Genomic DNA, 265,702 nt, shown 5'->3' on the forward strand with positions numbered 1-265,702 from the left:
TTTTATAATTCAATCACACCCTCCATTCTCAGTCCACAGGGTTGTGTCAAGTCAGAGTAAGCACATCTACTACAGAAACTGGGAATGGTGGTACACACCTTCAATTCCAGCACTGGAGGCAGAGGGTCAGAAGTTCAAAGGGAAAGAAAGAAAGATGATTATGATATAAAGAACATTGAGAGAACCTGTTGTGATGATGTGGGAGGCCCTGAAGGACTTAGACCTGCCTCTAGTTGCTGCCTGGGAATATGAATTTGGGGTCCCTTCTGACTGTAGGCATCTAGAACAGAGGGTTACACCATGTCCAGAGACTCAGGTACACAACAAGACTCCTAGTTTGAATACATTTTTATCTCCTCCTTGTTAATTAGCCCCTGTTCTTCCTCAATTTTCAATGTCAATAGGAAGTTCCCTATAAAGCAATTTGTTTATGTGGTTATGCTGGGTATTAAGCTTAAGTTCTGGCAGATGTGAAAAACAGGTTGTTGTTGTTGTTGTTGCGTTTTCTCCCTGAGGTGGCTCACCTGCCGAGGGCTGGCATTCCATACAGCTCCCCATCTTATGAAACCCATGAGCACGTGCCTGCTTGCTCAACCCCTAGATGCTCCTGAGCTTTGATTCTGCCATACTCTTTGCTACATGCAGATTATGAATTAGCCAAGACTGTGAGGTTGGGACGTCCAGCTCTCACCAATAGACTGAGACACAGTCACTACCTTCATTGTAAACAAAGTGGACTCCTACCCTGGGGTGCTGGCTCACCCATTTTGGGTTGTGGCATACCCTTTTTGCAATAGAAAATTTCCTTGCCAAGTTGCTTTGAATTTGTTCGTGTTTCTTTGTGCGATGCCAAGAATATTCTTTTCAACACATGGTAAACAAATACTCTACCACTGAACTACACTCCCAAAATCCCTTCAGTATATTTTCTTTCTTTCTTTCTTTCTTTTTTTAAAGCAAAACAAAACAAGCACAACCAGGGTCTCATCATGTGGTCCAGACTAACCAGGAATACAAGCCCCTGAGTGTGTGGATTACAGGCGAGTGCCATTACACTTGACCTCACAAAGGGATTTTTGGACCTGACAAAACGTTCACTTATTTATTAAATAGTTGTATCCAACAGGATTTCAAATGTAAATATCAACTTTTAATAAAGGTGAACTGACCATAGAGCTTTGTTATGGTTTGAATCATAAATGTACACCAAAGGTCATGTTTTCAGGTTTGATCCCCAGCTGCTGGTGATGATACAGGGGAGTATTAATAAAAAGAATTTTAAAAATGGACTCAAATGGGGGCTTAAGGATAATTTTATTAGAGTTTAAAAGAAAAACACCCCAAGGCAGACAAGGTATAAATCTCAGCAGTTGCCCAGAGAAGAATGGAGAAGAGAAAGAAAAAACGTCATGCTGTTTAAACCACCATGAAGGTCAGACACACAGTGGGAATGATGAAGGATATTTAAAGAATAAGTAAGAAAACCTATGGTGTCACAAAATATGCGTACTTGATTCTGGCCAGTATCTGAAAGAAGACAGGAAAAAGAAAAAGGAAAGGTTGGGTTTCAGAAAGGTGGGTAGACTCAGCTGAACCTCAAGATGACTGGCTGAAATCACAAATTCTAGCAGGGAAGGGTATCTCGTTATAGGAAAAAGAATTTTGTCTGTTTTTTAGCATCGCTTAAGGTGAGCCTGCCTTCCTAGGGGTGATTGATCTGACCCAACTGGAATATCAGGTCTCCACCTAAGCCTCTGATTCTATTCTCTTGAACAAAAGGAATTCTTTTATTAATGGCCTTTTATTGTTACTCTAACATTCCCTCTGAAGAAGTAACCCTAAAAGTGATTTATAAACCAGATCGGGGTTCAGAGCCCCCAGACATGTTTGGCATCTGTGACCTGTAGCAAGGATGAGGATGCCAAGAGGCTCAGGGATGTTTCTGGCTTTTAACCAAGGTAGAATCTGGCTACTTTTCTTTGGGGACGTTTTACTCCAAACTGCCTCGTCATTTTCTAATCTGTGTTCTCAACATGTCCTCTTCTGAAGCGATAACCCTAACTGCATTTATGGAATTTGGGTGATGGTGGATCTGGCTTCTTCCAGTTGAATGGGGGCATCAGATGTGGCAGTGGAGATACCCCTCCAGTAGGACTATTTGAAAGACCCCAAGTGTGTATCAGTAGTTCCATTTGTTGGGTTTTTTTTTTTTTTAGATTTATTTATTATGTATACAGCGTTTGAAGGTCTCATTATGAATGGCTGTGAGCCACCATGTGGTTGCTGGGAATGGAACTCAGGTCTTTCTGAGACAGGCCCTCACTTAGCCCAGGCTGGCCTCAAACTTGATACATAGCTGAGGATGATCTTGAACTTCCGATCCTCCCGACTCCTCCTCCTCCTGAGGGATCGCACTGGTTTTATGTAATGCTGGTAATCAAACTCCAGGGATTCGTGCACGTGAGGCAAGGACTCTACGGAGCTGCATCCTCAGCCCATTGCCAGCCTTCCTTAACGCATTTCTCTCAGAGCTATCTGAACCCGTGTTTCCTGCACTGCAATTCTGAAGAACTCAGATACAGTGCTTTTCATTCCCCGACTCTGGGATTGTGGACTGTGAGAATGGCTGACCAGCGCATCTGAGAAGATGCCATGTCCACCCCGAAGAGATCCAGGCTGAGCCAGAGCCAGAACTCTGATGCTATCTTTTAATTTCCTAGATGTTGTGTGTTCCTGGGGAAATCGGGGTTCCTTTTGGGGGGTTCCTAGTCTCAGTGACAAAAAATTTCAAAATGGACTCAAGGAAATTCAAGGACAATTTTATTAATGTTTAAGAAAAGAAAACCCACATAGTATAGGTGAAAACCCCAGAAGCCTTGAGGAAGAGAGATGGAGAAAAAGTCGGGCCATTTTAGTTAGGCATTGTCAGGTACAAAGGCCCCCTTCATGCACACACACCAAATAAATAAATAAATAAATAAATAAATAAATAAATAAATTGCCCGTGATGGTGACATTGTCCTAAAAAGAACTGAGTTATATATAAGCATGCTGTAGCAAATGAAGAATTCCTATGCACAGATTTCCTAAAAACTATCAACACTTTCTATTACTAGTTTGAAGATAACTTTTTGTTACACATTTTATAGATTTTTTTCTTACTAAGCCCAGTGAACTTATGACTCCTGAAATGCAGAAAGTTTACACAATGCTCTTACACGTCTTGAGATTAATTATACTTTGGCAAAAGTTATGGAGCTATAAGAGAGGAGAGTCCTTGGAGAGTTCAATCAAACCCACAGAAGGAGCTTGAGATAAGCTGCAGTCATTGCTTTTGGGAATGGTTCACTTTTTCCTGGGCTGCTCTGTTTTGTTCTCCTTCTCCCTGTCACAGAGTCAGGCAGCCAGCCTGTCCCAGGACAGACTTTGGAGGAAACTTTCAAACAAGCATGCTTGGGTCTGGAGACGTGGGGCCATAACCAAGCTCCAGAGACAGCTTTTGAGTAAACTAGAACAGCATTCTTCAGTTCAGAGCCTGGAACAAACTGCTGAGGTGCCTGTCTAACACACCAAAGCGACCTGGCCACCAGCTTCTCCCAGCATCCCTCAGTCCCTACCTATTACAGGGTATGGCTGGCATACCCTGCCCCCTACCCCAGCTCTCCAGCCCTGGGACTGGGCTGCCCTTCCCTCAGAGGGTCTTTCCTATATAATCCAGACATGTGGTAACCTCCCCTTATGTACTTTGGCCTTTTGACCGATGTTTCTGTTTCCCCTCTCTTCCCTCTTCCTACCCCTCCACAACTCCTCTCGTGGCTCAGGGTCATGTCCACTCTGTCTCCCCCAGATGTCTCTGACTCTGGCTCTACTCTCCCACATACCCACAATAAACTTTCTCCTCCACCAGACCTAGGAGCAGCCATGTCCTTTCCTTCCCTTCCCTTTCTCATCCAAACACGGAACAAGTGTTCAATGCTATCCACACCCGAAAGACGCTTGAATCTCTGTAAGACTGAATTTAGTGGTCGGGGGACAGATGAGAGCAAGCAGAGAGCCAAGAAAACTTAGGGATTCGAGCTTTTTCAAGAGTGGCAAAGAGAGAAAGCCTAGAGGGGAGGGGACTTGGGGAACATTAGCATGAGCAGTGGCACTTGTCACGATCTGTGAGAATTTGGAAATCGGGTGTGCCATTTTCTGGCCATTGCAACTGATCGTCTAGTTTGTACTGAGGGAGACAGCAGGCAGCTCTGAGGAAGCACTTACCAAGTAGGAAGGGGAGGCTAGCGATTACAACAGGTGAGCCAGAAGTGGCTGGAGAGGCGGACTCTAAAATTTTGGTGTCGAATATAGTGGGTGGCAGGAGCCAGCAAGAGCAAATGATTGACCCATACCCAGGAGGGTCAAAAATCAGCAATGTGGTTCAGTAATGAGAGGCCAGGCCTTTTGAGAGGTCCAGCGTACCTCCTGGATTCTGGCACCAAACATAAGTAATAGTGCAGAGAAAGCACTGAACTAGGTCACTTTGTCAGCAGAAAGAGAGACTGACTGGGGATCAGCTGCCAAGGCCACCTTTCGGGGTGGGGAAGAGAAGAAAAAAGAGACAGAAAAGCAAGAACATTTTATATGACAGTCCGCAGGGTGAGGATCTGAGCTGAGACAGGCTGTCCAGACTGACTGAACTAGAAGCCCTCGCCTGATGTGGTTGACCTTTGGGTGAAGGTGAAGGCGGGGTGGTGGGTAAAGGGGTGAAGGGAGCAGGGGGGTTTCCTAGCAAACAGGAATCACCGTAAAAGATCTGTTTTCCTAGTAAACAGAAACCCACCTTTAGCTTGTTTGCCCAATGACAATCCTGTTTACCCAGCCAGAGTCCTTCAAGTTTAGGCCATAGTCACCATCCACTGCCATTAGGGGTGAGGTTGGGGAGCTTCAGACCTGACAGGCAAGGAGTACAAACGAACAGCTTGTAAAGAAAGGAGAAAAGCCGCTGGTGTTGGCGCAGGCCTTTAATCCCGCACTCAGGAGGCAGAGTTCGGGGCCAGCCTGGTCTACAGGGTGAGTTTCAGGATAGCCAGGGCCACACAAAGAAACTATGTCTGAAAAAATTAAAAAAGGAAGGAAGGAAGGAAAAAGCACTGTCAAGAGTGGAAGGATGCTAATGAGCTGAAGAAAGACTCCAAAGTCTCAGGAGGCGTGGTCTTTTATAGCCCTTCCCTGTCATTTTGTATTTCCTACGCTGTTTTATGAGCATGCTCTGTTCGTTAGATGATGCCAGGGTAAGGAAGGGCTTCCAGGCTTCCTCTGTGAACTGGCTGTTTTACCTGTCCACCTCCAGTTCCTATTCTCCTGTCATAGTTGTGCCTGAGGTAAGAATAAGCCCCAGACTTTGCATAAGGTCCCAACAAATTCTCCTGACTGAGCTGGAATTTCAACAACTGAAATGAGACCAAATGACGACATGCCACTGTGATCTGCAGGGTATAGGCCTGCTCGGAGGCTCTCTCAGGTGCCCTCCATCATAGCCAAAGACCTCAGGTCTTCCTTAGCTAAGTCAAGCATAGCTCATTGCTCTAGGCTAGGCTTAATCTGGGTGTCTTAACAGCAAGGGAAGTCTCCAGATGACAGAAACCAGATTCTAGGCTTAGAGTATCTCTCTTCTTTTAATTTATTCCCTTTTAATCCATTTACATCAGTCAGAACTGCATTTCGATGCAATTAGCAGGAAATCTTTCACAGAGTGATTTAGATCAAGAAGTGCAGAAGAGGAAGGAAGGCGGGGCCAGCATCTGTGCTAAGAGGACACTTCTCTGCCCATGCGCCTTCTCCCTTGCTTCCTCACCTGCCTGAGCACACAGCTTTCATGTTAGCCAGACTTTCATCACTCTGCCAGAACACCCAAGAAGCAACTTCAAGAAGGGAAGATTTGCCGGGGCGATGGTAGTGCATGCTTTTAAACCCAGTACTCGGGAATTCAAGGCCAGCCTGGTCTACAAAATGAGTTCCAGGACAGTCAGAGCTGTTACACAGAGAGACCCTGTCTCAAAAAACCTAAAGAAAAAAAAAAGAGGGGGCGGGTATTTTGGCTTGTGGGTTTCAGAGGTGTCAGTCCATGGAGGTGGGAAGGGTGAGGTAGAGCAGACAAGAAATGGAGTGGGGAACAGAAAAGAGGGCAGGAGAGGGATGGCTCTCTGCCCTGCAGCCCTTCTCCCGCCCCCTTACCTCTCCCAGGCCTGTAGCATGTGGGTTGACACTACCCAAATTCAGAGCAAGGTTTCCCTTAGCCAAGTCTCTGTGGAGACACCTCGGCAGATGCCCAGAGGGGAAGTGTAGCTACCCTCCTGGCTGCTCCTCAAGTCAACAAGTTGCTCATCATGTTGCTTGCTTGGGATCCAAGTGGTCTGGAAGAAGGAGGAAATGAGGCAGTGGCAGAATTCCCCACCCAACTGTGCATGAGGTACAACTTCATAGGGACCAAAATGTACCACAAGGGTGGGGATCTTGGTTGCTGATACTCTAAGTACCCAGAGCTAATGCTTCATAAAAATGCTTTAGGTGAATGGGTAGATAGATGGTCATTTAAGAAAAAAGAATGGACCGGGCGGTGGTGGCGCACGCCTTTAATCCCAGCACTCGGGAGGCAGAGGCAGGTGGATCTCTGTGAGTTCGAGACCAGCCTGGTCTACAAGACCTAGTTCCAGGACAGGCTCCAAAGCCACAGAGAAACCCTGTCTCGAAAAACCAAAAAAAAAAAAAAAAAGAAAAGAAAAAAGAATGGAAGTTTTACATCCTAGAGCCTATAAAGTAGGATCCACTTGGGAGAAAGGACTATGGCGAGCACCAGGTGACCCTCTAACAGTATCTGACATCTTAGTTCCCAGGAAGTCAGACAAGAAATCTCTCAACATCCCTCATTGGCCTTTATCTTCCACAAAAAGTTTCTCGATGGATATTCCCCCTGTATCTAAGCAGATCTGGACACCTCGTCCCACCTCCGTTATTAGGAGATTCTCACCCTACAAAGCATGTGTGTTCACTGGAAAGATGTGTCTCCAAACCTTCTCCCGGACCAAAACAATTGGTGGCATTAATATCCACTCACAACTCCAGCAAATGCCATGGTCCATCGCCTTCAGCCTTTAGTAGAGACATTAGGTCCCAAACTGATGCAGTTTTTCGTGAGGAACACTGCCAGCATTCATACCCCATGCACAGAAATGATGGTATATTTTCCCTTAACGGAAGTATAGACAGTCAATCCAAATTTATGGTTCATTTTTCCCTCTAAGAGATGTAACTAGAACCAACCAATATATGGAGAACATCAGAGAGGCCTCAGGCTGTGGACTGTAGGGTCCCCACCCTAAGAGCACTGACTGACCCCCTAACCCCGAATGCCAGGAAATTTGAAAATGGTGCCCCTGGGAAGCCATTAGGATTAGGCGAGGTCATGGAGTTGACGCTCTTAAAATAGAATCGGGGTTCATGAGAAGATGGTTCAGTTGGTAAAATGCTTGTTATGCATGTCTGATAACACAGGTTCAATCCCTGGAACCCACAGAAAGGTGGGAGGGGAGAATCAATCTCATCAAGTTGTCTTCTGACCTTCTGTGCATGCCAGGGCACTCCTGCACACACACATCACACACACACACACTAATAATAATAATTATTATTATAACATTTTAATTAATAAAGAAGACAATTGTACTCTTTTTTTGTCAAGTAAAGAAACAGTAAGAAGGTGGCCATCTACAATCCAGAAAGAAAGCCCTCAGCAGGACCCAACTTAGCCAGCAACTTGATCTTGGGCTCAGTGGATGAAGTCCTTACTAGGCATGCTTGAAGACCTGAGTTCAAATCCCCAGGAGCTACGTAAAGCTGAGCGCTGCAGAACAAGCATGTAAAGCTGAGCATTGCAGTACATATGCAATTTACCTGCTGTGAGATGGGAGACAGGAGAATCATGGATGCTCACAGGCCGGCCAGTCTGGCTTACACGGCAGAGAATAAGAGACTCTACCTGTCTGCATCAGGGTTTCTATTTCTGCAACAAAACACCATGACAAAAAAGCAGCTTGTGCAGGAATGGGTTTATCTGGCTTACACTTCCATATTGCTATTCATCATTGAAAGAAGTCAGTACAGGAATTCAAGGAATCTGAAGGCAAGAGCTGATACAAAGGCCATGGAAAAGTGTTGCTGACTGACTTGCTCTGCCTGCTTTCTTACAGAACCCAGGACCATAAGCCCAGGGCTGGAACCACTCCCCCACTCATCACTAATCGAGAAAACACCTTACAGCTGGATCTTATAGAGGCATTTTCTCAGTTGAGGTTCTCTGCTTTCAGAAAACTCTACTTTGTATGTCAAGTTGACATAAGACTAACCATGACACTACTCCAGTGAGTTGGAAGATGTAATGGCTGACGTCTGTTGTCAACTTGACTACATCTGAAATCAACCACTATTCATGCTGCTGGACACTCCCATGAAGGATTTTCCTTACCAGATTATTTGAAGCAGAAGACACACCCTAAATCTGGGTGACTCCTTCTGGTGGCAACCCACATAAAAGGACACGGAAGAAGGAAACTGTATTTTGCTTGCTTGTGCTCATTCTCGTCACAAATCCATCTATCCTGTTGCTGAGGCATTCCTCCACTAATATTAGGATCTGCTTCAGGATTCCAACATAGAATAAAGACCAGCAGCTCCCCAGGAATCATCCAAGCCTCCAGTATCAGGTTTTCACTGCTGAGACATCAGCCTCACAGACTGAACAATTACTAGATTTTTAGCTTCTGCACTGTGAGACAGCCATTGCTGGTTACACACACTACAGCCTGTGAGCCAATCTTAATAAATCCTCTTTTAATATATGTATTCATTCTATCATTTCTGCTCCTTTAGAGAACCATATTGGAACTGGAGAAAAGGGACAGTGATTAAAAGTCCGATTTGCTCTTCTAGCAGACCCAGGTTCAATCCCAAGCACCTATACAGTGGTTCACAGCCATCTGTAACTCCAGTCCCAGGGCACCCAACACTCTTTTCTGGTCTCCTTAGGTACTAGGCATGCACATGCACAGAAAAACATGCAGCCAAGCACTAATACGTATAAAAGATATATTTAGAGAACTCTGACTCAGAGGGATTACAAGGACGAAGACCGGAGGTTGTCTCTGACCCTCATGTCTGCGGCATGCACATGCTCAGACTCAGGCACACACACAGAGATAAAACACTTGTCATTTAGGCCATCTGGTTTAGAGGAACTCATTAGATTGGCCTAACAGACTATAAATACTATGGAGGAGACTATAATACTCCTGTGGAGGAGGATGTCACTCTGGCAGCCTCAGACTTCAACAACAGCCATCTAGTTCCCCTACCTTTGGTTCTTCCTCCCTCAATCTGACTGCTCTCATAGGTTCTCTTGCTACCTTTTGATCAGTCATCGGAAGATCTCCTTTTACCATTGCAAGACAGACTATATTTTGCAAAGACTAAAAACAAGGCAACTGAAAAGTCACCCATAATCCTCCCAAATAAGCTCAACTATTTTTGTTCGCTGGTTCCCTTCCAGTGCTCGTTCGCACGTGTGGACTTATCCGACGCAGTGGCAACCAGATAGTTTGCATTCCACTTTTGCAATCAACAGAATATCAGGAGCGCTCTCCATGTTGCTCCAGCTTTGTGATGCATTAATAGCCTCTAATCATCCTCAAATTTGTTGCACCATAATTTTCCTAACAGACAAATGAACTTTTTTGTCCCTATAGCAAATGCTGTAATCAACATGCTTGTGCACCAAGTTTGTTTGTTTGTTCTCGTGGTGGAATGTTGGTTCGGTGGCAGCTTGGACCGTGGCATCAGCTGGGGCTGGAAGCTCACAGTGTCCTGTCCCTCCCAAATCTCCAGACTGTTGATTATAAAAGAGCTTCATGGTCCCAAGTATCAGACTCTCCATAAGCAACCTGGAAATGATGAGGTCCCCTTCCTGGATGATGTCTTGGCATGGTTTCTGATGCTGTAACTGAATACTATGCACTGGGAAATTTATAAAGAATAATTTGTGGCCATGTATGATGGCACAAGTCTGTAATTCTAGCACGTGGGAGATGGATGCGGGAGGAGTGGGTTCAGGGTCAGCTTTGACTACATTGCAAATTCAAGGCCAGCCTGAGCTACAAGAGACCCCATTCCAAAAAACAATCAGAGAACGAGGAGATGACTCGCTAAGTGAAATGCTTGTCATGTAAGCAGGAAGACCTGAGTTTGAGCACAAGAACCCAGATTTTGGGGTGGGGGTTCTGAGACAGGTTTCTCTGTGTAGCTCTGGCTGTCTTGGAACTCGCTCTGTAGACCAGGCTGGCCTCAAACTCATAGAGATCCACCAGCCTCTGCCTCCCGAGTGCTAAGATTAATGGCATGTGCAACCACTGCCCACTCAAGAACCCAGATTTTAAAAACCTAGTTATGGAAACTGGGAAGTCCCAGGCACCAGCTGTTTCCAGCGAGGGTCTTGTTGGCAAACAGCATAGGATATCACATGGAAAGCCAGAAGCCTGCTAGCTTGGGTCTCTTTCTCATTAAGTTGTGTTAGGAACTTAATACAATCATAAGAACCTCTCCCAAATTGCCTCCCAAATGTGCCAAGTATCATCGACATATGACTTCGGAGGTTAAGTTTCAACATGAGTTTTTTGGGGTGACACCTAAACCATGACAGAGGACATGTCTAAAGAGAGAGGCTCACAGCACCACGTCTACTTCTGGAAGAAAGTAGCCAGATTTTACCTGGCAGAAAGTGAGGTCAGGGAGACTGTGCCAGCATCTGCCTGCATCCGATAAAGGCTTCCATTGTTTGTCACATGCCTGTTAAGCCATGTTGGCCCTGGCAGGACTACTTTTCTGCCATCAAGTGCCCCCTGGCCAAGGATGGGGTCAAGGTGTCTTGTGTGTCTATACTCTGGGTGTGAGCACCTGGCTCAGGTAGAGAAATCTGATGCAAACCCTGGAGGAACATATTGATGACTTGCTTAGCTGAGCAGCAGCATCCTGATGAAGCTGCTCCCAGAATCCAACTGCTCAGGTGTCCAGGTCCAGGTGGGGAATCCTATCCTTTCTGATGCCAGTCCCACCATTCCCTTTAAGCAGAAGAGCAGCTGGGTAGCCTCCCCAAACAATCCTTTTCTGTATTGTTGACCAAATCTGTTTTTCTTGTTTACATGCTGAAGGCCCCTTGGGTACAATAAGTCCCCTGGTGAAGGAGCCATTAGAACCCTAAGGATGTCCACTTCAAGTCAGTCTGTCAATGGTCAGACAAGAGGGACAACTGGTCCAGGCCGGCTCCAGCCAGCCGTCACCTACTTGCTCTCTCAGCTTTTTGGGCTCAGTCATTCATCATTCCAACCAAAGGGATCTTGACAAAGGGCAAAGTGATACCTTCGATTCTGCTACAAGGGCAGCCACCCTGGCAGCTCATCCCAGCTCAGCATCCCAGGGGAAGGATCAGGCCCAGGACCCACTCAAATTCCTGGATAGAGCTCAGTTTCAAGTCTCTGGCTTCCTGGACTGAGTCAAATTCAAGGAAGCATAGAGTTCATCTGAATCTTGAGCCTGGCGCCAACCTAGTAGTGAGATGTAGGAGGGCCCTGGGACCAGCCAGGATTAGCCTTGTTGTCCCTGACCTCTACTTTAGCCTTGTCTACTGAGAAAAGATGTTACTTCTCTGAGGTTTGATTTCCTCATGCAAGTATTCTCTGGAGAATTAAATTCTGCTCTGCAGCACGCAACAGGCTCTAAATCCGACCTCGAACTTCCTATACAGACCTGACCTCTTGGTCCTTTGCCTCCACCTGTCAAGTGATGGATAGGTGTGTACCACCAGGCCTAGTTTTTGAGGTGATGATGATCAAGCCTAGGGCTTCCTGCTAGATGAGCGCTCTACCAATTGAGCTACAACTCAGTCCCTCTGTTTATAGAAGTTTTTACAGTGTCATCTCATCTGACCCCAAGGCCACTGTGTCCAGTATGGCCTGTGAATCCTGGGCTTGTGGGGTGTGGTCAGTGAGGCAGTCTTCCCTCTATGCACTCTGCCATATGGCTTCCCTAGAAAGGTTCTAGCAGCAAAGGGAGGGAGGCCGGCTTCCTTCCTCTGGGCTGTCCACTTAGAGTTAAGGGGAGTCTGACCACTTCCATTTGTTTTTGAGGTTCCTGATATATGAAAATTAGGAAGGTTACAGTAATCATTATATAACTTCAGTGTATACAGAAAAGAATACAAGGCACTTTTGTTAACGAAGTCACTGAAGAACTCAGTGTGCTTCTTGGTAAATTTTTGAGTGATGTAGTCCTGGGCAGGAGACAAGCTTCAAGTCTTAGGAAGGCTGTCTACTTCTTCGAGTGTGGGAGAGGGTAGGTGCATGTGTGTGAGTGCACACTCGTGTGTGCTAGGGATGCATGTGCACATGTGTATGTGGCAGCCAGAGGTCAACCCCAGGTGTTATTCTTCAAGAGCCACCCATATTTTTAGGAGACAGGATCTCCTACTGGTCTGCAACTGAGCTAAATAAACCCCTTCTCTTTATAAAGGATCCTTTCTCAAGTATTTCTATGGTGATGGAAAATGAACTAAGACTGTCATCAAATAATCCTGGCAAAATATGAAAGCAATGTAAAGATACAGCATTTAGGACCAAAGGGCAATAACCATGGCCAAATTCAAGTAGCGAGTATGCAGGTGCCATTTAAAAATCATTTTCACTTATTGGTCATTCTTTATTAAGTAACATTAAATTTTGGAAGAAATCACTGTTGTATAAACTTTTCTTGAGAAGGCATAAACAATTTCCTCACTACACTGAGCACCAACAACAAACCAAAGAAACAACTCCACTCAAGTCTAGCTTGATGAAGCAATGAGTTTATTGAGCTTGCTTATGGGCGTATGAGTGAGGGGTCTCTCACAGAAGGAGCGAGAGTGAGGGGTCTCTCACAGACGGAGCGAGAGTGATGGGTCTCTCACAGAAGGAGCGAGAGTGATGGGTCTCTCACAGATGGAGCGAAGTGAGGGGTCTCTCACAGAAGGAGCGAAGTGAGGGGTCTCTCACAGAAGGAGCGAGAGTGAAGGGTCTCTCACAAGAAGGAGCGCAAGTGAGGGGTCTCTCTCAGAAAGAGCGCAAGTGAGGGGTCCCTCACAGAAGAAGTAAGAGTGAGGGGTCTCTCACAGAAGGAGCGAGAGTGAGGGGTCTCTCACAGAAAAAGGATGTGAGAAGTCACTACAGAAGGCACACAGGTGAGGTGTCACTTAGACGGGTGTGGGTGTCCCCAAAACAACAGTGTCACTAAAGTCTCCAGAGCATAGGTCATGAAGTTATTTCCATGAAACTGAAGTCCCCCTTAAGTTAGCTTTCCACACTGTATAAACTCCAGCATCTCCCGGTACCACATACAGCTGTGGCCGAATTGCATACAACAGCGAGAAAGGTGCAGGTAGAAGCATTTCACTTATATTTTAATAAATAAAAGGTTTCCCTAAGAGCAGAGAGAAAAACAGCCCCACTGGTCAGCCTTACCCCAGGCAGTGATAGCACATACCTTTAATCCCAGTGGCCACTATGGTTGCCATAGAAACCCGGCGGTACATGCCCTTAGCCTTAGTGGTGCACGCCTTTAATCCCAGCCCAAGAAAGGATTATAAACAGGAGGAGGCAGCTCTCAGACACAGTCTCATTCTGAAATTCTGGGGGCAGGATCACCATTTTGGACTGAGGTCAGGATAAGAGCCAGTGAGTGGTTGTTCTGCTTTTCAGATCTTCAGGCTGAACCCCAATTTCTCTCTCTGAGTTTTAATTAATCGTGGTGCAGGTGCAAGACTTAGAATGGCTGAATGGAAAGTAAGGGTCTCATGACCCTCGTTTCCCCTTCCTTTGTGGGAGGTTCTTGTGCTCACAGATAAGCAATAGGGGATGGGATCCAGGCACTTTAAACACCCAGGTTTTCTTTTTCTTTCTTTTTTTTTATTCTTTTTAAATGAGGGGATGCATAACCTGTTATCTGCCCAGAAGACTGGGAGCAAATGTAGTTAAATAGCCTGGTGATCTTTGCACTGTTTGTATAGCCAAGACCACACGGGATCCTCCTCAAGACCCTTATTGGAGTTTGTCAATCTATAGAACCTATCTTGTTTATTTGGTACGTTTTGGGGGAGAGGAGGAGGAACAGGGTTTCTCTGTGTCCTGGAACTCACTCTGTAGAAGCAGAGAGCCCTAAATTTCTTCTATGAGGGAAGTCAACAAGTGCAACCTTAGCCTCTGATTAAGATAGTAATGGCTGGCCGGGCGGTGGTGGAGCACGCCTTTAATCCCAGCACTCGGGAGGCAGAGGCAGGCGGATCTCTGGGAGTTCAAGGCCAGCCTGGTCTAAAAGAGCTAGTTCCGGGACTGGCACCAAAGCTACAGAGAAACCCTGTCTCGAAAAACCAAAAAAAAAAAAAAAAAAAAAAAATAGTAATGGCTGTTGATACTTGAAAGATAGCATTCCACCACAATTGTAAGTCCTGGGTGTCTCTTTCAAACTCCTCCTCTTTTCTATCGGTAGGTCCTATAGTTTGATTTTTTTTTTTTTTTTTTTTTTTGGTTCAGGCTCCACTGAACTGTTACTCAAATAATTTTCTTCAAGATTCCTTCCTTTTCTCTTTCCTCCCCAACATGCTTTCTTTTTCTTTGTGGCTAGGGATAGGACCCAGGGCCTTGTCAATGTTAGCCAAGTGTTCTACCACTGAACTATACCTAAAGACGGGTGATATGACTGTCACTGAAAGCCAATCACTCACCGCAAAGGAGAAGATAATACTGAAATGAGCCTTTTAAAGCCAGACATGCTGGCACACTTGTAATCTCAGCATTTGGGAAGTAGAAGCCAGAGGATCAGAACATCAAGGTCATTTTCAGCTATATAATGAGTTCCAGACCAGCCTGGCCTACAGGATATTTTTTAAAAAGAAAGAAAAGGCGTACTTTATTTGAAACAAAGTCTCACTTTATAGTCCTCACTGGCCTGGAACTCAAGGTACAGACTTTGAACCTTGAGCCTCTCTTCTGCCTCCATCTCCTGTAGCTGTAACCACCACACTTGACTAAGATGAATGAGAATGGCCCCCAGGGGCTTTGATATTTCAATGCTTGGTCACTGGTTAGTAGAACTGTTTGGGAAGGATCAAGAAGTATGGTCGTATTGGGGGAAGTGTTCCAATAGAGGGTGGGCTTTTCAGGATTCAAAAGCTCACTCACTCCTAGTTAGTTCTCTCTGCCTCTGGCTTTCTGATAAAGATGTAGGCTATCAACACTGCTCTAGTGACATAACCTGCCTGTCTGGTGCCATGCTCCCTGCTGTGATGATCACAGGCTCTAACCCTCCGGTGGCCCCCAGTAAATGTTTCCTTCTATAAGTTAGCTTGGACATGGTGTTTTGTCACAGCAATAGAAAAGCAAGTAAGACACTGTGTGTTGGATCTGATGACCCAGAGACTGAACTCTGGGACCCTAGAGCCTTTCCCTGTGAAGACATTACAGGAAAAGAACAGAGCTGTTCACATCATTCCCAAGGAGGAGAGAGGGAGTCTGAGTGGTTATGCTAGCATTAGAAGCAGTTCCTACGTAGATCTGGGTTAGGATTATAGGCCACCTGTAGCATCCTGAGGATTGGAGGACCCACAGGACACACCTCCAGCACAGCCTGTTCCATAGCATTGGATCAGTTTCTGTAATAATTTACCCATGGTCACAGCTTGGGGATAGTATGTGATCAGTAACAACAGTGAAAACATTCAACATGGAGACAAAAAAAAGAGAGCTTCATGATGGACTCCAGGGAAGGCAGCTAAGGAAAGACAGGGTACTTCTTCCAGAGCTAAGTACACTCCTGCCTCGGCTCTAAAGCTCACAATCTCAGGGATGCAAGTAGGCAACACCCACACCTGCGGACACTGTCCATTGCTACAACACAGAAATCTCAGGTAATGACCTGCCGATGCGTATTTGGCTTATGGCCTGGAAGCTGAGAGTCCAAGATCATGGCCCTAACATTTGTTGAGGGCCGTCTTGCTGTATTCTATCATTGTAGAAGAGATCTCATGGCAAACCAGAGAGCACGTGATTTTATAACTAAGTCACCCCTCAATAACTCACGGGTCCATTATGCCACAAATCCATAAATGGATCAGCACCCTCCTGACCCAGTCACCTCCAAATACCATCAGCATATGACTTCAGAGATTAAGTTGCCAACACATAAATACTTGAGATATATTTTGAGATGTATTTATATACAGCAAATGAGCTGTATATAAACCTTTGTCCCGAATGTAAGGTCACAGGTTCACAGTCCAGTCGCATGAGGAGAGGAGGGCAACGAGGAGGAACAGGCAGCGTAGTAAACACACAGGCCTCTTAATGCCTCTGTCTGTCATAGTCCCAATAGAAAAATTGATCACAGTGCTTGTCAGTAGGAAAATGGATAAATCAATAGTGGAATACTACACAGGAAATAAAAAATAACTATAACTGACTAAATTAAAATGAAGAAAAGTAATTTTATTATGAAACTAGTGACTGGGGAGATGGCTCATCAGTTAGTAGTGACTGCTCTTCCAGAGGACCTGGGTTCAATTCCCAGCATCCACATGGAGCTCACAACTGTAACTCCAGTTCCAGGGGATATGATGCCCTCACACAGACATACATACGTGTTTATCAATGCATAGAAAATAAAAATAAGTCATTTTAAAAATAAAGAAACCAGACACTGAAGAGTATGTATTGTATGCTTCCATTTGTGTAAATCAAACTAATGCATGGCCACCGGAATCAGAAGAACAGGGTGTTCATCACTGAGAAGGCCAGGGAGAGTCTCAGGGTTTTTAGTGTTCTCTGTCTTGTTCTAGATAGTTATTACAAAGGAGTTTTCACCTTGGAAACATTTGTTGGGTGTACACACAAGATTTCTGCACTTTCCTACAGATGTTACATTCCTTTTAAAAAGGTCTTTGTATGGTGTGTGTGTGTGTGTGTGTGTGTGCGTGTGCATGTTCACTGTCTGTGTGGTAGATGTGTTCATGCCTTGGTACATGTATGAAGGTCAGAAGACAACCTTGGATGTCCTTGCCTTCTACCTTGTTTGAGGCAAGGTCTCTTCTGGGTATTTTCCTATCTCCACCTCCCCTTTTCCCACAGGAACTCTGGGATTACAGACATGTGATAACATATCTGGCTTTATGTGAGTTCTGGGGATCAAAACTTAACTTCTCATACTTTCACAGTAACCACTTTGTCCCAGAACCACCTTCCCAGCCCCTGATGTTACATTTCAACATAAACATTAATATGTGTAAAGCTAAAAACCCAATGTAGTACTGAATGAAGAGACTGAAAGACAGAATATGTTCATAACCCTGTAGTATTTAACAATTAAAATGTACATGATACTAGAAAGCGTACATCTTGGGGAAAAAATCCACAAAGAGACACAATAAGTACATTAGAATGGCTGTCTGTGTGACAGGAAATGAGAGTGGGAATCGTGATAAAAGTAAACATTTCAGGAAATCGATTGGAGGCTGTCGTAGCACACACCTTGAATCCTAGCACTCAGTGAGCAGAGGCCAAGTAGATCTCTATGAATTCGAGGCCAGCCAGGTCTACAAAGTGAGTTCCAGGACAGTCAGGGCTGTTCCACAGAGAAACCCTGTCTCCAAAATCAAACAAACAGAAAAGAAAAAAAGAAAACTTAATAAACAAGGAAGCACAAGAGAAAGGAGATGTGAGAGAGGAAATGGCAGAAGAGAAGAGGCGAGAGGAGGAGAGGTAGAAGACGAGGACAGGGAAAAGGCAGGCTTTGGGAAATGTGGACAACGCTTTGAGAGCTTCATGAAGCACTACCTATAGGGCCATGCTTAGGCTTTAACCGCTGGAGTCCCCTAAGCACTGTTCAATGAGCCTTACACACAGGACCTACATCTGTGATCCCGTGGAAGGTAGACACCGCTCTGAGGTATAGACCAGATCCTGACAGACTGAAGGCCTTGAGAGTCTGGAACCTCAGGAGGTGGTAGCTGAGATCTTGGTGGCACTCTGGGAAGAGGGGACCCTGACATGAGACATACAGGCGATCTAGGAGTTCTTATGAACTGGAAAACAGGATGAGAGGCTGGTGGACAGGCTTGCAGAAACAGGAGAGCAGTGCTTGGTGACGGTAGAGAGATGATCCTGTCAAGGTGGGCGTGAGGAGGGCCACTCCCTCACAGGCAACTGAGGCTCTTTTCAGATCTCTTGTATCCCGGGATCGCCTTACTGGCTTTAAACTCACTGTGTAACTAAGGATGACTCGATCCTTTTCCCGCCATCTCCTTTGACTGCTGGGATTGCAGACATATACCACCACACCTGATATATGTGGTGCTGAAAATCGAACCCAGGGCCTTGTGCCTGCTAGGCGAGCACTCTACCAGTTGAGCCACATTCTCAGTCCCTACCTTAGACTTTGAATTCATTCACCTTTAACTTAATTTTTAGGGGTAAGTACATAGAGAGATGCTTGACACATCACTAATCAATAGGAAGATGCAAATCAAAACCCCCAAGGAGATCCCACATCACATCCAATACAATGGCTGCTGGTAACAGAAAATCAAAGGGAAGGCAGGTGTCGGTGAGGATGCAGGGCGAGTGAAAAACCCTGCACACTGTTTGTGGCTGTGTAAAATGGCACAGCTGCTGTGGAACACAGTACACGTGGCCTAGCCAAGAAAAAAAATTCAGCAGAAAATGACCGTTTGGCCCTGTACATTTCACTTTCGAGAACAAACACAGTGCAACTGAAAGCAGGGTCTTGAGGAGAGACTCACACAGCTGTGTTCCCAGCCCCCTCTCTTAGCAATAGGGTGTTGGCAATAGCTAAACTGTGGAAGCCACTTAGGGGGCCATCAGTGGACAAATGAGAGGAAATCAAGACACTGTTCAGCCTTACGGGAGAAGAAGCACATCGTGACAACATGGATGAATCTTGAGGATGTTATAAGAAAATAAAATATGGCATAGTCTCATTTAAATGAGAGATTAGAGCAGTCAAGTCCAGAGAGATGATGGAAGGGCGGTTGCCGGAGGGAGAAAGCGTGAGGAATTTAGAGTTGTTTGATGAATACAACTTCATTTTGTGAGAAGACAAGTGTTCTATAGATAATAATGGTGATGGTTACACAAGAATGAGCATTTAGTGCCACTAACTGTACATTGTTAAGGTGTTAAAATGCTGCTGTGTGTGTTTTACTATTTTAAAATAAGGCAACTTTGTATCACTATTATAGTGAAGTCAAAGACAGGTGGCCTTGACATCACCCTAGATGCTGGTGTCTACTAAGGCACCGAGACCTCCTCTTAAAGTGGAAGTCATAACCAGATGTGGAAACACTCACCTCAGTCCTCTGGAGGGAGAGGCAGGAGGACCGCTGTGAGTTTGAGGTCAGCCTGTTCTATATAGTGAGTTCCAGGCCAGTGGGGCTATATACAAACAACAATGGGGGTCCCTCAGTGACTGTCAAGGGAAAGTTAAAAAGCACTCTGGACTGGAGAGCTGGCTCAGGACAGTGGTTAAAAGCTCATACTGTTCTCGCAGAAGACACAGGTTTGATTCCCAGCGCTCACAGGGCAGCTGATAACCGTCTGTAACTCCAGTTCCAGAACAGCTATCATTTCCCTCTTCTGGCCTCCCTGGGCACCCTCATGTATGTGGTGCACATAAACTCAAGCAAGCACACAAACTTTTTTTTGTTTGTTTATTTTTGTTTTTCAGGACAGGGATTCTCCATGTAGCCCTGGCTCTTCTGGAGCTCGCTCTGTAGACCAGTCTGGCCTCGGACTCATAGAAATCCGCTTGCCTCTGCCTCTCGTGTGCTGGGATTAAAGGCGGGTGCCACTACCGCCCAGCAACACATGAATTCTTTTTTTAAAAAAAATATATTTTTAAAAAGTACTCTCAAATACATTTTCTCCTTGATAAGCTCACAACAGTTGAAAGAGATCAAGAGAGCAAAAGGAGCGTCCCCTTCTTGTGGCCTGGTTTACTGGAGTTACAGACGGTTATAGGGATGGTGTCTGTGGCCTTCTGCAGTGGTACTTCTCGCTGGGGGCATGAGCACCCCCCCCCATACTAAAGACCCTCGTAAGGGCAAGAACTAGGGGCCAGGAGCTATCAGCAAAGAGAGGACAGAGGACAAATGGCAGGGGAAGAGTAGATTCTTCTTAGAGAAAACCCCACGTAGGCTCTACACATAGCCTGCGACTTTCTGACAGGCAGCTCCGGGGTCTTGGGGCTAAAAAATGGGCGCTGTAGTTCACCCTGTGAAGAGAGGCCCAACTACAGGAGAACCATAGCAGAGCTCTTGACAAATGCTGCAAGTACTATGCCATTTTACAGAAAGGAAGTGAGCAGCTGTGGATTTGGGTATTCTGCGGGGAGGAGGGGTTCCTACCAACCTTATGAGGTTTACATCTGTCTCTAACGGATCTTGCTAACCACTCAGACGCCTCCCCTGAGTCCAGGTTTCCTGGGCCCCAAACACAAAGTCACCTCCCGACAGATGTCAATTGTTATACACTATGCAACCGACCCAGTGAGAAGGTTATTTCTCAGAGACATTTAATTTAAAACTTAACGTTTAGTTTGGTTTTCTTTTATAGTCGTATCTCTAACATCTCTATAGGTTCTTGGAAAGCTTCATGGATCCAGGTCGTAGCGGACTATGAAGCCCCAGGCAGTTTCACGGAGCCGGCGCCAGCAAGCAGGTGACTGGACCGCCCCGGCCCTCGTGCGGGAGGGCGGGAGTAGGCAGGGCCTAGCGCGCATGCGTGGTGGTCGGACTTGCGCGTCGCCGCTCGACTGACGGGGACGGGGCGGCAGCGAGCACGCGCCCGAGGCGGCATCGCTGACCTGGGGCAGTCGGGACCATTCTTTCCCATCCTCCCCGATTTCTCTCAGGTGCCCTGCCCACAGGCCTGGTCCCTCGGCGTCCGAGCTGCCCTGAAGAGATAGCACGCGGCCTGACACGCCGTTTTCTCCTGAGGCACCCACAGGCGCGTACTCGCGCGCGGGCTGCGGACGTGAGGGCGGCGAGCGGCGGGGCCGCGGAGCCGAAGAGGGCCGTGCTCGCGCCCGAGCCGTCGCGAGGCGCGCGCGCGCTCCCGCCGCAGCCCGGGCCGCGCCCGCCCCGCCTCTCAGCGCCGGCCCCGGAGCCCGGTCCGCGAGCGGCGGCGGCGGCCGGAGGGACGATGAGCGGCGCGGCGCGGGCGGGCCCGGCCCGGCTCGCGGCGCTGGCCCTGCTGACCTGCAGCCTGTGGCCGACGCGGGCGGACAACGCGAGCCAGGAGTACTACACGGCGCTCATCAACGTGACGGTGCAGGAGCCCGGCCGCGGCACCCCGCTCACGTTCCGCATCGACCGCGGGCGCTACGGGCTCGACTCACCCAAGGCCGAGGTCCGCGGCCAGGTGCTGGCACCGCTGCCCATCCACGGAGGTGAGGCTGGGGCCGGAGCCGGAGGCCGGGCGGGGGGCGGAGGGCGCGGGGGCGGCGTGGCCGAGTGTCTGCGCGCGGTTCGGCCGCCAGTTTAGGGAATCGAGGTCCCCGCGCTGTGGAGCCTGGCCTGCTCCCCGCTGGAGAGAGAGGCTCCAGAAAGCTTGCTGCATCTCCCCCCCTAAAATTAAAAAAATAATACCAATAAAATAAAGACTTAGAACGAACCCCTCTTTTTCATTTAGGTAGCTTGTTTACTAAAGGGCATTGGAATGCGAGTTTGCAGGGACAGTTGAGACAAAGGAGGTGGTGCAGGGACGCAGAACTACTTCATGGTGGACGAGATGCTTAACCTGTATTTTGGAATCGGCAGGTTTGTTCTGAAATCCCACAAATTTATCACTGCGGTGAATCTCGAGGGATGAGAGAGCCCCCCCTCCCCCGCGCCCCGAACGTCAAAACGTGCGGGTTTTTTCTTCAGTGGCTAAGGGGAGGGGGTCCCTGTTGCTTTTGGCTTTCTGTGACTCCGCTAGTTTTGCTGTCATGAGACGAGATTTTTACATGATAAAGAACGCGAGAGTAGCTGAACTAGTAGCCAGGTGTTCGGTCACGGGTGCCCACCCAGAGGGAAAGTGGTAAAATGGTCAGGAATCGTCTTTGAAGCCATTTGATGTAGACTCAGGTCCCCCGCTCCCCTCCTGTGTATTCGGTCTGTGCATAGCTAATGATTTAATGTAAAACTTGTGTCTGTTAATTACTGGTAGTGTTTTAAAGGGCATATTTCACCGTGAAGTGTTGTATATGCGGTCTTTAGCAGGCAAAACCTGGGAGAGATGTCCCCTATCTTCTCTACACCCTCACCTCTAGAATGTTGAGAGGATTAAAAAAAAAAACAAACTGATATTTTGTGTTCAGATGACCTAATCTAGGCAATCTTTAGGGTAATGGTGTTTGCTTTTATAGTCTAAAATATTAAAAATATGCACGTCTGAGCTCTGTATTTGTATGTTAACACATACTAAGCTGTTTTCTTTGGGGCATACTGGCTGGTGTTGGGGGGGTGTCACATAAGGCTTCACCATTACCTGTCTTTTACTTAGACTGGGCTCTTAATTGTTCATTTTTACACCAGTGACCAAATGCTTATGGTGTATTTCTTATTTCACTAGGTTAGAAGCAGCACTTCAGGTCCCTGCTTGATCATAGAAGCAGTTTTTGTCTTTGCTCCATTCAATAAATATTTGCTGCCAGCTCTGTGCCAGTCACTGTGGTTGGGACATGTAATGTTGCCAAACTGTGGCGGTAACAATGCTATACTATTTTCTGGTGGGGAAGAGAACCGTGAGGGTCATGTGGAAGGGGAGGAAGAGGAAGAACGAGGCTAGCTCCTCTGCAGCAAGAGCTGTGCTGTGTTGTGAAATCTGTGGTTCGTACTTGGGGCTTGCTTCCCCCAGGCACCCCAAGACCATTGCCCTCAGTCAAAATGCTGGACTCCAGAGTGTTTCATGTGCTTGTTTGTCACTTGTCTGTCACCCCCAAATTAAGCCCCATCTTGGAGAATGCTTTTAGGGGTTCCAAGTGAAAGGCGCTGGGAACTAAAAGTCGGTCGTCACATCCTGTCCCTGGGGAAATAGCACCTTGAAGTTGAAGGCTCCGTATCAGACCTGTGCTGCACACACACTGTGATACTGGCAAAATAATTCCGCCTGGGAGCTTCATTTCTTATCTGAAAAATAGACTGATAATGTATTCGCCTCTCCTGTGGAGAAGAGGGATCATTATTGTTTTCTTTAAAAACAATTTACTTATTTTATGTGTGGGTATTTTGTCTGTATGTATGTGTATAATTGTGTGTAGTGCCCATAGAGATCAGAAGAGAGTGTTGAATCCCCTGGAACTGGAGTAAAGAACCATCCTCTGGGTGCTAGTAGCTAAGCCCTTGTCTTCTGCAAAAACCAACAACCGCTCTTAACTGCTGAGCCATCTCTCTCCAGCCCTTACCACATGAGAATTGTTCCAGGATTTCTCAGAATGATGATGGCAGGACCCTGTAGGTGGCTTTAGTCAAGCTTTGGACAAATGGTTTTCACCCATGTGGTCTTTCAGTCCAGCAAGTGCTGATTGAAACGCACGTTGCCAAGCACCATTAAAAGCCCTGGCGAAAAAGGAGGGCAACAGCCTGGAGTGAAGCTGTTAAGAAGCTTTACTTACGAAGCTCCCATTCAGAGGGACTCTTTTCCCAGGTAGTCTACCTGTAAGCTGTTTCTACACCTGTGGGTGTATATGGAATCCAAGATGACATGACATCTGCTTGTGCACCAGAAACTCAATAGTGTGTTTTATAAAGAAGACTATGATAGAAGACAGGTAAAATTATTCATGTGTAAGAAAACCATTTAAAGCTAGGTATGGTGGTGGATGGACACTTGTTATCCGAGCAGTGGAAATGCCGGATGATTGATGCTCCATAGTGTCCCAGGACAGCCTAGGCCATGGTGTGAGACCCTGTTCCCCAAAACAAAAACAGTAATACCCTTTCTAAAAGACAAAAGAACTTTACAGCTTTTCTAATGTTTACCGTAATGGCTAGTTGTATATCTATAGCTTGCTTTGTGAAGTTAGAAACCCTTGTTATTTTGCAGTACTCCTTTCAGGCCAGTTATGAGTTGTATGGTTAGGCATGTATAAATTACTGAGCTTTACTGTCCTCTCTTTATAAATGACAAATTGGCTTTATTTTTCTTTAGAAGATTTGCTATTTTAAAAGTACATTTTGGAAAGTGTTATCATTCTACTTTGTAAAATACTTTCTAAACGAGTATACTTTGAAACAAATATTTTTTATTAAACAAAATGTATCAGTGAGTGGAGATGCTCTTTGTTCTGGGCTAACATTTGCATGTTACCTGATAAAGTATTCATTTTTAGAAATGGAGTTTTGAAGGGGTGTGTTGTAACATTTATGAACAGATCTTAGTTGCTTTTTGGCTGCTTGCAGCGATGGTCAGCTTTGAATTAGGCACACACTAATCCCTTTGCAGAGCAGACCTAGCTAGTGTGTGGCACAGACATTGTAAATGTGCTTTATGTGCATGCACACTAGCTTTTTGTTTGAGCCCAGAGTGGGGGTTGGGAATGGAGAAAGCCCTGTGGTGGTGATGTAATTAGTATGTATGCAGATTGCTGGCAGCAAGAGTTTGGCATTGACCACTTTATGCTTTGTACAGAAAATTTCAGGATGGGGTGTTAAAAGCTTTGAGAACAGCTTTGCCGAGTAATAACCCTTACTGATAATCTGGCTGACGGGAGAGTTGCAGCACAGTCTTTAAAGGGTTTATCTTAGGTTTTTATGTTTAAAATTGTGATCCTGGTGCTTCCTTTAGCAAATCTGAAGTTAGATTTAAGAATTTTCATGAGCAGTGAAGGAGACTGATTAAAAACAGAAGGTGAAAGAGATCTTGTAACATTACAGTTGATAATAGCAGAGGAAGGCTACCAGACATAGAGATGTCAAAATAGTTACAGAAAAAAGTACATATGATCCTGGGAGCAGATACTCTGAACAGTCAGAAAGAAAACTCAGAGCTGAAGGCTTTGAAAACTGTGCTGAGATAATTAAATAGCTGGACAAGAAGAACATGTGGGGTGTTTGTGTGTGTGTGTGTGCGTGCGTGCGTGCGGTGCTGTATTTGTATTCAGCTTTACAGTGTAGACAATGTTTTTACATGGTATGTTTTCCCCTTCACTTTCGTTTCTATTGTCATATAAATGTTAGAAAAAAAATCAAGGCTCCCAACCTGCTACTTTATTTCTGTTTCTTTTAGAGCAAAGTGTCTGATAAATGTTTCTTTACTTTCTGTCTCCACTTTTTCCTCCCGCTCTTTCTTACAGGTTGAAAGTCTTTGCTATGCTAGTAATAAAAAAACAACTTATCGCAGTGGTGGCGCACGCCTTTGATCCCAGCACTGGGAGGCAGAGACACAAGAGTCTCTATGAGTTCAAGGCCAGCCTGGTCTACAAGAGCTAGTTTCAGGACAGGCTCCAAAGCTACAGAGAAACCCTGTCTCAAAAAACAAACAAACAAAAATACCTAACTGGTATGTTGGGTGATATAATCAGGATTCCTAAAATCTCAGTGTATGGAATGATGGGCTGAAGTTAAAGCAAAAGTTTTAACTTTTTGTTAAATATAATTTACTTACATATTAATTAGGAAATAAAAAGCATTACCTTCTTTGAGAGTTATTCATGGAGATAAGGGTCAATACTAGGTTGCATCTGGATGTAGGGCAGCTCCATCACACTTAGTAGAGGCCACACACACCTTTAGTTTATGGTTAATTCTGATTACAAGTTATAAGAGACAAACAAACTGAAGAACTTCATTTTGAATGTTATAACAGAAATCCTTCACTGGTAAGAATAGACTAATGTCATCTAAGATCCTTTCACCTGGAGCATGATGTGACTGAAAGAATGAGACAGATGTTTAAGAAACCTGCCAGAACATACTCATTAAAGAGAATATTGTTCAAGTTTCTTTTTGTAGTACTAGTGGCCAAACTCATGGCCGCACCTGTGCTAGCCACGCACTTTATTACTGAACTATATCCTGGCCCAAGAATATTGTGGATTTTTTTTCCCCTGACAGGGTTTCTCTGTGTAGCCTTGACTGTGCTGGAATTCACTTTGTAGATCAGGCTGACCTCAAACCCACTGAGATCCGCCTGCCTCTACCTCCCGAGTGCTGAGGTTAAAGGTGTGCGCCATCACCACCCAGCCAAATATTGTTCTTTATAAGCCAGTCGCATCGGAAGACTGTTTATACATATACATCTACATTTATAGCAACAAATCATTGTTAGTATTTGCTTTGTGTTTTAATTAAACAATTTAAAAAGATTTAATATACCAAATCTTTAATTTCTAGATAAATTTGATTTTTGACAGTCAGAAATTACTTGTAGGCAGTTTTATTTAAAATAGAGGAGATGGAGCTAGAGAGATGTCTCAGCGGTTAAGAGAGAGAGTGTACTTCTTGCAAAAGACCTAAGTTTGGTTCCCAGAACACATATTGGGCTACTCACAACTGCCTGTGATGCAGTTCCTGGGGATTCCTCTGGCTTTCATGGGCAACTGCAGTCATGTGCACATATCCTACATATTTAAATTTATTTTAAAAAGTTTTTTTTTAAGTATAGCATTCTTGACCCATTCATAAAATGCAGCCATTAAGTTTGTCTAGCCCATCACCCTTTGAAAAGTTTTATTATCTTTAAGTTTTTTGTGTACTAGGCATTTATTTATTATTTTCCATATGTTTAATGGTGCAGCTTTCCTATTGTTGGGGGTAATTTTGAGAGCCCTCCAAATACCATCAAAAAGAGCTTCAAAGCCTACTCTGTGCTTGTGCTGTGTGAGCTCTGTGTGAGCACAAAAATTCTGACCTGAAAGAACTTTGGGTCATCTTGTTGACAAGTTCAGCCTTGGCTGGATACACAACTCAGGCACAGCGTTCCGAAAGACTGGAGGCTTTCTGCAGTTTGCAGGTGGCGTTTGTTCTGAAGCAAGGGTTTCCAGAGCATTCTGTTGGAATACAGCTGTGCCCACGTGTTGGCTGGCATCAGGAGCTGCTTTCATACTGTACCTTCAGAGTTTATGGTTATGGAGCGCCTACAGAACCTGTGGTAAAATGTTTCTCTCCAGCTCTTTAAGAAAATTACCATATTTCTGCCATTAAGGACTGTATTATAATTGATGCTTTGATTGTTAAGTTGTCCCAGACTGAATTCTTGGAATAGGTCCTGTCTTCTTCATTTGAGCCAAGCTAGTAAGGTTGTGTTTGAGAATAGCAAGTGATTCAAGTGTGTAATTGTGTTTAATCCTGCGGGTCTTGGTGTGCTGGTGACGCGGATGGCAGGATCCTAGGAGAGGGTAGAGCAGGAGTGGACAGAGTAGAGCTCCATTATTGTACTGTATTGGACTTTAAATAGTGTGGAGACCAGAAAAATGAAAATCATTATTTTAACTTGTGATCTAGAAAGGTTTCATTTTTTAAAATGAGATTTGTTTAGTTGGGTGTGTTGGCACACGATTTTAGTCTTAGCACTCTGGTGACAGTTCTGAGTTCAAGGCCAGCCAGAGATACAGAGAGAGGCCTTGTCTTATCCCTGCACAAAGGTACTTGATGTCAAACCTGGGAACTTCTACTTCCGACTGTAATAGATCAACTGGCATTGGTTCCCTCTCCAACCTTAACCAATCAGAAAGACGGACAGCCTGTTAGCAGCAGTTTTAGATAAGGTCAGTAGACAGCACAGGATGGGGGTCCCTGAGAGAACAGAAAGGTGAGGGAGCCCCACCATTGCCTCCTGCTGTCTGGGAATTTTTAGACTGCAGTGCCGAGAATTAGAGCCTAGATGCAGGCAAGTAATCTCACAGCTCATGAGCCAGAGCTCCAAGAGGGTGAGGCAGTGCTGGAGAGGAGGGGGCTACAGAGAGCCAGAGCATTTCTTCCGGGGCCTTTCCTGGAGCCTGGGTACTGACCTGCATGAAAAAGTTACTAGAGGCTGGGAGAACTGCCAGAAAGGAGCAGTTAAAACAGTTCCAGAAGTTCTTAGGAGGCTGGGAATCTGTGAGGTTCTCATTCATAGGAGTAGAAAAACCTGGTGAGCAGGAGAATGTAGTGAAGCCAGATTACTCCTAGAGCAAAGCTGTCCTGGGACCCTCTCCCCCATTGAAGCTTAAAAGCAGATCTTTAAAGAATTTGATTTATTGAGACCATATAGTTTGTTCCAAAATGACAGGGTGATATTTAAAGGAATACTTTAACACATATCTCCAAAAGCCACAAAATCTGAAACTGACATCTAGTCCAGGATTACCAGACCTGTAAAAAGAAGCAGAAAAAAGGCCTGTCACCAGATGACAAGATTGCAGGTGGGAATGTTAACCGATCTTTAGAAGTGTACTCAGTGTGTTCAAGAATGGAAAAAGAAACAGAAAACAAGAAAAGAATGGGCGTTAGAAACATCCTAGATCAAAGTTCTTTGTAGAGCACTAGCCTTGAAAATGCGTAAGATTTGTACTGACTTGTGGGTGGGGGTAAGTTGTTGCTTTCAGTTTATCCCAGGCAATAAATGTAGGTAACACATATTGGGTATGTGCTACCTTCCACAAGTGGTGCTGGTGTTGCACATTGATTGTGTTTAATCTTCCTAAGAGCGTAGGTGGTACTCTTTTCCTCTTGTGGCCCTTGGGGAATTTAAGGAACTCCAGTCTTTTATTTGGTGCCTGTTTTCTTTATAGCACTTAACTGAAATTATGTATCTATTTCTTGTTTCTGGGGGCAGGGAGCCTGTCTCTTTATGTCCACTCTTGTATATTCAGTGATGCATATGGTATTTGGAACATAGTAGAGAGGTACTGAGCATTCAGTGTTAGGTGAATTAAAGAGAATGAGGTAGCGCGTTGTGGCCCTGGAAGTTGGGCAGGGCTGGGCTTGAGGTAGGCCTGCCTGATGGCAGTGCCCATACTCTAACCACCTCTTTGTGTTGCTTCCCAAGTGAGTTTAATAAATTATGATATATCCACTCAGTGGAATGTTACAGTGCCATAAAGGAGTGCATCATTAAAGCTCTGTGTGTGCACTACAAAAATAAATACAAAGTGTGTCAACTAAGACTGAGTTAAGTCCATTTACAGTGGACAAGAACTCAAAGTAATATGAAAAATAAAAAGGGTTTGTATCGATTCAATCGTCAGTGGCATTTCTCTGTAGCCAACAAATCGCTGCAGGTCTATGAGTTGAGTTTAGTGACGTGTGTGCTCCCCTGAGAATGAGCACTAGGGACAAACACAGATTATTAGTTTTCATTGCAAAAGGGGAGAACATAGGCTGGTGAGATGGGTGAAAGCATGTGCTGCGCAAACCTGACAACCCGAGTTCCATCCCTAGAAACAGCTCCACACAGTTGTCCTCTCACCTGGGCGTGAATGTGTGACATGGTGCCCCCACACACCACAATTAGTGCTTTAGAAAAGTTGAGGGCAAGTGTTCATGAGGACAAAAGGGGGGTACTCACTGCCCGGAGGGGATGACTGAGGAGGAAATATCTGGAAATTTGAATGTTGTGCAGTGTTTGGCCTTGAGCCCAGGGCCATGCTCATAGTAGACAAGTATGACTGAATTATACCCCATCCCTTTAAGTCTATTCTGTACCTTCATTAAGAGCAGGATGACTTCGGGGTTGGATAACATGAGCAGGTTCCAAGAAAATGCTGAAAGAGTCTGCTTTTCTTTAGTGAAACAACTACTCTAAGACCAGTTAAGACTGGTCCAGATGTAAAGCAAGCTAATTTAAGATACGATTTTAAGTAATGAGTCCAGGAAATGAGATGCAAGCACAAGGACTCAACTTTTCTATGTATTTATAGGGTAGTGGTAACATTTATTTTAGTTATGGTCGTTTTCACTGTGTAAAAATAACCTGGTGATTAAGCATGGGAGATTAATTACAATTTCAGAGCAGAAAGTCAGTGTTTGTGACCTTAGGTCATCTACCATGAGTAGGTGGCAAAACTGAAGACATGAAAGAGAGAAGAGCATGTTAGATAGCTCTGAACGGGCCGGGGTAATCCTCTCATAGGGTTGCAGACACTAGAAAGGTCTGACCACACAGGAATACAAAGAAATAATAAAATCAAAACAGATTAGAAGAGTCAGTGAATTGAACCCTGTTTTGTGACAATCACAAAATCCACAGGTGCTGTTTAAAGTTGACAAACTAAGAAAGAATGGCTGCTGTCTTTTTGGAACTGTGAAGGCTGGCCAGCAGAAGAGCTAAAAACAGAAGTTGGCTGTCTCTGGGAATCAGAGGGGTGAGGAGTAGCTGTACTTGTTAGTGAGCTGTTGGGTGAATTTGCCTTTTCTTAATGTAAAATTCCACCCTTTCCCCTCTGATCACAGCAAATGAATCTGCTTCCTATTTCTCTTTTCCGCCTTTGAAGAAGTTCCCTATTTTCCCAGTGTCTGAGATCCTTTCCGCCTCTAGTGGCATCCAGTGTTTAGGACTGCGTAGAGACTAAGCTGTTTCTCAAGGTCTCCTTGATCTATAAGACCAGAAGAGACAGTTGCTTTGTTTTCCTAAACAGATCTAGGTTCATGGACATAAAATAATTTACTGCTGCAGTCACCAAATTGCCTGGCTAGTCTTTTCTTATTCTTTCAAGTAACTTCTTTACTGCTTTATTATGGTTCAAACTTGGTTCATGAACTGTTCCCTGGCCCCACTGGATAGAATGAGTTTCCTCTTCTTGATTTTATTTTTTTATTTATTTATTTATTTTATTTTTTTTTTTTGGAGACAGGGTTTCTCTGTAGCTTTGGAGCTTGTCCTGGAACTCACTCTGTAGACCAGACTGGCCTCTAATTCAGAGCTCTGCTCTGCCTATCTCTGCCTCCCAGGGCTGGCATTAAAGATGTGCAGTTTATTTATTTAATGAGTGCTTGCCATTTTCAGAGCCTCTGATAAGTAGCTGTCATCCCTCCTCTCTTTTTGTTTTTTGGTCTCTGATTTCCCCCCCCCCCCCAACTTCTATCAGTCTTTTGCAGTTTCCAGAATTCCAGAACTTTCTTTAAATTTTATACAGTCATGTCACTCCTTGTTTAAACTCCTTCAGTGGCTTCTCATCCCTAGAATGGGAGTCTGAACTCTGATTTAGCTCTAACCTCACTCTCCCTCATGCCATTCATTTACCTTACCATTAGCAATTTACTTGCTAAAACCATTCAGTACCCCTTTGGTTCTTAGGACTTGTAAATTTTATTTACCACGTGTGCCTCATGTTTGGGTCCCAGGACCCTCACAGAAGCTGAGCATATCAACACATGGGCAGATATCTGGAGCTCATTGGCCAGTCACACACACACTAAATGACACATATTTCCTGATATTAAACTTGTTACAAGGCCGTGATGCGTGATCAGATGCATAGACCCATGGGATGGGACTTAAACCCCAGTATCCGCTCTTAGGTTTGACCAGTTGACTTTGGACAAGGTTTTCAAGGAGTTCTGTGGGAAAGAATAGTCTTTCAACCAAGGGTGTGGGCATAAGAAGCCAAGAGTTTTCCTTGTCTGACAGGAGGGTGGTATGCTAGGGATGGAAAAATTCTTTGCATTTTGTGATCTAAAACACTGTGGGAATTTGGAAGAAATCACACAAGAAAACTTGAAACTACCTGTTCTTGTGTGACTTCTTCTAGCCGTCCACACAATTTTCCTCTGTGGGGACTTGGTTAATAATGGCTGTTCCCCTTCCCTGTCCTGTTCTCTATCCCTGTCTCAACAAAATGTCTTAAATGCCTCTTGACAGTATCTTCTGCCCTCTTAGTGTCAACTACACAATTCTTGCCTGTCTCCTGCACTTCACATCATTGGACCAGACTATGCTATCCTCTGGTCAGTCCCATCATATACTGGGACTAATGGTACGTTCTAGAATAAAGAAGTGACTTTAAAACAAACGTGCACCCATGCCCTTTACATTTCTACCCAAGAGTTAATGTCTCAGACACTGTCCTGGATTTTTTAGTTTGGGTCTTGTTATGTAGTCTAAGCCAGCTTGGACCTCTTGAGTTCAAGTGATTTTCCTGTCTCAGCATCCAGCTGAATTCTTTGTAATTGTTGAGACACGGTGTCCCCATGTAGCCCAAGACTGACTGTAACTTGACAGACATCTCTCAGCCTCCCTTGTGCTGTGATTACTGACATGTGTCACTGCCCAGCTTTACTCTGGATTCTTGGTCGTATTCTAGATCCCTGTGTACATTAGCCATATTGAGTCAGTCATTAACTTTGGTTGGTCTTTTGGCAGGCAAAATTAGAAGACTTTGTTGACTGAGCTGAGTCTCTTTGTAGTCACTTTGTAGTTTTTAACAGGGAGTGCAGTCTCATGTGTTTTAGTAGATAATGCTGTTGGCTAGGAACTTAGCACCACAAGATCTTAGGAGTAGCAACAGTTGAATGTTAAATGCTAAATTTCAAGAGAGATTTAGACTTAGACAGTATTGTCATGTGGGTGATAGTACAAAGCCATGGGAGTGGATGTGTACAGCTTGTTGAGAAAAGTGGGCAGAGGACAGAACCTTGGAAAATAAGGACAAATAGTCAGAGGTGAGAGGAATGCATGATAGATAGGAGCCAAGAGAAGAAAGGGCCTGAAGGAGTTGTACTCAATACTGAAATCCTTTCGTGAATAGACAGTGAGGTGGTTTAAATACTTAACACTCCTATTGTACTCTGGTACCACTTTTGTGTGAGGACTGAGCTACGTATTTTAACTTACTTTGATTTATAGTGTCTCTCTTTTGAATGAGATATTTGTTACATCAGTTGTAATAGAAATTATTTTTGAATATGGCTTTTCATGTAAAGTGATTTGTATTAGCCATCATTTAAAATTGCTTTTAAGATGCTTTTTATTATGTCATGGAGAACATCCAACAAATATATTTGAGTTCTGAGGATGTGAAAAATAATCAAAATCCATTTGAGATGTACAGTAACTAAGTACAGAAGACAAACGATAATGGATAGCTATTGACAGTTGGTAACTTGCTGACAGTTGAGCTATGGATGACCCTTCTCACAGTGTTGTCCCACATCCAGCACCAAAGGTGTACAGAAGATGTTTTATTGCCTCTTTAAAAATTCTATACAAAAAGGGAATAACTTTTGATAAGTTCTTTAGAACATGGCCAAAGAAATAAAAATTGCCAATTAGGAATATAGAAGTACATACTTTAAAAAATACTATATCTAAAAGTAAAACATGATTAGAATAATATTTAAGAGAATACACATTTCAAATATTTTGTCATTGTTAAAAATCGAACTAGAGGATAATTGAAAGGAGCTTTTTTTTTTACTTAATTTTATTTAACTTAAACTAATCTTATTCAAGAATGAGAGCAGCAGAAAAACATTTTCATACGTAAAAAATGCAAGTTTACTGTAGTATCTCCTTAGAAGAATTTCTGAGGGATGGAGACTCCCAATGAATGGAGAGGTGAGATGTGAGGACTTAATGTAGATGCTATGTGTGTGTCCACTAACTGGGTGCAAGGGTGCTGAAATACTAGTCTTACATTGTTACGAGCATTTCAGTGGGAGTGTTTTTGGATGATGTTAACATCTGAACTCATAGATTAGTAAAACAGTCCTTTCTAATGTGAGTGAGCTGTGCATTCAGTAGCAGGATTGTAAAGAACAGAAAGGTCTACTTTCCCCTGGTAAGAGCATTCTTCTATGCCTCCTGCTTCCCGACTCCCACCTCCCACTTGCTTGCCTGCCTTTGGCTTGTACCCTCAATCTGAATCCTCTTTTCCTTGGTTCTGTGAGATACAGGAAGGAAAAAAAAAAAAAACCCTTCCCTCAAATATGTTACTAGGTTCCTCACTTCTGTGTGTGGCTTACCTTGTGGTCATCATTCCTCTGTTCCCGTCCCCTCTTATCCCTAGGGCTAATGTACAAATAGATGACACATTACAGCTCATGGCTGCGTAGAAGCAGATGGCTGGATTAAGTAGGATTTCTAGGGATTCATGGTTTAGCTAAGAGCACTTTCCTAACGTATCTAGGGGTCTGTGTTCAGTATGATTTCTGGTGTTGTGTTTTGTTTAAGTGGGCAGATGTTGGAAGACAACTCGAAGAGTTAGATTCAAGCTCACTAGTGTACTAGTGAGGAGATGACCATGAGATTTAGTTTCCTGAGGAGATCACAGGCTGAGAGAAAGCATCAGAAAATTAGAATCGGAGAAGCTTGAGCTGCTCTAAAAAGAGCTTACCTCCCAGTAAGGGATTCTGGTGACCTGTCTCACAAGAAAGGTTGCCTCTGCACACTCCCCAGCTTCTGTTTTATCTTTTCTGTAAAATTATAACACTACTGCAGGAAGACAGAGCGAAACTAAGAACTCTCTTCCTAGTTGTGACTAGAAGTATAAATAAACCTTTCTCCCATGTCCGGTTCCTGTTCCCAGTATTTTTTTGGAAGTGACCTCCTGGTAGCAGAACAGCTATGTGGTCCTGTGGTCTTGCCTAGGAACTGAGGCAGAGCAGCAGCCTGTAAATGAATAAATAAGAAACACAATGATTTGACATAGATAGACCTGCAAATATTTCTTCCAGGCCTCCTTTTCCTGGAACTGGAAACATTCAAGAATTGCTGTTAGCTCATCAAAATCAAGACTAGAGATTTTTCTTGGAATAAGAAGAAATGGATGCCCTTCCCTGTGTAAATATTTCCCATTGTCCTCTCCTGAGTGTTGGCTTGCTGTGGACTTAATTTAGCTATGTCTGCTGTGATACTCAGACTCATCAAGAAAGATAAAAAGTACATTTTAAAAATATGACTGCTTTGTATATGATGTAAGTATTTTATTCTGGTAAGAAAAGACATACACCATGGAAAGCCCTAGACCATCAGTTCTCAACTGTGAGTCGTGTCCCCTTTGTGTGTTTCACAGGAGTTGCCTAAGATCTTTGGAAAATAAATATTTACATTATGGTTCTTAACAGTAGCAGAATTTACAGTTATGAAGTAACAATTAAAATAATTTTATGGTTAGGGTCACCACAGCATGAGAAACTGTATTAAAGGGTCACAGCATTAGGAAGGTTTAGAACCACTGCTCTAGACCTATATTTTAAGGGCTAGAGTCTCAGAAATCACCACCTAGGGGGATCAGGTAGAGGAAGAAGAAATAAAGACTGATAGCCCAGGAAACTGTGAAGGAGGAAATCACAGCTGGGATGCCATTGTTAGAATAGTGGTTCTCAACCTTCCTAGTGCTACGACCCTATAGTGGTATATTATTTTGTTTTAATAAATAAAGCTTGCCTGAAGGTCAGTGCAAAACAGCCACACTAGTCAGCCATATAGGTCAGGCAGTGGTGGAACACACCTTTAATTCCAGCAGTCATACTAGTTAGGCGGTGGTAGTGGTGCACGCCTTTAACCCCAGCTCTAGGGAAGATTATAAAATGGGAGGAGACAGGTCTCATGCTCAGTCTCATTCTGAGGCTTCGTGGAGGCAGGATCTCCATTTCCAGTTGAGTTAGAGGTAAGAGCCAGTGACTGGCTGCTTTGCTTTTCTAATCTTCAGGTTGAACCCCAATATCTATCTCTGGTTTTTTATTATTCATGCTACAATTGGAGCCCAACATTTGGGTTCTGAATTCATGAAAAAGCCACTGGCACAGGCCTGAGCTGCATGTGGGGATCTCACTGGAGCTCTACATGGGGCTCCAGCCCCACCCAGCTAGACTTTCTTTTTTTTCCCCTAGGCGTCTGAGTGAGTTTGGGATTTTCCTATTGTAACCTCTCTGAAACAGTCTCCAGCTGCCACCCAAACTCCAGAAGCACCTGGGCTCCAAACACCACAGGATCCACTGGTGTACTCGCCCTCCTTCCCTCCCCTCCCTCCCTTCTTCTCCCCCCTCCTCATGGGTTGCAGGCTCTCCCTGAACCCCCTTCTCAGACTGCTGCCAAACTAGGTAGCTACCTTGAAATCCAATCAGGCTTTTACTGTTCTACATAGCAGCAAACAACCTCACATCTTCATCAACATCATTGATAGATTTGGTAAGGTAATTGGGAATTCTTAAAGGGAGGAATTAGTTAAAAGAGAAAGTTTTTTCCCACATTAAAACAAATGAGAAAAACCATTACAGTGAAGGGATTTAGGTTTTTGTTTACTACACAGTTTGAAAATGGAATGATTAAATGAGAGGATATCTAATTTAGATGGGATTTATGTAATATCAATTGTAAACATTATCAACTTTATCATTTTTGTCTTATCACTAAAAAAGTTGGTTAATCTGAGAGCTAAGATACAAGCCTTAGCAAAACCTAATAAAAACAAATCACAAAGATATTCAAATCCAGGCAGAGGAATTTAATGGAAAACCAATTTTAGCATTGCATTATAAGAATAGAGAGGAACAGCCTAAGGTTTTCAGACAACCAACCTTAATATATCCAGTAACCTTACAGGAATTGCCAAATGACAGAGACTCTGTTAAAGCTAACTGAAATCCTGTGCCAGTATTAGATTTAAGGAGATTCAAGGAAGCAATAGTCTCATATGGCATGCATTCACCTTTTGTGAAGCAAATGTTAAACTCATGGTCAGTTTGTAGTAAAATTATCCCTAAGGACTGAATAAAATTGGTTAAAGGTTTTCTAGAGTCAGATCCACAATTACAATGGAACATGTGGTTCAGAGAAGAGTTTAAGATTATTGAACAACGGAATAATGCTAGAGGTATGGAAATCTCCCAAGATCAAATTCTTAGAGAAGGCAACTATGCTACTATAGAAAGGCAAGCTCTATATTATGACCACACCCAGAATTTATGTCACACCACAACTTTGACTGCTTAGTGCAGAATTGGAGAAATAGGAAAGAAAATTGAGTCATTTACTAAAGTTTTACAGGGCCCAAAGGAATCCTTTATGAATTTCTTACAAAGATTGATTTCAGCAGTAAATAGAATTCAGAAACTAGACAAATAATTATTGAATCTCTGGCTTTTGAAAATGCCAATTTTCTATGCAAAAGAATAATTAGGCCATTAAAAGAAAGGCCAGCACCTTTGGAGGAATGGATTCAAGATACAATTAATACTGAATCTCATGACCATGAAGACAGGAGAGGTGCTTTCCAGAGGTTTGAGGAAAAATCAAAAAGTCAAATAAAGTCACCTGAAAAGGGACTGTAGACAGGGTGTTTCTAGAAGCAATGTTCTTCTAAGAATAATCTATCCAGAACACCCCTCACTACTGGATTATGCGGAAGGTGTAGCAAAAGCAGGCATTGTACTAATGAATGTAGGTCAACGGGGAATATTCAAGGTTATCCTTTGCCATTGGGAAACTCCGTGAGGGGCCTCTCATAGGCCCCTATGCCAAATCTGGTTCACTTATTTCCTGCCATCATAGAGGAAACTCCTTCCTAGAGCAATTAAAGAACCTAATGCCTATAGTAAGAAGCCATACTTCTCTGGATGATAGAATAGCTATAGAAGAGAGAACAAAAAAAATTCAGGAGAAACCATAAAGCAAGTGTTTTGACAAATTTCTGTAAATGAACAAAGACCAAAATTAAAAATACAAATAAATTATGTTGTCATTGAAGATCTGGAAGACATGGGTGCAAATGTAGCAATAAGTTTATCAGATCTTGGCATTCAAACTAACTCTTTGGGATGTAAATGCTCAGTTTTTAGGGATTGGAACTTTATTTCAGGTAAAGTAGAGGACAGGATTGGTCAAATGTATAGGGTCAGAAGGACAGAAAGGAATATTAAAACCATATGTGACCAATGTAGCAATGAATTTGTGGGGATGTGATTTGTTATAGCAATGGAATACTCAGATTAACATTCCCCCAATCTTAGAAACAAACCATAAATAATATATGTTTCTGGGGAAAATATTACAAGCTGTTATAAAGGACAGTTACCAACCATTCATGTTGTATAAGAACAGGTCACAACAGCTGCTGATATTTCAGAGGCACCAGCAGCCCTATCTTTAAAATGGTTGGCAGACAAACCTGTATGGGTTAAGCAATGGCCTTTAACAATAGAGAAACTTGAGGCATTAGAACAGCTGGCACAGGAGAAACTAAATGCTCAGCATATTGAAGAATCAACCAGCCCTTGGAATTCTCATGTATTTGTTGGTATAAAGAAATCTGGAAAGTGCAGAATGGAAACTAAGAGCTGCTAATAAGGTGATTCTACAGTGGGCTCTCTACAGTCTGCCATTCCTTTGCCGTCTATTGTCTAAAGGATGGCCTCTTATAGTTACTGATTTAAAAGATTGTTTCTTCACTCTACCTTTACAAGAAAAAGACAGGAAGATTTGCCTTCACAGTGCCTACTTATAATAATTCTCAGCCTGCTAAAAGATATCAATGGAAAGATCTCCCACAGGGAATGTTTAATAGTCCCACCCTGTGCCAATATTTTGTAAGTCAGCCATTAGAAATGATATATAAGCAATTTCCTGAATCTATACTATTACATGGATGGCATTTTGCTATCTGATTCAAATGTAGTATTTTAGAAAGAATGTTTGAAAAAGTAAAGAAAATTTTGCTTTATTGGGATTATAAATTGCTTCTGAAAAAATACAAAGAGGAGATTCTATTAATTATTTAGGCTATAAAACAGGTTTACAAAAAATTAGACCCACAAAATACAAATTAGGAAAGATTAATTGCAGACTCTTAATGACTACCAAAGATTGCTAGGAGACGTTTCCCATCTACGGCACACTTTTGGGATAGTTCATGATGACCTGGTTAACTTAAACAAAACCTTATTTGGTGACTAAGACCTTAATAGTCCTAGGGAATTATCAGAAGAAGCTGAGAGAGAATTGGCTTTGAGGAGAAATTATATAAGGCACTCACAGACGGCACGGATCCAAAACTTAACTGCATTCTGGTCATGTTGCTCTCCAGACATTCCTGTAGGAATTTTAATGCATAGGGGAGATCTTATCTTAGGATGGATCTTTTTACCATATAAACTGAGTAAAAATACAAAAACTTACGTGGAAAAGGTTTCTGAGTTAATTCTAAAAGGAAAATTGAGACTTCATCAATTAGCAGGAATAGACCTAGCAGAAATTATCGTACCTTTTAATAATGATGAAATTGACAAATTATAGGAAGAAAGTGAACCCTGGAAAAGAGTTTGTAGTAATTTTTTGGGAGAGATTAACAACTATCCCAAAAGCAAGATAATTCGACTTATAAAGAAAACTAACTGGAGCCTTCCTCACATTGTATGTGACACACCAATAACTAGAGCCCCTACATTCTATACTGATGCAAATAAATCAATAAAGGCAGGTTACAAGCCAAAAAATTTAAGTAAAGTGGATCAAACCCTTATGATTATGTACAAAAGTCAGAATTATATGCTATTCTTATTTTAAAGAACCTCTCAAGATAGTTACTGATTTGCAATATGCAGAAAGAGTTGTTTTGTGTATTGAAACCACTGAATTTATACCAAAAGATACAGAATTGACTTCACTATTTATTTAAGTTCTATCGGGAATAAGCATCATCCCATATAAATAACACACATCCGATCCCATATGGGCCTGCCAGGTCCTCTAGCACAAGGTGATGCAGGAATTGATCAATTATAGATTGGAAATGTATTGAAGGCCTCAGAATTCCATTTAAAAAAAACCATGTCAATAGCAAAAGTTTAAAAAATAAGACTTCCATGACATGGCAACAGTCCAAGGAAATTAAAAGGCAATGTCCTACTTGCTCTTTATACAGCCAACACCATTACCTGCAGGAAGTCACCCAAAGGGTACTCAAAGGAATGAAATCTAGCAGGTGGATGTGTTTCGTTTTGTAGAATTTGGGAAACTAAAATATGTACACCACACCATTGATACCTAGTCAGGTTTTCAGTGGGCAACTGCTTTGAGTTCGGAAAAGGCTGATTCCGTAATCACACATGTAATAGAAGTTATGGCCATCATAGGTACACCTGTATGAATAAAGACAGACAATGGTCCAACATACGTATCTAAGAAAATGAAACGGTTTTTTGCTTACTTTGTACATTACAGGTATACCACACAATCCTACAGGCCAGGCAGTTATAGAAAGATCCAAATGAACTCTAAAGTATATATTAAATAATCAGAAAGGGATGATAAATAACCCCAGAAATAGATTGCATAATGCTTTATTAACTTTGAATTTTCTAAATGCTCATGAGAAAGGAGCAACAGCTGTGGAGAGACATTGGACAGTAGAAAAACCTACAGAATTAAGTCAGTCAATATAATTTTTTATTTTCTTTTTTTATTATTTTTATTGAGCTATATATTTTTCTCTACTCCCCTCACTTCCTTTCCCTTCCCCTTTTTCTTTCTCCCATGGTCCCCATGCATCCAGTTTACTCAGGAGATCTTGTCTTTTTCTACTTCCTATGTAGTTTAGGTCCATGTATGTCTCTCTTCGGATTCTCATTGTTGTCTAGGTACCCTGGGATTGTGAATTGTAGGCTGGTTTTTCTTCACTTTATGTCTAAAAGCCACTTATGAGTGAGTACAGATGATAATTGTCTTTCTGGACCTGGGTTACCTCACTCAGTATGATGTTTTCTAGATCTATCCATTTGCCTGCACATTTCAAGATGTTATTTTTTTTTCCTGTTGTGTCGTACTCCATGTGTTCTTAGATTCGGTTTTCCAGTATTTTATTGATTATTTTTGCTTCAATGTTCATGAGTGAGATTGGTCTGTAATTCTCTTTCTTAGTAATGTCTTTCTGTGGTTTGGGTATCAGGGTAATTGTATCCTTGTAAAAAGAGTTCGGCAATATTCCTTCTGTTTCTATTGTGTGAAACAATTTGAATATTGATACTAGTTCTTCTTTGAAAATCTTGTAGAATTCTGTATTGAAACCATCTAGTCCTTGGCTTTTTTTGGTTGGAAGACTTTTGATGACTGTTTCTATTTTTTTTAACAGTTATAGATCTATATAACTTGCTTATCTGGTCCTGATTTAATTTGGTAAGTAATTTTTATCCAGAAAGTTGTCCATTTCCTTTAAGTTTTCCAATTTCGTGGAGCATAGGTTTTTGAAATAGACTTAATGATTTCCTTGGTGTGTGTTGTTATGTCCCCCTTTTCATTTCTGATTTTGTTAATTTAGATATTCTCTCTCTTTGCCTTTTGGTTAGTTTGGATAAAGGTTTGTCTATTTTGTTGATTTTCTTGAAGAACCAACTCTTTGTCTCATTGATTCTTTGTGTTGTGTTCTTTGTTACTATTTTATTGATTTCAGCTCTCAATTTTATTATTTCCTGTGGTCTAGTCCTCCTGGGTGAGTTTGCTTCTTTTTGTTCTAGAGTTTTCAAATGTTTTGTTAACTTACTAGTGTGGGATTTTTCCAGCTTCTTAGTGTAAGCAGTTAGTGCTATGAACTTTTCTCTTAACACTTCTCTCATTGTGTCCCATAAATTTGGGTATGTTGTACAGTCATTTTCATTGAATTTTAGGACGTCTTTAATTTCTTTCTTGACCCATTGATGATTCAGGTGGGCATTGTTTAATTTCCATGTGCTGTGGGCTTTCTAGAATTAGTATTGCTGTTGAATTGTAATTTTAAGCCTTGGTGATCTGATAAGATACATGGCGTTCCACCCATCCCAGCAAGGACACAGCAAGAGAGAGGCCCTCGGCTGCTGAGCAGTCCCTGTCCTAACTAACCCTTGACACTGAGCATCTCCCTCACAGTTTCCATCCCAGATCCCCAGAATAGCAGGAGGGGGCTTAGGGAGCCCTACTCTTTTTTTTTTTTTTTTTACAAGACTTTCTTTTTTTTTTTTTTAAATATATGTATTTATTTATTATTTATACAGTATTCTGTCTGATTGTATGCCTGAAGGCCAGAAGAGGGCACCAGACCTCATTACAGATGGTTGTGAGCCACCATGTGGTTGCTGGGAATTGAACTCAGGACCTTTGGAAGAGCAGGCAGTGCTCTTAACCGCTGAGCCATCTCTCCAGCCCAAGCCCTACTCTCTTGAATACCATCAATAAAGTTCATTGCACCCCTCAAAAAAAAAGATACCTGGGGTTATTCCAAATTTTTTGTATCTTTTGAGGTTTGCTTTTTTACCCAGTATGTGGTCAGTTTTTGAGAAGGTTCCATGAGGTGCTGAGAAGAAGGTATATTCTTTTATGTTTGGATGGAATGTTCTATAGATGTCTGTTAAGTCCATTTGAGTTATAACATCTGTTAGGTCCCTTATTTCTCTGTTAATTTTCTGTCTCACAGACCTGTTCAGTGATGAGAGTGGGGTGTTGAAGTCTCCCACTATTAGTATGTGGGGTTTAATGTGTGATTTAAGCTTTAGAAGTGTTTCTTTTACATATGAGGGTGCTCTTGTATTTGGGACATAGATGTTCATTATTGAGATTTCCTCTTGATGATTTTTCCTGTGACTAATATCAAATGTCTCTTTTGATTGATTTTAGTTTGAAGTCTGTTTTGTTAGATTATTAGGATAGCTACACCCGCTTGTTTCTTAGGTCCATTTAATTGGGAAAAAAAATTTCCCAACCCTTTCCTCTGATGTGATTGATGTCTGTCTTTGAGGTTGAGGTGTGTTTCTTGTATGCTGCAGGATGTATTCTGTTTTTGTATCCAATCCGTTAGCCTGTGTCTTTTTATAGGTGAGTTGAGTCTGTTTGTATTAAGGGATATTAATGACCAGTGATTCCTAGCCTCTGTTATTTTAGTTATTGTAGTTGGTGATGTTATTGTGTGTGTTTTTTCCTTCTTTGGGATGTACTGCTGTGAGATCATCTATTGTCTGTGTTTTTGTTGATGTAGCCAACTTCCTGGGTTGGAATTTTCTTTCTAGTACTTTGTGTAGGGCTGGGTTTGTGGCTAGGTATTGGTTAAATCTGGTTCTGTCATGGAATATCTTGTTTTGTCCATCTATGGTGACTGAAAATTTTACTGGTTATAGTAGTCTGGGCTGACATCCATGGTCTCTTAACGTCTGCATAATGCTTGACCAGGACCTTCTGGCTTTCATTGTTTCCATTAAAAAGTCAGGTTTAATTCTGATAGGTCTGCCTTTATATGTTACTTGGCCATTTTCCTTTGCAGTTCTTAATATTCTTTCTTTATTCTGTATGTTTAGTGTTTTGATTATTATGTGGCGAGGGGAATTTTTTTTGATCCAGTCTCTTTGGTGTTCTGTAAGTTTCTTGTATCTTCATATGCATATCTTTCTTTAGATTCGGAAAGTTTTCTTCTATGATTTTGTTGAATATATTTTCTGTGCTTTTGAGTTGGACTTCTCTTTTTTCTATCCCTATTATTCTCAGGTTTGGTCTTTTCATGGTGTCCCATATTTCCTGGATATTTTGTTAGCTTTAATGTTTTCTTTGACTGATGAGTCTATTTCCTCTGTTGTATCTTCAGCACTTGAGATTCTCTCTTCCATCTCTTGTATTCTGCTGTTTATGCTTGCATTTGTGGTTCCTGATTGTTTTCTCATAATTTCTGTTTCTGTAATTCCCCTCAGTTTGTGTTTTATTGTCTCTGTTTTGGTTTTCAAGTCTTTGTTTCTTTCATCTGTTTGATTGCTTTTTTCTTGGTTTTATTTAAGGGATTTGTTGTTTTCTTCCAATTTTTTGTTTGTATTTTTCTGTATTTCTTTGAGGGAAATTTTCCTCTTTAAGGTCTCAAACATTTTCTTAAAGTTATTTTTTAGGTCATTTCTTCTGCTTTATCTATGTTTGGATGTTCAAGTTTTGCTGTTGTAGGGCCACTAGTTTTTATTGGTGTTGTTTTGTTGCTCTTTATGGGGTTGATTGTGTTCTTACCTTGTCTACCCATCTTTTCCTCTGATTGGTGTAGTTGGGATGTCTGTGTCTCTGGTGATCAATCTTCCAGGTACCAGTGAATCCAAAGCTTAGCTGGTTGCTCCTCATGATGCAGTCAGTGCCATGGTTCCAGTCACCCCGTAGGTCACTTGGTGACTGAGAAGCTTTTGTAAGGCAAAGTACATAGTAAACAAGACAAAACAACAGCCTACAGAATGGGAAAAGATCTTCACCAACCCCACATCTGACAGAGGGCTGATTTCCAAAATATATAAAGAACTTAAGAAACTAGACAACAAAATACCAGATAATCCAATTTAAAAATGAGGTGGAGAGGGAGGAAGGAAGGGGTATGGGGAAAATATATAGCTCAATAAAAACGATTTTTTTTAAAAAAGTCATAGGAACAAGGCCTCATTTAAAAAAGAAAGAAAGAAAGAAAGAAAGAAAGAAAGAAAGAAAGAAAGAAAGAAAGAAAGAAAGAAAGTATACTGACCTCAGAATGGAAACCAAGGCATGTGTTAATGTTGGGTAAGGGGTTTTGCTTTTGTTTCTACAGGCGAAGAAAAGCTATGGATACCATAATTAATAATAAGTCTTTCTGTGTGTGACTTATTTGGGTGCTGCGTGGCAGTCTCCCAGAAAAGCAAAGAGCAAAAGTACTCAGAATAAAACAACAAGTTCCAGTGGAGTGGTAGGAGGCAGAAAGACCAAAAGAGGCATGTTGATAGGACAAATGAACACCAGCAAAGTGGGTGTGGACCACTCCTGAAAAGCAGCAGTAAAGGGTAGTTTTAAGATCCCATTTTTACTTCTTTGAAATAGACGAGACCATCATTTAAGCCTACGGAAGGTAAAAGCAAAAACGATCATTGACAGAAAGTTTCTGCAAAATGGATAGAGAGTGGGCTCCTTGTTACTCTATTATGATACCAAACCCTACCAGGAAAAAAAGGAAATAGAGAGGAATGAAACAAACTTATATACCACAAAAATACAAAAAAGAAAACTAAAATAACTTTAAAAAAAAAAAACTAGGTGATTGTGGCACAGTCCTTTAATCCCTGTACTTGGGAGGCAGAGACAAGTGGATCTTTGTGAGTTCAAGGCCAGTGGTCTACAGATCGAGTTCCAGGACAGGCTCCAAAGCTACAGAGAAACCCTGTCTCAGAAGAAAGGAAGGAAGGAGGGAGGGAGGGAGGAAAGGAGGGAGGGAGGGAGGGAGGGAGGGAGGGAGGGAGGGAGGGAGGGAGGGAGGGAGGGAAGGAAGGAAGGAAGGAAGGAAGGAAGGAAGGAAGGAAGGAAGGAAGGAAGGCAGGCAGGCAGGCAGGCAGGCAGGCAGGCAGGCAGGCAGGGAGGTGGTGGTGGTGCACACCTTTAATTTCAGCACTTAGGAGGTAGAGGTAGGCGGATCTCTGTGAGTTTGAGGCCAGACTGGTCTACAGAGTGAGTTCCAGGACTGGCTTCATAGCTACTGAGAAACCCTGTCTTGAAAAACCAAAACAAAAGCAAAACTTATATACCACAAAGGGGCATTTCATCAATAATGGGTGTATGTAACTAGGCAGTCCCATAAGATTATATCACTTAGTGAAGTCATCACCACCTTAGCTTGTTTGAGCATACCCTATAGTATCCATGCTGTAAGGATTATCTCCTAACCACACAGTTCTCAGAATGGTTCCTGTCATTAAGCAATGCATGATCTTACATATAAGGTTAAGAGAGAATTGAAATGAACAGAAAAAAGGAAAAATAAAACATTTTCAACAACAGTTAACACCCAGTAAACATAAGTAATAGATGGTGGCTCAGTAAAGGAATAGAAACATGAGAAAAGGTCCCATCTGTGGGAGTGGATGAGAGAATGAAAACCACACACCAGCCCGTAGCTGGACACTAAAAGTAAAACTTGAAAAATTAGGAACAAAAATAGAGAAATTTGGTTTTTTTCTTTTCATCATAGGGCTAGAACTTTGCAAAGACCCCCCCCCCACACACACACACACACAAAGAAAGACAAGGTAGAACTAGGAAGTCTGTAGACTAAAAAGATTATAATCTTTCAGGATAGGAAAGGAAAATAATCAGAACCCATCTGACAACGGAAGCCTTCATTCAGGCAAGCTTAATTTTACTTGTTTGTAGAAATCAACTGATAAAACATGAGTCATCAAACAATCAGTGACATAAGAGACTAGGAAGGTGGCTCCACAGGTGAAAGCTGGGTGGGTATGGCGGAGGTGGGATCCCTGAAGCAAGCTGGCTAGTTAGACTAGCCCAAACAGTGAGTACCAGGTCCAATAAGAGGTCATGCCTCAAAAGATAAGGTGGAGAGCTGGATATCAGCCTCAGGCCTTCACATGCACACATTTGTGTGCAACTATACACATGTGAACACATATGTACATCATAATACATATTCCAAAAAAGACACTTGAAACAAAGTTTTTAGTCTCTCTTTTTTCTTAATTTCACTTGTTCACTCTTCTTACATCAATTTTTTTTGTTGTTTTTGTGGACAAAGAAGTGAAACTAGGGCTTCACACTTTACTAGACAGATGCTCTACCACTAAGCTATATCCCTAACCTCTCCCTACTTCAGATATGTTAAGTGTTTCCTATGTGCCAGACATATTGGAGGAGATATTGGATTGCACCTTCTAAAAGGAAAGAGTCAGAAATAAACAGCAGTTACTGATACAGTACAATGAATGCCAAGAGGGATGCAATTCTGGAGTGCCATGGCAACTTGACAAATCTACCCAAATTGTCTCTGGAGGAAGGAGATCATGCTGCAGAAGACTCCAAAGCTCAGAAAGTGGTTGACCAAGAGTGTGGTAGGATGGCATTCCAGGAAGAGGAAATAAGATACATAGGTTCTGAGAGCAAGAGGCCCTGTGAGCCTAGAGCAGACTATAATCTGTCTCAGCTACACATGTAGAAAAGTGCTTGCTGGGTTCTTGATTCTGTATCACTCTCACCCCAAGAGTTTTGCAGCAAATTGATGGTTCTTGGGGCTTGGGAAGAAACTGTTAACACACGCAGAACAGGGTGATTGTTTCATATGTGAGGAATTTGATTTTTAAGAGGTGAAATCCTGTTAAATTAATCATGTGCCACGTTTTGGACTATTATAATGGGAGAATAGATTTTATCTGTTAGTTCATATAAATAACTTTAATTTTTTGCATTTGTTTATTTAATAATTTATTGAGCTTGTGTTTGTAGCTAGGTATTGAACTGGTGTGTGGCATGGTATGCTTGTGGGAATCAGGACAGCTTGTGGAAGTTGATTCTCTTCTTTTACCATATAGGTTCTAGGGATCGAACTCAGGGCATCAGGCTTGACAACAAGTGCCGGTACCAGCTGAACTACCTCACTGGCCCACAGCCTTTTAAATATTTGCATTTCAAGGGCTAGAAGGACTGGCATTCCTGGTGTGGATCTCCAGCTCCACAAATAATAAAAATAAAGTAAAATCCCTAAATATTTACATTTTCTGTATAGTGGAACATTTTCATTCTCCCATTCCAAATAGAGTCTTTCTAGAACTCTGTAATCTTAAATTTGTATTATAACAGCTTCTGCTATGTATCCATCTTTCCTGAGTCTCACACAAGTTCAAGATGCTTACACACACACACACACACACACACCGTGCGTGTGTGCATGCATGTGCTCGCACACATGTGCTTCTGTGTGTCTGGTGGATTTAAGGTTCACTGTGTTTGTCATTGTTTCACTACTAGGGATCAACCCCAAGACCTCATGCATACTAGGCAAGCATACTTCAGCGAAACTCCATTCCCAGCCCTGACCTGTATTTTAGTCATTTCCGTGCCCCATCCTTTCTGCTTGGGCAACTTTTCAATGGTTCTGTTTAGCTTCCCTGACCCTTCACCATATGTTCTTTTCCTTTCCTGCCATTCTAAACACTCTTTCTGGTGTTTACTCATATTGTGTTGATATTAGGTCAGTCATACCACCTCAGTGTTTAGCCCATTTTATTTTTCCTTGATACTTGGTTTGCTTCTGAACACATAAGCTAAAAAAGTACTTATTAGGCTTGGAAGGTGGTTGGTAAAGTGCTTGCAAGGCAATAGGGCCTGAATTGGGTCCCCAGAACCCACCTAAGAAATACCAGTCATGGTCGGGTATGTTTGTAATCCCAGAACTGGAGAGATAGACTCAGGAAAATCCTTGGAACTTTACCAAACTCATCTAGCCTAATTGATGAGCCCAGACCAGAGATCCTGTGTCAAAGATGAAAGATATTCCTTAGGATAACACCTGAGGTTGTCCTCTGGCCTGCAAGTGCACATGCATACACATATGCATAAAAATTCATTGAGGCTGACCGGGCGATGGTGGCGCGCGCCTTTAATCCCAGCACTCGGAAGGCAGAGGCAGGCGGATCTCTGTGAGTTCGAGGCCAGCCTGGTCTACAAGAGCTAGTTCCAGGACAGGCACCAAAAACTACAGAGAAACCCTATCTCGAAAATTTAAAAAAAAAAAAAAAATCATTGATGTTAGAAACCTGTGCTTGTTTGGGTCCTATCAAGAAGTAAATAAAAGCCTCATTGTTTCTGTGTTCAGCAGGAAAGTCTATTTAGGAAACAAAATTTAAGGGTTTTGGGGTTTTTTTTTAACTATCTTTTGGTGGTGCTGGAGCTTTACCAGGGGCTCATATAAACTAGGCAAGCACTTTACTGCTGCACTATTCTCAGGCCTCAAGTTCTTCTTAGTGTAATAATTTTACATGATCTATAATTTCAGATTTTCATTATGGTTTGTTTTTTTCAGCTCTGTAACTAATGAATGCAAAGAAATTTGAAGACTATGAACTAAAGTGGTTCTGAATTTGAACAGGATTGCTAATGATGCAATTTAATAGTCCAGAATTGCATAGATCTTCCATGTTTTAGTGTTTTCACAAAATAAATTGTTCAAATACAAATGGCATTAAATTTGCAGTAGTACCACTTAATCACAATGGGCAGCTGTTTCAGAACTATTAATACTATTTCATTGTTCATTTATTTTGTAATTAGAAGGAATATTGAGATAGAATACATGTACTGCAGTATTAAGTGGTTGTAAAAACCTCATTTTCTTCTCTTGAATAATAAATCCTGCTTCCTGAAACAGGAACCCACATGTCTCCTTTTTGTACACATTGCATTCTTACTGGTGTTTTGCTTTTGGAGCCTTTTTGGGTGAATTTTATGGAGTAGGAATATTGTTTTGGATATACAGTTTGTTGTTGGAATTCGTTTGGATCTAGCAGTTGTTCTAGAATCTATTCTTAGTGGGTAGGGATTCCTGTAGAATGTCAAAGTTTTCTTCAGTAAATTAATGGATTTTTCATGGTACACTTTTGCTGTCCCTTTGCAGCCTGAGAACATTAGGGATGTTCTCAGTAGACTGAACTGTCAGAAGGAGAGAGCCAGCACTTAGGAGCCAAGAAACATGGAACATGGCCTGTTGCAGACAATGGGATTTCCCGTACAATGACTTCAGACATCCCCGGGGAACCAAACTGGATTGCTAGGACAAGACGGGGGGCGGGGAGGGGGAGGATACTGAGGATAAGAAAGACAAGTCATTTTTAGGCAGTCTATAATAAAAAGATTATTGCTAACTTCTTCACATATGTAACTCTGAGATGACAGTATCAGGCTCAGGGTGTAACTCAGTGGTAGAACGCATGCATAGTCTAAGTGAGGTCCTGGGTGCAATCCCCTGTCATCTCCAGTAAGCCCAATTTTGTAGTAAGTAGAAGTTTAAAATCAGAGAGGTTAAGAAACCCATCACAGTTGCTCAGCTAGTAAGTAGTTGGTTTAGACTTGTAGCCCTTGTGTTGCTGATTCCATATTACAGTTTCCTCTTGACTGCATTGTAAAAGTACGTGAGCCACAGGGAGAAAATGGAAGTTTCATATAAGACAAACATGCAGATACCTTGGGGTATTCCATAATCTACATTTTCTACCAGGGATTCTATATAGCAGTCCACTTTGAAAAATAAAACACTACAAACCGTTTTTTGGTTGCTCCATTTGGATATGGTTGGACAGTTTCCTGAGACTTAAGAGGTTATCATAAAACATCTTTTCAATGCTTGTATTTTAAAACAGCATAATTATCTGTGCAATAGATACTGCTGGAGGTAAACAATCTGCTTCAGAATTTTAAAGTTTCATAATGTGATGATTGTGCCTCTCAGTATTTGAGGAAAATCGTGTGACAAGCTTTTTTTTCAGTTTAAGTTTTCTCTGATGCTGGGAGTCAAAGCCAGGGCTTTATACGTGTTACTCATCTCCAGCAATTTACATTTACTCTGCTATCCTTTCCACACGCTCACACGCCACCCTTTCCTCATTAATGAAGGATTACTGTATTAAGGATGTAGGCGAGTAGCAGGTGCCTATCATGATACATTGTAGAATTGATACACCTCCTACTTCCTGTGTTTCTAAAGTCCTTTCATAGAAAATGTTCTTATTGTGTCACCTCCCTGCCTCCCTCCTCCTTCATAAGAAAACTTAGTGAACAAAATTTACGTGGGAATGGTTAGGTGTGACTTTTCATATCAGTAACATCTTTACTTTTTTGGGGGGGGGGTTGAGACAGAATTTCTCTGTGTAGCCTTGGCTATCCTGGAACTCACTCTGTAGACCAGGCTGGCCTCAAACTCACAAAGATCCGCCTGTCTCTGCCTCCTGAGTGTTGGGATTAAAGGCATGTGCCACAACTGTGCGACAACATCTTTATTTTAATTGACAAATACTATAAGCATCTGGTTTCTTTTGCTTTGCAGCATGCTTAGCGAAAACAAACATTTTCCTACTAATATTCTTTCTTTATAAATTATAATTATCCTTTATTACTAGCACCTATTACTTAGGTATGATTTGTTTGCCTGTGAGGTTACCCTTTGGGGTCAGTGTGCTGTGATCTCCTTCTTTTCTCCATAGTGCACACGGGACTGATAGTGACCGACTACAGGAGGCAGAAGGTCCTCTTCCTCCCCCTGTCCCTGCCCCTGCCTGCTGACTGATGGTCTCTAGCCCTGCCTTTCGTGGCTTCTTTCTCCCTGTAGACCACCTTTTTCTCTTATTTTGACTCGTTCTAAATGGGCAGGGGAAGCAGGGGCTTCTTTGTGGATTTGCAGAAAGTGTCATGTGTGGGATGAAAGATGGAAGAACTTAGTTTGACCAATGTAAATGCGTTTGTAAGTATTTCGAACAAAGTCTCTCTAAAAGTCTAGAACTGTGGCCATGTAACTTGTTGGACTAAGAGGTTGTCTGGTGTCTCCCTGAATCCTAGATAATATATCTCAGTGCAGATTTTTAGAGTTACTTTTCCAGTAAATGTAAAGTAGAGGAATGATGTTTTTTTTTCTTCATATCATTTTTCACTATTAAATATAGGCCCAAATTTAAATTTTATGATTTCCTTTGACATCTATTAAAAAGTTTATTTGTCATGCTTGCATTTCAACATGATCACTTGGTAGCTGAATTAAAGATTACTTTGGCTGCCTCACTTACCCCCAGGCAAAATTCCTGTTTCTTCCTGGTGGTGATAGGAGCAGCAGTCTGTCTAGAAGGTAGTAAGTGCAAATGGATGGATTGGAAGACTGCTAGGCTGGGTTTCTAGGTTTGCCTTTTCTCCTATCAACCTACCTACCCTGGCTTTTACTGGCTTTTTTTATTTTATCTGTAAAGTTTAAAAAAAGAAAGAAAAAAGTTCCCTTTGTTTTACTTTGTAGTACAAGTAGCATTCTTTCTCCTACAGACATTGATCAGATTCATTGTGCTGCACTTTATGGAAATACATACAGCCTTGCTGCGGTGAGCTGTGGATCTGCACAGTGTTTGAAAGACAGAAAGACACCAATAAAGACTGACTTCATCTTTCATGTCCTTTTCTTTTTGTTGTTTAGTGGCTGATCATCTGGGCTGTGATCCTCAAACGCGATTCTTTGTCCCTCCTAATATCAAACAGTGGATTGCCCTGCTACAAAGAGGAAATTGCACCTTTAAAGAGAAAATATCACGGGCTGCTTTCCACAATGCGGTTGCTGTAGTCATCTATAATAATAAATCCAAAGAGGAGCCGGTTACCATGACTCATCCAGGTAAACAGGAAAAGGGGCTTTAGATTTTGTCTTTCTTTTTTTAAATTATGGCTTTGGGCATTCTTCTACCTTTGATGAAATCATAATCTTAAATGTAATTCTATGATTATATTAACTTTTGGTAGTGTCACTTGTGGAGGTGCATGTCTTTTTTTCCCCTTTGGTTGTTTTTTCCTTTAATAATGTCCAAAACCATCTGTAATTCTTCCTAATGGGTGGCTCAGACTGGTCTCATAGTAGTTTTGCTCTTCTACCCTTTGTGTGATGACTTCAGTTACCCTGTGCTTGATACGGGGTCCTTCTCCCAGACTACTGTGGGCTTTTCAGGGTTACCTGTCCAGGAGGGATTCTTTCTGTGTCATTAAGTCTTGAATTAAGTGTTGAAGCTGCCTTAGCAATGAGTACATACAGCCAGTAAGATACCATTTCATTTCTTGTGTGAAGTACTTAGGGTAATTGTTTGTATAGCAATAGTTACAATTTACTCTACATATGTATATACCCACCACTTTGCTGTGGATTCTTAAGAGCATTTGCTTCTCTTACAGAGGACCTAAGTTTGGTTACAGGCATCTGTGTCAAGTGGCTCACAAATGCCTGTAACTCCAGCTCCAAGGGATCTGACGCCCTCTTTTGTCTTCTGTAGATGTGTGTGTGTGTACACACAGTATATACACATACATACACATAAATAAAAATAAATTTTAAAAACAAATAGATGCTTGCGGCAGTCCTTGTAGTCACATATGATATAGATTCTTGCCCAGTCTTACAGATCAGAAGACTAAAGTCAGTAAGAGCCGGCAGAAGACGGTTACACCCAAGTTTACTAATATGCATTCAGTTTCCTGAGCTTGGCTCTGAGCATCTAGGGTTTAATTTAGCTTTAAATTCATAAAGATTTATAATATGTCTTACTTAAGAAATTGCTTTTTTTTTTTAAGGAAAACACCCTGAGTTTTGTTTGTTTTTACATTTGTTTGTTTGTTTGTGTAGGGGGTTCAGAGAACAACTAGAGGGAGTAGATTCTTACCTTGCACAGGGTAGGTCCTGGACAGATGGAGTCTGAGGATCTAAATGATCAGCCATCCTAGCTGAAACAGCAAACTTCTGGTTCAGTGAGAGACTCTGACTCAGAGCAGTAAGGGGGAGCAATAGAGGAAGATTCCTGATACCCTGCACCCACGTACCTCCATAGTCATATGCATGCACTGCACCACATACCACACACACTCACACACGCTGAAGAGCGGAATGTTTGTCAGATAGTGTAGATTTCTCACCCACATTCCTCACAATATCCATTCATTCTGATATGCTCTAGAGGAACCAGGAAAGAAAGAAGTGTAAAGGACAAGCTTTGGGAAATGCTTGGATTGGAGCACTTGCAGAGGCTCTTCGTGCTCATTGACACATGAGGTCTTGGAGATGTCTTAGAGGGAATAATTCTTTGATAAAAATTACTTTCTGGGCTTGTTTGACCACACAATTCTTAATCATCGATTATAGTAACAACAAAAATAAAGAGGTTGAGAAGTAGAGTACGGGGTGAATTCCAGAGGAACTGCAACTTCTGTAGGGCAAACAGGATAGAGGTGAACATAAGGGCAGTAGCAAATGGCATTTCATTGTGTCTAGAAATGTCTTATGTCAGTCCCATTTAGAGATACCTTAAAAATCAGTAATAAGTAAACTTAATGTAACAATAGACAAAGGATTTAGTGATTAGACATTTCAATAAGCATTAGAAAAAAATGCAGTCTAAACAATGAGGTACTATTTCACACCCATTGGGTAAATGTAGCTGCTGTTGGGAATGTGGAGCCAGCTTCTAAAACAGTTCAACTGTTTCCTTAAATTTAAGCACAAATTTACCATATGAGCCAGCAGTCTTATCCCTAGCAGCCAATGCAAGAGAAACAGAAAAAAGAAAGCAGACGAGAGGGGAAAGTGTATGTTTAAATGTCCCAGTAGAGTATTTCAAATACCCATCAGCTCGTGAGTAAGTAAACAAAACAATATATGTCCATAGACTGAAATGCAGCTTATCAGCTAAATGGAATTAACTGGGCTGAGAGAAGGTTGTGTGGACTAGGGGCCAGACTAAGCTATCTATTGACTTCTCGGCCAGCCTGGCCTACAAAGGGAGACCTTGTCTCAAAAACCGTATTGATACATAGATAAACTTCAGAAATATTATGTTAAGTAAAGGGAGCCAGACACAAATGCCAGCTACTGCCTAGTTCCAGTTTATATAAAACATCTTGGAAAATCAGCTTTAGAGAAACAGAAAGCAGGATTAATTGGTGTGAATGACAGCTATTAATTGAATGTGGGGAAACTTTTTGGGCATGATCAAAATTTCCTAAACTTGGATTGTAATCATGGTATTTTCTATAAACTTACTGAGTTATGCACTTACAAAAGGTCACTTTGGCCTGGAAAGATGGCTCAATGGCTAACTGTACTCACCACCTGTAACTCCAGATCCAGGGGACATGATATCCTCGCCTCTGTGTATACCTGTACTCATGTGAACATACCCATATGTAGACACGTTTTTTAATCTTAAAAAAAAGAAGTATAAACCTATGGTATACAAATTTTATTTATTAAAGCTATTTTTAATGCATACTAAAGATCAGAAACAACATAAAATAAATTTCTGCTGAGAACTTGTCATTTTATTCTATCACTGAGGGAGCATGAGACAAAGCAGAGAAAACCCATTGAAGGAGAATGAAGTCACAGGAATACTTAGTCTGCTTCCTTTTGCTATAAAGGACACAACTGGGACAGTTGACGAAATAAGAATCTTTTTTGTTGTTTGGTTTTGTTTTGTTTGAGGCAGGGTTTCTCTCTGTAACCACCCTGACTGTCCTGGAACTTGCTCTGTAGTCCAGGCTGGCCTCGAACTCACAGAGATACACCTGAAAATAAGATTCTTTAACTAAACAGTTCTGGGTTATATGTCCTCAAATATTCTTACCTTAACACATCATCAAGTGTTCATGAGATAGTCTGTTGTTACTTTTATTCCCATTTTAAGTGTTCAGAGGAGAAATTAAAAACATAAAGATAAAACCTATTTTTTTAAAAGTGGACAGGTGTAAGCTGAGCAGTGGTGGCACACACCTTGTGCTTGCCTTTAATCCCAGCACTCAGGAGTTCAAGGCCAGCCTTGTCTACAAGAGCTAGTTCTAGGGCAAGCACCAAAGCTACAGAGAAACCCTGTCTTGGAAAACACACACACACCAAAAAAAAAAAAAAACCCACACACACACACATACACAAAAACTAGTTTCCAGGATAGGCTCCAAAGCTACAGGGAAACCCTGTCTCAAAAAAAACAAAAAAAGTGGACAGGTGTAAAATAGAGAAGTGCTTTCCCTCCTAATAGTGAGGACGTGTCAGGTGTCTTTGAGGGTTAAACTGAAAGATTAGTGACAGATCCAAAATCTGCTTTTTGGTCAGATAATAGGCTGAAGTACACTATTAAGATGTTTTATTTAAACAAAAGTTACATAATTATTTAGATAAAAAGCATGATATAGTCTTAATAAAAAAGCAATAGGAATAAATCTATTCATTGAAAAGATTTCTGCAATTTAATTTTATTTAAAAGACGACAGTGGTATGCCATTTTATTTGGGAATTTGGCAATCTCTAAGAAGGCTCATCTTTGCATGTAAGAGGCCTCTAGGTTGTTTCTTTGATAGAAGAGTTTTTTCACTGTTTTGTTTGAACTCCTAGGCTGTTACTCATTGTTTCCTGCCTTTCAAACCGAATAAATTCTGTCTCAGCCTGTTACATACTCACTGTCTTAGTTACGGTTTCTATTGCTGTGAAGAGACCACAGCAGCTCATATTTTAAAAAAAGAAGAAAAAAACGTTTAATTGAGGTAGCTCACTTACAGTTTCATAGATTCAGTCCATTATCTCATGACGAGGAGCATGGCAGCATGCAGGCCTACATGGTGCTGGCTACATCTTGACCAGAAGGCAATAGGAAGTCAACCGACAGTCATACTGTGTGGTACCCTGAGTATAGGAAGCCTCAAAGCCCGCCCCCCACAGTGACACATTTCCAACAAAGAAAACCACACCTCCTGGAGGAGGCCATTTTCTTTCAAAGTACCACACTCATCATCAGAAAAATATGACCAGTGATTTATGTCTGGCTTACAGATCTCCATTTATAGTTGTTCCTGCTTCTTTTATTTTGTTCTAGTCTCTAACTTATGTCTAAGAGTTTATCACAGCACTGGGGGAGTTTGCTTGCCTAGTAAGCCTTATAACTGGAGTTATAGAACCCATGTAAAAGCTGAACACAGTAACACAACCATTTGTAATACTTCTACCAGGAGATGGCAGGCAGAAATAGAATCACCAGAAACTGATGGACCAGATAGCCTGGTGTAGGCAGCAGTGAACAGGAGAAGCCTTGTCTTGAACAGGGTAGAAGAGTGAGGAGCAGCATCCAAGCTAGTGCTCAGACCTCCACGTTTTGTGCCATGTCCTGCATGTTTGCACCCCTGTACACTGATATGCACACACACAGTTTTAAAAGTTTATCGCAGACTTCAAACTTGCCACTTCAGTTGTAAAATCAAAATAGGTTTCTGGCAGATGATGTAGCATCTCTAAATTTGTGAAAAGAATTTGACATGTACAGTTACAGTGTTGGAGTTTGAATCCTATATCCAGTTGTATTTGCAGGGTTGTGAGTTTGGACAAGTAAGTCTTTAAAATATATCCTCACTTGTTAAACACCTGAAAAGTGTCTGTCTGCTTTATCTACCCATCAGAGTGAGTGTGAAATTTATTGACATATAATTTTTTTAAGTTATACAAATTTTGAGCCTGTATTGACAAGAACCTCTTAAAAAATTATGAAGCAAATGTATTTATTCTTTTAAGTTGAAGGCTGGTATTTGTTTTGTTTCCAAGCATATTTTCTTCATCCCGAAAGCAGCATTAGGTAGGACTTCTGTGGCTAAATAGGTCCTACACAACACAGCTGGCCAGGGTGAATGCAATGCTGTGAGGAAGCGTATAGGAGTAGGAGAGCCCAGGGAGAGGACCTGGTTGATACCACTTGAAATTTGGTTATAGAGAGGTAAGTAAGTATTTCAGCCTTGTGATCTAGAGCAGAAGAAAGCCTGTTAACCTCTGAGAAACACTGTTTAAATGCATTTTTGTATGGATCATCTGAAGCCCTCTGGCTCCCATCCTTTCAAGGAGGCATTCCTTGACAGAGTGTTTAAAACTGTGGTCCTCTTCTAACTCCTGTTCCCCAATTCTCTTTTTTATATACATACTAGCAACTCCTTGCTCTCCATCTCTCTGACATGGTGGTGGGCTCCAACCCTCCCCAGATACCACTCTCGTCCTGTATGGCAGCCCTTCTCGTTCAGGGACCTTGTGTCGGAATTACTTCTGGTACAACTGTCATAAAGATACTAATGCCAGGATGCCCTTCTTCCCCAAACCTGTAACTGGAATTCTTAAGGGGAGGTGCAGAGGTGCATGATGAGCCTGCTTTTGCTCTTACATCATCTCTGTCAGCCCTTCACTTCAGTAATGTCGGACCAGTGCTTCTCATTGCTACATATTTGAAGATAAGCTAACAGACTGACAGAGAAGAACAAAGAAACAAGTGCCTGCCCTTGTGAATTTACAATCCAAGGCCTATCATCTTCAGGAACCTTCTTTGTTATGAGTCCCTTTTCTTACTTGGTTGACAATAAGGAAAAGATCTAAGTCTCTTTAAGTTGAGATTTTGTCTTTCCTTCCTGTTCCCTGTAGCGGTCAGTATGCTGTGAACATAGTAACATGTTGTTTTGATTTCATTTGAGCTGTTTGGTTTTTATATTAAGCTTTCTTTTCATATTGCTTAAAATAGACCTTAAAATTTCACATTTTAAGTGAAGAACTGTGTTTTCTTGCCTTGGCTGTGCTTCCAGAGCTGATGTGTTCACCTCATGAATGCCCTTAATCTGGTGACTGAAGGACGTCTTCCCGATGCAGAGTCTCCAGTATCAGTGACAGGAAAGACATTCAATATGTGGTTTTACTTCAGCTCCAGTTAGCAAAATGAGTTCTTTGTTGTGTAGCCAACGGATGTGTGTGGTAGTGTAAGGGAATTACGGGCTCTTGGATAGTAGAAATAGAACAAATTTGTCTAAAAACTAAGAGTGATTTTACTGGTTTTAGATTTTTATATAGATTTTACTGCTGTTCCTTAGTAGTCTGAATGAAATCCTATCAGATTATTGTTTAGTTGAAATCTCCGTCTAGACCTGTATGTCTTTAGCAATAGGTAGACATTCTTAACCAAGTAATAGTGTTACAGCCTTTTAATCTCCATGTCACTCAGCAATAGCAATCCTACATTCTCTGACTCCTAAACAGAAGCAGTTGGCTGGCTCTTGTCATTTTTCCATGAGTTCTTAAAGAACTCACTTAGTTCTCTACTTAGCAATGAGTAGAGAATACACTTCATAAATTGCAAAACTGACTTTGAATATAAAAACATACCTTACAAAATTAGTTTAGAACAGCCACAAACACACTTCAAAAAAATGCCTTTACATATCAATAATTTGAATGAATAAAAATATAGTCATGTTGCTGTTTTATCATTTAAAGAGTTTTTTGGGTTTTGGTTGTGTGTGTTCATTTAGCCTCTTACTGAATATGGGTTTAATTACCTCATAAAAGATTAAGCCTGCAGTTTTAATTGTACTGCATGGCAGACAGAATTTAAATTGTGTGTTCAGTTTTGTATGTGGTTCCAGTATTGTTTCTGTATTTTCTATGTAGTACATATTTTTTTAAAACATTAAAAAAAAAAAGCTGTGCCATGTGTGATGGCACATACTTTTCATCTCATCACTGAAGAGAAGAGGCAGAGGCAGGTGGATCTCTGAGTTCAAAGCCAGCCTGGTCTACCTAGTGAGTTCCAGAAAAGCAGGGCTATATAAGGACCCTGTCTCAACCTCCCACCCCCACAAAAAATTAAAATTGAGTCTAAAATTGACACAGTGAAACAATAGGGTTTTTTTCAAGGTCTATTTGTGTGTGTGTGTGTGTGTGTGTGTGCGTGTGTATGAGTAAGTATGGGTCACACCTGAGCTGATGCTCGTGGAGGCCAAAAGAGGACCAGATGTCCTGAAGCTGAAGTTCCAGATAGAAGTGAATACTGAGAGTTGAACTTGGGTTCTCGGGAAGAACAGCTTTTAACTGAAGAGCCATCTTTCCCCTGAAGCAGTAGTTTAAAACAAAAATAGTAGCTTCAAAAAATAAATGTAATGAACCATTTTAAAACTTTCCCGTGGGTTTTTAACTTTTCCTTAATTTTACATATCTTGAGTGGATGGAGAAGCCCTTCTACCTCATGGGTATTTGAGTATGCCCTGTTATACTTGCTTTCTTGTTTGAGCCCATCATTGACTTACTTTTTTGTCTGTCTTGTGCCTATCTTTTCCCACTGGCCACAAAAGAGGAAGAAGATAATATTAAGATTCTGCATAGGTTTGGAATTCTAGTTTATAAGTAGATTTCATGGAGGTGAGGATATGGCTTAGTAGGTAAAGTGCCTATTATGCAAGCAATGGAAACTGAGTTCAGATCCCCAACACCCATGTAAAACAGCCAGGTGCTATGATGATAGCACTAGGGATATGGAGAAAGGCAGATCCCTGGAGCTTATTGGCCAGTCAGCCTAACCAGATCTGTGCACCCCAGATACAAAAGTAAAAGTAGCAGTGAGAAAGCTCAGCAGATGAAGCACTTGCCCCACAAGACGAGCTGTCATAACCTGAATTCAACCTTCATGTGGAAAAGGAGAGAACCAACTCCATGAAGTTGTCCTCTAACCTCCACATGTGCAGGATGCCTCCAAATTATAATAAAGTAAAATGTAAAGAATTTTTTAAAAAGTAAAGAGCAATAGCAAAAGACAACCAGTATCAACTTTTGGCCTCCACACATACATATATGCACACATGCACATATCCTCATGAACACATGCATGTACACCCCTACATCTACAAATGAAATAGAAATCCATTTCACAGGTTACAGATTAGAAGACACTAAGAGATATATAGAGTTCTGGTGGTTGGTGTGAAAGTTAACATGTAGGCCACTCTCCTCCAGCTTAAATCATCCCTACTTGGAATGCCTGTGTGCTTAACCAATTATTTAAAAGTATTTTATAAGAAAGTTGTAACAAAACATAACTGTAAGAGTTTCACTTGAAAAGGACACAACACTAAGGAGATAGACTCTTGAAACACAGATAACAAATAATAAGGTATTTATTAAGTTGGCATGCAGATTGACTCATTAAAATCAATAACAAAGGTTTGTGGAGAATCTGGCTTAAGAAAGAGTTCAAGTGAAGAAATCCTGGTACCTTTAATTTAATTATTGGCTAATGTGTGCCAAGTTACTAAGGAAACCCCTGGCTGTGTCCTTGTGAACATTTTCCAAATGAGGAGGCAGTAGCCTTATCCTGCTCTTGATATTAGAAGCATTATATTCATTTTTTAGCGAGAAACTGCTGTCTGGAAAAGACTCGGAAAAACTGTAAACAGTCTTTCCTAATGAGCGTGCTTGGAATGTGAATGTCAAAATAAACAATGTTAGTAACTTATTTTAATCTATGACTACATACTCATATAAAAGATAAAAGAAAATGGAAATTTCATGACGAATGGAGTATTTACCTGGTCTCAAAGTGCTTCCTCACAGAGTATTTACTGATGACACAAGGGGAAAGAGTAGCTTCATGGTGCAAATGTCTGGAGAACATCGCTTTCATAGATGATCAGAGTAAACATTGGTAATGGATGGATCAAAACTACACCATCTGGTAGTGAAAAGCACACACCATGCGTGACCTGGACCTAGCTGTGAGGAAACACCTTCTGCAGAGTAGCTGAGCTGTAAACCCTCAAGGTCATCAACTTCAAAGAAAGACTGAGTGACTGTTTGAAAACTAACAGTATCTTTAAAAACCCTGATGGGTAAGTGCTTTGAACAACTCTGATCTATACTGCTATAAAGGGATATTATTGGGAATATTGATGAGACATGAAAATAATTCTGAAATGAGATGATATGGTATCCATTTGTATCCATTCAGAATCATTTTTAATTCGAAGGGGTTGTTTCCTTCTCCCTTTCTTCCTCACTTGTTTCCCCCTTCCCCTGATGTGTGTGCGTGCGTGTGTGTGCATGGTAGTAGAGGGAATGTATACTGTATATCTGGGATAATGAAGTAAGATATCAGGCCAGCAGCTCACCTTCAAAGGTTCTAGGGTTTAAATAAATAGTTACTTTCGTTTGGGGGGGGGAGCTTTGTTTTTTTGTTTGTTTTGTTTTCAAGACAGGGTTTCTCTGTGTAACAGCCCAGGCTGTCCTGGAACTTGCTCTGTAGACCAGACTGGCCTCACTCCTGCCCCTGCCTCCAGAGTACTGGAATTAAAGGCGTGTGCCACCACTACCTGGCTGATACTTCCAACTTTTCTGAAAGTTAAGAATTTTTTTAAATTAGCAAGTTAGAAAATACATATATGAAAATTACATTGCGATTCCATTATCACCCCCATCAGAAACTTAACAAATAACAAGGCTGGTGAGGCTTCTGGGGGAGGTAGAATGGCAGGGAACCTTAATGTAACCATTGGGAAGCAAATTGGTTTAGCCACTGTGGAATCAGTATGGAGGGTCCTTAAAACCAAAACTAGGACTCCTGTCTGATCCAGCTGTACCACTCCTGTGGATGGATCTGAGGACATACAAGTCAGCATGTTGCTGCAGCAGCAGTCGCAGTAGTCGGGGACAGGACCAGTCCATGTGTCCACCAGCAGATGAAGGGGTGGACGATGTGGTGAATATACAGAACGGAGGGTTTGGGGCTTTTATTGTTTTCCTTTTTTTAAGACAGAGTCTGTAACTTACGTAGCCCTTGATGGCCTGGAACTCAGGCGACAATTTGGGGGGCTCTAGGAATGGTTCCTATAGGGAGAGAAAGCCATAAGTGGGGCTCCAGGGAAGGAGTTTTTGAATAGTTGAAAAACTGCTGTGTGGAAAGTGGATTTTCTTTGATTCTGGAACACAGTTTGAAATTGGATCTATTGACATGGTCTTCCCTTCACTGTATGCAGTGTTGTACCGTAGCGGGTGGATGAGATGTCATTTACTCCATGCTGCTTTGTCTAAGGACAGAGCCAAGAGCTATGGAGACATTTAGTTATGGGTGGACATTTGGAAGTCTTTATTTGGGCAAAGATTTTCTTTCTACTTTAACTACCTGTGGTTAAAACTGGTTGCCTTGAAAAGGCTAGTATTTGTAGGCTTCCTATAATCTATTGAATGTAACCACTCCAAAATCTTTCAGCCAGAAACTAAGATGTATATAAATCTTTGTTCCTACCATCTCTTGGTTTTTATGACACAAAAAGACCCAGACCAAGATTACCAAGCGAGCTCACATAGTCAAGAGGTAGCGTGAGACAAAAAGTTGGCATTTAAGTACTTGTCTTAGACAGGGTCACTACTGCTGTGATGAAACACCATGGCCAAAAACAACTTGGCGAGGAAAAGGCTTATTTCGCTCCCAATTCCACAATACTGTTCATCATTGAAGGAAGGCAGGACAGGAACTCTAACAGGCAGGAACCTGGAGGCAGGAGCTGATGCAGAGGCCATGGAGGGGAGCTGCTTACTGGCTGGCTCCTCTTGATTTGTTCAGCCTCCTTATAGAACCCCAGGACCATCAACCCAAAATGGGATGGACACTTGTTGATATAAAACTAGCCAGCACTGTATATTGTCTCTTAGCTTTACTTGTGTGAGATTGAAGAATTTCTTTTCAGAAGGGTAAAGGAGCATGGGCTTTTTGAAGATAACCTAGTCCAATATCATAGTGAATCATCAATGACCGTGGCCTTACTTGGTAGCAGCCACATTTGATTCCCCTCCAGTTTTCAGTTGGTGCTGTGAGATTTTGTGGGTTTGAGTGGATGGTGCTGATGTTGTCATAACTCCACTGCAGCTGCTTTCATGCCAGTGTACTTCAATGACAAAACTGTATTTTCCAGTGTCATGATACCCACAGTCCCTCTTTGCCATAGTTTACTGCCTTGTCCCTTCCATCACACATCTTGACTGTCAGCTACTTATCCACTCATAGTTCTGATGTAATCCTGAGCAACATCAGGTGAACATCCTAACCTAAATTTCTTCTAGTCCTTCAACCATTCATTTCTTCAGGGATCTGATCCCATCACTGTTCTCCTGGTTCTTCCCACCTCACTGAACTGTCAATCTCAAGTCTCAAACTCAGTATCCTGCTTTCCGATCACTGCCTCTGTGTATTCTTCCCTCTCCTTTCTAGTTTTTTAAGCACATTTTCCGTCTTTTCCTAGTTTTTCTCCTGACTCCTCTATGCTATTCTTCTTAAACTAACCACTACTAGTCACTTTTAAGTTTTCTTTAAAATTGTATGTATACATTTATGTATGTATGTGTACTACATGTGTTCTTGGTGTCCTCGGAGGCCATTAAAGGGTGTTAGGTTCCCTGGAACTGGAGTTAGACATCTGTGAGCCACTGTGTGGGTACTGGAACCAAACCTGGGTCCTGTTAAGAGCTGATACATCTCTCCAGCCCCACAATCAGTTGCTTTGACCAACAATTTCATCAGGGCAAAGACTATCCAAATATGGCTCACCAGATACACTGAACCATTTGGTTCCCCAGATTCCTTGAGTGTTAGGGTGAGGAATTTGGACTTCAGTTTTATAGGGAGGGAACAGCAAAGACACTTGAACTGAAGAATGACAGGACAAATCTGTGTTTTAAGAAACTAATAACAAGGCCGGGTGGTGGTGGCGCACGCCTTTGAGTTCAAGGTCAGCCTGGTCTATAAGAGCTAGTTCTAGGACAGGCTCCAAAAGCTTCAGAGAAACCCTATCTCGAAAAAAAAAAAACAAAATAAGACAAAGAGAAAGAAAGAAAGAAAGAAAGAAAGAAAGAAAGAAAGAAAGAAAGAAAGAAAGAAAGAAAGAAAGAGTAACAAATCTCAACAAGAAATATATAATTGAAACAACCATCCCTTGAATTTATCAAAATTACCGCTATGCTCTCCTCTAATGCTGGAGAAAATGTACTGTCTCAAGCTTACTGAGCAAGTGCTCTGCCAAAGAACTACACCCTTACTGTGATGGTTTGAATGAGAATGCCCACTCATGGGTTCATACTATTTGGGAAGAATTAGGATGTATGGTCTTCTTGGAGGAGGTGTCTCATTGGAAGAGGGCCTTGAGGTTTTAAAACACTTGCACGTCCCCAGTGTGTTCTCTGCCTCCTATGCAAGGATCAGGATGGGAACTCTTGGCTGTTCCTGCCGTCATATCTTTGCTCTGCCATCATGGGCTCTGACCCTCTGAAGCCATAAGCCCAATTTTAAAAGCTCCCTTTTCTAAGTCAGTTTGGTCATGATATTTTGATAGAGCAATAGAAGAGTATCTAAGATGACTGCCAAACATGAAAAAAGAAAAAACTACATACACTGTTAAAGACTTAAGCCAGTAGAACCGTCTGTGAACAGACTAGACTAATATAGGGGAAGCAAGATGGGGTTTGACTGTCCCTTGACAGATGAACAGTGTGCTGTAGGTATAGAGTTATACCTGTCATTTCAGTAGCTATCCTAGAACTTTGAAGTGATTTTTAAGACTCTTTCATTTAGCTTGTGGTGTTCTGATTAACATGTGAAAGGTCATTGGGTTCTGTAAGACTAATTCTAGTGCCATTACCAGTAACTACCCAGTTAGAATGGTGCTACTGAAGGAACTTACTATGAGAGTGAGCTTCTATAAGGGGAAGTTTCCTGAAATTGTCTGAGTTTGAAACTCCTTAGAGCTTTGCATGGTGACTTGGACTTAACAGACATATTCAACTGTTGGCCTGTTTTAAATGGGATCTTACACAGAGATGGTATTTTCTAGAAAGCACGTGAGCCTGTAGCAGGAGAGTAGTGTTAGTCTGCAGGTAGCTGAGTGCCTCCTGAGCGAGTAGAGAACAGTTGAAAAGGGAATGGAGTCCTACATTCTGTAGTAGGATTTTGAGTTCCTCCTTTTACTTTCTATGAATAGCAAGCAACAGATAACCCATTAGCTATAGCATTTGTTACCATCTGTCATGAAATTTGCAGTCGGTAACTATTGAAAAGAGAAACTTAGGTTCTAAAGGGTTATACAACATGCTCAGATTTGAATCTTAGAACTTCTTATTCCAGAGTCCAAAGGAGCGTAGTTCTGAGGTTTCTAATTTGGCACCTCAAAGTTGATTTTTATTGTAGGCATAATTATGGAAGTGTTATATTTTTCCATTCATCCTTTTTACTCATTGGAATATAGAATATCTGGAAGTCAGATGCTCTATTTTTCAGAAAGACAGATGACTCAGTAACTCTATGGCCATTGGTGGTAGTAGTGTTTGTGGTCCTGAGAATTGACTAGCGTATTACACATGCTGCACTTTCCTCTGCAGCTGAGCTGTATCCCCAGCGCCTTTAAATTTACTTACCAGTTATTTATTGTTTTTGTGAAAGGACTTTACTCTGTAATTCAGGCTATCCTGGAACTCAGTGTAATCCTCCTACCTCAGCTTCTCCATGCAGAGATTATAAACATGTGCCACCAGCTGATTATGCTGTGAGTGTTTTATTACCATTGATTAATAAAGAAGCTGCTTTAGCCTATGGCAGGACAGAATAGAGCTGGGCAGAAAAACTAAACTGAATGTAGAGAGAAAGAAGACAGGATAAGGGAGATGCCATGTAGCTAATGAAAGAGAAAGACACTGGAACCTTACCAGTAGGCCACAGCCTCATGGTGATACATAGGGTAATAGAAAAGGGTTACTTTAAGATGTAAGAGCTAGCTAGAAATATGCCTGAGCTATATGCCAAACAGTGTTGAAATTAATATAGTTTTGTGTGATTATTTGGGTCTGGGCAGCTGGGAACAAAAGAGCAGTCTCCCTTTACACCCAGCTTCTTTTTAACTACTTTATTATTGCTTTTGGAGACAGTCTTGTATATCCAGGCTGGCCTCATAACGGGTGTAGCTGAGGATGACCCTCCTATCTCCTGAGTACTGGGGTTACAAACATGAACCATCACATGCGATTTTTGTGTGGTACTGGGAATCAAACCTTGGGCTTTGTGCATGCTAGGCAAGCGCTCTACCAGCTGAGCCACACCTTAACCCTCCTTTTTTATTTTATTTTGAGACAATGTCTTATTAAGTCAACCAAGTTTCCCTTGAACTTGCTAGCCTCTTGCTCAGCCTCCTGAGGAGCTATGACTACAAGTGTACAACACCGGTCCCAACTTCTTTTTGTGTTTACATGGGAGTGGGGAAGATGAATAGAAAATATTGTAAATGCCTCTGAGGACAGAATCACTTCTGGAGATTAGAAAATAACAGTTTGGTAGATGTCATTATAGTAATTATTTCACCAGTGGATGCTGTGAGCATTGAGTAAAAGCTTTTTGAGGCTCTGGCTATTCACAGATTAGAAAGTATCACTCTACAGATTGCTTATTAATTAATAGAAATACATTTATTTATAATAAAATCTGGCAGGTACTAGTTATTCAAGTCATAAAGTTTGCCATCAGTAATAAAAGTAAACCCACTATTTGCTTCCTGAGGTGACTCCCTAGAGAGGGAGGGAGGAAAGGAAGGAGGAATTACCTCATAGTTCTCATACCAACAATAAAAGGACATCCATCAGGAACTGATCAAATGAGCACAAATAGAAAGGCATTTTCAAAATATCTGCCTTAGACTCTTCAGAAAGGGCAGTACTCTTCAGAAAGACAGCTTGGTGATTCACACCTGTAGTCCCATTGCTAGAGGTGGAAACAGGAGTTTCACCACTACGGCGGGAGTATCATGGCCATGAGGTGGTCTTCAGCTGTAGCACGTTTTGAGGCCACCTTGGACTACATAAGGAAGGCCTTGTCTTGAAAAAGAAAAGCAGGAATGGCAAGACCCAAAAGCACTTCCCACCAAGCCTAGCAACCTAAGTTTTGTCCCTTGGGGTCCACTTAGTAGGAGAGAACTAACTCCTGCAAGTTTTCCTCTCACCCCAGATGCATCATGGCACATTCACACACACAAATACAATGAATGAATAAATAAAATCTGTATATTTTTAAGTCAGTTTCATGAACAGTAAACTAAAATAATTAAGAAACTATTTAAGATCAAAGGAAACTATAATGAGACAAGATACCCAGGTATGGTATTCACAGCTCTTGTTTGAATTATTAGGCTGAATCAGAATATTTGAATATGAAGTATATTAGACACTATATTATTTTATCAGAAGTAATTTTAGTAGGATTAATTGTGTTAATTGTGAGCATCTGAAATAACCTTAGTAGCTATTGCTGAATTATTAAAGATTAAAATGTCCTGTTGGTTGTAATCTACTCTCAATTTGTCCAGCCAAAAGAAATAGATGTAGAAAAGCTAAAGTGTTTCCTGTCTGCAAACCTAAACAAAGGGTAATAAATGTTCCCATAGTGCTGAAACTGTTTCTAATAGTACGGGGGCTGGGGAGATGGCTCAGCAGTTAAGAACACTGGCTGATCTTCCAGAAGACCAGCACCCACATGGCAGCTCACAACTGTCTGTAACTCTAGTTCTAGACACCCTCACACAGACATACATACAAGCAAAATACAATACATATAGAATAAAAATAATAAAATGTGAAGAAAAAAGAAGAATTCCCAGAATAAAAAGGGGAAGAAAAGAAATGCTAATTCAAATAGCCACACTAACATACTAAAAGAATAAATTGGAGGGCTGGAGAGATGGCCTAGTAGTTAAGAATGCTTGCTGCTCTTCCAGAGGACCTGAGTTCAATTCCCAGGTCCTATATCAGGTAGCACACAAACACCTGTAACTCTAGCTCCAGGGAATCCAATACACTCGTACCAGCATACACATGGCACAGATATACAAACATATACATAAATATAAAATTAAGTAATTTAAAAATAAAATGAAGAAAGTTTCTCTAAGTAACTAAAAGCAAGGATCATAATAGTCTCATTTCATTGTCATCTATAAGAAATTAATACTGGGGCTGGAGAGATGGCTCAGTGGTTAAGAGCATCGCCTGCTCTTCCAAAGGTCCTGAGTTCAATTCCCAGCAACCACATGGTGGCTCACAGCCATCTGTAATGAGGTCTGGTGTCCTCTTCTGGCCTTCAGGCATACACACAGACAGAATATTGTATACATAATAAATGAATAAATATTTTTTTTTAAAAAAAAGAGAAATTAATACTATCTGTGGAGGTTTGACTTAGAAAGTCCTCCATAGGCACATGTATTTAAGCACTTGGTCCCTGGCCGGTGGTGCCAGTTAGGGATATTTTGGAGGTGTGGCTTTGTTGAAGGAGGTATTTGTGGAGGCCAGCTTTGAGAGTTTAAAGACTCCCAGCATTTACTGTTGCTCTCCCAGCTTACTGCTTACAGGTCAGGATATGAGGCTGGAGAGAATGACTCAGAAGTTCAGAGCACATTCTACTCTTGGTTCCCAGCACCCACATCAGATCTCTCACAACTGCTTGTGACCCCAGCTCCAGGGGATCTGATGACCTTTCCTGGCCTCTGCAGGCAACTGTAACTTACAAACAAACCCACACACATAAGCACATACTTGAAATTAAATTAACAATTTTTTTATTAAATGTGTTTTTTTATAATTATTATTATTATTAAAAATTTCCACCTCCCTTCCTCCCATTTCCCTTCCACATCCCCCCACTTCCCCTACCCCTCCCTCTCCAGTCTAAATTAACAGTTTTTTAAAAAGAAGGTGTGAGCTCTTAGCATCCAGTTCCTGCTGTCATACTTATTGTTACCATGTTTCCCTACTATGACGGACTCCTTCCCTCTGATCTATAAACCAAGTAAACCCTTCCTTCTGTAAGTTGCCTTGGTCATGGTGTTTTATCACAGTAAGAAAAGTAATACATAGGTACCTGATTGTTAAAATGCACGGAATTCCAAAGCTTTGTCTTGGTGTTTCAGAACATAGGCACAGTGATGAAAGTAACAAATATTTTATGTCTGCTTAAATGCCTTCGTCTTTCTAGTTAATGAATCCTTCTTTCCTACCAGTCACTGCTGTTCTAATTCTGATTCAATCCTGAGTGTTAAAATTTCTCTGTCATCATCCCTTCTGAATCTGGATCAATACTCCCAAGATCTTTTTTTGTTTTGTGTTTAAGGTTTACTTACCCTTTTTTGTATATGTGTGTGTACCCGCATGAGTCTATGTGCACCTTGTGTGCAAGAGCTCTCGAAGGCCAGAAGAGTGTCAGTTCCCCCTTAGAATTGGAATTACAATGGTTACGAGCTGCCATGTGAGTGCTGGGCACCAAACCCTCTCCTCTGCGAGAACAGCCAGTGCTCTTAACCATTGAGTCATCTCTTTAGCCTACATCCCCAAATGTTTAAGTGTCTTAGATTCTTTGAGCCCAACTCAGCTGCAAGTGTTGGAGAGAAGGGGTCTGCAGTGTACTGTATTAGCATCTGTAGCAGATCACTGCCTTCGTTAGTATCTGAGTGTGCAGCTGGGACTTTTTATTTGATCTTTTTCAGTCTCCTTTGCCAGCCCTCCCCAGTCTCTTCCTTGTGCTAGGATAATAAGGCTATACCAAGATTCGGTCACTCTTGCCCTCCTGAGAGTCGGTGTACTTTTCATGTTAGTTAAGATCAGGTAATTTCTTTATCGCCTAAGAAGTGAAAGAAAAATAAAAATTAAAAGAAGTGAAAGAAAACCTTGATTGTGGTATGTGCTCAGTGAATATTGACTGGTGTTGAACTAATTAAATGTTTCTTTCCCAAACAGCTCTTCTGTTGAGAATAGTTGACTCGTCCATTTAGTGTTTGTTTAAATGAAATTACTGGACTGGTTCCTTTGGCTAACTGTGCAGCTCTCCCCACTACTTTTCCAGCTTGAATCTTCAAGAGGGAGCCTCAGAACTGATTTCTAAAACCAATTGTACTTGGTGTGATTATAAAGCAATGAGACTGATTGTCATATGTCGTTTGTGGGATCCGTCTCAGTTACTTTATAGCCATACCTGGTATTCTACACCACAGATTATGCCTGTTGATCAACATTGTAAAAGCACAAACTTAAGGTTTTTAGATGGAAATTTAAACTGGTTTAGCATTATTTTATGATTTTTTTCTTTAGCTTATTGACCAGAGGCAGGTATTAATAATGCTAACTTTAATTTTGCAGTTTTGTTTTTGTTTATAGTTTTTAAGTAAAAAAACTGATAAACTGTTCTGATAAAATGGCTAAAACAGTTTTAAATACAATGCTACACGAATATATATTCCATTGTACCATATTTTTCTTAAAACTTTTGTTATTGAGTTTCTGTTACATATCATCTTGACTGCTAAACATAACAAAGCATATAAAACCAAATAAATGTCTTTAATATTTATCAAAGGAGCCTTCAGAAGGTCAAATTTTGGTGTACTCTGTTTTTAGGGGGTATTTTCTATTTAGATATATAACCTTTCTTCGTATTCATGTAAGTGGTTATAATTTTCTTTTTCCCAAAATAAATGGGAAGCCTTTTTCTGGGTTCTTTGGAAAAGATATATTATAAAATTGCATGTTGTGGCCAGGCAGTGGTGGTGCACACCTTTAATCCCAGCACTCTGGAGGCAGAGGCAGGAGGATCTCTGAGTTTTGAGGCCAACCTGGTCTACAGAGTTCCAGGACAGCCAAGACTGTTGTACAAAGAAACCCTGTCTTGGGGTGATGGGAGGGAGTTGCACATTGTGACACTTAGCTTTCCCTTAGGAAATGACAGCTGCTGACAGTTGCATGTGGTAGAGAAGCTTCCCCTGCCTCCTTAAATAAAGTAGAAAACTATTCCCTACCAGAGGACAAAAGGGATAGTGACCCGTGCTATCCTCAGGAGAGTAGTTGCTTGCTTTGACTTATTTCTGCCCCCTGGAACCATATAAGAATAGGGCTTAGAAAAACAACTGAACCATCCTTGTAGTTAATTTACATAATTTGTGCCTGTGGGCAGACCTCTGAACAGCTATTAGAAGCTGAAGCTTTGGGTTCCATTCTGATACTAGTTCAGAAATTTGAAACTTGCCTAGAGGACTTGAGTGCACTGCACATGGTTAGACGTGATGGGACTGAGACAGAATATTCAAGTTTGTGGCCAGCCTGGGCAACATGAGATGCTGTCTCCAAACTGTGTAAGGAAAATCTTGAGTTTGAGATCCAGACGGGCTGTGGAAAGAGCTTGATTCCAGTTAGCTCTAGACAGAAAACCAAGGTTATTTTCAAATGTTACCAGTAAAAGATGTTGCCATTTGGTACTGTAAGTCACTGTAGCCAAGCATGTGTCCTAAGACATGTGCTTCTATATATTCCCTGTTCTACACACAGTTGTTGCTCAGCAATGCATGTGAGAAGCACCTATCTATGCCATAAGTGACAGCACTTTTCTCAAGATCTTTTATACTGTAACCCATCCTGATTAAGTCACAGGTGGCTGGCTTCATATTTCTCAGTGCAGCTGTAAGGCAGGTCATGCATTAGTAAGACTACAGTGTTTTATGCCTTACCTACTTATCTGGAGTACTGTGTATGTTCCCACTCCTGTGAGTGTGCACATCTGCAGCCTCATGTCAGCTGAACAGTGGAGTCTGCAAACCTTTCTCTTTAGCAGAAGTTGTGTTAATTTCTCCAGGGAACATATATGTATATTAATTTGATGTCTATGAATTTCAGCTGTCACTTGAGTCTGTGTGTTTGTTTTACATTACAGGCACGGGAGATATTATTGCTGTCATGATAACAGAATTGAGGGGTAAAGATATTTTGAGTTATCTGGAGAAAAACATCTCCGTACAAATGACAATAGCTGTTGGAACTCGAATGCCGCCAAAGAACTTCAGCCGTGGCTCTCTAGTCTTCGTGTCAATATCCTTTATTGTTTTGATGATTATTTCTTCAGCGTGGCTCATATTCTACTTCATTCAGAAGATCAGGTACACAAATGCTCGCGACAGGAACCAGGTGAGCTAACCAGTACTCTAAACAGCCATAATCCATGAGGATCCTGTGATCATACATCTTAAATGCTTCTTTATATAATGTATTTAAAACAAAACCAATAACAAAAACATGTCAGGGCGGTGGTACACACCTGTAATCCCTGCCCTTGGGAGTTGGAGGCCAGCTGGGCCATACAGTGAGTTTCAGGCCAGTCTGAGCTAAACTCCATTTCAGTTTTTTAAAAAGAAGAAGAAGAAGAAAATGTTGTTTCACGTAAACACAGTATAGTTATCAAAGTCAGAAAATGAACTTTTTTAGATACATTTCTTAACCAATAGGCTCTCTCAGGTTCTCCAGCACTGCTCAGATATGTCCTTGACAGCAAAGAAAATCCCGGGTTGCTTAGGTAAGAATATAGGTTATGTTTGATTGACATCTCAGAATAGCACAGATCAGGTGTTTTGTACTTGTCAGTGTGGCGTGTTTCATGGTTCCATCCAGGTTGTCTGCATTTTGTCAGCATCACCAGCTCTTTTTAAGCTTTAGGGTAATGGTAGCCTTGCTCTGATCTGTCAGAAGCAGTAGAGACCCACTTCCCCAGTCATGGCATCTTGCCTAACTGTAGGAATATCAAAGCACAGGTACACTGCTGTTACTGAGTCCACTAATGTCTGCAGAGCTGTCCTGTTTGGTTTGTGTTCATGCATGTGCATGTGTGTGCTTCTGTTCAACTCCATCACATGCAGATTCATGAACTCACCACAGTCAAGCCATAAGGAAAAGGTCATCTGCTGTCTCATAGCCAGAGACTCCTTCTTCCCCTAACCCTTCACCACCACTAACCTGTTCCCCATCTCTGGTGTTGTCATTTCAAGAATGTTGTATAGGGCTGGAGAGATGGCTCAGTGGTTAAGAGCATTGCCTGCTCTTCCAAAGGTCCTGAGTTCAATTCCCGGCAACCACATGGTGGCTCACAACCATCTGTAATGAGGTCTGGTGCCCTCTTCTGGCCCGCAGACATACACACAGACAGAATATTGTATGCATAATAAATAAATATTTAAAAAAAAAAAAAAAAAAGAATGTTGTTTAGCCAGGTGGTAGTGGTGTGTGCACTTGGGAGATGCAGTTGGGAGACAGAGGCAGGTGGATTTTGGTAAGTTCAAGGCCTGCCTGGTCTACAGAGAACTAGTTCCGGGACAACCAGAGCTATGCAAACAAACCCTGTCTTGAAAAAAAAATGATGTATAGACTTTACCTGGAGAGCTGGGTTTCTTCATCTTCACTCAGCATAGTTCCAGGAAGTCCTTACAAACTGTATACATCAGTAGCTCTTTTTATTGGTGAGTAATATTCTATGGTGTGGATGTGCTATAATTTACTTAGCCATTCACTTATTGAAGAATACCTGAATTATTTTCAGTTTGGGGCTATAATAAAATAGCTATGAATATTCATGTACAGGTTTTTATCTGACCATGAGTTTTCATTTCCTTGTAATAAAAAGAACTTCTGAACACAATGTAAGTAAATGTTTAGTTTATGTTTTTTTCTTGTTGTTTTTTTCAAGACAAGGTTTCTCTGTGTAGCCCTGGCTCTCCTGAAACTCACTCTGTAGACCAGGCTGGCCTCCAACTCACAGAGATCCATCTGCCTCTGCCTTCTGAGTTCTGAGATTAATGATGTGTACCAGTATTAAAAAAAAAAAATGTCCTTTTCCAAAGTGGCTTCATTATTTTACATTCCTGCCGGTAGTGTGTGACTAGTTCAGTTCCTCCATGTCTAGACAACATTTGGTGTACATTTCTTTTGCTATTATAATGTGCATTTTTCCAGTGGTCATAATTGAACATCTTGCATGCATGCATGTGCATTCTGTGTAAGCATATTGTGCATATTGTTGAAGCCAGAGGTCAGAATGGAGTGTGCTGGGGTTACAGATGTGTCCCTCTGCACCCAGGCTTTGGATGCTGAAATGCAGATGCAGGTCCTCATGCTTATATAGCCAACACTGTGCTGGCAGCCATCACCCCGCCCTGATCATTTTTTCAAGTGCTTCAATGCTTAAATCTCCTGCCCATTTTTTCCCTGAATTGTCTTTTACTGTTGAGGATTTTTTTGTATATGTTATTTATTTATGTTTTATATGTTTGCCCAGATGCATGTCTGTGCACCACATGGATACAATGCCCAAGGAAACCAGAGAGGGTGTCAGATTCTCTGGGACTGGTGTTACAGGCAGTTGTGAACCACATGGGTGCTAGGAATCAAACTGAAGTTTTCTGCAAGAGCAACCAGTGTTCTTAACCACTGAGCCATCTCCAGCTCCTTGCTGTTGAGTTTTTAAACTCTGTGTAGTGTAGATATGGTATTGCTTTGACCGGCATGTGCCTTGCAGGTGCTTTTTTCCTCATCTGCAGTTTGTCTGTTCAGCTGCTTTAACAGTCTTGGAAAACAAATGGTTGGGGTCTTTTTTTTTTTTTATAAGGTTTAATTTGGAATTTTCCCCTTGAAATTGTATGTAAAAAGCTTTTTGTCTCACAAAGATTTCCTCCTTTCCTCTAAATGTTTAAAGTATTTATTACATTTTAGAGTTAAGTCTACAGTTCATTTGTCTGAAACAGTTTCTTTTCTAATGCAAGTATCTTGTGCTATAAATTTCTGTCAGCACTTCTAAGGAAGTACTAAAGCTATAGTTCTGCCTCATAGGTTCTGACACGTGCTTACATTCAGCTCTGTATTCTCCTGCCTCCGGCCCCAAGTGTTGGGATGGCAGCCATGCACCAGCACACCCAGCCTTCTTCTTCAACCTGTGTATTAAGAAGTGCTTCATTTCTGATTGTTTAGGGAATCTGCTGTGAAGTAGTGCTAATGATACCTATTTGCTTGCGTTATGATCAAAAGAAATACTGTTTTCAGTTCTTTTCTAATTCTTAGGCTTGGTTATGACCCTAAGTGTGGTTAATCATGGTGCTTAATGTATGCAGAAGAACATGTGTGTTCTGCCATTGGTGGCATGTACTAGAGGTGTGTGATGTGAGGTCAGTGCACTCGACTTGCTCCTTTGAGCAGCTAGGTCTGGGAGATCACCACCTCTCACTGAGTTCAAGAAGGGCCATGTTGGGGGTAAGAGTAATGTTTCCTCTTTGGCATTTGACTAAAATAGAGCAGACAATGCTCTGGAGGTTTTCTGACATAAGTCCCCTCTTTTCCAGATATTTTGGTTAGGACAAACAGGTTTTCTCTTGACTTAGGCCATTCTGGGCTGAAGACTTCTGCATCACATTGTGGGGCTGGGTAGTAAGGGAGCCCAGAGAGCCCAGAGACCCAGGGAGCCCAGAGACCCAGAGAGCCCAGAGAGCCCAGAGAGCTCAGAGAGCCCAGAGACCCAGAGACCCAGAGAGCTCAGAGAGCTCAGAGACCCAGAGAGCTCAGAGAGCCAGAGAGCCTGCACCCAGTGTCCATTTAAGGCCAAGGCTCTTGGCAGCCCTTCCTCTTTCCTTGGAATGATAGTATATGCTAGCTTTAAAAAAATTTGAAGATTTGAGTTTATTATTATTAAATACCTTATGAATTATAAATATCATTAAATGCCACATGGAACACCAAAAGGTAAGATAATCAGGAGTTTTTCTGAAAACATTTTAATCAGGAAGCCAATGATAATGTGAGAGCTGAATAGGGCATATCCAGAGGGCTTTGAGATGCTTGTGGTTGTCCTAGGAGCCTGGTGTCTGATGATCGTGCATTAATTAGCACCCTCGGTGGGGCCTATATGTAATGAAGGAGTAAAAAATTCACCATCTGGCACCGGCCACAAAGGGCAGTTGTTTCTTAGCATTTGTTGCGGTTCCCTTCATAGCGTCCCTCTCCAGACGATACTTCAGTGGAAAGTGATGTTCTGACCTTTTTTCCTCCTTCCATTTTCCCTGAGGTTGAGAAATGCTTGATGAAATTTTTATGTGGCTTAAAAAGCTTAGCTTATTAAAGTTTAATATGAAGGTGGCAGCAGCTCAATTGGTTGGAACCTTAGGCTATTAAAAAAAAGAAGAAAAAAAAAGACTGGGGAGAAAAAGAAGCCTGAACTATTAGCGAGAAAAAAAAAAGCTAAGTTGAAAGGAAAACTGAGATGTTCCTCACAAAATTCTATCTTGATGCAGTGCTTACTACATAACATGTTACTCAGGAGACCACACTTCCAACATGGGCTAGTAAGTTTTACTGTAGGTCATTTTACATGTAGTATGAAAACCAACTAGTTCGCCTTTGAGTTTACTGCTAAGTCTGTAGTGTGTCTTCCCGAAAAACTGTCAAAATACTTAAAATATTGTGTGTCTAATAATAACAACAAGGTGGATTATTTACTGTGTGTATGTACACACACACGCACACACCCTACTACATGCTTGTGGAGGTCAGAGGACAACTGTCAGGAGTTGGTTCTCTCCTCTACCATGGGTTCTAGGGATTAAACTCATATTGTCAGGCTTGTACAACAAGCACCTTTATCCACTAACTCACCTTAGAAACATTGAATGGGACGGAATAAGCATGGGATGAAACTGGATTCTCTGAACATGGCGGACAATGAAGGCTGATGAGAAGCCAAGGACAATGGCACTAGGTTTCGATCCTAATACATGAACTGGCTTTGTGGGAGCTTAGCCTGTTTGGATGCTCACCTTCCTGGGCCTGGATGGAAGTGGGAGGACCTTGGTCTTCCTGTAGGGCAGGGAATTTGGACTGCTCTTCAGTATCGAGAGGGAGGGGGAATGGACTGGGGGGAGGAGAAGAGGAGTGGGGATGGGGGAGGGGAGTGGGGGAGGGGGCAATATGTGGGAGGAGGGGGAGGGAAATGGGAAACGGGGAGCAGTTGGAAATTTTAATTAAAAAAGAATGAAAAAAATGAAAAATAAATAAATAAAATATGTCACTGCAAAAAAAAAAAAAAGAAACATTGAGTGGGAGTTATTTTACACCAAACAGTAATGTCTGGTACTTTTATATTGAAAAAGTTCATGACGATTTTGAGAGTTGTAAAATTTTCCTTTTTGTTTTGTTTTTTGTTTTTCAAGACCAGTCTGGCCTCAAACACTCAGAGAGATCCACCTGCCTCTGCCTCCTGAGTGCTGGGATTAAAGGCATGTGCACCACCATTGTCCAGTGAGAGTTGTAAATTTTTAAAACAATTCCATGATTAATATTGTACCCTTGTATTAAACCTTATTCACTGTAATAGAATAGCTGATACAAACAAAGGAAGAGGAAGATTTTTGGCTCACTGCTTCAGAGGTTTAAGTCCATGGTCACCAGGTTCCATGGCTTTAGGCCTGTGACAGAGAAGAAACATGGAGGAAGGACCTGGCAGGGAAAAGCTATTCACATCATGACAACCAGGAAGCAAAGAGGAGAGACAGGGCATGGACAGGATACACTTCAAGTTTGTGTAGTGCTATACATGCTTAGAGATTGAAAAAGCAGATACTCGAGGTTATCCTTGTCTATATAGTGAGTTTGAGACCAGCTGGGCTATGCGAGACTTTATCCAAAAGAAGGGAAAAAATAGATACCCTTCAACTCCTAGGGGCCTGTTTCCTCCAATTAGGCCCTGCCTCCTACAATCTCACCATCCCCAAATAGTCTGCTCAGATTCCATTCCATCAGTGAACTGTGTGAACAACTGTTAAGACCAGCGCCTTAATCACCTCATCCTCTGTGGAGATGCATCATAGGCACCCAGCAGTCTGCTGTACTCATTTCCTAGGCATCTTAGTCTACTCAAGTTGTCAGAATTAAACAGCAGTCTTTAATCCTAAAGCAGTCAAATTTAATTTCTAAAGCAGTAAAATAAAATTATTGTTTTAATGTTGAAGAATAAGCCAGATATAATTTTTCACAAGCTAACAGCCTCCTAAATTTAAAATAACTTCTTGGGAAATTTTCTTTGAAGATGCATATAAATTATAAAGTATTTAAACTTGTAAATACTTTAATATTTCTTGCTTTAATATGTATATGCATGAGGTGTAGTGAGGAGTTGCGACCCTCCTCCATCAATGAGGTAGTGATGTTTGAGCTGAATATCATTTCAAAAAATAAGAAAGACTTTATCAGACATACTGAAGGGAAATTTCAGGCAAGTGTGCAACTGTAGGTTTCTCTCCCGCGCTCTAGTTTCCAAATAATCACTCAGAGGCTTATATTAATTATAAATGTTTGGCCGATGACCCAGACTTATTACTAGCTAGCTCTTATATTTAAATTAACCCATATTTCTCATCTGTGTTTTGCCACGTGGTTCATGGCTTGTTAACCTTAGTTTTTACATATCTTGCTTCCTCTGTGACTGGCTGGCGTCTCCCAGACTCCTCCTTTCTCCTGTATCTCTGTTTGGATATCCCACCTGGATCTATTCTGCCTTGTCATAGACCAAAGTAGCTTCATTTATCAACCAGTATAAGAGAGAAACACATATAGCATACAGAAAGACATTTCCCTCTTTCTGTCTAATCAAAAAGGAAACTTTTTACTTTAACATAGTAAAATTACATAAAACAAAACAGCAAGCAAGGAATCAGTTACAATATCCAGTCTATTGTATTTGACAAAATTAAAGAAAATATCATCTATTCTATGTTTGTGAGTCTAAAGTTTCATATATATCTTTTATTGTGACTAAAGAAAACTATAACTATCTAGTCTTCAACTCCTTCAAAGACCTCAGAGGATATATTACCTGAATAAACAGGAAGTGTGCATTTTAAGCAACTTCCAAAACTCTAGAAATGACAAAGACATCTGCCTGCCTGGACAGTCACCCAAAGTTTTTCTATAACATTGGGGCACCCATCTTCAGCCTACAGACCCAGAATATCTGGCAGACTTTTCAGTGAAGCAGAAAATGTGAAAGACTGTCTTACCTTTATTAACAAAGTTCATCCATCGCTTTCCTCTGTGTACTGCAGAATGTCTGGCAGTTTCTTCTGAGAAGCTGGAACCTGAAGGACCATACCACCTTGTTTTTGCAAAGTTTAGCAGTCACTTTTCTGTGGGTCCTGAATGTCCAGTTTATACAGCATACTGTCAAGCAGTCCAGGAAAGAATAGTTTCTTGCCCAAATAACTAACCTTGTAACACTGAAAGTAAACTCCATAATGAATTTCTTTGATGCCCATCATCCTCTTTGAAGTAATTAGTGCTGCCTAGAGCAAACGTGTCTTACTGTCAAGAAAAGTTTAAGTTCTTTTTCTGTTTGTTTGTTTTGTTTTGTTTTTTGTTTGTTTGTTTTTATTTTTTATTTTTTGTGGGTTTTTTTTGTCTAAGTTCTTAAAACATTTTAAATGCCATATTCTGTAAGTCTTTGAAGTGTTTGAAGATTACTTAACTGAAATATATTTTTGTATACCTAACATATGCCTATAAATTTAACTATTATAGATGACTATTAATCTGTATTTTAATTATATATTATATTTTTAAATTAGCTGCATAAACATAATACCTAAACAAAAGGACTATACATACAGTATAGCAAAATTGACCTTAAATTTATATCAATAAATTAAAATCCATATCAGTTAAAATATTTTGAGATTAACAGTTGTTTTTTGAATAAAAGTAGATTCAATAATCTACCCTTTCACCCATCCATAACCACATCATACATTTCTACATCATGTCTTCCTTTCTTCTTTCAAAAAGAGATTGACTATGACCAATAACAATTTATAACCAACCCCATTGAATGAAAACAAACATTTATAAACAATATTTTGGGAATTTGGGCATAGTTCTCTAGACTACTTCCTGCGTTACTGATAATCCTATGGGGATCCTGAGAAAATTTGACATAATGGCCAAGTCCTGGGAAGACCAGTTATAACCTTTGTTGATAGATAATCACCTGTAAAGGTTCAGCAAGTCTCCCATGATCAAATCTGGTCCATCTTAACCTGGGACAAGTCCTGTTTTGTTTCCTGTGAAAACAAAAGCAAAACCAGTCTCCAAAGCAATGCATCTTTTAAGGTCCATTTTACAAATACATTTTTCTGTTCTAAAGTTAAGACATTTTTAAAATACTTAGATTGGTATATTTTATCAATCTCTCTTTCAATCCCATGTCTCCCAGCAGCTGTTTCTTGCCCGTCAGCCATCAAAAAATGTAAAATCAACACAGGATTCAGACTCCCTGTGTATTTTCCATCTCTATGTGACTTATCTTTTGTTATTTTATTTCTCTATTTAAAGACTTTATTATATCATTTTTGAACTATTCCTTTCTGTAACTGTCAATACCCTTTTATTTCTTTCTTAAGCCTATGCACATTATAAAATATATTGGAACCTTTTTAGAGGTTTTACAGTCTGGACCTCTTTTACTGTGTATCTTTTAACCTTTTTTGACCACGTTAACAAACCTTTAAACTGCTAAGCAGTGTGGACCTCTGCCTCCAGCCTTGGCAACTTGCTCCGCCCACTTCTTAGGTCCTGAAAGTCTAGCCTAAAGCTCATGGCCCAGTCAGAGGTTAATGTCCAAGAACTGTATTAAACCTTTCCTAGAGCTCTAGAATCCCAATGCTTTCGCTGTGGCAGGCATTTTTACTTTGTTTTTTGTTCCTACTTAATGTACTAGCTACTCAAGGACTCACTGTCCCGCAGAAACTCTTGTAGGGATCCACCTCCGCTTTTTTTTTTTAAAAAAAAAAAAGCTTTCTAATGCCCTATGGAAATTCAAGAGACTCACATTGGTACACCATTTGTAATTGGAGGTTTTTATTCTGCTTGCTAGTTCCCGAATAAACACTCAGAGGCTTAATATAAATGTCCAGCTCAGACTTATTACTAGCTAGCTCTTATTTAAATTAACCCATATTTCTATCTGTGCTTTGCCATGTGGCTGTGGCATTACCTCATTTTCTACATGTCTTGCTTCCTTAGCAGATGGTAGGCATCTCCCAGACTCTACCCTTCTTCTCCTGCATCTCTGCTTGCATTTCCCACCTGGCTCTATCCTGCCTTGTCATAGACCAAAACAGCTTTATTAATCACTCAGTGAGAGCAACACATACTCACAGCGTACAGAAAGACCATTCCACAGCACAAGTGGGTCATTTTCCACAGAGAAAAGGAGAGTTGAATAACAGAACATTAGGAGTGAAGGAAAGGAATACAGGGCTTGTGAACCAATGTTATGTAAAATGACTACAATGGAGTTGAATCACAGGTTGAGGAGTTTGGGTTTTATTCTCTAAGAAGTGAGGGATCAACCAAGATTTTCTAAAGGTACAATAATGCTAAGTTTTTCCCAGCCAAGGATGGTAGAAAATGACTGTATTCTGGAGACGGGGGAAGAGCACGAATTCAAAGCCAGCCTGATCTACATGAGACTCTCTGTAAAAATGAAGATGAAAAAGAAAAAACCTTTCTCCTGATAGGAGAGGCTTAAAGGAGAAAATGAAAAGCAAAGGCAGAATATTAGTAAAGCAGGTGAATAGAGGTCAGGGGGCAGGGCCTGGGGAGACAGCTTCTGGAAAATCAGACACCTTAGACAAAAGGAAAACATGGTAGTGATGAAAGTGAATGAAAGCTAGAGAAAGGATAGTCTGAATCAAGAGGAAATTAGATTCACAGCTCTTAGATTTCACCAATTTTTCAAAGAGAAGATCCTACTATGTACTGATACAGACCTAACTCCGTATCTGTGGGGGAGCTCTGATGACTGGAAACCCTGATACTTCATCAGAGTGACCTGTCCTCAAAACACAGTGATCCTGGATGAATTCCTGTCAGATTACTTAGTTACATAGTGTGAGTTGTTTTAAGCTGGTCACGGGGTAGCCACTTGCCACCAAACCTGATAGCCCGAGTTCAGTTCCCTGAACTCCCATGGTAGAGAAGAGAACTGGTTTTTACAAGTTCTCTGACTCCCACATGTGTACCATGATGCATGAGTGCATGCACATGTATACACACACATTCTCACACAATAAATAAATAAATGTCTTAATAAGTTAAATAGTATTAACTGTGTTAAATTGTATCCTACCAATTTAATTCATTTTCGATACTTTGCATTCAACTACAGAAGTGGCTCGGCAGTTAAAAGAGTTTTGCTGTACGAGCAAGAGGACTGGAGCTTGTATCCCAGCACCTACAGGAAGGCCAGCTGTGAGCTCCTATACGCTCACATGTAACCAGAACATGGGTCAGAGACAGACAGATCCCAAATGCACCGTAGCCAGTGAGCCTAGCCAAAACGGTGAGGCCCAGGTTCAGTGAGAGACCTTGTCTCAAGGTGGAGAGCAAGAGGAAAGATGCCTAATGTCATCCCTCTGGCCTCCACACATACATACATAGACAAGCTCACCTGCACACATGTTTGTACCACACACAAATCACATAAATGATAAATAAGTAAAATGAATAGAGAGCATCTTAAAATGAAATGTATATCATCTTTAAAATGTTAAATACTCATTCTCATTTATAGGTTAGATACATGATAAGACCATATTGGAATAACATTTCTTATTGCTTAATTTGCCAAAGATACCTAAAATTTAATACATGCTTTCTTGGCAAGGTTGTAGAGAAAGCAGGTTTTCTTGTAGGTTAATAATAGTTCTTGTGAGGGGGCAATTTATAGCACCTAGCACAATTACATAAGTGATTATCCTTTGTCGTAACCTCACAGCAGACTAGTAGTCTAGCCTGATGATAAATTTACAGATGATAAAAACAGTAGCAGTGTCAGGCGTTGGTCGCTCACTCCTGTAATCCCAGTACTTGGGAGACAAAGGCAGGCGGATCTCTGAGTTTGAGGCCAGCCTGGTCGTCTGTGGAGTGAATTCTAGGACAGCCAGGACTACACAGAGAAACCCTGTCTTGAAAATCAAATAACAACAAATGCCAACTGTAGTAGTCTGTTCATTTTAGTGTTGTTGAAGATAGCAAAATTTGAAATAATGAAACATCCACCAATAGCTATCTGGTTGCTAAGGCAGTGTTCCACATAGCCAGTACTGAGTGCTTGGAGTCATCTGTAGCTGTGAATGTGAACGGAGTGCTGGCAGTTTCTGTGAGCATCTGTGAAGTGTGTAGGGTGTGTTATTAAGGAAAAGCAAGATATGCACTTATAAGTAGAGAGGGCTATGAAACTGCATTCATAGGGCTGGAGAGATGGCTCAGTGGTTAAGAGCATTGCCTGCTCTTCCAAAAGTCCTGAGTTCAATTCCCGGCAACCACATGGTGGCTCACAACCATCTGTAATGAGGTCTGGTGCCCTCTTCTGGCCTTCAGGCATACACAGACAGAATATTGTATACATAATAAATAAATAAATATTAAAAAAAGAAATCGCATTCATATATATGGCTATATAAAGCATATGTATCTATATGTATGCATACTTAACATATATATGTTTATTTTCAAAATGAAACAGTGCAAAGGTAAAACAGCAATTATTATTTGAGAAGGAATGAATGGGATGAAAGAAGCTGAAAGTTAAACTTCCTGTACTTGATTTCATTGTTTTGAGTTTAGAATCATGTGTTTTACATATTTGCTGGAAAAAATGGAAGGTGGTGTGATGGCATAGCTACTCAGGAGGCTGAGGCAGGAGGATTGCTTTGTGTTCAGAGGTTTGAGGCCAGGTCAGCCTGGGAAACATAAATGAATAAGTAAAAATTAAAAATAAATGTATATAAACTGAGGGGTAGTGGCACATGCCTTTAATCCCAGTACTTGGGAAACACAGGCAGGCAGATGACGGAGTTCGAGGCCAGCCTGGTCTACAGAATGAATTCCAGGACATCCAGGACTGTTACACAGAGAAACCCTGTCTCGAAAAATCAGTCAATCAATCAATAAATAAATGTGAACAAATAACTATTTGAGATGGTGACACAAGTACAGCAAAAGTTATTTTCAGGTAATCTGTATTAATGTAGTATTCATTCTTTGGGAATGTCATACAACTTATTCTGATAATATTCACCTCTAATTCTCCCAGATCCACCCACCAACTTCCAACTTTCTGTCCTCTTTAAATAACCCTGTATTCACTTTGTGCTAGCTATGGAGCCATCCACCAGAGCATGGCTGACCTACCAGGAACCACATCGTCATGAAAACTGACCCTCCCTCCCCCAGAAGCCATCGAGTTATCAGCACATTCTCAGCTAGAGTGGGCTTTATGAGCCCTTTCCCTACCCATGCTTGTAGGTGGAGTTTTCATTGGGACTGTCGGCTCCCCTATAATGACATAGAGACTTATTAGTTATGAAAGCTCAGCTGATAGCTTAGGCTTGTTTCCAACTAACTCTTATAACTTAAATTAACCCACTTCAAATAATTTACTTTCTGTCTTGTGACTTTATTACCTCTTTCCTGTATTGCCCATCCTGCTTGCTCAGCATCTCCCAGTGTCTCCACTGTTCTTCTTCCCAGTGTCCTCTGTGCCTGGAAATCCTGCCTAGCTATTGGCTGTTCAGATTTTTAGTAAACCAGTCAGAGTGACACATCCTCACAGTATACAAAAAGATTATTCCGCAGCACATGTTAAATATTGACTGGCTTGATCTTGTACCAACAGCCAGAGCTCCTGTGAATTCATGAGTGCTAGTCCATATGTATATACAGATTCATGAGTGCTAGTCCATATGTATATACAGATTTTCTTGACAAAGGTTTTTGCTTCATACCCTGTGCTGCTGTCACATTTGACAATCTCTGCCTAAGCTTTGCAAGTGCTGGATTTGTAGGCATGTGCCATCATGCCCAGTTCATATGACATTTTATTCAACTATTCATGCATATAAACTCTGAAGCTACCTCTACTTTTTGACCAATGTGAATTATGCTGCTACAAATTAAGTTCCTGCGAATGTCCATTTTTAGAAATTGTCATATACATTTCCATAGTGGACACATCAATTTATTTATCCACTGGCAATCACCAGTTATATTTCTTGCATCCATGCCAGTAGTTATTATTTTCTGTTTTTATCACACACACACACACACACACACACACACACACACTTTAAGCATCCTGATAGGTATGAAAAACAACATGGCTTTCATTTGTATCTCCCTAGTTAACTGGATGGTTGAGCATTTTTTTAAAATCTGCCTATTGACCATTGCATATTCTCTTTGGAGAAGCTTGTATTCATGTCTTTTGCCTGTTTTTTTAAATCAATTTTTTGTTAATGAAATGTAGGAGTTCTTTATATATAGACTGTTTTAATCCTTTATAAAATCTACAAGTTACAATTTCATTACATTTCATGGATGCCTTTCTAATCTCTTGATTGTATCCTTGCTTTTTATATAATCTAGAATTATCAATTTTACTTTTGTTACCTATGTTGCTTTTGGTTATGTCTAAGAAATCAATACTAAATCCTGCTCTCTTGGTATTAAAAACTTAAGTTAATTTTCATGCATAGTTAAGGGTACAGCGTCATTCTTTTGTTTGTGGACCTCAAATTTCTCCAGTACTAATGTTGGGGACCAAACAATCTTCATGCTCATGCTGAAACTCATTTGGCCAAATTTTTACGGGTTCATATACTATATGTATTAAGCCAGCATCACATTAATATAATTTTTATATTTTATGTCAGCATCACACTGACTTCGGCAGTAAGTTTCAAATCAGAAAGCTGGCCTGCTGGTGGTGGCATACACCTTTAATACCAACATGGGGAGGGGAGAGGCAGGTGGATCTTTGAATTCGAGGCCACCCTGGTCTAGAGAGCAAATTCCAGGATAACCAGAGCTGTTACACAGAGAAGCCCTGTCTCAAAAAACAACAACAACAACAACAAAACCCCCCAAAAACAACAAACAAACAAGCCAGAAAGTGGGAGAACTTTAATCCTTTTCTTTTTTTGAGGCAGGGTTTCTCTTTGTGCTCCTGGCTGTCCTGGACCTCTCCCTCTGTAGACCAGACTGGCCTGGAATCACAGAGATCCACCTGGTTTATAAAATTTGTATAAGCAGAAGGGGAGGTAATAATAGCACAAAAGATAAGAGGAAGAAATAGTGGTGTGCTGACAGCATGGTGGATGACATCAGGATCTCAGGAACCAGAGGCTGAGACTGAATGATTGCATGAAATTGAGGCCAGGTTGATTTTAGACTAGCCAACCTAGAATATAGAGTGAGATCTTGGGAGGCTGGGAGATAGAGTCGTTGTGGGGGAGACAGAGAACTATATATACTTTTATACAGTGATGTAACTGTGGTTAAAGATATATTCATTAGCCCTAAAGCATCAACTAAAATAATAAAAAAAAAGGTTTACATAACTGAGTTTCTCAAAAAGGAACTTGCTATACAAGCCTGATGACCTGAGTTCAGCCCCAGAACCTACATAATCAAAAGATAGATCTGACTCTTTCCTTACACAAGCACATATATACATACACAAATTAATTAATAAAAAAAGTTTTTAAGAGTTATAATTGTACCAGACAGAGGAGATGAATGGGACACATGGAGTAAGAAGCAAGATCCAGGTGAAAAGTTTTACAGATAAAAGGATCCAGTAATCCTGAGATCTGAAATATTTGGTGTAAACATATCAGTCGAAAGCAGAGATTAAGATAATGAGTTTTGAAAAAACTCTTTGTGCAAGACCCATCTATGTGCTACCTCTAAAACAACCACTTTAAATATAAAAATGCTCAACTGGGGCCGGGCGGTGGTGGCGCACGCCTTTAATCCCAGCACTTGGGAGGCAGAGGCAGGCGGATCTCTGTGAGTTCGAGACCAGCCTGGTCTACAAGAGCTAGTTCCAGGACAGGCTCCAAAGCCACAGAGAAACCCTGTCTCGAAAAACCAAAAAAAAAAAAAAAAAAAAAAAAAAATGCTCAACTGGGTAGTGGTGGCATATGCCTTTAATTCCAGCACTTGGAAGGCTGAGGCAGGCAGATCTCTATGAGTTCGAGGCCAGCCTGGTCTACAGACTGAGTTCCAGGACAGGGTTAAGGCAGTTACACACACAGAGAAACCCTGTCCCAAAATAGATAGATAGATAGATAGATAGATAGATAGATAGATAGATAGATAGATAGATAGATAGATAGATAGATAGATAGATAGAGAGGTGTGTGGCGGCGCAAATGAATGTAGACAGATTATATAGATATATACAGCTTTAATAAGGAAATAAACTTACAGGACCACAGGTTCCCGCGGTGTACCGGAAAAGCGGAGCAAAAGAAAAAGGGCTGCTGGGCTCACGCCCGGCAGATTTATCCGTAAACATTAGCCCGAGGCGAACACGCCCCCAATGGGTGGGGCTATGTCCCTACAGAGGTGTGTATGTGTGTATGGTTGTATGTAATATATAATAGAAGATTATATATATATATAAATACATGGAACTAAGGAGGTATTTTAGGAGCATGGAGCTTGTATAAGTAAGTTTTAAATTGTAGATAGGTAAAAAGACTAGAACAAGCCATACCTTAGTAACACAAGTTAAAATAAACTTTTAAATGGTTACATTAATGCCGGAGTAAATTTCAGAGCACAGCTATCACTGGGGGTGAAGTTATTTCTTAATAAAGTAGTCACTTAAACAAGAAGACATCACAGTCTTAAGTGCTTAGTAACAAAGCACTTTCCAAACGGGAGGTGAGACCTGCTGTCCTGCCTTCTCAGTCACTGAAGGATAGACAGCCATAGAGCAGCTAGTGTAGGATAGGACTTACAGCCAGCTGATTAGTCTGGTTAGCATTTGTAGAGAACTCCATCCAACAAAAGCAGAATATATATTCTGTTGAAGTACATTCTAGGCCATAGAACAACAAAGTCAAGTTTACACAAAATATAATGTGGCCACTGACCACATGAAGTTAAGTAAGTCAATAGCAGAAAAATCTAAAGAGCAGCCAGATATTTGAAATTTAACCCATGATCTTAGGAAATTAAAATAGAAAATGTAAACCCTTTGAACTGAATGAAACATAAAACAGTCCATCAAAATTAAGTGATGTCTCTAAAGCAGTGCATGAAGACAAACTGAGCGCTCGCCACAGGATTTCAATGTGTTTTTAGACGAGTATCACGTGTCCCTCAAATGGATGCAGTTTAAGTCCATTATATCTCTATAAGGATGGTGTTTTTTGTTTGTTTGCTTGTTTTTAGGTATGATAGGGCTCAGGCTAAAAGAGACTTGAGAAACATAGCAACTAAATAGCATTTAGACTTTATGTCCTGATTCATACAAGTCAGCTACCAAAGGCTTTCTGGGGCATCAGCAATGATGGTTCAGCAATTAAGAGCATTTATTAAGTAGACTAGTACCATCTAACAAAAGCCCCGTCAGAGATGGAAAATGAAGACTGAATAAAGTGACAAGTTGATGTCCTTACAATACAGAGAGATTGTTAGGTGAAATTACAAGCGAAATATTGATAGTAGATACAAAGATGTTCAGTAAGTTATTTTGATTTTTAATTTTCCTCTCACGCGCTCCTGTTCTTGTTTTCTTTTTAATCCTTACAACACAGTGTGAGGTCTCCCTTGGTTTTTTTCCCCCTCTCCATTCCTTCAGCTTTTTTTCTGCCCCTGCTCGGTTTAAAATCTAATTGTGCTTAGAGTTTAGACAATCTCAGTTTGCCTCTGTTATCCCAGTGTGAACTCAGACTCACAAAGCATTCTGATTCTTTTGTCCAGAATCCCATCCTGTCCCTTACTAGGTCATCCTTGCTTAGTTTCCAAAGTGTTAATTCTTATATAACTTCCTCGAAGCCTTCCCTGGCATTCTTCCCTATTCCTAACCCATCCCCATCATCATATGAAATGTATTCTTCAGTTATTTCCTAGGTTTCATTTCATGTCATCTTTGGGTTGTTGGTATCTAGCACTGCTCTTTGTGACTGGCAGTGTTGGATAAGTACAATTTTAGAAATTATCTGAGTTAAACCTAAACGAGGAAACACCCTTTCCTAAGATGACAGAGAATAGTGTGAGCTGAACCAGGAGTAAGTAGACTTGTTGCTATGTCCTCAGTGCTGTATGAGAACATAGTGGGGCCTTTAGTTTCTTTGCTAAGACAGTTCATATCCCTAACAGTGCTTATGGGTAGAGTACACTGGGAAAGCTCTTGGGGCAAGAGTGGAAGGGCTGGAAGGTGTAGCAGCACCGAGAGCCTGACATCATCACACAGTGCACAGAAACAGAAGTGGCTGTAAAACGTTATTTCTCACCAAATACACTTCCATTCAACTAAAATGAAGAATCTATGGTATAGTGTGGAGCAGCAGGCCGCTTCCCTGCCGCCCCAGCTCCCGGCCACCCGGCTAGCTTTACACCCAAAATAATTACACGGAAACTGTATGCTTTTAAACACTGCTTGGCCCATTAGTTCCAGCCTTTTATTGGCTAGCTCTTACATATTGATCTAACCCATTTCTAATAATCTGTGTAACACCACAAGGTAGCTTACCAGGAAAGATCTTAACCTGCATCTGTCTGGAGTGGGAGAATCATGGCGACTGCCTGACTCGGCTTTCTTTCTCCCAGAATTCTGTTCTGTCTACTCCGCCTACCTAATTTTCTGTCCTATCAGAGGCCAAGCCGTTTCTTTATTAATTAACCAATGAAAGCAACAGATAGATACAAACACTCCCACATCACTATGATATTGCTGTCAGTTTTTTTTTTTTTAATTTGTGTTGTTTTTCCAGAGTCCACTTACATAATATGACAGAAGTGGTCTAAGATAATAGAGACATTATATCTTTAATTATTCAGAATAAAGATCATGTGTTCACTTCAGCATCACATACTAAAATGAGGACCGTTATTCAGAGATCTTCCATTTAATGTCTTTTTTGTTTTCTTAGCGTCGTCTTGGAGACGCAGCCAAGAAAGCCATCAGTAAATTGACAACTAGAACGGTGAAAAAGGGTGATAAGGTACAGTAATGAAATTAATTTCCTCTTTGAAATCTCGCTTGTGCTTTGCCTGTCTGGATAACCTTCAGCTAATCCTTCGACTTTTCTGAACTCCAGGTGCTCTTGCCCTTAGCAGCATCAGTGACTACTCACTGTTCGCACTGTTCCTCTGCAGTTTTCAGCGGTTACGGCCGAATACACATCTGCCAGGGGTTCTAATGAGACAATTTGCACATAAAATAGCCAAGAGAAGTACATTTTCTTCTGTTTCTTAGGACTACTGCGTCTGCTTTGAGTGTTGTTCCTTCTCAGTTAAGACCTGCCTGAAGACCTTCATTTCTAGGGAATTTCAGTTAACAAGGGCCTTATAACAGGCTGATAGCAGTTTATCGGTGTTGGACCTAAAGCGGACTAAGTCAAAGAGTTGGCAACAAATAGCAGAGCTGAAACCTTTCATCGAAGCTCCCTAGTCAGAGCTCAGGTGCACATAGCATCTTAGTGTTAGTTTCTACATTCAGTATATCCAAACTTACCAAGAATTTGACAGAGACAGAGAGAGAAATCTCAAAAGGCAAAAAAAAAAAACAAAAAACTATATGGCACCTTATGCCCAGTGCTAGTATTTTTTAGCAGAGAGCTCTGGAAAGAGGATTTTGTGTGATTCTCTGTTTTCTGTGTTTTCCCGCATTCTTTCTTTCACTGATTTTATTTGTGTGCCTGTGAATACTGGAACCAGTTGTCCTCAGCACAGCTGCAGAGGGACATTCTCACTGGGGTTGCTCCACACTAAGGAAGGAAAGGGCACTTGCAGAAATGCTTCCTTGGCTTGACCAGCTGCTATTAATTAGAAAACCCCTGGATTTGATACAGCTTAGCTGTCATCCTCTACCCCTCCCCAGTACTAAATAATCTTTCATATAATTATGAAAGCTAGCACACTTTTTATACACCCTGCACCTGCCAACCATGTGGCAATGACTTAGGCTATTTGTATGCCTTGCTTTAAGACAGCTCCTCAGCCCAGAGGATGAAGGGAGTCAATTAACCTGGTGATCAAACAACTGGTTTGTCTTTTCTGATTCTTGATAAATACTCAATATTGAGTTAAACCAGTAACTGCCCCAAGTCTGTGACCAGAGTGCAATTCCCATTCTTGAGTTAGGATTGTAACAAAGAAGTCTACTGAGCACTGTCCATCATTTGTAGCTGTGTTCTAGGAATTGATTGACCGCATGAACCTCTTAATGAGGATCTCAGTGTTTTAGGTTGTAACAGTGAAACCCATCGAGACTAGGTAGCAGTAGAGGAATTGGGGCAGACACATGATAATCCAAGGTGATCTGCTGTGAATTGTGGGGAAACAGGGCTCTGACTTATCCTAAGATATCATAAATAGAAATTAGTATGGATTGTGATTGGCTCATATGTAATTTGGGTCAGCCTACTTAAATGGAAAGTTACTATTTTTAATTCCTTTCCCTTTGTAGCCATCTGCTTACTATAGGATTGTTCTTAGCTGAGTTGTAGCACTTGTGTGCACACACTCAGCTCCTGTGCTTTTTGTTTCAGGAAACAGACCCAGACTTCGATCACTGTGCAGTCTGCATAGAGAGCTATAAGCAGAATGATGTTGTTCGGGTTCTCCCCTGCAAGTATGTCAGATTTCTGTATTTGAAAGGAATGATATTAATGTCTTGTTTGTCTCCCTTCCAGAGTGGGTATCTACTTGGTCCTGACAGGCTAAGGCCCAAATGCTGATAATGAGAGAGCATGGTCAACTCTGACCAGTGTCCCTTCCAAGATTTTTTTGCATATATATATCAGAAACACGTGACAAGCCAGGTATGGTGGCACATGCCTTGATCCCAGCACTTGGAAGATATAGGCAGGTAGATCTCTGCTCAAGGCCAGCCTAGTCTACAAAATGAGTTTCAGGACAGCCAGGGATATATAGAGAAACCCTGTAGGTTAAAAGCACAATCTTGTTTGTTCTCCCAGAGGTCCTGAGTTCAATTCCCAGCAACCACATGGTGGCTCATAATCATTTGTAATGTGATCTGGTACCCTCTTCTGGCGTGTAGGCACACACACAGGTAGAGCACTATATACATATACATAATAAATAATAAAATCTTTTAAAAAGCACATGACAACATCTAGGTACATCATAACCTAAGAAATTGTATTCAGTGACCCTCTGGGCTAGACTGTAACTCAGTGGTAAACACTTGACTAGCATTTACCAGGTTATAGGTTTGATCCCTAGTACAGACAAAAAAGAAAAAACACAACAAAACACTTTCCATCTCAAATTAGAGTTCATCATAAAGCTGTTCCACAAGCCCTCCACCTCGTCCCCCTGGCTCTAGGTTCTACTGTGCTAAAGCCCTGAGTTACGCAGAATGGGAGGACTGCTGTTTGCTTTGTAACTGCTCTGTGACAGTACACTACTTTGTGCAAGTTACATGTACTGTCTTCTCTCATCCTGCCAGCAATCCAAAGAGGGCGTTGCTCTCCTATTGTGCTGGCTAGTTTGTCATTCCATGGCAAAGTATCTGCAGAGTCTTAGAAGTTCTCTGTGCAGCATCCAGTGGACCCTGTCGGGTTAGCCTCTGGTGAGCATGATGGTAGCATACATAGAGGGAGTCCATGTAAAAGCAAGAGGACAGGCTAGCCATGCCTGATGCTTCTGTGATAACCTCATGAGAACCACCAGAAGAGTCCCATAGGAAATACCTCATGCCACCTTAGGGCCTCCACTAGGTCCCATTCTCCAGAAGTTCTGCCACCTACCAACTGATAACCAAAGTTTTCACCACCATGGACTATGGGAGGGACACTCGGACTATACCCAAACCATAGCACCGTTGTCCAGTGAAGGATAGATAGTAAGGCCAGTGGCAGATTCCAGGTTTAACGCAGTGCATTATGGCAGAGCCTGATGTAAAGAGTCTGACTTCAGTAATCATCATTCCTTATTTAAGATTTCTAGCTAGTGCTTCCCTCCTTTCCTCCCTCTCTATCCTTTCCTCTCTTCTGAGGAATATCCCCAGCATTCTTTTTACTTTGAGACAGGATCTCATTAAGTTGCCCAGACTGACTATGAAATCATTCTGTAGCCCAGACTGTTCTTGAACTTGCCAAACTCATGTCAATTTCCCATGTAACTGAGCTTACAGACCTGCACCACCAGACTGGGCCATACAAGTTTCCTTTATAAGCATGTTGATTTCTCCCATGTTCTATGCCAAACTAGGGAACATGAAGCACCAAGATATCCTGTTTTGTGTATAAAATGCAAAATCACCTACTAAGAACCTAAAACCAAAGATTCTACTTTCTTCTCTCATCTCATGAAAAGGTACTCACATGACCCTGACTTGTAAACTTGTAACTGAAAAAAATATTTGTAGGCTGCTGTGCCTCCATGAAGCTACCAGTCCTATTTTACTTATTCAGAAAGTAACATTTTGTGCCTAGAAAATGCACACAAAATAGATTGCTTTTTGTTTTTGTTTTTTGATTTTTAATCTTGGATTTCCAGAAGAATGCTGTAATCAGAAATAGAAGTTCAAGATTCTGGGGTAAGCATTCCAATTCTAGGTTACATAAAGAAAGATCTTAACCAAACTCAGTGTAAGCAGCCCTGCAGAAAATTATGTACTGGCCATTTTTCTTCATTCAGTTATTTAAAATCGAAGTGTGTGAGGCTGAAAGAAGCACGTTTATGAAGCAAATAGGGAGAAGAAAGCAGAGCCAGCAAGTGCATGCTTTGACCAGGAAGAAGCTGAACATTAAATTTCTTTTCTTCCTATCCCCTGCCCAAGAACCGCTGGACCCATCTGGTACCTAAAGCAGAAAGGGAAAAAAAATGATTCACTGTTATTATTAAAATGAAAGTGTCTTCCTCAAGGGAGTCTGATCCTAAAATAGAGGACTCTGGGCTACTTGCTCTCATTCTTGCCATCCCTAAAGCCTTGCCTTGACTTTTCCAGGTTCATTCTCAGTTTTCTTTCTTTCTGTCTGTCTCTGTCTCTGTCTCTGTCTCTCTCTGTCTCTCTCTCTCTGTCTCTCTCTCTGTCTCTCTCTCTGTCTTCCCGCTCTACCCCTCGCCAGTTTAACTCAGAGCTTTCTCAACCCAACTCCTTGTCAGAACAACGAGCAATTTTATAAAGACCTTAAGTGAAACACCACCATTCACCTTTAGTAAGTTCCTGAGTGATTTCTGCTAACAGAGGGTCACACTCTCCGCTGAGGTCCACAGCCTTGTGGAACCTTAACTTTCTACAACTAAAAAAGACAGTTGCTGCTTAGCCTTTGTGTTTGTGAGCTGCTTTTAAAGAGCTCAAACATTGTCAGACTTGAGGGATTTCTTTGCTCTCTCCCTCCAGGTCTTGCCCACACTTTATGCAGATGTGCTGCACTGACTGTCCGCTCTCCATGTTGTTTTGAAACCAGCTGCTTTCTTAAGTCTCTGTAAATTGAAGCTTTCTCTAAATTACAGTGTTCAGCCTACTCAGAACATGTTGTCCCCTCACCTTAACAACACTACCATCCTCAGGTGCAGTAAAAATTAACTTTTACCATTGAGCAATCTTTTGTGACAACCTTCGACCTATACAGGGTTTCTCGGCTTTGGCACTGCTGACATTTCAATCAGATGAGTCTTTGTTTGAAGGAGAAGGTGAGGGAAGCTGCCCTGTACAACACAGGACATTCAGCATTGTCCTTAGCCTCTGCCACTACTCCCCAGAAGTGCCGTACCACACAGTTTTGACAACCCAGAATGTCTCCAGATGAGAACCACTGACCTAAAAGAGGTTGACCCAGGAAGTTTTGATCCCAAATCTTCTCCAAGCTTACTTCCAGCCAATGACTCTCTAGTACCTGTGGTAATTTTCCCTGTTTGGTGTCTTTCCACCTGGAATACCCCTTCTTTCTTTTATCTGTATGTTCTTTGACCTGAGCCTTCCCTGGATTTCTCCATCTCATATGGCTCAGCACTTTTGTTCCTCACTGTCTCCCACCTGGTCTTTGGACAGACAGCACAGACAGAGTTCCACCCCTGGCTGGATGCCAAGTGTTAACCAGAGTTTTTCTGCTGTCCTGGCTGGCCCTTCCTGTTTATCACAGCAGTGTCTCCTTAAACACTTCCCTTACCCATTGTTCACTCTCAGCCAAGTGAACTTTACTATCAGCTTCATAGAGAGAATAGTTGTTGGATTGCCCTGAGCTTTATATCACCAGGCCTCCAGCATGTCTACCTCTACACCCTCCTTGGCACCTCCAAGCATGGAAGAGGCAGCTCAGTTCTGGTCTGGTGCTGCTATTTCTACTTGGGTCTTTGCCTGCCAGCAAAAGGGGACCTTGATCTATTGACTGTCTGTCCCCTTGGCTTTTTGTTCTGTCTATCTTTGCTCATCAGCATTCAGTCATAATTAAGTCTTTGAGATTCCTATTTGTTTTAAATCTGACCCTTATATTACCCTGCAGCTAGCTTTAGGTAGAATCTTTATTTGCTGTCTCTCCTCAGTCAGAAGACAGCCAAATGTCTATGTCTGTCTGTCCTTCATTTTTGACAAGACTGTTCTGAACCAAACCTTTCTCTATAAATATCAGACCTCATGTGAACTGCTTTGTCACATGACCTTTTCTTTTTGGTCTCTATCGCACAGATTTATTGTGGACAGATGGCAGTTGGCATTGCTTTGGGGACCTCCTGCTTGTGTCACTTGATTACAGTTGATCGCCTTTTGGATATTAGCCATCATGGCTCCAAAACTGAGAAACAGCTACCTTATTTAAAGGTTAGCCACAGGATGTTAGTAGGTAGAAATACTAAGGAGAGTGCCACAGCATGAAGATGCCAGCCGGTGCTAAAACAGGTCAGGAAGCTGGCGACTGGCTGGCTAGGGAGTTGCTGCGATCACCCCCACCTCAGAGGGAGATCGGCTTAAACAGCATCTGCCAGGCCTGGCTGGGGAAGGAGTTCTTGTGTCTGAACTTTAATAATCCTGGATGATCCTTTCATGTTTGCCAGGTCCTTAGCAGGACACCCAGAGGCTTCAGCGTTGTGAAAACAGCTCACCTCCAGTGTAGATGCCTCCCCTCCCCCAGCCCCAGCTTTCTGAGCTCTCTGTTTCTGGCCCCTGGGGAGTAGGAGCGAGGAGGCACTGCATTTCAGTGCTGCAGGCTTTGTTTCTTCCATAGTCTGTGTGTTCCCCATTGTGTATCTCACAGCATTTCTTACAGAAGTAATGGTCGTGGTGGAAGCTCTGATATGTTGGTCTACAGCTCTCTGCATATCCTAGTCCACCATTTAGCCCCTTTCTGCTGCTGTGTGTATTTTTATTACAAGAGTCTCTCAAGATAGTGAGAAAGAACTGCTTTTCAAGGTCTGGCCCCTGTGGTGCACCCTCTGACTAGTGATGGATGCCCTAGTGCCAAAGCTTGTTTCAAAAGTATTCTTGCTATTTACTGGGATGTTGTGTGGAACATTAAGGTCACTTTGCCTATTTAGCAAAACCTTAGTGCTTCTCAAAGTATTCCAGGTACAGTTTTCATGTGCTTCAGTCAGCCTCACGAGGTGATCAAGCCTGTCTTCCCCAGTCTCCCACCCATGGTCTTTCAGGGCAGACAGCTAAGAGGCAAGAAGAGTAGTGGACCAAGGACCCAGACGCTTAGTAGCAAAGCTTTGCTCAGAAACAAGATGAAGGACATGATGGGTATGGTGAGCAGCAGGCTGAGGAAGTGGTCAAGTGAGGAAGAAAATAGTGAAGAAGGGGCAGCTACAAGTCTAAGCATTTGTTCCCAAAGGTGACCAGTAGGAGAGTGCAGGATTGCATAAGACTGATGAATGCAGAGAACAAGGCTTGGTTTTATCCAGAAGAGCTATGGGAGTTAAGAGACAGAAGGTCTGGAGTTAGTTGCACAGAAGCTGGGCTGGTGGGAACTGGAAAGGGTTGGCTCTAGGTCATGGGAGGGAAGTTGGAATAGTTGTCTGGGGTGCAAGTGATAGCTAGAAACTTTTGTTTTTAGAGAGAAGAAATACTTCTTTTAGGTTTTGAGTTAACTAAGGAAGAGAGATTCTTATTTGTCTACAGATAGACAGTCTTTATTATCTTCTATAACCACACAGAGGGGAGCACAGTAATTGACTAATGGGATAGAACAGTTTTTCTTTTAGGTCAACAAAACTATAAGGAAATAAGTACTTAAGAATCCCAACATTAAAAAAAAAATCCACTTATGGCTCATTTAAGGTCAACAGAACAGACAAGTTGTAAACCCTTAAACTGTGTGTGTGAAAACCTCACAGCATGTGAAAATGGTTACAGCTGTGTGGCCCTATCATCCCATTACTTGGGAGAAATTAAGTAAGGGAGGTATGCCATTTTGTTTTTTCCTGAGTAACCACTAATAGGAAAAGCAAAAACACTGCCCTGGACAGGCCAGAGCCAAATCTTTTTTTTAAAAAAAAATATTTATTTATTTATTTATTTATTTATTTATTTATTTATTTATTTATTTATTTATTTATTATACAGTATTTTGTGTGCATGTATGCCTGCAGGGCAGAAGAGGGCACTAGACCCCATTACAGATGGTTGTGAACCATCACGTGGTTGCTGGGAATTGAACTCAGGACCTTTGGAAGAGCAGGCAATGTTCTTAACCATTGAGCCAGCTCTCCAGCCCCAGAGCTAAATCTTTATCTGCAGACAGCTGCTGCTTGCTTATACCAGGGTTCTACCATCTTCTGGTTAAAATTGAGCTACCACACCCACCTTCATACATCTCACTCCTGAACCAAAGCAACTCTTCCAGAGATCCCATGATCTTGACAGCCAAATCCCATTGTCCATCCTAAGACTAGAACACCTTCTCGACTCTCCCACTCTGCCCTGGCACTAGCTAAGCCCCCAGACGTCTGTCAGTTGCTCCCAGGTGTATACAGATTACGTAATTGTAGTTTAGATTCTACAGTTTAGATGAGATCTAAAGGGACCTTTGCATGCTCCGCAGAGATGGAGAGATAACCTCATGTATAGAGGTACTTACCCCCAAGTCTGATGACCTGAGTTTGATCCTGGAATTCATATAGTTGTAGGAGAGAACTGACTCTTAGGTTTTCTTCTTGACTCCCACATTCTGAGCATGTCTTGCATACCCACAAATAATAATGTTTTTAAAAAGAAACAGCAGCAGCAGCCTTGTTCTGTTCTGTGTTCCACTGCACAGTAACCTTGGTACCATTGAGTGCTGCTGAGCAGTAGCTGCACATGACCCTCAGTAAGGGCTGAGTCCTCAGAAGCACCTTGTCTTTTCTCTGGAGCACTCTTAGTCCATATAAGTAGGAGGAGGAAGTCATAACACCTTGTATTCTATAACTGTAAGTCTCCGTATGGACTGACAGCTTTCCAGCCTATAAAACTCCTAAAGGAGGTTCTCAGGAGTGAGAATGCCTTGTCTGAAAGTCTCAGACTAGACTCATAAAGCAAGACTTCAAGATCTTGATTCTGGTCTCCAAAGAAGTAGGCTATAAGGCCATCAAATGGAAACTGTGGGGTAGCATATTATTGTTTGAAATTATCATCCCAGTAAAAAGTTTTCTAGACCATCTTTTTAAAATGTTTATTTTTAAATAGTAGCCAGAATATTAAGTTATTAAGTTAAAACAATCAAGGTATATGATGACCCAATTTGGTATCTCTCAAATTATCTTTTATCCCAAACTCAGATTGTATCATTTCTTCAAAACCTGCCAGAGAATCTGTTGATGCCTTTATGTCAGCCTAGCACTGCAGGCTCCCCATGCTGGGTTGCAGCTTCTTCAGGTTCCTGTACAAGAATACCAAAACTTGGGCATGACCTTTGCCTGTCCTTCAAAGTCTTTTCCGGACTTCCTATGGGAACAAGTTCCTTTTCCAAGAATACAGACCCTCTGAGTGGCTGACCCCATCAGGAGGATGTGACTTTATGTTCTCACGAGTAGGAAGAGGATGTCATTGTCCGCTATCATTTAACATTTAACATTTCAGCCAAGAATCACCAACTGCTGATCTCATTCTTAGATAACATTAACCACCTTAAAAGAGTTCTAACTGCCCTATGACTTTTACCAATATTCAGCCCAGGTTGAATTCCATAAAACTAACATTTATCCAGAGAACTCTTAATTTAACTACAACTTAACATCTGTGTGAAATTCCATTTTGGTTTGGTTTTTTTGTTTTGTTTTGGTTTGTTTTTTTTTTGGCAGGGATAGGGGGGTTTGAGGCAGGCTTTACTCTGTAGCTTTGAAGTTTTTCCAGAACTAGCTCTTGTAGACCAGGCTGGCCTCGAACTCACAGAGATCCTCCTGCCTCTGTCTCCTAAGTCCTGAGATTAAAGGTGTCCACCACCACCGCCCACCAGAATTCCATTTTTCTACATGAGCTGTCCTTCTAAAATATAGCTTGTTTATAAAGTCTGGTTATCTTTATTCTTAATACATTTTTCTAGATTTTTTTCAAGTCTTTTAGAATTCAGTGGCATGAAAAGACAAGTTGGGCACAGTAGTTTATACCTATAGTCCCAGCTAGTCTTTATTACTGTGAGCTTGGGACCATCCTGAACAACTCAGCAAGCCCCGTCACCTGCAGCATGCATGAGGTCCTATGGTGGATCCACAGCACAGAAATAAGTTCAGGCATCTGTACCCCTCTCACGCTCATTACACAGTACTGTTAGGTGCAGGAGTAGGCTGTGTTTTTATGTGCTCCACTATTTATCTCTTGGGTGTTGAAATCTCCTAAAGCAGAAAAAATTCTAATTCTTTCCATTTTGACCTTGGAGTTCTTCAATGTGTAATTTGTGACATAATTCTCTGTTGTTTTCTAGGCATGTTTTCCACAAGTCATGTGTGGATCCCTGGCTTAGTGAACACTGTACCTGTCCTATGTGCAAACTTAATATTTTGAAAGCCCTAGGAATTGTGGTATGTTCCCTGCTTGGTGTAATATCATATCCACATGCAGTGTAATGTAACTAGCATACTAGAAGCCGTGGCCAAATCTCTTTAGAATACTCTTGCTTTCTTTGCCACGTGGCCTTTTTTTGTGCCCTTCTTCCAGGTGACTTCAAAGTTCTAAACTCCTTGGGGCCACGAGAAGCAAATGTAAATAACTATACTAGTCTGTTTTGAAAAGTGTGCTTCTGATGGAGAGCACATGAAAGAAATAGGATGCAGAAAACTGTGGTCTAATAGTAATTTTGCCAAAATATGAAATGATGACATTTCTGCCCTCTTAAGCTTGCCTTTCACGTCTTTGAGTGTCAGTAACTTGCAAGCAGTGAACATAGATGTTAACCAAAAAGCACCAGAGAACGTTGAACAGCTTGACAGCTGTGTTAGCCAAGTATGCTGCACCAGGTCAGCTGTGACTGGTGCCAGAGCATACACTGAGAATGGTGGAGACTTCTTACTCCTTGCTTAAGAAAGGTATATAGAGTTGGAGGAATAGCTCATCGTTAAAGGCTAAGGCTCAGAACTAAAATACTAAACAACTAAAATAATAAACAAGTATATATTCAGGATATACTTTTAATAGAAAGAAAAAGGTCACCATTGCTAACTGTTCTCTGGGGGCCAAGTCATCCTCTATGTACAACTAGTTCAGCAGATACTGTCTCATATGGCCAGCATGTGGAAATAGTAACTTGTTTTCTGTCCATTTTTAATGACAGAATGCCTTCTGGAATAAATGATAGTTGTCATTCGTGGGATGTGACATTATTATAAGCATCAGCTCTTATATTGTGCTTTTAATTTTTTTTTTTTTTTTTAGAACTTTGGGAGACTCAAAAACAGAATTCTTTTGCCCTAGAAGCAGTAGCTCTGGGTCTTGGCTGTCCTTTTTGTTTGCCATTTTTCTGAGCTCTGTTTTCATATGCTGTCTTACACAGACAGGAGGAGCTGCCTCCTACTCTGCTGTGAGTGTTCACACCCACCTCTCCATGGGTGGACTTCAGCTGTAGCTGGAGGCTCAGGCGTTGACGCGGATCATTTTCTCACAGTTTACAGACCTGAGCTTTGATCTGCTATTGCTGTGTGCTTTGTCTCTGAAGGTAGATGCTAACAGTGACATTTAACATTAAGATAATGAAGAAAACTTTGAATCTGAATGTGCCAGTTTTGTAAATGCCATTAGCCTTCCTTTGCCTGTGACTGAGACCACAAATGGTTATCACTTTTTTGCCAAGCTACAGTGGACAGTTTTGAGCTATTGATTTTGGTTTTCCTTTGTACGTTTTGGAGAAAATCAACTGATTCTTTGAAGAAAGCTTCTTAAATGATAGTAGGAAAGAAAGATGGGCAGGTAAATGAGAAGTGATTATGTGGAAAAGCATGGTGAAGTTCTGGGAGTGGGTGTTAAACATTCATGGTTTTTTTTTTTTATAAACTTGTTCTTATAATGATTTGATTTTTTTTTAATCTGGAAATATTTTGCAGCCAAATCTGCCGTGTACTGATAATGTAGCATTTGATATGGAAAGGCTCACCAGAACCCAAGCAGTTAACCGAAGATCAGCCCTCGGTGACCTTGCCAGTGATAGTTCCCTTGGCCTTGAGCCACTGCGAACTTCAGGCATATCACCTCTTCCTCAAGATGGGGAGCTCACTCCCCGGACGGGTGAAATCAACATTGCAGTAACAAGTAAGTGGGGACCCTTTGCCCAGGCACCAGACTACATTGCTGCCTGTGTTGGCATGTGGTGACTGTCAAGGAGAAAGTTGAAGTCATGTGATCCAGCAGTTTTCATAAAGGAAACGAGAATATATACATTTAAATAGCTGTTTAGAATTACAAACTTTGTTCATAGTAAGGAATGTGCATGCTGGTGATTATATGGTTAGTTGTTTAAAGGTTTGTCTTAATGGCTGTTCAGTAAGCCGTGTTCTGAAATCGTTGCGTTGTAAATAGACATTTTAAAGGGAGACACTGGAGTGCAGTGTGGGCCGGCAGGCAGCTGTGCTCATGTACTGTTTGCTGAGCACTGCTGCCCGTGATCTTCCAGGCTGTAAGCAACTTGGTGAAAATCTAATGTAGAATTTGAACCTAAAAAATATTCTGGGCTCGTTATGAAATGTCTTGATTGTTGAACTGTTAATAAGCAAAATTGTACTGTTGTGAGGGCAGTGCCCGTCTGTATACAGTGTGAGTGGGTTGGTTGGTGGCGTGTGTATGGTGTTGTAGGCAAGGCATTCATCCTGTAACAAGCAAATCCTTTTCTCCGTTTTCATTCTTTACATGCAGTTTCCATCTAACAACCTCTCACCCATCTCTCGTCGCCACTCTGGTGCTGCCTTTTCTAATTATGCTGCTGCTTACCAGGACTTCAAGCCTAGAGCTGATGAGGCTCCACTTACCTCTGGGAGTCAGTAACAAAATGGGGGAAGCGGTTTATGGGATAGCTTGTTAAGGCTTCTGTGATCTGTTTTGTTGAAATGCATGGTTTTGAGCCATCCAGAGGTTGCCATTTGTGTGAAGGCCAAGAGCTTTCATTCTGTTATAAGTAAAACTCTTCTTTGATGTAGTGTGACTCCTTTCTTACCATTTCCCAATGCTTGTTTTAGCAACATTTCATGGTTTTCCTACTTTGGCATTTAGGTTTTATGGTCCAGAGTTTCAAAACTTGGTCTAGCAGTATGAAAGGAGATAAAGGTGACTTAAAATTGCGCTTTTATAAGTCCTTCATTGACCAGGCATTTATTGAGCACCTACTACATTAAGCACACATCTTGTCATTTTTATGTGGAACTGTCTTCAAAATCTTGATAACAAAATATTTTGATGATAAAAATATACCCAAAAAAACACCTTTATCAGAATTTACACATAATGTCAGTAAAGAAAATTCATGTGATTATCTAGACCCAAAGTACCACTTACTTTTGCTTCCAAATCCCTGTAGTACCATAAGCAGGTGCAGGAGCTTCAGCCAGCATCTGCTGTGTGCAGGGCACTGTGCTAATGCCCGGCAGTGGGAGACTGCTGCTCAAGTACTCTTGGCTCTGCCAGGTGGTGCAGTGATGGTATTTCTCACATGCAAAGACACAAATAGGTATATGTGTTCAGGATTCAGAAAAATAGATGTGACTGAAGTTTCTAAATGTTAGTCTGTGAACAACAGTTTATGAGAAGGTGGGCTTGATGGCAGCTCAGTGGACACAGTGGCACATGCCTATAATCACAGCATTCCCAGCACTTAGGAGGTAGAAGCAAAAGAATTTTAAATTCAAGACCAGCCTCAGCTATAGCCAAAAAGAAAAGAAAAGAATATTATGTTACTTTCCTTGCTGTTGATAATTCATCAACAATAATTCATCTCTTGGATTTTAAAAATACCAGTATACATTATTTCCAACTAAAACCACGCACAGGTTAACACAGTGGCTTTCACATGGACTCTTGAGTGCTCATTCTGACTTCAATAAAAAACTTAAGTCTAGTGACAAGGAAGTCTGTATCCAAGAAGCAGTGGCTGCAGTGTTATATGAAGAGTTCACAAAGCATTTATAAACCAACCAGGACAGCGAAGATATAGCTCATAGAACAAGCTTAGCATCCTGGGAGCCTAGAGAGCAAGTTCTCTTAGCCTTGCCTTTTCGGGGGTGGGGGGCTGCTCACACACAGTTTATGCAGTTTTGGAATTCATGAAACCCAGACTAAGAAATACCAAAAGTGGGGTTGTTAGGAGCCCTTGATACTCTTTTCGAGAACCCAAGTTCAGTTCTTAGCACCCACATGAGGTAACTCCAGCTCCAGGGGGGTCCCACACCTTCTGACCTCCGTGGGCACATATGCTCACATATACATATGCACACACATACACATTTGAAAATTAAAAGTTTTGAAAGAAATAACTATATTAGGTATATGAAGTCATATGAAAGCATTATTTTGTATACTAACTAAAAATGTTAAAATGAAGCAGCAGTCCTGTGGGCACAGCTTTGCCTGTGAACATTCGTCATGCCTTGTTACAGACATAGAGGAATTTTATAGGATTACTTTGTTAAACCCTCCCAATTTAGTTTATCCTTGGCAACATATTATAGTTATGACTTTGGAGCAAGTCAGAATGGTTCTTAGGCCCCAAGGTTAGTCTCCCTCTATCCCCATGTATGCATGACTTTGATTTTGACTTCTACACACCTTGTCGGTCACGGCCCCTCCTACTTTTCTTTAGACAGAAGGACAAGTTTTACTTCCCAGCAGGAGCCCTGGACCTGTTTTCTTGGCACAATTGTGTGTCTTTTTAGTATGAATACTCTAAACTGATAGATAAGAGAAAATGCAAACGTGAGTGTCCTAAAGGAGCAGCTTTCTGATTAGCATACACGAAGACTTTTGAGAGCCCCACTCCATGCTCCTAACCCTTTTCTAAGATTGAGTGTTAGAATCATGCAGAAATGACAAAAAGGAAATTTGAGAAACTATTTTAAGTATGATTGTTCTACTGTCATTTAAATTCACAGTGATACCTATGTCCATGTACAGTTCTCCTACATAATTTTCCTGTGCCTTTTGGTGGTCACACGCCTCATGTACTTCTGGATCGAAACTGAAAGAAACGGTTGAGCCATGCTTTCCTTTCTCCTTGCAGCTTTCCCAGTACTCCACTAACCTTCTCTAGTTAGTAGCTTTCTGGCAAACTTCCTCCTGCTTGACTTCCTTGAGCCAGCCTTGGCTCACATCTCCGTTGACGTCTGCTTCGTTGCATTTGAGGGAAGTGTTGACATCGATTTGACTTAAATCTTCTCCCCAGAGTGATTTCCTCCCTTTCCTTTGTCAACAGAAGAATGGTTTATTATTGCCAGTTTTGGCCTCCTCAGTGCTCTCACGCTCTGCTACATGATCATCAGAGCCACAGCTAGCTTGAATGCTAATGAGTAAGTAACAAATTGTTTTTTGGATTGCATGTGCCAGATGACCCCAAGAAAACATGTAATTTTCATGAAGGTGGTGAGACTTGGCTTCCCACCTGCTTCATGCTGATCCCAGTGGGATCATAGTTAACAAAAAATTTATTTCATGAGCCATCTATTTTTAGTCACACAGAATGGGAATTCATTTTGTTCAGTAAGACCAGCATATATGAGCAAAACTCTGGAGGCTCTCTTCAGTACAGGCTGGATCCACAGCATCATGCACGTGCCAGGACACCAGAACAGTCGTAGTATGTCACAGGAATAGCCCCACTCTGTGTGTGCTCATAGATTTTACCAGGAGCTTTAGTCAACTTTCGGGAGCATGCTAAGACCTTTGCCTATGGTCAAGGACAGGAAAGAAGCGGGAAGCAAATCTACTGCTCTCAGAACAGTTGGGAGGTAGAGATGTCAAAATAGACTGTCTGTCTAAGGACAGAAAAGATAGGTTACAGAAAGGCAAAGTTGGCCTCCACAAGGAAGAACACCAGTCAGGCTTCTTAATGGTGAGATGACCTTCCCACAAGGAATGCACAGAGCTAGGAATGCTGGCAGCCGCTGCATGTCAAGGACTACTGTAGGATATCTTAGTCCTTTTGATGCAATGATTTCCCAGAAGTAGCATCCCACAGTGATAGGATAATGGAAGGGTTTGGTTTTCCTTTGTTTTACAGTTCAGTCCTCTCTTTTACCTGTGAGTATTCATACTACTTAGAGATGGGCACAGCCCTGGGCTAGTGCCCAGATTTGAGCCTACATTGCTGCTGGTACACATTGTGTGCTTTCCATATCAGAGTATGGCATAGCATTTTAAGTAGTCAACAATAAACGATCTCCTGGAATAATTAATAATGTTTAACCTTAGAAACACAAAACTTTCACTTCTCTGACATACTATCTCCAACCTGATCTGTTGACAAAAATCTTGCAGGAAGTATCTTCTGTCATCCGTGACCCCGCACATGCTGAGAGGCTATTGTGACACATTGGTGTTCTTCACCCTTTATATGAGTAGACTTCTGTCCATTAGGTCAGGAGCTCGCTACTTCTGTGGCACTGCTAGATACAGTTTTCAGTCAGAACGCGGCACCAGTTGCTCAGATTCTAGAGTCAGTCACACCTAGATTTGATTCTCACTCAGCAACCCCATTTTCCATTGGGCATTTTAATTTATCTGAGGATGATTTTAATCATCAAAATAAGCAAATAATGACTAGTCTACATCATAGGGCTATGGACTTAGCACAGTGCCTAATACGTAATAAGTGCTCAATAAATGTTAGCCAAACTAGCTCCGCTGAGATTCTGCTACAGTTCTGTGGATAAGATGGCCGTCTGGGACCAGGAGTGTGGCGCAGCAGGGAAGACACTTGCTGCCAAGCCTGAGGACCTGAGATCAATCCAACGTCCACAAGTTGTCCTCTGACCTACACATACACACACACCATGGCACATGTACATACGCACACAGACATAAAAATATAGATAAACATAATTTAAAATTTAAAAGATGGCCATCTACTTTTAATAAAGCAAATTAGTTTAACTTTGTCCTTGAAATTAGTTACAGTGCCTAAGAACGCTGTGGTTGCCCATGGTTTCAAAAACACTTCCATTCACAGTGAAGTCATTGTCTGGTCTGCAGCCACTGTCTTGCTTATTCCCAATTAAGCTGGATAATAAGCCCAGTTCTTTTTTTGTCTTCTTTTCAAGACAGGGTCTCACTACATAACTCTGGCTATCCTGGACTCACTCTGTAGACCAGTCTGGCCTTGAACTCACAGAGATCCACCTGCCTCTGCCTCCCGACTGCTTGGATTAAAGGCATGCACTACCACAGCCCAACAAAGCCCAGTTCTTAAGATTTTACCAGTGAGGGGGCTGGTGATATGATTCAGTGAGTAAAGGTGCTCGCTGCTAAGCCTGACTTGAGTTCAGTCACAGAATCTACCTTGTAGAAGAAAAAAATAATTACTGCAAGTTGCCCTCTGACCTCCACACACATGCCATTGCAAATACCAAACACACACACACACACACACACACCAGCACATAAAGTAAGTAAATGTAATTAAGTATTTTTAAAAATTCAACCATGAGTAACAACCAGTACAAATAAATAGTGATGCTCTGGGCACTTCTATAGAACTATTAGACAATTTAATGGTCCTCTCACTCAGAATCTTCCCAGATGCTCAGTCTATACATCAGATGTTTTTGAGAATGCCTAAATAGAAACCCAAGTGCCTGGGTCATACTGCTTCAGTTCCATGCATAAATGCATTACTCAGAACCTAAGCCATGGGTCTTGACAGCCATGTCTTGGTCAACCCTTCTCCCATTAGCCTTTGTAGATGGATGATTTGCCATTGTTCATTCGACTGTTACTTCTTTGCCTTCAAAGCCATCCTAAAGGACAGCATCCATAATCTCATTTAGAGAGAACATTGAGTGAGTGTGTGCGTGCCTGTGCACCTGTGTGTGTACACACCTGAGGGTACATGAAAAGATAGTCACCAAAATATTAGTGGTGAGTATCTTAGGTTATATTTTTAGAATGTTTTTCTTTCCATTGTGAGCTTCTGTGTGACTTGGGGGTCTTGTTGCTTTTGCAAGCATGAATCACGTGATTTTTTTTTTTAAAAGACCATTTTATTGTGGGAGACAAAGATCAGTTTTACTCTGTGCCAGTGTGTCTCTAAAAGGTTGGTGGAAATTCCTAAATTATTTTATTCCAGATAAAAGCTTTTTAGCTGGGCATGGTGGTTTATGTCTTTAATCCCAGCACTTGGGAGGCAGAGGCAGGTGGATCTCTGTGAGTTTGAGGCCAGCCTGGTTTACAAAGAAAGTTCCAGGACAACCAGGGCTGTTACACAGACAAACCCTGTCTCAAAAAAATAGCAATTTTTAAATTTCTTGTTCATGGATTTTTTTAATCTATGTACTCATTTTCCCTTACATGCCAATAAATTTATAGCCAAAATGGGGTCCTTTTTAATTTTAATCATCCCATCATTCTGATTTAACCTATCCAATTGGTGGGAAAATGTGTTGACATTTTAGTGACTGTCTAGAAACTGACAGTAACCCCAGCACGAAAGTATCCATGAGGACAGTCTTCTTTCCTGACAGCTTCAGTAGTGCAGTATGCTCATTCACAAACCCTGTAGGCAAGAATAGGCAGCCTGGCAGATGTTAGGGCAGCCATGCAGAACCCAGGCAGGTCCAGACCCCCTTGCTTTTTGCTGTAAGTACATTGATTACCACCAGGGGGCAGCCAAGACAGGCACAACACTGGTCTTGACCAAGGATTCAATGCTATTGGCTGCTTCAGAAATTGTGTATTTTGGAGTCCTTTGTTCAGTGAAAGAGTACTTATTAAGTATGCTTCTGTAACTAATTGTGCCTCAAAAACTTTTAACACTGCACACAAATCTGGTGAAATCTGAGACTGCAGGCATAAATAGGGTGATGGTCAAAGAAGTGAAATGCAGAGCAAACGGACTTCGTCCTTAGCATCTTCCTCACCCTTGTGATTCTCGGTGCCTACAGCAGCAAGACTGTTGAACAGCATTCCCACAGGAGTCTGTTGTTGTACTTATTCAGATAGGCCTTGGGAAATCCAGCACCTGCCACCTTCCTTCTCTGTGAGAAAGTTAGTTCCATCCTTGTTTTTATTTGAGGAACACATAAGTAGATGATGTAGGAGAGATTTTTAAGTTGAGTGGGAAGTTAGACTATATGTCTAGGGCCCATCTCTTAGTCTATAGACTCTGATTCTAAAAAAAAAAATCACATCTTAAGATTTGCAGAGATATGTAGCTCAGATACTCGGGATTTTTTTCATTGGTCTGGGCAGCAGAAAATGCATGTGCTGAGATTAATGTGATCGTATAGATCTGTGCTGGGATCTAATACAGAGAAGTCCTGGCTTCTGGACTCTTCAATGGGTAGATGGATCCCACACCTCACTGATAGTTCTGGTGAGCTTTCCAGGTGTTATTGTAGACATTTATCAACCAGTTAAAAGCAGTGGTGATCCTGTTTTTCTCTGTACTGAATATTTCTTAATTCTGCTCATTACTCCTGCTTTCTGGAGTACACCACACAGCCAGCTAGCTAGGCTTCTGTCTTAGGACACTGGCAGATCAGCACAGTGTTGATATAAAAGGTCTGAAAATAGAGTCATTAGACATCTTGGAGATGCTTTGCTTAGAAAGGAGGAAGAAGACAGTAGAGGTGTCTCAAGGTGTCTGTCCCAAGAACTGCTGGAGCAAGGAGGATCTGCTGTGGACTGCACACTCCTTTGTGCTCACAGTAGCCTCATACTGCACAACCAGTGCGGAAAGAGTGCAAGGTCTGCTGTAGTTCTAGAACCCTGAGGCCTCGCGGAGGACTGGACTCAATGAAGAAAACAACTTCTCTCGGGCAGAGTTGTCCATATGAGCTCTCCAGAAGCTACAGTTTAGGGCTGTGAGAGGCAGGTCTCCCTTTGAGTCACATAACTGTTAGGTGGAACCAGAGCCCCTGTGACAAGGATTAGGATTGCTTTCTAGTTGCCTCTTGCTGGACTTTGAATTTCAAAAGCAGAGTTTCCTGAAGAATATACCACTATAGTTTCCAGACTTCTTTTTCACCATCTCCCAGAGTGAGATCTGTCTGACTTTGTGACCTAGCACTCCCTCATACATGACTAAAACAAAAGTGGCTCTTACTGCCTGCCACACCTGTCATGTGAGCCATCTTTGTACTTTACTTCCCTACTGACTTCAGGAGCAGTATGTGAAACACTAGTTGAGAATTTGAGATGTTTACTTTTTCAGTCAAATACTCTTGGTCAGACTAGCATCCATCTTTGTTTTTTATGTTACCAAGAATACTTACCATCACTTTCTGAGGTGTATTCTTGGAGTGGGTCTTCTTCCCTCTTGTCATGTGTATTCTCCTTTAGCCAATCTCTAGTGTGTTTAGACACAGAGTAATACTGAGGCTCAGAGGGGTCGAGTGGTCCCTAATCGATTCTTGGAGGGGACAGTGGGATGCAGGCCAGTGCCTTTGCTCCCAGCTCCTCTCTACACTGCTTAGCCCTGATTGCTCCACAGAACACTGAGGGCAACAATTGTGGCCAGAGAAATTTAGTTTCATGGATCCTCAGCACAGAGGAAAGTATCAGAACTGATGGTATGATTTAGGCAGTGGAAATGAACCAGACATGAAGGTAGAGAGCCCCTGCTTAGGGAATAAGCCAAGTGCAAAGGACCAGAAAGTGGTTTTATAGGGCCAGGAGATGCAAAGAAGACAACAGGATCCTGAGGGTACCAAGAAACTTCAGAAGACTGCAGGCACTCTTTAACACGTGTTACCAGGACATTAAGATAACACTCAGTGCATCCAAAACCCGAGAGATTCCTGGAACAGAAAGTTTGTTTTTCAGCTCCTTTTATAGCCTTGGTCGTCTAGATTGGTAGAGAGCAGTAAAACCAGCTTGGATAACAGCTACTCCTGTGTGTTAGACTGTTAGCCTGTCTTTTCCCTGTTTTCATTCTGGGAATATTAAAACATCTCTAAGAAGACGAGCTGCTCAAACAACCACTCAGAAACTGCTAGTCTCAGGGAGACACTAGGGCTGGGGACAGTCCCAGGCCACCCTGTAGTTAGGACCACATCTCTTTTGTTTTAGAATGTTGACAACCACCCTTGAACTAATTAATGATCTCTGTTTTCCCTTTTATTCCATAGGGTAGAATGGTTTTGAAGAAGGAAAAACACTGCTTTCTGACTGATTGCCTTGAAGGAAAAAAGAACCTATTTTTGTGCATCATTTACCAATCATGCCACTCAAGCATTTATTTTTAGTACATTTTATTTTTTCATAAAATTGCTAATGCCAAAGCTTTGTATTAAAATAAATAAATAATAAAATAAAAGTGCCGTGTGCAAGTGTCCTTTACCAACATATGTTTCAGAGGCTAATTTTGATACCACACATAGGATGTGCTCGTGACTTTATAAGAGGGCAGGGAAAACATGGCTGCTGGTATTTAATCTGAGCAGAGCAGAGACATCCTGTGTAACACTGCTCCCTTAGTGCTCAGCTAATGGTTTACTCCATTTTATCTTAAAGGATGCCATCCACTCTGGTAACTTCTTCCTTTGTGTGTGATCCATGCGCCTTCACTAGGACTTTAGCTCCACATTGAAAACTTTGAACTGTTACTCCCCTATTGTATCCCCATACCTGGGAGTGTGCTTTGCATGTAGTAAGTGCTCAATAAATTAATTTATGGAATGAAGGACAGGGTTCCAAACCAAGATGCTCCTTCTACTTAGTGTGTACATTACACATTTCAGGAGCGTAGTCAGGAGCCATTTCAACATGTGGTAATGAAACATTGTTGCCTTACTGAAGAAAATGTGTTATTTTGTAATGTTGCACGCTTAAAGGATGGTGGGCATTTGTAAAACATTTGTAAACTCTTGAGCAGTAAATTCTTGGCCTTCCACTTTAGCATCCCTGAAATACCATGTTTCTGTGGGTATGCACAGGCCGTGCAACCATCACAGGTCTCTTGATTCCAGAATATTTCCTCACCCACAAGGAAACCTCACACCTGCTAACAGAACTTCCCACTTCTGCCAGTCCTAAGAGCTATAAAGTCTACCGCATGTTTCTCTGTGTACCTATCCTGAGCACTTCATATGAATACAGTATTATAATATATATAGACACACACATATATATATATAGTCTTTTATATCTCATTCTCGGTGTATTCAGGGGTCATCTATGTTGTATCATGCAGCAATATTTCACTCCTATAGGAATGTGATTCATTTTTGTATGCTGTTTTTGCAAACCTGATGAACATAACTAATCTTTTCTTTAGGATTTTCTATGTACAAGATTATGTCATTTGAACATAGGGGTCTTTTATGTACCTTTTTTTTTTTTTTTTTTTTTTTTTTTTTTTTTTTTTTTTTGGTTTTTGGTTTTGGATCCTGTCCTGGAACTAGCTCTTGTAGTTTTATGTATCTTTTACAGTTTATTTTCTTGCTTGTTCATCCTTAGGCAGAACCTCACATTGCCAGGTGGTTGAATATAAAGGATGTGAACTGATTTTCATGTTTTGTTACTCTCTTGGTGACCGAAGGTAGATTTCAGTTTGTCAGCATTGAGTGTGAAGTTCTATAGGAGTCTCTTAGTTTATTTACCCTCCATCAAGTTGAGAAAGTAATATATTCCTAGAGTATGGGGTGTTTTTATCACAGGACTTATAAATGCCAATTTTTTAGGGTGTCAGTTGTCTCCATGTCTCTTGCAATGATCTTGAGGAATTTTGTCCCATATTAAAATACTACATGATACTGACCTTTTTTGAGACAGGATTTGCCATGCAGTCCGGGATGACCTCAGACCTGCAGTCCTCCCAGGTGCTTTCAGCAGTTGCTGTCGATCGTAGGCTGCACCAACAGCGCAGCCGTGATAATCTCACCATAAGGATCGGTTTACGGTGCGGGTCCAGTTTGCTAGGATTTTGCTGATGGCTTCTTTGGTTCTATAAGAGATACCGGTCTAAAGTTCCCTTCGTTTGTCTTTGTTCTGCTTTGGTATCATTGTAATGCTGGCCTCACAAGTGTGTTCTGTAGTTTGGAAGCATGCAAGAGCTGATGGTGATTCTTTAGATGCTGTGAACCCGTATGTTCCAGGCTGTTCTTCCTAGAAAGTGTCAGGTTTACTGGTGTTTTCACAGGGGTGGGCTCCTGTAGTCCCTAGTGCTCTCTCACTCGGTCACTCGTCCTCTCTGCCTCTCATCGTGGCCTTGATTGGCCTGGAACTCTGAATGTAGACCAGGCTGGACTCACAAAGATCCACCTGCCTCTGCCTCCCAAGTGCCAAAATTAAAGGGGTGCGCCAGGACACTGGCTTGTTTTTCTTCCTTTAAAATGAAAGATTAGGTTATTGATATTCAGTCTTTGGAAGAGTTTTTTGTTTTGTCTGGAAACAAAGTCTGCCTAAGGACTCATGAACTCAGAGACTCTTCTGTCTCAGAGTCCTGAGGAGGTGGGATTATCAGTGCATGCTTGGGTTCTTCTTAAAATATAAATACTCGTAGCCAAAAATCTTCCTCAAGTATTATTTCACCTAACCATATTTAATTCTATTTGCTAATCTCCCCTTTCCCCTGTGATTTCTTTGACACACCAATTACTTAGCAGTTCTGTTGTTTAAACCCTTCCAAATCTGTCACAAATTTTCAGTTTCATCTTCAGTTCTTACAGACCCATTAGTTGGTTGGAGAAAGTGAGAGTTTTTGTGATTTTTAACCTGTTTAATGTTCCGGGACTTCCTTAATAGCACACTGTGTCTGTCGCAGAGGGTGCTCAGTGCCCCCCCCCCCAGAAGACCGGGATTCTGCCGTGACCCGGCGCAGTGCTCTGTGGTGTCAGCTGTGTCTGTTGGTTGATGCGTCCAGTTCCTCTCTTTCCATGCTTCTCTTCTGTCTGTTCTACCCGCTGAGAAAGGTTAGTGTTGAGGCTTCAGCTGCTTTCGTTCAGTTCTCTACTTCTCCCTTCCATCCGCTTAGATTTTGCTCTGTACTTTGGGATTCTTTTGTCGTGCGTATGGAATTGGAGAAATGCTTACTCACGCCGTGTGCTCATTACATTCCTACCCCTGAACTTCCTGGTGCACGGCTGTCAGCTAGCCTATTCTCTTAACAGAAGGTTCTGTTGAGCTGACGTCTTCCCCAGTGCAGTTGGTTTCCTCCTAGCAGGGTCTTGTGTGTGAGAGTTAATAGTGTAGGCCCTGCCACCTCATGTGTCCCAGTGGAAATCAAAGGAATTCTCCTTCCCCTTTCTTCTCATTTGTGATTAGCTGTTCCCTCCATCAGGAGATGGAGGGCCTCAGGTGGCAGTGTTGCTGTCTCTGCTAGTTTAATATGCTCCTCTCCACATGTTCTAAGACCTTTACCATCACGTACTGCTTCCTTCAAGATAAGTACTGTTCACGCCAGGTGCATAATTTTGCCAAGAACTAAAAACTAAAAAGGATATGTTTTTTTGTTTTGTTTTGTTTTGGTTTGGTTTTGGTTTTTCGAGACAGGGTTTCTCTGTGGCTTTGGAGCCTGTCCCAGAACTAGCTCTTGTAGACCAGGCTGGCCTCGAACTCACAGAGATCCACCTGCCTCTGCCTCCCAAGTGCTGGGATTAAAGGCGTGCGCCACCACCACCACCACCACCCCCACCCCCACCCCCGGCTAAAAAGGATATGTTTAAAGGTTGAGACTGGAAAGGTAGTCATCAGTAATGAAGATAAGAACCTGGTGTTTTTATAGCTTTTGATATTTAACTGGCATCATATTTTCATGTTCTAATCATGATCTCAGTAACCAAGAAAGTCGTGGGGTGTGTGTGTGTGTGTGTGTGTGTGTGTGTGTGTGTGTGTGTGTTGCACATTAAAATGTGGCTCTTGACTGAGCACTGGTAGCGCACACCTTTAATCATAGCATTCGGGAGGCAGAGGCAGGTGGATCTCTGAGTTGGAGGCCAGCCTGGTCTACCGAATGAGTTCTAGGACAGTCAGCAGTCAGGACTGTCCCACAGAGAAACCTTGCCTGGGGGTGGGGTGGATGTGGCTCTTGTTCCTTTAAACCCACTATAGAATTAGCATCAAAATGAAGTTGTTTATTTTTAGTAGACATTATATGAATAGAATTAATATATAAAATAATTTCTTGTTTATTATTTTAAAACTAGGAAAGTAACCTAGGATGGAATGGTTATTTTGGCTCTAAATCCTTGGGGAAGCTTTTGTAATGGGTAAAGCATAAGTTGTTTTTCCCTTTATTTTTCTAACCAAAAAATAACTTTTTAAAGAATACTTTGTGTCATTAGTGGTGATGGTGAACCCTTTAATACCAACACTTAGGAGGCAGAGGCAGGGGCATCTCCAGGTTCAAGGCCAACCTGGTCTACAGAGCAAGTTCCAGGACAGACAGAGCTGTTACAGAGAAGCCCTGTCTCGGATCATCCTCCCCCCAACACACAAAATAAAGAATACTCGTGTCAAGGAAACCCTGGCTTCAGTTGGTAAACGTGTCTAAAGAGGGGCTGAGTCTACTAGTCCTATGTCTGGTCACAGGCAGCTGTAGCCACTAAACCTGGAGAAATCAAGCCTCATTGAGAAATCATTTTTTAAATACAGAAAAAAGACCCAAAAGTGTCCTCAACGTTTTACCTTTCCAATTATGAAGAGTTTTAGGAAAAGTTTAAAAATAGGATTTAATAGCAACAAACAACCAAAAAAAAATTTTTTTAAATTAACCTGTGATTGTCCACTCACTCTGCTTACTTGTGAGTATGAATGTGTCGCCCCTCTGCTTTGGTCTGGGACTCTCACATTTGGAAATAAGAGACAGCAGCAGAAGCCTGTGGCATTAGGCTCCTGTCCGGCCAGATGGAGCTTTGGGCATAATAAACTGCATCTGTGCTGTCCCCGAGTGCTTTACCTGTGCCCCACGCTAAAGTTTACTGCAAACCAGTGTCTACTCCATGTTGATTTAATCTGCACATAAGAATGTGCAGCAGACAAGCATATACCCTGGCCGGACCCCCGCCTGGCTTGCTAAGCTTCCTCCAACCTCAGTCTCCTCACCAGTGAGTAAACACTACTGTAGCAGCATACAGGGCTTGGAAGTTTGGGAAAATTGTGTTGTGAAGGTGCCTGGCATATGGTGTGACTCAGTAGTGTCTGCGTTTCCTTCCTTTATAAAATGATAAACTGGCTAGGCCATGGGGGCACACATCCTTAAACCCAGCACTCGAGAGGCAGAGGCAGGCAGATGACTGTGAGTTTAGAGATCAGCCTGGTTTCAGGACAAACTACAGAGAGAAATCCTGTCTTGGAGGAGTTGGGGAAGATAAACTGTACCTGCAAAGTCCTTCCTGTTGTGGGATATTTGTATACTGTGTGAAGGTGATTGCTGTAATTGGTGTAATAAGAAGCCACATAGCCAATAGCTAGGCAGGAGGTATAGATGTAATCTGAGTCTTAGTAATTAGCTAGAAGTTTCTGTTCATTATTTGTAAGCTGGCTAGCAGGACAGAGAAAGACTCGTTACACCTTCCTAATATTGAAAAGGGAAAAGCCAGGACTGGAGAGATGGCTCAGAAGTTAAGAGCATTGCCTGCTCTTCCAAAGGTCCTGAGTTCAATTCCCAGCAACCACATGGTGGCTCACAACCATCTGTAATGAGGTCTGGTGCCCTCTTCTGGCCTTTAGGCATACACACAGAAAGAATATTGTATACATAATAAATAAATAAATATTTTTTTAAGAAAAGAAAGAAAAGGGAAAGCCTTGTCGGGCATAGTCCGCCTAAGAAAGGCCCTGGACCACCAAGGTCTTACAGCTCGTCTTTGATGCCTGGGACCATCCGGATCCACTGCCTTTCCTTCTAGTTCACGTAGCAAATGTGGTAGACTGAGCGGAGCTCACCACCACCAAAGACCGGGAGGTCCTGTGTTGGGGAGAATGCATAGCCAATGCTTTCCACCCAGGTGGTAGCCACAGCCCTAAGGCACAATGAAAAAGCAGCATTTCCACCTATGACCCTGTGCCTTTACCAGACCAGAAGCAGGGTGTGTAGTTGGTACCCTGGTAGCCTTTCTAAAGTGAGGATCAGAGCAGATTTGAGCATTAGTTATTTGGTTAATTTGTTTGGTTTGTTTGGTTGGTTTTTGGCTTTTCAAGACAGGGTTTCACTGTGTAGCTTTGGAACCTGTCCTGGAACTCACTCTTGGAGACCAGGCTGGCCTCAAACTCACAGAGATCTGTGTGCCTCTACCGCCTGAGTGCTGGGATTAAAGGTGTGTGCCTCTACCGCCTGGCTTAGGTTTTGTTTATTTTGTTTTGTTTTGTTTTGTTTTTTAAATGAAAGCCACTGTTAAATTTCAGAATATGTTTCCATAGTGAAAGGTTTGGTGCTGCTTTTGTTGTTTTGAATTGGGGCCTCAGGGAGTCCAGGTTGGTCTCAACTTTGATATGTAGTCAGGGGTAAGCTCGATCTGAACTTCCTATCCTCTTTATGCCAGTGATAGGGCTCAAACCCAGGGCTCCATGCATGCTAGTTTATCACTCTTACCAACTAACTACACTCGCTAGCTTTTCTAAACTAATTCTTAAACGTTGCCAAATCTTTGAGTTTTATAGAGGGTTTATTGGATACCACTGAGCAGAAGACTGTCTGCCTTCACTTTGTGATGTTTTTAATTTCATCAAAAGAAGTGGAAACAACCTTGGATCTGCTTTATCTGAAATCTGTGGAAAACCAAAGAATTTTTAAATTTTGCTTGTATCAGAAGCTATTGTCAATAGGTCACTAGACACTCTAAGGTATAGACAGTTATGGCTTAGATTGAATTGGGCAAAGCAGGACAGGCAACCCCAGCGTTTGGGAAGCTGAGGTAGGAGGATCCTGGCTACATAGATGACCTCATCAAACACAAAAAAATCTTTATACATAAGAAAAAATATTATGGGGCTGGAGAGGTGGCTCAGTGGTTAAGAGCATTGCCTGCTCTTCCAAAGGTCCTGAGTTCAATTCCCAGCAACCACATGGTGGCTCGCAACCATCTGTAATGAGGTCTGGTGCCCTCTTCTGGCCTTCGGCATACACACAGATAGACTATTGTATACATAATAAATAATAAATAAATATTTAAAAAAAAGAAAAAATATTACAAATAAAAATTCAGGAGAAAATAGACAACAGAAAAGGTAATAGTGTATAATTTTAAGTGATGGTTAAAATACTAATAATGTCTTAAAACTTGTATGATGCAGTTATTTATGTTAGAAACCTGACCATGAGTCCAGAAAGACTAGAAGCCAATGTTGTAGGTGTTTCTCTCAAGAACAGCAAACTAAATCTAATGAACTATAAAGACTATACATGAACGAATGGAGAACAAATCAGTCAAACCAAGCATAAAGGCATTTCTTTAAAATGGCAATGAAATTAGCGCCCCGACCAAGGAGACAGATACCCATTACTAGGAATGAAAGCATATCAGTACAGCGTGCACACATCAAAAACTGCAGAGAAACAGAATAGAGAAGATTAAGAGTTCTGGGAAGGGAAGTGGAGAACTGTTTGATGGAGTTTCAGGTTTGCAGGCTGAGGAAATCTAGAGACTTCCTTCACAATAGCGTTTTATATGTAAAAGTGCTCAAGAACCACCGACATGTTTTATAATGACCAACTTAGCAGGGTTTCTCTGTGTAGCCTTGGCTGTCCTGGAACTTACTTTGTAGACCAGCCTGGCCTTGAACTCAGAGATCCACCTGTCTCTGCCTGTGCTGGGATTAAAGGTGTGCATCGTCACCACCAGGCCTGTTAGTACTTTTTATCACTGTTGTTTTTTAAGTTGTGATGGGAGCTGCAGCAGCAGCTACAGCACTGCATGTTCACCCCAAGGGCCCACATTCCCAGCTCACAGCTACCGCTTACTCCCGCACTGGGGATCTGACGCCCTCTCTGGCCTCTTTGGGCCCTGCACTCATGTGGCATACACTCACACAGACACAAACACATTAATAAAAAATGAAAATCTTTAAAATGATTATGAGAATTTTGTCAATCAAATCTGAAAATTAAATGTTAATAAATGCACTTCAAAACAAATACCAAAATTGATATAATTAGGAAATTAAACCCACCAACATCTAAGTTGGACCCATAAGTTAAAATCATTCCTCATTGAAAATCCTAAGATTTAAAAGATTTCACTGGAGAATTCTTTGTGTCAATTACGGAAGAGTAGGGCTGGAGAGATGGCTCAGAAATTAAGAGCATTGCCTGCTCTTCCAAAGGTCCTGAGTTCAATTCCTAGCAACCAAATGGTGGCTCACAACCATCTGTAATGAGATCTGTTGCCCTCTTCTGGCCTTCAGGCATACACACAGAAAGAATATTGTATACATAATAAATAAATACATTTTTAAAAAATTAAGGAAGAGTAGGGAAAGGAAAACTTCCCACATGTTTTTGTAATGAGCACAGCACCATTAACCGCAGTTCAGAGGGAGAGAACAGGAGAACAGGCTGATCTGTAAATATAGATGCAGGTGGTTTTTAAGATAGATAGGTAGATAGATAGATAGATAGATAGATAGATAGATAGATAGATAGATAGTAGATAGGTAGGTAGATAGATAGATAGATTGATTGATTGATAGATAGATAGATTGATAGATAGATTGATAGATAATGATAGATAATGATAGATAGGTAAGTAGATAGATGATAAATAGATGATAGACAGACAGACAGACCCGACAGGTGTTTTGTCTGCACTTAGATCTGTATGCCACTTGCATGTCTGGTGCCCACAGAGGACAGAAGAAGGTATTGGATCCCCTAGAACTGGAGTTCCATGTGGGTTCTGGGAGTCAAATCCAAGTCCTCTGGAAAATCATCCCAGCTCCCAAGATTCAGGTGTTTTAAACAAAGTATTAGCAGAAAAAATCTGACATGTAAGTAGGAAAAACTAAGAGTTTGTGTTTTTCTCTCTCTCTCTCTCTCTCTGTGTGTGTGTGTGTGTGTGTGTGTGTGTGTGTTTCTTTTGAGACAGAATTTTGCTGTTATCCCAACTGGCTTTGACTTGGCAGCAGCCCTGTCTCAGTCTCCCAAGTGCTGGGATTACAACCACGTACCACCATACATGGCCATCTTTGGTTTTATTTCTTTGAAAATGTGTATGTTTGAACTCATTGATGGGGGGAGGGGGAGTAAGTTGTGTTTTTATCTTAATATTTACAGGGGGAAAATCATAAAATTCCAAGCTGTTTTATAGAAGAGAATGACCCACAAAACTGCAATTTCCATTCCAAATTTATTGAGTATACAGCTGGCAGGAGGGAAGAAAGCAAACAGTGAACGTCAGGACAGACATCTGATCGGAAACTTCTCCCCGACCAGCAGACCCACATGGAAAAGTCTGGGCACCAAGCAGTCCGCTAGAGTGTCTGACCAGACAAAGCATCCTCTCCTGCATGACGCTTCCAAACAGCTCTCTCTGGCACCTTTGCATCATGGGACATACAGTAACTGAGTCTCTTATGCTTTGTGCAGAAGCCTGGGAACTCCTGAACACCTCCCCTACCCCAGTCATGTTCAATACAGTGTTTTTACTAAGTCTAACCATTTATCCTGTGCCCAAGGACATGGCAGCCTCACTCTCCCTTGCCCTCCTTTCCCTTTCTCAGAAAGGCACCCCCCGACCCCAGTCCTGGACAAGGGGGCAGGTGTGTGGCAACCCCACCTCCAGAGCCAGCTTCTCCCTATGCTTAAACAGCACATGGTAATTTACTAATACAGAAAAGAAAGAGAGAGAGAGAGAGAGAGAGAGAGAGAGAGAGAGAGAGAGAGAGAGAGAGAGAGAGAGAGAGAGAAAGGAAAGAAAAGAAATAAAAGGTGCAGCAAGTGAAGAGTAAGGACTAAAACTACCACTGTCCACACATGCCAGATCTTGAATGTAAAAGAGCTCTCAGTGACGAAGAGCAAAGCACTTTCAGAGCACTCTCTGAACCTGGCAATGTGTTTGAAATCAGCCGGAAGCTTCGTGCTGAAAACCCACTCCTTCAGACTCCGAGTAAGGGTCTGAGCTGGCTCTCTCACCACCCGTGGGCAGTGTTAGCCACTATGGTAAGGCAAGAAAAAGAAATGATTAGCCGGGCGGTGGCGGCTCACGCCTTTATCCCAGCACTCGGGAAGCAGAGGCAAGTGAATCTCTGTGACGAATACAGCCTGGTCTACGTAGTAAGTTCCAGAACAGTCAGAGCAAACAGACAAACCCTGCTTGAAAAACCAAAAGAGAGAGAGAGAGAGAGAGAGAGAGAGAGAGAGAGAGAAATGAAAGGAGCAAGTGAAGAGTAAGAAGGAATAAAACTACCACCGTCCACAGACAACTTAAGGAGAAAAATCCCGCGAAGCCTGCGGTACAGGCCGAGTGGCATGAACCAGCCATCCAAGCTGAGGGAAGAGGGCCATCTGACCCAGCAGTTCTGCGCCCAGTCAGCAAGAGCCTGCCTTTTTAAAATAGTATACCAACAATAAGCAATGAAAAATAAAATTTTCAAAAAGGTATGTTTACAAGAGTATCAGATACACACAATCTGAAGAAATCTGAGAGAAAATGCAGCGCTTCTACACAGAAAGCCACTGTGCATTAATGAGATAGTCAAGGTGACTGAACAGAAGAAACATAATAAGTTGGAGAAGGAAAAATCAGTACCGTCCCATATTAATCTCCAGATCCACTGAAGGGTCCGTGAGGTTCCAGGAGGCAAGTGTGGAGAGGGATAATTTGACAAACTTGCTAAATTCTAGAGTTTATTTGGAAATGAGAAGAGCAAGAATATCAAGACGTCTGGAGGGGCAGCTAAGCAGGAGGACTTACAGAGACAAAGACTGAATAAACCAAGAGCTATTAAGACCAGCAGTGCTGACCCAAGGGCAGACCAGGAGAGTCACAGTGTAACTCCTAAACAACTGCGCAGTAGGGACACTTTGTGGGATGGGATCAGGAGGGCCTGTGCAAGGTGATGCTACATCAGGTGATACTGTACAGGAGAAAATGAGTCTGAATTCCTACCATACTTGAAAATTTTAACTGAAATAAACAATGGGCCTAAATGCGAAAAGCTAAACAGTGAAGCTTCCAGAGGTAGAATTGAGTGTCTTCAGAAACTTTGGTTGTAAGCAAAGAGTTAATTATGACTTTTCTTGCTTGTCTGTTTTGTTTTTTGGTTTTTTTTTTTGTTGTTGTTGTTGTTGTTTTTTTTTTGGAGACAGGGTTTCTCTGTAGCTTTTGGAGCCTGTCCTAGAACTAGCTCTTGTAGACCAGGCTGGCCTTGAACTCACAGAGATCCGCCTGCCTCTGCCTCCCAAATGCTGGGATTAAAGGCGTATGACATCACTGCCCAGCTAATCACAACTTTTAAAAAGCACAAACTGAGCTGGGCATGGTGGCACAAGACTTTAGTCCCAGGACTTGGGAGACAGAGCAGGCAGATCTCAGTGAGTTTGAGGCCAGCCTGGTCTACATAATGAGTTCTAGGACAGCCAGGGCTAAGCCAGGGCCTACCTTAACCAAATAAATAAATAAATACTTAAAAGTACCAACCATGAGATATGATAGATAAATTGGTCCACATTACAAATTTAAAAATTATCAGAATACGCTATTTTAGGAGAAGATTCCTGAAAGTTATACCCTAAAGACTCACTCAGAAGAAAGAGGACTGCCTAGCAGTGAACCTGTAATCTCAGCACTACCTGGACTACATAGCAAACGCTGCCTTTAAAACGGAAAGAAATGGGGTTTGGGGAAGAAAAGAGAGAGAAACTGACAGTTTGCCTTTTTTTTTTTTTTTTTTTTTTTTTTTTTTTTTTTTTTTGGTTTTTCGAGACAGGGTTTCTCTGTGGTTTTGGAGCCTGTCCTGGAACTAGCTCTTGTAGACCAGGCTGGTCTCGAACTCACAGACATCCGCCTGCCTCTGCCTCCCAAGTGCTGGGATTAAAGGCGTGCGCCACCACCGCCCGGCAGTTTGCCTTTTTAAAAAAAAAGGAAGAAAGAAGAAGAGTCTAGACATGGTTTTCCCCAAGAAGAAAGGAGAGGCATTAATGATGGAGGGTCCCTAGGGGGACACACAGGGTGAAAGTAGCATTCTGGTTTTTCACGTCAAAGGTGTTCTGTCTTTATGAAAATTCATAAGATTTGCACATTCCTCAATAACATCATGTAGCCAACAATAGCAACAAAATCAAGAAAGGGGTCAAGAGTACTCTACATTCTTGGCAGAAGCAGGCTCCCCCATCTCTGTAATGTACTGTGTATGTGTGTGTATGTGCACATGTGTGTGTGTCTGAGAGTGTGTCCATGTCTGAGTGTGTGTGCACATGCATGTGTGTGGTTCCTTGTGTATGTGTGTGTCTTTTCAAGGAATCTGGTTGGCAGGTAAGGTTAGTGAACTAAATGTGGACATTCTTAGTTTCTGCTCTTTTTTGGTGCTAAGAATTAAACCCAGGGCCTCGTGTGTAATAAGCATGTGCTCCACCACACATGAGCTTGAGCCCAGTTCTGACCAGCTAGGGAGAGGAACAGGTCACATGCAGTCAGCTGACCTGACAGAAAATGTTAGCTCATGCCAGTTTCTGGTGGTTTTAGCTCTTCCTGCAGAGCAGAAGGCACTTAGATTATCACCTGAGTTACACTGTTTAGTACTGTTAGGTTGTGCAGGTTGAACTGGAAACCTAGGCTGAGAGGTCAGAAAACAAACAACCAATTTTTTTTATCTGGGACCTGACTCTCAGAAGTCACTTTGTACAGTAAGCATCTTTGAATTAGTCCTGGTTTTTAAGATACAGATCTTTTTTGCCTGTGGTACCCAGAGAGGCCAGAAGAGGGCATCAGATCTCCTAAAGCGAAAGGTACAGGAGATTGTGAGCCACTATGCTCTTTACTGCTGAGGCATCTCAGGGGTCCCATGGCTATGTGCTTAAAATGGAACGCCAACCCTTAATTTCTCCCGACTCAAACATCATAAGTAAACTCTAAACTTCTAGATGATGTCACAGGAGAAGATCTCAATAACCTCGGGAATGGTGAAGATTCCCTTAAACTGACACAACAGTGCAGGCTGTGGAAGGGAAAGAAGTCAATAAATTAAATTTTGTCAAAATTTGGAACTTGCACTTCAAAAATCATTGTTATTAAAAATGAAAATCCTCTCTTAAAAAGTATTTTCAGGTTGGGCAGTGGTGGCACACGCCTTTAATCCCAGCACTTGGAAGGCAGAGGCAGTCAGATCTCTGTGATTTTGAGGTCAGCCTGGTCTACAAGAGCTGGTTCCAGGATAGCTAGGACTGTTACACACAGAAACCCTGTCTCGAAAAATCAAAAAGAAAAGGAGATCTGAGAAGTGACTCAATAGTGGAGCGCTGGTCTAGCGTGCATAGTACCTTGGGTTCCAGCCCCAACACCTATCCCCCCAAAAGAAATAGAGTCGCTGATACAGGCACAAAAAGATGCCCAGTATCACTCATCAACAGCAAAGGGCAAGTTAAAGCTGTACGGAAGGCCTGGTGGTGGTGGTGCACGACTTTAATTTCAGCCTTTGGGAGGCAGAGGCAGGCAGATCTCGGTGAGTTTGAAGACAGCCTGGTCTACAGAGTGAGTTCTAGGACAGGCAGGACTGTTACACGGAAAATCCCTGTCTCAGCTGTAAGGAGAGGGGCTGGAGAGATAACACCGCACTTGAGAGCACCGGCTGCTCTTCCAGAGGACCCAGGTTCAGTTCCCAGCACCCACATGGTAGCTCACACCTAGAAGTCAACAACAATACCAATTCCAGAAAACCCACAAACACATGGAAATTAAACAATACCCATCTGAATCATCAATGGGTCAAGGAGGAAATAAAGGGGGAAATTAAAGACTTCCTAAAATTCAATGAAAATGTCCACACAATATATCCAAATTTATGGGACACAATGAAAGCAATGTTAAGAGGCAAGTTCATAGCACTAAATGCCTAAATAAAGAAGCTGGAAAAATCACACACTAGTGAATTAACAGAACATTTGAAAACTTTAGAACAAAAAGGAGCAAACTCACCTAGAAGAGAACTAGGCTGGAAATAATCAAATTGAGAGCTGAAATCAACAAAATAGAAACAAAGAAAACAATACAAAGAATCAATGAGACAAAGAGTTGGTTCTTTGAGAAAATCAACAAAATAGACAAACCTTTCCAAACTAACCAAAAGACAGAGAGAGAATATCCAAATTAACAAAACCAGAAATGAAAAGGGGGACATAACAACAGACACGGGGGGGGGGGGAATACAGAGGATCATCAGGTCATATTTCAAAAACCTGTACTCCACAAAATTGGTAAACTTAAAGGAAATGGACAACTTTCTGGATAAATATCACTTACCAAAATTAAATCAAGACCAGATAAGCAAATTAAACAGACCCATAACTGCTGAAGAAATAGAAGCAATCATCAAAAGTCTCCCAACCAAAAAAAGCCCAGGACCAGATGGTTTTAGCTCAGAATTCTATAAGACTTTCAAAGAAGAACTAATACCAATACTCCTAAAATTATTTCACACAATAGAAACAGAGGGAACATTGCCAAACCCTTTTTATGAGGCTACAATTACCCTTATACTCAAGCCACAGAAAGACATTACTAAGAAAGAGAATTACAGACCAATCCCACTCATGAACATTGATGCAAAAATACTAAATAAAATACTAGCAAATTGAATCCAAGAACACATCAGAACCATCATCCACCATGATCAAGTCGGCTTCATCCCACAAATGCAGGGATGGTTCAACATACGAAAATCTGTCAACATAATCCACCATATAAACAAACTGAAAAGTAAAAACCACATGATCATCTCATTAGATGCCGAAAAAGCTTTTGACAAAATACAACATCCCTTTATGGTAAAGGTCTTGGAGAGAGCAGGAATACAAGGAACATACCTAAACATAATTAAGGCAATCTACAGCCAACATCAAACTAAATGGAGAGAAACTCCTAGCGATTCCACTGAAATCAGAAACAAGACAAGGTTGTCCACTCTCTCCATATCTATTCAATATAGTTCTTGAGGTCCTAGCTAGAGCAATAAGACACCAAAGGGGGATCAAGGGGATACAAATTGGAAAAGAAGTCAAACTCTCACTGTTTGCTGATGATATGATGGTTTATATAAGTGTTCTTAACTATTAATCCATCTCTCTTGCCCTGGAAATGTGCATGTTTAAAATATGCCTACAAAGGACCAGAGAAGTGGTAGTTGGTAGAGTGTTTGCCTGGTGTGCACAAGGCAGTGGGTTTGATTCCCCTGCATTTTATAAACTACACACGTAATACATGCTTGTAATCCCAGCACTCACAAAACAGAGTCAGGAGGATCATAAATTCAAGGTCTTCTCCAGTCATAGGGAGTTCAAGGCCAGTCATAGCTACATGAAAGCCTGTCTCAAAAAAGAAAAAAGAGAGAGAGAGAGAGACAGAGAGAGAAAAGAAACAAAAACAAGCCAGCCAAGCTTACAAGCCCAGTGGTGCAGGGCTAGTCTAGCATGTGAGAGGCAATAATGTCTACATTGTTTCCATCTAGTATAAGAGGCCATAATGAAGGAGACTTGAGGAAATGCAGTTTTTCAGAGCTGATGAGCATCCTGCAGGCCTCCGCCTAAAGGCCACACTAAGTCTGTCTTTCTTGTTCCTTCTCCAGGTGGGCACTTCTTTCACCGGAACTCCCTGTCGCCTCGTAGCCTGGTGTACGAGAGTGAATTCTCCACAATCGAACCATCCTTGGACATGTATGATGAGAACAAAACCTGACTTGTTTTTTTTTTAAAAAAAAAAAATATGGGCTGCTGGGGGTGTCTCCTTTTGAGATTTGATTTATGGTCACCTTTCTTATTTTGTATTTTTCTGTCATCATCCGTTTTGGAAGAATGGCAGTACCTCTGGGTGTAAGTTGGGGTTCAGAGTTAAACTGCAGAGTTCCCCCAAGGTGAGGTTTGAGGACAACGTTATTGCCCAGGTGAGCCTCATGGTACTGAATACCCACCTAGAGCCGACCACTGAGCATGGGCAGCCCATGAGCCTTGCGGTTTCCAGAGAAGAGATGGGGCCCGGGGCTAATGATGTGTTTGTTACAAATGTGTCTTCTGTGTCAGGGTGCCACTGGGGTTTTGTAAAATACATTTTGTGGTTCTCACATGCACACGAAAGCCTGCAGATAAAATGTCCCACCAATGCAGAACCTGAGTCATGGCTCCTTGACCCGCTTCACTTTGTCCTCTGTCCCTTACTGCATTTCCCAGGGAAAGGCCTCCTCCTGTAGGGAGTCCTCCAAGAGGAGATTCGGCTTCCGTTCCCCCTCTGTTGTCCTGCAGCACTTGGAGGACACGGGCCACGGGTCAGAGTCTGCTCTCACGGGATCAGACGGCCATCTGCTCTGTCGTTTTCCAGCATCTGTGATGAGCATGGCGTACGATGACAAGTGTTCACCTAGACACTAGACATGGAGGGCTTCTGTCCCCACTGCCTGTGGCGCACAATGACCACATGGGACAAGGGCAACAGCCATCAACACCAGAATAGTTTTGAATGTTTTATTGGGAAGTCCAAACCAACATTCTGTTAAATACCAAATGGGGACCCCCCCTCTTCCATCTCGATTGTCTAATCCAGTGGTATCCCGCCAGCTTCAGCACCAACGTGAAGAAACAGTGGAGTGCTGGCAGCCAGACTTTTCTCAGAAGAGGATGCTTTGGCCAGCATGGTGGACACTGGGGACATGTGTGCTTGTCCCACACATCGAGAATGACATCAAGTTAACATGAGCAACGCATGGCTACGGTGTGGGACCAGGATGAGCAAGTCGCATCCTTGCTGCAGGAGCTCACACCACAGCCAGCCGCTTCTCACCAGAGTGTGAAGATGTTCAGATCCTGGTTAGGGGACTGCAGCTCCACCACCCACCCTGTCACCTTTATTGGCTCTGTGGGTCATCTTCACACATGTGTTTTCTCTCTCACGTGTCCCTAAGATCCCTCAGATGCCCTGTGCCTGAAGCAGAGCCTCAGAGAACCTTAGTGTGGACAGCCCGTGAGAACACGGTGGCAGGGTGAGCCCACATGCTTCGCTTGAGCAGTTTGAACTGGAACAGGGCCGACCTCTAAGGTCCTAACTGTTTTCATCTTTACTGCTTACCAAGGGCTTTCGTCTTTCTTTTTTATAGTCTTTGTACTATAAAAATATTTTTGATAAAGTTTCAATAGATTATCATTCTGAAAGACAGGTTCTCAGCGAGAGCATTCTCAGCAGGAGAGTAGACTGCTAAGGTCCAGAGGCTCAGGCACAAGTGTTTGTGTGACAGACTGGGCGGATGCTGTCATTGCAGTGTTGTCATAGCCTGGCCTTGATTTCTCCATAACCAAAACTCAGATCCCAATGAACCATGAATCATTTTTCTTCCGGTCTCAACAGTCTTATAAAGGCACATACATTAAATTCCACTCTAGACAGTTTCTTTATCAGAAAAAAAAAAAAAAGAAAAGAGGATAGAAATTGCTTGGGGGAAGAATTTTTAACTGAGTCCTCTAAAACCTACTGAGACAATGTTTGAGTCCCTGGGAAATGCAGGGCCTGTGTTCACTGTCGAACAGCCAAGGAGGCAGTTCTTAGGAAGGCATTTACTCAGAATAGTGCTCCAGACGCCGGGTTGATCCCTTTTCCTGAAATCTTGGGCCACCTTCAGCTCAGCTCCAGAATGTCCTGTGTTCATCAGGACGGGACTGGCTTCTTTGTTGAGGACATGTGCTTTGGGACGACAGAGGACAACGGCTCCCTCCCAGCAGGTGGAGCTGGGTGAAGAACCTCTACAGGCCTATGCCATAGGACACACACAGCAGGATCTGCAGCCACAGGCAGTGTTAGCGACAGACTGGGTAAAGAACCTCTACAGGCCTATGCCATAGGACACACACAGCAGGATCTGCAGCCACAGGCAGTGTTAGCGACAGACTGGACTGCAACAGCTTGAATACAGAGGCCTAAGCTTTTGAGATACCTAGCTTCCGTGTGAGGAGCCACTGTGGGCCAGTGACTTCCCGGAGAAAGGAGAGCTGACTGGGTGGACATCCAAGTGTGAAGAAGTCTCCAAAGGGTCTCTGGAAGTGATGAGGGCATTCATCCAGGGCCCTGCCCTTGCTTCCCTCCTAGAAAAACAGGCTCTACCATCAGCAGCTGACAACCCCTTCTAAGGCCTACTAAGCCTGCTTTTGAATCGCCTCCATCTCCTGGCTCCTGTTGCCATCCCCTCAGGGAACATCTATAAAGTACTTCCCTGAATGCCAGCCAGTCCGTCCTGAAGCGGAGTCTGTGCTTGGCATCTGCCCTCATTCATGGCCCCAGGTCCCAAAAGGTGTGGTCAGAAAGGCATGAAGCAAGAGATTACTGAATTTTACTAATTGACACATCCTGTGGACTTCATGTCTTCCTAGTTTTATCACCCCCCGACCTTCACGCTTTCACTGATCTTTCTGCTAAATGACACCAGACTAAGGGAAAATCCACATGTTCTTTTGCTGTTAACCTTTACTGTAGGGGACCTTGTTCTGCTACAAGAAAACAAGGCTGATTTCACATCAGGGGTCCTCCTGACAAGGGGTCACTGCTCATAGATGTCAAGAGAGGAAGCTGCAGACTGCGGCATCTAAGCCTGCGGCCTTTGAAGGTGAGGCAGGACCATGGGGGTAGTTGGTCAGCACCTTTTCCATTTTATTTTAGGTCTTTTCTTTGTTGTTTCTTTGGAGACAGGGTTTCTCTGTGTAGCCCTGGCTGACAGCTGTCCTGGTTCTCACTCTGTAGATTAAATGACCTTGAACTTGAACTCAGAATCTTCCGGCCTCTGCCTCCTGAGTGCTGGGTTTAAAGGCATGCGCCACCAGGCCCAGGCTGTTGACACTTTTTATAAAGTTCTCATCGTGTGACTCGTACACTTGGAGTTGAGGTGGATCGATAGTCAGGAAGACTTGGAGGGTGAGGGTGCATCTCAGTGGTCAGACATCTCGGTGCTTGTACATGTCTGGGTGTCCTGAAAACTGGCATGTTGGCAACGTTCTGCAGAGTGAGAGCAATGAGATGGGGGTGAGTGTCTAGGAGACAGTGGCCAGGGCACAGGTGTGAGATGGGGTGAGTGTCTAGGAGACAGTGGCCAGGGCACAGGTGTGAGATGGGGGTGAGTCTCTAGGAGACAGTGGCCAGAGCACAGGTGTGAGATGAGGGTGAGTCTCTAGAAGACAGTGGTCAGGGCACAGGTGGAGGGGCCAGTACCTGCTGAGTCTGGGGGAAGGGCCCTGAGGATGAACAGGAGGAAGGCAAGATTCTTGGGTTGAAGCATCTCCCCTTCTGGGTCAAGGGATGCTTCAGAACTTTGCTTGGAAAAAGAACACTATGAGCAGTAGGCTGTGTGAGAGGCAAAAGGCAGACTTGCTCGCAGTTGACTTAGAACCGAGGAACCCCAGACTGAGCTGACTAAATGTAAGAAAACAAAGGGCTATGAGATAGAAGTGGAAGTCAGATTTGTTTATTTCCTCCTTTTTCTTTCAAGACAGAGTTCTTTGTGTATCCTTGGCTGTCTTAGAACTAGCTCTATAGACCAGGCTGGCCTCAAACTCATATATATCCGCCTGCCTCTGCCTCCCGAGTGCTGGGACTAAAGACATGTACCACCACCACCTGTCCTGGAAGTCAGATATCTAATCTCAGTGATTGGGTGAATGTCGGTAGGGTTCAGGAGAGCCCATGAAACCCAGCCCTGACGTGGTGTCTATATAATACAGTCCCTGGGAGGCACTGCATCTTCCCCTCCACCATCCTGTGCAGAAGTTCGTGCATATATGCTCACCCTGGCAGAGGTGGACCCTCAGTTTCGATGGTGGTGTCAGCCAGAGAGAAACTGGGTATGTCTGGCAAACAGAAAAAGCTGCTGGAGACACTAATGTAGAAAAACGATTGTGCATAATCTCCCCATTCAGGAAAGGTGGGCCTGCCAGCTCTCCTTCTCCAGCGTAAAGAATGGGACATCTGTGTACTTAAACTCAAGCGTGGTCCCTCTCCAAGAGGGAGGAGATGAGCATAAGGAATCATTATCCCAGGCTGACTCTCCTGACACCCACAGCTCAAAACAAGTGCCTTTCCGCCCAGATCCACACGGGGGCGTGCTCACCAACCGCGTGTGGCATGCTGCCTTGTTTGGGCCCTGTGGGTGCATCATTCCAAAACTTTGGCACAGCCCCCGGTTAACCTGCCTAGAAAACGAGGTGTGCAGAAGATGCTTGGGTGTGGTTGAGGTCACTGCCAGACTGGAAAAAAAATCTTAAAAGCTGTAAGTATTGTGACTTCAGAAAAGGACCAAAAGGAGTGTTGGGGACTAAGATGCCTGTGTCTGTAGCACAGAGCTGTTTGCCTGAGTGTATCTGGAAACTGCAGGAAAAACAAAGCCAATAGAAAACTGCTCTTGCAGACTCCTTGCCTCTGGCCAACTGCCCTCTTGGCCTTCTGCAGATCACAGTATTACAAATCACACCAACCTGTGGAGCCTGGGTGGCAGGGGCTGAAGTTAGTGGTCAGAAGGCCACCTTGTAGCCAAGGAACTCCTTAAGGGCTCTGGCGGGATTGATAGTTCCACCCTTCTTTATCAGTGATCCCAGAAAACTGACCTTTGATGAGGACAGGCCAGGTGTCTTCCAGAGCTGTGACCCCACCAGCCTACAGTGACCATAGAGGCAGAGAGAGCTGTCAGCCTCAGCTGTGCAAAGGGTGACGACATGGTTCTAAGAGCCCCGCGGAGGCTGCCCAGCCCCTTGGTTACCTCCTGCAGTCCTCCCAAGGCTTATACTCCTTTTCCCATTTTCTTCACTCTGACTTGGAAAAAAAGAAGAAATGTGTGGCAAAGGGCAGAGTAGCTTTTAAGTACAACCCAAGTACTGAACTTTCTGGGGCCTCTGCCCCAGGATCACTCAGTTTCCTCCTACTGACTCTTTTAGACGGGACTGAGATGGCCCAGATCCCCCTTCACAGCCTAAAAGAGTGATCTTTCTCAGAAGCCTTGGCCGATGGCTGGAGCTGGAGGCCTCACTCAGCAGTCAGCGCCTGTACAGCTGCACCCTCCCCCTGCAGCAGGCCTCCTTCCCCCCACCTCTCAGCGCCCCTGGAACACTTGATGCTGACGTGACTCATTCCTCTCCAGTCCCCTCCACTCTGCTTGCTGGTCAGGTGCATGCATGGGGAAGGGACACGATGGCCACCGGCAACGCCGCCGTGGCCTTTCGTCAGATTCCCCTCCCTATCAGCGAGCCTCACCTGATTCTGCATACCTTGTTCCAGCCACTGGTAACCATTAACATTGTCCTACGTTTTTACAAGGTGAACCCAACATGACGTGAATTCTAACCTGCTTTTGGAATTACCAATAAAGTCTAAATATATTTGCATTATGATAGTAAAGGACTTTTCCGATGACCGGAAGGCATTGAACCAAAATATTTGTTCTGATTTGGGTAAAATGTGACATCCCAAGCCATATGTTTCCCTTCAGGTAAGCAGTCTGCATCTGCCAGCTGCCTCTCATGCTTTATGCCTCAGTTACTAGATATGGCCTGCTTCCACGCCAGACCTTTTGGAGGCAGCCACACAGCCCCGGCTGGCTTGCTGACCCAGCTAGAAGACAGCTCGCTTGGCTGGCTGATGCTCGGGATAGAATCTGGTATCTTCTGCCTAACGGGAAGTGAGATGGACTCTTGAGTGGCCATACCTCTTCCAAGGATGCAGGACCAGTCTTGTTTACAGAAGCATAAGAGTCCAAGCTGGGAGGAGATTGTGGGTGTGGGGTGGAGAAAAACATTGTCTCACAGTCACGTGCTGTGCCTGTAAAAGGAGAGTCATCGGTTTCGATCCTAGGCCCCATGTGTCACAGCTGATTCTGACTCTCGGTAGCTTTTATGTTCATAGAAAACACTGACGTCACCCCTTTCGTATCTGGTTACTCAAAGAGCCCCACTCATTCTGGGATCCTGCTGACTATGCACAACACCTCAGAGGATGGCGTACAAAACTATTTTTCTAATGTTAGCACAGGTAACTTGAGGTGAGGAAGCTGGGAATACAGCTAAGGCAGATGGCAAGGCGGGGCACCTTGAGGGAAAGAGGAAAACTATGCACTTGAATTTCTTTCATCAGTGGATACCTTGTGCCAGAAAGAGCACACATGAGGACTCAAGAAGCAAGATTGATCGTTAGCTTAATTCAGGACTCACTGTAGGGGGCTACCCTGTCAAGAACACAGACACCTGCAAGTACAATGTGAACTGATTTCTTGACAATCACATCTGTCAACCCCTGGACACGAGCAGCACATTTCCTAGGTCCACATGGTCGATGTAAGTATATTAAGTAGTGAAATTGTCTGGCATGTACCTCTATGCCAATAGTGTGCACCTGTACATGTGGAATTTGCTAATATAACCGTTTCAATAAAAGCCTATTGAAAAAGCTGTTGGTGTCCCGTGGAATGCTCTCAGTGGTTGCAGGGGACAGAACACAGCCTGGCTAAAGGATATGGAAGGAAATAAAAATCCAAACCACAGTGGCCTCATACACTCAAGAAATGGCTAGACGGGTGTTGAACCATGGCACACCAACTCTGACACACCACAAGAACACCAGGTACTACAGCTGCTTTGAAAGGGTTCAGTGGTTGCTCAGAAGCCTATCTGTCCGGGACGGATAGACAGCACAGTGGTTAAGAGTGCCAGCTGCTCTCCCAGAAAACCCGGTTCAATTCCCAACACCTGCATGGTAACTTCAGGGGATCCAACTGCCTCTTCTGGCCTCCGAAGGTACTTGGCACACACATGGTGTACAAAGATGCAGGTAGAACATCCACACACATAAAATAAATAAAATCTAAACTTTTTAAAGAGAAAAGGCTGAGTATAGTGGTACACACCTTTAATCCCAGCACTCAGGAAGCAGAAATGGGTGGATCTATGTGAGTTCAAGACCAGCCTGGTCAAAGAGTTCCAGGATGGATAGACAGGGCTATGTTGAGAAATGCTATCTCAAAAAGGAGGAGGAAGAAGAAGAAAAAGAAAGGAAGAAGGAGTATGGCTCTTAATTACCTTATTGGTTCTCATCATACCCAAAAGACACTTTTTGTTTTTTGTTTTGTTTTGTTTTGTTTTTCAAGGCAGGGTTTCTCTGTAACTTTTGGAGCCTGTCCTGGAACTAGCTCTTGTAGACCAGGCTGGCCTCGAACTCCCAGAGATCCGCCTGCCTCTCCCCCGAGTGCTGGGATGAAAGGTGTGTACCACCACTGTCCAGATCATCCAGAACTTGTGCACAGGGGCTGGAAAGATGTCTCAGCAGTAAGAGCATTTGCTGTTCGTGGGGATTGGATTACAGATTTCATGTAACAAGAGACATACACTGAGCACACTTGTGTCCCCAACTTGAGGGATCAGAGACAAGAGGATCAGTGGGACTTCTGATTTCCAGCCTAGCTGAGAAGACAAGCCTCAGATTCAAGGAAAGACCCTGCCTCAAAGAACTCGGTAGAGAATTTAGAGGCTACCCAATGCCCTCCTGTGGGTTCCACACACATATGCAAGGTCACACATACCTGCACACAAACATGCCGCATACTAACACACAGAGAGAAGTAAAAATCTTTTAACAGACGTACACAGTGCTTAAGATAATATTATTAAGATCCAGAAAACTGAAACACCCATCAACTGATGGATAAGCAAAATGTGACATATCCCTGCCGTGCAATATTCAGTCATAAAAAAATGCCACTGACATGCTACACGGGTGGGTTTTGGATGTGTGATGGTAACCGAAGAGGACAGACACAATGGGACAGATCACTCCTTACACCAAACACCCGGAAGAGGAAGATCGTAAAGGCAAAAGCAGATGAGAGGTCACTAAGAGAAGATGGGAAGTAACAGGCGGTGGGGACTGCAGGGTTCCATTCGGAATGATGAAAACGTTCTGGAATTAGATAATCTTGCTGGCTGCTAAATCCTGTGACTCCATCAAAACCTGAATTTTGCATTTTTATTAATGAGGCAAATTTTATAGACTATCAAATCACAGAAAATAAAGAGAACAAAGACATAGCCCCTTTCATATATTTCATAGCATATATTAAGTGCTCAATAAATTTCCTTATAAAGAGTAGTCCTGGGCCAGGCAATAATGGCACATGTGTTTAATCCTAGCTCTCAGCAGGAAGCAGAGGCAGATCTGTGTGAGTTTGAGGTAAGGCTGGACTACAAAATGAGTTCCAGGACTGTTACACAGAGAAACCAAGTCTAAAAAAAAAAAGAAAAAGAAAAAGAAAGAAAGAAAAAGGGGAACAGTCTTTACAGATTGTCTCTTGGTCAGCAGCGGTACCTAGGAGCATGTTAGAGCAGCAGCGACAAAGGCAGTGCCAGCAGTCACCTCAGATGTCCAAGATCCATCCACATCATAGCATGTCAGTGGCTTTTATCTTACAGCTGAATATTGCATGGAGGGGTATGCCACATTTTATCCATCAGTTGATGGACATTTCAGTCTTGGGGATCTTACGTATATTCAAATTTGACAACCTCTGAAATAAGGATAGAAAACCCTTCACTGCACTGCAGAGTGGTAACAAGTACTTCCAAATTCTTTTGAAATTGCATTTATTTGTTGGTTTATGTGGAAGTCAGAGGACAACTTGCAGGAGCTGATTCTCTCCTACCATGCGGATTCTGGGATCAAACTCAGGCATCTTAGTAGTCCTCAAGTACTTCCAAGTTCTTTATTATTAAAAATTGTATAGATTTATTTCTGTGAGTGTGTGTGTGCATGCACACAAGAACACATGCTCAAAAGTGCATTGTGTGTCTGTGTGTGTTGTTGCTGTTGCTATAACAGCCAGAAGAGGGTTCATATCCCCTGAGGCTGGACTCTCACCTTTTACTAAGTCATCTCTCCAACCCCCTACTTGCAAATTCTTTTTTGTTTTTTGTTTTTATTTTTTTATTCTTTTGAGACAGGATCTCTCTATGCAGCCTTGGATGTCCTGGAATTTGCTATGTGGACCAGGTTGGTCTCGAATTCACAGAGATACACCTGCCTCTACCTCTCAAGTCCTGGGGTAAAGGTGTGTGCCACCATGCCTGGCTTATTTCTGAACTCTTGGGTGTAGAATTCTCCAGAAAGCACAGTGGCTTCGGTTTATGCTTCCAAAACTCCTCTTTCCTGTTATTAGAACACACTGACATGACAGAGTACACATCTAATATGTGCGAGGTGATGAGTTCCGTTGTTCTCACACATGCATATCATACGCCCCCACGTAGTGATATGATTTGACAGCCAGGCTAGCTGACTGATGTGGACTGTGTCAGGATAAACCTAAGTATATTGCGCTTCGCAGTCTTAAGGAAAACCAGTCCCCATAGCTTGAAAGCTGACAGAGTCAGAATTTCAGAATTCACGCAGGCTGTCACCCATTGCATCTGCCTCACCCAAGACCATGAACGCCAATGACAACCCAGCTCAGAGGGGCCGCCCATGCAGTTCAGTGCGCTGGCCTCGCATGTATACAGCTCTCATGACTCTACTCCTAGCAACAGGGACAACTGAGGCAGGGGGATCAAAGAGTCTGAGATCATCCACAGCTACACATAGAATTTGAAGTTAACCTAAAATATAGATATTAGAAACCCTGTTTCAGAGAAGACCCTAAAATTAGTTCAAACCTCCCAGAATGAGTCTTTCACCCTCCTGCCACATCCAGGTGACACGGGACATCTCGTACAGCTGTCTCCCTAGCCTTTACCAAAGTAAATATGGTTCACACCTGTTGTCCAGGCAGAGGCAAGAGCCCCTTTGAGTCAGAAACTGTCCTGTTCTAATTGCTTCACCGAGCTCTACTTGACAGAGCCCACAGCCGCTAAATTTTGCCTCGAGGTTCAGTGGCAGGAGCCCTGGACTGGGATCTGAAGGTGGATTTGTACTATGAGTGATTGCCGCCTTCAGGCCAGGAGAGGGAAGAGCAGGGCTCTGCGCTCCTAGACCATAGTGCGGCTCGCTTATGCAAAAATGTGCCCAACGGTGACCCCAGCCCCCAGGCCACCCCAATCCATCTGTCAGATGGGGTGAGAGCATTTATTTTCAAGGACACCAGCTGCCTCAGAGCTTCCTGACAACTTGAGGTTCTTGAGGATTCCAACCTTAGACTTAAGCGTCAGAATTCCGAGGTTGACCGAAAGCTGCTAACCGTTTTCCAGACGTTTGCAACATTAACGCGCCTGGGCTGCACTGTCGGTCAAGGGCAAGTGATTCTCTCACCAACTGGACAACGGTGGCGGGGCTGGGCGGGACTGCGAGCGTGGCCGCCAGGGGGCGCCATCCTCCCGGACGGCGTCTCGACCCCGCCCCGGCCGCTCGGCTCCGCTCGGCTCGGCTCGGGCTCAGCGACGGCGGCGCGCGCTTCCGCCTCGCGGGCCCTGGCCCGGTGCGAGCGGCCCCGCGATGTGGCTCGGGCCGGAGGAGGTGCTGGTGGCCAATGCGCTGTGGGTGACGGAGCGGGCCAACCCCTTCTTTGTGCTGCAGCGGCGCCGGGGCCACGGCAAGGGCGGCGGCCTCACGGGTGAGCGGGGCGCGGGCGGCCGGGCCTGTGTGCACCGGGCCTGGCTGGGCAGTAGGACGCGGCCAGCGGGCACGCGCAGCGGCGTGAGGGGTCGGAGGGCGGGCAGGGAGGATCGTCCCGGGACGGGAGGCACGGGGAGGGCAGCAGTGGTCTCCGGGAGACCTATGCACACTCCTGCAGAGGGACTTAGCAGCCAGAAGCGTGCAGAACTCTCCTGCCCCTGCCTCAGTTTCTCAAAGTGCCTCTGAGGGACCAATTGGCATAAACACACATTCTTTTGCCCGCTTCTTTACTCCCAATTCACCAAAAAATTGTCTCTTTATGAAGATCAAAGATGCCCTGACCTCTGTTCCTCTTCCTCTGGCTTCTCTTGGTGCCATCAGAGCTCCTGACCCAAGGCTTATTTTTGCATATTTATCAGTATATATGAAGTCTCCCCCTGACATAGCCCAGATGCCCCTTGGGTGTCTGGGCACCACCACTCACACAGAAGCAGCTGGAGTGGGAGCCTCTGACGTTGTGTGACATGTGGGATTGTGAGAATCTACTGAGCAGGTTTAATTCAAAGCCCCTTGTGCTCTAGGGCCCGTCAAGTATTACAGGAACAGGTCTGGCCCTTCAGGAGACTCCGGTGGACCCTTCTGGGTACCAGATCCTTCTGTTTATAAAGCGAATTTTCTGTGAAAGGCCCCGATTTTCAGTGTGGCAGCTGCCTGTCCTGCCAGATGCAGCTTCTCATGGGTGCCATCAGCTGCCAGGCTCTCCACTTCTTAATGTGGAAGGGCCTGTACCTTTTCCAAGGAAACTCAGTGTTCTCTTCCACAGTCAGGCTCCTTTCCAAAGAGAATCCTGGAGGTGGTACTGGACCTGCGTCCAGGACCCATTGTTTACAGACAGGTAGCAGCTGTCCTGGACAGCCCAGTGACCAACCCTGGAAGCTACCACAAGGCCACTGAGGAACACAGGGCACCATGTGATAAGTCACTTTGGTTACATCATTCATCTGTCTGTGTCCCCCAAGGCTGAGCTTCCAGAGCCCAGCCATTCTGTGAACTCCTCCAGATCCCACTGAGCGAGATTTGTGCAGTAACCACCTGTCGTGGCGCTCATCCCATCACAGATGTCACAGACTCCTGACCACTGTCTCCCTGAGAGAGATCCATCAGTAGTGCAGATTTGTTCAAACCTCTTTTCAAAACCTGCCAGCCTGGAGAGATGGCTCAGGGGTTAAGGGCTGCAGGACCCAAGTTCAAATCCCAGCACCCACATGGTGGCTCACAGCCATCAGTAATTCCAGTTCTAGAGGATCCAGTGCCCTCTTCAGGCCTCCATTGCCAACAGACAAAAGCAGTGCACAGACATGCATGCAGACACCACACCCATACATAGAAGAAAAGATGAAATGAGCCGCCGATGTGGTGCATGGGAGGCAGAGGCTGGTGGGTCAATGAGTTTGAGGCAGCCTGGTCTGCAAAGTGAGTTCCAGGACATCAGGGCTACATGAGAAACCCTGTCTCAAAAAAACAAAGGAAATAGCTTTTAAAAATAATAATAATTCGCCAGCCTGAACTTCTGAAGTTCCCATTACAGAGTGGGTGTGAGGAGGTGGTCAGCAGGTTGAAGGTGTCAGGTCCTGCAATATGGCTACACCAGTAATGTATCCCGAGACTGTAGAAGAACGCTCCCAAGACCGAAAGAAAAGCCTCAGCATGGACACTGAAAAGTTTACTCCAGAGGCTGCAAAGCCTTGAGTGTGTCTTGTCTTCTTTTGCTTTTGAGGTAGTCTTACTATTTAGCTCTGGCAGGCCTGGAACTTGTTACGTAGACCAGGCTAGTCTAAAATTCACAGAGACCCGCCTGCCTCTGCTTCCTGAGTGTTAGGATTAAAGGTGTGCGCCATTTAGCTGCAGTTTATATACTTTGTGTGGGGGGCAGAGGTACACGCGTGCCGAGCCCAGAAGTTGGCGTGAGGGTCTACTGCTCTGGCTCTCTTCCGCCTTGTGTTTCCAGTCGGTTTGCTGGGAAACTCCCAGCACTAAGGTTGCAGACACAAGCCCCCACCCCACCCATCGTTATGCGGGTGCTGGGGATCCAAGCTCAGATCCTCTTGCCTACATAGTAGGCATTTTACCCACTGAGCCATCTCCCTAGTCCCTAACTGCAATTAGAGTGACTTTTTTTTTCCATTTTAACATTTCAATGAGACAAATGAGAAATCATCCATTTGGATGTGTCTGTTTTGTAACCATTTACTAAAGACGGAGGGAGGGTCAGATGAAAAATGGTAGCAAAACGTATTAAAGATGAATAGTAAAACGAATAGGAATTGTTTTGCGCACCAAGAAGACAGCAGCAGCGAATTCTCAGACCTCACCAGAGGCAGCAGTTCCTTGAAAAGGGAGAAATCAGTTTCAAACAGGAACAACAGGCAGGGTTTTTTGATTGCTTCGTTATTTAAGTAATCAAGAAGAGTGGATCAGGCAGGCAGTGGAGAAGACAGGGGTTTTCTGCCGAAATGCCAGGAAACAATGACATTGACCAAGAACACTGCCACAAAGGGTGTCATCAGGCCAAAGGGTACGCAGGAAGGAGAACTTGAAATGCCCTGAAATACTTCAGTTCCAGAAAAAAACAATTGTCTTTCAAAAGCTGATGGATTCTGAAAAATGTCCCGTTCAGCTGTGACTTTGAAGGCGCCCAAGCCTTCCAGAATTGCCAAGTCTAGAAGATCTACAATCTACATCATCCTGGGTTTGATATGGAAAGTGTTACAATGTCCTTGCTCTGAGAGGAACTGCTGGAGGGAAGGGGTATTCTTAAGAGATCTCGCTGGCAGTTAGGGCCAGCAAGTTGGCTCAGAGGATAACCATGCTTGCTGAGGAGGCCTGGAGACTTGACTTCCGTCCCCAGACCGTGGTGGCGGGAGCAAAGCACTTCCTGCAAGTTGTTCCCCAACCTCCTGGTGTGTGCCGTGGCACAAGTGTCCCTATGCGGTAGTGATAAAAATAAATTATAAAAGATAAATGTGTATAGTGACCCACTAGTGATCCCAGTAAAGCAGAGGTGGTAGGATCACGGGTTCAAGGCTAGCCTGAATGACATAGACGCTGTCTCAAGAAGCAAACAGAACAAGACACTGCTATTTTCCTGGATTTTGTAATATCTGTGGTATTTTTCTTAGTTCTTAATATGTTTTTTCGTTTTTAAGGAAATATTTGCTGCAGTTGTAGGTCGGTGCTAGGATGCCTGCCTAGCATGTCTAAACCCTGGATTTGATACACACACACACACACACACACACACACACACACGTGCGCACGCGCGCGCACACACAAAGAAATGTTGGAGTGGGAGAGATAGCTCAATGGTTAAGAGCACTAACTACTCTTTTAGAGGACCTGGGTTCGATTCCCAGCACCCACATGGCAGCTCACAGCTGTTTGTAATTCCAGTTTCAGGGGACCCTATACCCATGGCAAAACAGCAAAGCATATTTTTAAAAAGTTATTAAAAATTAAGTGTCTTAACACCTAATTTGGGGGCTGAGGATACATCTCAGTTGGTAGAGTGCTTCTTAGCATGCACAAAAGCTCAGGGTCCACCCCCAGCATCACATGAAGCAGGCATAGTGGCACATTTGAATAAGGCCAACATGAGGGAGGGTTAGGGTGGGAGGGTCAGTTCAGTCATCCTTGGCTACCAAGTTCGAGGCCAGCCTGAGATTCTTGAGACCCTGTCTATAAATAAATAAAACCTATATTTTGTATTTTCCTGCAAAAGAGCCTCCCAGAATGGTTTGAGCTTTGAGTCCTGTTAAGCATCTGCCACAGCCCAGCATGGTTGACACAAACCTTTAACCCCAGCACTTAGGAAACAGAGGTAGACAGATCTTTATGAGTTCAAGGCCAGCTTGATCTACTTAGTAAGTTCCAGGCCAGCTACGGCTGGATAGTGAAGGCCTGGGTCAAAAGTCCTCTGCTGCAAGTATTTCTGAGCCAAAAAAATAACAGATGCTTCCAGCAAAAGCAGGACGGAAGTTTTAAGATTCTCTGGCAGGAAGCCTGTGAGGAGTCTGGCTGTGCAGCCCTGCCGAGGCTAGGCCTTCCTAACTGTCTCGGGCCAGGCTTGGCCCCCCAGACCTCTCACCTTCCACCTCTCTCTGCCCTGCCCGTAGGTCTTCTCGTGGGCACCCTGGATGTGGTCCTGGACTCCAGTGCCCGAGTGGCCCCTTACCGCATCCTGCACCAGACCCAGGACTCACAGGTCTATTGGACAGTGGCCTGTGGTAAGTGCCCTGAGTCATGAGGTTACCCCGGGAGGGAGGGGACAGGAAATCTGCATTCTTGTGCCCTGATATTTACCAAGAGCCTCGCGATGCCCCTCATTCAGAGGAGCTCCTGGGGGCTTAGGCTTGGAGCTCACTAGAGTCCGTGTTTCCTTCCGCCTTGTCTCAAGGGAGCCACAGCTGGGCCTCAGAGCTGGGAGAGGCAGCATTTTCAGACCCCTTTCCTACTCGCATTCACTTGTAGCCTCCTTGGTGACACACTAGCATTTTGATGCTCCTACACGTGTGGGAAGGATAGCCTGGGTCCCCAGCCGAGGTGGCTCAGGACGGCTCTTGGCCTTCTTATTTTGGCTCTCTACTGGAAACACGCATGCACTCTCACTGGGGTGACATGTTTCCCCATCTTTCTGCTCTGTGTCGATTTTGCTGATAAAGATGAGCCCCATGGAGAGTGCTGGAGCAGGGCTTCCTCTCCTCCCTGCAGGAAGACTGGGTGCCCCCCACAGAAAGGACCTCAGAAGCTTGGGGAAGGTTGGGGTGCTCCTCAAAGAAAAAGGGCTTCAGAAACTTGTGGAAGTTTGAGATGCTCTTCACAGAAAGAGAGCCTCAGAAGCTTGTGGAAGGTTGGGGTGCCCCTCACAGAAAGAGAGCCTCAGAAACTTGTGGAAGGTCGGGGTGCCCCTCACAGAAAGAGGGCCTCAGAAACTTGTGGAAGGTTGGGGTGTCCCTCACAGAAAGAGGGCCTCAAAAGCTTGTGGAAGCCGGGCGGTGGTGGCGCACGCCTTTAATCCCAGCACTTGGGAGGCAGAGGCAGGCGGATCTCTGTGAGTTCGAGACCAGCCTGGTCTACAAGAGCTAGTTCCAGGACAGGCTCCAAAACCACAGAGAAACCCTGTCTCGAAAAACCAAAAAAAAAAAAAAGCTTGTGGAAGGTCGGGGTGTCCCTCACAGAAAGAGGGCCTCAAAAGCTTGTGGAAGGTCGGGGTGCCCCTCACAGAAAGACGACCTCAGAAGCTTGTGGAAGGTCGGGGTGCCCCTCACAGAAAGACGACCTCAGAAGCTTGTGGAAGGTCGTGGTGTCCCTCACAGAAAGAGGGCCTTAAAAGCTTGTGGAAGGTTGGGGTGCGCCTCACAGAAAGGGTCTCAGAGAAGCTTGGGGAAGACTGGGGTACCCCTCATAGAAAGAGGGCCTCAGAAGCTTGTGGAAGGTTGGGGTGCCCCTCATAGAAAGAGGGCCTTGGAGAAGCTTGCCCAAGAATGAACCCCAGTGCCATCCATCCAGTTCTTTTCAAAGCATCTTTAAATAGAAAACCACACGAGAGAAAGCCATATATTGGTGAACTGATGAAGCATTGAGACTGCCACCTTGCATTAGCTTGGGATAATGGTTGAGTCACCTCTAATTCAGTGTTTGCGGGACTTTGTAGCATATATCCACTAGGATTCTACTGTAGCTGCTGTGCTTAGTTTAGATGGATGAGTTGAGCCCACCTACGCCTGTGCAGAATGGCTAGTGTGTGCCAGTCATGCTGAAGAGGCTCAAGCGTTCAGACATCACTGCCTGAGTGTCAGATACTCACCTGAACCTCCTCCCAGATACTTCAGTCTCCTCTCTGTTTTGAAGATGAGAAAACCATGCATGGTCCAGAGCAATCAAGTACCCTGTCTAGTGTTACACAGAGTTACAGTTCAGGCCCAAGACACCTGCTCCCGTATCAGACGATACCTCTCTGGTTTCAAGCCATGCTGTTACTGGTATTCCTTGGTGGCCTGGGAAAAGATAACAGGTCTGTAAAGTTTGTGGATCTCAGCCAGCTGTGGTAGTACACGCCCATAATCTCAGGCTTGGATATGAGGATCATGAATTTGAGACCATCTTGGGCGATTTAGTAAGCCTCTATCTTAAATAAATAGAAGCTAAGGGTACAGCGTGGTGGAGTGCTTGTCTAGCCTCATGAATCCCTGCATTTGGTCCCCAGCACCACACAAACCAGGCATGGTGGCACACACCTATAATCCCAGCCCTTGAGAGGTTCAGAAATTCTGTCATTCTTGGACCCGTAGCAAGTTCAAAGTCAGCCTGGGCAATATGAGACCTCGTTTCAAAAAATAAAAGCCAGGCAGTAGTGGTGCATGCCTTTAATCCCAGCACTCAGAAAGCAAAGGCAGATAGATCTCTGAGTTTGAATCCAGCCTGGTTTATAGAGTGAGTTCCAGGACATCCAGGGCTACACAGAAATCCTGTCTAGATAGATAGATAGATAGATAGATAGATAGATAGATAGATAGATAGATAGATAGATAGATAGATGACTAGTCGCTCAATAGTGTTGTACAGCACTTGCCTAGCATGTGTGAGATGCTGGGTTGAAGCTCATCGCAGGAAGTGGGAGTATGTAGCCCTCGAAATTGGACCCTGGCTTCAAGGTGGAGGTTAGAGGATCAAGGGATTAAAATCACAGACAGGTGGCAACCTGGAAATAGTCCCTCTGCCCCAGGTATTACTGTAATTCCTCCTTGGCACCCTGAACAGCCATGACCTGTGTCTGTGTGAACAAGTAAACTGTGTGCCCGAGGCCAAGGGGAGCAACCCAGCAAGACCCCAGATCTCCTAGGGGCATTGGGAGCCTACAGGGGTCACCTTTAGGAGATAGGGGTTCCTGGTAGAGTGTGTTCCACCCAAGTGGGGTCCGAGGAATTTATGTGCTAGGATCACAGATGCAGGCCATCCAATCCTGCTCTTTCCACGAGTTCAGGGGTCAACCTCAGGCCATTCAGCGTGTATACCTAGAGCTCTTACCCACTGAGCCATCTTCCCGCCCAACAGTTACTTTACATGGGCCTTGAAGAGCATCGTCTCTGCCTCACTGTGTACTTTCTCAGGGAGCATACAGAAAAAGGCCATGGCACCAGGGGCAGCAACAGGGTAGCAGAGAGGAGAATGGGGAGGGACGACAGAGCCCTTCAGTGCAGCGGGGCCTGGTGCTGAGAAAAGTCCTGGCCATGCTGCAGAACCCTAGTCCTTGGCTCACCTCAGATGCCACCCCTGCCCTGGTCTCACCTGTGCCTCCCTCCCCTCACTGTCTCAGAAGCAGCTTGCCAACACCAGCTGTCCTGCTGGAACCTGCCCAGTGAATCCAGTCTCTCCCCTCGGTATTCAGGATGTCCGGCACCTGCCCACCGTCATTCCCAGACTTCTCCCCAGCCATGCCCTGGTATGCAGCAACAGGCCCGGAGAACCTGTGGTTTCCCACCAGCTCTCTGATGGCTTCTGCAGTACCCCTTCTGCTGTGTTGAGTACTCACCTAGATGTCACCTCCCCAGCTTCCTCAGACCCACACACCTCTTCCTGCTCCCCTGGGCTTGACCTGGCTGCCCCACTGCTTTTACATGGAAGTCTGCCTGGTCAGATGGGAACTCCTGAGGATGGGAGCAGGCTAGACCAGGCAGCCTGGGCTTGCTGTGCGGCTCTGGTTAACGTGCTGAAACTCTGTCCCTTGGCATCACACAGTAAGGTGTCTCCAAGGGGTCCGAGAAGTGAGATCCGTGGGCCGTTCTGAAAACAGAGTGGCACTCAGTAATCTGAATAGCTGCGGTGTTCTTTTTATCCCCAGTGCCTGACAGAGATGGTGGAGTTTGTGTTCTTAATTTTAAATAAATGAGTTTCTCTTAACTGAACGTACATATAAACATTTATAACCAAAATGCGAACAGACACAGACAGACAGAATGGCAGTTTCATCCACCTAAGGTCGCTGGGAATGTGTGTATAAAAGAAATGATCCTGAGGGCTGGTGAGATGCCTGTGCTTAGAGCACCTGCCGCTCCTGAAGAGGACCCTGTTTGGTTTCCAGCACCCACGTGGTGGCCCACAACCATCTAAAACTACAGTTCCAGGAGATCCAGCCCCTTTTTCTGGCCTCTGGGTGCACACAAGTGGTGCACATACATGCAGGCAAACATTTCCACACATAAAATAATCTGGGCAGTGGTGGCACATGCCTTAAATTCCAGCACTTGGGTGGCAGAGGCAGGCGGACAGTCTGGCCTACAGAGTGAGTCACGTGACAGCCAGGGCTACATGAGGAAACCCTGTCGCAAAAAAATAAAATAAAATAAATCTGAATTTAAGAAAATGAAATGAAAAAAGGAAGAAAGAAAATGAAATGATACTAAGAGTTGCGTCATGTCTGTTTAACTTCTGAATTTGAATGTGGGTTCTTGGCCCAAAACAGAAAAAAGCAGAAAGAAATCCCTTTCTACCAACCAGACCCTGGCCTCTAGAGAAAGACAAACAGGAACGAAAATGGGGGAACTAAAAGGGGCTTGCAGAGAGGCAGTTCCGTGTGACTCACTGAGTTGTCTAGTACTTCCGGCTCACAGCTTCCCGTGGGCAGCTTCCCGGAGGCCATCAAGAGAGAGGCTCCACACTGTGGAGCTCTGTGTCTGGTTAGCGAGCTGTGAATAAGAAACAAGCAAACCATCTCTAGCAAAGGCCATCCAGGCTGCAGCGGAGCAGTGAGCTGGGCTGTGGGTTGGAGGGGTCAGGGTCCCCTGCTCAGCTGCTACAAGAGTGTTGCCAATTAGAAAAGGGTGCCTTCTTCAGGGCTGGGGGTGTGGCTCAGTAGTGAAGCATTTTCCCAAGATACCCTAGGCTGGTTCTATCTTCTGGTTCATCATGTGTGGGCATAGTTGCATTTCCTGCCAGGGTCCGCCCTAGCACAGCTGAGAAGAATATAGGATGTTCCCTCCTCCCATCCTGTAGTCATCTATTCTGAGAGGTCTCCCAGTAGAGGATTCCCTTGCCTCCCAGGGCTGCTCCTCTAAGCCCTCGATAGGAGCCGACAATCCCCAGCCTTTGGGAGTAGTGCCTACTGCACTGCCTTCTCCAAGGCCGCCTACTTCCTCTGGACCTGCAGTGCAGGCGGACACCGTGGTGGGGGAGGCCAGCAGGAGACGTGAGGTGGGCAGTACCCATATGCCTGCCCTCCAGAGATTCTGTCAGCTGGACAAAGAAGCTGGATGAGTTCACAAACCTGTGGCACATAGATTGGTTGTCTCTAGAAGGACAGGGATACAGAGCCGGCTGTCCCCCTTGGTGCTGAGGAGGAAGGGTCTGTAGTTCTGGCTTTCTGTGTTTATGGGCTCTGTTGTAATAGGAAGTTTAAGCAGGAAAGGTTAATCTGTACTGAAGACCGTGATCCCCCAAATAGAGAACCTGGGACCCACCTCTCCGCTTTGAGTCTTGAGAACTCATGATATCACCTCACTCAACTAGGTTCTTCCCGCAAAGAGATCACCAAACACTGGGAATGGCTGGAAAACAACTTGCTTCAGACACTGTCCATCTTCGACAGCGAGGAAGACATCACCACCTTCGTCAAGGGCAAGATACACGTAAGGCTCACGTCCCCCTGACAGCCCTCGCTCCCTTTGTGGGGTGGTAGTTGCCGTGCACTGTTGATGCTTGGTGTCTGTGGGCCGTGCTTCTGTGGCTCCAGCAGTGAGTTAGAAATACCTGAGGAAGCCGGGTGGTGGTGGCGCACGCCTTTAATCCCAGCACTCGGGAGGCAGAGGCAGGCGGATCTCTGTGAGTTCGAGACCAGCCTGGTCTACAAGAGTTAGTTCCAGGACAGGCTCCAAAACCACAGAGAAACCCTGTCTCGAAAAAAACCAAAAAAAAAAAAAAAAAAGAAATACCTGAGGAAGAGAATTACATCTGTGCTGAACAGAGACTTCCATTGTCTGTCTGTCCTAAGCATCCAGCAGAGGAGCATTCCTGCTGCGCTGCGTGCTGTAAGATGAGCTGAAGCGTGCGGGAGGGTGGGCAGAGGCTGTACGAAAACCCTGTCCTTTTATAGAAGAAACTTAAACATACAAGGACTCGTGTGTCTCTGGGGGTCCTAGAACCAGTGCCCTGAAGAGCTGTCCCGTCTTTAGACAGCCTGATGTGGGCTTTGTTCCCATTTCACAGGATGGAAACTGAATGGAAGTGACTTCTACTGTTGTAGTTGGGATCGTGAATGTACCCCAAAGGCCATGGGTTGACTGTTTTGTTTCTCAGCCCATGTTCTTATTAGAAATTTCTGGACTCCTTAGGAGATGGGAACTCACAGAAGGCAATTAGACAGATGGAGAGGTGCCCTTGAATGAGTCTATTGGGACCCTGGGCCCTTCTCCATTGCTTCTGGTCAGCACGAGGTGGACAGACCTCTTTGGCTATGCACTGTGTACTGTGCCGTTGCAGTCTCAAAGCAACAGGGTGATGCAGTCATGGACTGAAAATTCTGGATCCATCAGACATCATCTTTTAACCTTAGAGTAAAAAGGTGCATACCATCCAGGTGTGGTGGCTCATACCTTTAATCTCAGCAGTTGGGAGGCAGAGACAGGTGGATTTCTGTGAGTTCGAGGCCAGCCTGGTCTACAGAGTGAGTTCCAAGACAGCTAGAGCTGTTATATAGAGAAACCCTGTCTTGAAAAACAAACATCAACAAAAAGGCCCCTAGCTTTTTATGCAGCAATTCTTGGGGGATGCCCTGTGGTGTCATCATAGAGGCAGAGTGATTGACACGTGTTGCTATGCCTTCTACAGCCTCAATTAGCCCAAGCACTGGAAGCAGTGGCTCCCAGCCCCATAAGAGACCAACGCTCTTCCTTCCTCTGCAGTCTGGAAACAGTGATCTTGCAAGCACTTTCCGGTACTTTCTAAGTGCTTATTCTGCTCAGTGCATTATCTTCAGGGGACTTATTAAGTCATGTGTGTTGTGCTTAATGGAATATTTATAGCCAGGTAATGATTATGGAGCCAAACATGATAGCACATACCTGTGATCCCACTACTCAGGAAGCAAGTCGAAGCTTGTGAGTTCCAGACCAGCCGGGGCTGCATTGAGATTCCCAGGCAGACCCTTGCTGTGCAGTTTGACAGCGCAAAGTTGCTTTCAGTAAGTCTTGTGAATTCACCACATTGGAACACCATAGACATGGACAGACTGGACCGAGTTTCTTAGCTCTTCTGTGCACACACTGGGGTTCTAGGCAGGACCTGTGTTGTCTTACAGCTCCAGGGAAGCAGGCAAAGCCAAGCTGCTACTCTCCTGTTGGAGGGGTAGTAGTAGTAACAGTAGCAGCCTTTCCAAATATCTTCTAAATGCTAACAGTCACATCAGCAGAACACTAACGTTTGGAATGACTCAGACCTCGAAGAAAGGACATCAGTTCACTTTTTGTTGACTGTAGCAAGCATAATCAGCTTATAAAGCTAAAAGGATTTTTGCAGGGTTTTCTTGTTTGTTTGTTTGTTTGTTTGTTTGTTTTGGTTTTGTTTTAATATACTGCTCTGGTGGGTTTTGCCTCATCATGGTCCAAGCGTGTGACCGGACAAAGCTTCTCAACTCACAGCCAAGACATGGAAGGGAATTAGGATGCCCGTACTACCTCGGCTAGCCTAGAATTCACTATATAGACTAGACTAGCTTCAAACTCACAGCCATCTGCCTGCCTTGCCTCCTGAGTGCCACCATGCCCAGCGATCCCTGTATCCTCATGAAGGCATGTCCCCAGTGACCAGAAGACCTCCCACTGGGTCTTTATGGGTCTACCACACCAACTCACTGTGCTGGGAAGAGGATGAGGCCTCCAAGCAGCCTTTGGGGATCGCAGGATAGCCCATGGAAGTTAGGAAACAAACAAGGGGGCTGGTAGTTGGCTTAGCAGGTAAAGCTCTCACCTTGTAAATGCAAGGATTGGAGTTCAAATCCCCTGTACCCATGTAAATGCTGAGTGGCCATGGCATCCCGCTGATAATCCCAGTACCAGAAGGTGGAAGCATGGATTCCCCTAAGCAAGCGGCCTAGCCAGACTAGCCAGTCAGTGGTGCTGGGCCCAAGGTGACAGGTGTATAGGGTAGAAGGCAATCAGGAACGACATCTGGCAGCAACCGCCTGCCTCCACACACGTGCACACAGGTACACACAGACATGCCCATACCTGTGAACATACAACAGAAAAGCCATCTGAATAATGGTTGAAATGCTATATACTGTAATTGGTGCAAGGCAGCAGCAGTGCAGAGAAGGGACTTTTAAATGTTAGGGAAGACTAGGGTGACGTTAATGGGCCAGGTGTCCTATTTAGGAAGTTAGAAACCAACTCCAGAGAAACCAGGAAGTTAGAAGGAAGTTGAAAGTCTAAACCAAAGCTAATTCCTTAAAAAAAACAAGAGAATAAAAGAGTAGGGGATGGATCCAGAAACAGACAGGACCCAGGTGAAGAGAGCCTCCAGCAACCCGCGTGGGAGAGGGAGTGTGAAGAGAAAAGCAGGGGGCCCTTTGGAAAGGAGGAATGGCAGAAACAGCCGTGGGACTTGGTAGGAGGCATGACTTAGCCTACCCTCGAACATAGCTTTCTCATACGGAGAGTGGAAGAGGAAGGAAGATGCACTGACTGGTTTTGTGTCCACTTGACACAAGCTGGAGTCAGAGAAGCAAGTCAGTAAACAGCTCCCTCCACGGCCTCTGCATCAGCCCCTGCCTCCGGGTTCCTCCCTGCTTGAGCTCCTGTGTTGACTTCCTTTGGTCGTGGACAGCAGTGAGGAAGTGTGAGCTGAACAAACCCTTTCCTCCACAAGCTGCTTTTGGGTCATGCTGTTTGTTGCAGCAATAGAAACCCTAAGACAGACACCTAGGCCCTGAGAGGTTGTGCAGCTGGGAAATTCACTTGATGTGCAAGCCCAGCAACCTGAGTTCTACGGCTGGAACCCACATAGGTAGGAGGGAAGAACCAACTCCCCAAAGTTGTTCATACATGCCTGTGCACACACACCGTGCACACATGCACACACATAATAAGTGGAAATCTGATCCTGATATTTAGCCTAAATAACTATATTTAAAAACAACTAAGTCAGCCATTTAAAAATCTACCCTGTGATTTTGACAGGTAAGGAAGGACTCATACTCTGAGCAGAGACTGGGGAGCTGTCGAAGTCACAGAGCTGCTGACTCCAGTGGGGATGTCAGAGGGCAAGGCAGAGGGACTGTTGGCAGCCTCCACTCCCTGCTCATAGGTCTCCCGGGAGCTCCACAGAGGGAGGGAGTGTTAGCTACCAGCCGAAACCTAGGAAGGGGGCCTGCAGGGAAGGACCGCCTGGAACTCCAGCTCCAGGGCATCCACCACCCTCTCCTAGCCTCCGTCGGCACTGCTACACATGGCAAACATTCACACACACAAATAAGAAAATAAGTCTTTAAAAAAAGAAAATGTCAGGGCTGAAGAAATGACTCAGAGGTTAAGAGTACTGATTACTCTTCCAGAGGTTCTGAGTTCAATTCCCAGCAACTTCATGGTGACTCACAACCATCTGTAATAGGATCTGATGCTCCCTTCTGACATGCAGGCATACATACAAAACACTCATGCGTAAAATATAAATAAATGTCATAATGAAGCCCACTCCTTTGTAAGCTAATTTTAAAAATTAACTGAGGGCCAGGAATGTGGCTCAGAGTACTGCTGAGCATGCATAAGGCTCTGGGTTTGATCCTGGCCCCACCTAAGCCAAGTGTGTGGCAGATGCCTGTAATCTCAGCATTTGGACCATAAAACAGAGGATTGGGTTTACCTACATGGAGAATTTAAAGTCAGCCTAGACTGTTTGAGACTCCCCCAACACCCCCCCCTCAAAAATTGTTTGAGGGGGTTTAGAGATGAGACTGTCCTGGAACTCACTCTGTAGACCAGACTAGCCTTGAACTCATAGAGATCCACCTCCCTCTGTCTCCCAAGTGCCGGGATTATAGGCGTGTACCACCACCACTGCCTAATTTTCTTTGGGAGGGGGGGTTCAAGACAGTGTTTCTCTGTGTAGCTTTGGAGACTGCCCTGGAACTTGCTCTGTAGACCAGACTGGCCTCGAACTCACTGAGATCCGCCTGTCTCTGCCTCCCGAGTGCTGAGATTAAAAGCATGTGCCTCCACCACCTTAATTAACTACACAAGTCCTGGATTCTGGGTTCCTGGCCTCTCTGCTCCTTTCTGGGACTGCTCCAACACGTGCAGTGGCCGAAGCCCTGTTGTCCCCTCTAGGGTATCATTGCAGAGGAGAACAAGAACCTGCAGCCCCAGGGGGATGAAGACCCTGGGAAATTTAAGGAGGCGGAGCTAAAGATGCGGAAGCAGTTTGGCATGCCAGAGGGCGAGAAGCTGGTCAACTACTACTCCTGTAGCTTCTGGAAGGGCCGAGTGCCACGGCAGGGCTGGCTGTACCTGACCGTCAACCACCTGTGCTTCTATTCCTTCCTGCTGGGGAAGGAAGGTAAGGGGGGCGGAAGGCACACCTTCATCTAGTTCCCCGCCCATACGCAGCTCCCCTGCACCCTTGCTTCCCTAAATTCACTGCCTCTCCAAAGTGCCCACATTCCTAGCGCATCCCCTTCCTCTCTATACCCAGCTCTTTTGTCTCCCTAAACCTAGGCGCCACCTTAGCTACCGATGATGAGCGCACCCAGGCAACACCTGCGCCTGCAGCGCTGCATCCACGCCCGCTGTTGCAGTAACTGGGCCTCCTGCTTTTCACTTCCGGTGTTGTGCTCAGTGGCACAGCTTCCTCAAGTGCTTTTAGATCTTGTAGAGCCTCAGGAATAGGCCACTGTCACCTACCACAGGTGTCTCCCTGCAGAACACTCTGACCTCGGAAGGCAAGGTGCAATCCCACTGTAACTCAGCTCCACCCGCTGTTGCTGTCACCCCAGAAGAAACTTCCAAGTCTACCGCTAACTCGATTGGCAGATGTCAGCGCTAGTTCCTGAGCCCACCTCCCTCCCTGCCCTCCTTGACCTCCTTCTGCCCTAACTGTTGAGACTGCAGTGGCCAGTCTCCTCCTCTTTGGAGGCTGATACTCTTTTCTGTGCCAATCTTACCATGTTGAGATTCGGTTCCTACCCCAGTGAGGCCCCTTGGGGCCAGAGTCTTAGCTAGTTCTCTGCATATTCCCACCTTTTCATCCTCATCCACCTGGGGCAAACATGCACTAAAGTTGCGCTTGTGCCTCCTCGTGGATCACGTATCTCACGTAGTATGACTAGGCTCAGCATGGAGGGATGGAAGTAGATAGAGTCCTTGGGAAGCAATCCAGGGGAGACTCTGAAAGGGAGCGGGAGTCTCACCTTGTCCACTTGTAATGGATGCTGTGTTTGTCCCTGTTGTTATCAGTGAGTCTGGTGGTACAGTGGGTGGATGTCACACGCTTAGAGAAGAATGCCACTCTGCTCTTCCCCGAGAGTATACGTGTGGACACACGGGACCAGGAACTGTTCTTCTCCATGTTCCTTAACATCGGTGAGACCTTCAAGCTCATGGAACAGCTGGCCAACCTGGCCATGCGGCAGCTGCTGGACAGTGAAGGCTTCCTGGAGGACAAGGCCCTGCCTCGACCCATCCGGCCGCATAAGAACATCTCGGCTCTAAAGCGGTACGCCACCCTCCCGAGGAATCGGGAGATCCCGCAGCAGTGAGAATGGTTCCCTTGGGCTAGGTCCACTAACCCTGCCGGGTGTCCAGCACATGTCCTCCCCGGCCCGCTACTTGGGAAAGAAGCCACAGACAGACCATGATAGTATTGTATTGGGAGAGCCACGAATACCACCATTGGGAGAAAGCTCCTTGTGCAGGGAGCAGTCCCACCATCTCTCATCTCAGATCAGGAGGCTGAGTGACAAGAGCCGTCCCTCAGCCAGGAAGCAGTGGAGCTAGAATGTAGACCACCCTCGTCAGAATACACTAAGAGTCCCAGGAGGCCGCCCTGGAAGTCTTTGGTGAATGAGTGCTGGGGTTGCGGAGCCGTCATTCCTGTGATGGGTGTGCGTGTGTCCTCAGGCCCAAAGCTAGCAAAGGAGACCAGCCCCGTATAGAGCTAGGGTCACTTCCCTTCTCCCCCTACGCGTGGCTGAAGAATGGATCAAGGTGACCACCTCTGCAGATCACTTCTGTTTGGGCCTCAGGTTTTAGCCTCACGGGAAACGCACTCATTTGACTCAGACTGCAGAGGTTTTCTGGGCTCCACAGTCAGAGTAAGCTCTCCTGGACTCAATGCTGGTGTTTGGAGACCTCATCTCAGATTACTTCCTAGGCTACACCCCTTCACCAGGTGTAGGCCTACCATGCACCTTCCAGGTCAGGGTGTTGTGCAGGTTGTCACTACTAATGGGAGTGACAAGGTGACCATCTAGGAAGATAAGAAGCCACACTGGAACTTGACAGACAGCGTCCTACACTGTGAGTCTGACTATGTGCTCAGACTCTGGTTAGGGAACCAGAAGCTCAAGGAAGATATAAAGCTCTCTTGGTGGTCTGGAGAGATGACTCGGGGGTAAGAGCACTGGCTACTCTTCCTGAGGACCCAGGTTTAATTCCCAGCACCCACATGGTAGCTTACAACTGTCTGTACTTCTGGTTCCATGAGATCTGACACCTTTATAAGATTGCACATAAAATAGCTGGGTGATGGTGGCGCACACCTTTAATCCCAGGACTTGGGAGGCAGAGGCAGGTGGGTCTCTGTGTGTTTGAGGTCAGCCTGGTCTACAAGACCTAGTTCCAGGACAGGCTCCAAAGCTACAGAGAAACCCTGTCTTAAAAAAAAAAAAAAAAAAAAAAACACGTAAAATAAATTTAAATGAATTATTCAAGAAAAAAAAAGGAGACAGCTCTCTTGGGACCTAGATGATAAGTCTGTGTGGATATACCCTGGAATAAGCAAGATCAGGCCACTGTTCACAGCCATCAGACATTTCTGCTCAGAGAGAGCCAGCGTACATTTTGGATTCAGCTCTTCTGCTTCTTGCTGGGATATCTTGTCTGGGTTTCAAGGTGGGGTTAGCTCTTCCCTAGGGTCAAGAAATAGCCTCAGCCTGGTCTACAAAGCAAATTCCAGGACAGCCAGAACAATCCTTCTCAAAAAAACAAAACAAAACAAAACAAAATAGCTTCCCTTGAGTTCCAATTCCCAGGCATGACTTGCTCACTGGAAAACCCCAGAGATCTGGAATCCACTGTGAAACTGAGAAAATGTTTGCCCTACTCCAACTTCCCACTTTGTTTCCTCAGAGACCTGGACGCCCGAGCCAAGAACGAGTGCTACAGGGCCACGTTCCGGCTTCCCAAAGACGAGCGGCTGGATGGCCACACGGGCTGCACCCTGTGGACGCCGTTTAACAAGCTACACATCCCCGGCCAGATGTTCATCTCCAATAACTACATCTGCTTTGCCAGCAAGGAGGAAGACGCATGCCGTCTCATCATACCTCTGAGGGAGGTGAGCATCTCTGGCCTGCATTGAGCTCTGCAGTCCGTCAGTATGGAGGCTGGCCCATCCTCCCCGGCACATCCAGGGGGCCCACAGGCTCTTGGGTTCCACTCCCAGGTATATCCTTCAGGCCTTCCCTTTGCTAAGTGACGCTCTGCCATCCGTTGTCCAGGGAGAAGCAGTCACCCTTGGTTCTGCTCCCTGGATTTTGTGTTCCAACAGTGATGTCCTGTCCGGACTCCCTCCCAAGTCTGTCTCTGTCTCCACGGCCAACACCTAGGTCACAATAGGCTCCAGGCCTCCTCAGGAAAGTCCCGACCACATCCAGTCCTCCTCCCAGTGTAGCCAGAAAAATTGGAGATGCCAGGCAGAGTTAGTGGTGCCCTGCCTAGGCTCCTCCAGCATCTTCTCCCTGTGCTCAGGAAACCCCCAACTACCTCTTGTGACCTCAGTATACCATCTGGCCTTCTTAGGCCTCCACACACTGCAGACTGCATGTGGCCACACGTACAGTCACTCACACCTGCACACACGCACACATACACACACAGATCTGTTCCTACATATACACATATATCCACCACACATTCACGTATACGCTCTCCACATACTTTCACACATGTAAAACCCATATATGTCCCACACATGTGCACGTACATATGAATGCATGTGTACACGTTCAGATACTTTTTTACTCATCACATGTAAATGCTGCACAAACCCCATTTAGAGACACACATAGCCCCCTCCGCTCCATCTGTTCGAGCTCCTGCACCCTCCACTCGGTCTCAGGCGCCTCTCACGGTGGTGCTGGTCCCCTCTGTCCTGCCTCTCACCCAGCTCCTTACCTGATGAGACCAGGTCACAGCTCAGTCATTGCCTCTCTGGAGACGCCGTCAGTAACAAGCGTGACTGCCTGGCCTTCCTTGTTGCCAGCATTGACCCCTGCTGACCAGGCCTAGCCTGTGTGCCCATTGTTTGCCCCTGCTGGAGCTAGGCTGTGCTCACTGCAGGCTGAAAGTCTGCCCCACGTCTGTGCTGCTCTTTCTACGCATTGCAGTCGGAGCCAAGCTTTGCAGAAGCTGCCAGAAAGTGTTCCCTGGGTACAGGGGCTGTGGGCAGCCTTGCAGTTGAGGGGCCGCTCACATGCTTTGGAGGGCACAGCTATGGGTTGTCTTTTAAAAGCCAGTAGGGACAGCAGCTGTCTAAGCATTTATATTTCTCATTGTTGTCTTCACAAAGGCCACGCAGGGCCATGGCACTCACCCTTCTGTGACACGAGAAACCGACTTAGACACACAAGTATCTTGCACAGAATCACAAGTGCCCATGGCAGGAACCTAATCCAGTTGGGCCACTCAGTGCCCCATTGCACTGTGCCCAGGAGAGGGCGCCCTAAGGCCACTGTGGTTCAGCATCCTAAGATACAGACACCCCAAACCATTCTTTCGCTGCCTTAGGTGACCATTGTCGAGAAAGCCGACAGCTCCAGTGTCCTGCCCAGCCCTCTGTCTATCAGCACCAAGAGTAAAATGACCTTTCTGTTTGCCAACCTGAAAGACCGTGACTTTCTGGTTCAGAGGATCTCTGACTTCCTCCAGAAAACTCCATCTAAGCAGCTAGGCGGCAACACTGGGGGAGCAAAGGCCAGCATTGCGGACCCAGGCCCAGAGGTAAGGAAGGAACAGAAGGGTCAAATCCAAGTGCCCTCATCTGTAATCCTAACACTTCATAGGCTGAGATAGGAAGATCACAAGTCCAAGGCCAGCCCAGAGAACTGGTAAGACCCTGTCTGAAAAACCAAGGACTAGGAATACAGCTTGCACATGGCCCTAGGTTCCATCTCCGGCACTGCCCCACCTTCACAGGACTCCGTACCTCGAGTGACAGGGTCAGAGCAAGTCAAGCCTTTCCTGAGCACTCATCATGGCTTCATCTCCGTGGTATTTCATTTCTGCTGGATGCTAGCATCCGGCTGCCCTTGCAGGCACCATGCATAGGACAGTGACCAAGTTAGACAAAACACATGCTCTAATGCTCAACATGGCAGCGGATTTGTAATCCCAGAACCTGGAAGACAGATATAAGATCACTACAAGTTCAAAGCTAGCCTGGGATATATATATATATATATCGAGTTCCAGAACAGTCATGACCACATAGGGAGGGGGCTGGAGAGATGCTCTGCCGTTAAAAGCACTCCCTGCTCTCCTGGAGGACCTGAGTTTAGTACCCAGCACCCATCAGGCAGCTCACAAACACCTGTAACTCCAGCTTCAGGCACCCGCCAACACACATAATACACAGAAAATTAAATTTAAAAATATTTAAAAAGACCAAAAGAACCAAAAACTCATACTCTCGTGAAATTTAAAATATTATAGGCCTATGGATTAAAACAAAACAGAAGAAAAAAATAAAACAGGATACCTTGAAATTCCATACAAATTTGAGAGTGAATTTTTCTGTTTCTGAAAGAACCCCTCAGGGCTCGTGTGATGGCTTGGTAGGTAAAGCACTTGCTGCTGAGCCTGGTGATGTGAGTTCAGTCCTTGGAGTCCACACGGTGGAAGGAGAGAACTGACTCCCACAGGTTGTCCTCTGGCCTGCACACACAGAAAATGTGGAGCCAGCCTCCTACATGCTTAATGTCACAGGACGCAAGTTCCAAGAGGAAGAACCAGTTGCCTGTGACAGGCCCCAGCTGGCTAGTGTGGGTGGCTTTGGCTTCAGCCTTCCAGAGAGGAAATGTGGGCTATGCCCTGTCTGTAGACTTCTCTTGGCACCACTGACCCTCGGAGGCATCTTTGCTCAACTCTTTGGGTAGGTGTGCACATCAGAGGCCCCTGGGCAGCTCAGTTAGGCACTTTCCCTCTTGTATTTTCTAGTCTTTCCCAGCTCCTCGTGAGGCACCGGAACCACCCACCAACCCATCCTCTCCCCTCAGCAGCCCTCCGAGTTTCAATACACAAGAGGTTCCTACTGCTTCCCAGGGCCTGCTCAAAGTATTCCAAAAAAACTCACCCATGGAGGACCTTGGCGCCAAAGGGGTAAGCCTTGAGCACCGGTGCTTCAGCTTATGCCTGAGTTGAGACCTCAGGAGGAAGGCCTTTGTGGCCAGCACTGTCCCTCATGTCTTGTCAAGGTGGGCGTGCCCTCTTGGTCTGCACTGGACAGTGTCAGGTGTACCCAGGACTTGGGGACAGATACTCTGCCTGCCCTGTGTTGGGGGGTGCTTTTCCCCAGGAACCCTGGGCCTCTAACAGGAACGGCCCTCTGCTGCTGACGAACTGGGAGGGGGGAGGCAAGCTGAGTCCTCATACCTTCTTTTGCCATCATGGCTCTGAAGTCTGGGCTTGTGGCAGCTCCCCACACAGCAGGCTGCTAGCCTTGCTGAGATGTGGAAGACCTGCCACCAGTGCCTCAGCACTGAGACTCTCTTCAGCTCCACCCTCACGTTCCCTCTCTCAGGCCAAGGAGAAGATGAAGGAGGAATCGTGGAGCATCCACTTCTTTGAGTATGGGCGGGGCATGTGCATGTACCGAACAGCCAAGACCCGGGAGCTGGTCCTGAAGGGCATCCCCGAGAGCCTCCGCGGGGAGCTTTGGCTCCTCTTCTCCGGTGAGTGCCTTGACTCGGCCACTCTTAGCCCGCAGAGCTTTCTGTGTATGACTGGGTGAGCGTGTCCTGAGCTTGCGTGAGGCCTTGGGTTCATCCCTGGCATCAAAGGAAGACTTGCGTCAGGCCAGTTCCTCTGGTCCCTGAATCAGCCTCCTGAAGTCAGCCAGACAGAAGGGCACTGCCAGCTCTCTCAGAGAATTGGAAGTGAGGACCTCAGCGACATAAGGGCTCAAGCCCAGAGCAGCAGGTGCTATCAATGGATGACTGCACAGTTGAAGGCAGGAAGGTCCCCTGACAGGCAGTTTCCCTTGGGACAAACTCTGACAGCATTCATACCTTTGGCCACTTGGGCGTTTTAGAAGCCAGGCCATTTGAGTTTCTTAGAGCTGTCCCCAGGGAAACTTGCCCTCACACCCTGCAACTGATCTCAAAGTTCTCTCTCTCCCGTGGGGCATTTGTATCTCCAGTCAGCCCTGTCACTGTTGGCCAAGAACTAGGAGAAAGAAAAGAAAGACAGCTGCCACCCGTGTCTCCCCAGGGGCCTGGAATGAGATGGTGACCCATCCTGGCTACTACGCTGAGCTAGTGGAGAAGTCCATGGGGAAATACAGCCTGGCTACTGAGGAGATCGAGCGAGACCTCCACCGCTCCATGCCCGAGCACCCTGCTTTCCAGAATGAGCTTGGAATCGCTGCGCTTCGGCGAGTGCTGACTGCCTATGCGTTCCGAAACCCTACCATTGGCTACTGCCAGGTAATGGGGCTTAGCGGGGGACCCCAGGGATAATATCTCCCACCATGGTCTCCCAGGGGCAAGTGCTGGTGGTCTGAGCCTGTGGTGACCCGACACACTCATGATCCTGTCCATACCTTGAGGAAGAACCTAACCCAGAAAAGCTGTAGCTTAGCCAGACATGATGGCCTGTGCCTATGATCCTCACTCTTGGGAGGATGAGTAAGGGGATTGCTGCAAGTTCAAAGTTACCCTGGGCCACAAAGCAAGACCTTGTCTAAAAAACCAAAGACCTAGTAGCTTATAATCTCAGCTCCTGAAAAATCAAGGCAGGAGGGTCAGGAATTCATGGTCGCCCTCAGCTACGTGGGAAGCTTGAAGCCACCCTGAGCTAAGTGAGACACTGGTTTTTACTTGCTTGCCAGCTTGTTTGAAAAGGGGTTGTAGAGATGGCATGAGGTTAAGTATGATGCTCTTCTCGAGGACCTGAGTTCCATTCCCAGTGCCCGCCTCAGGCAGCTCAAAATTGCCTGTGGCCCCAGTTCCAGAAGAGTGAACGTCTCTGACCTGCGCAGGCTCTGTACTCGCAGGCACCCGCACTTGGACACCATACACATTCTCTTTTAAAAGAATAAAATGGGGGGCTGGAGAGATGGCTCAGAGGTTAAGAGCATTGCCTGCTCTTCCAAAGGTCCTGAGTTCAATTCCCAGCAACCACATGGTGGGTCACAACCATCTGTAAAGAAGTCTGGCGCCCTCTTCTGGCCTTCAGGCATACACACAGACAGAATATTGTATACATAATAAATAAATAAATATTTAAAAAAAAAGAATAAAATGGACCCTTGCCATACAGTAAGTTGTCCTCTCTGTGTTCCTTGCCCGAGACTGAGCAGAGCTGTCTTTTTCTGTCTGTATGGGACAATGTACATAAAACAAAAGTTAGCATTTTAGCCCCTCTAAGGTGTGTGGTTCAGCGGCAGTAAGTACATACACACTGTTAGGCGGCCGTTGGCACCAAGTATTTCATCTCCCCACACTAAAACTGTCCTGTCAGACACTAACTTCTCACTCCCCCTTTCCCACTCTCCTTCTGCCTCAGAATCTGATTGTTCTGCACACCTCGTGTGAGTGAGAAAATGAGGACGTGCCTGCTCCTGTGTAAGGTAGAGACAGTTTATTGTAGATAAGAGGGTGAACATAAGCAAAGGCATCTGGAAAGATCCAGACTGATCTGGTCCAGCAGAACAAACCTGACCAGGAGAGGAGAGAGAGTGGGGGAGAGCAAGAGAGGAAGAGGAGAGACAGGGAACAGAGAGAGGACCAGGAGACTAAGATCAAATGGCTGTGGTTAGTGCTGTGAGGATCAGAGGCTGGGGGGAAGGAAGCAAAGCCGGCCCCCTGGGAGTGAGAGGTTTAGGGTAGGGGGCGGGGTGAAAAGTGCTGGGAGGAGCCACAGGCACTGAGTGAGACTTGTCCCCGGGTTTCTTTGAGACCTCACACACAACATTTATCCTTTGCATCTGGCTTTTCACCTACTGACCCTAAGAGCCATTATCACGTTGCAGCGTGAATCAGAATCTTCTTCCTTTTTAAGGCTGGCTAATCCTCTCTCCCTCCCTCCCTCCCTCCCTCCCTCCCTCCCTCCCTCCCTCCCTCCCTCCCTTTCAGTTTTTTGAACCGAACTTGTTATATAGCCCAGGAACTTGTTATATAGTATAGGAACTCGTTATGTAGCCCAGGCTGGCCTCCAACTCAGAGATCCTCCTGCCTCTGCTTCCCGAGTGCTGGGATTAAAGATGTGTCCCACCACTGCCAGCTTCTCTCCATCTCTCAATGGACGCTTGAGTTCCTTGTAACATTGTGCATGAAGCTGCTGTGAACTTCAGTGTATGAGTGCTTGTTCCAGTCTCTGCCTTCCGGTCATTGGCTGTGAACCCAGATTTCTGGATGGGGTTCTGTGTTCACCTTCTGAGGAGCTTCCATGTTCTGCACTGATGCATTATTACAATATGTGGTTCACATGGGGTCTAGTTCCCCTCTCACACTTGCTGGCTTTACAGACACGGGTGTGCTGTCTCACTGACATTTTGATTTACATTTCTGTTGGCTTTTGTCTTTGAATCTATGAACTTTTCCTAAACTGGTCAAGATGACTTTCTGTTAGCCTTTGCTTGTATCTGGATTTCAAGGACACCGGTTTCCTAAAACTCAGTTGCTGTAAGACCCTTGTTCTGCATGATGTTACCAACTCATAGAGGCCAGGAGATCAGCCTGAAATAATTTTTAAAATAAGTTGCCCTCTTCAGAGCTTCTTCTTGTTATCAGCTAATGTTTTATGTGCTCTCCTCCCCACGACAGGGTTCTGGCCACACACCCCACACCTCAGCTTGACCCAGCCCTCTCAGAAGTGTTAGCTGATGTCACTGCCTGTTTTCCTAATGCCTTCTGACCCACTTTGATGGAGCTGGCTGGCTGTTTCTGTCTCATTGATTTCTTGCAAATTGACCTGTTGGCAAATTTCCCAGGGCTGGTCAGGGACTGTTTGTTATTGCTGGGTTCTGGATCTTCCTGAAGGGGCAGACCACTTTGCTCTGTGGCCAGCAGAGTGGAACAGACACACCCCACTGTTTCTACCTGGCAGGCAATGAACATCGTGACCTCGGTGCTCCTGCTCTATGGCAGTGAGGAGGAAGCCTTCTGGCTCCTGGTGGCCCTGTGCGAGCGCATGCTGCCCGACTACTACAACACCAGGGTAGTGGGTGAGTGTCCCCAGGGTTCCCTTGCCTGAGCCTCCACCTCTTCAGGAGCTCCACGTAGTGGTAGTCTGTCCCCTGACTCTTCCCTACACCTCAAAGCCATCATGCAGCAGACTAGAAACTGAGAAAGGCTCATGCCAGAAAGAAGAGAGGCAAGCGCAGAGTCCTGACCTCTGCCTCCAGGCCCCAGCTCCCACCTAGACTTAATGGGGTTTCCCAGGATGGCCAGGGTGAGAGTCAGAGGACAGCACAGTGGGTTCTCTAAGTCCACCTGGAGCCCAGAGCTGGCTTTCCCGTCAGAACTAGAGTGTCCCAGTAGGCACTCACATCCAGTAAAACCTGTGTCCTTAAAACGACATAAGCTTACTGATCTATTTCAGCATACCTGTGTTTAGCTCTTGGCTGTCCTCTGTTGTTTGGTGTCTAGGGTTCCCAGTGGGGTTCTTTAGCTTTGCATATATTCACATTATCAGGAGGTAGACAGAACCCCTGCTTGCTTCTGTTATTTCTAGGAGGGTAAAGTCAGCATTTCACGATAGTCGGCCTGCTGTATCCGTAGGTTCTGTGTCTGTGGATTCAGCCAAGCACTGACCAGAAATGCACAGAAGAAACTCCATCTATACTGAACACACCCAGATCCATCCCTTCTTCTCCTTCCCTAGACATAACAGCGGTATAGGTTTTCGTAGTATTACACTGTAGTAGGTGTTATGAATCATCCAGAAGTAAATTACAGCAGTCAGGAGGGTGTGCATATATTCTGAGAAGCTACTGTGCATCCCCTGCCCTAAGCACTGGGGAATGCTGGTGTCTGAGAGAATGCTAGAAACAACTGCATGGATGCCAAGTACTTCCTTTCGCACCGTGGTTTGGAAGCTATAGAAAGAATGATTACAAAGTTGCTTTTCTGTTTTCCACATATGCACACCCCTCTGGCCCTCACTGTAAGCAGAGCTGGCAGGGTCGAGGTTGGACAGGAACCAGGTAGTGTCCCTGTACCCCGGGCCCAGGGATTCTACGGGGGTTCTGCTCAAGCTGCTGGAGCTGTGCTCATATTCAGCCTCCTGTGCCTTCCTCAGGAGCCCTCGTAGACCAAGGCATCTTTGAAGAGCTCACGAGAGACATCCTGCCCCGGCTGTCAGAGAAGATGCAGGAGCTGGGTGTGATCTCCAGCATCTCGCTGTCCTGGTTCTTGACCCTCTTCCTCAGCGTCATGCCCTTTGAGAGTGCCGTGGTCATTGTTGACTGCTTTTTCTATGAGGGCATCAAGGTGATCTTGCAGGTGGCCCTGGCTGTGCTGGATGCCAACATGGATCAGCTCCTGGACTGCAGTGACGAGGGCGAGGCCATGACCGTGCTGGGCAGGTGACCATGCTGGGCAGGTGACCGTGCTGGGTGCTACTCCTGCTTCCAGGGAGCTGGCAGTGGAGCTCCTCCCCTCCCTAGCCTTCAGTCAACATCCTGTGCTATGCTCCAAGTGCCAGACTAGGTCAGGAGATGATCCAGGGGCAGGAGACAACTGTCCTAGTGGACAAGGTGCTGCCAAGATGGTGAGAGCTGGGAGCAAACAGAAGAGGCCAGTGGGCCTGAGTATACTGGGCCGCAGGCTGCCACTCAGCTCTATGGTCATGGGGAATTGACCAGAGCGGAGATCTAATGGTGACACTCATGTCGGAGGTCAGGAGACAGTGCACATCAAGGCCTCCAACCAGAGCAAGACCCTGTCCCTGGAAAAACTGCACTGTATGGTTCTTCCTGGCCAGACCCCGATGACTCACAAGAGAGGGAGCACATTGTCCCCAAACTAGGTAGGCTCTGGAATCCACAGGCCACTAGAAGACAACCTGATATCCGTGGGGTTAGTGCTCAGGTGTGAGTGGGCAGCAAGGTATCTTCTCTGCTACCCTGATGGGAGCTTCCAGCCCAATAGATGCCCCAACAGACACACCAGCACCTTTCTGCAGGATTCCCAGGCCTGAGTTCTGCCCCAGTGCTTGGCTGTGGCTGATGGGGACCTACACTGTTGTCTGTTGATCTTTGCAGATACCTGGACAATGTGGTCAACAGGCAGAGCCTTTCTCCACCTATCCCACACCTTCACGCTTTACTGACCAGTGGAGATGACCCTCCTGCAGAAGTGGACATCTTTGACCTCCTGAAAGTATCCTATGAGGTCAGCTTCCAGCAGGGTTACCCTGGCCAAGCTGTTCCCCAGGGTGTTGGTTTGGGGTGAACACAGCAAGTATGGCTGGGACTTCACCCTGTGCCTTTGGTCTCACTGATTCTCCTTTGGTCTGTAGAAGTTCAGCAGCCTAAGGGCTGACGACATTGAACAGATGCGGTTTAAACAGAGGCTGAAGGTGATCCAGTCCTTGGAAGACACAGCTAAGAGAAGCGTGGTATGGTCATTGGTGAAGGCAATGGTAACCTGTGGCAAGGGGCTACAGGGCCGGCCTGAGTGAATGACTTCTCCCAGTCCCCTCTCCAGCCCCACCCTTTCCTGAGCAGGGTGCAGGGTTCAGTTTGTGCCCTATCCCTGCCCTGCCTTGGTACCTGTGTCGTGGCCAGGATGCACTGGAGGCCTGAAATCCCACAGCGTGGGTACTACTTGTGGAGGTAGGGAGAGGCCATGGTCACTTAGTGGGAATTGTCCCTGACACTCTGTACGCTGAGACCACGGCCATGGTTTAAGTCCTCCCAGACTGGTTTTGCTGTAAGGTTCGCCTCTGTCTTGGACAGTGACCCTCCACTTTCCTGCCCATGCTGTACGACCCTGCTCTGAAGCCTTTGTCCTTCTCCCTGCAGGGGTGTACCATCCCTGCCACTCCATGCTCTGTGTAACCAGTTCTTGTTCTCTGTCCACGTGGAGTTGGGGACCTCTTACCTTACCTCCATATTCCCACCCCTCCCTTCAGGGTTATGGGGCATGCTCACAAGCAACAGACATGACCCACCCTGACTAACTGAAATAAAAAAGACCTGACTGACAAGTTATAGGACTCTTCTGGGTAGCTGGAGCTAAGTGGCTGTCCATCACCCTGCGTCCCTCAGTGGGTCCTTCAGGAGAGAATGAGCCCTTCTAATGCCGACCCCAGGACAGGCCCAGGGAGTGGGAGCAGAGTGGCAGGTGGTGGCAGAGGGTGAGCACAGAAGGGATCCTCTCCACTGTGAACCCTCCTTCATGTGCTTGGCCACTGGTGACAGCCAGAGGACAGATCACACCCTTTGCCCATCCACATGAGAACTCCCAGAGCAAGCATCTTGTTTGTACTGTGGCAGGAACTTGGGGCCCTCCAGTACCGCCATTTCATCTTTCCTTCTAGGTCCGAGCCATACCAGGGGACATTGGCTTCTCCATTGAAGAGCTGGAGGATCTTTACATGGTGTTTAAGGTGACAGCCAAGCACAAGGGCGGGTAGAGTTCCCATCTCATCTGTGTGCGTCCTCGGCACAGCAGCCCCTAGCCGGGAAATCCGTTGTCCTTAGTCACAGTTACCGTAGACGGTGTGTAGCAGAACAGATGTGTAGCACGCACACTCAGGTGTCGCTCCTCTGGGGCCATCCGCTGTGTGTGTTGAGACAGAGTCTCTCACTGGCCAAGAGCTCACCTGCTAGGCTGGCTGGCCAGTGGACCCCAGGGCTCCTTCTGCTCCTCACAGCATTGTGACTCCAAGTGCACTCTACCACATGCAGCTTTGGTTTGGGTTTGTTTTCTGTTTTCGAGACAGGGTTTCTCTGTATATCCCTGGCTGTCCTGGAACTCTGTAGACCAGGCTGGCTTCAAACTCAGAAATCTGCCTGCCTTTGCCTCCTGAGTGCTGGGATTAATAGCATTATTACATTTAATTATTTATTATGTGTATGTACGTGCATGTGCATGGCACATGCATAGAGGTCAGAAGACAGCTTGTGAGAGTAGGTGTGTTCCAGGAATCAAACTCAAGACATTCCATTTGGTGGCAAACACCTTGAGCCACACACCCAGCATTTTTGTGCTGGTTCTAGGGACCAAAGTTAGGTTCTCATGTCAGTATAGCTAGCAGGTTAGTAACTAAGCTCCAACAGAGCACTCTTCAATAGCAAAAACATTCAAACCAACTCACATAGAAGACAGAATGCATCCACCCATTTAACTGAAAAGTTACGCAGCTTCAGGCATAGCTGGGTCAAAGTGCTGAGCCTGCTGTGCCGCTGCTCCGTCTCTCTTAACGTCTGGCTACTTTTCCTGTAGAGTGGCAGACAGGACTGTTCTGAGCAGCCCCGGGGTCACGCCTTCAGTGACTCCAGTGGAAACAGAATCTTCTTTTCGAGTAGTTTTAACAAGAGACACGGTCAGTCCTTAGGATGATTCAGCCTAGGTGCTGTGGCTAAGGGGTAGTTTGGGCTGCCAGACCAGTGCTAGTAGGTGATTACGAACAAGGCAGCCTTGTAATCCCCGCCCTCGGGTGAGTCAGTTGAGTTTCTGCACCCAAAACTCAGGTTCACTACAAAGAGTGGGAAGGACACTGGGGGAAAGGCGAGGGCAGAAGTTCACACCGCCCTCTGGTTGTTTTGGGTTTTGGTTTTTGTGGTTGTTGGTTGTTTGGTTGTTTGGTTGGTGACTAAGTAGTTAAGTGTTTTATTGAGCTGGGTTTTCTCTGTGTTGCCCAGGCTTACTTCAAACTGAACTTGGAGGTCAAGTGATCCTCCTGCCTCAATTTCCTGAGTGCTGAGACTATGGGTATATATTGCCAGTTCCTGTGGTCCTTTCCAGCTCCCTGGGGTTCAGTTCCCAAGGTGGCCTACACTGTCAGAACAGTGGACTCTGTGTGCCCTCTCTGGCTCTTCTGCTGTATACTAATGTGAAGGGGTCCTGTGAGCTGAGTGTCTGCCCAGTTTGCATCAATTCTAAGGCTGCAGATGTAGACAGATCAGGAGGGGCACCCTGGTGACCCTGAGAGCCAGGGCCCCAAAGGCCATCTCACCAGACGGTATCCCCTGCAGGCCAAGCATCTGGCAAGCCAGTACTGGGGTGGTAGCCGCTCAGCCGCCATCCACCGGGACCCCAGCCTGCCCTACCTGGAGCAGTACCGGATCGATGCCAGCCAGTTTCGGGAGCTCTTTGCCAGCCTGACACCCTGGGCCTGTGGCTCTCATACGCCTGTGCTGGCAGGTCGCATGTTCCGCCTCCTGGACCAAAACAAGGACTCACTGATCAACTTCAAGGAGTTTGTGACAGGGATGAGTGAGTGTCTCACCCATCTTTCAAGCACCAGCCAGTGTGTCTGTCCCTCCTTTGGCCAGCAGAGGGCAGCCTTGAGCCCTTGCCTTAAAGCTCAGCAGTTTCTTCTACTGTCCCTCTCCATCAGTTTGGGGCTATGGCCCCAAAGAAGTCTAAGCTTTTCCATAGGGTCCAAGGGAAGCAGGAGGCCCAGGGCTCGCTTGAGCCCTCCTAGAGACCTGGCTAGGGAGGACCCAGGCTGTCCCAGACTGTGGAGTCTCCACTAAAACCCACAGGAAGGGTATGGGGACACAGCCTGACATGTGTCCCTGGAGCCTTCTTGCCAAACATGCCCCCCTCCCTGGCCTTAATCTACAGGTGGAATGTACCATGGAGACCTCACAGAGAAGCTCAAAGCACTGTACAAGCTGCACCTACCCCCAGGTGAGTGCCTTCAGGCTTCCTGCTGTGAGCCTCTCTGGGCCCCTTTTCTGTCCACTGAACTACCAACATACCTCTGGAATGGGTGTAGCCAGGAGCATGAGCTAGGTGGAAGGGAGGCGCTGGGACCCAGCATGAGTGAGGGTGTGGGGCTGAGGTCCTCCAGGCTGGTGGTCTGAGCAGAGGCCGAGGATGGGGAAAGGGCATGCAAGAAGATTCCAGGGGGGCTCCTGGAAACAGCACTCAACCCATCAGGCAGGGCAACATGACCCAGAATCCACACAGAAGGCTGTGATGGAGGTGCCAGTGTAACTGGGCCCTAAGCCCAAGTAACTGTTACCCAAAGGTTCCTGTTTATCCCCAGACAGCCTGGGACACTGCCAAGGCCATCTGCAGATCCTGTCATGAGGCCTCATGACAAGGGCCCACTTCCGGCCCCTCAGTGGTGCTGGAGCTGTCCTTAGGATGGAATGTGTACTGTGGGTGGCTGGTCTGAGCTAAGTTGGGGGGAGGGAACTCACAGCACATGGTCCCAGCAACCTTTATGTGTGGCCAGAGTGACCATGGGGAGAGCAACTAGGAAGGAGCTTTTCCTGGGCAGAAACCAGATCCGAAAAGATGAAACGATAGCCCAGGGTACCCTGCTGCCTCTGGGGGAAGCACCCGAGGTTGCCAGTTCTCTTGTCTAGGAGCTCCCCCTGAGCAGTTCACACACAGATCAATTGGCCTATGTGCGTGTCAGATGGCAGGGCTTCACTCACCATTCATGCCGCACACCCCAGCCTCTCACTGTGTTGTGCTCGCCGGGGCCTAGTTCTCCCACGAGGCTAGCTCGCAGCTGGTCAGAAAGACCTGGGCAGCATCAAAGACCTGGGGCCGCCCCCACCACCTGAGCCACCTTAGCCTGCTTCATCCGGGTAGTGGGATGCTCGGGTCCTACCACCCTTCTGTGCTTTGTCCTGTTAATCATTCCCTGCCCGACCCCAGCCCCTCCATACCACAGGAATGGTAAGGTTACATGTACAGACAGCTCTGGGAATCTGCAACCTCAGGTTCCCGTCAGCCAATACCAACAAACGCAGTATAAAGTAAAATTGCCCCAGTGAGATCTGCTGAGTCAGGTCATCCTGGGGGTGGGGGGTGCTGGGTGTATGGATTATAGTCATATCCAGCACATGTACCACATTGCCAAACACATTATCAGTGCTGGGGACGCAGCTCAACTATAGCACAAGAGCTTAACATATGGGATAACCTAGGGTTCAATCCCCAGCACTGCCCCCCAAAAACCCACATTGTCAAAATCAAACTAGTAAGCCAAGCACATCTGTGATCCCAGATCAGCAGGCTACCACAGGAGGGTTGAGAATTAGAGGCCCTGCCTGTACCACGGACTAAGGCTCTGTCGCAAAAGCAAGAATGTGACCACCTATTAAAATGTCAGGTGTTACAATAGAAGGTGTCCAGCCTGGTGGGACATGAGCGGGGGGAGGTGATCTTTTCTGCTTTGACAAATCAGCCTCTTGACCCATCCTCATGTGTCCTTCTCTTGGAACAAAGCTCTGATCCCGGAGGAGGCGGAGTCAGCCCTGGAGGCCACTCACTATTTTACAGAGGATAGTTCCTCAGAAGGTGAGTCACTGCTGAGACACCTAGCACAGCCAGCCATGCGTCTGCAGCCCCCAGTCTGCAGGAAGCCAGCAGTCCACTGTGGGCTCGGGGAGCATGCCTCCCTGGGGTGCTCCCTGGGAGGGCCCTGCCACATTTCCTGGGCTGGGGTGGCCCTGTAGGTGTTCTCACCCATTGTTTCTCTTGCATCTCTGTCTCCCTGGACCTGGGCTTCTCCCTCTGCCCTCTGCGCATCCTCTGCTGCCCCTTCCAGCATCTCCTCTGGCCTCAGATCTGGATCTTTTCCTGCCCTGGGAGGCACAAGGTCAGTCCCTGGAGGGCAGGGGCAACCCCTTTGCCTCTAGGCTTTGTCTTCTTTTACTCAGAAGCCTGGAAGCTTCCATGCCCCAGAGACTCTTTGGAAACTTCATCCTGTGGGGATAAATCCTGAGAACAAGCTGCTTCTGGTGGGGACAATCTCGTGATGGTTAATGATGAGGGTGCATACACATACAGCATGCTAGACATGGAGCAAGCCCAGGGCATAGCCTCTACACCCACATGCAAAAACCTCATGTTCATAGGAAAGGGATGCAGAATGTGAGACGGGTACAGGATGGGAGAGCTGAGGCCGGAGGGAGAGATAGACACTCGCCTCGGAAACAAATTCAGGGTTCACGGGGTTTTCTCATTACAGAAAACACATGTTGAGTGCCTGTTAGGACTCAGCCTTTGCCGCTTGTAAAAGTCATTGAGAATATCTGACAAAGTGAAAGGCCATCCTGGGATTCGGCCATGGAGTTGGTCATGTGTAATACGAAACTGACCATGAGGGTTGGGGGTGTAGCTCAGTGTGTGAGCACTTGGTTGACAGGTGAGATTCTGGGCTCCATCATGTGCTGTTGGGAATGGAACCCGGGGCTTAACGGAGCATGCCCCTGACCCTAATACTCTAGCTAGAGGCCAAGGTGGCAGGAGAAACTGGAGCTCAAGATCACCCTAGCTGCATGGTGAGCTTGAAAAATTAAATGGTCTTGACTGGCAGTGGGAGCGCATGCCTTTAATCCCAGCACTCGGGAGGCAGAGGCGGGCAGATCTCTGTGACAGCTTGATCTACAAAGCAAGTTCCAGGACAGCTAGGACTGTTACACAAAGAAACCCTGTATCCAAAAACAAACAAATAATCCTTTATCCCAACTTTGGAGGCAAAGGCAGGCAGATCTCTGAGTTCAAGGACAGCCTGGTCTACAGAATAAGTTCCAGACAGTCAGGGCCACAAAGAGAAACCCTGTCTCGAAAGCCCCCCCCCAAAAAAAAAAAACCATTAACAGCAACAAAAAGAATGTATGTAATTAATTTTAAGAATAAGGTCTGGGGATATAGCTCAATGGTAGAACTCTTGCCTAGGTTACAGATAGCCCCAAATTCCATTCCAAGTAATTAAAAAGAAATAGGTAAACTGTGTTAAAAACAAGTAATTTCCCCAGGTGGGTGATATACGTAAAGGAAGTGACAGTGTAGGGAAAATAAGAATGGCGTGTCCCAAGTTACCACTGTCCTATAGAGTGTTGAAAACTTACTCGAATTTGAACATGACCTAATTTCAAGATCATAACTTAGACTGGCTGAAGAGATGTTCAGTGGTTAAGGACACTGGCTGCTCTTCCAGAGGACCTGAGTTTGATTCTCAGCAGCCACATGGCAGCTCAGAACCATCTGTAACTCCAGTTCCAGTGGCTCTGATGCCCTCTTCTGGCTCCATAAGCACAAGGCATGCACATGTCATACTGATTTTTCTGTGTTTTGTTTTTTGTTTTTCGAGACAGGGTTTCTCTGTGTGACAGGTAAGCCTGTCCTGGAACTCGCTCTGTAGACCAGGCTGGCCTTGAACTCAACAGAGATACCCTCTGCCTCTACCTCCAAAGTGCTGGGATTAAAGGCAAACACCACCACCACCTGGCAAATAAATTTCTTAATGTTTAAAAAAAAATGAATACAAATTATGCCAGGAGTAGTGGCATACCCTTTATCTTAGAGGCAGAAGCAAGCAGATCTCTGTGACTTTGAGGTCAGCTTGGTCTGTGTAGCAAGTTCACTGAATTCAGGGCTCCATCTTGAAACCTCAGTAAAAGAGGAAAGAAAATTCAAGTTAAAGAAGTCAGTGCAATTTCTGTTACACTCGGTCTGGGCAAACCAGGATGTCCTAAGCTTATCCTAAGAGAGGACTTGGGGTACACAGGCTGTCCTTGGGTCCCACATAGCCCTGAGGCAAGAGGGTTCCTGGAGATATCTGTCCTTCATTGCTTCCAGCATGGTCCAGGAGGACAGTCCGGAACTGAGATCTGCCTGACGTCAACACTTGGGGTCCTCCAGCAGCCCAAGAGAAGTTCACCTTTTGGGGAACTTCAGATTCATGTTCACACATGTACAGCACAGTGTGTGCCGGCTTCAGCAAATGTGGAACTTTATGAAATACTAGGCTAAGGGGCCAGCTGATGGCTCAGCAGGAAAGAGAACTTGCTGCCAATCAGCCCTTAGGGCCCATGGTAGAAAAGAAGAACCAGTTCCCACAAGTTGTCCTCTGGCCTCTACGTCTGCACTGTGGCTTGTATTCTCACACACAATCAATTAATGTAAAGAACAAACAAAAATAGTAGCTGAACACAGGGTCCTGTACAGAATTCCTGTTGATGCGACAGTCTTGGAAAGGAGGAATCGCTCCCTTGTTTGACCTTTTGGCAGCAGAGTTCATTAGCTGTCAAGCTTGTTCCACAGTGCATGCCATCATCATGGGAAGCAGCATGTTGAAAGTAGCCTTTGTGTGCGGTGCTGGGAACGGAGCCCAGGGCCTGCAGCTTGCTGAGCATAGATGCTACCGCTGAGCTAAGTCTCCAGCAGTTGGCATCCCTTAACTGGAACCAAGTGAAGACATGGCCAGCTCTCCCTGTGGCAGTGTTTAAGCCTGGGACCAGCCAAGCAGGAGGGTAGCATGGAGCCCTGTAGGGGCTGGTCTGCAGAACCACAGCTGCGACCTGTAAAGACCTCATGGGCTGTAGTCAAAAGATGTTCTCTCTCCCTTTTCTGGCATGTAGCAGCACCAGCACAGGAGCAGCAGGGAGGAAGCGGAAATGAGGACGCCCAGGAAAGAAGAGGTACAGACCATTCTCCCGGCAATCCCTTGCTTGTCATGTCCCTCCCCAGGCACTGCGGGGTGACAAAGGGCCAATGGCTCAGTACCTAGCTTGGCTCACCTACTGCTGTGGGGCAGTCTCTCTCCAGCCTTGGGGAGGACAGGTTTGAGCTCCTCATCAAGTAGGGCCAACCTACTTCCACTAACTTAAGAGAGACCTGTGGGTATTTGGGGGTGTTTTAACCATTCCCTAAAATAGGACCCAAGTAACCTGAGGTCAGACAGCAGCCCACAGTCTGCTTTCTCTATTGGACAGATAGAGATTAATATCTATCTCTATCTCTTTTCTTTCTCTCTCTCCCTCCCCCCCCCCCAGAGGAGAAGGGCACCAGCCCTCCAGACTACCGACACTACCTTCGATTATGGGCTAAGGAGAAAGAGGCCCAGAAGGAAACCATTAAGGACCTTCCCAAGATGAACCAGGTAGACTCCTTCAGGATCTAAAGCACATGTTTCTAGAGAATTCTGTCTGCTTGGGGCTTGGACAGCTTCATGTTCCTTGTGCACTAGCAGGCTCCTGTGGGTGGGAATTCGCTTCCCTCTCTCTAGAGCCTCTTAGTCCTGATGGCCATTAGTGATGGTTCCAGATAGGTAAAAAGTGACTTTCTGGACAGGATGGTGTTTCCATGGTAACCACCTGCTTAGGTTGAATCAGTATCCATAAACCACAGAAGCACTGAGGAAAGTTAGTTTCCAGTAGCCAGGGACTCGACACACAACCTTGAGAAGAGCACTCTGGTAGGCCCAGTCCAGCCCGTGATGTTTTCACAAACACCCAACCAACTAACCGCTTGGACTTCACCCTGTGCCCTTTAGGGGAGGTCCTGCATTCCAAGCACTTTTACACACAGGCATTAAGAATGAACCCGTGGCTGGGTGACTGAGACACACACTCTAATCCCAGCACTCAGGTGGTACAGGTGGGTGGATCTCTGTGTGTTCAAGGCCAGCCTGGTCTACAAAATGAGTTCCAGGACAGCTAGAACTGTTAACACAGAGAAACCCTGTCTTGAAAAAAAAAGAAAGGGGGGAGGATGGGTGTGCTGTGAAGAAAGGCCTTGAAAGGACTGTGTGGCGCTGGTGGAGCCCTCCCCTTTCCTAACCCAGGTAAGGCATGGGTTTGTGCCATCAAAATCCCAGCACCAGGTAGAGTGGCCTGTATCTCCAGTTGGTTTAGAAGACCACAGGTACCCATCTCTAACCACCTCTGTTTTCTCTCTGGCCTTCTCCCGAAGGAGCAATTCATAGAGCTGTGTAAGACACTCTACAACATGTTCAGCGAAGACCCCATGGAGCAGGACTTGTACCACGCCATTGCCACCGTGGCCAGCCTTCTCCTTCGCATTGGCGAGGTGGGGAAGAAATTTTCGGCCCGAACAGCCAAGAAGCCCAGGGACGGTGCCCACAGCGGGGACCACAACAGTGCCACAGAGGAGGAGGAGCCACCCATAGCCAAACCTCATCAGGACCCAACACGGGAATGCCATCCACCAGCGGCAGGGGACACTCATCTGGGGAAAGCTCTGCACGACAGTCATGTGGTAGCGGAGGGCGGCAGTGGCGAGGGGCAGGGCTCTCCTTCCCTACTTTTGTCTGATGACGAAACCAAAGACGACATGTCCATGTCCTCCTACTCGGTCGTCAGCACAGGCTCCCTGCAGTGTGAGGACCTCACAGATGACACCGTGCTGGTGGGAGGGGAAGCCTGCAGCCCCACCGCCACCTCACGTATCGGGGGCACTGTGGACACGGACTGGTGCATTTCCTTCGAGCAGATCCTGGCCTCCATCCTAACAGAGTCCGTGCTGGTAAACTTCTTTGAGAAGAGGGTGGACATCAGACTCAAGATCAAGGACCAAAAGAAGGTGGAGAGGCAGTTCAGCACCTCCAGTGACCACGAGCCCCCTGGGGTCTCAGGCTGAGCTGTGGAATGGAAGCTGGTCTGTCTCCCCCCTTTATCCCTGTCTGTTTCCTCCTTGAAAACACACCTGCTCTTGAAGCAGGGTGTCACAGAAGCAAAGGTCAGGTCAATGCAGACTCAGTTGCCTTACAAGGATCCCCTGGGCCAGGGCACCTCCTTCCTCCCTATGGCTGGAAGCCTGGAGAACCTGCCTTGAGCCTGCCATTCCCATAGCATTAGAGGCCTTTGGATCTGCCCCTGCCTGTTTCTTGCCCCTGCAAACCCACGCTATGCACACACTACATCAGTTGTTCCATTTATGGAAAGACCTACAGCCATGTGTCCTGGCTACCAGTTGTCACTTGGTCATGTGCTTGGGCTCCAAAAGATGGAACTTCTAGGCACCCTCTGAAGTTGGTCAGCCTGAGCCGTGGTCTTGGGACTGAGGAACTTGGTGCCTGTTGTCCTGGCAGAAGCCTTGCACCGCACTCCTAATTTATGTGCTTTCCATTCCTCCACGACATCCCTCAGGTCCTCCTCTATTCCCTCGCCCTCATCTTAGTTGGCTAAAACTCACACTGTGCTCAATGCCTTAATAAATCCCTAAAAGAAAGAGAAAGCACGCTGTGTGCAGTGCCTTCGTGTGGCCCTGAACCACACCACCCCAGCCTTACCTCTCCCCAAGTAAGGTGTGTGGCCCAGCAAGCATTGTGGGCATTCAGGGTACCTGGCTGCCATAGTAAGTGGGGGAATTGCAAGACCCTCCATGGTGTATGGTAATGGTGGTCACAGGTCTTAGGCTCAATGTCCAAAGGTGTGTGCAGTGTAATAGACGTATCCTCAGGCCTGGACCACTCCAAGTTGTCAGCCCTCAGATTCACAGCCACACATGGCCAGAGGGGAACCTGCTGGGTTGAGCCAGAGCAGGACTCAGCTATGAGGCACCCTGGCTGTGTTCCGGGAGCAGGAGCAGATCATAAGCATCCATTGCCCATGAGCTGCTCTCACTTCTATAATAAATGAATCTTGGGGTTTTTAAAAGATGAGGTAGTGCCAGATGTGGCGGCACATCTGTAGTCCTGCACTTAAGAATGGGGCAAAACGATTGCTTCACTTGAGGCCAGCCTGGGCTACATGTTGAGATCTGCCTCAAAGAGCCAAAATAAATAAAATGGCATTAGGTATTATTTATAATAATACCATAAAATTCAGTTAATCCCAACACCCATGTAAAAGCTGGGCATTGTTATGCCCATCTGTGCCCCAGTACTGGTGCTCAGACAAATACCCAGCTTCAGGTTCAGTAAAAGCCCCTGTCTCAAGGGAGTCATGCAGAGTAATGAAGCAGAACCGCCTTTACCCGTACCATTCCACACATATGAAATAAAGATGTTTAAATTTGTTTAAATTACAGTTGCTGATTTCTAGTAAACTTGCAGAGTTATCTCAACACAATTCTGAGCCATTTCTATCACCCCAGGAAGATACCTAGGATCCACTTATAATAGATCCCTGTTCCAACTCCCAGTCCCAAGCAGCCATTGATCTTCCAACAAAATTTATGGTTTGAAAATTATGAGTAAACCAGGCGGTGGTGGCGCACGCCTTTAATCCCAGCACTCGGGAGGCAGAGACAGGCAGATCTCTGTGAATTTGAGGTCAGCCTGGTCTACAAAGTGAGTTCCAAGATAGCCAGGATTGTTTTTTTTTTTTTTTTTTTTTTGATTTTTTCGAGACAGGGTTTCTCTGTGGTTTTGGAGCCTGTCCTGGAACTAGCTCTTGTAGACCAGGCTGGTCTCGAACTCACAGAGATCCGCCTGCCTCTGCCTCCCAAGTGCTGGGATTAAAGGCGTGTGCCACCACAGCCCGGCCCGATAGCCAGGATTGTTACACAGAGAAGTCATGTCTCGAAAAACAAACCAAAACTATATACACACATACATTTCCTTATTTAATCTGTGTATGTATGTATGCGCGAGCGCACGCATGAGTGAGCATGTGAGGTGCAGGAAAACAACTTACAGAAGTTGGGTCTGTCCTTCCACGGTGTAGGTCTTCAACTCAGGTCAGGTTTAACAGCAAATCCTTTTACCCGCTGTGGAAGTTTGAGAATGGCTCCCATAGGCTCATATGTTTGAATGCTTATTTCCCAGGTAGTAGAACTGTTTGAATGATAAGGAAGTATAAACTGAGACTGCTGTTTCGCTTCCCAGTCGCCCAGACTCGGATAATCACAGAGAAACTATATTAATTACAACACTGTTTGGCCAATGGCTTAGGCCTATTCCTAGCTAGCTCTTACATGTTAAATGAACCCATTTCTATTAACCTGTGTGTATTGCCACAAGGCTGTGTCTTAGCAGTAAGGTTTTGGCATCTTTATCCTTCGGCAGCTACATGGCACCTGCCTGACTCCACCTTCTTTCTCCCTGCATTCAGTTTAGTTTTCCTGCCTAGCTGTATTCTGCCCTGCCATAGGCCAAACAGCTTCTTTATTAACCAATGGTTATAAAACATATTCACAGCATACAGAGGGGGATCCCACATCAAGGAAGTATGGCCTTGTTGGAGGAGGTGTGTCATGGGAGTAGTTTCAAAAGCCCATGCCAGACCCTGTCTCTCTCTCTGCCTGCCTCTGGATCAGGATGTAAAGCTCTCATCCAGATTGCCTGTCACCATGCTTGCCTGTCACCATGCTTCCTGCCATGATGGTCATGGACTAACCCCCTGAAACTGTAAGCAAGTCCCCAATTAAATGTTTTCTTTTATAAGCACTGCCTTGGCAACCATTGTTGCTACACGGAGAAAACCTGTCTTGAAAAACCAAGAAAAAAAAATGTTGGTTTGGTCATGGTGTCTCTTCACAGCAGTAGAACTAAGACACCTACTGAGCCATCCCACTGACCCTGAATTTTTTTATTCTACTTTTTTGGGGAGTGGGATTTGAGACAGGGTTTCTCTGTGTAGCTTTGGAGCCTGTCCTGGAGCTCACTCTGTAGAGCAGGCTGGCCTCAAAACTCACGGAGATCCACCTGCCTCTGCCTCCAGAGTGCTGGGATTGAAGCGTGCACCACCACCACCTGACAACAAAAAATCAGTTTCTAAACGGGTCAATGTGACAGATGTGGTCAGGGACACATCATGTCTAGTTCCTACTGCAGGAATGGGCAATGGGACTAAAGAGAGTCAGTTTCCAGTCACTGCCTCAGAGAAATGACATGGGCAGGATTTTGGGGGGGGATAGAGGAATGCAAAAATGTTTATTGTTACTTCAATACCCAGAAAGTTGAATTCACAAATTTGCCACCACAAAAAAAAACCATATAGATATGTAGAGATACAGATATATAATATCTATAACATATAATAATACAGATATTATTTCCATCCATTTTATTACAACACTGAGGGTCTCGTATGCATCCCAGGCTAGCAGAAGTTGACCTTTAACTTGTCATCCTCCTGCCTCCACCTTGTGAGTGCTGAGCTTACGGTCACGCACCAGCTTTAATGTAAAACAAAACAAAAGATAGTTTATAATGTCTGGCATGCATAGATGTTCTGGCTGGCTGGTGGGCATTAGGGGTTGAAACAAAATCTGTGTGACTCTTACCCCTTTGACTTCCAGAGTGGAGCTTTGTCCAGGGACTGAAGGCATAGGGCTGTTCTCGTTCCCAGCTGGACCTAGCCAGTGTTTGCAGAATTATCTGTTCTCCGGCAACTTCTGGCTCAAAGACTAACCTACCCTGGCTCAAATGTTCTGCAAACCCCAGCTACAGCGCTCACGCCCCTTTTGTCTCAAAGGGGCGGAGAAGGATGCTGGCGACAGCTGATGGCTCAGAAAGACAGAAAACAACCGTCACTGCTCGAAATCAGAGGGCCAAGGTGAAAGATTAGAGACGTCCAAACACAGGAACACCGGTTCCTTTTTGAGGCTTGATGGAGGCCCCAGTGACCATCGAGATGGGGGGGCGCTAGAGAGGCCCAAGAGAGTGCAAGGGCGGGGCCAACGGGGTCTGAGAGGGGCTGCGAGACGCGCTGGAGCATGCGAGGTGGTGCTGCGGCTAGAGGGGCCGGAACCGTCATAGGGTGGGCGGGGCCTGGGCGGGCACGCGGAGTGTGAACGCACGGCGGGAGACCGAGGCCTGAATGGCGCCCGGTCAGCAGTCTCGGGTTTTGCGGTGCTGCAGCTGCCACCTCTTTCAGGCGCATCAGGTGGGGTGGGCGCCTGCCTCCCCCTTTTTCTTCGCAGGATGGTGGGCGAGATGTGGCGGGCTGCGTTTCGTATGGCCTTGGGAAGTGACAGTGAGGAGAGGCTGAGGGCTGTGCTTCTTCGCCGTCATTTTACAACATGTCTCTGGCCATTTTGTTTCTGTTTTTTTTTCTTGTTGTTGCTAAGGGTTCTACACTGGACTGTGGGCGCGCTATCGCCCAGCCCCTTGTGTATCGTTTTTATTTTTGCGTGGTCGTTGTAGAAACCACAGTAATGGTTTCTGCTGAGGCGGCTTCTAGTGGATCCTAGCAGTGGTCAGTCACGAACCCGGGTTGAGGAGGAACTTCCTTTATGTAGAACCTAGCCTCTCACACTCATGGCTCTACCCGGTTTAATTACAGTGAGTGGACAGTTGAAACTCTAAGGAACAGGTGGGGTGCTTGTCTAGCATTCACACTGCCCAAGATCCCCTTACTGTAGGTGTGCCAGTGCACGCCCCGGGGGTAGGAGGCTTTAGCGAGTTTGAGGCCAACTAGGAATTCTAGAGATCCTATCTCAAAACAAACCTGGATACTATATAAGAAATTTGGATACCCATTTGACATGGGTGTGTCTGGGTGTAGCTTGGTGCCTCTGTCTGCAGCTTCATCTGTGGGGGAATAGTCACCCCTCTGCTCATTGGAGCCTGCACCACTGATACCTAGTTAAACACAACAGTGGTTGGTGTTTGTTTGAAACGTTTTGTTTTGTAGCTCAAGCTGCCTTGCTTGACCTTCCTAGGCAAGTTCTCTACCCCTAGGCTATATCTCCAGTCCCAATCATAGTCTTGCTGATAGTGGTTTTGTTGTTGGGGAGGGATTGGTTTGGTTATGAAGGTGTTTTAAAGGCATAATTTCAGTATTTACCTTAGATTGACCCCCAATTCCTAATCCTCCTGCCTCAGCCTCCCAGGTACTTAAATTACACATCTATGACTCCATGCCATGCCAGTCACAGCAGCCTTATGAGTCAGCTCAGATCTCTGTATTGTTAAGCATAACATTTCTTAATATTTCACCAAGCAACTTTGGTATTTTTACTTAAAAAAAAAAAGATTTATTGCCTGGCGATAATCCCAGCACCCGGGAGGCAGGGGCAGGGATCTCAATTCAAGGCCAGCCTAGTCTACAAAACAAGTTCCAGGACGGCCAGGGGTACACAGAGAAACCCTGTCTTGAAAAACCAAACAAAGAAGGATTTTTATTTTATGTGTATGAATGTTTGCCTACATGTATGTATGTCTGCACCACGTGCAACCTGGTACCCACAGAAGCCAGAAGAGGATGTTAGATCTCCTGGAGTTGGAGTTACAGACAGGTGTGAGCTGCCACATGGGTACTGGGAACTGAACTTGGATCCTTTCGGAAGAGTAGCCAGTTCTCTTAACCACTGAGCCATATCTCTAGCCCTGTTATGGAATTTTTTTTTCCTTGTTGGAGATTAATTCCAGAGCCCTGAGCACGGGAGAGAGAATGTGTGTGTGTGTGTGTGTGTGATGCATATTTGTGTGCAGGTGCACATGTGAAGGCCAGAAGCAAACATTAGTTCTGTCATTCCTCCTCATTTCTCTGATACGGGGTCTCTCACTGAACCTGGAGCTAGGCCGGCAGCTGGCAATCCCCACTGATCCTGTTTCCGCCCTCGACAGTCCTGGGAATACAGGCTCATGTGGCTAAATCCAGTTTTTCACATGGGTGCTGAGATCTGACCTTAGGTCCTCATGCTTGCTCAACAAGTACTCTTTGCCCAGTGAAATATCCCTCTAGCCCCTCTGTTTCTCTCTCTCGCTCTCTCTCTCTCCCCTCTCTCTTTCTCCCCTCCCTTCCTTCTTTTTTGGACCCTAAAGTGGCAAAAATCTAAAATCTAACTGGGTTTGCTTCATACAAATGACCAATTTCCCCAGCACCCACCTATTAAATAGTACATCCCCACCCCTCACCTAAAATACTACCTTCGGGGCTTCTGGTACAGCTAAGTTATTTCTGATTCAGTTCCATCTAGTTGTATGCAGTTGTGTGAGCTCTAATTTATAAATTTCCTCGTAGGTGAAAAAGAGTCTCAAATGGACATGCAAGGCTTGTGGAGAGAAGCAGTCCTTTGTGCGGGTGAGTTCTGACCAGCCTCGCGCTGCACAGCCAGCATCCCTTTTTCTCACAGTTCAGCCCAGAGAGCGGCTGCACCCCGGGCTCCTTCTTCCTGGAACTACAGGGGTAGAGCAGTGTCTAGATAGCCTCTGTCCTTCACTTGGTTGTTCAGCAAGTGTCCCTTGAGTACCTTCTGAGTGCCAGGCCAGGGAGACAATAGGAGGTAGGAACGTTGCCAGTGTTGCGCTCACAGATATGCTTGTGTAGAAGGAGAAATAAATAATTCACATGTGCACACACACACGTACATTCATAATTTAAATCTAGATGAACATCTTGAAAACACAAAGGGCACGTAATGGAACAGGAGTACCTGGAGAGATTTGTCAGCGGTCAAGAATGCTTGCTGCTCTTGGAGAGGACTAAAGTTTGTTTCCCAGGACGCATATTGGGCAGCTCATTGTTGGGCCTAAGTGTGCATGTGGGTGTTGTCCAGCCCACACTGACAGTCCGTGGGAGCAAAAGCTTGGTTTGTTGATTTACTGATGGGCTCTCAATGCCCAGTGCACTGTTCTGTCCACAAGTGCTCAACATAAGCCTCTATTGGGTGAGTAGATAGACAGCCAGTCCCGCAATGACGAGCCCTTTGTCATTTTCTTTGATACTGACAACTCTGCAGTGAAGATTTCCATTTACTTGTTCTTCAGTTCTGGGGTTGAACCCTGGGCCTTGTGCATGTCAGAGAAGCACCCTGCCACCAAGCTGTACCCCTGAAACTGCAGTGAACTGCCTCTTTGTTCCCTTGACCAACTATGTACTGTTTCCTTAGGACAAAGTCCTAATCGTGCACTGCTGTTTAAACGGTTATCTTTCCAGGGGGCTCATTTCGGTGAGATGACAGGCAGAAACACTTTGAGCGCTGAGGGTGTAAATCACTTGGTCAGAGTGCTAGTCTAGCACGCATGAGGCCTTGTAAAAGTGGATGTGGTGGTGTGCACACTTGTAATCTCAGCACTTGAAAGATAAAGACAGGAGGGTCAAGAGTTCAGAATCAGGGGGCTGGAGAGGTGGCTCTGCAGTTGAGAGCACTCGCTGCTCTTAGAACCTGGGCTTGATTCCCAGCACCCACATGGTGGATCACAACCATCCATAACTGCAGTCCCAGAAGATCCAGTGCCTTCTGACCTCCAAGAGCACTAGACAGGCAAGTGGTGCATAGATACAAATGCAGGCAAAACACTGACACATAAATAAGATGAATTGCGACAGGTTTCTTTTGAGACACCATCCTGCTCCCTAATCATGACATGGAGACTTATTAGTTACGAATGCTTGACTTTATGCTTGTCCCACTAGCTCTTATAACTTAAATTAACTTGTTTCTCTTCATCTGTGTTTTGCCTTGGGACTTTTTACCTTTCTTTTATTCTGCACTTCCTACTCCGCGTCAGATGATTGGTCCCACGCATCTCTTCTCCCTTGTTCTCTTCTCTTGTTCTTTCTCAAGCATAGATTTATCCTCCTATTTATCCTGTCTGCCCACCAGCCCCACCTATCCCTCCACTGCCTAGCTATTGACCTTTCAGTCTTTATTAGACCAGTCAGGCACCTTAGGCAGGAAAGGTAGAACAACAAACATCTTCACATAGTTAAACAAGTGGAGGAGAAACAAATGTAACACACCTTTACATAGTTAAAATAATGTTCCACAACAATGAATAAATTTAATTTTAGAAAAAAAAAAGTTCAAGATCATCCCCAACTACATAGAATGTTCCGGGCTACATGAGACTTTGTCTTAATAAAAGGGAAGAAAAGCTGGGTGGCCTCTAACCCCAGCACTTGGGAAGTAGAGGCAGGTGGACCTCTTGAGTTTGAGGCTAGCCTGGTCTACTGAGTGAGTTCCAGGGCTACACAGAGAATCCCTGTCTTGAAGCACCAAACAAACAAAAGGAATGTGCTAACAATGATAGGTGTCAAGAAAAATAGAAGAATTTTGCCCTGAAAATCTACTAAAGCAGAATTGTGAGTTCAAGACCATCTGTTGATGCTCACTGTTATTTAATAAAAAGTGGGGGGGGGGGGCCTGGCATCATCCTGTTCCCTGCCTCTCCCCATCTTTTGGGGTTTCTTTAGGCCTTTCCTGTTTGTTCCCTTCAGCACATAGGATCATACCCTTCAGAGGATCCACACAACCACACACCCTCAGCCTCCAAGGCTAGTCAGTCCAATCATGGAGTCCTGGGAGAAGCAAGATGATTTACACGATCCCATTTCTGGGCCGGTCAGCTAAGACTGAACTCCCGAGACAGGGGCTTAAGTTCTCCGAGAAGGCGGGCTTTACCTGCAGTGCAGGTGCACTGGTGCTTGCTTAGGGTCGCCAAACGACTTAGCATAAGGTTCTGTTATTCCCTTAAGGCTACCTGCAGCTGCCTCCAGCCAAAGGGGCAAGGGCATTGAAGAACTCCCAGGAGACTTCTAGGACCAGGCTCCAAAGTAGCTGACATTGCAGTAGAAAGAGCTACTGTTGTCCTCACACACCAGAGACAGACTAGAGAATGAGCCTGGTTTTGTGTCTCCATAGAGGATGCACCTCGATATACAGGCGAGCTCTTAACCCCAGATGCAGGTTATCAGCGGTTTTTAACCCTGCCTACCCCTGCAGCCAGCTCTCTACCGATCCTCACTTGAACACGCTGCAGACAGAACAACACTTCCTGCTAGACCACGACTGCTGTGGACAGTCAGTGACCTCCATGTTGCTAAACATAGGTTAGTTCACAGTCCTCACGTGACAACTTATTAGCAGCATTTGTCGTGGGTTGTAGCTTCCACCTCCTTAAAACATTTCCTCTTGGCCTTGCAGTTTGTCTGCTGCTGGCTTCCTGGCTGTGGTTTCAGTCTGCCTTCTGGTTTCCCCATCTCCCCAACTTCTCAACACTGAAGTACACTGGACTACAAGCTTTCCGCCTGGGCTCTGGCTGTACTCCCTTGGGGAGAGATTGCTGACTAGGGGCTAAGATCCAGCTCAGTGGGGAGTCGAGATACCCTGAAGCTTCCAGGCCTATCCCCAAGCTCCTGAGCACTGCCCCACTCACCTCCTGAGCTTGGATTCACTCCCTAGCACCTCAAATTTGAAAAATGGGAACTCTGCCCTCCTGAACCTGCTGTCTCCACTATCATCCCCAATTCTTTTTTTTTTCTTTTTTCTTTTTTTTAAGATTTATTTATTTAGGGGCTGGAGAGATAGCTCAGCAGTTAAGAGCATTACCTGCTCTTCCAGAGGTCCTGAGTTCAATTCCCAGCAACCACATGGTGGCTCACAACCATCTGTGATAAGGTCTGGGGCCCTCTTCAGGCATGCACGAGGACAGAATATTGTATACATAATAAATAAATATTTTTTTTATTGTGTATACAACATTCTGCCTCCATGTATGCCCAAACGCCAGATGAGGGCACCAGATCTCATTATAGATGGTTGTGAGCCACCATGTGGTTGCTGGGAATTGAACTCATGACCTCTGGTAGAGCAGTTGGTGCTCTTAACCACTGAGCCATCTCTCCAGCCCCTCATTCCCAACTCTTCAGTGTCAGGTTTCTCTTTCTTGTTTGGACTAAAAGCCTTGCCATCATCCTTGGCCCCTGTTTTTCTTTTATACTCTTCATCAACAGGTTTTGTCAGCCTTGCCTTCAAATGAGGTCCCGAGTGGCCTCAGCTAACCACAGCGCCTGAGCTGGCCTCTTTCTTGCCCTGCTGTTGGCAGTAGCTTCCTAACTCACCATCTGTTTCTGTCATCAGGTCTCTTCCCAGCATTGCAAACAAAGGGATCCCCTGAAAACATTGTGTTAAACAGGGCACGGTGGGCACAGCTGCACCCCAACACTCAGAGGAAACGAGAAGGTTGAGAATTCAAGGTCAGCCAGTCCACCGTCTTTAATCCCTGCAGTCGGGAGGCCGCATTCTGTGAGTTCGAGGCCAGGTGGTCTACAGATGAGTTCCAGGAGAGGCTGCAAAGCTACCCCGAGGGGGGAAAAAAAAGGAAAGAAAAGCTCAGGAATTCAAGGTCACCCTCAGCTGGAAGGAGGTCAGAGCCAGCCTAGAATACTTGAGTCTGTTTTTCAAAAGAAGAAACAAAGAAAAGGTGCTGAGTTGTGTGCTGCTCTGCTAAGAGCCCCAGGCAGCCTACGTTCGTTCCTCTATTCTGAGGGGCGGTGTAGTCTGAAAGTGTGTAGTCTCTGATTCAGATGGCTGGGTAAGAACTGCTACAGGCAGAAACTTTTATGGTTTTTATTTCCCCGGGGGAAGAGATTGCTGGAATATGAAACCAGGGTTTGCACATGCTGCACACATGTTTCACCTCTGAACTAGGCATTCAGCCTCAAGCCTTCTCTTTAAGTTTAATGTCCTTTCTTCCCAAGGCAACAATTCAAATCACTAGCATGAATTTTTCTGTTGACCCTTAACATTGTAGAGTGCCGGTTTGAAACACAAATAAGAACGCTTAGTGCACATCATCAGAATTACACAATTCATCTTTCCCAGCTCATCTGTGCCTGGACAGTGGACAGGCGGAACACATTAAACTCAGCTATTTGGGTTTTTTAGTTTGGTTTTGTTTGAGACAGTCTTGCTATGTAGTCCAGGCTCCCCTCATCCGGGCTACCCCGAGGCCTGCAGCCATTCTCCTGCCTCTACCTTCTGCATGGTAAGGCCTGGCTTCCCTGGGCTACAGCGCCACCCACCTTGCAGTATGAACATCATATACAGAGTGCACTTGGTCCCAGTCAACTCCCACACACCAAGAATCACTGGAATTCTGTGGTCAGCATGCATTGATAACTCCATCTGCAGATATGGTGGCAGGGACCAGTGGGCACTTAGCACATACCTCTTCTGCTCACAGACATGATCCCTTGTCCTGTTGGGCTTCACCTGTAAACCACGAGTTCAGAGTTCAACACTCAAATCACAGCCACTCCCCAGTATCCATGGAGATGCTTCTATAGAGTGACATGTAACCTCTACATATCCTGCAGCATGCTTTCTTGAGGGGTGAAGAATGGGATTATTACAGTGCCCAGGCGATCTTGTACTCCTGTGTTCAAGTGATGCTTCTGCCTCAGTTTCCCAAGTAACTGGGACATAAAGGCTCATGCCACTACCTCCCTTGTACTTGTTTTGCTTTTATGGACTTGGGGGAACACAGGGTCACTACATAGCTTTGGCTGTCTTAGAACTCACAGAGATGCAACTGCTTCTCCTTCCCAAATGCTGGGTTTAAAGTGTGTGCCACCACTCCCAGCTCCTCCAGTGTACTTTAAATCACCTCTAGGTGAATTGTAATAGCTTTTATAGTGTACATGCTGTATATGGTGCTAGGCTACACTGTTTCGGGAGAATGACAGGAAAAAGGCCTATATATGTTCAGCATAGACAGACTTCTCCTGAGGTTTTTCCAACTGCAGCTACTTGAATCCCCAATACAGGCTGAGTTTGGCTTTGGTAAGTAGAGATTGTTTGCTTTTAAACCACTCCAGAGCCTGGTGGTGGTGGCACACGCCTTTAATTCTGGCACCCAGGAGGCAGAGACAGGTGAATCTCTTGAGTTCAAGGCCAGCTTGGTCTATGTAATGCCTGCATCATGAATCTCACCCGCCCACCAGAGACCATCAGGAGCTGGGGTTCACATGCAAAAGCAAAGAGCCTTTATTGCAAACTCGAGCTCGGGCTCTCCATCCGTCCGTCACAGCTGCTGAATCAGGAGAGCATTGAGCTCAGCTGGCAGAGGATGTGGGAGTAGGGGAATTCCGGATTCAGATGGGGGTTGAACTCCTGATTGGGCAAGAGTGGGACAACAGAAGTCTTGTCAAACAGGGATTGGTACTGGCATCAATGCAAGGAAATTGGCAACCTATATACAGGTTAGGTAAGCTTTTCTTAATGTTCTGAAGCATCTAGTACTTGTCTCAATTCTGATTGGTTCTCCACAGGGTACAGGCTGTGGTTTTTCCTGGTTATTGTAAGGACAAGGCCTAGTCCCAGTATTGTCAGTCTGCAGCCTGTCATGGCTGCACTAATGTTGTTAGGCCTCTTCAGGCTGCATAGTGAGTTACAAGACAGCCAGGGATACACAGAGAAACCTGTTTTGAAAAACAAAAGAAAAAAACTCTCCAGAAAGAGTGGTCAATCCTGTGCATTCTTTGAGAGTGTGTGCACACTTTTTAGAGACAGGGTTTCACTGTGTAACAGCTTTGGCTGTCCTGGAACTAGTTCTGTAGACCAGGCTGGCCTCTGCCACCCGAGTGTTGGGATTAAAGGCATGATCCACTACTGCCTGGCTGACCTTCGTATTCTTTTGTTGTTGTTGTTGTTTTTGTTTTTCCAAGACAGGGTTTTTCTGTATAGTCCTGACTGTCCTGGAACTTGCTTTGTAGACCAGGCTGGCCTCAAACTCACTGAGGTCCACCTGCCTCTGCCTCCCGAGTGCTGGGATTAAAGGCGTGCGCCACCACCGCCTGGCATAACCTTTGTATTCTTAACACTGCCTCAAGCTTTACAGGTATTATCTTAAATGTTTCTCACCATTCTCCTAACACTTTTTAAATGTGTATTGGTGTTTTTTCCTCTCAGGCTTATGGTGAAGGCTCTGGTGCTGACTGTCGACGCCATGTCCAAAAGCTAAATCTGCTGCAGGGACAGGTGTCAGAGCTGCCACTCAGGTACAGTGTTCTGAAAGGAGTGGTGACTTTATCTTGTTTCCATCCTGATGAGAGGGTGGGCGTTTACCATGGATAAATCCCTTACAAGTCCGTGTGCCACTGCACAGTTGGTTACACACCCTGAGCAGTCCTCTCTATGAAAATAACTAAGAATCCAGGTGGTAGTCCCTTTAATCCCAGCACTCAGGTGGCAGAGGCAGGCAGATTTCTGTGAGTTCAAGGCCAGGCCAGCCTGGTCTACAAAGTGAGTTCCAGGACAGTCAGGACTACACAGAAAAACCTTGTCTTGAAGTCCAAGATTCTCCTGCCTCTACCTCTCGAGTGCTGGGATTAAAGGCATGCACCACCACCAACAACCAAATTTTTTACTGGCTAGAAATTTTGAATTTTTGTTTATTATTATTGTATCTGTATGGATGTGCAAGCTAGAGGACAGCTTTGTGACGCTGGTTCTTTCTGCCTCCCTGAGAGTTCTAAGGGTCACTCACTCAGGTCACCCTGCTCGTGGTAGTGCCTTTACCTGCCGAGCCATCTCACCAGCCTTTGGCTGTAATAGTTTAAATGCAAGCCTAGCTAGCAAGAAAATAGGGAGCCTTCAGAGGTCAAAAATGAAGTGAAGGTCAAAGTCCACAGAAGCACCTGAACTGCAGAGGGGCTGGAGCTGTAATCTGAGTTGACATATGGATATCTGAGGGGCACGAGAAACACTGAACAGAACAGAAGGCTGAACTGTGGGATTCAGCAGGGGACTGTCCTGCTTGTATTTCAAGATGGAGTCTCACCATGTGGTCCTCTGTGCAGGTGCAACACCTTTCCTTACTTTATTGAGACTGGCCTCAAACTCTAGCTCCTTCTTCCTCTGCCTCCAGACACTGAGATGACAGAGGTGTGCCACCATACCTGGCTCTGAGGATCTCCATAAACAGCTGAGTCCCCAGAGACTTAGCCCTATTAGACAAGTGAGCTACAAGGACACCTGCTGTGAAACAGGGTGCTTGCCTGTGCTGACCTTGGCAGTGGCCAAAGAAATCCATCCCCAAGACTTTGACACACAGGGAAGCCTTCCCTCAGGCTTCACCCTTTCCTCTCACCCTGAAAAGCCTCATGCCTAGAGTTTATTTTCCCATTATCTCAGGCAGTGGAGGTCAGTGCAGCTTTTCTCTGGAGAGCTTATCTTCAGCCTGGGTCTTTGAGAACTCCCACAGACAAAAAAGATCAAGGACTGGCTATGCAGACTTTAAAATTGGTAAGTGTGCCCAAGGAAGCTTGTGAGCATGAGCAGCGGCCAGAGAAATCAGACCCACACACTCTTAAGAATATGTGTTATGCTGGGCAGTGGTGGCGCACGCCTTTAATTCCAGCACTTGGGAGGCAGAGGCAGGTGGATCCCTGTGAGTTAGAGACCAGCTAACTGGTCTACAAAGTGAGTTCTAGGACAGTCAGACCTATTACACAAAGAAACCCTGTCTTGAAAAACAACTGTGTATAAAAAAAAAAGAAAAGAAAAGAAAAACAACTGTGTGTGTGTGTGTGTGTGTGTGTGAGAGAGAGAGAGAGAGAGAGAGAGAGAGAGAGAGAGTATTACACGCTTATTGTGTTCAACCAAAAACAAACAAAAGGCAGGGAGGGCAGAGCTGATAATCTGAGAGATTTAGAAATAGTCAAGTGAAGGCTGGGTACGGTGTGTGTCCCTGTAATCCTAGCACTAACTAATGGAATGGAGGCCAGAGGATCATAAATTCAAGGTTATCTTTGACAACGTAGTGAGGCTGAGCCCAGCCTGAACTACATGAGACCCTATCTCAAGATGAAGAAATCACCCAGATGGACAGGTATATGGATGAGTTCTGGAACGCTCACAAGGCACTGGAGCCTTTCTTCCCTTGGGGTTAGGATGTACCACCTTCCTGGCACATGCATGAGTTCTCATTGCCTCTCTTTGGGCCTCTCAGGAACTCTGGGTCCTGCCCTTTGGGTCTTTATGTAGATAGACAGAGTTGCTGATGAGCTGGCAGGCAGTCTAGCATGGCCTGTGAGCTCAGCATTCTTGGCTCTGTGCAGCACTCTTCCCTCCAGAGCATGGGGACATGACCCTTCTAGAATGAAGAGGCTGTGGCACCCTTCTCATAGACAAGGGTAGGAAAAAGAATTTATGGATAGTTCTAAGACAGAAAGGCAGGCCAACATTAGAGTTGCTGTGCCCACCTTGGGAAAGGAAAATAACGCTCTCGATTGTCTGGATGGAAATGGCGGTGGTCCTAGAAGCAGGAGACACAGCTCTGCTGGCTACAACCCTGAGTTCTTTCAGAGCTTCAGATGAGACTAGGATTCTTTTTTGCTTATTTTATATTTCTTTTCTTTTTTTTTTTTTTTTGGTTTTTCGAGACAGGGTTTCTCTGTGGTTTTGGAGCCTGTCCTGGAACTAGCTCTTGTAGACCAGGCTGGTCTCGAACTCACAGAGATCCGCCTGCCTCTGCCTCCCAAGTGCTGGGATTAAAGGCGTGCGCCATTGAGACAGGGTCTGTTTACAGAGCCCTGGCTGCCCTGGAACTCACTGTGTAGACCAGGTTGGCCTCAAACTCAGAGATCCAGCTGCCTCTGCCTCCCAAGTGCTGGGATTAAAAGTGTGCACTACAACTCCTGAAGAAACTGGGATTCTTGACCTTACCACAGAGTCTCAGGACAAATCAGACAAACAAAAATTTTGAGTTGGGTGGTGGTGGTGCATGCCTTTAATCCTAGTACTCAGGAGGCAAAAGCAGACAGATCTCTTTGAGTTCGAGGCCAGCCTGGTCTACAAGAGCTAGTTCCAGCCGGGTGGTGGTGGCGCACGCCTTTAATCCCAGCACTAGGGAGGCAGAGGCAGGCGGATCTCTGTGAGTTCGAGACCAGCCTGGTCTACAAGAGCTAGTTCCAGGACAGGCTCCAAAACCACAGAGAAACCCTGTCTTGAAAAACCAAAAAAAAAAAAAAAAAAGAGCTAGTTCCAACAGGCTTCAAAGTTATAGAGAAACCCTATCTCAAAAAAACAAAAAAACAAAATTTTTTTTGCCAGGCCTGGTGGTGAACGCCTTCCAATCCCAGCACTTAGGAGGTAAAGGCAGGTTTCCTTCAAGGACTAGGACAGCCAGGGCTGTACAGTGAAACCCTGTCTGGGGAGAAAAAGAAAAAGTTTTAGTGATGGAAAAAAGCTCTAGCAGTTGGGAGTGCTGGCTCTCTTCCAGAGGACCTAGGTTTTTGGTTTGGTTTGGTTTTTCAAGACAGGGTTTCTCTGTAGCCTGTCCTGGAACTAGCTCTTATAGACTAGGCTGGCCTCGAACTCACAGAGATCTGCCTGCCTCTGCCTCCCATGTGCTGGGATTAAAGGACCTGGGTTTAATTCCCAGCACTCACACAGTGGCTCCCAGCTGTCCCAAACTCACATAGTTCATCTTCCTTTGCTCCAGAGTGCTGGGATTAAAGATGTGGGCCACCACATCCTTCAAAGTTCTTGTTTGAAATATCTCTATAAAAATGAATATTGTCTTTATGCAGACAGAATGTAGTGAATTTTGTTAGTTATCTCAAAATTCTCAGCTCTTGAAAAACTTCAGGCAGATTTGGGTGAGGAGCTCTATTTTTCTTGTCCCCATAATGTTCTCTGTGTTTCTTTCTGTGCGAGACTGCATTTGGAAGTTTGGTGGTGTAGGTGGTGAAAGAATTTACAAAAGGGAAAAACAAACAGAGAGAGAGAATTTACTGCAAAGCGCTGAAGTAGAGGACAAGTTCCTGAGGAGGGCTCCTGGGACTGAGGGGCAGAGAGGTCTGTGAGGGGCAGTTACATGTGAGCTCTATGCAGGTGGACGGGCAGGTGTCTTCTGCCTTACCCAGTAGTAAATTTTACAGTGGAAGAGGTTAGGCTCCGGGCATTCCTGTAAGATATGGTGAATCACTAGGGATCAAGCTTCAAATGATCCTGAGTGCATTATTAAAAGTGAGAATTTTGCTTTTACTTTTGGCCTTTTGTGTTTACATTTCCTTCCTGACAGATGAGCAAGGTAGTGAAGGACAGGCTTCTGAACCTTGAGAGCTGAGTGGACCGGAGGTGCTCCTTAGCTTTGCTGATCCATCAAAGGGTCCCAAGATCTTATGATGTAGACTTTTGAAAGGCATTTGCAGAGGGGAGTAGCTGTTGCAAGGCTAGACTGTGACATCATTTGAGACCTGAGGTCGTTTGTGGCAGGAGACATGCATCACTGATGATAGAGCAATTGTTAATGTTCCTGAGACAATACCATCTGGAGTTTGATGGCCAAAAAAATTCTAGAAGGTTGAAATAAGGTTCAAACCACAAAGCAAAATGACAAATTTAAAAAGACAGTGGGGCCAAAATAGACAGACCAAGTGCAGCCAGTCAAGTTACCCGGATGTCCTAGCCCAGGAGCTGATGAACCTCAGGAAAAGCAAATGTGACTCGGAATTGAAGGAGTCAGGAAAACACAGAGCGGAATAAGACGTCCGTGAAAGGGCGGACAAGGTGGTTCCGGAGGTGAGGTGCTCGCTTTGTGAGCCAGGTGACTGCTGTGCCACACCTGGAGCTGTGTGAGGGAAAAGAGAACCAACTCCATGAAGTCATCTGCTGGTTCCGAGTGTGCCACCCCTAACATGCTCACTTTTTTTTTAAATTTTACAAAGAAATCTTACTAGAAGGGTAAGAAGGACCAACCATGGCCATGTTTATTTGAACCGTGGGAAACTGGCAGTGGAGAAGAAAGAACAAAGCCTGGCATTAGGAGAGATCAGGAAGACAAGAGCCTACTGGTACTAGGGCAGCAGAGAATTCGGGTTTTATTTTATTTTCCTGTAGGTCCCTAGGATGGCAAGACTCAAGATAGGAAACAGCTGCAGATAGACTTGTTTGATTGATTGGTTTTGATTTTGATGGTTTTTACAATGATAGAAGAAACAGAAAGGTGGTTATTTATCCAGAGGCATTTATCCTGACGGGCAGATAGAACATCCTGAAAGGACTTACGCCGTCAACAGAGGATCTGCCTTGTGGGGCACAGGAAGGGTGAAAAAAGCACCGTGCAGACATCTTCTAGGAGGCTGGAAGATGGCTCTGCAGTTGGGAACTAGTGCTCCCCTTCAGAGGACCTGAGTTCCAGCCCCAGCACCCATGTCAGGTGGCTCACGACCACTTAGCGTAACTCTAGCTCCAGGGGGTCCAGGTATCCACGGGCACCAGCTTTCGCATACACGAACCCTTCCCCAAACACATCATTAAAAGTACAAATAAAATCTTTAAGCCGGGCGATGGTGGCGCACGCCTTTAATCCCAGCACTCGGGAGGCAGAGGCAGGCGGATCTCTGTGAGTTCGAGACCAGCCTAGTCTACAGAGCTAGTTCCAGGACAGGCTCCAAAGCCACAGAGAAACCCTGTCTCGAAAAACCAAAAAAAAAAAAAAAAAAAATCCACCTCCCATTTGGGTAATTCCAAAATCAGGATCTCTGAATCATGGCTTACTTACCAGAGTTGACCTTTGGGGTCCCTTTTAATTGGGCTAAATTGTCTCCCAGTGTTCTGTAGGTCTGTAGAAGCATCAGGTCTCCTGGCTGACCCAGTCAGGCTGCGAGCTCTGGTCAGGAGATGGCAGAATTTCACTTTATAACATTGCTGGTTGTTTTATTTACTTTTATTTTTATTTACTTTTTGTTTTTATTTACTTTCCCTTTTGGCTTTTTTAAAAATATTTATTTATTTATTATGTATACAATATTCAGTCTGTGGATGCCTACAGTCAGGAAGAGGGCACCAGACCTCATTTACAGATGGTTGTGAGCCACCATGTGGTTGCTGGGAATTGAACTCAGGACCTCTGGAAGAGCAGGCAATGCTCTTAACCACTGAGCCATCTCTCCAGCCCTCCCTTTTGACTTTTAAAACTAGGTAGGTGCCAAAACTTAGCCCTTTATTTATTATTATCTTTTAAAATATTTTTTGAGACAGGGTCTGAACTGCATAACCTGGCTGCCCTGGAACTCACTATGTAGCCCGGGCTGGCCTGAACTCACAGACCCACCTGTTTCTGCCTCCCGAGTTCTGGAATTAGAAGCAAGCTCTACCACTCCTAGCTATTTAAAACAAAGACAAAAAACTGAAAGTCAGATCTCCTTAGGGACTCAAGGAGCCCTGTGTCCGTTTTCATGTCTCCCCTTTCCATGTTATCTGTTGGGAAGCTGGAGGGTCTTGTTGGCACGTGGCTTTCCCTCAAGCACAAAGGTACATTTTGCTGTCCCTTGGCTCTCCTCCTTAACGAATACATACCGGTTAGAGTCACACCTCAGGCGTCTCCATGACTTCTGTGATTAAGAGGACAAGTGACTTTCTGGCCGTGTAGGGCTGCCTTAAGGGGGTGGTCCTGACATGCCTGGGGTCCTGGCTGGCCTTAGAGAGGGAGCCGCCAACAGAGCCTGTCCTTTGTGACTGTTTCGTCCCTGGCTCAGGCCTCCAAGCTTTGGTTGTTGAACACCCAGGACAGTGTTGTTGATCTTGAAGAAGAAGGCTTTAACTTGTGTAACATTTAGTTAAAGCTTAGAGAAAAGAAAAACAAGTTTTAAAATAAAATTTGAGCTGGGTGGTGGTGGTGCACACATTAATCCTAGCATCCAGGATCTCTATGGGTTAAGGCCAGCCTACAGAAGTCTACAGAGTGTGTTTCCAGTACACCCAGGGCTACACAGTGAAACCCTGTCTCAAAAGCAAAATAACAAATAAATAACCAGGCGGTGGTGGCACATGCCTTTAATCCCAGCACTCGGGAGGCAGAGGCAGGTAGATTTGAGTTTGAGGTCTACAAGAGTTAGTTTCAGGACAGGCTCCAAAGCTACAAATAAACCCTGTCTCAACCACAAAATAAATAAATAAAATTTGATTTTATTAACTTATTTTTAAGTAGTTAAAAGCCTGCCAAACTTGGACAGAAATGTAATTATTTTGACAAAACATAAAATCTGGGCTTATAAGATTAAAGGCACTTTGCCACCAAGCCTGACTGTCTGAGTTCAATCCCTGGGACCGCACTGTGGAACCAGAGAACAGACTCTGGGAGCTGTCATCTGACCTCCATATGCATGCCCCTCTCCACAAGCAAAATAAATAATAGATGTAAGAAAGGCATAAAATATTTATTCCCTAGCCATTACCAAAAGCAGATTATTATTAGAATTTTTTTATTATTTTAAAGAGCCTAGATTTTAGCCTAGGTTGTAGTTTTATATCACTGTACTAAATTTTGATCTCAGCGATTTTAACCTTAAGTTGTTGTACATCTTAAATTGTTATCTGTTTGCACATCATTCTTGACTTGGGTAAGTCTTAGGCAAGCTTCACTGTCATTTGGTATGTAAAAAACAACTCATAAACATTTTTTCTTGGTTGCACATAAGCCCAAGAATTACAGAATGTTGCATTCCAGCGAGGGCCAGCCAAGACGACAAAAGTCCCACACTGAGTGACCTTCAGTTAATGACATGATCTCAGGGGAAAAGGCAGGAGGCGGCAGAACACAGAGCCAGAGAGAAGATTTAAACCTTAACCCTGTGACAACAGCTGTAGACTCAAAGTTCTCTTGAAGAACCGGGGAGAGCAAATGGTGCTTTTGCTGGGGGTCAAGTGACATCAAGCTGGACCAAGCACCTTTGTCTTTTTGCAGAATTTTCTTTTCCCTAGTAATGAAGGACCTGTGAACCTGTAGCCCTGAGAATCAGGCCTTCCTTGGGATTTTTTTCTTTTCTTTTTTTTTTTTAATTTTTTTAATTGATATTTATTAAGCTCTACATTCTTCTCTTCTCCCCTCCCTGCTTCTCCCCTCCTCCCCACCTTCCTTGGGATTTAAGATGCTGTTGTGTGGTCCTCAAGACTTTATTGTTGTCTCTTTATTTTTTAGTGGTCCCATTTTTTCTCCCAGAATGGTTGTCTTTTTCTTTAAAAACAAAAGAACATATTTTTTATCATTTATTTTTGTGTGCATGGGTCCCACTAAAGAATGGTGACACCACGGCCCACCTATCAAACAGGAAATAAGGTTTTCTTTAGCTTACACCCACAGTACACATGCGTGGAGGTCAGGGAACAACTTGCAGGAGCTGTTTCTCTCCTTCCACCATGTGGGTCCTGGGGATCAAACACAGGCTGTCAGGTTTGGCACCAGGTGCCTGGCCCTCTGAGCCAGCTCACCAGCCTTGTACTCTTTTTAGCCAGAATTAAGACAACCTATCAGTGACTGTTCCCATAAGGGAAAGGACGGTGTATTGGGTGTCTGGATGAGTATGGGTATTTGGGGCATTTGGCTTTTTCCAGAAGGACTTCTGTCTTATCTGCACCAGAGTTTTCATAAGAGGCTTTTACAGAAACAGCTGAGCAACTGGCAGTTCTCAAGGTCCCGCTGATAACAAGGGGACTTCATTAAATCAGGGTCACACAAACATCCAGCAGAAGCCATCTGAGGAGGGAGGAAGGTCTGGTCTGGAGAGGGGGCTGATGTTAGAACCCGTGCTGACAGTGCCATCCAGTGAGGGTGAAGGAACTGAACTCAGGTCTCCTCCTGAGCCATCTCCAGCCTCAGAGGACATTGAGTCACACATAACCTCCAGAGCCAGCTTCTCCCTGAGTTTAAATAGTACATGACAGGGGGCTGGAGAGATGGCTCAGAGGTTAAGAGCATTGCCTGCTCTTCCAAAGGTCCTGAGTTCAATTCCCAGCAACCACATGGTGGCTCACAACCATCTGTAATGAGGTCTGGTGCCCTCTTCTGACCTGCAGTCATACACACAGACAGAATATTGTATAATAATAAATAAATAAATATTTTAAAAAAAAATAGTACATGACAGCCTGGTGGTGGTGGTGGCGCACGCCTTTAATCCCAGCACTTGGGAGGCAGAGGCAGGCGGATCTCTGTGAGTTCGAGGCCAGCCTCGTCTACAGAGCGAGTTCCAGGACAAGCTCAAAGCTACAGAGAAACCCTGTCTTGCGGGGGGCGGGGGACCACAGGGCAATGAAAATTCACCTAAGTTTATTAAATATGAATATTATATCCCGATAAGTTAATTTTAAAAGTTAAAAAAGTAAAGGGCTTTAAATTTTGTTTCAGATTTATTTTGTATTGTATTACTATTTTGCCCACTTGTATATATGTACATTAAGTATATGCCTAGTACCCGTGGAGCTCAGAGTCATAGATGGTTGTGAGACACCATGTGGGTGCTGGGAACCCCAAGTCCTATGCAAGAGCAGCAGTGAACTTCATCATTGAACCATCTTTCCGATAAAAGTAGAGGGGTTTTATTATACTTAGTTATGTGTATATGACGTTTCTTTTAAAATTTTGCCTAAGGTGGACCTCTGTTGGTTTCAGGCAAGCCAGGTCTAAACAGAGTTCCAGGCCAGCCAGGGGTACTTATTGAGATCCTGCCTTAAAACAAAACAAACAAAAAGAAAACAAACTGCCAGCCAGGGGTGGTGGCGCACACCTTTAATCCCAGCCCTCAGGAGGCAAAGGCAGGCAGATCTCTGTGAGTTCAAGGCCAGCCTGGTCTACAAGAGCTAGTTCCAGGACAGACACCAAAGCTACAGAAAAACAAAACAAAAAAAAGCTCAAAAAAACAAAACAAAAAACAATACAAAAACAAAAAGACACTATGACCATGGCAACTTTTTTTTTTTTTTTTTTTTTTTTGAGACAGGGTTTTTCAAGACAGGCTCTCTTTGTGTAGTCCTGGCCACCTGGAACTCTCTATGTATACAATGCTGGCCTCAAACTCACAGAGATCTGCTTGCCTTTGCCTCCTGAGTGCTGGAATTAAATGCATGTGCCAACACCACCCAACCCATGGCAACAATCATAGAGGAAAACATTTAATTGGGGCGGACTTGCAGCCTCTGGGTTTAGTCTGTTATCCTCATGGCAGGAAGCATGGCTGCACACAGGCAGACATGGTGCTGGAGAGGGCGCTGAGAGTTCTACATCCAGATCCGAGGGAGACGGGAAGAGAGAGAGTATCACTCAGCCAGGCTTGAGCATCTGAAACCTCAAAGCCACCCCCTGTGACACACTTCCTTCAACAAGGCCACACCATCTGATTAAGTGCCACTCCCTATGGGCCTTTGGGGGCCATTTTCTTTCAAACCACTACACCCTCTGAACCATCTAGCCAGCCCAAACTCTTGGGTCCATCCTATAGTACAGTAGGCATTTTCTGCATACGGTGTCATTTTGTCCTTATAGCCCCATAAGAATTACTGGCTTCTTTAGGCTGGGGAGGTGACCAGTTGGGGTGCCCAGCTACAGTGGAATTTGGGGCTCACTAGAGAGAATGCCGGCGCTGTCTGAAGTAGGTAGACATGGCTGGTCTAACCTCTAGCACTGTATTAGGTGTTTTGTCTGGCTGTGCAGCCTCTCAGTCTCAGGAACCAAGCACTGTCCAGACCTGAACTGCTGAGGAGTGACTGCCTCACATGAGGACAACAGGGTTTGCCTGTGATGCCTTGCCAGGTCCTTGTGCCCACTTGATTCACCTTCCTTGTCCTGCATCTTCCTGGTGGTTTCCCAGGGTCATGTTTGCCATCTTCCCCTAAGGTCTGTGGCCAAAGCTACAAGGGAAGAGGAAAATGCAGGCCCTCAGCAGACTGAGAACGGCAGGCAGCAGGTAAGATCATGGCATCTGTCTCCCACTGCTCCGGGCTGCTTGTGAGGGTTCCACTCAAGTATTGCCAAGGGACAAAATTAGAAGGCGTTTAAAGATCTGTTGGCTTTATTTGCTGGTGTAGAATCAGGTGGTACTTTAGCCCATAAAACAGAACAAGTGTTCCAGTGAGCTGAGCAGATGCTGGATAGACCAGACAGTGATGAAACTGTCTGAACCAAAAGAAAACTGACATTCCAAGTAACTTCCCTGGTGGGTGGACAGGGAGACAGAATTACAGGAGAGTGACTGCTGGGCTCAGTTCTGCCTGCTTTGGGGGATGAGCATCAGCTCAGAGTTGCTGCCTTTGTGCCCACAGATACCAGCCTGTTTGGGACACTGGGCCATTGTCGCTCTCCTCCTCTCCAGTAATTCAGTTCCAACTTAGTGATGGGAACCTTTTTAGTACAGGTGACTCCGTTTTGCACTTTAGTCTGGTGTGTGGGATCTTGTGCAGAGGCTCAGCCCCAAAGTCCAAGTGTTAACGTTATATTCATTAGTCATTTGTTTGTCTCACGTGCCCAAGGCGTCCTCCCCTGTCCCCGAGGCAGAGCTCTGCTAGGGTGAAGATGTGGGACATGCCAGAGCTTCATGTTCCCTCGCTGCAGACTGGGCACTCCGCAAGAGAAGGAGTGGTATCCAGTATTCTCTGTCCTTGGAGGCCAAAGGAAGGCTTATAAATAGATCTCAGCCAGCACTGGGTGGGCAGTGACTGCGTTCCTAGTTGATACCCTGTTATAACCTGGATGCTGTGGTCATAGGGAGCACTGACTGTGAACTCTTGCTACCCACCTGCGACTATGACCCTGCTCTGCTCGTGGCTCACACTGGCCACCTCCTTTCTCCATTTGGTTTTCAAATTGTTTTAAACAAAGAATGTGCTTGTAAGCAAAATAATACAGCCCTTCTAACGTGTGTTTGTGTGTTCATGTGTGCACTTCCTGTTTGGTCCCATTACAAAGATTATTTCATGCCACTCATTATATGTACTACCTAGGGCTGGGGTTGGGAATGTAGCATGGGTGGACCACTTGGCTGGCATTGGTGTGGTCCTGGGCTTGAAGCACCAGCACTTACTCATCTGGTATTGTATGGTCTTCACGGATTTTCATGTTTGAACATTCTAGAATGTCGTGACATTGGCTTACTGCTGCTGCCCTAGGTATTTGCTCTCTGCACTCCCTCGTCATGCTTTTGTTCATCATGACAGCCCCTGGGCTGGGGAGTATCGACTCTGGGGATGTTTGCAGCAAGTGTACCCCAGTGGGCCTGTGTGCATGTACATCCTTCTAGAGCAGTTCTTAACCTGGGGTCTAGACCCCTTTGGGCTTGCATATCAGGTATGAAGTAGCAACGAAAATAGTGTTATTGTTGGTCACTACAGCATGAGAACTTGTATTAAGGCCACAGCATTACAACTGACAGTGTCTCTACTACAAGTCCTTCCTGGTGATGAGAGAAAAACGTGGGGCCCAAGAACTTTGTGCCTTAAACTTGGGCTGCTCTCAAACTCTGAGCCTTGTTCTCTGTTCTGACACTTAGGCACTGTCTGAGCCCCTGGAGTCCCGTTGGCTGAAGTATCTGGACAAGGACTGTGAGGACCAGGAACTGGACAGAGAAAGAGCAGCTCTTACTGAATGGCCAGGTCTGCCCTGCAGTCCAGCCCAACCGAGGAAGAGGTGCTAAACGGGTCTCATCCGGTCGTCACCGTGCCCACACTGACTCCTGAGGGGGGAGGGGGCTGGTGAGCAACTCCTATGAAGTCACTAAGTGGGACTCCCATGTTGTACATAAGTGGGTGGGCAAAGTGGGCAACAGCCATGGCAGGTAACCCTCAGACTGCGTGCTGCCTGGCAGAGGGAACAGAAGCCTAGCTACACTTCCCTGGATGCCTTTAATTCCAGTCATGAGGGGGCTGAAGCCCTGAGCTCAACCAGCTGTGGAAGCATGGCCAAAGTAATCAGTGGGTCGGGGGCGGGGGAGCACTTTATATGAGGTTCTCCAGATCTCCACGTGTCTCAGTAGGTTTCCATAGAAACCTCCTTAGGCTTGGGATGCTGCATGACTCTCAAAGGGCATAAATTACAATTTCAAGTAAGACTATTCTAACAACTACAAACCAGAGAAGAGGCTTGGCCGGACTGTTCCTGGAGGTGGTGTAGGAACCTGTGAAGGCTGAAAAGATTCCTCCCTATGTCAGGCCAGATCTCAGTTGCTCTCTGTGAGGACAATTAGATGAGAGAACTTCATGAGTGATAGTCTGTCCAACCTCCCTCCCTCCCTCCCTCCCTCCCTCCCTCCCTCCCTCCCTCCCTCCCTCCCTCCTTCCTTCCTTCCTTCCTTCCTTCCTTCCTTCCTTCCTTCCAGGAAATGGAATCAGAACACAGGGAAGCCTCCACGCAGCCTGCATGTCCAGGACTTGGACAGTGTTGAGGACAGCTTTGAATGCCAGGTCAGTGACCATGGAGTGTATGTACGATTGCATGCAAATCTGCATACACATGCAAACACACATGCAGTTAGGACTTTAGCCCACAGCGTGTATGATAGGCATGAACATTACTGCTACACCCCAGCCCTGTGGTATTTGTTTGATTTTGTTCTTGGAGACATGACCTTGCCACATTGCCTGGGCTGGCCTCAAACTTCTGCACCCACCCAGGTCATACTCTTCCCTGTCCCTTGTGAGCAGCTGAGACTGCAGATACAAGCCTTGATAATATATTTCTTCACAATTATGAGATTTATATACTAAAAAGTTCAACTTGTGGCATGAGATGAGTGCCTTTTCTGCTTAAAACTGAGTCCCGAGGCTGGGCATGGTGGCACATACCTTTAATCTCAACACTCTGAGACAGACACAGATGAGTCTCTGTGAGTTCAAAGCCAGCCTAGTTTACATAGCAAGTTCCCGGGTCCATAGTGGACCCTGTCTCCTCCCCCAAAAAAGGCCAATTCCTGAGCCAGGTTATATACCCATAATCCCAGCGTTTAGGAGACTGAAGCAGGAAGAGCGTGAATTCAGGCCATTCTGACATACAGCAAGACAGTGTCACGGTCATCATCCCATGTGGTTAACTCACAGCCAAGAGCAGCTCATGAGACCCTGCTAAGGCTGGCCAGGAAGGCTTGAGGAAAGCCTGTTCGTGCTGCAGAGTAGAGGAACGTCATTAATCTGGTTTCCATCCAGGAATGCCTGTTCCAGTGCACTCCTCACTTTATAGTGTTGGTGATGCTCAGACCTAGCAGGCCCACTGCACATTGAGCATGTGAGTGCATATTTTGTATTGTGCTGCTATAGAAGCCTAGGAATGAGGGTTCTTGTTCTTTTCACCTCCTCTGCCCCTAACGGCTAGCTAAGGCCTACCCAGCTCAGCCTGACTGCATGCAGAGCATGGCACAAAGCCAAGAGACAGAGTTCAGTTTTGTTTTCCAAGATAGGGTTTCACTGTGTAGCCTTGGCTGTCCTGGACCTTGCTCTGTAGACCAGGCTGGCTTTGAACTCACAGAGATCCACCTGTCTCTGCCTATCAAGTGCTGGGATTAAAGACCTGCACTGCCACCACCCAACCCAGAGTTCAATTTTTGATGTTTCTTAAACTACCTAGTGCTTCCAGTAGGTATGAGTCCCATTGAGCGAGAATCATGGCAGTGAGTAACAGAGCCTTTACCGCGGCCCACACCCTAGACCAAACACTGAGTTTCAATTTCACCAGTCTATTGTTTTAGAGGAACTAAGACCTCAGTGAGTTTACAGCAAGTTCAGTGGTAAAGCCAAGTTAGCAGTCAGAGTCATGGTCTCTTCAGCATTATCTGGGCAGTCATGATGCAAAGATCCAGTGCTGCTGTCGAATTCCTTTGTAAGCAGTGAAACCCATTTTCCTGTGCATCTTTGGTTTCTGAGCTGAAAGAAGCTAGGCCCAGCTCCTTGTCACCTCCTAGAAACCTCAGTGCAGCCCCTGGGCTCCAACTTTGCAGAGATGTTCCAGCCCAGCTGGGGCTGCACAGGCATGATAGACTACATCTTTCTAAGTGGTGGCTATCTAGGCCCCTCGCTGCTCACATCTTCTCATGGAGACTGCTGACCTGACCCAAAGCTTCCCAGGAAATGGGTTATTCTGGATGTCTTCTTTATGTGAGGAATGTGGTCACAAGATTTATCAGGTCAGGGTAAACATTTATGAACAACTTTGACTGTTAAACCTCACAACAGCATGTTCTAGCCTGTAGGATTTAGACAGTAGTTATGCAAAAAGCAGAAGGGTTAATGCTGATGGTCCTGCCAAGCAAAACCCTTTCTCTGGTTTCTTTCAGGACTCCACTGACCTGTTTGGGACAGAGCAACAAGGTAGCAGTCCTGCCCTCGGGACTGCAGCCCACATCAGGGAACTTGGTTTTCCAAGGTGGAAACTACCAAGCCCTGTCCTGCAGGCTAAGGCTCAATCTTCTAAATGGGCACAGTTTCTCCTGTCACCTGGGAACAGCCCACATGTGGACGGAAACCCATCAAGGCCTCTGCAGGAGAGCACCAGGCTAGCTGAGTCAACACAAGCTAAGCAAGGGACCCTTGAGGCCAGGACTCCAGGGGTTGGCCACTTCAGCGGGGCTCCTGCCATTGTCCAGCCTGCCCAAACCACTCACACTGCCACACCCCAGCCAGAGAGGCCTAGCAGGAAGACCCCAGATCAGTCATGGGCCACAGGGACTCCTCAAGCAGATGGTAGGCCCTTGGCTCAAGGGGCACAGAAGGCCCCATCCATGCAACTGTACAACCTCTTTACAACTGGGGAGGACTTTGAAGATGACCTGTAGCCTTCACTTTGACTCGTGTGTGATGTGGTCCCTGTATGCCAGTCCTCCATGCCACAGATGGGGGTGCTCTAGAACAAATAACCTGTCAAACAGACTTCTCTTGTAACAGCAATAGTAAGGACCACAGGGTTGGTTAAAGTGCATACGCCATTTAATTACAGGTTATTTAAAAATCAAGTCAGAGGAATCTACATGGGGTTTTGTTTAAAAGCATTAACATTGGATCATTAAAAAGGGAGGCAGTATATGGTGAGAGCCTACACAAGTTCTCCATCCCCCAGGAGCCATATATAGGCCCCAGTCGCTGCCACCTTTGACTTCCTGTGGATAGCCCCCTCATAACATAATGGTTCTATTTGTTCACTTTTTAACAAAGAAGCACAGAAGGTCACCAGGCTACAATTCTGGACTGCTGGTGCAATGCTGGCAGCAAGAGCAAGTGCAGTGTGCCTCTGCAGCTCCCTGGCAAAGGCCAGACTTAGGAAAGGCAGAGGAAGCTCAGCCACAAGCACCTGGTTGTGTTCCCAGGCGTCAGCATGTGCACTCTTGGAGCTCTCCCCAAGTCTCCCAAGTCACTCTCTCCTGCCCTGAAGGGCTTCACACACTCCCACCTGCAGGCTCTGGAAGAATGCCAAGAAACTGGCCTTATAGAGGCCCTGCTGCTCTACTGGATGCAACTACAAGACAAAGGGGTGGATCACGGGGCTTGGGCACAAGCACTGTCACAATGGCGGGGGGTGCTTTGAATACTGGATTGTGTCCAGAGCGGCTCCGATGTCATAATTCTTGGTCTGTAGAAGCCTGGTGAGCCAGCCACCTTCATCAGAGAAGCCCATGGACAGCATCTGCGAGAGCGACTCGATCAGCCGGGGATCAGCCTCTGCAAAACAATACAGGAAAGTGAGGTGCCCTGTAACACTCCAAACACAGCAAGTCCTGCCTGCCAGGAAGACTCCTCTGTTTGGACCTTACAGGAACCTCAGAGGTCAGCTACAGGACCAAATAAATAGCTGGTTTTGTAGGTTTTCCAGTCTGTCACAACTGTTCAACTCCGCCACTGTAGCATAAACAGCCAGAAGGTATGTAAGCAAATGAGTGCAGTTATTTTCTAATAAAGTTTTACTGCCAGATGTGGTGGCTCAAGCCTGTAGTTCCAACACTCAAGAGATGGAGGCAAGAAGATCATTCAGGGGCATCCTGGGCAACAATGGAACAGCATCTCAAATCGTTATAGATAAGGAAATGTGGTGACTCTCCTCTGCCTGACTCCCCACCCTGTTGTTGTTCGGCACATGTGTCATGGTACTTATGTCCCTTGTGGCTGCCCAGAGCTGAAGTAGGAGTCTGCCTCTATTGCTCTCCACGTGACTGAGTTGGGGTCTCAGTGAACTCAGCTTATGAGTTCCATCTTGTCTAGCTAGCCAGCTTTGAAGGGATTTTGCCTTCTGCTTGCTGGGACTACAGACACAGTTGCCACACTGCCCAGCTTTTGGTTTTTCACATGGGTTCTGGGAGCCCAGACTATTGTCCTCACGCTTGCCCAGCAAGCACTGTATCAGATGAGCCAGCTCTCCAGCTCCCCTGCCCAGTTCTGCTTTCAGTCCAGAGCCTTGCAAGTGCGAGATAAGCAGTCTGCCATGGAGGTGCAGAGGTCTCACTGTGTAGCCAGGATGGCCTTTAACTCATAATAAAGCCCCTCCCCAGACTCTCATGCAACCGTTTGCTGCCCCTCTGCTCTAATGCAGAGAAAATAAGCTTTGAAACCTCAAGGCCAAATCTGACCCAGAGATAAGTTATTCACCTGAACACCATTATCCTGGAAACATGGCAGCTGGCTGCCTGTTTTGCAGGGTGTACACTTGGGACTAACCAGCCCAGCACTTTACACACTGCCTGGCTTCTACCGGGGCCTTGGCCATGGTGCTAGCCATTAAAATTTGCAACCCCCGAGAAAATGGTGTGTAGGGTCTAAGTTCACTTCATTGGTGTATGACGGTCCAAAACCAGTGTTGCCTTTTCTGTCACATCTGCCTTCTCAGGACATCTGGGTATTGAGATTTAGAAATTCCTAAAATGAGATGAGATTACTGTTGCTTGATGCAGACAGAAGAGGTCAGACTATCTTCTAGTTTTCTCTGATGTCAGCTGACAACACCACCAGACAGTGTGCTGCAGGTAAGTCTACAACCCCAAAGCCACCCTGGACTATACAACTAGGTACTGCCTTTAAAAACAAATCCCAGTCAGGCAGTGGTGGCACATGCCTTTGATCCCAGCACAGGCGGATCTCTGTGAGTTTGAGGCTACCCTGGTCTACAAGAGCTAATTCCAGGATAGGCTCCAAAGCTACAGAGAAACCCTGTCTTGAAAAACCAAAAAATAGTAAAAAAATTTTTAAAAAAATCCCAGCCAGGCAGTGGTGGCGTATGCCTTTAATCCCAGCACTCGGGAGGCAGAGGAAGGCAGATCTGAGTTTGAGGCCAGCTTGGTCTACAAGAGCTAGTTCCAGGACAGGCACCAAAACCACAGAGAAACCCTGTGTCCAAAAAATTCCAGATCATGCTACCCTTTTCTGTGCTGCCAAAACCAGACACAGGACAGGATACTCTGAAAGCAAAGTAAAAGAAACCTCTGGTGACCACATGCCTGGTGGGAGATGTGGGTACACGGCAGCTTCCTTCAGCCCTGTGGGCCCTTCCTGGGAGGGGTCTAGAGAGCTTGGTCCTTCTGATTCTGGCATCTGCAGAGACTGGAGTTCACCTGTGGACGGGTCCACTTCTTTGGAAGACAGATGGGTCCAGTCTTCATCCCCTCCTGAGCAATTATCAGACTCCATCTGCTCCTGCAATATAATCTGCTGTGAGCACAAGCATGAAGTGACTGGCCAGTGTGACCCCACTATCTGTTCCGAGCCAGTATGGGAATCCCAGGCACTAGAGAGCAGCCTGCACCAAGTCTGGTTTGTTTTTTTCATGATGCCAAGGCTTGAACCCAGGATCTCATGTACATCAGATAAACGCCCCATACAGAATTACGGATTCAGATGGGAGTAAGATTTTTCTCTACAGAGTTCTGTCAGAAGGCTCGAGAGACTGAAGACACTACAGAGATAACAAGGACAGAACCCCTCTGGCTGCAAGATGGCTGGGGCTGGGGCTGAGGCCAAGATGCCAGGCAGGCCAGTTAAAGGTCATGGGAGAAAGCAGACCTACCTCTGGCTGTCCCACTGACTCCAAAGCGATCTTTCTCATTTGCTCTGTCAGGGACTGTGAGGGGCCTTCGCCTGCCTCATCAGGTTTGCTGACTTCCGAAGAGCAGCTGCTTGGCTGAGTGCTACACTTGTCTTCTGTGCTGGAACTTTCTGGGGAGGTGGTCATCAGGCGGCTTCTCTTTCCTCCATGTTCCACATCAATGTCAACCTCAATGCCTAGAGAAGGGGGAATAGAGTCATCAAGTCCAGAGGCCTCCCCTGCACGTGTTATCAGTGACTCGGTGGACTGGGACACTGGCAGCTAGCCAACGATACAAAGGCTGGACTCAACCCCAGAACTCTGTTGCAAGGCACAACCCAGAGCACCTGCATCTAGCACTTTCTCCCTGCTTCCAGAAAGATTTGGGGGTTCTCAAATGAGAAGGAGAAGAAATCCCAGCAGGCCAAGACAGGAGGAATTCTACAAGTTCAAGGCCAGTCTGGGCTACACAGAGTTCTACGCCAACCTAAGCTAACATGAAACCTTGCCTAAAAAGAAAGGAAGGAAAGAAGGAGAGGAAGGAAGGAAGGAAGGAAGGAAGGAAGGAAGGAAGGAAGGAAGGAAGGAAGGAAGGAAGGAAAATATCAGCTGCCTGCTTTCAAGTGTAAAATTCAACTCATTCAGCTCAGAAAACACAAGCCGTTGTTACCCCAAAGGCTAGCCCACCCACCCACAGATCACCCTCCCCACTGGTTCATTCTACCTTACTGCAAAGCTCAAGAATTAGTCAGGAATTCAACCTTGAGGCACCCATTCCAGTCTGCAGTAAAGGTTAATTTACGCAACAAAACCTTGCTGGTGTCAAGCACACAGATCTGCCCTGGCCTCTACAGTGTGCCAGAAAAGGCTGCCAAAGGCCACTTGCACACTGAGTCACCAACCACTGGGGCGTCTCACAGGATGGCCAGGAAGCTCACTCACCTAGAGGGCTGAGGGCAGCTGCCACGCTCTCCCCTACGTTCTTCAGGAAATTGACACTGGGATCCTCTGCCGGACCAGAAGCTGATGGTTTTCACAAGAAGAAAAATGAGCTCGAATTCTGTGACTCTGCCGCTTATCACAGGGCTTCTGTGCCAAGGTCCCCATCATCTAGGTAATCACCATCCTGGGACCCCTTGACCACACTTGGTGCTTCTCTTCCCTCCCACACTGCACCTTTGGTTTCCCAGTGAGTCACATGTTGGGCCAGAGGCTTAGTACAACCAGTATATAAATATTGACCTTGTCCTAGATATGCTGTTTACTCAAAATCAAACAACTAACCCAGCTGGCTGTTCTGGCACAAGTCTGCAATCCAAGCACTCAAGAGGCTGAGGCAGGAGAATCTCAAGTTTAAGTCCCTCTTGTGCTACATGGTGAGTTCCAGGCTAGCCTGAGCTATAAAGAGACCCTGTCTCAAGGAAACAAAAATTAAAAAGCAGTGCCGGGTGGTGGTGGCGCATGCCTTTAATCCCAGCACTCGGGAGGCAGAGGCAGGCGGATCTCTGTGAGTTCGAGGCCAGCCTGGTCTACAAGAGCTAGTTCCAGGACAGGAACCAAAAAGCTACGGAGAAACCCTGTCTCTAAAATCCAAAAAAAAAAATTAAAAAGCAGAATCCTAAAATCTAGAATGCAGAGCTATGTGTGAGTTTTTTACTTTTAGGTTTTTGAGACAGGGTCTTATGCCAAAATTGGTCTTGAATTCCTGATCCTTTTGCTTCTACCTCCTGAGTCCTAAGATTACAGTATCTGTGCCACCACATGGGCTTTGTAACTACGTTTTGTTTGTGTCTTTTAAGATTTGAGCAACTCATGGCGCACGCCTTTAATCCCAGCACTCGGGAGGCAGAGGCAGGCGGATCTCTGTGAGTTCGAGACCAGCCTGGTCTACAGAGCTAGTTCCCAGATAGGCTCCAAAGCCACAGAGAAACCCTGTCTCGAAAAAAAAACCAAAAAAAAAAAAAAAAAAAAGATTTGAGCAACTTGAAGGGCAGGGCGGGGCGGCCCTGGGGGGACAGTAGTGGCTTTAGGCACTTAGCCACCTGTTTACTCAGTTGTAAAATGGAAATGCATTGTCTCTGCAGGGTTCTTAAGAGATCTGATGACATGGATAGGACAGACTGTAGCACAATGATGGAACCCGCATGTATTGTGTGCAAGGTCCTATATTAGGTCCTAAGTTCAACCGCTATATGGGAGGGGGGGATATGTGTAGTGTACAGCTTATTGTGGGCACTGCTGGACTTTAGGCTATGGGGATAGCTTGACCAAGGGCCCACCTGAATTGACTGGCTACTCATGACACCCCAAAGCCAGTTCAAATACCAGCCTTACCTGACTCAGCTGTAGGGCAAGGGCGAGCATCCCCTGCTCGAGGAGGCCGTGGGCTCCAATTCCCTGGTGGACCCATCTCCCAGACAGGCCAGCCAAAATGTCCATGTTTCAGCTTCCGAAGCCAGCGGCCATGATGATGGAAGCCCTGGGCAGGAAAAAACAAGACAGGGCAGTGAGGGGTCAGGCTTTCCAGGTTCCACCACCCTGTACTCCCTAGAACTGCAGAGAACCAGCTCACATCAGGGAGGTGGCCAAAGGGGTTGGGAAAGATGAGCTTGCTGTGCTCCCTGTGCAGGCCCTTCCCCTCGCAGCTGCTGCACAGGTCATAGTCTGGGCACACACTGCATTTGTAGCGAGTTCCCACCACAGGCCCATTGCAGCCATCACAAATCACGTTGGGGTGCACCATGTTTCGGGATGCCTCCTGAGCACATGGTGGGCGATGGTCCCGCCGGCACTCCTTCTTCTCTGCAGGGAGAGTTAAAAACTATTAGAGCAAGTCCCTGAAGTTCTCCCTTGTCACTGCAGCCCGGCTGGTCAGTTGCTTAGGACAACCTCGTATGAGGTCAAGAGGTCTCAGGCCCTGCAACTGTTAAACAGCAGGAGCCCCGTCTGCACCTCCCTCAGCTCCCAGCCCCTAGAACTCATCCTCGTCCTGACCCTCCCTCTATGAGAGGGAAGCTCCAAAGGAATCACGCGGATTCAGGCAGTGCCCTAGGGCAGCCCCATACCTTTAATGTAGATGCGGAAGATGCCATCTTTCACATAGGACATGGCCATTGTCAGCTCCTCATCACTGGAAAAGGCAACCAAGTCCCCGTCCTCATCTGTGTGGTTTAAGAGACAATACATCAGAGCCAGGGACACGGCTCAGGGGCCAAACGCTGACCTAGCAGGCACTAGACAGAAAATAGACAGCAGAGGCACCCAGCTGCATATCTACTGCTGCAATGGACAGACAGCCCAAAGCTAAACGACATCTGCAGAGGCTCTAGGCTCAGCCTGGATGCTGGGGCAAGCAGCGATATGGCCATTCACTCTGACACAAACTGGATGGTCCTGGATTACAGTTCTGCACAGAAGGCAGCACACATGTGAGTGAGCCCAGCCTCCCGCCAAAACAGGGTGTCGAGCTCTAGGAGTTGTAATTACAAGTAGTTGTGAGCCGTCTAGTGTGAGTGCTAGGAACAGAAGCTGGGTTCTCTGGAAGAGCAGCTTTAACCATCGAGCCATCTCTCAAAGCCCTCTGGCTTTGTTTTTATGTTAGCACACTGGTACTGGGGTTACAAGCAGGCGTGTATGTTTACATGTTAGTACAATTAGTCTTCAAGCTCCTCATATATGCCAAGCCACACATGGGCAGGCTGGGCAACCACTCAGCCAGCAACACTACCAACAGCCCAGTGCCTACCAACCAAATACCAGATCAACTAAACATGACATATCCAAACAGATTATTCTACACACACACACACACACACATACACACACACACAATGAAATATCACCCAGAGATGCAGCATTCAAGTCCTTGCCTAGCATATGCAAAGCCCTGGGTTCACGCCCCAGTACAGGAGGGGGAAAAATACTGGTGAGAGCTACAATACAAATGGGCCTCCCACATATTAATAAGTGAACGAACAAAACTACACCATAAGACTCCATTTATACACTAGGCGGTGGTGGCGCACCACCACCTGGCCTCTTTATACACCTTTACTGGGTGAATTACACAATAACTCAGTTACACGGAAAATTTTCTGGCCAGGAGTAGTGATCAACATCTGTGACCCCTACACTGGGAAACAGACAAAGAGGACTGAAGTCGAGTGAGGCCACCCTAAACCACGCGGGCGTTCAAGGCCAATCAGGTTACTTGACTTTACCTCAAAAAAAAAAAAAGACTACCAGCCCAACAGTCCTCCGCCAGATCTTAATACCGTCCCCTCCCAGAGGGAGGGCCTTGGCCGCTGCTCTCTTGTCAACAATTCCTAGGCCCACCCCACGCAGCCACCAGCCACTCCAACGCAAGAGACTGAGCTAGTTCCGGGGTCCCCGACCTCCCCGCCCCCGCCGCTTGTTTACCCGCGTCACTCCTCTCCACCCCACCTCCACGTCTGTCTGTCCGTCCGGTCCCCGCTCTTCCGGGGTTTTACCTGAAGCCACCGCCACCCTGCGTTACCGCCTCACAGTCGGCGGGAGGTCAGCTGTCACCCCAAAGACCGTCTGACCCCCCCCCCGGTCCCCGCGGGGAGGCAGAGGACGCCCCGCCACGTCCAGACCGGCCCCACTGTGGCCGAGCGAGGGTGGCTTCCCCACCCCGGCGGCCCTAGCCCCTCACCGCGGTAGTGCGCCTGGAAGCCGCCAGGCCGCAGCGCGGGGAACAGCGTGGCCACCCGGCTCAGCAGCCTCTCGCACGGCCCTGGGCCCGCCGCGGCCTCGGCTTCCGCCTCGGGCTCCGGGCTAACGCAGAAGCTGAAGCGGCGGATCTCGCGGGCCGCCTCCTCCTTGCCCAGAAGATAGGCTTTCACGGTAAGCGACGCCATAACCGCAGACTCGGCAGGAGCGAAACAGCTGGGCAGCTGCTCTGCGCCGAGCCCAGTTTTTATGGAGAAAACGGGAGCCCCGCCTTACATGGGGCGGGGCACAGAGAAGCCCCGCCCCTTCAGGCTGGTGGGACTGCGGCTCGGGAGCCCCCTTGACAGGGCCCCTATCAGGTATAGGAGGGGCGCTCTCGCTGCCAACTCCTTTTTCTCCCTTCCAAGACTAGGGTCACCCCAAAAGACCCTCCTCAGCCTCCACTTGTTGGGGAAAAGTCTGGTAAGGGTCCTAGACTAGGTGCGTCCCAGGCTTGGGCCTGCCTATGACTCAGCAGTGTAGTCCCCAAGCTGAGGGGGATGGCCAGCACAGAAAGGAGGAGGACACAGGTGCTTACTGTCAGGAGGCCAAACAAGCTGGTTCACAGGATGCTGTTCCGACCTTCCCAAGCTCAGGGTCCCAGGTGATAGCGCCCCCTGCACCCCTCCCCCACTTTCTCACCCCTACCTCCGCCTTGGCCAGCCCCTAACTGGATAAAGGCATATCACCCCGTTAGGCCTGACCCAGTTTAACAAGGATCAAATCGGGAGGCGTTAGACAAGCACTGGATGACTTCCCACAATCCCACTCTGTAGGAGGCTGGCCAGGACTTCCGAAGCATCAATGGTCAGTCCCAACCTGTTCATTGAAACCATAAAGATTCCAAACAGCCCAGAGAGAGAGACAGAGAGAAAGAGATTGATTGAGACTCTAATCATGGGGTGGGGGTGGGCATATCAGGGCTTATTGGCCTCATAGACAGTCAAAGACGGCAGCCTACCTGCCTTCCAACTAGGAACCAAAACACCAGCCTTAGCCAGTCCTGTGCCACAGGCTTGTAATCCCAGCTGTTTGAGGTGCTGAGGCAGGAGGATACCAAGCTCAAGATCTGTTTGAGCAGCTTGGTGAAAGTGTCTCAAAATAGAAAGTGATCCTAACATTTGGGAGTTAGAGGCAAGGGGTTCAGGAGTTCAAAGCCAGCCTTGGCTACATGAGGCCCGCTCTCAAAAATAAAGTAAAAATAAAATAAAAAATTAAATAAAAGGTTGGCTATAGAGTTTAGTAGGGATACAGTTCATGGGGATTTATCTTAATAGGGATTACACCTCGGGGGAATTTGGTGGGGAATTTGGTGCATAGGGATACAGCTCAATGACAAAGCACCAAGTATGTGTTTTATCTGAGATTCAACCCTTGATACAAAAGCCAAAACTAGGAAATGCTGCTTTGTGGAGCAAAAGTGACCTGTTAGCTGGGATGATGCAACACATCTGTAACCAGCATCTGGGAAGCTGAGTCAGGAGGGGTTCTAATTCAAGGCTAGGCCAGGCTTGCGTAGCAACTTTACTTTCTTTCTTTTCTTTTTTTTTTCTTATTTTTTAAAATGATTTATTTGTTTATTATGTATACAGTATTCTGTCTGTGTGTATGTCTGCAGGCCAGAAGAGGGCACCTCATTACAGATGGTTGTGAGCCACCATATGGTTGCCAGGAATTGAACTCAGGACCTTTGGAAGAGCAGGCAATGCTCTTAACCACTGAGCCATCTCTCCAGCCCCCTTTTTTTTTTTTTGTTTTTTGTCTTTTTTGTTTGTTTGTTTGTTTGTTTTGGAGACAGGATTTCTCAATAGCTTTGGACTTTCAAAAAGCAAACTAAAGAATAAAAATCAAATGAGCTCTTACCAGGAACCCAGCTGCGGGGAGGATACAGGCTATGGAGCTCAACTGTGGGAAGGATGCAGGCTACAGAGGAGGATGCAGGCTACAGAGGAGGATGCAGGCTACAGAGGAGTGTCACACTGTAAGGCCTCCAGGCATGGCCCTGTCAGTAGGGCTCAGACCTTCTGAGTCAAACTCATGGTAGAGGGGCATGCTAGACAGACTGGAGTCCAGAGGCAGGCTGGGCAGACTGGAGTCCAGAGGCAGGCTGGGCAGACTGGAGTCCAGAGGCAGGCTGGGCAGACTGGAGTCCAGAGGCAGGTGCTCTCTGGACCAGCTTCCTAGAACTCATGTCTTGATTCCCATCTTCTCCCTGGGCCTCTCTAGGAGCTGGGTTTCTGGGAGCAGAAAAACCTCAAAGGCTGGGAAGACTCAGAAGCAAGGGAGGGATGTCACACAGATGTGACTGATTTTTCCCTGGGGCTAGGAGGTTCACAGTTATGCCCCCTTCCTGAAGGAAAAATGTCTTAGGTTCCCCTCCATCAAGCTGTTAGCCCAGGAAAACATCCTTAACCTACAGGACCCTCTGTTAATGCAGGTAAATCCTGGGGTACCGGGACCCTGGAGCTGGGCAGAGGCAGGTGCTGGTCCAGCATGACTCAGCAACCAAGTGGCCTGAGAGCTTCAAGCAGGCCAAGCTTCCTAGGGGACATCTGAGCCAATGGGGAACAACCAGGAACTCCTTTGCTTTATCATCACTGGGAGAAGGAACTGTCAGGAAATGGGGCCCTAGGGAAGTTGACTTAGAGACTCCTGCCTCTGGGTTTCAGGCCAGGCCAGCATGCCCTGCTGCCTACAGCAGCTCAGGCCCTTTCCCCAGTTCCCAGGCCAGCTATGGAGGTAAACAAGGCGGTGGCTGGGGAACCCCCTGGCAGGGCCCTCTCTGCTTGCTGTGGTCAGGTGGCCTGGGCGGCTGTGAGTCAGAGTCCCATGATTCTGGTCATAACAGGGAGATCCCCCGGCTGCTATCACCCATTTCATTGCCAGCAGAGAGGATGGAGAAGGGTCTTGGGGGTACGGTGCCTCTGGAGACCCTACAGGAAAGTGAGCTTTCTGATACCTTTTCCATGAGCCCACCTGCCCCTTCTCAGCCTCTGAAGCACAGAGTGAAGGAAAGGGATACGTTTGGCACCTGAATCAAGAGAGAGTTCTCTTGATCATCTTTGCAAAGGCTGGGCCTGGCCTCATCTTTGAAATGGGTCAGGAGTGGGAGGACCTGAGCTGCCCCTCCCTAGGGGGTTCCCCACAGGTGTGCTAATTATTTGCTGACCTTTGGGGGTGTAAGCCACCGGTGCAGTCAGTGAGGAAGAGGCCTCAGACGGTCGCGGAGGATGAGTGGAGCAACACAGAAAGGATCTAAAGTCGAGAGGTAGATTCTGTGGGAAGAGCAGAGGTGATCCAGGACCCCTACTGCCTATCTAATGTACCAAAGCATCCCTCAGTTCCTAGGGTTACCTTGACCCCTGTCTTGAAGTCTCCAGCCTAGGGCTGGGCTGACCTTCCCCCAGAAGCTCTTCCCTACATAATCTGGACATTTTGGTTACCCACCGTTTTGTACCTTTGGCCTCCTGGCTGCTGCTCCTGGTTCCCTCTCTCCCCTCTCCCTTCCCTTCCCTTCCCACCTCCCCCACGTGGTCCAGTTCAGTCTGATCATGTCTACTCTGGGCTCTCCAGGATGTCCCTGCTTCTACCTGCGCTCTTCCTTTTATCTACAAGAAACTTTCTCCTCCACCATACCTAGGAGCAGTCATGGCCTTCCCTTCCCTTTTTATTTCCTGTTCACTCACTGTCTGTCGTGCGGTCTCTGGGTTCCCCTAAGGTTGGCGATGGTTTTCTCTTGTTTGATTTACACTGTTAGGTCTCGGGTAGTCCACGTGTCTAGAAATGAGCTCAGACTGGACTATAGAAGGGTTTCTGGTGGTCAGATGAAAGCCTGCATTCCTCAGGAAATAGGAAATGGGGTTTCATTCCTAAAAGGAGTCATTTTCTTGTCTCTGACCAAAATGACGTGGTTTTACATTGACATATACCTATATAGTTGCATATGGAGCCCATGCCTGCATCCAGGCTGCCTCAGTCCCTACCCACAAGTACTTGTTCTACATTTCAAAGTCCTCATGCTAGCATCCTGGTCCTTCTCTCCTCCGAGATAACCATTTGTTGTCTATGTAACAAGCTTTCTCCCCCTGCCCACCTGCCCCGCATCTCTTGCTATCACTGGCTGTCTCCACTGTTTCCCTAGCCCTGCCCATGTCCAGTCAGCTTCTCTTTTTCTCTGCCCTGGACTCTTCCAGATGCCTCTGGATATTCTCTCTTATTTACAATAAAAACCTTCCCCCTGCTAGTGGAGCATCATGTTGGCAGTTTCTTTACCGTGCCCCTCGCATACAGATTGCCTTGGGCTGTGGAATCAGGAGTCCAGATGAGTGCTGGTCAGCTGGAGCGAGGCCATGGAGGATTCAGGCTGAGATGCTTGACCATCCTTCAAGAGACTGTGAGTCACAGGGACAATGCCTCTCTAAATCCCCGCTCTACCTAGGTCCAGTGAGATGCATTTCTCTGTAAGAATAGTTTATGGCCGGGTGCCCGTGTAGGGCAGACACTGATTTCCACTCACTCAGTGTAGTGACACACCCCAAGTTCCCAGATATGCCCAGTTCATTCCACCTGGTACCTTTTCCAAGATGCTTACCCATGTCCAGAACCCTTTCCCCTTCTTTGAATGGCAGTTTCCTACCCTAAATATTATCACCTTCCCTTACCACCCTCTGGACAACACCTCCAAGTACTGGACACCATTTTCCTTATTGCTGCCTGGCATGTTGTTACTGCCTCCTCAGGTCCCTCCATGACTTCACAATGCTTCTCAAGGTTGCTTGCTATCTTTGGGGGTGTGAGTCAAGAGTCCAGATGGGTGCCGTTCACCTTGTAGGCCCTGCATTTTTTGGTAGTGTCAGGGATAAAATCCAAAGCCCCCTTCGTGCACTCTAGGCAAGCACTCTGCACCCCAGCCTCTCCTTTAGCTCTTTTCTTCTGGAAGCACAGCAGGAGGTTTCTGGCTCTGACAAGAAGGGGGACATTTCCCAAAGGCTATTAAGAATATTCTAAAAGAAAAAAACAATGGAAGGAATTGTGCAATGCCAAGGTGTTGGGGCAATGGAGGCTGGGGACTCTCCAGTCCCTCTGGAGTTGGGCCATCCACAGGGGCTGGGGTTTGGCACTAGAATGAATCCACACCCAGGGCGGGGCCTGGGCCCTGATGGCAAAACACAGGGGTGGGGAGGAAGCTGTTAGCCATACCCAAGGGGCAAAAGGGAGGCGGAACAAGGCAGTGCTGGGCGCCCTAGGTTGGCAGCAAACTTTTGGGGGCACAGAGGTGCAAGAGAACTTGCCAGTTTGGAGAGCCAACTCCAACAGAGCCCAGGAGGAGCCGTGAAAGAAGGGCTGCAATCTACCGAGGGGAGGCTGTTCTTAACCTGTCCCCAAGGGTGTGTGCTTGGGTCCACTGCCTCAGGTGGGTTACTTCCTGACTGAGAATCCAGCTGACCCTTCCCTTGACCAACTTGGTTTTAGTCTGCTTATTCCAAACAAGGTCATTGTGGTGGTTTGAATAGAATTGAGCCCCCAGAGACTCATGTGTTTGAATGCTCAGCCTATAGGGAGTGGCACTATTAGGAAGTATGACCTTGTTGGAGGAAGTGTGTCGCTGTGGGGACAGGCTTTAAGGTCTCATATATTCTCAAACTATGCCCAGTATGGCACACAGCCTCCTGCTGTCTGTGGCTCAAGATGTAGAATTCCCAGATCCTTCTCCAGCACCTCATCTGCCTGCATGCCGCCATGTCTCTCGCCACGAAGATAATGGACTGAACCTCTGAAACTGTAAGCCAGCACCAATTCAATGTTTTCCTTTATGAGTTGCTGTGGTCATGGTGTCTCTTCACAGCATTAGACACCCTAACTAAGACAGCTACCATTCTGTCTCCTCTCGGATGCTGAAGTAGAATGCGCTCAGCTTTCTCCTGGGTGCTGTACCCTTAGGTACAAGGTCCAAGGCTCAGGAAAGTGTAGGAATGGGAATCTGATTGCCTTGACCCTTTTCCAGGTCTTTTCCTTCCTCTATCACCCCTTAACCTGAGACTTACCCTGTGGGGTGATTGAGGTTCCCAAAGCTGGCGGCTAGACAGCATGTTGAGGAAGATTCTGGAAAGATAAAAGCAGAGCCAGAGGTGGAGGGACTATGAGGAAATCAGAAACTTGGTCTTAGGCAGTTCAGAGGTCCTGAGCCTGGAGGGGCCCTAATGAAAAGCCATTCAAGGAGAGATAGGGGCTGGCCAGTCAAGGGATGGGAGAGCAGTCACTGTCAGTGCCAGGAGGGGCAGCGACATGATGCCCAAAGCCTGGGTACCACTGTCCTCAGACCGTTACCTGTCCTGCACCAGCATTTTGTGGATCATCTGCCCTCCTGAGCACTGGCACCCAGGTTGATGCTCACTTGACTCTTGCCAGCCAGCTTCCTTCTTCCTGTTTGGCCTCCAGGGATGCTTAGCTCCTCTATACTCTTGTGTCAGTCTCTCTCTAGTTGCAGACACCCCTTAGCTTGACCATGTTCCTAAGCAGGCACAAGGGGACCTTGGCTAGCATTTGTGAGATGCCTGGGTCAGTAAATGTTAGTCCAGTTAAATAAAAAATACAGTGGCAGTTAGGCCTCGTGATGTTGTTGTTGTTGTTTTGCTTTAAATTTATTTATTTTTATTTGCAGTAGTGTTTTGCCAGCATGTATGTCTGTGTGAGGGTGTCAGATCTCAGAGTTACAGACAGCTGTGAGCTGCCATGTGGATGCTGGGAATTGAAACCAGGTCCTCTGGAAGAGCAGTCAGAGCTGGGCCGTGGTAGCGCACGCCTTTAATCCCAGCACTCGGGAGGCAGAGGCAGGTGGATCTGTGTGAGTTCGAGGCCAGCCTGGTCTACAAGAACTAGTTCCAGGACAGAGAAACCCTGTCTTGAAAAAAAAAAAAAAAAAAAAAAAGAGCAGTTAGTGTGCTCTTAACCACTGAGCCATCTTTTCGGCCCCAGGTCTCATGATGTTGTAATCCCAGCAACTCATGAGGTTGAAGCAGGAAGGTCACAATTTCAAGGCCTTAGTGAAATCCTTTCTCAAAATTAAAAAGTAAATAAACAAAAGTCTGGAGATATAACTCAATGGTATAGCATTTACCTAGCATGCAGGAGACTCTGGATCCAGTCTCTAGTAACACACACACACACACACACACACACACACACACAGAGTAAAATTATAGAAGTACTGTGGCCACTGTTTTAGACTAGGATCTTCCACTAGGCCCAGTAGATCAGACTAAAAATCCAAATGGAATTAGTGCCCTATGGCGGTCAGAAGACAACTTTTGGGACTTCTCTTCTGCTATGTAGGTCTCTGGGGGTACAACTCAGGTCATCAGGGTTGATGGCAGTGTCTTTACACACTGAGCCATCTCTACAGCTTTCTCTCTTTTTTCTTTCTTTCTTTCCTTCTTTCTTTCTTTTTTTAGAAGGGATCTTGGGCTGGAGAGATGGCTTAGCAGTTAAGAGTACTAGCTATTCTGGCTATTCTTATTTTTTTTTTTTTTGTTTTTTTTTTTTTTTTTTTTTTTTTTTGGTTTTTCGAGACAGGGTTTCTCTGTGGTTTTGGAGCCTGTCCTGGAACTAGCTCTTGTAGACTAGGCTGGTCTCGAACTCACAGAGATCCGCCTGCCTCTGCCTCCCGAGTGCTGGGATTAAAGGCGTGCGCCACCACCGCCCGACAGAGTACTGGCTATTCTTTCAGAGGACCCAGCACCCACATGGCAGCTCATAACTGTAGGTAACTCCAGTTCCAGGGCATCGACACCCTCACACAGACATATATGCAGGCAAAACACAAACGCACATAAAATAAACATTGAAAAAAATTTAGAAAAACAAAACAAAGCAAACAAACCCGAGGTTACAAAAAATTTCATGCTTGCTTAGGTAGCACATATACTAAAATTGGAACAATACTGACAGAAAAAAAGATGGGGTCTTGCTGGGCTGCCTTGACCAGCTATATATATAGACCAGGCAGGCCTCAAACTTTCAATAACCTCCTGCTTCTGTTTCCTGAATGCTGGAGTTACAGGTGTGGGAAACCTTCCCTGACTCAGTTTGGTTTGGATCTGTTGTAGCCAAGAGTACTGACCTAATGTCTCTCTAGATCCCATGTCTACTCCAGAGTTCCAGAGGAGGCCACTGTGATAATGGCTAGAAGCCTGTGGCCACACCCTATCCCCCAAACCACCAGCAATTCCTGTTGTTTCTAATTCCTAATAGCAACAGTAATAACCTCATGTATTTTTTATGTCAGGAAACATTCTGAGTTTTATATATCTATATAATCAACCCGCTCCCTTAACGTGAGACCATGTGATTAGTTCCGGCCAAAGACCTGAGACAGTAAAAGCCACAGACCAATTATAAGACAAGTGTTTCTTTATTTGCTAATGCCAAAGCTTCTGAAGCTTTTTCCTCTGCCAGGGGAGCATTGTTCCAGGAGCTGTCCCTGAAACCGGTGTGAGAACTGAACTGAGCAGAGCTGGCAGAGCCCTTGATGGGCACACAACTTTAAAAAGTAAGATTTTGTGAAAACACCCCGCCCCACTCCAGACCATCTTTCCCCCAGGTGCCTGTTTAGGGACCTCTATCTTCTTACGTCTAATTGGGACGACTGTGATAGGAAAGAAAAGCTTGTCGGGCGGTGGTGGTGCATGCCTTTAATCCCAGCACTCGGGAGGCAGAGGCAGGCGGATCTCTGTGGGTTCGAGGCCAGCCTGGTCTACAACAGCTAGTTCCAGGACAGGAACCAAAAAGCTACGGAGAAACCCTGTCTCGAAAATCAAAAAAAAAAAAAAGAAAGAAAGAAAGAAAAGAAAAGCTTAACTGCACTTACTTACCTGTTTATTTAGTATGTGTAGTAACTGTGCACACATTTGTGTGCCACCGTGTGAACGGGGAGGTCGGAGGGCAACTTGCGGGAGTCTTTTTCTCTCCAACCATATGTAAGTCTCGGGGAGACAAACTGAGGTCCCCCCAGGCTTCGTTGCAAATACCTGCACCCACTGAGTCATCCAGCCAGTCTTGGTTGTTGTTGTTAATTGTTTGAATTAAGAGTACAGAATGGGGGCTGGAGAGATGGCTCAGAGGTGATGAGCACTGGCTGCTCTTCCAGAGGTCCTGAGTTCAATTCCCAGCAACCACATGGTGGTTCACAACCATCTGTAGTGAGATCTGATGCCCTGTTCTGTCATGCAGGTGTACATGCAGGAGAACACTGTATACATAATAAATAAATAAATAAATACATAAATAGGTAAATAAATAAACAAAAAATTTTTTTTTAAAAAAAGAGTACAGAACGGTGAGTTTCTGTTGGACTTTTCACGTGTGTGTGTCATAATAGGCCTGTGAATTAAGCCGAGCCTGTAAGTTCAGTGTTGGGGGAGGCAGAGGCAAAGGGATTCTGAGTTGGAGGCTAGTAGCGAGACCTTGATAATAACAAAACCCCAGAAAAAAAATTATTTGGCTTTGTTTGCTTGGGACAGTTTGTGTAGCCTTGGCTGCTCTAGAACTAGCTCTGTAGGCCAGGCTGCCCTCGAACTCACAGAGATCTGTCTGCCTCTGCCTCCCGAGAGAAAAGAAATTTAAATTAAAGGCTGACAACGGATTAGCAATGGATTTTGATCTATTCATTATTTTAGGTATTTAGAATCTTGGGGCTCATTTTATACACAATGTAAGTTGGACTGGGATTCAGAGAGATCTGCCTGCCCTGCCTCTTGAATGCTGAGAGTAAAGGCATGGGCGACCAGGCTCAACCCAAATATCAGTTTAATTTTTTTTTTAATTTTTTTTTTTTTGAAACAAGGTTTCTCTGTAGCTTTTTGGTGCCTGTCCTGGAACTAGCTCTTGTAGACCAGGCTGGCCTTGAACTCACAGAGATCTGCCTACCTCTGCCTCCTGAGTGCTGGGATTAAAGGTATGCGTCACCACTGCCTGGCCAGCTTAATTTTTTTGTTTTAAGTATATTTAATGTGTGCGTGTGTATGTGTGTGTGTGTCTGTGTACACACCACAGTACACATGTGGAGGTCAGAGGACAACTTGTGGGAATTTATTATCTTCTTGCACCACGTGGGTCCTTGTGATGGAACGGGTGTCACTGGGCTAGGCAGTAAATGCCTCCACCCTCTGGGACATCTGGCCCTTGTGTATCAACTTAACGAGGGGGAATTACAGGCAAATGAATGATTTTTAGGAAAGATAACATGACTTGTAAATTCTTCTGTAAGGGTGCCCATTTGGGTGTGGCCGGGTTTCTCTGCCGTTGAGGCTCTGAGACGGAATCATTTTCTGGTTAATTCCAGCAGAGAGCACTCTGGGAGATTCTTCTTTGAGGCACATGAAGGAGCTTAGGTGGAATCCTGTTCACAGCTGTGCTTGGTCTTCAATTCCAGCGCTCGGGGAGCCGTAGTGGGCAGATCTCTGTGAGTTTGTGAATTGAAGGCCAGCCTGGCCTACATACCAAGTTCCAGGACAGCCAGGACTACAAGATATCCTATTTCAAAAACAAATAAACACATAAAATAAAAGCCTGCTCTTAGATGCTGTCAGCTCAGAATACTTTCTCTACAGTGATGGTTTTAATGGTGTATTCTGCACTTTGACCTACAAAGTCTGTCTCTGGTAGCTCGTCTCCTGGCTTCATTCCTCTGCATTCCTCTCGCTGCCCAAAGGAAGGCTCATTTTGAGATTTAAGTGTAAACTCTAGGTCCTGTTCTTCCTGCTTTTTGTTTTATTTTGTTTTGTTTTTCGAGACAGGGTATCTCTGTGTAGCAACAGCCCTGCCTGTCCTGAAACTTGGCTTTGTAGACCAGGCTGGCCTCGAACACACAGAGATCTCCTGCCTCAGCCTCCTGAGTGCTGGGGTTAAAGGTGTGTGCCCGCCACCGCCACTGCCACCGGGGCCCTCTTCCTGTTTTTTGATCTTAGGACAAAGCCTCAAATAAGGCAGTGAGTACTGTAATCACAGCACATGGGGAGTGAAGACTGGAGGATTGGGAGTTCAAGACTAGCCTTGGCTGCATTGGATCAAAAAAAACAAAACAAAAAAAAACCTAGGTAAATCCCTGACAAAGTACATAAAAATCCATCCCCTGCAAGCGGCCGGGGGGGGGGGGGGGGGGGGGGGGCTTAGCAGGATCTTACTGGGTTCTCTATTTGCACTGGTGGGTAAGGGGCACTGTCCCTTTAAGATTGATTTGTATACACAGAGGACAATTACTCTGAGACCCTGCCTTGCAGGCATGATTATCTTCCCCCACTATAATCTTGCCAAGCTCTGTGAACCTTGACTCTCCTGCCCTGGGCAGGATGAACAGGTTCTGGCAGGGTAGTGGCCAGATCATCATCAAAGCATTCGTGTTTGTAGTTTTTTGTTTGTTTGGTTTGATTTTTGTTTCTAGAGACAACCTTTACTCTGTAGGCCAGGTGGCCTGGTACTCACTACACAGTCCAACCTAAAGTAATCCTCCTGCCTCAGCCTCTCAGGTACTGGGATTATGGGCATATGCCACCATTTAAAAAAATCTTTTACTTATTCTTTTTTGTTTGTTTTGAGGCAAGATTTCCCTATGTGTCTCTGGCTATCCTGGAACTTGCTCTGTAGACCAGGCTAGCCTCAAACTCAGAGATCTGCCTACCTTTATCTCCTGAGCGCTGGGATTAAAGGCTCAGGCCACCACTGTCCAGCTCTTTTACTTATTCTTTGGCAATTTAGCGTGCGTGTGTGTGTGTGTGTGTGTGTGTGTGTGTGTGTGTGTGTAGGATCTTATGTAACCCAGGCAGCTGGCTTTGAGCTGCCTTTGGAGCAGAGAATGACCCTGAACTCTCTTTTAATTTTTTTTCTTTTTTAAAAAAATGTATTTGAGTGTTTTGTTTGCATGAATGTATATATTCTGTGTGTGTGCAGTGCTCTCAGAAACCAGAAGAGGGTGATTAGCTCCCTTGTGAGCTGCCTGGGGGTGTTGGGAAGCAAACGCTTTCCTCTTAAAAATTGAACTACTGGGGCAGGAGAGACACTGACAGCTCTTCCAGAGGACCTGGGTTCAATTCCCAGCACCATGTGGCCCCTAACAACTGTCTGTAACTGCAAGATCTGACACCTTCACACAGACACACATGTAGGTAAAATACCAATGCAAGTAAAGATAATTTTAAAAAAATAACTGAGCTATTAGCTGGATTCTTAATCCTCTTGCATCCTCCTCTCCAAAGCTGAGGTTAGAGATGTATTCCACAGACCCATGTTTTATAAGTCAATGCCTTCCAACAAACCATTGAAATGGAAATATCAGAAAAATATTTGTAAAAACATATATAAATACCAAAAAAAAAAAAATCTGACAAAGCCGGGCAGTGGTGGCGCACGCCTTTATTTTATTTTATTTTATTTTTTTTTTGATTTTTGAGACAGGGTTTCTCCGTAGCTTTTGGTTCCTGTCCTGGAACTAGCTTTTCTAGACCAGGCTGGCCTCGAACTCACAGAGATCCGCCTGCCTCTGCCTCCCGAGTGCTGGGATTAAAGGTGTGCGCGCTTGGCCAGCCTGGTCTACAAGAGCAGAGAAACCCTGTCTCAAAAAAAACTATATACACATACACACACACCAATGATTCTTCTTCTTTTTTTTGTTTTTTGAGACAGGGTTTTCCTTTGTAACAGCTCAGGCTGTCCTGTAAACTCTCTCAATAGACAAGGCTGACCTTGAACTCACAGAGATCCACCTGCCTCCCAAGTGCTGGGATTAAAGATAATGCACTGAGTCTTTTTAACTTGTAAGATCTAGAGTCAGGACTAATATCAGAAGTATGAAGTTACTACCATGAGTGTATCTGTTCTTTTGAAATGCCTGCCACACCTCTAGTTGAAGTAGATACAATTCCCCTTGATTTCTGTTGTGAAAGTCACTTAGACTGGGAGATCTACAGGATGCTGCTCCCATTCATAACGAAGGACGCATCAAATTTCACTTAAAGGCTAGTGAAAATATGCATGGATTTTATTCCTCTCGCTCTATTCTTGGACCTCTGCCAGGGCTGGGCTCCTAGACAACCTCCAAAGGTTGTCCCAGAACAACGGCCGAGAGCTGTGATCCTAACAGCTGGGAGTCATACAGGTTTTTAATCCCAGCCCTGGTCTGAACAGCGAGTTACAGGCCAGCCAGTATTACACAGTGAGACCCCAAATCTGAAAAAGGAAGAAGGGGGAATGACTGTATTTTCACTGTGTGAAAAGTGAGAAGAACAAAGGAAGAAACACTCACAGCTAGGGTTTGAAAAGCAAAGTAGGGTTTTTCTGGGTCCATTGTGGCTCCATCTTCCTGAGTGAGTCCCTAGGACCTGAAGCTGAACCTCAGGTAAAGGCAGGCATGTGTCACCATCACCATCTGCAAGGCAACATGATGAGCCAGGAAATGTCTGGAGGGGCTTTGGGCGGCAAGCAGGCCCAGATTAATTAATTACTACAAAGGCACAAGCCGGTGGAAAGTAGGGCACGAGCCAGGCAGCCACTGCCCAGTTTTAAAGGGAGAAGCCTGCAGGTAGACTGGCTGCTGTGAGGTCCTAGCCCCAGACAGTGGCTCTGCCTGACACCAGGGCCCTTTTCTACAGAGGTTCCCAGCTCCCCACTTACCAGGGAGCTTCACGGGCTTCTCCTCATTCCTGCTCCCCTACTCCAAGGTCATCATGGGATAGAGGAGGAACTCAAACGTGGTCACTGACAGCCCATCTCCTTCCCATCCCCTGGTTTAATAACTAGCGTTTTCCTCAGATCATCCCACTTTAAAACATAAATACACTTTTTCGTTTAGTTGATGTTGGCAGTGAGTGCTTCACCATTCGGCTACCACTCCAACTGATACACTTTTGTAGCCTGATTTTTAGATTTATTTGTGTGTCTGTGTGTGTGCTCTAGTGCTTGTGCACGTAGCTGTCGAGCTTGGAGGTGTCTGATCCCCATAGAGCTGGAGTTACAGGGAATTGTGAGCCACCTGATATGGCTGCTGAGAACCTAACTCGGGTCCTCTGTAAGAATAAAAGTAAGCAGTAAGCACTTTTTTTTTTTTTTTTTGAGACAGTTTCTCTGTAGCTTTGGAACCTACTGACCAAGCTGGCCTCGAACTCACAGAGATCCTGCCTCTGCCTCCCAAGAGCTAGGATTAAAGGTGTGCGCCACCAATGCCCGGCAGCAGTAAGCACTTTTAACTTTAACTGCTGAACCTCCTCTCCAGCCTCATTGTTTTGGGGACAGTTGCATCCTGTAACTCTACTTAGCTTAGACTTAGGAATTTTCTATGTATATCAAGCTGGTCTTAGACTTTCTTTTGGCGGGACAGGGACTCACTATGCACCTCTGGCTGGCTTGGATTTTACAGCTCCGCTTGCCTCTGATGCCCAAGTGCTGGGATTAGAGGCATGTACTACACTATACTGGCTCCACTATTTTTTGTTTTGTATTTTTTAAAAACAGAATTAAGACTTTATATGATCAAAATGAAAACCTGCTATTCTTTGCAACATAGAGAAGACTCCTATGAAAATACAGAAAAACAAACCGGAACAGTTTCCTTCAGAGGGCTCCAACAAGTTCAGGTGTGGAAATAAGGTTGTAACCTGCTCGAAGGCACTCCAAACTGTCAAACGGTGGCTTTCTAGCTGTGCCTTGCCTTGTGTGGGTCACCTGACACCCCTCCCACCGCCCCCCAAGATTTTACTGTGCAGTCCTGGCTGGCCTCTTGATCACATACCCGGAGGGGCCACCATCCCCAGCAGGGCCCTCCTGGACATACACACAAATGCGCGCGCGCGCGCGCGCGCGCGCGTGTGTGTGTGTGTGTGTGTGTGTGTGTGTGTGTGACCACAGCTAGCATGCGAAGATCGGAGAACAAATCGCAGGAGTTATTTCACCCCTTCCACCATGTGGTTCCCGAGGAATGGAACTCGAGTTAGTAGCAGTCATCACGCGGGTCCTGCGTAGCTCCATTTTACAAAGTAGCATTTGGTTCCATTTTGAATGGTGGTGAGGCCCAAGCAGGGAAGTAGACATGGCGCTACCAAAATGCATGCCCAGAAGCTGCCCTCCTGGCCCAACCAGTCCTTTCATTATGTGTTCAGTTCCCGGTTCAGCAGAGGCCTGGGGGGAAGTCTGTAATGAGTCCCTGTATGAAAGTGCAAGACCAGACCAGCCATAAAAGCTGAGGCGGTCGCTGTACAAATTGGAGCCAGAGCCCGGAGTCACCCCGCGGACCTGGTGCCCCTCTAAACTGCAGGTTGAGCCTAACTCTCGCCCACGGCACGCTGGCACCGGGAAGCTAGCCGACTGGGTTCCGGAGGCTCCACACCTACAAACAACGACTCTGTTACTCCTGAGAACAGCCCATTGTCCTTGTTCCATAGAGTAGGAGCGCCTCCCCCGTCCACAGCATACCATCCGAGGCGCAGCAGAGAATGTCTTGGGAAGGCGGTACTGGTGGGCGCAGGAGAGGGCAGCGGGCACTCCTGGCCGTGCCGGTTATCTAGAGATAACCTCAGCCAGGTCTCTCGGGTCCCCTCCCAAGCCTAGACCCTCTCGATCGGGAGGAGGGCTTGAAGGTCCATGAGATCTTCCTGAAAGCCGACTTGTGGGGCTGGCCCCTCCGCGGTCTGTCCCTGCTGCACAGGAGCTGACCTTCATTCATCACCACCGTAGCCTCGACTTTCCTAAGACTAGAACACCTCTCCCTCAGGGCGCGCTATTCCACGCGCAAGCCGTGGCCCCGAGTCGGGCCCACCGAGATCCCGGGCGCTGGCCTCCCACCCCGCCCCCTCGTGGTGCTCCCAGCGGCAGCGGGTGATGCGGCCCCTTTAAATCCCGGTCGCCCCGCCCTTCGCCGTCGACTCGGCGGCGGTCCGGGATCCAGCCGGGCCGCGGCTCTTGCCGCCTTGCCCAACCCTGCCCGGCCCCGGCCCCGGCCCAGCCTCCGACCGAGGCCGCTAGCGCGCGCCGCGGAAGAACAGCCCGTCCGGCTCCCGCCCGTCCCTATTCCCGCCCAGACCGTAGCCGCCTTTCCCGGGCCCGCAACTCCCCCGCGCTCCGGGGCCGGGGCCCCCGCCGCCTCCCGGCCCCCGCGCCCCGGCCCCGGCCCCCCCGGGCCATGCGGCCTCGGCCCCGCCGGCGCCCACCGCGCACCGGGGGAGATGAGGCTCCGCAATGGCACCTTCCTGACGCTGCTGCTCTTCTGCCTGTGCGCCTTCCTCTCGCTCTCCTGGTACGCGGCGCTCAGCGGCCAGAAAGGTGAGCCCCCACCCCGTCGCCGCCCGCGCAGGCCCGCGCCGGGTGCACCTGAGCCCCTCCCATCGTCGCCCCACTTGTTTGCTGCTGGCATAACGAAATTCCCCGGGTCGGCCGGGCCGAGGAGGGCGGGCGAGCCAGCGGTGACCAGTTCCCGGTCTCTCCGTGTGGCGCTCTGGACTGGCCTCTCTGCCTGCGGTTATCCCATGCCAGGGGCGGGCGCTCCCACTGGCAAGTTAAGGACCTATGGAGTTCCCACCGAGGGCCAGAGGCACAAGGTCACGGAGGTAGTTGTAATCAGGGGGGGACCCAAAGAACGCGCGGCCGGCACAGACAAGAGCAGACACAGTGTTGTTGAGACAGGTAAGAAGAACAGTTAAGGCATCCATCCCCCTGCCCCATTCGCTGCTGCGCTCTGCTGCAGCCCTGCGCCTGTGAGTGCTGCTCTCCGGGGGGCCTACAGTCTTCTTCGTGGCTCTGGGCCCCAGGACTCCTCTGGAGGGCGTCCTGATCAACTAGCCCAGGAACCCCGATATGTGACCATTTGGTATGGTTTTCTTGGCCCATCTCAGCTCCCTGATACACCTTTGAAGCTTGGTCAGGCTGATGAATCTACACTATGACCTCTGGGCCTGGCCAGCCCTCTTGGGAGTAGAGGGCCGCAGGCCCTAACACTGTCCGGAGTTCCTCTGAGCTAGGTTGAGTTGCCCATCCAAAAGCTGCTTCCTTCCTGCCTGCCTCTGGTCTTCCTGTCATATCAGGCTGCAACAAGCTAGCCCTCTCCCTCCCTCAGACTGGTTTTCTGTTCCCCCAGGATATGCTAAATGAGCCTGGGGAAAGAGGCTAGGGGAACTTCTACCTCCCACCACCAGGCTCCTGCCGGGTCAGCCCAGTGCAGCCCAGCCTTCTCTGGGACTTGTCTTGTTTTGGTGGAGGCCTGGACTGGCCTTAAGAGAAGCACAAGCCTGGAACTCTGAAGAGATTTCCTAAAGCCTGACAGAGAGAGAGTGTGTGTGGTCAGGGCAAAGGCTTGGTTCTGAAATCTGTTTCCTCTACCGGGAGGGAACCAGGTGGAATATTGTGGGTTGTGAGCCTCAGGGGGTGTTTAAAATCCTGCTTGCAGAGTATTACAGGTCTCGTAGCCAGAATCGTCTATTACGGTATGGCCAGTGTTGTAGTACACCCCTGGGCCAGCTCCATCCCGTTTCCCTGGAATAGGAAACTGTGGATGGAAGCCCTCTGCTTCCCAAGAAGCCCTATCCTGACCTGCTCTACACACCCAGAGAGACCAAAGAGTCCCCAGGCCCTTATCCCTCACCTACCTCACTACCCAGCTCACCAGAGGTGTGGGTTGCCGGGATGGTCTAGTGAAGTCCCCACTATAAGAACAACCCATAGGGAGGCAGTCACACAGCTTGAGTTTCTGGATTTGAAGGATGCAAGGGCAGAGGGGACCCCCAGTCAGTAGACCTGGGAATAAGATCACTGGACTCTTACAGTGAGCAACAGCAGACAGAACCGGGCCGGAAGAGTATGGTGGGCCTCTCAGGGAGAGGGCCTGTGGAGTTCAGAGAAGTGACAGCAGCATGGGGACCTGGACGGCAGCCAGGCCCAGGAACCCAAGGGGCCCGTTACTTGCTGGTAAACAGTTGGAGCACTGGCCTTAGGAAGGGAGGCCAGGATAGGGATCCAGCGGTGTCCAGGCTTGGATGGTCAGGATGGTTCAGGGAAGTGCTACCCACCATGACCTACCTGAGGCAGTCTAATGTAGGCAGATCTTGGCTTACTTCCAGAGCAGAGCAGGTCTGAGATCTGTGCTATTTCCTCTGTCTCCTCCACGGCCCCCCTTAGTGTTGCTTGGGATACTGCCAGTGATACAGGCTGCCCTTTAACTCCACTGTGAGGGGAAGGCAGGGGCTTCCCATCCAGAACGAGGGAGGCACCTGTCTGTCTAGACCACTGTGAACTACCTCCCTGGCTGGCTCTGACGGCCTGGGTACCTCTATCCCTCCACCCTGTGTGCTGTTGGTATGGCCCAGTGCTGGGAGAGTGAGGTTGGGGGTGGGATCTCAGTGTTCAAGGGTCAGGTTTCCAGGGTAACCTGGCCCCTAAGCCCAGCTCTGAGTCTCACAGATCCTGTAACTCGACTCCCTCCCCCTTCAGGCTGTTCCTAAGCCTGGGTGTGGCCTGGGACATTAGCCCTGGGTAAAACAGGGTATAATATTGGGATGTGTGGGGGCTCCTCAGGTAAGGGATGCCTCAACAGAATCCACTTGACTTTTCTGTCTCCAACTCTCTTCCTTTTCCTCGGCACGCCTCCCCTTTGACCTGCCCTGGTTGCTCTGAGGAGGAAGTGTCCTGAAGTGACTCCACTTGCCTTGAGCCTCACCTTCCATCTGCAGGCTCTAGCGGCCACTCATCCCGCCTTCTGGGGCTGTTTGCCCACCAAGGATTTGATGCCTGGGGATGGGGTGGGTTTTGGAAAGGCTTCCTAGACTCAGAGAAAAGGCCTTGAAGGCTAGGGCCAGATGATGTGGGATCCAGGCAGAAGAAACAACTTGTGCAGAAGCCAGACATCTGACAAAGCAGAGGGAGGTGTACGTGGTAGCAAAGCAAGAGGGCAGAAGCTAACCAGACAAAGGCCTGACTACCCAGCCTGGCAGGCTGCCAGGGAGATGCTGTTTATCCCTCTTGCTGTTGCCCCCCCCCCCCCCCCCCCCCCCCCCCCCCCCGCCAGACCAGCGAGGCCAGGTGCTTCTCACCCTGGGGACTCTCCTCCACCCTCAGGCAGCTCCCCTCAGGGCTCCAATTACTCCTCCTATCTGGGCCCTGCTGCTGCTAGCTCTGGAGCAGAGCTGAGGGTCTGGCAGTTCTCCTTGTGGTGGCAGGGACCTTCTAGGTGATCCAAGGCTAACACAGTTCACTTGTGGTTGGGGCTCTGGCTGTGGACTGGTTGAGCAATCCCTGGGTTCGTTAGTCAACTTCATCTGTTGATGTGAGCATGGGGGTGGACTGGGCTCTGCTGAGTGGGTGTGAGGTAGAAAGAACCCAGTGAGTGAGCAATTAGTGACAACCATGGAAAAAGAGCAGCCCACCCCTACCCCACACACCACATACACACCACATACACCCTGCCTGAGCACACAGTCACAGGTACTGTTACCAGCCTGACTCAGACTTAGGGCGAAAGTCTGGGGAGGCTGGCTATAGTCTTAGAGCCTTAAGGATGGGGTTGTCTGTCATTGCAACCTTGAAGGGAGGGCAGGAGAGAGGCAGAAGGCTGGGGTTTAGGAGCTTCTTGAGGAAGAGCTGTGTCCTTGTGCCCTGAATTGGGTGTCTGACTCCCAGCAAGGGGCACAGTCTTCAAAAGCAAGCGGGGACTTTGGGACTCCATGGGTGGAGAGGGTTCAGTCTGAGGCGGTTCCAGCCAGTGCTTAGGACTGCCCCAGGCCTGGGAGGTGATCATACCCCCTCCCACCTTGGATACGTTAAAGGATGAGAGAACTGGCCGGGGAGAATACTCGCAATGCTAAATCCTCTTGCTGGGGCTTTTCAACCCCAGGCTGAACATCAGTGTAACTTCAAATGAACTGGTGTGTGTCCCCTAGTTGTGTGGCAGGCATACCTTTACAGGTGCGCTGTTGCACAGACAGGCATGCTGTGGGGCTGGGTCTGCAGGCAACTGTTCCCTGATGTTCGCCTATGTGTGTCACCTCCCTGCTCCCCACCAGGTGACGTGGTGGACATTTACCAGCGGGAGTTTCTGGCACTGCGAGATCGTTTGCACGCAGCTGAGCAGGAGAGCCTGAAGCGCTCTAAGGAGCTAAACCTGGTGCTGGACGAGATCAAGAGGGCAGTGTCTGAGAGGCAGGCATTGCGGGACGGAGAGGGCAATCGTACTTGGGGACGCCTAACTGGTGAGCTCCAGCGGGATGGGATACATGGAGGTCTGCAGAGCTGGGCTGTTTTCAGGCCCAGCAAAATCTGACCTGTCCCTTTCCCAACCACCCAGAGGATCCGCGACTGAAGCCGTGGAACGTCTCGAGCAGGCACGTGCTTCATCTGCCTACCGTCTTCCACCATCTGCCACATCTGCTGGCCAAGGAGAGCAGTCTGCAACCCGCAGTGCGGGTGGGCCAGGGCCGCACGGGAGGTATGGGCGTGACCCGGGAGGGGCGAGAGGCGGGCAGAAAGGCTGTCCCCGGAGCCCTGCCCAGTGTCACCCCTCCGCGCCCCTGCAGTGTCCGTGGTGATGGGCATTCCAAGCGTGAGGCGCGAGGTGCACTCGTACCTGACTGACACATTGCACTCGCTCATCTCGGAGCTGAGCCCACAGGAGAAGGAAGACTCAGTCATCGTGGTGCTGATCGCCGAGGCGAGTGGCTCAGGGCCTGGGGATACAGGAACATGGAGGGGAAGACACAGTAACGATCCACCAAAAAAGAGAAATACAAAGAGAACGGCATGGGGAACAAGGGGGACAGGGACACCAACAGAATTGCAGTCTTAGTTTCATTCGCAAATGGATCAAGACAAAAAGTTACAAAGATGAATCTTTGCACCCCCTTGTGGAGACACTGGTTATCTCGTTCCCTTCACCCCACACTCCTGACAAGGCTGTTTTCTGAGGAAACTGTGATCACGGCCAGGCTCAGCCCCTCATCTCTCTGGGCAGTTAGGACAGGAAGTCACTCACCCCTATATATGGGGACATCTGAAGCCCACACTCCTGCCCCTCCCTCTTCCAGACCGTTTTGGGTGGTAGCTAAGCTAAGCGTACTTGGTCTTCCTACAGACCGACCCACAGTACACCTCGGCAGTGACAGAGAACATCAAGGCCTTGTGAGTACCAACGACCAGAAAAGGTTGCTGGAGGGAGGGCAGCCGGATGCCTGCCTCCCCTAAGAGGAGACCTGCCTGTGGGGGGAGGGGCTTCCCTTCTCTGTTAGAGGGAAAGTGTGTGAGGGCCCCAGCCTTTCTGGAGCCCCAGTGCCTCAGGAGGCTAGTGGAGGAGAGGGGCTTTTGCTCAGTGAGCTTTCTGGGCAGGGCAGTCTGGAGAGCTCCCAACCTTCTTTTGCCCTTGAAGGCTGCAGACCCACTGAACCTTCTCCCACCTAGGTTCCCCACAGAGATCCATTCTGGGCTCCTGGAAGTCATCTCCCCTTCCCCTCACTTCTACCCTGACTTCTCCCGCCTTCGAGAGTCCTTTGGGGACCCCAAGGAGAGAGTCAGGTACTTATGCTCAGAGTCGCCAGCAGTCTGTTGGTGCCAGGCCATGTCTCCTTGGAGGACCCTGGCTGATGGGCGGGGTGGGGCCCACCTGCCTCAGGGGCTTCTCTGTGGCAGTCCCCTGGAGGTGGAGTTGTCTCTGCTTCTGAAGCCCCTCCCCCTGGCCCCCAGGTGGAGGACCAAACAGAACCTCGATTACTGCTTCCTCATGATGTACGCACAGTCCAAAGGCATCTACTATGTGCAGGTCAGCTGGAAGCTCTTCTCCTGCCCACCCTGAACCCTGATTGACTTTGCCCTTGCCTACTCTGCACATGGTCACACTTGGGGGAGGGACCCCACTTCTGCCCTGTGTCGGTCCTGAGTCCCAGCCCCCTACTGTTCCTCCCTGTGCAGCTGGAGGACGACATTGTTGCCAAGCCCAACTACTTGAGCACTATGAGGAACTTTGCCCTCCAGCAGCCCTCTGAGGACTGGATGATCCTGGAGTTCTCCCAGCTGGGCTTCATTGGTAGGCCACCCCGTGCTGGTCCCCTTAGACAGGTGATAGCCCTTCAGCCCCCCTATGCCCCTCTGTCTGCCATCTCTCAGCCCTGGTACCTCGCTAGAGAGCCTTGCTGGAAGTGCCCTCTGTGTGAGGATGTCCCAGAGTCCCCAGCCCTGCCCTGTCTTCTTGAACCCACACCTGCCCAAAGTCTGCCCACAGGCTTGCTGTGAGATGCTCCACATTGGCCCCCACGAGGAAGAAGAGGTAGGGTTTAGCAGTGTTTTCCACTCAACCCTTTTCCATGATTCCTGCCCTCAGGGAAGATGTTCAAGTCATTGGATCTGAGCCTGATTGTGGAATTCATCCTTATGTTCTACCGAGACAAGCCCATCGACTGGCTCCTGGACCACATCCTGTGGGTCAAAGTCTGCAACCCTGAGAAAGATGCGGTGAGCAGGCCATCTGCTGCCAGCTCACACTGTGTTCCTGGCCGTGCCTCTTTGGCAAGGATTTGAGAACACTGCTGGCTGAGGAAATCCCCAGGTTATCCTAAGGAAAGGCCCTATCCTCGGAGTCTGGGCTGAGCTAAACCCTAAGGTGTTAACTCTGTTCACAGAAACATTGTGACCGGCAGAAGGCCAACCTCCGGATCCGCTTCAAGCCATCCCTCTTCCAGCATGTGGGCACTCACTCCTCACTGGCGGGCAAGATCCAGAAACTGAAGGTGGGGTAGCCACAGAGTTTGATAGAGCCCTGGGGAGGCCAGGCTGGGGGATGCCACTGATGCCTGCTGCTCTTCTCTAGGATAAAGATTTTGGAAAGCATGCTCTACGGAAGGAGCATGTGAACCCCCCAGCGGAGGTGAGCACAAGCCTCAAGACGTACCAGCATTTTACTCTGGAGAAGGCCTACTTGCGAGAGGATTTCTTCTGGGCCTTCACACCTGCTGCAGGAGACTTTATCCGCTTCCGCTTCTTCCAGCCACTGCGCCTTGAGCGGTCAGTGCTCCCTGGGGAAGGGGACAGGCTGAACACGAGCTAGAGGCCTCAGCGTGTATTTCTGGGTCTTTAGATACCCCTTCTATAACTCCTGAGGGAATTATCTGCCCCCATCACCACCTAACCCCACCATGCCTCGGTTTCCTTACTGAAAAGCACTCCCCACAGTAGCATTAACTGCCTTGTGAGGACTAAGGCAGAGCTATCTTTAGGTACTTGGTGACAACCATCACCACAGCCTCAGGGTAAGGCCCTGGCTGCCTGGCGCACAGCCCATGTACTGTCCAAAATGGTGCCCAGTATCCCCCAGCACCTGGAGGCCCATCTGATCTAGCCTAGGCATGGCCTCTCTGCTGGACCTGGGCAGTGTGCCCGGGCAGTACCTCACCTTTTTATCACGGCTCACTGGCCTGCTTGGCGCCTGCAGGTTCTTCTTCCGTAGCGGGAACATTGAGCACCCAGAAGATAAACTCTTCAACACTTCCGTGGAGGTGTTGCCCTTTGACGTGAGTGTGGTGGGTATGGGTGAGGACTGGGGCTGCCTCCTCCTGGCCAGCCACTCCAGCCCTGCGGCTTTGTCCTCAGAACCCGCAGTCAGAGAAGGAGGCCCTTCAGGAGGGCCGCTCAGGCACTCTCCGGTACCCTAGGAGCCCTGATGGTTACCTCCAAATTGGTGAGTAAGGCAGGGCCTGTGTGGGATGGGCTTTTGGGTGTGGCTTTGTTTTTACTTCTAGGTATCGCCCTTCCACAGGCTCCTTCTACAAGGGTGTGGCCGAGGGGGAAGTGGATCCTGCCTTTGGGCCCCTGGAAGCACTGCGCCTCTCCATCCAGACTGACTCCCCGGTGTGGGTCATCTTGAGTGAGGTGAGATCGGCTGGGTGCCGGGATGGGACCAGCCTGCTAGACCATAAGAAGCCCCGTGACACCTACTCATCTTGAGCCTGACTCTTACAGATTTTTCTGAAAAAGGCCGACTAAATAGAAGGTTTCCAAGGGTGCTCCATGGCCGACTCTGGAGCCCACGGTTCCAAGGGTGGTGTTGCTGCTGCTGCTGCTGCCGCCGCCCCAAAGGACCAGGCATATCCACCCCACCCAAAGGGTTCTGCCTGGCAGGCGGCTCGGGCTGGCCTGGGGTCCACCGCTGGCCCGGAGGCCCCAGAAGCTGGTGCTGCGCCGGGCCGTGAGAGGAGACAGGCGGCCCCCACACTGTGCCTGAGGGCCGGCCTGCTGCCGCCCAAAAAGAACCGAACCGAACCGTTTGCCCCTGGCCGGTCGGCTTGAGCCAGGCCGTTTTAGAAGAGCTTTTTCTTGGGCGCCTGCTGTTTGCGGCGCGAACACTGGAATGCATACACTACTTTATGTGCTGTGTTTTTTATTCTTGGATACATTTGATTTTTTCACGTAAGTTCGCATATACTTCTATAAGAGCGTGACTTGTAATAAAGGATTAATGAAGTGTATGCCTCATAGGTGCTTGTTCTGGCCAGGCACTTGCCTGTCTGCCTCTCTGTATTTGGCCTATCCCCCATGGCCTCCCGCTGGGAGAGTCTCCTCCAGTGCAGGCTGACTACTTAGTGAAGGTGACTTCGATCTCTGTTGTGCCAGAGACTGAGTCCCAAACCCCCTTTTTTTTTTTTTTTTTTTTTTTTTGGTTTTTTGAGACAGGGTTTCTCTGTGGCTTTGGAGCCTGTCCTAGAACTAGCTCTGTAGACCAGGCTGGTCTCGAACTCACAGAGATCTGCCTGCCTCTGCCTCCCAAGTGCTGGGATTAAAGGCGTGCACCACCATCGCCCGGCCCAAACCCCTTTTTTACCATGTCACGTGTCCCAGTGCGCAGTTGGCATACCTCAGCGTGATCTCATCCCCACTTAGCAGGAAGGTTTTGGCCACTGAGTCAGTAACTGGGGCTTTCATGGACCCAAAGTTGTGCCTACCTGTTCTGTAGGAATCTGCTTCCAAAGCATTCTCTTGTCGTCTTGGGGTGGCATCATGGCACCCACCCCAACTATTGTAAAGACCTGAGCCCCTGAATGCTTCAGTGGGGGAGATGTTGGCCAACTTCTTTCCTGTTCCCCCACCCCCTTTCATGGTGGTCCTCAGTGTCTTTCTCCCTGCTCCTCTTCCCTTGGTCTCATGTAGTAGAACCCTGGTATGTGTGTGTGGCAGGGCCAGGAGTTGGGGGTACAGAGGAACTGAGACAGTGAGGCTGCCCTGGAACTCACGGTAGCCCAGACTGGCCTTCAGTTTATGTCACAGCTTTCCAAGTACTGCAATTGCAACCAGGAACCACAGCATCTGGCTCATTTAGAGACTATAGTCTTCTCTAAAATAAATGGGCCATCTTCACCCACCTCAGGGCCTTTGCACACAATGTCAGGCCTGTTTGAGAAGCATTTTCCCTGGCCAGCTAGGATAAGAAAGTCCTTTAGAGATGTTTTGTCAGCAACCTTCCTCAAGTCCGGCCCTCCTCAAGCACCCTGAGGTCCACTTCAGAGAATGTATCACTGACTACATTCCTGGTCAAGCTCACGCTATGTGGGCCTCCACAGGGACCGTGAACACCTACACTCATCTGATGTTGGAGATCTAGGGCTGATCAAAAACAGGAACTCATTTCTCACTTGGGGAAAAACCAACTGATTCTAGTTGTGAAGTCGGGGCTGGGAGTGGAGGACAACAAGGCACACAAGATTCCAGTAGCTGAGGTTCAGCCTGAGAGGAAGCAGAGCCCCAATCACAGAAAGGAGGGTGAAGGGTGGCTATCTCTGGAAATAAATGTCAAGGCAGGGGTAATGGCGCAGGCAAGGTGCTGTCTAGAGGAGGGTATATATAGTGAGAGAAGCTCCAATCCAAGCAAGCCCACGCCGCCTCCCAAAGCCTGGCTACGTCTGTCGGGGGATGGGGCCCCTGGTAAGTAAGCAACCTTCTCCGACCCAGAGAACGTAGGCGGGACAGTCGTGGGAACTTTAATTAGAAACTGAGATTCGAATGCGGGCACCCCTGCGTTTTGCTCTAAGCTCTTCTCCAGTAGCGCTGACTCGGAGGTCCTTCGCCTCAAGCCATCTGCAGGAGGGCCTGAAGTCTTCTGAAAAGCGCTGCCTGTAGCGTGCCGGGGAGGAAGTGGACCAGCAAACCCAGCGCGGCCATCGCCACCAGCAGCCAGAGCGCGCGCGCGCTCGCGTACAGAGGAGCCAGCCTGCGGGCGGATCTCAGCGGGAGTTTAGGCAAGGCCGGCCTCGAGGACCAGGCCCCGCCCCCGTCCTGCCAGACTGCCCCGCCCCTCAGGCTCAGGCCCCGCCCACCGTGCTAGGCCCGCTTCCTCGGACTAGGTCAGCCCACCTGCGGTCCCCGAAGGCTATTTTTCCCCGGGTCCCCTGCCGCCGCTCACCGCCTCCCACCCGCAGAGCCGCGTCCGGGAGCGACCCTTCCCTGCCGAGCTTTCCGGGAAGTCTGGCCTGAGTTACCTGAGCTGCGCCGAGCGCGCGTATCCCTGGAAGTAGCGGAGGCGCGCGAACAGGTAGAACAGTCCGCACAGGGCTGCAGCGCCTGAGAAAGGCCAGGCAAGCGCGGTGAACACGCGCGCCCGCCACCCGGGGACCACCCCCGAGCGCACCCCCGCGCCGTCCCGCACCTTCGTGGAAAAAGATGCCGGCGACCCAGAGCGTGGCGAGGAACAGCGGGAAGTACTCGCTGCAGTTCACCCTGCGAGGGACGGGGTGGGTGAGCGCGCGGCCGGACTGGGCTGACACCCGAACCCGCCCGGATCCGCCACACTCACTGGGCTCGGAAGACGCGCTCGAACTCGGGAGGTCCAGAAGTGAGTGGCGGCGACACGTGGAAAGCCCTGCGCGCAGAGATCACCTGCAGGGAGAAGTAGGCTACGGCCGTGGGGACGTGGGAGTCAGGTGTGGAGCCTAGGGTAGACCCTGTCCCCTAGCCCTCTTCCCCCTGCCTCTCGCTAAGCGACTCCCTTCTAACTCCCTCCTCCGACCCGCCCCATCAGCTGTGTTCACTGGAGAGGCCCAGTCGGCCCGGCCTGAGGATTGACTGGCATGAGGCTGGCACCAGTAACACCTGTCGGTGGGAGGAGCGACAGGAGACTACTGAACTATTTGACTTGCAAAGCACAGGCAAATGCCCACCTCCCGTTCTGCCGGTCTGGACCCTCAGTCTTTTAGTTCCTGAGAAGCCAGTGTCCCAGGACAGAATTGGCACCAGGAACAGGAAGCTCACGTCCTGTCACTAAGAGACCCTAGTTTCCCTTCTACAGAGCCAGCCAGAAGGGATCCTGCCTCAGGCCAGGCTTACTGAAGCTTGGGTCTCAGTGCCACCAAACAATGGCAGAAACTCTTGTCTCAGTTTCTGTTTAAACATCAGGAGCCCAGCTCTACCCAGCAGATACATGCTCCAGGTACCTGTCCCAAGGGCTCACTCCATCTAAGCCCATAGCTATCCGGCTATGCATCATACTCCCAAGCAGACACCAGCCCCCACCACAAGGCAGGTGCCTGACACGCTTTCCTCAGTGGCCCCTTGGCAATTTTGCCATCCTTCATCTGGTCCCTTGGCTGTGCACTCCTCTAGACCCTGACCCATGTCATTTCCCACGGCTCCCCTGCAGACATTCCTTTGGGGCTTCCTCGCTCCAGGGAAGTGTTGGCCCCTTAGCCAGGACTCGGGCCCTTTGACACCAAGACCCCAGTAGCTCTTGAAGAGTTTGGACTTTGGTACCAGGAGCGTGGGCTGGAAGTGCCCTGTCTTTCACCTGGGCCTAAGCGTAGGCCTGTCAGCACCCCCATTCCCTAACCCAAGGACCTGAAGGACAGACAGCAGACTGCACCCGCCTCCCAGACAGGAACCAGCGCACCTTGCAACAGAACTCCCAAGAGGGTAACAGTAGCTAGAAGAGCCACGTCTTCCTTCATGGTGCCAGTCACCGGCAGTCAGCTGGAAGGTTCTTATCAGCCAGTGTGCTGCTTAGAACTGGCCCAGGAGAGGAAGAACCTCAGTACCCACCCCACCCCTTCTCAGTAGAGGCGGGGAGGGGTGGGGGCCTGATTGTATCCACAGAGGCAGGAAGCCTGGCCAGGCTGGGAAGGTAGAAACCAGGCCTGTGACAGCTCGGCCACTTCCCTCCATTGTTCTTGACCCTTCTGGGTTTAGTCCTGTGATAGCGGTGCTCAAACTGCTCACCCAGGCCCACCCTAGCCTTGGATGCTTCCAGCCATCACGTCCTCCATGCCCTGTACCTCGGTAGTTTCCCAGTGACCTTTCAGACCTGCCCTTATTCCTGGGTTCAAGGTCAGGCTCCCAGCCCTGACCTCTTCCATACCTACAATTATTTAACCTGTATAACCTGTACCTGCACCTCTACCCAGGGCCACTCTGTAATGCGTAGTGCTGACACATTCTTCCCAACTCACTTTGGCTTCATACTGCTGTCCAAGTGTCCTCAGCCACCCACTCCATTCTTTTTTTTTTTTTTAAATATTTATTTATTTATTATGTATACAACATTGTGTCTGTGTGTATGCCTTCAGGCCAGAAAAGGACACCAGACCCCATTACAGATGGTTGTGAGCCACCATGTGGTTTCTGGGAATTGAACTCAGGACCTTTGGAAGAGCAGGCAATGCTCTTAACCTCTGAGCCATCTCTCCAGCCCCACCCACTCCATTCTTGCTCCTTCTCGGCACCCTGAGGCCCACCACCCTCAGAACCCCACAGGCTCATGAATAACAGCTTCCATCCTCGCTCGGGCTTTGAGGGAACATTAGTCTCTGGGCCAGTGTGTTTACCCAGCATCCCACCCGGCTCAAGGCTTAGCCCCGTCCTTCCCACAGCAGACAGAGCTGACAATTCCTCCGCTGCCAGACTTCTAATGTAGACACGTGTGCCAAGGCTGATGGGAGAAAGCGAGACCCCGTTCTGGAAACTTCATTAGCAGTTTGGAAAAGAAAGCTCAGCTGATAGAAGCTGAGGATTCACGTTGGTGAGCCCTTGGGGCCCTGGGGCCACCCCCTCTGATGTGTGCAAGGCAAAACAGTCACTTCTCTTTTCTGATGAAGTTGGTTTGAGGCAAATCTGGTCAGCAGTGGCAAAGTCCAGATTAGTCTGGAGCCGCAGGTGAAAGGAACAGACCAGCGTAGAACAGGAGAGGGTGGGTGCTAAGGAATTAACTGCCTCAGTACCAAATGTACATCTCCCGCATAAGCTCCTGCAGCCGGCTTGGTTATATTAATGGGAGTCTTCAGACATCAGGGGCATCCTTGGGAGCTGTACCTTTGCCACAGAGCCAGCCTCCTTCCTTGCTCTCCTTAAGCCCAAGGGCCAGCCTGAGGCCTTGTCCCTGTGGGCTCTCCCAGAAGCTCTGTCACTTTGTTCATCATTGTGCCCAGGAAATCCGATGAGTCCCAGCTGGGGCTCTGCAGGCTTCTCAGGGCAGAGTTGGGTTTTATGCTGGTCCCTGCTTTTCACCAAGGTGTAATAACAATAGCCGGTGCTCAGTGATAGAGGAATGGGCAGGACACAAGCATCCCATGGCAAGATGGGCTGTATCCTCATGTGCTGTCTTGCCTTTTAACCCCCTCTCTCCCTGAAGCTGCCCTGATGGCAGCCTCCTCTGTCTCCGCTCCCAATGCCAACTGGATATCCTGAAGTTTGGAAGCCAGGCATTGGCATGGCACTGGCAGGCAGTCCTCCTGTATGCCCATGTGAATGAGGTGCCTGTGTGCATGCCCATCCACAAGCAAACGTATCCGTGTGTCTGTGCTTGAGGGTGTGGGTGCTCATGGGTACAGGCTTCAAGCCAGTCTGTGTTTGTGCTACTTCAGGCTCAGCTCTGCCAAGCTGGCATTTCCTCCGAGGTTCACATATCTGCCCATCCATTCTCTCTGGCCTGGCAACAGGAAATAGAAGCCTGACATCAGCAACTCCTCAGGAAGTCTGTGAGCAGATGTTTAGGGCAGAGACAAGGGTCTCAGTCTCTTGTTGGAGGAGGGAGGCTGCTTGTTGGTTCCCACCCAGCTAGTTTAGACCCGAAATAATCACACAGATACTGTATTAATTAAACTACTGCTTGGCCCATTAGTTCTAGCTTCTTATTGGCTAGCTCTTACATCTTAATTTAACCCATCTCCATTAATCTGTGTATTGCCACATCGCTGTGGCTTACCGGGTAAAGTTCCCAGCATCTGTCTCCAGCAGATCCATGGCTTCTCTCTGACTCCACCCTTCTTTCCTCCCAGCATACAGCCTAGCTCCCCGCCTCCCCCCCCCAGTTCTGTTCTTCCCTGCCATAGGCTCAAAGCAGTTCTTTATTCATTAACAGTAACCACAGCACACAGAGGGAAATCCCACATAGATCCCTGACTCTCTCCTGATCTCCTTTACTCCTATCCTGTGCTCTAACTTCGTCTAATTTCTGAAGGCTCTACTGGGCCTGCCTACACTCTAACCAAAGAGCTGTATGTTATGAATACCATTGGTTAATAAAGAAGCTGTCTTGAGCCTGTGATAGGGTAGAATAGAACTAGGTGGGGAAAACTAAACTAAATGCTGGGAGAAAGGAGGTGGAGTCAGAGAGAAGCCATGTAGCCCCGCCAGAGACAAATGCCAGTAGGAATCTTGCTGATAAGCCACAGCTGTGTGGCAATACAGATTACTAGAAATGGGTTAAATTAAGATGTAAGAGTTAGCCGGGCGGTGGTGGCGCACGCCTTTAATCCCAGCACTTGGGAAGCAGAGGCAGGCAGATCTCTGTGAGTTCGAGACCAGCCTGGTCTACAAGAGCTAGTTCCAGGACAGGCTCCAAAACCACAGAGAAACCCTGTCTTGAAAAACCAAAAAAAAAAAAAAAAAAAAAGATGTAAGAGTTAGCCAATAACTCTTGGCTAATGGGCCAAGCAGTGATTTAATTAATACAGTTTCTATGTGGTTATTTTGGTTCTGGACAGCTGGGACAAAGAAGTGGCTTTACTATAACAAAGAGCCAGTCCAGCAGGCACCAACATCATCCTCCCTGAGCCCTGAAAGATATACCTTTTCTGACTCAGCCCCTACATGGCGCTGCGAAGTCTTCTGGAGATTGAGTTCATGAGTGACCTCTGACAGGTGGGGAGGCCAGCAGACCACAAGGATGGAAAGGAACCATTGTTTCTGCACTGGACCTAGCAGCTGTGCACAGTCAGACCCTTGACTCTAGGCTGGACATGAAAGGTGCGTATATGCCCTTGGGAGGCTGGGGCGAGAGGAGGGAGAGTCTCGGACCAGCCTGGGCTACATAAGAGGCATGCTTCTATTGTAGACTGCAGGTAGGAATTCCCACATGCCATTCACCAGCTTTCTCCAATATTAAAATACTGTGTTGTGTAACCAGAACACAAGCCTGCAAGCCAACACAGTAGCACGGACAGAAGGCCACCAGGCCAGTTTATAGCTTGTATCCGTGTTTCCTCAGTTTTCCCACAAAGAGTGCCAAGGCCTCAAAAGATGCTAAGTTCTGTCAGACACACAAAGCCATGTGTTGTTTGATTCTATAAGCATGAAGCGGCCAGAAAAGGCAAATGATACTATAGACAGTACAAAAATCATTCTGTGATTCCCTGGGGCTGAGAGCATTGGGTGGCTACAGTGTTGGTGTGTGTGCAACACTGGAGGTTGGACTTGGGGCTTTGCACATCTTCAGTAGGTGTTTTACACATCATCTTCAGCAGGTGTTTCACCATTCAGCTATGCCCCCAGGCCATTTTTCACCTTATGTGTTTTTGGCAGGATCACTAAGTTTCCAAGGCCTTAAACTCACTCTGGCTCAGGCAGGACCTTGGTCTGTGCTCTTCCCCTCAGCTGGGATTATTGACATTCACCAAAAGGCCCATGGCCATTTTAAAAGACCAAGGAAGGTGTGGTGGCACACTCCCTTAATCTAGCACTTGGGAGGCAGAGGCAGGCGGATCTCAGTGAGTTCGAGGCCAGCCTGGTCTGCAAAGAGAGTTCTAGGACAGCCAAGACTGTTATACAAAGATACTCTGTCGGCCGGGCGGTGGTGGCGCACGCCTTTAATCCCAGCACTTGGGAGGCAGAGGTAGGCGGATCTCTGTGAGTTCGAGACCAGCCTGGTCTACAAGAGCTAGTTCCAGGACAGGCTCCAAAGCCACAGAGAAACCCTGTCTCGAAAAACCAAAAAAAAAAAAAAAAAAAAAAAAAAAAAAAAAAAAAAAGATACTCTGTCTCCAAAAACCAAACTTCTTCCCCCAAAAAAGAATGTATTCTTTTCATCCAGGCCTTCTTCCCCAGATGCCAAGCTTTTAAAAAGTGACAATATAGGGGCTGGAGAGATGGCTCAGAGGTTAAGAGCACTGGCTGCTCTTCCAGAGGTCCTGAGTTCAATTCCCAGCAACCACATGGTGGCTCACAACCATCTGTAATGAGATCTGGCACCCTCTTCTGGCGTGCGGGTATACATCAAGGCAGAATGTTGTATACATAATAAATAAATAAATCTTTAAAAAAAAAAAAAAAAGTGACAATATAGTTACTGACCCCAGTTATTAGTACTGATGTGAGCCTATTCACTAATCTGTGCATTGTTCATTTTCATCACTAGAGGCAAGTTATTTTATAGAGAAAAGGCTTTTGTTACGGACACAGAGTCCAAGTAGTCCACATAGTTCCAAAATACAGGCTGCTGGGGACTGGGAGCTGCTGGGGGCGCTGTGTCTCACTGTAGAATAGTGTGTGTGTATCTGTATGTTCAGAATCCATGTGCTTCCCTTGTGGTCACACTACCTTTCCTTTCTTTATGAAGCTTCGAGGGTTCAATCCTGAGGGATCCACTCTTACGAGCACATCTAACCTAATCACGTCCCGAGGCCTCGCCGCTAGATACAGTAACCTGGTTAGCATCTTACTCACGAACACCATGAACACAGGGCTCTGAGAACACAGGGCTTAAAAAAATAAAAAATAAAAAATAAATAAATAAATAAATAAAAAGAAGAAGAAGAAGAAGAGAAAGGGGCTGGAGAGATGGCTCAGTGGTTTAGAGCACTGCCTGCTCTTCCAAAGGTCCTGAGTTCAATTCCCGGCAACCACATGGTGGCTCACAACCATCTGTAATAAGATCTATAATGAGGTCTGGTGTCCTCTTCTGGCCTGCAGACATACACACAGACAGAATATTGTATACATAATAAATAAATAAATATTTATATTAAAAAAAAAGAACACAGGGCTCTGAGAATCAGACTCCTACAGGACCTTGGAGGAGACACATGGTTATAGTGTAGACCATATTCAAAGTTCCACAATTACCTCAGAGTGTCCTTTTTCTAGTCCATTGTATTTCACTTACATCCTAAGTGAGATACAAATCCTCTGTCTGGATTTGGTTTTTGTGGGGACAGAGTCTCTCTTTGTAGCTGGGGCTGGCCTGGAACTCATAGAGATCTGCCTGCCTCTCAAGTGCTGGGACTACATGTGTGTGCCCCCACACCTGGCCTTTGTTTTTCATGCTCTTGATACTGTCTAGTGTCTTTGTAATCAATGCTGGATATTGAGTGCATTCAATAATTTCAAGACAGAGTGGTATGAGGCAAAGTTTCATGTACTAATGGATCCCAGGCTGGCCCCAAACTCACAATGTAACCAGCTAAGTATTACTTCAACTCCTGACCTTCCTGCTTCTACTTCCCACATGCTGGGGGTCACAGGCATTTGTTACCATGTTTGGTTGCACACATTGGTTTTGTTTTGTTTGTGATACAGGGTTTAGTAGTAGTATGACATTAAGCTCTTTTGGGGAGTCCACCACTCGCAAATGAATCACACACGGGATCTTTTGTTATTGTTTGTTTTTTATTCTTTAGTTTTTCGAGACAGGGTTTCTCCATGTATCTCCAGCTGTCTTGGAACTCACTATGTATCTAGGATGGCTTTGAACTCTCAAAGATCGCCTGCATCTGCCTCCCTGAGTGCTGGGATTAAAAGCATGCAATACCACTGCCTGGCAGGAGTCTTAGTCTTATTTATAAACATCCAGCCAAGAATGTTTCTTGGCTGCTTTTCTTTTCTACTCCCCCACGTCCCCACGAGACAGGATTTCTCTGTAGCTTTGGCGCCTGTCCTGGAACTAGCTCTTGAAGACCAGGCTGGCCTCGAAATAACAGAGATTCTCTGACCATTCTTCGGTCAAGGGGCATTTAGGTTGTTTCCAGGTTCTGGCTATTATAAACAATGCTGTTATGAACATAGTTGAGCACATGTCCTTGTGGCACGACTGAGCATCCTTTGGATATATACCCAAAAGTGGTATTACTGGGTCTTGAGGAAGGTTGTTTCGTAAATTTCTGAGAAATCACCACACTGACATCCAAAGGGGTTGTACCAGCTTGCATTCCCACCAGCAATACAGGAGTGATCGCTTTATCCTACAACCTCTCCAGCATAAGTTGTCATCAGTGTTTTTGACCTTGGCCATTCTTACAGATGTAAGATGGAATCTCATAGTTGTTTTGATTTGCATTTCTCTGGTGACTAAGGATATTGAAATTTTCCTTAATTGTCTTTCAGCCATTTTAGATTCCTCTGTTAAGAGTTCTCTGTTTGCCGGGCGGTGGTGGCGCACGCCTTTAATCCCAGCACTTGGGAGGCAGAGGCAGGCGGATCTCTGTGAGTTCGAGACCAGCCTGGTCTACAAGAGCTAGTTCCAGGACAGGCTCCAAAACCACAGAGAAACCCTGTCTCGAAAAACCAAAAAAAAAAAAAAAAAGAGTTCTCTGTTTAAGTCTGTAAACTATTTTTTTTTTTTTTATTTTTCGAGACAGGGTTTCTCTGTAGCTTTTGGTTCCTGTCCTGGAACTACCTCTTGTAGACCAGGCTGGCCTCGAACTCCCAGAGATCCGCCTGCCTCTGCCTCCCGAGTGCTGGGATTAAAGGAGTGCGCCACCACTGCCTGGCTTGTAAACTATTATTTTAATTGGATTATTTGTTCTTTTGATAACCAATTTCATGAGTTCTTTCTATATTTTGGAGATGAGACCTCTGTCTGATGTGGGGTTAGTGAAGATCTTTCCCCATCCTGTAGTCTGTCATTTTGTCTTGTTGACCGTGTTCTTTGCTTTTACAGAAGCTTTTCAGTTTCAGGAGTTCCTGTTTATTAATTGTTTCTCTCAGTGTCTGTGCTCCTGGGGTTATATTTAGGAAGTGGTTCCCTGTACCAATGCGTTCAAGTGCACTTCCCACTTTCTCTTCTATGAGGTTCAGTGTGGCTGACTTTATGTTGAGATCTTTGATCCATTTGGACTTGAGTTTTGTGCATGGTGATAGATATGGGTCTATTTTTATTCTTCTACTTGTTGATATTCAGTTATGCCAGCATTATTCGTTAGCTATGTTTTCTTTTTTTCCATTTGATATTTTTTGCTTCTTTGTCAAAAATCAGGTGTTTGTAGGTGTATGGATTAATATCCTGATCTTCAATTTGGTTACATTGGTCCTCCTGTCCGTTTTTATGACAGTACCAGGTTGTTTTCAGTACTGTAGCTCTGTAGTAGAGTTTGAAGTCAGGGGTTGTGATATCTTCAGAAATTCTTTTATTGTACAGGATTGTTTTGGCTATCCTCGGTATTTTGCATTTCCATATGAAATTGAGTACTGTTCTGTTGAGGTCTGTGAAGAATTTTACTGAGATTTTGATGGGCATTGCACTGAATCTGTAGATTGCTTTTGGTAAGATTGCCATGTTTACTATGTTAATTCTACCTACCCAAGAGCATGGAAGATCTTTCCACTTTCTAGTGTCTTCTTCAGTTTCTTTCTTCAAAGATTTAAAGTTCTTTTCATACAAGTCTTCACTTGTTTGATTAGAGTTACTCTGAGATATTTCATGCTATTTGTGGCTATTGTGAAGGGTGATGTTTCTTTGATTTCTTTCTCAGTCCTTTTATCATCTGTATACAGGAGGGCTACTGATTTTTTTTGAGTTAATCTTGTACCCTACTACATTTCTGAAAGTGTTTATGAGTTGTAGAAGTTCCTTGGTAGAATTTTTGGGGTCGCTTATGTAAACTATCATATCATCAGCAAACAGTGAGAGTTTGACTTCTTTTTTTCTGATTTGTATCCCCTTGATCTCCTTTTGTTGTCTTATTGCTCTAGGACCTCAAGAACTATATTGAAGCTGGGCGGGAGTGGTGCACGCCTTTAATCCCAGCACTTGGGAGGCAGAGGCAGGAGGATCCCTGTGAGTTCGAGGCCAGCCTGGTCTATAAGAGCTAGTTCCAGGACAGGCTAAAGAAAATTCTGTCTCGAAAAACAAAACAAACGACAACAACAACAAAAAACTATATTGACTATATGTGAATAGATATGGGGAGAGTGGACAACCTTGTCTTATTCCTGATTTCAGTGGAATGTAGTTTCTCCATTTAGTTCAATTTGGCTGTTGGCTTGCTGTATATTGCTTTTATTATGTTTAGTTGTGTCCCTTGTTCCTGTTCTCTCCAAGGCCTTTATCATGAAGGGATGTTATATTTTGTTGAAAGCTTTTTTGGCATCTAATGAGATGACCATGTGTTTTTTTTTTTAATTTTTCAGTTTGTTTATATGGTGGATTACATTGACAGATTTTCGTATATTGAACCATCCCTGCATCTCTGGGATGAAGCCGACTTGATCATGGTGGATGATGGTTCTGATGAGTTCTTGGATTCGATTTGCCAGTATTTTATTTAGTATTTTTGCATCAATGTTCATGAGTGAGATTGGTCTGTAATTCTCTTTTTTAGTATTGTCTTTCTGTAGTTTGGCAATGTTCCTTTTGTTTCTATTGTGTGGAACAATTTGAGGAGTATTGGTATTAGTTCTTTGAAAATCTTGTAGAATTCTTAACTGAAACTATCTGGCCCTGGGCTTTTTTTTTTTTTTTTTTTTTTTTTTGGTTGGGAGACTTTTGATGATTGCTTCTATTTCTTCAGCAGTTATAGGTCTGTTTAATTTGCTTATCTGGTCTTGCTTTAATTTTGGTAAGTGATATTTATCCAGAAAGTTGTGCCGGGCGATGGTGGCGCACGCCTTTAATCCCAGCACTCGGGAGGCAGAGGCAGGCGGATCTCTGTGAGTTCGAGACCAGCCTGGTCTACAAGAGCTAGTTCCAGGACAGGCTCCAAAGCCACAGAGAAACCCTGTTTCGAAAAACAAAAAAAAACAAAAAAACAAAAAAAAAAAAAACAGAAAGTTGTCCATTTCCTTTAAGTTTACCAATTTTGTGGAGTACAGGTTTTTGAAATATGACCTGATGATCCTCTGTATTCCCGCCGTGTCTGTTGTTATGTCCCCCTTTTCATTTCTGATTTTGTTAATTTGGATATTCTTCTCTGCCTTTTGGTTAGTTTGGAAAGGTTTGTCTATTTTGTTGATTTTTTTCAAATAACCAACTCTTTGTTTCATTAATATTTGTATTATTTTCTTTGTTTCTATTTTGTTGATTTCGGCTCTCAATTTTATTGTTTCTTGCCGTCTAGTTCTCTTGGGTCAGTTTGCTTCCTTTTGTTCTAAAGTTTTCAAATGTTCTGTTAATTCACTAGTGTGGGATTTTTCCAGCTTCGTTATGTAGACATTTAATGCTATGAACTTCCCTCTTAACACTGCTTTCATTGTGTCCTGTAAATTTGGGCATATTGTGTGGTCATTTTCATTGAATTTTGGGAAGTCTTTAATTTCTCCCTTTATTTCTTCCTTGACCCACTGATGATTCAGGTGAGCACTGATTAATTTCCATGTGTTTGTGAGCTCTATGGAATTAGTATTGCTGTTGAATTGTAATTTTAAGCCATCGTGATCTGATAAGATACATGGGATTATTTCAATTTTTTGTATTTGTTGAGATTTGTTTTGTTACTGAGTATGTGGTCAGTTTTAGAGAAGGTTCCATGAGGTGCTGAGAAGAAGGTATATTCTTTTATGTTTGGATGGATTATTCTATAAATGTCTGTTAAGTCCATTTGAGTCATAACATCTGTTAGTTCCCTTATTTCTCTGTTAATTTTTTGTCTGACTGACCTGTCCAGTGGTGAGAGTGGAGTGTTGAAGTCTCCCACTATTAATGTGTGGGGCTTAATGTATGATTTAAGCTTTAGAAGTGTTTCTTTTACATAAGAGGGTGCCCTTTTATTTGGGGCATAGATGTTCAGTATTGAGATTTCCTCTTGATGGATTTTTCCTGTGATGGATTTTTCCTGTGACTAATATGAAATGTCCTTCTTTGTCTCTTTTGATTGATTTTAGTTTGAATTATATTTTGTTAGATATTAGGATAGCTACACCTACTTGTTTCTTAGGTCCATTTGATTGAAAAATTTTTTCACAACCCTTTACTTTGAGGCCATGTCCGTCTTTGAGGTTGAGGTGTGTTTCTTGTATGCAGAAGGATGGATACTGTTTTTTATATCCAATCTGTTAGCCTATGCCTTTTTTAAAAAAAAAATATTTATTTATTTATTATATATACAATATTCTGTCTGCATGTATGCCTTCAGGCCAGAAGAGGGCAACAGACCCCATTACAGATGGTTGTGAGCCACCATGTGGTTGCTGGGAATTGAACTCAGGACCTTTGGAAGAGCAGGCAATGTTCTTAACCGCTGAGCCATCTCTCCAGCCCGCCTATGCCTTTTTATACGTGATTTGAGTCTATTTACATTAAGGGATATTAATGACCAGTGATTGCTATCTCCTGTTAATTTAGTTTTCATTGTTGGTGATGTTAATTTGTGCGGTTTTCCCTTTTTAGGGATTTGCTGCTATGAGACCATCAGTTGTCTGTGTTTTTGTTATGTACCCAACTTTCTTGCTTTGAACTTTTCCTTCTAGTACTTTGTGTAGGGTTTGTGGCTAGGTATTGGTTAAATCTAGTTTTGTCATGGAATATCTTATTTTGTCCTTCTATGGTGTCTTTGTTATTCTCTCTGGTGTCCTCTGTAGGGACCCAACCATGGGTTTACTTGTGTTTTGGGGGAAGGGGAGATGAAGGTCTTGCATAGCCCTGGCTGGAATTCACTTCACAACCCAGGATGACTTTGAACTCCTCGTCTTTTTGCCTCTCCCTCCCAAGTGTTGGAATTACAGGTGTTCCCACCACGCCTGGCTTTTATTTGATGCTATAGACTGAACCCAGAGCTTCACACAAACTTGCCACTAAATGAACCACATTCTAACCCACTCTATATCCACTCACGATAATGAATCATAACTTGAATTGGGCATCCTTCCAACAAGTCACCCCACCAGATAGTGGCCTTGGAGTTCTCCCTGAAACGGCCAGAATCCCACTTTGGTTCCTTGGTGTGCAGATTAAAAGGTATCAGAGTAAGAAGAATCTCAGTTGCTTCCCACTGTGGAAAGGATTTGATCATCCCTGGGTATTCACCAGGGATTGGTTCCAGGACCTGGTGTGGGAGAATGGTCTGTATTCTGTCAATTATATTTTAAATAAATGCTGATTGGCCAGTAGCCAGGCAGGAAGTATAGGCGGGACAGCCTTGCAAGAAGTAGAGGCAGGGTGACAAGAACAGTAGAATTCTGGGAAGAAGGAAGCCCATTCCTCCACAGTCCTGGCCCCACCACAGAAGAAGCAAGATGTGACTGTCTTGCTGAAAAGGGTCCTGAGCCATGTGGCTAACATAGACAAGAATAATGGACTAATATATGTTATAAGAGTTAATAAGAAGCCTGAGCTAATGGGCCAATCAGTTTATAACTAATGTAGACCTCTGTGTGAGTTCTTTGGGACTTAAGGATTGTGGGAACCAGGCAGGACAGAAACCCCAACAACAAGGACCTTCCTTGGATGTCAAAATCTGCAAACATGTAAGTCTTGAGTAAAATGGGGTAGTGTTTATATAAGCTATATACACCCTCCTGTAGACTTTAAACCATGTCTAGATGGCTTATAATTCTTTTTATTTTATTTTTTCTTTTTGTTTTTTTGAGACAAGGTTTCTCTGTGTATCCGTGGCTGTCCTGGAACTCACTCTGTAGATCAGATTAGTCTTGAACTCATAGAGATCCACCATCTTCTACCTCTGTCTCCCAGATGGCTGGGATTAAAGGCATGAGCCACTACCACCCAGCTGGTTTATAATTTTTAATACAACATCAACATTATGTAAATACTTTTATTGTTCAGGGGAATAAAGACCAGGAAAAGGGTTCTGCATGTGTCCAGTAAAGAGTTAAGTTTTTGTTTTCTGAATAGCTGTCATTCAAGGTTGGCTAGATCCTCACATCTGGAACCCGTGTATATAGGAAGTCTCTACTTTTCAAAAAATTGTATTCTGAGCCAGGTATGGATGAAGGCAAACGGATCATAGGTACAAGGCCACCCTGGGCTACATAGTGAGACTTTGTCAATGGCAGAGCTCTTGTTTAACACCACAAGGCTCTAGTTTTGGTCTTCAACACCATAAAAAGAAAATAACAGAACAAACCCCCAAGATATTATTGTATCCAGGAAGGAAGACTCAGCATCACCTTTGAAAGATGCAGAGTAGCGGGGCGGTGGGTGCGCACACCTTTCAATCCCAGCACTTGGGAGGCAGAGGCAGGCGGATCTCTGTGAAGTTCGAGGCCAGCCTGGTCTACAGATCGAGGTCCAGTACAGCCTCCAAAACTACACAGAGAAACCCTGTCTCAAACAAACAAACAAACAAACAAACAAACAAAAAAGATGCAAAGGATGGGTGGTTACCGTTATGACCTCAGTTCTTTCACCATCTCACTCTAACTAGTAGTGGGTTGCTGCAGACTCAGTCAAGTAGATGCTGGGCGCCAGCTTCAGGGCTGCGTGTGGTTGCAGACTGTGATATTCAGCTATTGATGAGTTCCTGTCCCTTCTCGTCTAAAACCATCTCTCATCAGACAAGGCACCTTCCTGTGGAATGAACAGTCTTCCATGTTTACAGTGTTGCCTGGACAACTGTTCATGCTAATGTTTGTTTTAAGATCAGGTTTATCTAATGCTAGTCTTGAACTTTCTATGTAGCCTAGGATGGCCTTGAACTTCTGGCTCTTCTGATCATCTGGTTTATGTGATGTAATGATCAAACCTATGGATTCATGCATAGCTACCCTGCAACCTCCCTTTTGGTTGTTTGGGCATGGGGTTTTGTTTTGTTTTGAAAACAGGGTTTATCTGCATATCCCTGACTGCCTTGAAACTCAATATAAGACGAGGATGGTGTCCAATTTATGGCAATCCTCCTGCCTCTGAGTGCTGGATTACAAGTGTGTGTCATCACGACTCCAAGATTATTTTAGTTCAGAGGAAATAGACTCTCTAGCATCTATCTGGGCCATGACATTGTGTCATGTTAATTGACGTGATGGGCAAGGAGTACTGCATCCATTGGAGGTCTTTTTTTTTTTTTTTTTTTGGTTTTTTCGAGACAGGGTTTCTCTGTGGTTTTGGAGCCTGTCCTGGAACTAGCTCTTGTAGACCAGGTGGATCTCTGTGAGTTCGAGGCCAGCCTGGTCTACAAGAGCTACCTCCAGGACAGGCTACAGAGCTACAGAGAAACCCTGTCTCGAAAATAAGCAAACAAACGAAAAGATTATTTTTGTGTATTTGGGTCTGCGTGTGTATCTGTGCACCACGTGCCTACCGAGACCAGAAGAGGGCATTGGATCCTCGGGAACAGGAGTTATAGAAGGTTGTGAGCTGCCATGTGGGTGTTGGGAAGTGAACCCCATCTTCTGGAAGAGCATCTGGCGCTCTTAATCACTGAGTCATCTCTTTGGCCCAAAACAAAATTTCCTTTTTTTCTCACTATGTAGCTCCAGCTGGCCTAGAACTCTGAACTTAACCTCTGTCTCCTGAGTGTTGGGATTCAAGGGTGCACACAAACTCTTTTTTTGTTTGTTTGTTTGTTTGTTTGTAGTCAGGGTTTCCCAGCAGCTATGGAATCAGTCCTGGAGCTTGCTCTGTAGACCAGGCTGGCCTTGAACTCACAGAGATCTGCTAGCCTCTGCCTCCCGAGTGCTGAGATTAAAGGCGTGCGCCACCACCCCCCACCAAATTTAATTCTAGCAAGTTAATTTTTATATTTGAGCTAAGTAACTTTTTCTAACTCTCAGATCAGCATGGCAGTCTCCCACGTTAGCTTATGAAGCTCTATAACTGTGGTATCTTTCTATTGCCTACAAATTGTTCAAGAAAATCACCTTAGAAACTGGGGAATATAGTTCAGCTGAGAGTGCTTGCTTAACATGTTTGAAGCGCTGGGTTTGACTCTTGACACTTCACAGAGCAATTCTGATGGCCCATGCCTGTAATCCTAGCAATTGGGAAGTGGGGACTGAAGGATCAGAAGTTTTTTTGTTTTGTTTTTATTTATTATAGATACAGTGTTCTGTCTGTATGTATGCCTGCAGGCCAGAAGAGGGCACCAGATCTCATTACAGATGGTTGTGAGCCACCATGTGGTTGCTGGGACTTGAACTCAGGACCTCTGGGAGAGCAGTCAGTGTTCTTAACCCCTGAGCCATCTCTCCAGTCCCTGAAGGATCAGAAGTTTAGGGCCAGTCTCAGCCCAGATATAGACTCTGAGGCCAGCCTGGGAAACGTGATGCTATCTTCAATTTTTGTTTTTGTTTTTGACACAGGGTTTCTCTGTGTTGCCCTGGATGCCCTGGAACTCACTCTGTAGAGCACTACTTCCTTTTCCATGTAGTTGTTTTTGTCTACAGTGCATGTCCCTTCCCATAATGCATCTGATCTTAATTATATGCGTGCCCATCATGCATATGCATAAGATGGTAAACAGAGGAATCTCCTTAAAAAGATCACTTAAGGATATAGGTTTGCCCTATGTGTGCCCAAAACTAGTTTTGGCCAAGATAGGCTTTTCAGATCTTGTACCTAGACAAGAAGAGAATATGATAGAGTCAGGCAGTGGTGGCACACACCTTTAAAGGCAGAGGCAGGTGGATCTGTTTGAGACCAGCCTGGTCTACAGAGCAAGTTTCAGTATAGCCAGGGTTACACAGAGAAACCCCATTTTGGGGGGAAGAAAAGGAGAGAAGAAAAAGAAGAGGAGGAGGAGGAAGAAGAAGAAGAGGAGGAGGAGGAGGAGGAGGAGGAGGAGGAGGAGGAGGAGGAGGAGGAGGCCGGGCGATGGTGGCGCACGCCTTTAATCCCAGCACTCGGGAGGCAGAGGCAGGCGGATCTCTGTGAGTTCGAGACCAGCCTGGTCTACAGAGCTAGTTCCAGGACAGGCTCCAAAACTACAGAGAAACCCTGTCTCGAAAAAACCAAAAAAAAAAAAAGAAGAAGAAGAAGAAGAAGAAGAAGAAGGAGGAGACAGGCTCTCATTGTCTCACTGTCCTACTGTCCTTCTCACTGTGTATGTGGCCTGAACTCACTGTTAGCAGTTTCTGACCTCTGTCCCTGGGATGGCCCACCAGCTGGAGCTGATGTCTGGATGAAGGTAGGGAAGAGCCTCCCACCTCGCCCCAACAACTGAACATGAGGCCTCTTGACTTCCCCGTCTATGGCCTTTTATTTTATTGTTTCCTGAGTCAGGATGTCACGCAGTCCCAGTTAGCCTCAGATGCTGTCATCTTCCTGCCTCAGCCCATGTGCTGGGTCCCTCAGAAGACGGAGTGGAATTCTGCCTCGCTGACACTTGATCTGTCTCTAGTCCCCTCCTAAGGCTCAGGCTCATCGTCTCCCACTGGGCTCTTTTCTTGGCACGAGAAACTCAAAGGCCCCCGTGCAACTGTCACCTGAAGTTATTTTTACTTTTTTTTTTAAATATTTATTTATTATGTATACAGTATTCTGTCTGCGTGTATGCCTGAAGGCCAGAAGAGGGCGCCAGACCTCTTTACAGATGGTTGTGAGCCACCATGTGATTGCTGGGAATTGAACTCAGGACCTTTGGAAGAGCAGGCAATGCTCTTAACCACTGAGCCATCTCTCCAGCCCCTTATTCTTACTTTTTAAAGCTAGTGTCTTTTGCTGTTGTTTTATCCCATCATGCCATCAACCCAGGAAATGGGGTCGGCCCGTGTGCGCTCCTCACGGAGCAGACTAGCCGCAGCTGGACAGACATCTTTCTCTTTGGTTTCTTCCTTTTCCTAACAGTTTCAGGAAGCTGTGGAGGCCTTAGAATATTGTTGTCTCTGTGTGTGCCCATAGTTATATGCGCAGCCCAGAGGACAGCTCTGAGGAACCAGTTCTCGCCCACCTTTCCATGGGCGCTGGGGACTGAACGCAGACTGCCAGGTTTGCTGGCAAGTGTCTGTACCTGTCGGGCCGTCCCACTGGCCTCTGCTTCCGTGTTTTGAGACAGGATCTTGCTATGTAGCCTCGGTTGGTCTGGAACTTGACCTGTAGACCAAGCTGGCCTTGAAGTTACAACCACGCGCTTGACCCTGCTCCCTGGATGTTGAGATCACAGCCTGCGACATCGTGTTGCTCTCAGAATGTTTAACATGTTCTTTTGTTGTTGTTGTTTAACATATTCGACAGAGTTTCTCTGTAGCTTTGGTGCCTGTCCTGGAACTAGCTCGTGTAGACCAGGCTGGCCTCGAACTCACAGAGATCTGCCTGCCTCTGCTTCCTGAGTGCTGGGATTAAAGGCGTGCGCCACCATCGCCCGGCTTTAACATATTCTTGATATACATTTATTCTCTTGGTAAGAACTGACTTAAAGCCCAGTGTTCTGATGAAAATGCTCTCTAACCAACAGTGCAGTGGCTCCACAGCTCTGAGGACTAACATACCCACTGAGCTAGGTATCTAAGATTAGTGAATGGAGCAGCCGGGCAGTGGTGCACGCTTTTAATCCCAGCACTAATGAGGCAAAGGCAGGCGAATCTCTGAGCTTGAGGCCAGCTTGATTTACAGAACGAATTCCAGGACATCCAGGGCTCCATAGAGAAACGCTGTCTCAAAAAACAAAACAAAATAAAAAAACAAAGTACAAGGGATTGGAGAGATGGCTCAGCGATTAAGAGCACTGGCTGCTTTTCCAGAGGACCTGGGTTCAATTCCCAGCACCTACATGGCAACTCACAGCTGTCTGTAACTCCAGTAACAGGGATCTCCTCACACAGACAAATGTGTAGGCAAAACACCAATGCACATAAAATAAAAATAAAGAAAAAAGAAAAACAAAACAAAAAAAACAAGAAAAGAATTGACTTGTTTACAACAGTGCAGAGCATGCTGGGTAACAGCAGGCTCCTATGGAGGGCCATCTCTGACTGACCTCTGCTCCTGTGGCCTGGCATGGCACAGCACGGCTCCTACAGAGGGCCATCGCTTTGAAACACCCATTCCCGTGGCAGTCACAGCGTCCACCTCCCTGCAGCTCGGCATGTGTGGGAGCAACTGCAGGCTCAGTTTTTATTTTTTGTAAAATAATTTAAGACCTTTATTAAAAGTGATTTTTAAAAAAAAAAAAAAAAAGTCATAAACTTGCTAAGAATTAAAAATGGGAGCTGGGCGGTGGTGGCGGTGAGGCAGAGGCAGATGGATCTCTGTGAGTTCAAGGCCAGTCTGATCTACAAGAGCTAGTTCCAGGATAGGCTCTAAAAGCTACAGAGAAACCCTGTCTCAAACCTCCTCCCCCCTCCAAAAAAAAAAAAATTTAAATGGAGTTCTTTTTTTTTTGTTTTTTTTGTTTTTCAAGACAGGGTTTCTCTGTGGTTTTGGAGCCTGTCCTGGAACTAGCTCTGTAGACCAGGCTGGTCTCGAACTCACAGAGATCCGCCTGCCTCTGCCTCCCGAGTGCTGGGATTAAAGGCGTGCGCCACCACCGCCCAACAACAACAACAACAAAATCACATCTTGACCAGATATGAAGCGATTTAAAAACCTTTAAAGGTGCTTTCGGAAAAGTTGTGCCTTTAAAAAAATGTTTATTAGCCGGACACGGTGGCACTGGCTTTAAGCCCAGCACTCAGGAGGCAGAGAAAGGAGGCTGTCTGTAAGGTCTGCCAGGGGCCATACCCTGTCTCCAAACAAAACATTTATCATTTATGCTGCCTGCCTTTTGCCAGTTTGACACCAACTAGAGTCACCTGGGAAAAAGGAACCTCAATTGGAAAACTGGTCTAGGGGCACTACACAGCAGTAAAAAATAATAACATCTTGAAATTTGCAGGCAAATAGATGGATCTAGAAAAAAAACAGACCCAGAAAGAAAAATATGTACTCACTCATAAGTGGCTTTTAGACAAAAAGTAAAGAAAAACCAGCCTACAGTTCACAGCCCCAGAGAACCTAGACAAGGACCCTAAGAGAGATGTACAGGGATCTGCATAGGAAGGAGACAAGCTCTCCTGAGTAAATTGAGAGTGTGGGGGTTATGGGAGAGGGTAGAAGGGGATAGGGGAGGAAGGGAGGGGAGCGAAGAAAAATGTAAAGCTCAATAAAAACAATAAAAAAGAAAAATTGGTCTATAGGCAAGTCTGTGGGACATTTTCTTGATTAATGATTGATGTGGGAGGGCCAGCCCCCTGGGGGTGGTGCCACCACTACACAGGTGGTCCTGGGAGTGAGCAAAGTAACCAAGCCGCAAACAACGTTCCTGCGTTCCTGCACGGGTCTGCTTCAGTCGCTGTCTCCGGATTCCTGCCCTGCTGTCCATGCGGAGGAGCTGCGACCTGGGACTTGTAAGTGGAGCTCAACTCTCTCCTCCCTGTGCTGCCTTTGTCCACAGCGCCCATCACAGCAGCAGGGAGGAGACCAGAGCAGAACTTGGTAAAACGCATGTGGGCTGTTGGGGAGCGGGCCTTGCTCTTTTACACCTTGGACTGCTCGTGTGGGGGAGAGGTGTTTGGAGCTTAGAACTGGAAAAGTCATTGAGTGCTCAGAGCAGGATGAGCTGCTGTAGGAACCTGGAAGATAACGCTGTGTAGTGGGGCCCGGCTCGTGAAGCCTTAGACCTCAGCCATATCTATGCTGCGAGCCTTTAATACAGTTTCACATTTGTGGTGACCCCAAACCAGAAAATTATTCCTGTTGCTACTTCATAACTGTCAGTTTGCTTCTGTACATATTTTTGTTGTTGGTTTTGAGATAGGGCTTCTCTGTAGTTTTGGAGCCTGTCCTGGAACTAGCTCTTGCAGACCAGGCTGGGCTCCAATTTACAGAGCACCTGTGCTGAGATTAAAGGCGTGCGCCACAACCGCCCAGCTGTAAATAATTTTTTGGAGATAAAGGTTTGTAAAGGGGTCGCAACCCACAGGTTGAGAATCCCTGCTTTGGAGGAAAGCAAAGCTTCACCAGGGCTGCTCCTGGTCCTGCAATATTTGGGATTCAGAGTCTGTGCAAATGAAATCTTTGCTTCACTATGACAATGGATATTGCTTAATCAGCTGTGATTAAGAAAAGACCAGCACAGATTCAACGCAATACCCATCAAAATCTCAGCAAAATTCTTCACAGACCTCGAAAGAACAGTACTCAAATTCATATGGAAATGCAAAAAACCCAGGATAGCCAAAACAATCCTGTACAATAAAAGAACTCCTGGAGGCATCACAATTCCTGACTTCAAACTCTACTACAGAGCTACAGTACTGAAAACAGCCTGGTACTGGCATAAGAACAGACAGGAGGACTAATGCAACCAAATAGAAGACCCGGATATCAATCCACACACCTATAAAGCAAAAAATATCAAATTGGAAAAAAGAAAACATAGCTAACGAATGATGCTGGCATAGCTGGATATCAACAAGTAGAAGAATGAAAATAGACCCATATCTATCACCATGCACAAAACTCAAGTCCAAATGGATCAAAGATCTAACATAAAGCCAGCCACACTGAACCTTATAAAAGAGAAAGTGGGAAGTACACTTGAACACATTGGCACAGAGAACCACTTCCTAAATATAACCCCAGCAGCACAGACACTGAGAGAAACAATAAATGGGACCTCCTGAAACTGGAAAGCTTCTGTAAAGCAAAGGACACGGTCAACAAGACAAAACGACAGCCTACAGAATGGGAAAAGATCGTCACTAACCCCACATCACACAGAGGTCTGATCTCCAAAATATATAAAGAACTCAAGAAATTGGACACCTAGCCGGGCGATGGTGGCGCACGCCTTTAATCCCAGCACTCGGGAGGCAGAGGCAGGCGGATCTCTGTGAGTTCGAGACCAGCCTGGTCTACAAGAGCTAGTTCCAGGACAGGCTCCAAAACCACAGAGAAACCCTGTCTCGAAAAACCAAAAAAAAAAAAAAAAAAAAAAAAAAAAGAAATTGGACACCAAAGAACACATAACCTAATAAAAAAAATGGAGTACAGACCTAAACAGAGAACTCTCAACAGAGGAATCTAAAATTGCTGAAAGACACTTAAGAAAATGTTCAACATCCTTAGTCATCAGAGAAATGCAAATCAAAACAACTATGAGACTCCATCTTACACCTGAAAGAATGGCCAAGATCAAAATGTAGAGCTCAATAAATATCAATAAAAAAAATCCCCTCCCAAAAGAAAAGACTAGCATCATTGAGGCAAAATCTTCTGGGAAGTAGTTCCTGAGGGTCAGCAGTGCCCTGTAGAGGGGAGAGTCTGAAGCAGAATTAGTAAAATTAATAATGTATGAAAGTCTTCCTTATGCTACTGGTTTTGAGGGAACAAAGTGGTTGTTTCAGTTACTTTTTTTTTGAGACAGTGTCTCACTATTTAGCTCTGGCTGTCCCTCTGTAGACCAGGTTGGTCTCGAACTCACAGAGATCCACCTGCCTCCGCCTTCAGAGAGCTGGGATTAAAAGTGTGTGGCACCACCACCCAGCAGTGTTTGGATTTTTTTCCAAATGCTTTTTAAAAAATATATGTGTGTGCGTGTGCATAAAATTGACCTATGGTTTGGTTCTCTAGAGAGCCACTTGGTGTCCCTGAGGGCAAGGATGACGAGGACCTCTGCTCAGAGCTGTCCTAAGGCCATCAGCAAGTTTTTGATCTCCAGTTCCAGCTGCCCGGCCTGGACCGCATCAGCAGCTCCTGGACCCTCTGGCTCATCTGTTGCCGGTAGGACATCTGCAGCAGGTTTCTGTCTTTGGTGGAGGGCATTTGAAAACATCAAAGCCACTGGCGAGCCAGGACTTCTCCAGCCGCTGCTGCTCTGTGGCCCACTTTGGTGCCTTCTGTTCCAGCAGAGAGCAGGGTGTCTGGATATCATTGGTGGTCTTGGTTCCAAGGGCCCAGATGAAACTTGGACCATAGAATTGGAGAGAAGTTTCTTCTCTGGAGGCAGTGGCCGGGAGTCTAGCAGCTCAGAGCCGGGTCTAAGGGACGTCATGATGTGCTCTCTGTTCATTCTGCTGAGCCACTCGTGGGCTGTCAGGGAAGGTTGAACTGCTGCCGTAGGCAGGTAGATGTCCTCTTGGTAGGATTCTGACCTCCAGGGTACAATCAATGATGCTTTTGGTTGTGATCAGCTTGTAGAAGTGGAAGCTCTCACCAGAAGACATGTGGAGACCTTTCTTTGGCACAATACCTGGCTTCCTAAATTCTCTTTATATGGTTACTCCAGTTCTTTCTTTTTCTTTTCTTCCTTTTGTTTGTTTGACACAAGGTCCCACATAAGCCTGCCACGACCTCAAACTTGTTATATAGATGAGGATGACCTTGAACTCCTGATCCTCCTGCCTCCATCTGTCCATCTGTCAAATGCCTTGCATTCTTAGAGGCTGATCCCCTTCTGTGGGTTGTTGGAGCGGTACTCAGTCAATTAGCTCAGGTGAGGCTTGTTAGTGCTCACCCCAGGGTACCGGATGCTCCCGTCTCCCTTCCCCACAATGTACAGCCTGTGTCCAAGTCGCAGAAGGGAAACACACACCCCAGGAGCCATCCAGGTCCTCCTCTGTGAGGGGACACAGAAAGGTTGTCCTGGCCCCACAGGGCCATCTGCCGGTTGTTGCATCAGGATGTACCCAAGGGTAGCAGTTTCTCGAGGTTTCCCCAGGAGCAGCACTTTGTTGGTCTGGTGCCCCATGTAGCTGGCTTCCTGGAGGACAATCCCTAGTCCGGGGTCAACAATGTGAATCTTGTGGTCCTTACAGGTGGTAGCCAGCAGGCTGCTGTTAGTGTTGAAGGACACGGAGAGGATCACACCTTGGTGACAGGTGATTGTCTTTACGGGTCTTGCAACTACAGACTCCTTTGTGTCCAGGTTCCACACCATCACCTTGTAGTCATAGCCAGCGCTGAAGAGGATGCTGGCAGCAATGGGGAACCCAACAGTTCCTTCTTGTTCGCTAGGTTCCTTGCCAACGGCTGCTTGGGGATGTTCTAGATCTTAATCATGGCATCTTGGAAATAGAAGGTGATCTCAAAGTCATCAAAAGGATTCTATTTGCCGGGCGGTGGTGGCGTATGCCTTTAATCCCAGCACTCGGGAGGCAGAGGCAGGCGGATCTCTGTGAGTTCGAGGCCAGCCTGGTCTACAAGAGCTAGTTCCAGGACAGGCACCAAAGCTACAGAGAAACCCTGTCTCGAAAAACCAAAAAAAAAAAAAAAGGATTCTATTTGATGTGCAAGATGTTCCCTCTGTGCCCACAAACCTTGGGGTAGTGAGGGTTCAACTTTCCCATCTGGTGCAAGGGGGATGATGGGGAAGGTCCCTTGATGGTGCGCTTAGTGACTACAGCAACAAAATCGGGGTTCACAACACTGAAGTGGCCGGGCGGTGGTGGCGCACGCCTTTAATCCCAGCACTTGGGAGGCAGAGGCAGGTGGATCTCTGTGAGTTCGAGACCAGCCTGGTCTACAAGAGCTAGTTCCGGGACAGGCTCCAAAACCACAGAGAAACTCTGTCTCAAAAAACCAAAAAAAAAAAAAAACAAAAAAACAAAACAAAAAAAAAAACACACACAACACAGAAGTGGTTGTCATGAGTATTGTGTGTGATGGCCACCGAGTTGTAGCCGTTCTCTTTGCTGGCGAGCTTACTGTAGACATGTCCGTACTTGAAGCTGCAGTCCTGGCCGCACCAGGACATCTTGCTGGCAGCTGTGCAGGTGGCGGTGGTGGCGGCTCCAGCTCCCACTCCACGCTGCCTGCCAAGTCCCCGGTGTTTGGATTTTTTAAAAGTTTGTGGGACTTCTAAAGTGGTACTATGTTTGGCATTAGTATCAACATGATCTTGGTACAAGCAAGAAAAGAAACGTATGGGCTAACAGTGATGCTTTGTGTGTGAAGTTGACAAGGGGTAAATTGTGTTTTGTCAACTTGATTAAAAACTCAAATCACAGCCGGGCGGTGGTGGCGCACGCCTTTAATCCCAGCACTTGGGAGGCAGAGGCAGGCGGATCTCTGGGAGTTCGAGACCAGCCTGGTCTACAAGAGCTAGTTCCAGGACAGGAACCAAAACCACAGAGAAACCCTGTCTCGAAAAAAAAAAAAAAAAAAAACTCAAATCACCTGGGAAGAAATAACCTCCGTCCAAACAGCCTCTATCAGACTAGCCTGTGGGCCTGTGTGTGGAGCATTGTCTTGATTAAAGATTGGTGCCAGAGGGTCCAGCCCACTGTGATCATGTCACCCCTGGGCTGGTGGTCCTAGGGTGGGTGAACAAGTAAGCAAGTCAGGCAAGCCATGGGGGAGTAAGCAGAGTTCCTTCATGACTTCTGTTATCAGTTCCTGCCCTGAGCTCCTGCCCTGCTTTCTCTGTATGGGGGCCTGTGACTTGAGAGTTGTAAGATCCAGGATGCTTTGGCTTACGGTGTTTATCACGGCAGCAGGAAAGCACATAGGGCATCGTTACCGGAAAGATGTCTCTGGGTAATAATGATAAAACCCCCACTATGTGAAGACGCAGATAGTTCGAGCGTATCTGGTCACTGGCTAAGGCAAGCACCGAGGGCTTTCTGCTCTGAACTCCATTTCCTGCAGCTGGGGTTGTACACTCATTTCGTGGATGGCTAAGCCAGATGAGAGCTGAGATGTTAAGCCAGCTGATGCTCAGCCTTGCCCTGTTCAGCCTGGGGAGGGGTCAGATTCTCAGCTGGTGGACGAGCAATTTTGTCCCTGCCATCTTTTGGTTTAGGGTTCTCTGGGCCTCTATGTGGACAGTTGACACTGTTGATACTGAGGTTGAGAGGGCTGCTGACCTTGGGTCCTGACTTTCCTTGCCACCCTCTCTAGGCTCTTCGGCAAGGAAGGGCCTTGTGGGATTGGTGTGTCACGTGTCCACACTGACTCACTGGTCTACCCTCCTGTCCTCTCTGTGGCTGGTAGCAGTCCATCACTCTCCCAGCACAGGAAGCTGGAAGCTTGTCTACAGTCTTCTTTAGATGAAGGTGGGAGCTTTCACCTGCTGAAGGGCTGGCCTTGCTGGGTCTGGCCTTCAAGAGTGCTCTGCCACTCCTGTCCTCACACCGTTGGGGTAATCCTGCTGGCTATTGCGTGACGAGCCCCTAGAAAGCGGACAGCACCTACAGTGGTTCCCTCTGCTGTGGATTTACTGCCGTGGGCTATCCCTCTACTAGGGCTTGTAACGTTGGCTACCTCTGAATCCATTTCTACCTCAGTATTGAACTTGTATTCTTTGGAGGTACTTCCAATGGCTTCTGATTTTGAGACATGGTTTCACCATGTCATCTAGGCTGGCCTGAAATCTGCAGAGATCCACTTGCCTATGCCTTCCGAGTGCTAGGATTAAAGGCGGTGCTATTGTGTGTGGCCTCCATTTCTATGTCTTACATCAAACACAACCTTGACTGAGATAACCTCTTTGCTCCTGTCACGGGGCTACAGCACTAGGCCAGTGCTGCTTGTGGTGCTAGGCTCGGGGTTGGAGCTGGTCTTAAGTGGCAGCTACTGGGCGATGGTGCTACAGCAGCTGCAGGTCTTCCAGGGTTGTCATGGTCACCGTCTTCCAGGGTTGTCATGGTCACCAGGTCGGCAGCATTCCAGCTGACCCAGGCTCCTGTTACTGATCCAATGTTATCTTTCTGTCTTCAGAATTGTTTGTTTAGCTTCCCGTGTATGAGTGTACACCATGCGCATGCCAGATGCCCTTCGAGTCAGGAGAAGGTGTTGGATCCCTAGAACTGCAGTTACAGATGGTTGTGAGGGGCTATGTCGGTGCTGGGAACTGAAACTGGGTTCTCTGGAAGAGCAGTCAGTGCTCTGAACTACTGAGCCAACTACCCACTCCCCATCTTTTCTTTTTAAATTCATCCTTTCCAACTTTCTTTTCCTTCCTTTCTTCCCTCCCTCCTCCTTTCATTCCTATGTGCTATCTCAAACTGGGCTCACATGAGCCTCTTTCCTCAGCCTTTTGAGTGCTAGAGTCTAAACACATGACACACTGCTCATATTCCATGTGGTATATTTTAAAATTTTAAGACATTTATTATTGTACACATGGCCAGCTCAGCAACAGTGAAATGCAAAGCTGCCATCCTTTTCCTTCAGGATGCTGTGGCACCTAGGAGTTGCACTATGTCAGCAGCAAGCATCGTGACAAGGCAGTGCTGTGTGTGGGTGGGCTGGGAAAACACCCAGATTCAGATTCTGAAGCAGTTTCTCCTGACCTCACATCGAATTCCCACTGTGGAAAAGTGGAGCAATCACAGACTGAGCATCTTAAATGTGCACTGGCTGTAGGTCCCCGTGGCTGTGCTCCTGTCCATGGACATCTCCCTAGCCCAGACTGGTCAGGAGCTTTTGGTTGCCCCTCTAGTCTGGACACTTATGAGTACACCAATGCTCTTAAGTTTGCTTTTTGTTTCTGAAACAAGGTCTCATTATATAGCCCAGGCTGACCTGGAATTTATGATTCTTCTGTCTCAATCTCCTTATAACTGACCCCGTCTGGCTTCTGGGAGGTCTTGAGCTCCCTCCTGGCCCCATTCCTTCAAGAGCCTTAATCTTCATTGTTATCAGGGCGCCTCTTCTACTGGCAAGCTGGCCTTTGGAGGAACACATAGCTTCAGAGGCCTGGGCTGGCTTCCCACACATGCATTCTCTCTGGTAAATGGCCTGTGCTCTGAGGCCTACTGGACGTATCTGGCCGGTGAGTTGGGGCCCACCAAGCAGAGGGCTCCACCCCACAACAGCTGCACCTATGGGTGTCTGCTCCCTTTCCCCACCATCTGACAGTTACTTCTGCATCGTGGCTTTCCCATAGTGAAGATGGCGACTTCCTCAAAACATCCAGGGGCCAAGCCTGTTGGTACTGCTTGCTGGGGGTTCTGCCAAGGTGGCAAGTCCTGCATCACAGCAAGGGCTCTCCCTATCCCCAATCTAGCACTGATAGTCCTTTAGACTGGGTCCTACAGGCAATGCCCTGCAGTGCCTTAGCATGTTGTCCCTTTCTGTTTGACATGCACCAGTCCTTAGTTCATTTTCTGTCCCTATACAAAAAATACTTGTGGCTGAATAATTTAAATTTGAGAGGTTTATTATCTGGGCATAGTGGTGTCTTTAACTTCAGCACTCAGGAGGCTAAAGTACTCCGGAGGATCATTATGAGCTATCAAGAAGGCTTTTAGAGATTCATCTTAGTTGGCTCTTTTCCAGTGTTCATTGCTAGCCACCA

The 265,702-nt window shown here is 45.8% G+C and overlaps 6 protein-coding genes, 1 long non-coding RNA gene and 1 pseudogene across 12 annotated transcripts; 4 read left to right on the plus strand and 4 right to left on the minus strand.

Moving 5' to 3' along the window:
* The first annotated feature begins 20,950 nt into the window (after positions 1-20,950).
* Positions 20,951-126,691, plus strand: Rnf130 (ring finger protein 130). Of its 3 annotated transcripts, XM_057773630.1 has the most exons (9): positions 20,952-21,570; positions 51,976-52,170; positions 72,095-72,345; positions 90,192-90,263; positions 91,812-91,894; positions 100,125-100,221; positions 101,737-101,941; positions 105,087-105,180; positions 110,956-111,143. In XM_057773630.1, the coding sequence occupies exons 1-9, from the start codon at positions 21,324-21,326 to the stop codon at positions 110,969-110,971; spliced, it is 1,260 nt and encodes a 419-aa protein (XP_057629613.1). In that variant the 5' UTR covers positions 20,952-21,323; the 3' UTR covers positions 110,972-111,143. The 3 variants fall into 3 exon arrangements, with proteins under 3 accessions (XP_057629614.1, XP_057629613.1, XP_057629615.1); XM_057773631.1 differs by lacking the exons at positions 105,087-105,180; positions 110,956-111,143 and adding an exon at positions 126,542-126,691 and having other exon boundaries at positions 20,951-21,570; XM_057773632.1 differs by lacking the exon at positions 105,087-105,180.
* A 1,659-nt stretch (positions 126,692-128,350) lies between these two features.
* LOC130876903 (uncharacterized) lies at positions 128,351-128,903 on the minus strand. The gene is made up of 2 exons (XR_009057381.1): positions 128,778-128,903; positions 128,351-128,697 (listed from the first exon to the last, which is right to left on the minus strand). It is a non-coding gene; the product is annotated as an uncharacterized LOC130876903 (long non-coding RNA).
* Positions 128,904-137,321: 8,418 nt separating this feature from the next.
* Tbc1d9b (TBC1 domain family member 9B) lies at positions 137,322-175,946 on the plus strand. Of its 3 annotated transcripts, none has more exons than XM_057773625.1 (22): positions 137,322-137,518; positions 141,693-141,803; positions 147,082-147,200; positions 151,893-152,121; positions 153,018-153,276; positions 154,911-155,118; positions 156,570-156,782; positions 157,998-158,159; positions 158,581-158,731; positions 159,270-159,484; positions 162,108-162,225; positions 163,302-163,587; positions 164,266-164,395; positions 164,523-164,621; positions 165,546-165,614; positions 167,206-167,446; positions 167,801-167,866; positions 169,424-169,495; positions 169,746-169,796; positions 172,564-172,623; positions 172,978-173,084; positions 173,897-175,946. In XM_057773625.1, the coding sequence occupies exons 1-22, from the start codon at positions 137,401-137,403 to the stop codon at positions 174,581-174,583; spliced, it is 3,771 nt and encodes a 1,256-aa protein (XP_057629608.1). In that variant the 5' UTR covers positions 137,322-137,400; the 3' UTR covers positions 174,584-175,946. The 3 variants fall into 3 exon arrangements, with proteins under 3 accessions (XP_057629608.1, XP_057629609.1, XP_057629610.1); XM_057773626.1 differs by having other exon boundaries at positions 172,567-172,623; XM_057773627.1 differs by lacking the exon at positions 169,746-169,796.
* A 2,764-nt stretch (positions 175,947-178,710) lies between these two features.
* On the plus strand, positions 178,711-203,293 carry Mrnip (MRN complex interacting protein). Its single transcript, XM_057775548.1, has 7 exons — positions 178,711-178,776; positions 180,859-180,918; positions 187,532-187,620; positions 198,240-198,309; positions 199,888-200,024; positions 200,713-200,797; positions 202,660-203,293. The coding sequence occupies exons 1-7, from the start codon at positions 178,711-178,713 to the stop codon at positions 203,155-203,157; spliced, it is 1,005 nt and encodes a 334-aa protein (XP_057631531.1). The 3' UTR covers positions 203,158-203,293.
* On the minus strand, positions 203,291-211,318 carry Sqstm1 (sequestosome 1). 2 transcript variants are annotated; one of them, XM_057775547.1, is made up of 8 exons: positions 211,063-211,318; positions 209,453-209,548; positions 208,960-209,189; positions 208,722-208,866; positions 207,330-207,410; positions 206,370-206,584; positions 205,918-205,999; positions 203,291-204,037 (listed from the first exon to the last, which is right to left on the minus strand). In XM_057775547.1, exons 1-8 carry the CDS (start codon positions 211,265-211,267, stop codon positions 203,880-203,882), a joined length of 1,212 nt encoding a protein of 403 aa, XP_057631530.1. In that variant the 5' UTR covers positions 211,268-211,318; the 3' UTR covers positions 203,291-203,879. The 2 variants fall into 2 exon arrangements, with proteins under 2 accessions (XP_057631530.1, XP_057631529.1); XM_057775546.1 differs by having other exon boundaries at positions 205,804-205,999; positions 211,063-211,317.
* A 15,668-nt stretch (positions 211,319-226,986) lies between these two features.
* Mgat4b (alpha-1,3-mannosyl-glycoprotein 4-beta-N-acetylglucosaminyltransferase B) lies at positions 226,987-235,591 on the plus strand. The gene is made up of 15 exons (XM_057776293.1): positions 226,987-227,420; positions 231,149-231,334; positions 231,430-231,570; positions 231,659-231,792; positions 232,213-232,259; positions 232,536-232,649; positions 232,818-232,893; positions 233,043-233,157; positions 233,452-233,582; positions 233,750-233,857; positions 233,938-234,131; positions 234,559-234,637; positions 234,717-234,804; positions 234,883-234,995; positions 235,086-235,591. Exons 1-15 carry the CDS (start codon positions 227,324-227,326, stop codon positions 235,107-235,109), a joined length of 1,647 nt encoding a protein of 548 aa, XP_057632276.1. The 5' UTR covers positions 226,987-227,323; the 3' UTR covers positions 235,110-235,591.
* A 347-nt stretch (positions 235,592-235,938) lies between these two features.
* On the minus strand, positions 235,939-239,119 carry Ltc4s (leukotriene C4 synthase). The gene is made up of 5 exons (XM_057775810.1): positions 238,999-239,119; positions 237,910-238,009; positions 237,763-237,833; positions 237,596-237,677; positions 235,939-237,327 (listed from the first exon to the last, which is right to left on the minus strand). The coding sequence occupies exons 1-5, from the start codon at positions 239,054-239,056 to the stop codon at positions 237,186-237,188; spliced, it is 453 nt and encodes a 150-aa protein (XP_057631793.1). The 5' UTR covers positions 239,057-239,119; the 3' UTR covers positions 235,939-237,185.
* Positions 239,120-260,080: 20,961 nt separating this feature from the next.
* LOC130878614 (coronin-2A-like) lies at positions 260,081-262,156 on the minus strand (annotated as a pseudogene).
* Between the last annotated feature and the right edge of the window lie 3,546 nt (positions 262,157-265,702).

Source organism: Chionomys nivalis, chromosome 7 (assembly GCF_950005125.1).
Source record: "Chionomys nivalis chromosome 7, mChiNiv1.1, whole genome shotgun sequence".
In the NCBI taxonomy this organism is placed as follows: domain Eukaryota; kingdom Metazoa; phylum Chordata; class Mammalia; order Rodentia; family Cricetidae; genus Chionomys; species Chionomys nivalis.

Coding starts and splice junctions, on each gene's coding strand:
- Rnf130 (XM_057773631.1), top strand. CDS start 21,324: ATGAGCGGCGCGGCGCGGGCGGGCCCGGCCCGGCTCGCGGCGCTGGCC. Junction 90,264..91,811: donor CGGTGAAAAAGGGTGATAAG/GTACAGTAATGA, acceptor TTTTTGTTTCAG/GAAACAGACCCAGACTTCGA. Junction 100,222..101,736: donor TGAAAGCCCTAGGAATTGTG/GTATGTTCCCTG, acceptor AATATTTTGCAG/CCAAATCTGCCGTGTACTGA.
- Tbc1d9b (XM_057773625.1), top strand. CDS start 137,401: ATGTGGCTCGGGCCGGAGGAGGTGCTGGTGGCCAATGCGCTGTGGGTG. Junction 141,804..147,081: donor CTATTGGACAGTGGCCTGTG/GTAAGTGCCCTG, acceptor TCACTCAACTAG/GTTCTTCCCGCAAAGAGATC. Junction 164,622..165,545: donor ACACAGCTAAGAGAAGCGTG/GTATGGTCATTG, acceptor CTTTCCTTCTAG/GTCCGAGCCATACCAGGGGA.
- Mrnip (XM_057775548.1), top strand. CDS start 178,711: ATGGCGCCCGGTCAGCAGTCTCGGGTTTTGCGGTGCTGCAGCTGCCAC. Junction 180,919..187,531: donor AGAAGCAGTCCTTTGTGCGG/GTGAGTTCTGAC, acceptor TTTTCCTCTCAG/GCTTATGGTGAAGGCTCTGG. Junction 187,621..198,239: donor GTGTCAGAGCTGCCACTCAG/GTACAGTGTTCT, acceptor TCTTCCCCTAAG/GTCTGTGGCCAAAGCTACAA.
- Sqstm1 (XM_057775546.1), bottom strand. CDS start 211,267: ATGGCGTCGCTTACCGTGAAAGCCTATCTTCTGGGCAAGGAGGAGGCG. Junction 208,867..208,959: donor CCTTTGGCCACCTCCCTGAT/GTGAGCTGGTTC, acceptor TTTCCTGCCCAG/GGCTTCCATCATCATGGCCG. Junction 204,038..205,803: donor GTACCCACATCTCCCACCAG/GCATGTGGTCAC, acceptor ATTGTTTTGCAG/AGGCTGATCCCCGGCTGATC.
- Mgat4b (XM_057776293.1), top strand. CDS start 227,324: ATGAGGCTCCGCAATGGCACCTTCCTGACGCTGCTGCTCTTCTGCCTG. Junction 231,793..232,212: donor TCGTGGTGCTGATCGCCGAG/GCGAGTGGCTCA, acceptor GTCTTCCTACAG/ACCGACCCACAGTACACCTC. Junction 233,583..233,749: donor GCAACCCTGAGAAAGATGCG/GTGAGCAGGCCA, acceptor CTCTGTTCACAG/AAACATTGTGACCGGCAGAA.
- Ltc4s (XM_057775810.1), bottom strand. CDS start 239,056: ATGAAGGAAGACGTGGCTCTTCTAGCTACTGTTACCCTCTTGGGAGTT. Junction 237,678..237,762: donor CGGCATCTTTTTCCACGAAG/GTGCGGGACGGC, acceptor GGCCTTTCTCAG/GCGCTGCAGCCCTGTGCGGA. Junction 237,328..237,595: donor GCGCGCTCGGCGCAGCTCAG/GTAACTCAGGCC, acceptor ATCCGCCCGCAG/GCTGGCTCCTCTGTACGCGA.